The sequence below is a fragment of the Aulonocara stuartgranti genome (assembly GCF_965226115.1).
Source record: "Aulonocara stuartgranti genome assembly, chromosome: 1".
Lineage (NCBI taxonomy): Eukaryota > Metazoa > Chordata > Actinopteri > Cichliformes > Cichlidae > Aulonocara > Aulonocara stuartgranti.
In genome coordinates, this window is record NC_138939.1 from 9,746,281 (window position 1) to 9,970,000 (window position 223,720).

At 41.0% G+C, this 223,720-nt stretch overlaps 3 protein-coding genes and 1 long non-coding RNA gene across 12 annotated transcripts; 2 read left to right on the plus strand and 2 right to left on the minus strand.

Annotated features, from left to right (window-relative positions):
• The first annotated feature begins 23,790 nt into the window (after window positions 1-23,790).
• On the plus strand, window positions 23,791-27,316 carry LOC309711277. Its single transcript, XR_014277926.1, has 3 exons — window positions 23,791-23,832; window positions 23,992-24,065; window positions 27,175-27,316. It is a non-coding gene; the product is annotated as an uncharacterized lncRNA (long non-coding RNA).
• Window positions 27,317-50,400: 23,084 nt separating this feature from the next.
• LOC309711759 (uncharacterized protein) lies at window positions 50,401-131,143 on the minus strand. 4 transcript variants are annotated; one of them, XM_082542217.1, is made up of 4 exons: window positions 55,644-55,834; window positions 55,334-55,393; window positions 52,170-52,310; window positions 50,401-51,788 (listed from the first exon to the last, which is right to left on the minus strand). In XM_082542217.1, the coding sequence occupies exons 1-4, from the start codon at window positions 55,720-55,722 to the stop codon at window positions 51,721-51,723; spliced, it is 348 nt and encodes a 115-aa protein (XP_082398343.1). In that variant the 5' UTR covers window positions 55,723-55,834; the 3' UTR covers window positions 50,401-51,720. The 4 variants fall into 4 exon arrangements, 1 of the variants encoding a protein (XP_082398343.1); XR_014278092.1 differs by lacking the exons at window positions 50,401-51,788; window positions 52,170-52,310 and adding an exon at window positions 52,321-54,118 and having other exon boundaries at window positions 54,935-55,393; XR_014278093.1 differs by lacking the exons at window positions 50,401-51,788; window positions 52,170-52,310 and adding an exon at window positions 131,132-131,143 and having other exon boundaries at window positions 54,126-55,393; window positions 55,644-55,664.
• On the plus strand, window positions 57,438-172,162 carry fto (FTO alpha-ketoglutarate dependent dioxygenase). 4 transcript variants are annotated; one of them, XM_082542107.1, is made up of 11 exons: window positions 57,439-57,765; window positions 78,023-78,100; window positions 78,303-79,338; window positions 81,852-81,977; window positions 85,551-85,630; window positions 87,337-87,480; window positions 94,066-94,185; window positions 110,302-110,426; window positions 149,307-149,446; window positions 169,938-170,078; window positions 170,694-172,162. In XM_082542107.1, the coding sequence occupies exons 1-11, from the start codon at window positions 57,646-57,648 to the stop codon at window positions 170,708-170,710; spliced, it is 2,127 nt and encodes a 708-aa protein (XP_082398233.1). In that variant the 5' UTR covers window positions 57,439-57,645; the 3' UTR covers window positions 170,711-172,162. The 4 variants fall into 4 exon arrangements, with proteins under 4 accessions (XP_082398235.1, XP_082398233.1, XP_082398234.1 ...); XM_082542108.1 differs by lacking the exon at window positions 149,307-149,446 and adding an exon at window positions 169,401-169,451 and having other exon boundaries at window positions 57,440-57,765; XM_082542109.1 differs by lacking the exon at window positions 81,852-81,977 and having other exon boundaries at window positions 57,438-57,765.
• Window positions 172,163-210,758: 38,596 nt separating this feature from the next.
• On the minus strand, window positions 210,759-214,832 carry irx3a (iroquois homeobox 3a). 3 transcript variants are annotated; one of them, XM_082522650.1, is made up of 3 exons: window positions 214,350-214,832; window positions 212,759-213,788; window positions 210,759-212,270 (listed from the first exon to the last, which is right to left on the minus strand). In XM_082522650.1, exons 1-3 carry the CDS (start codon window positions 214,566-214,568, stop codon window positions 212,203-212,205), a joined length of 1,317 nt encoding a protein of 438 aa, XP_082378776.1. In that variant the 5' UTR covers window positions 214,569-214,832; the 3' UTR covers window positions 210,759-212,202. The 3 variants fall into 3 exon arrangements, with proteins under 3 accessions (XP_082378776.1, XP_082378775.1, XP_082378774.1); XM_082522649.1 differs by having other exon boundaries at window positions 210,761-211,875; window positions 214,350-214,831; XM_082522648.1 differs by lacking the exon at window positions 210,759-212,270 and having other exon boundaries at window positions 212,276-213,788; window positions 214,350-214,831.
• Window positions 214,833-223,720: the final 8,888 nt, after the last annotated feature.

A 223,720-nucleotide genomic window follows, 5' to 3' on the forward strand; every position in this document is an offset into this window, starting at 1 on the left:
TATAGATAGATAGATAGATAGATAGATAGATAGATAGATAGATAGATAGATATGTTTTATTTAGGAAAAAAAGCATGTAAAACAGGCACTTTTATGATAGAGAGACATTGTAATTTATTTTGTGAATAACTCGGTGGATGAAAACATTTGTTTTCCAACCCGTCTTCTCGTCATTTTTGGTAAGTGTCATATAAATAAGGTAAAATGGACCAATTGGAAGCCAAACTCTGTTATATTTTCAACTGACATCAATGAGTTTTCTCATTCAGTTGAAAAATAAGAAGCAGCAAATAGCCTAACATTATCTAATACATATACAATTACTGACTAATGTCAACCTCTATCACCCCATGTTTCAATTTATCTTTTTCTTCAGTGTTATGTTTTACATATTCCGCCCACATTTTACCTTTTTACTGTAAGTCTGTTCATATACTGTTAATATTATTGTTATGTGAGAAAAAGTAGATGCTGATGGAATCAGGTTATTAGACGTTAAACACTTTTTGAATCATATACAGTGGAAACAGTAAAGCAGTGATTATTCAGGGGTTACATGTTGCAGAATTTTGAAATGATTTACCTTTTTTTTAATATGAATTTGTCCTGCAATAAACTATGTATGATTATTTTTCTTTTATTATTTAAGAGTATATGTTCCAACTCCCATTTTAAATTTTTAAGAACAAATCCCCAAGATTTTTACTTTATATATAATTTTCCATATTAAAGAGGTTAAATGAACCTCTGATAGAGTTTCAGCTCTTTTAAAAAACATGTTTGTGTGTGCGCCTAATAGCCTAATGACTATTTTCTCCCTACCTATTTGTTTTTTGTGTATGATATTTAAAGTTTTAACATATTTTTCACTTTGAATAAGCTAACTTTTAGATTAAATAAATATTAGTGGATCCATGGATCTAGCATTTTAAATAAACATCAAAATACACACTGCGCTGTTGCATTACTTTAACCTTTCGGTGTACTGCATAACAAATTCCCCTGGAGGCAAGATGGATCCAAGCCATGTGTCACACATTTTTTAAACTTTTGACCATGCTTCATTGACAGTTTACTCTCTTGATTGATTGATTTCTTAATAATTACCGCTAATTATTTTTCTGGGTGAGAGGGGGAAAAAAACTAATTTAATGCATGGGTGATTGCACTAATTGGAAGAAATGACATTGTCCAAGTTTCAGAGTAAATACAAATTATTGACTCTGTTATTGTTATCTGATTGTATATTGTCCCAAGTACACGTCACTGTCAAAAGTAATTAGTGTACTGCTTTTTTATGGGGCAGCCAACAAGGCAAGGTCACAATCACTACTTTGGCATGTACAAATCAAAGACCACCTCAAAACAAATAAGTTTATGCCTGCTTTGCCTTCTTTGACATTGGGATAAACTGTGTGACCCCAACAAGGGTGCAAATATCCACACCACTGCTCCTGTAATGAGTTTTTTGTCTTTGCCATTGATTCTTTATCTAATCAATTATTGTGACCTTGTTTGGTCAAACAAATATACTAATGAATGTAATTAAAACGAGGAGATTGGATTACCTAATTAAATATGTGACCTGTTGGAGCTGGATTTGCTTTTATATTGAAATTTTTTGTTTAGCTGAAATGGCCAGAGTCAAATAGCATACCCTCAGCAGCATTCACTTTTTTTCCTTAAGATCTATTTGAGCAGGCGCTTAAACAGATTCTAAGTTTGCCAGGAGATATACAGCAAATCTGGAGTGTGCATTTGAATAGGAAGCATCATATTGGCATCAGATCCCTTTATATACATTTGCCAAGTAGATCAGTGATGTAATGGGATATTTCTCTGTCTGATTGTTCCTGTCTAAAAGATTTATATAGTATATAGTGGTTTCAGCAGAATTTTCCAGCTGTGCACTTTTAGATGGAGCCAGAATTTAAATTTAAGATGAAATATGTTCCCTTCTGTCAGTCCATATCTTTAGAGAATTTTAGGCCCGCTGATTCAGATCTACAATTTAGTTTAAATGACAGTTAAAAATTACAATTGGCAGTCCCTGGTGAAACCTGACTTGACAGCACATAGATAAAAAAAAGTGAAAACAGATGACTCCACATCCAGATAATATGTAATAACAATGTTAGTTTGAATAAAGAAAGCCAAATCTAGATTCAAATGTAATATTCATTTTAGAAATATGAACGACTGGGGAGTAAAGGTTAAAAAAAGAAAAAAAAAGACAACATCAACCAAATCCTTCATATAGCAATAGTCTTTCCTTATCCCTGAGGCTATGGCCTGGCTAAAACCTCAATGCAGCAATTATTTGCTGTAATGACTGCAGTTGAAATAAGCCTGGAGATTTTATTAAACCAAATGAGAGAATCATCTGTGTATTATCACCTTGTGATTGACAGTGACAAGTGTTGGGCAGGCTCGGATGTGAGCATGATGAAGAAGCTCTCGGCAAAGCTCTTGATAATGTTACCCCTGATAAAGTTGCCTGGAAGACCTCAGCCAACATACGGGGAGGGAAAGCTCCACGCATATTAATTCCAATTGTCAGATCCCTCCAGTATGTGCGGGGGGGTTCTAGTCTGGCTGGCAGCCCTGGCTGCCCCTCTATTCACTGACTGGCATTTTACACAACTAATGAAAAAGAAATCCATTGTGCTGATCATATGCATAGATTTCATTCTATAATAATGATGAAATAGAAATATTCATAATAAAAGTAAAGGTCACTCACTGCTGTGGCTAAGCTTCCTAAGCTGCAACCTTTGCAAGAGCAGTTGTTAGGTTCCAGTGATAAAATAGGAAAGAAAATGGAGAGACGTCAAGTTTTAACCATACAGAAGCCAATATGTGAAACCCTGTGACCAATCCAATCTGCTGCGAACTGTACCACTACTGTACCATGTGTTTATCTCTCTCTCCAAAACAACACTGTTGATGTCTTCGGATTGAACTAACAGGCCTGTTTCTTCAGTGTCCAGTGGCAAGGTTAAAAGTCAGATGCACAGTTCTGATTTACATTGTTCTCTCTCTGGAGTGAAGTTTGACAGCTAGTGTATACACACTGCGGATTTGTCTGTCTAGTTAATAAAACACAGGGAAATATTAACAGCCACCTTTCCTCTCTGCAGCACACTCATCCTCCATATGTAGGTCATCTGAGCTCCTACAGGTATATGAGCAGTGGAGCACAGGGGTGGAAGACAAGCATGTCTCTCCTGTGAAGGACATTCACAAGATTATTATCACCCGCTACCACTTCCTCGCTGAGCCTGTCTTCATATGCATCATACATTGGCATTTATTAGTGCCATGCTCTAAGTACAGGCCATGTTATTGAATTTGAATATCAGCTCCTAGCCACATTCACAGGCCTTGGAAATATATTATATTAAGATGAAGCAATCTCATTTAATAACACACAACTAATAAAAGGAGAACAGATTGGAAATTAAATTTATGAATATTGCTTGGAAGCAGGAGAGATAAAAAAAAAAAAAAGCCAAGTTGGTCTGTCATATGCAGATATTTCTTTAGCTGTAAGCACAGGTATTGGAAATTTTCTGAGACCCCCCTCCCCACAACCCATGAGTAACATGTTGAGAAGCCAGCAGCCATTGTATATGAACATGTTTTCTGTTCTTCAGTTTTTGTCTTTGTTTAAAAGTAGAACTACAGGCTACCTTGACCTAACTGGATGGAAGAAGTTTGGACAAATTTTGCAGGATGGTGTGTTACACGTGATCTTGTGTAGCATTAAGTCTCCTAAGTTTTGGTTATCATTATTTTTACCCTTGTTAAATTGTGTGAGCATCTTATGGTTAAAGAGGATTCTTTTAAGCCAGTGACAAAATGTATAAAAAAAGGACATGGCCAGCAAGTACAAAAGCCTTTTTCCCTTTTTTCTCTAAAATGTTGAAAAACTGTCTTTCTTCCAAGAGCAGTCATATCAGTCTGTGCCAGAGCCTGGTAGCTCAAATTCTAAAATGTCAGTTCTTCACTTTAAAGACTGCGCTTCAAATGAGCCCATAATTTTTCCCTCTTCTGTCATTTATGGGCAACATTCTGTTGGTCAGTGTTTTAGTGCTGCGTATGTGTGCACGTGCATATATCCCGCAGCGTTTTGCCAAGACATCCGACAAGGCCGGCCCATCTGTGTGTAAATGTTGACTCCCAGCGGAGCTGTGACTGTCACTTTTGTCAGCCTAGTGCCAGGCATTGATCGCTACATATATCTTGCTCTGTAGGCTACTTCCAAAACTTCATCAACAGATGCAGCTGCAGAATTGATTAGCAGCGAGTCAATGACCAAATCTCTTAGAAAACATTTTTATTTATGTGTGTGTTTATGTGGATAGCTTAGAGGGCCATTAGTGGGATTACCTTTGAGGCTTGGCTGAACAACAGATGTTCAAGGATAACTCAATCAATTTGACTTACAAGAGGCCGCAGTTGCCGGAAACAAGTGATAGGATTTTGTATGTGTGTGTGTGTTGGGGGGAACTTGGGGTGAGCAAAAACAGTTCACTGCGGTAATGAGCAGGTGCAGTACGCCCATTTTTGAGAGTGAGATCATTGACAGGTTTTCTAAGATTACAGCACAAACTTACCAAAATGAATACCTCGCTAAAAATCTTACAAAAGGTTATTTCTTAAACGAGTTCTGTCTTCTTTGACTGCATGCTGTTATTTATAGATATAGGTAAACACAAATAAATATAAATTCCTAATTTCTATTAAAGTAAGTAAATGTTTAAGACAATAATGTGTTTGGCTTTATGCTAAAAAACCTTATTATTGCTGTCATTTATTATAAGAAATATGTAAAGTACAAAATATATGTATTAATTAAATATGAGCCCAAACAAAACTATAAATAAGTAAAACATTTTCAATATAAGGAGCACCAGCCTCCAGGAAGTTTTAATTTGTGTGGAATATTGCATATAATTATACGAGCATCTATACCGAATTCAAATGAATGTTTGATATGGATATTTCTTATTATATTTAAATAATCTCAGTTCGGCACAAAATTGATTATTTCTCAGAGAAGATCGCGTTCTTTCATTCTTTTCAATTTTCCCGTTTCCTCTCATGAATCAAATGGTGAATAAATGTGTTGCAGAGACTCACGATCTGCCTTTCAAGTCCATGCTTATGCTTCCTTATCTGCAAACTTATTAAAATTAAGTCGGAACACAAAATGGTATTTAAAAAGTTTAAGTGAAACAATTTGCATTGGGAGTGTGTGAAAATGCTAATGCATTCTTTCACTAAGCCTCACAATCACTGTCATCCACTTTGAGCTCTGATTGTTTTCCACATGGATGGCTTCATTCATTATTGCAAAATTATAAACATAAAGAATATCTCTGTATTAATATTTCTGCTTTTTGTAAAAGCTCAATCAACCATAATGTCCTCATTTTTTCTCTGTGAACCTCATTTTATATTATCTCACTACTCAAGGAATGGATGTCCCAAAAGGGATTTATTTCATTTATCAGGATTATTGAATTAAATTAAACGAGACACTTACCCCAAGCCAAACAGTGGTACCTTATCCACTTAAAAGGTAGGCCTGCTCTTCACTGCTATTTAGGCAAACACATTAGGCAGCAAATACCTTTTGTTGGCTTAGCTTATGTTACTGCATAATTAATTTGTTCATTAAGCAAAAGTGTTGAAAGTGCTTGAGGTAAGTGGAAATGGTCTAGTATTGAATGGATCTTTAATTAAGGTACTCTACAATGACAGCTACACAACGGACGACATATGCATCATACTTGTTTACAAGCAGAATTAGTAGGGAAACAGACAATAACTTTAAAACAATGGAAAAGAGTTAGATGGGCTGAATAGGTAAATACACATGTTTACTTTAAAAGAGTATTGATCTGTGCATATGGACAGTATAAGGTGCATGTGCGTCTAAATCAATTTCACAAGCTATCGTTTAATTTTTTAAAAGCTTTTTTGTGTGCAAAAATGTCATTTTTATTACCTCAGAAAGGCAAATATCTAAAAGCTGAAGAGTCTGGAGAGGCGTTCAAGAAGCCTCCTGTCATACTTGTGTTCAGCAGCAGATGGCAGGCTGTTTCCACTGATGGACTAGATCCTGACGCGAGCACATGCTGAACTTGTGTACCCCGCTGTTGGTTTCCCAGACCTCACTGCTCTTGCCTGTGAAATGCATTCCCATTAAAAAGGCATTTCTAAAGCCAACGCCAGTGCTATAACAATCATCTCCCCAAAGCCAAGCCTCCACACCCGGGAGCACGGCACTGCCACACAGGCAGACATGTGGCGGCTGCCACAAACAAAGGCCCTTGCTCTCCTCCCTATTCCTCTTCCCTAAGTCTCCACATGGTTACAGGCCGGCCTGCCAGGGCCAATTACACCCACAGCCCAGTGTGTGAGGTCTCACAGAGACCCCAATCACCACTAACAAGATCAAGGCTAACTCTCTATCACATCACATACACTGCAAACACATACACCTGCACATGTGTGTGCAAACACTCTGACGCCTTCGCCTAACCCAGCCTCTCCCTCATTCTCTTCCTCTCTCTTTGGCATGGTCTGAAATTATAACACATTTTGAGTGGCTGTGGAAAGTATATAGCTTTTTTTTAAGAGCAACAGAAATAACAGGGTGACAATCACTGTGTCAGACGTGGCTGTCTCATTTTACTGTATGTCACCAAGTTCAAGACTTTGTCTTGGTGTCAGTGTAGCATAAATACATCGACATGCTCCACTACACATATCCAGTGCATGAAACATTTGCAATATATTAAGACTCAAATGGTTAACTAAAACCAGAAATAGTCAACCAAAGTCATGTATACACAGTAGACCTTAATTTTAGATATGTTTGCTCCCGTAGAAGTTTTCGTTTGTCTTTTTTGGTTTTTTAAATGCACCACATTTCTCCTTTGTACTATTTCTGTTGGGTCTGTGTCACATTTTCCTCAAACAGGACTGATATCTGATATTGTTTTGTCACTGTTGATTACAAGGGCATACATTTACCCTTCTTATCAGACCTGGCGGATGTGGACAGGGTGGATGGGTGACAGAGAGAGAAACTGTGGCCCTGTACCCTGATACAGCCATCAATACCCATGAGGCCGTGTGTCATGCAGCAAGCTGCCTGAACAAAGGTTCACATACCTCCTATGATAGGCTATCTTAGTGAGAGCCCATGCTTTGTGTCCTCACACCAAGCACTGATGTGGCAGCTTGCTAAATAATTTGTGCTTCTTTACCGGGGTCATTGGATAGAGAATCTGGCTCTTGAATAATTAATTGAGACATAGTCTAAGCAGCCGACTTCTGTTTCTTCCTAGTTTCAGCCAGATTGTCTGCCACTGTCTCTGCATTCGTACTGACTTGCTGTCTAATTCATCTGGATCGAAACCTCCATCATAATCATGCTGTAGGCAGACTGGTGTCAGGAGTATCTTGTCCTGAGCATGACCCATTCTTGAAAAAGAAAGCCACACACAGCCGCAGAATCTATTTTAATTTTGTGGATAAAAATAAAACAACAGCCTATTACCACCACAGCTTTGTTTAGCTGCATAATTGCTTTTCATTATTGAATGCACAATTGATACCCACAGCGTAGGTTGAAAGAGGCACAGTTGTTGGAGTAAGGCTGGAAATTAGATCTTTTATTGATACCGCTGTGTCTCAGATCTGATTCTTACAAATGCTGAGTGATAAAACTGGAGCCTGATTGTCTGTCTGTCTTTGTGAATACTAATGACACTCTTCGGGCAGACTGATAGTAGCCTAGAGGGTGGTGAAGCTGGCATGTTACTGGACAGCTCTCATTCAAGTGAGATGTCATAAAGGGTAAACTGCTACAGAAATGATAGCTCTCATTTTAAGGGAGGTTTTAACATTTTGGGGAAATAAGCTTTGCTTTTCTGCAAAAAAAATTATGACTCATGTCTGTAAGAAAATATAAGATGACTGCAGCAGCCATTTAATTAAGATTAACACAAGGACTGGAAACACAAGGGGAATGAGTTGAACTGGCTCTGTGAAGTAGTTGCTGGCGCCTGTAACTCATAGTTTTTAACTCATAAATGTAAAGTGCCAAAGATAAAAAATACATACAAAAGGAAGAAAACCATAACAAATGTATTTGCAGCATAAAAGTGAAAGCACTCCATATATACAAACAAAATACTCTGTAATTATTCGATTTTTTAGTAGAATTACTAAATTTAATAAGTTCACAAAATACCTCCGTTTTCAAATTTTCACACATTTTAGTAAGGCACACACAACAGAATAATGAACGAATAAATAAATAACTTTTGCCACCACTGAAGTTTCCTCAAAAAAGGAATTAATGTTTGCAGATAACAGTTTTTCTTTGAATAAATAATGCAGTGTGACAAAAAAAAAAATAATTAGACAGCTTTTTAAAAAATGCTCCAAAATGCCCCGAGGGTATCAGCATTGAGCGTGCCTGACCCCAGCGAGAATCTCACTTCGAAATCAGAAATTTCATTCGGACACTGGGAGTGTCATTATTGGGAAATCAGACACCAATGAGGCATAGCATCACTATTTTGACCTCCAGAACCAAGAGTCTTGTGCATGCATTCCTGAAATACTTTCCCATCACGGCAAATGACACTTAGCTACACTATCTGTTACTGTGCTCATCACTAATAGTGTCCCACTTACATATATATATATATATATATATATATATATATATATATATACTTATAAATTCTCTTTGATTTACTTTCATATATTGTCCTTTTTCTGTTGTTTTGTGGTGTATGACCAAGGCTTGTACCTCGGGATAATTCCACAACACGGCTGTCATGGTGTGTGTCCTTCCAGAGCAAGCATGAGAGATAGGGCTATAAGTCTGAGGTGTACGGTAAAAAGGACAGTAAGAGATAGAGCTCTTTAGAAAAATACACCAAGACAGGAAGAATGACACTTAGCCCTTAATCATCTCTGTGTCTGCAGGGATTCCCTGTACTTTTGTGTCTATTGCAGATAATGGTCTTTCCTTACTTGACAGCATGTCTTTGCCGAGCTGGAGCTCTGTAACCAATGCTTAAGTGTATCAGGGTGACAAAGCGTTGCTAGATTCGGTGGTGTCACAGCTCATCATGTAGTGACATTGCTGACAGCTGTGGTGTTAAGACAGGGAGGCTGTTGAATGGAGTTAGAATAGATTCTAGTGTACTAGACCCAACTTCCATAACAATGCCTTCCCCAAGGATCATGCTGCAATATGCAGTCCAACAACACCAGCTGGAACCACTGGAAGACAGGGAGGGGAAGTAATGGAAATCTGGGAGTGCAAACCGAAATGCTGCTTCAGTTATTGGAACACATGGGTGCTTGTGTTTCAGGATAAAAACCAGAGGCAAAAAGAGTACAAGAATGACAATGTTTTTTGTGGGATTGAGCTCTCACGCGCTAGAGTGGCTAGAGGGCTGTCCGAATATACTGGCTCCTTCCTCCGAAAAACTAAGGAAATGGTCTGAGCCTTCAGATATAACCACACCATCTTGAACGTGTCCAATCCCATCAGTTCTTTTCTATGAGACTGTCAGAGAAGACAAGTCCTTGCCAGGTTCTCTGCTAGTTTTAAGCAACTTCCTGTTTGCTGAAAACGGTACCGACAAATTGTATAATGACAAATGGTGGCCCAAACGTCGTGGGAGCATGTCGTCTCGGGACCTCAAACTCAGTTGCAACTAATTTTGCCTCAACCCCAAAACAAGCAGAACAACATGACAATGATCAGGCTTTGTCTGTTTCTATGCAAAAATGGTCTGTGAGGTTTGGCTTGAAGTGAAGAGAGCTATACTTAGACTTATCCGCTTTCAGCTGGACTGTGAAAAGTTTTTTGAATAAGTGTGTTCAACATTACACACGAAAAAGTGCATTTTCTTCTGTCTTTTTACATGTAGCTCATTTTACCCAAGTTGGAGGACGAGTGTTCAGTTTAGTACCACGATGCGCTTGAGAGACTTTCCTTCTAACTGGATTTCAGTGTTTAGGCTGCTGATCGAGACCCTGGATTAGATTACTGTCATCCTCTATCAGATGTTAAAACTGAAAGAATCCAAATGTTATAGAGTCATGTTGTGAGTCATCTTTACGTCCACACTTATTAAACTATATAGTCCCGCCTGTGATTTAGGATATGCTGGTGTCTTTCACCTCCTTGTGTCTGGTTATCCTGCCTCTTAAAAATGTAAGAATGGGGGAAATAAAGCTCTAGTAAGTGTTGGGGAAAAGCTTTACAAAAGGTATCTTTATGCAATAATCACCTGATCTTATTTCATGCACAAAGTAGAACTAAAACTCTGGTTATGTTGCTGAGATACAAAGAGTTAATGCCTCCTGCTTCCAACTTAATTAGCGTTGGGTTTTAATGTATCACTTTGTAACTTTTCACAGTAATAACTGATAACCTTTTCACTTAAGTGCTGTCTTGCTAGGTTGTTGAGTATTGAGATTGAGTATTGAGTCTTGTTTCCCTGTTTTTAGAGGACATTGTCATTAATTGTTAACTAATCAGAGTGAAGATGATTTTCAGATTGATCATATGTTGTATTTTGTCTTGCTTGCTGGCTTGTTAACAATGATGCACACTCAATAATCATCTTGTTTTGTAGAAGAGAACTTTAGTGCTACTCCTTATACCACCTCATCACATATGAGAGGTAGTATTACCTCATCAACAGCCCTTTTCATTTTTATCACTCTTTGTTGAATTACTTCCTTCATTCTTATATAGCAGCAATACAACACTATAAACATTTCCTTAGCTCACAGCACAAAGTCCTTCATATCACCAAATGGCCATCTTTAGAAGCTGCAATTGTTTAAATGAGGATCTGTAATGCTGACCGTGTGCTTATGTTTGGCTGCTCACAGTGTCACTGAACTGTAATAAATGTTGTGGTAATCTATTTCATCCCCTGACCATTAGCAGGCTGTGAACACTCTCTAATACCAGTCTAGGCCTCATTTTCCAGGCCTCTGATCGCACCAAGTAGTGGGCACTTAATTCCCTCAATGAAATGGGGCTAGTGATTACCCAGGCAGAGATTTACTATATCACAGAAAATTAGGTTGATTTTAATAAATTAACCATCCCACAGAATAGCAACATATGCTCCCAGCAGAGAGGTGGAGAGGTGAAGGGAGGGTGGCGGTTCTCTGGTGCCAGAGCCAGTTGTTTTAACAGTTAACATGTATTAAAGAATAGCAGAGGAGGAGATGGGTGGGTCAGCTATGGGGTGTCCCATACCTAAATAAGAGATGTTAGCACTTAGTTGCTTCATGACTTTGGAGTCCTTGTAAACAAGGCCAATTAAAGCTTCTGGTTTTATCTTCAGGCTTCTCATTGGACTCCATCAACCTCCACATCTAAACGATCTATATTTATAGCTTCCTGGACCTCCCAAAAAGCCACTGGCCCTTCCATTGGCAAACAGCAACTTGTCACACAATGCCCGAGTAAATAAAATATGACTTAGTACATTTTCACCATGTAGCACAGGGTGTATTTTACTTTTATGGCAGCATATTTTGCTCATGATGGAGGGTGAGCGCGAGAGAAGCCGAAATGCCTCTATAAATCATTCCTTGCGTTCTACCTCAAAAATAGTGCTCACATGATGAATGCGAGTTTACTGGAAGCATTTTAACTTTGAACAATGAGTCTGTGTGTGTGCGTCTGTGCGTCTGTGTGTGACAAATCTGGAAGCATTTTATGGTCAGCCGCAGAGGCCTCTGTGATTGGACAAGATATGTCACTCCTGGTCTTAAAAGGCTTTGCACAACTGCGAGGGCATCCGCGAGTCATCCCGACATTTGTGGGATGAGAAATTCCACGGATTCACCACACAGTTCATTTCTATCCAAACTGCTTATTCTATCCGCAGGCCCTTACAGGCACACAATTCAGCTCAGTAATTTGTGAATGTGGTACATAATCAATATCCTTGGATTTCTGAAGCTTCATACTGACTAATCTTAAAATGGATTTGTCATTGTTACTGGAAGATATTGTAGCTCTGAATCACATCACTAACTCTCTAATGTGTGTATGTTATTGTGAGCCAGGCACTCAGGGAACTACAGCTTCTCAACGGTGAACCTCCTCATTTTGCTGTCTGAATGAACTGAACAGGATAGAATATTTTCTTGTGGCATATTTTGTGCTTTCACTAGTGCATTTATTCATTATGTTTTGTAAAGACTTTGATTTTACCTCTAGTGGCCATTTATCTACACTTTTCAGGTCAGTGCTTTCCCTTTTGCTCTCTCTTCTACTCATCTAGGATGACTCATGGGTTGTGCTTATGGTATTTGCTTCTTTTGTCTCCTCAAGAAAAACGTAATTTTGATATATATAAATTAGCAACTTAAATGGCCAACTTCACAGTTAATTCATGGGGCAACATTAACATTTATTTGACTATGTATCTTGAATACACGTAATATGTGTTGACATATGTGTTGCTATTTGATGAATTCAAGATCAGCAAACCAATGTCTGGCTCTTACAAGACAAATTAGCTTGTTGCTAATTGTATTTGGCTATTGTTGACAATATGACTTTCCTGTTTCTTATGTGAGGGCATGAAATGAAAGTTTTGGACCAAAACAATAACGCAGTTTCTTTGTAAGAAATACCTTTTTACATTGCTTATGATCCATCCATAAATCATTCCATCCATCCATCCATCCATCCAGTAAAAGGTGGAGTAGACAGGTCAAATCTATCAAAGTGCTAACACGGAGAGAAAGAAAACTCTTCATAATCTGCATGTATCCAACGGTGCTAGCCATTGCCCCACCATGTTGTCCTTGTTAACATAATGATATATAAAATATATTAATTAAACAGTATTCCAGTGTCCAGGGATGTCGTTGGGGTAAAGGTATATGCTTAAACGTTTGTTAACATATTGGAGTAAGGCTTAGTGTAATATACTAAAACGAGTACAGCAAAAGGACATGAGGAAAATAGCAAAGATATCATAGCGCTGTAAGAAGAATTTTACACATTTAATTCAAAATTGTAGAAACATAATATGAATTGCAGACATGATGAATTATAGATGTGAAAATGACATCAAACAAGTTTCATTTCTTAAATTAAAACTCGCTCGCTAGTAATATATTTACACATTCTTGCTAGTGGATGTTTGGGTTTTGTCATAAGCTCTGTGAAACGCAGGGCTTCCAGAATTCGTCATATCACCACATTGCTGCTTCTGTATTTCTCAAACCCATTCCAAACACTCCCCCACTTCCCATTCAAGATAAATATGAAACCAAAAGGAGAAATTCATGCTTGGAGCAAGAGAACTAATCTCCCTCCTGCCTGTTTCACTTCTCTGTGTTTAATTGATAGAAATTGCATGCATCAAAGAAAACGCACACTGAGATTTAATGGGCATAAAATGGACATTAGCATTTTAAAGAGATGGATTAACACATTAATCCGGGCAATTTTCATCCAGCACTTCCAATGAGATCGTCACAGCACACAGGCTCCTAATGGGGCTTAACTGGCTTTTTGCTTTAGTGCTGCTCTTAGGGATAACACCAAAACTTTTAGTTTTTGGAGAAGGGGGAACTGAAGGGGCTTAATTTGTGTGACGGATCTTTCAGAAGTGAGCTTTTACTTCTAAGCGAACAGACGTCCGCATGACACATTACACAAGTTGCAACAGTGCCATGGGTGCACTCTCGTTGTGCGAGGGGAGACGAGAGACGTGCGTTTTAGATGGGGAAATTGCCCGTGCCTAAAAAGCAGTCATCAAAGGACTTGCTGTTGGATGAACATCATGGAGTTGACTTTTCATTCATGCTGAACATATGTGGTTTTGGTCAGGGAGGCACACTGGATTGTTTAGCACAACAACTATACGTACAATAGAAGTAAGTATATGATTTCGCCACTATGTGGTCTTGTTTTATGATCAAACGATGTACAATGTGTGCACCATCCAGCCATATGAAACATATTTGGGATGATTTTCTGTGAATAATATCTACAGATGTGCAATGATTGGAAGTTCCCACACCCGACCCCAAAGGTAGAAGCTGTACTTTACAGCTACGGATTGTTTTTGACATGCAGCTTGTCAAACCATTTGGCTGCTAGCTGGCCCCAAAGGAGTGCTGGCTAGGTTTCACGTGCGAGGGGACAAACTTGTAAAGGATGACGAGTGCACGTGTCCCAAGCTTTTCCTTCACACACATGAATATGAAACATGTTGACACACACGTTGCACCAACACAAGCCATGATCAGTGGCACAAATCTTCCGTGGTGGTGTTTAGACTACACCAAACTCTCTTGATGCAGTGTGTCCTCTACAGTGCTACGTGCTTTCATTTCCATCCCCATACGGCCGCTCCACCCTTTTGTTCAAGTCATTTACACCGCAGTTTATGCACACAGAACATGTAAGCCCGCTGTACCTTCATGCAAAGAGAATGTAATGTAGGTCATCAAACAGAGCCGAGTGGGAGACAGTTGTTGTTTGTGAGCAGTGAGGAAGCCTCCAGAGTAAAGAACTGATGTGAAAGGAAGGGTGTAAAAAAAAAAAAAAAAACAAGCCAAAAGAGAAAAATACAATGAAGCAAACAAAAGCTTCTTCGACAAACTGTTAAAATGTAGAGTGCATCTGTTTTGGGTGTTGTCACTAGTGGATAGAGGTATGGAAATGCAGGAACACTGCTTTCTCTCATTCGCTTTCCACCTGTCTCGTGCTCTCTGGTGAATAGTTTATGCTACGCACCTTCTATTCACCTCTCCTGTACTTTCCATCCCATTATCACTCTAACATGAGATTGCACTCAACACAATGTTGGAATTTTTGATAACATGAATAGTGAAACTGAAACACTGTTCTGAATTAATAAACAACACAGTCTGGAGCTTTTAGAGAGGAATCTACCCTTTTCCTGCCTTTTTGCTATGTTATTAATAAAATAACTTTTTCATTCCCTGCCTGTTATCCAGTACCATCTGAGTACTATTAGAGAAAGCTCTCAGCTTCCTGGACGGGAATCAGGGATGGGTGTTTCCTAAAACATGCCCTGACAGGATGCTGTGATTTGAGTAACCCCTGAGTCCGCAACACAGATAACACGGAAAAGACAGACTACCCTCACCCAAGGCAATGTCTTCCCCCTTCTCTCAGCTACTTTTGTGCAAAAGTCTGCAGGCACAAGTGCTGTCCTATGAATGTTTGAATTGCACTCTGGCCCATACTGGGACCAGAGAAGATAGATGGCACTCTCATCTAGTGAGAAATCATTTACATGCAATGAACACATACAGAATCCCATAAGTGTATGGCAGTTCTATAGAGCTTTTATCCATAATTTCCCAGTTTCCCAAATACACTTACTTTCATCCAACTTTCATTTCCCCCACATGTTTAGCAGAGACCCCTTTGACCTCCTCTGTGAAAGATAATGCGCACATTCCTGTGGCTACCACTCTGTCACAGTTGGCAGTTTCTTGCCAGACAATAAAACACACAAATATTGTATCCAACATGTCAACAACACCATAAACTTCGATAACCTTTTAACCTCACTCACATTAAGCTATTTTTGTTATCACCTTTTCCAAGCACTCATCAAGGACTCCTGTTATGTAACCCCAATAACATTTAAACCTCAAAATGGAAATGTTTCACATAGGAAGAGGCCTACATGGATTTGATCGCTGAGAGAAAGAAAACTCATAAATATACAGCAAAATGGTCACCCAGGGGCAAAATACAGGCTGCGTTTGAAACGCAATCAGAGAAATCTTCTTCTCTCTGTCCTTTGAGAATAATTACACTTACTGTATCTGCTGCTCAGTCTGATTCGTGTTAGCAGTTTGAGAGACAGCCAAGGCACTTGGATGAAAAGGACAGAAATTTATTGCACAATGCTTGTCTTTTCATTTGCCTTGGCCAGGCTTTCGACAGCCTCAAAAAGCTGGTAAGCTTGGATACTTTGAACAGCGTGATAAGGATCAGCTCAAGCGAGACAGACGTTAGACTAAGAAGAATCCAATTTTACATAAGGACTTTCAAAGAAGTGCGACATCTGTAATTGAAAATAGAGTACCCTGATAAAGTGATCAAAGCGGAGCGCTTGCAAAGTTAATAAAAATAAATAAAGCTTAAAGTGCAGTTCTCTTTACTGACAGAAAGGGTTTAAAGATGATGCTGTTTCATCCGTAATGCTGAGACCTGCTTTTTAATAAGGATCATAATGAGGGGTTCCCTATCTCAAAAAAAAGAAGGAAAAAAAAGACCAGGAACAGGACAGAATTTGTTTAGGACATCCGCTCTGTTCGATGTGTACGTGTTCACGTGTATGGCTGTGAGTGCACGGAATAGATCCATTCATTCCTGATGTGGCTCTCAGCAGTCGACAGCTCTGCCAACCGTTGTCATTTTCTGGCAGGCAGATTACTCTTGGGGTGGCATTTTCACAGTTGTCAAGTGAGGATTTAATGGCCAATTATCCTCAGATAAATATATCTCTGCTGAGGAGAGGGAGCCATCGTGTGAGTGGGAGACTATTGCTTCTAATTGTGAGCTAAAGAAAGACGAAAACATGTCTGGTCAAAGCCTCCGGAGACTGGCCGACATCCTATATCCCCGCACTGCCACTTCATCATTACCCAAGATGGCAGTTGGATCCCTTAAAATAAAATCCACTGTACTGTAAATCATGTGTTATGCTTACAGCACAAAGTACACTGTCGTTGTTAAACAGGGTGTCGCCATCCTCACTTTGACCACAGCCCCGCTGTCGATTGCTTTTTCGTTTTTTTTGTCACACTGGTGTTCAAGACAGAGAAGGAAATTGCTCACTGAGGATACTGCTCAGGCCAGGATGATGACTAAAAAATGGGAATGATGGGTTTATAGAAGGAAAACATAGGAAATCAAATTTAGCACCTTACTGCTGAGATGCAGAGGCAACATTGAGGAGAAAACCAAGCAGATTTTTCTAAAACATCAAAGTCAGATTGAGTTTTTTTTTTTACATCATGCTATGTTTTTATTAAGAAACCAAATCCTGTTTAGACTAATATACTTTTAATTCTTTGTGCGAATTTTGTTTTTTGGCACCATTTTAAGACAAGAATGTGTAGTTATTGGCTAGCACTGGCAAGCTCGGCTAGAAAAGCGCATCAGGCAGGCAGAGATGGCTGCTAATTAGTGTTAAGTGACCTGCTAAATCGCTTTTCCAACTTTATTATTTCTTAGTTAGCTGCTTAAAAATCCTTTGTAACAGCGTGTGGAATTCTGGGTAACACTGGGAATTTTGGAGCCAGTCTCCTTTGGAGGGACTGCAACTTTTTAGGCATTTCTACGTTAGCCTAATCAGCCCTTGAGGTTGCCACCTGGTAGGACTTAGTCTCTGTAGTCAGTAAGTGTAGCTAATTAGCATATTTGACAAACTGTTTCCTACCAATGAAATAAAACTTCAGGCACTTACAGGCCTTTTAAAAAGAACTTTGGCAGGTGATTGGATGAAGCCTTTTTAATGCCTCACATTTGCAGTCAGTAGCCTGCTGATTGGTCTAAACCAGTTATGGCTTGGCTACAAGGACAGTTTGAGCCTGTCAAGATCGATCACCTTCTGATAATAATACCATAAATCTTGCAAGAATTTAGCTGCCAGGCAAGGTAAGGTCAAAGCACCCTAACAATAATTTTAAAGCCATTTAGTGAAACCAAAATAAAAGAGATAAGACTTGTAACTTTCTTATTCCCATTCTTCACTGAGAGCTGCATCAGTGACTCCGAAAGGGTCATGCTTATATTGGTTTTGACTTATGAACTGAGAAAAGTTTTTTCTTTTTTCTTTTTTTTTTTGAGAGAGAGGTGGCAGTGACAGAAACAGGCTGGTTGCAGGCTCCAGTATTACACAGACACACGTCTCTGTTGCTGGCAGGTTAGCGGCGTGTGGATGTCAATGGGGATCGTGGCTAACAGGCTGAGAGGCCTGCACTGACGCCACCTCAGGTTAATGACGGTGACAGTCTCAATCGCCGGGCTGGTGGAGAAGATTTAATGCTTCCCCTTTGGCACCAGGAAGTGCTGATAATGATGGTGGGTGGCATGGAGCGTGTCCCTTCTGACACCAGCAATGATTTAAACTTCTGCAGTTGTGAGCAAGTTCGTATTCACACATACACACTCATAGAAACAGAAGGACTTCCAGTTATTCTGTCCAAACTATGCCCCACCTAACCTATTGTCATTTTTTATCATTAGAAAGAAAATCCTTGACAACTGATTAATTAATCAGGTCTGAATTAACATCATAAGTCAGGTCTTGGAACTTTGGTCAGTTGGGTGAAACCTGTAACAAAATATATTAACTGTGTAAGATCACGTACTCTTTTCTTTCTTATGCACCATGTTCTTTAAACATACTATCTGTACGAATGCCTTATTGAATGGTTCTGCAACATAAAACTAGATTGTACACACTGGCACTGTAGAGAACCAACAGCAACAATATCCCAGATTCTATTGTGACGGCTCTTTTGTATAGATTTAATAGGAGTAACTGGCTTTGTGACAGCAGTCTTCAATTTTTGTGCAGCCTTTTGGTGGTAACAAGCTACATTGCTAACCAGCTATCAGATACAACCATGTGCAATGACCTGTGCTACACATGTCACAATCTAAGCTTGTCAAACCAGGAACCAGACATATTCTATGCATATAGCTCATTATTTTTGGATAGTTACATGCAATTCGGTGGTGTTTAAAAAAAAGGCTAATTACAAGTCATCTTTAGGTTGTCACATTGCATGTCAATATAAAGTAAAATTTGACTTATTAAGGGACTTTTCTGTCAATTATTGAACATTGCCTGGCACTGTTATGCTAACATTAGCTAAAGGTACTGTCATTCATTAAGCATGATATTTTGAACTCTCAGTGGTGTCGATCCTAATGGCCACTCCCAAAACACTCCCAGAGAAAGCACACTCAAGAAAACATAAATAGTATTTCTATGAACGTGACATCATGCAATGATGACATATTTACCTCTAAAAGTATCACCCAGCCTGAAACACTCTGGCACAGGTGATGTGTGAGCTCATCCTACCTGCTGATGCAAAGTAACCAGAGTGTAAATGATCAAAATTAAACTGAACATTTTCCCTCTCTGTTGCTACATTGTTCACACTTACCATCACTACTTCAGCTCTTTAAATCGAGCCTTTCCTTGTCGTTCCCTGCTATTCTCCGTTTCCTCATCTTTCCTGCCTCCACTCTTTATATTTACATTATCGTCATTGACATTGTAATGATTGGTGTGATTATGCATGCAGACGGGGCTGTGAACGGGTGTGTTGACACGGTGTTGACAGGCTGGCACGGTCACATCTCTCCCACTGTCTCAGGTGGGAGCTCTGGTTATGCACAGTCTTCATTTAGATTCGATTACAGTGATGCACGCCTTATGGGTGTCACTTCTCTTCCGCTTCACAATTTAAGGAGAGAGAATGGGCAGTAATTGTGCTACCTGGGTGCTGAAGCCCTGGTGGCAAATCAAGCAGCGGGTGCGTAGTGGCATATTGTCTGGCTGCTGTTCCCCAGCTCATTTATTTGCCTCCAGTTGTCAACGTGGGAATATCACTGTGTGCAAATTAGCTAGCTGGGCCTTCAAGGAGCCACGCTGCCTCATCCCGCCCACTCTGCCCGAGTGATGCCTGTTATGTCCAATTACACACTCGGTAGCCATGATTAGCGCATTTAACTAGCAGCACCAGCTTGAGCACCCATGCACACGCACTCATAAAGGAAACGTACGCGTATGGCACAAACTGACACGCAAAAGATACACAGCCTCATTCGCATCTGCTTCATTACCCACGATCCCGCTCACAGCAAGTATGGTGTAGTGTCTCCTCTGGGTTTTCATCTTCCTTAAGCTTCCTAGGGGCCCTCATGATGTGCACCACAAAGCTGAGAGAAGCTATCCACTCATAAGTGAAAAGCTATATAGATAAAATACATTTTAGATACCTTGTCATGCACATTAGCTTATCTTAAAGGCAATGCAGATGAGCACAGATGTCACACTTACAAACAATACTATTATGTGACACATGCCACTTTGACACATATTCCCAAAGTAAGGGAATCTGCTGGGAACATAAAGATCACAGTTTCTTCTCTAGTCAACAGAGTGAATTCTCATCTTACCTTCTCCAAAGCCTTTGGGTATTGCATATTGCAAATAGCCTACAGCAGTGCAGTTATGTGGAACAGAATAGAAAAGCATGCTGGTTTTGGTTGGTTAAAAATGAAACGTGAGCTCTGTAGCGTTTACTGTCGTACAGTTGTTGTTATTTCAGTCTGTAGATATTTGCGGCACATCCCTCGACATGGTCCGACCAAAGAAGCAGCATTACTCAGGCTCTGGCCACATGTGAGCCGCACATTACGACAAGCTACGCTGGCCTCTGACCACCCCTGCTCTTAAACTGCGCTGAAAACAAAAGGAGACGGAGGGTTCAAAGTGGTGTCTGTTTTGTGTGTAGTCATGGTGGCCATGGTTGGATGCTTTCATCATATCTCTCAGTGATGCCACAGTGCCTGGAGGGGGTGATGTCACCACAAGGTCAATGTCAAATATGAAAGAGGTAGTCACGGCTGCCAAGGACTTGTGGGAAGAGACAAATTTAACCAGAAGTGTCCTGAGATTGGAGGGAACCAGGCACCATGTGGCACATTTGCCTATGCGCCTCCACATCAGGCCTGCATACTGTCAGCCAACCGTAGGCCTCAAGGTCTGGGGATGCAGATAGTCAACCACATGCTTCCGTTTATGTCTCTGTCACTCTTTGTCTCTTCTCTCGGTCTATCTGGAACGCAGTCAAATGGACAAAGCGCGCTGCGAACAAAGAGAGCATTGGTATCCTCAGTACGACGCTTACTGCTCGGAGCAGCTGTGGAAATGTCAAACAGGGCTGAGATGAGAGAAGTGTTGCGAGTGGGATGAAACTGCTGACACCTCATTTCCTTTCATTCCCAGTTCTGAAGCTACTTTTGTCACAGAATGTTTTATATATGTGTAGGCCCTATCTCTCGTCACTTGTGCTTTTCACCCGACATCAACCATAGAAACACAACACATGCTATCACGCGAACGGCTCCTTGTGAGCCATTTGTTCTGCCATGGCAGCGTGCTCTTTGTTTGAACCTATACCGTCTGTTTCTCTCAAAATTTACTTTTCAGAGGGAGTACAGAGGGAGACGCTGTTATTCAGACTGGCTGAAGGTTTTTCTGCGCAAGTGTGTTGTGATTGCTGTCTCTACTATCACTATTCTTTTCTTCCTGAAATGTAAATCTCATGTTTTAAAGATTCCTTTAATGGGAATCAAAGTCTAAATATTTCAATACAGCTATTTTATTATTCAGGAGACTCACAGGCATTTCCAGCCATCTGACTGTGAGAAATCCATGTGCCTCACGTCTTAGCGGTGCAGGTACATGGCTTCAGCTGGCAATATTACAAGGATTAGCATGGCATATGAAATATTTAGTGGATTTCTTCTCCCCTCCCTCTAAAACCTAATAAATCAAATGACTGCCAAATGTCATTAAAGTGATGGTCTTTGACTGGGTAGGAGTGAGTCCCTTTTCATATTCAAATTTGGGGTGGAAGAAATGAAAGAGCAGAAAGGTTACTTGGCTTTAGCTGACAACCCCCAGTGCCCTTGATGCTGGTGGGTGAAGACTTGAAGAAGGGCAGATGGAAGGAGGAAGACGGAGTTGCGGGGCACTGTGACAGAGAAAGTATTGTCTGATGTGCCAGCCGGGCGTCATTGTGGCATTGGTCTCCTGTTGGTGCAGGCAGGGTGTCTGGCCTGCTGTTTTGATTAGTCTGAGATTTTCTTTTTTTTCCCACTTTCCTTCTCTTTTTTGGGCGAGGTGTCACCTCGCAGTGGATCACAGGCAGGGGCTAGTGAGACAACCAGCTGTCTCTGTCACCAACTGTCACTGGCATTGTCTGTCCTTCCTTACTGGCTGAACAGATGACGGACATTTGAATGGCAGGCACCATTCTGCTCCCCCTCACATCTTCCCCAAACCCAGCATACAGAGGAATCATCGATATTCATCCCCTCGCCCACTCTCAGCCTCCCTTTCTGTGTTTTGAGTCATTCATATGTAAACTCGGAGATAAAACATATGGTGCTAATTTGCAACAAATCAACAGTGACCCAGGCTGACTCTCTACTCCGGATATTCAGTGAGAGTTACTAGACGCCCAGCACCTGTCTGTGTTTGAAGCTTTGCCTTATTCATTACCAAAGTGTGTTGGCAAAGAGTGTCAACAAAGGCACAGCAGGCCTATAATATGTATTCTTCCCACAAGGTGACATCATGATGTAAATTATCAAAGAAAACTGATTTTGTGTAACACGCCGAGGCTGTCGTAATTCCATTGGCACTGGTCTCACGAGACGATTTGAAAAGAAAATTATAATAGATACACAAGACACAGTTTGTTATCTTAACTCCAAAGGGAAATCAGCTTCAAAATCAACGTGAACTCAATGAATGGCAGCTGTCCTCACGTCGACACCTAATCAGGAATGACAACACTGATCTAAGATGGATACAACGAGCCAAACAAACTTTGATTTCATTCCGCTTACATCACTGGAACCACTCGTAAGGTCACAACATAAGGTATCAGATTGGGAGACATCATGAAAAACACAGCCATGTTAAAAGGAAACAGCGTTGACAAAGTTAATATCCATTATGCATCAAATTGATAATGTTAATTTTGAATAAGTCAGAGGTGTGAAATATTCATGTGGAGCTGTCCAAAGTTTTTTTTAAGTTCCTTTTCTCTCCTCCTCCTTCTTCTTCTCTTCATGTTGACTTGACTTTCTTCTCCATTAATTATCATGCCCAGGAGGTTTTTCAGTGAGAGGAGCAGCCATCAGGCTGAATCATCTTGACAAGGAGGCATGGCCCAATTACACCAGTGCTCCGCAGGGCTTTGATGTGGCGGAAAAGCAGAGAGATAGGGGCAAATTGCACAGCCATATTATGGTAATGATCTGATTTAATCCTGCCACTAAACTTTATGTAGCTTGTTTAAAGAAGATGCTAACGCTAATTACAGAGGTGCACAGAGGTGCAGGGTGGGATCGGGTGGAGAAGGCTGAGCCGAGGGGCTTGTGGCTGTGGTGCTGCTGCCGGGGCTGGTGGGAGTTTTCCGTCTACAAAGTGCAGCTCATAAATGTTGTAAATGAAAATGAGACAAAGTGGACTTATTTCTGTTTAATTATAGATCCAGCACAGGTGAAAAGGTCAGGAGTACAGGGGGGCATGTGTGTAAGCTCGAAACCTGTTGGGCTACTGTTGTTAATTAACACATCTGAGGATGGGAGGTAGGGTAGTTTTGAGAGAACGGGAAAGAGAATGAGACAAGAGGAAAGGAGGAAAAGGGGAGGGGGTTGTAGAGGGGTGTTACAAGGAACGCACGATAATATCAGCCTGTAATTAACTTGTCAGTTCAATTACAGCCCTTCAGATTGGAATTGTCTTGGGTTATGGCGCCGGGCCCTGTCTGTATGGTTAATTAGTCTGACGAGTAGCCACCGTGCTCCTCTCCGCTCTCCGCACTGTCACGCCTGCAGCAACTTGGTTTATTGTTCCTGATGATTGACTAGCATGGAGCGAAGAGGGGATCAAACTTAAGAGAAGGAGCATGACTGATCAGCAGTCAGAGGTAAGCCGACTCTATACTTTCCCCTATTATATTTTAATGGCTGCTCTTACTTTAAACTCTTTGCTTTCTTTTTTTCATCATTTATTAATGTCTGCGGAAAATGTATTATGACTCAGAATGTATCTGAAATAAGCTCAAGTTGATGTTATCTTCAAACAGGGGGAGAGACATGAGCGGCAGCATCACTGCTGGCTGGTTAAACCTCACCACCGCTGGCTTGTCCAATAGAAAAGGTTTGACTAACCTTTATGTGAACTCACCTGTAAACCACCCACAAATGCAGATGACATTAAAGGAAAAACTATAAAAAAAATCAAATCAAAAGAAAAATAAAGCATTACTAATAGAGCCATATTGAAGGTTTCTTAAGATGTTTTTCTTATTTGTCAGACCACAAGCCATTAGTGCCAGTGGAGATATGAAAGCGAATAAAAATATCACACTGACAAATTGCAGACTAGAGAGCAGCCACAAAGCATCCTTGTAGGAACACACTTATCTTTGATACTGTCTGTTATATTCATAAGGTAAACCATGTATATATCAATAGCCAGAAAAAAGTAAACATAATTATCTGTTTGCATTATACTGAGAGGGGGGATCAAAGATATTTGGCATTCTTAGATACGTTTTTAAACTTTTTAAATCCAAGTGAAGTGCTATAAATATACATTAGAAAAGATAGTTCCAGTGTCTGGTTTGGTTTGTCCTCTGTGTTACCTCTCCTTCTCAGAAAAGATGAGGACATCTCCTGGGATGCTGAAGGCCTCTTTGTAAAGATTCATCACTTACACAGGCAGTTGTGTGTACTATCACAGCTCGTGGTGTAACTCTTTGAAATCTCAATCTTATGCAGAACTTGCACTTGTGAAGGACTTGTGAAGATGTGTCAGGCATTTTGACACAGGTATAATCCGCACTGGGCCAGAGTGGATTGGTGTATTTTGTCAGAGTCTCAGAGGAAACTTTGTCAGTTTTTCCTCCACAAGATACTAAATGCATTCATTTATTTCAAGAAACATATCCACATAGATGCTTAAATTACAGTGCTCAGATAGTCAAATTCAATTACTGTGCGTTTGTGTCTATTTGATTAGCCCTTTAGCTGTGTAGTGGGATTCATTTTTAGCAGACGTGCTAATGTGCATTCCACGATGGTATGCATAGACCAAATGCCAACTGGGTGAGAAGTGGGGCTGATCGAGAAAGGGAGCAGTGTGCAAAATCATCAACGGTGACAAAGGTTTTCATTGTTACAAACACTCAGTTTTAACAGCTGTACAAGCAAGTAGCGTAAAGATCAGCTGTTCTACATTTTTTTTTTAAAATTTTCCCTGGTAACAGTAAACAGCTACAACATTTAGATGATGGTCTGCAACACTGCGTATAGGCTCAACATAGGATCAACTCCATGCAAATGTCTTTCTTAGTAAAGCAACAATAATTTCACAGGTATCTTTTTTAAACATATTGAATAATGGAAATGAATTATTACTGTTTTGCAATACCAACAACTTTGAATTTGAACAAGGGCGAGCTGCAACTGACAAATAACTACCTTTAACTTGAATGCTCAGTGGCATAAAGCCCATGGTGGCTGTAGCTCAGGAGGAACACCAAGGTTGCTGGTTCTCTGGCTGCTCCTCTTTAAACGAACAAAGTGACAAACAAACTCCGCTGTCAACAAGTGGCATGTTGACAGAGTAATGCAGACACACCAGGGCACGAGTATGAGTGTAGACCAGGGGTCCCCAATCCCAGTCCACGAGGGCCGGTGTCCTTGCAGGTTTTAGATGTGTCCTTGATCCATCACAGCTGATTTAAATGGATAAATTACCTTCTCAATATGTCTTGAAGTTCTCCAGAGGCCTGGTAATGAACTAATCATGTGATTCAGGTGTGTTAATTCAGGGTGAGATCTAAAACCTGCAGGGACACCGGCCCTCGTGGACTGGGATTGGGGACCCCTGGTGTAGACAATGGCATAGGCCAGGGATAGGCGACTCCATATCTCGAGTGCCGGTGTCCTGCAGGTTTCAGATTTGTCCTTGATCAATCACAGCTGATTTAAATGGCTAAATGACCTCCTCTGCATTTCTTGAAGTTCTCCAGAGGCCTGGTAATAAAGTAATCATTTGATTCAGGTGTGTAACCCAGGGTGAGATCTAAAAGCTGCAGGATGCTGGCACTCGAGGCCTGGAGTTGTCTACACCTGGCATAGGCTATGCCATAAGCTCTGCAGAGATTTAGCACCAGGCCTAAATCAAGCTTAAGAGTATGATGTTGTCAGGGCTCTTTGGAGGCCATACCATCTGCTATAATACTTTTTTATCTTGTTGCTCAAGCTGCTTCTTTGTAACTCTACTTGTGTGACTGTATATCTGTGTGGTGGGGCGTGGTCTATGGTGCCGCTGCAGGGGAGGCGCACCTGAGCAGCATCCGCAATGACGCCTTGCCAGCTTATAGTGTGAGCTAGCTCCTGAGCTCTTGTTGTTGTTGTAGAAGTGTTCAGCTGCCAGCTGGAAAGCTGCAGCTGTGCGTGTAACGTGACAGGAACCGGTAAATAAAAGAATAAAGATGTTGGAAACGTCATTCGGTCTGCCGTGGTTCTAATATAATCTGGAATCAATGGATAAGGAAATAAAAAAAAAAAAAAATGAAAGTGCCAAAAAACTTTGTGCACTGTATATATTTTAGACTAATAAATTCAACAAAAAGAACAGTGACTGACAAAGATACTGCATTCAAGAGTTACACTCTGAACTGGGGTAAATCAAACATGTCTTTATAATACAAATTTGGAGTGACCTTGATATGTATATGTAAGGGGCTGTTCTGAAGTATTGGTAGCATGACTAAAATGGCCATTAAAGGGAGAACATTAGTTCTTAAATCCAATTCAAACAGCTGACACATGATTACACATTTCACCATACTTCATCAGTTTGAACTCTCTGCAAAAGATTTACAGATTAATAGACTGCAGTCACTGTGGAGTTGCTGGTGATAAAAAATAGCAGTTACACCCTTGTACAAAAACATTGTTCTTCTGTGAGCATCTGCCATAAGAATATGTCATCCACTTGAGGTTCTGCTGTCCCGGTCACTGAAGAAGTCTTGGCGATGAGGGGCAGGGGTGGTGGTTGCAGAAAGTCATGATGAGGCTTCCTCTCTGCCTTGTTCTCCTACATGTATCTGTCAGCTTGTGGCCTTCAGAAGTCAAGCCCAGAAGGCCCTCTGGGGCTCGTTGTATCTGACACTGTCATTACTGGACAACGTACAAATGTTGTGGTTTACAAGACTGAAAACAAAAAGGAATTGTGTTTCTTTTTCTCATTTCAGAGCGGCAGAGAGTGTGATTGTGCACATAAGAGAAGTGATCCATTAAAAAATGGCTGACCTATTAATCAAATCTGGCAACAGCGAGTAAATGAAGAAAGGCTTGTTGAGTCTCAAATCCAAGAAAGGATTTATGATTTTACTGCCTGCCATTGCACAGTATGTTTAAAGAGTTCATGGTTTTTCTTTCTCTTTTTTTTTGATGATTCTTTTCTTTTTTGTTTTATTTGTTTATATCTGTCTCTGCCTTACATTAAAAAAAAAAAGTAAGATCGATTTGATAGAGTGATGATAATCAGATTGGTCTGGTTCTGATATAGTGTAAATGACATCACCAATGTAGAATGCACATTTCGTGGATAAGTTGGCATGCAAAACCTCTGTTGCAAGAAGGCTAAATTCAAATGAGCTCTGTTATCAAGCTTCTCCATGGTGACTTGCCACTGGCTGTACTGCTAGCATGGCCATTATCCAATAGCGCAAAGCCTTTGATCAGTTATAACCAATACTGTGGCAGCATCACGGGCCAAACTGAGGTTTGTACCATTCTTTTCCATTTTGCAACTTGTTTACAAGATACCGAGGAGCCTCTTCCCTCTTTGTAGCTGTCAGTCTGTTTAATTATCATTGACAGCACAGTTTGGCCCACAACACTTGGGACATGTCTTCAAAATGCGATGAAGACAACACGTTGGAAAATTCTGAAACTGCAAGGGGCTGGGTTAAAAGCCAAAATTAGTCTGACAATTACTTTGTGTTACAGTGCTGTTAAGCCCACGCACAAAAACAAAAGGTACTCAACTGATTAAAGTATTACCCTTTTTTCTACTCCCTGGAAGGATCAAACATAGACGTTCAGCCAGTTTCTTTTAGTGCTGCCATAAAAGTGTCCATTCCCACAAAGACATGTGAGGGGATGATGTGAGCGCTGGAGAAGCACGTTTGAAGACCACAGCATCATTATGTGCATGAACCAAATGTGAGCTGCACATGAAATAGTCAATGGCATTTGACCCCCTTTCCATTGGTCCAGTACCTTTAGACGTACTGTCTCAATTAGGACTTGAATGCATTGCTTTTAAATAAAATATTACAATACAAATAGTTAAGGAACGAATCTGGATAAAAATCTTGTTCAAAGATAAGTCTGTTCTCATGTCTTGCTCGTGTAATAGTGTAGTGTACTCATATCAAAAAGTTATCCTAAAGAGAGTAAAAAGACAATCATAAAGTTGTCACAGTTCACAAACTGTGCAGAGCTTCTTTATGAGATGACGCCACAAATACCAAATCTGTCTGTTATTGCAAGTGACATTGTCATTATGCACTGACACAGCATCCCTGCTCTAGTGGGGCATAAAAATGTCCTACTAAACCAGCAACATAAACATGCTGATAAATTACATTTATATGCCATCAAGCTGCGACATTTGCTGACACCAAAAATGTTTCTCCAGATCTGCAGAGGCGATGGTTCTCATTATCCAGCTGAGGAGTGAGCACCGCTGAGTTGTTAATGAAAAATACACAGACAGTGACCTTTGTAAAGTCTCCCTGCAAATGACAGAGTTAACAAACTCCAGTCAGGGAGCAGTGAAAACTAGAAGCAGAAGGAGATGGCCTTGCTGCTCAGGATATACTGAAAGAATTCAACATTTAATCTGTCTGAATCGTCAGGTTATCGTGTTGGATGGACGATGATGGGGTCAGAAAGGTCACAGTGGTTGCTAACTCATGTGTCTGCTCCAGAAATCACAGCTGCAGAGGGGAAAGAAAAAAACAACAAAAAGAAAAAAAAAACCCTCAGGCCTGAGCTCTGCCCAGGCACTGGGGGAGTTGGAACAAGTCAAAAGACGACAGTTTGATTCCACAACGAGTGTGCAGGAATTTCTATAACAGCTAATGTCTTAATTAGCCCATAAGAAATAATAGAGCCCAGGACTAAAACGCAGCCCGCCAAATCATGACAAAATGGCAGTAATGGTTCACTTGGATTCCTAAAAAACATGCAACTCATTAAGCATTAGGGTAACAGGCTAATTTCCTATTTTGCAGACAAGGTTTTATAGGGAAAAATCAAATGCAAAATGTTATTAAACATAGGTGTGTCCAGCAGACAGCACATAAAAATGATATTTTGTTTCCTTTTATGTATCCAGATATGCAAGCTAGTATTCTTGTGGTATTATTGTACAACTGTAAAGGCGCATTGGAAAACAATTAGAGGATTTACTGCCAAGTATCAAATTAAACCGCCTGTGACCTCTGGGTTCACTCAGTCGTTTTCATAAATCCTTGCTTGGACTGATTTATTGAAAGACCTTAAGACGGGTTACCAGACGAACTGTGAATTTGCTGAGTTGATGATGGCACTGTGTTTTATATACCCCAGCCTATTAGGCTCCTTTGGAGCTTAGCTGATCACTGCTGATGAAAGGGTCAACACAATGACAGTTGCAATATGAGATGCAATCAGCCTTGGGGCCATTAATGCTGAGGTAATCATCCTTTATAGTGGTACCAGTTTATAAAAGATGAACACAGCATTGCCAGCAGACGGTGAAAAAGGATTATTTTGAATGCACTCAACTCTAACAAGACATGGGTGGAACTCACAATACCAGAATAGTATGGATCATGTCAGATGTGTCCTTAATCTCATACAGTTCCCTAAAATTGCTTTAAAGCTGTCTTTGTGCTGTCTAGTTTTAATCAAATCCATCCATCTGGAGAACCGAGACACTTCAATAAAACGCTAAACATTATTTTTAAATCCTAGCTGACACATCCTGAGCACCAGTACTGCCTCAGAAAGTTTCACTTTGTTGAGTTGTTCTTTGCTTCACGGCAGGTGCCCTTTCTCACGCTCTCACTGAGACCATATGGGCCCGTCCAGCCTCAGCCTCAGCCTGCAACAGGCTCACTGTTTGCCAAGGCCCTGTCACACCTGAGTACAGAAGATCAAAGAGCCCTGCAGTGCCTACAACCACACAGCTGCTGCACGTGCCAAACTTCCTTCTCTGCTCCACCAGCTTTGCTTTCAGCACATGTGTTTTCAAGGTTGACCACTAATCCTCCATTTATGTGCGTTATTCAGTCTCTAGAATTTACTGGAGTGACAGCTCTGGAAACTCTCACTTATGTCATTGTGTCTTCGCTGGTGTTATCCCCTCATGTCAGTGTAATTTTCAGGCTCTTTGTCTGTTTGTTTTTGTTTGTTTGTTTCGCCTTAACTGTGGAAAGCCACATTTTGGGAGTACCACTGAAGCGAGAGCTTCTGCCATCTCCCTCGGCCAAACCATAACCAGTAAGGCATAATTGTCGTTGGGGTTTCCACTTGTAAAACAATGGCTTTGGCCTGTGATAGAGGCAGTTTTTCATACCAGCCAGCTGCAGAGAAGAGTGTTTTCTGTTTAGCACTGAATTAAAACTCCAAATTGGGACTGTCATTAGAGAATTCCACAGGGACTGCTAACGATGCAAAATGCTTACTTAAACCAAAGCGAGAGGAACCTCGGGGCCAAATAAATATTCTAGATACAGCCTCGTATCTGAGCAACAAACAAACAAACAAATTAAAAATATCACCGTCTGATTAAAAAGAAAGGGAAAGGATATTGATTAGCACTTGGCTTGCAGACTTTTTTTTTTAATTGTGTCTAACACGTATGGAGGACAACTTGAAAATAAGCTCATATTTTCTGTCTTCATCCAGCAAACAGTTTTTATGTGATCTTATTGACTTCTGCAGATGCAGGCAATCTCAGTTTACTTTTTTGTTGCCAGGACTGATTTGGAGAAAAAAAAATCACCAGATGTCCCTTTAATGCTCTAAGCCACATTAATTTCCACTGGGAAATCCTTCTTTGTCCTTTTACATCAAGTGAAATGGGGATTTATTTGTACTTTTCTATCCCCTAAATGAAACTAGCCCGAAAGAATATTATCAACTGTGTATGTAGCTCTTTTTTTTTTTTTTGGCCTGTCCCGTTTGGCTCTTTTGCCATCAGAATTGTTGTCTAAAGGCAAAGAAAGATGCCCAACGGATTTACTTTACCAAACTGACCATCCCAGCCTTGCCGTAATGGTCCATTTGATTCACCTTTTATTGTTTATTTTATTTTCACTTACTGAATACGGGACAGACTTGACTGGGGGAAAGAAGGGGAGAAAGAAAGAGGGAAAGAGAAACAGCTGAGAAGAGGGACGGGGGAGAAGGGCAAAAGACAAAAACCAACAGAACGGGCAGAGAAAAAAAAATGCATATATCAATCACCTGGATCACCTGCTGAGAAAGAAAAAAGAAAGCAAGCAGAAGAGAACAAGAGTAATAGAATAAACAACATCACAATGATATATGGGAATATGACAGTAAATACTAAATGTTAAACATTATTGTGCAGCACATAAGATCAACAGAACACAGTGTGCTTTGAGGTAGGAGCCAAAAAGGGTGTAGTTTGTGGGTGTGATCACCCGTGTGTACACCTGTGAGCATGGACGCGCTTGTTTTTTGTTTTTTTAAAAGGTTCCTTCATGTAATAATCTGCTAGAGGGTGTGGGGGGCCACAGCCCCGTCCTCCAGGGCGTGAAGCAGGTGTGGAGGAGATCAAAACTCCAGACATGACTGTGTATGTAGCTCTAAATTAAGCATATTGTGCTTTGTCTTATGTTGTAGTAATGTGAGAGTAGTTTACATTGCAGTGTTTCTACTAGAAGGAATAGATACCTGATAACAGTGTGAAGACTGGATGCTAGCATTTTAAACATTTTTGACATCTGCACTTAAACACAGCAAAAATATATCCTCATATATCCTAAGGACATGAGATAATCAGCTTCATGTATTCATGTTGCACAGACACTTTAAAGAAATGAACTTTTTCATATAATCCAAACATATTCATTGCAGTGGCAATGGTAAGACTGTTTATGTAACTGTGTAACGGAGAAATACTCCAATTGCATCAATATTGTACTTATTGTCACATGTAAAATGTGGAAACAATGACAATCCTCACTCGATCTGTGCCCAGTATTTTTTATCAGATGCGGATGTACGTTTTGAATAAACTACGGTTCACTGAAAAAAGCCGCTTGCTCGCATAACTGATATTCACTGTACCATTACCAAGATGCAAGCAAGGCCACGCTTTTATTTTATGATGCAGATGTTTATCAGAAATGAGTCACAGCTCCTTGGCACTAAAAAGCTGCACTGTGATGTACCGCCGTTATTGTCTGACTGCCAGATGCGGCGGTCTCAATTTAATGATTTCATGACAACTGTTAAATCTCGGTGAAGCCGCAGTGTTAGCATATCCCCGAGGTCAGACGTGGACCACCGCTCCAGAGTTTTCCGTAAAGAGTCGCAGTCAAGATGTTGCAGTTTACTCTTGAAACAAGATATCTACTATTTGAATGAAATAATGCCTAACTGTGATTTACTTGCCCACAGCCCTGACAGCAGGATGTTTAGGATGGACTGATTTGGAAAAGGACTGGTTGTGGAGAAAGTAATAGACAATATGGTATGAATGGAATTCTTTGGATTAAAATATAAAATCAATTTCAGGTTAGACTAAGTGCCACAGCAGTATTGCCTTTTTAAAAAACTATTTAATTATCTTGCCTTTACTTGTAAGAAAACCCAGTTGAAAACATATGCTCCTCACCGATTTACAGCTGATCACTTAAAGGCTTCAAAGAATAGTTCTTCAACAGTTTTGAAAAATAACTAAGAGGCAGCATGGTCACTTTTCCGGGCCATTATTGGCAAGCCGTGCTGAGCCTGCTAAATCAAATGATGTACTATAAATCTGTGGGGTGCATATATTCTAGAGCATGTATCAATTCAAATACCACAAACCTGGCTGACAGATAGTATTTAAAAATTTTAATGCTGCTTGTAAAACATGGAGATGAAAAATGAGCATATGGTATGTTTTTTGTGGCGTCTTAATTAAACATTCTTGACCCAAACCCGAAGAGAGAAAAAAAGATTTAAATCTCTTGTTGCTTTAATTTAAAGACATGTAATGCAGTAATTTTAACCATGGATTTTACATTCCCAAAACGAGCCTTTATTGCCCTTTTTTATGAAAATAATGTTCAGATACATTGCAATATCTGGAACCACAAGCAGGCCTTCAAATACTGGATGGGTGTCAGCCCAACAAAATTCCAAACTAGTATTCTTACAGCGCTGTTTTCCATCAAAAACTCATGCAGATGTTCAGAGTGAAAAGCAACTTTTTCAAGAACTGAGGATAAGTAAGCAAAACCAGTGCTGCTGAGAATGTTAGCAGACATGAATTGTATGTGTTATCAAATGACATACTGCTTGTGTTCCTAAGAGATGTGGCTTGTCAGCTAAGCTGTGAAAGGGTGGGAAGGGATGTACCAATAGGAACCAGAAGGTTTAGGGGTCATTTGTAAAGTAGTGACAACACGCCACTCACCAAATCAGCTTTAGTCTCTCTAATGTAAAAATTAACCATTCTCTTTATGCCGACCACAGCGGATTTGAGAGTTGCTGGGCTACACGGCTGTGCGCTGCTTCCTTCATAATTCAATAAGGATCAGTTTCACTACAGAGAGCACTGGCGTCAAGGAAGGGAAATCTTTAGAGCGAATACAAAGCAGAATGAAGTGCAAATGCTGAAGCTCGCCGAAAGGTTTCGATTTTGGTTGTCATGCGCTCCGTGTTAGGCTGGGGTTGCGAGCATTTGGTCCGTCGCCTAATGTGTTCGTGTTGGCACTCTTCTTCTCACCCGAATGGGTGCCAGATGTCTTTTTTTCTGATCTGAAGGGCTTGAATCACAGTGGCTCGGCAGGCCCTTACGCTGCTCCAGCAACCACCAGCAATGTACACGCTAACTGGCACCATTTAATGAGTCACAATTGCTTCAAAGTGAAATTACATCCATTTAAACCTGTCTTACACATCACACAAAGAAAAAAGTGTCTACCTTCAATTTATAGCCGAATGAAAACCACAAAGACAAAAATGGGACATGTGCAAGTTATTATGGATCCATTCTATTCTCAATGATGAGAGCAGCATGTACAAAATGGGAGAGGGAGGGGTGGCATAATCTCTGCCCGACATATTTGTATGATACCAGACTTTGAAATGGAAAAATCAAAGCAAAGCTTTTTGGAACAAAAAGTGAACTCTCTTGCTGTCTCTTCACCAACCAGGCATGGACTATAATCATCATTTTAGCTATTGGTTCAGGCCATCAAAGGCTGTGTGCTCCATTACTATATCATAGGTGATCACAGGAAAGTCAGAAGACATGTTCGGTGAATAAAAGCAGGCTAGGAAAAAGTACAGTCTGAGCTGCTGACAGAGTACAAAGAGGGCAGATTGTTTTGGCATGTAAAACCTAGGTTCACATATAAGTGAATATAGGGCTATAAAGACTTAATACAACACTAGGGAGTTATGGAAAAAGTCGGTGCACGGCCTATACTTTGAGACGCAGGGCTACCATGTCCCAACAGCTGTCCACAGCTGTGTGGGTGGCTGAAACAGTGGCAATGGCACTCACACTGACATTGGATTTATCCAGTGTGCTTGTCGGAGCCAGAACACAGAAATATACAGCTATGGTACTGTCAATGGCCAACATGCTTGGGTGTGTGTGCGGTGGCAGGCCATTGAGCCAGTGTCAAAGACATTTCCCAGAGGCAGACAACAACACGCTATGAGAATTTCTATTATTAACAACACCAGAGCTAACATGTGAGGAGACCAGCTGGTTCAGGGAGAACCAATGAAATAATTCAATAAACACCAAAATGCATCGTAAAAATGAAACAAAAAGACTCAACAGTGTCTATCTTTAGCCATCTAATTTTGGTGCCCCCACCAACAATGTACGGCTTTGACACAAATAACATTTCGTGCTCTCAACAAAGCTATCTCAGTTCAGTTTGACCATGTGGCTCCTCTCTGACAAAGGAAACAGGCTAATAAATGTGCTGCTATGCCTTTGATACGACTTATGGTTTCTTCAGTCTTGCCGCACTCTCATGTCAAGCAGTTTGGCAAATGAGCTGACTCGAAGTCTGTAGCTGAACCTTAATGTCTTCCACCCTTCTAGTGTGCAGTGTGGCCTCAAACACCCTGGAAAAGAAGAGAAAGAGCAGGGGGAAGTAACACCTGGTTCCCTGGAGCCCTATTGAGGAAGTTGGATGGGAATAGTCTGTGCGGTGCCACCCCGAATGGCCCGTGTGCCGCTCGGCTGCGGCATGAGGGATGTTGAAGTGTGTTACCAGAACAACCAGCTGAGCAGATGATCTGAGGCAAGAAGCACTTAGCAATGACATTTAAACATCTAGGTCAGAGGTGGGGTAACATGGGGGAATGGGTTTGTGTGTGTCTGAAAGACTGTGTTTTGATTGTGTGTCAGGACTAGCAGGGTGAAATCAGGTAAACTGTCACTAATAAATCGTTGCGTCCCAAGCATATGCTTTACAGACAGCCCATCTTTCTCTGGCAGTTGTTGTAAAACTGTCAGCCACAAGAAGAAAAGTCCAGCCAACACGTTTTCTGAAACACACGCATATGACATGCAAGTTGAAATATTTGATCATGAAGGTGGTACCATTACACACACATGGAAGCACACGCTGGACTTGGCGCATCAACTTCACAAGACGTGCTCCTCTCCCACTGCGTTAAAAGTGGAACCACACAAAGCTGCGGCCCCTATCTGCACATCTGGAGGCGCTGCTGCAGGAGGCCGCAGTCTCCTCCTCCTGCACAGTCCTCATAATCCTCAACCCTTATTATGAATCCCATCTCACTGTGTCCGTAATTATTCCACACATGCTTATGCAACAAAGCAGTAGCCAAGCCAAATGACAAACAGACCAAAGCTATAAATTAAGACCTATTTCTTATTTTAATGGCTTGAACTCTCATAATGTTTGCCACTAATTCTGTGCTGCAAAAAGTGGCAACAGTGCACTTTTCTCTGTGCATCACTCATTAACACGAAGTATCTAAGCAACACAGCAAATATAGCGTGCGGTGAGAATGGAAGAAAAAAAAAAACATTAGTTGCCCCTTTGTAAATCAATTTCTCCAGTGCGTTTAAATAATCTGGCGGCTTTAAAGTCACAGCAATATTGTTTTAATTAGTGTCGTGAATCTTCATGCACAGAATCAGTCATCTCGCTTAAGACCAGAATTTAGAATATGAGCCAAAAGAAAAACATTTCTTTGGGTAAGTGGCACTATAAATCCCTATCAAGTGTCAAGCACTTTCTCAATTATGTTCAATCACAGAACACCACATAAATCCTCCAAATCTCTCTATTATACCAGCTCAGTTCATGGTATCATGCATAGATTCTGCTGTAAAAAGGAGAATTTACCCTGTCAGGTAAGAATGTTGTAAGTCTAAACCTATCTTTCTTTAAAAAAAGAAAAAGAAAGAAAGAAAGAAATGACTTGAAAATCTGTATCAGTTTATCTCTTTATAACAAAAACGTGAGAAAAGTTCTTTCCCAGCCCAAGGCTTGCCATTGAGCCATACCTTGCACTCACTTAATCAAGCAGGCATGTGGCATGATGTGGCAACTGCCTGGGTGCATAAGTACATGTCTTGTGGTTTACTCTGGTTTAAGACAGGATGGATGTGGCACTAGTGGCAGCCTGTCTCAACTTGTTCCTGGTTTGTTTGTTTTGACAGTCAGCTAAGACCCCATAGGCAGGCCCTCTCATTGCCTGGGTTGATCCAAAAACATAAAACATTGATTTTATTATTTTAGAGAAAGAAATAGAAGCCACATTATCCTCATATGGAATCCTTAATATGGAAAGATGTTGCCCAGAGAAATGTATTTCAAAAAATGTCATTTAATTTGTTTTACTTTTTTTTTAATCCCCATCCTTCTGGCTTTTTAGAAAAGAACCGAGACACTTCACGGCACACCATATGTATGAGCATTAATCAAATGTTCATGGGCCTTGCCTTTAGTACCCATTTCACAATATAACAAATGTTCCTCCGAGCAGCACATCTGTAGAGGATGTCAATAAAGGACTTTGAAATGTACACCAACGCCAACACTCAGTAGACAAGGAAAGGGGGCTTTGAAACAGCTCCTACTTGAGGTGCTCACTGAAAGGAAGATCAGCGGGGTATTGAAAACTTTTTTCTATATGTAAATCCACATTCCCCACGGGTTCCGTTTCTCAGCGAGGTATCTATATATGGAGCCACTTTATTATGGACAAATCCTCTTTAATGTTCTTGTCGGTGGAAGAACAGCTGGAGCAGAGATAAAAATGAGGAAGCAATCTGCACCAGCTGTTGAAGTATTAATACAAAAATTAACTACTGTGTGTTGGTTAATTGCTTTCTGCTTAATGTGCTTTCAAAAGCCTTGATTCCTCTTTTCTGTTACACAATTGCAACTGCGGCAGGATATCAAGAGGCCTGTGAAATTAAAGATTCCATTTAAAGGAGCAGCCCTCCTTACCCCCATTCTTCTCACGGCTCAGCGGTCATAATGGACTCATGTGTTGAATAACCAAAATGGTCACATTAGACACCTGCTACTGTGGTCTTGGTAGATACAGATAGGGAACTCTTTCAGACTGCAGCAAACACAAGTGCCGCTCATCCGTCAAGAGCTCATGCAAACATTTCCATAAGTGAGACTGTAAGTTTATCATGCTCCACTCTGTCCCATTCCAGCAATCACACGCCCACACAGCCGGCTGAGTGACGACGAGTGATTTCAAACAGCACAGCTGGTATATTCGCTTTAACTGCCATGCGTTTTATTTGCATTATTATCTGTTGCCACCTCACTCCTCAGATCCACACTGACTGAGGCCACATGGAAGCAATTTAGAACGACGTGTCCCTTTACAGAAAACAAAGAGAATTTTTTTTTCTCGGTTTAAGGAGTCACAGCTCTCCTCCTCTGGGGCCCATACATGCACGGGTCGTCTCTCCAGCACATTTAATTCCATGCTGTAAAAACATTAATCAGAGCCAGATGAAGTGGGGAGAAATCTAAAGTGTTACGGTTTTATGGATAATTTGAGGTTATTTATGCAGGATAAATAAGAAAATAATGAGCCCCAGTCAGAAGTGCAGAGGACAGTGTTTGTTGTTTGGACATTCATTTGTTACAATTACTCCACTAATTAATTAGTCTTATAATAGATAGATAGATAGATAGATAGATAGATAGATAGATAGATAGATAGATAGATAGATAGATAGATAGATAGATAGAGATTTTGACAAATAGAAAAACTATCTTAACGCAATTTCTTTTCCCGTTGTTGTCCATTAGATGGCTTACTTGTACCACAAACTCCCAGCATATCTGAGGGGCTCATAGTTCATGATTAGGCTGACGTGGTCCACGTCTTCCAGGAAAACAATGTTGGATTAGAGAGCACTGAGACATATGAGAGGTCAGAAAAAGGGCTGCCACTGCAGAGCAAGAAGCCAACAGACAATGAAGTGGCAAGCCAATTTAATACACATTATTTCACTTCCAAACCCCAATATCTAAAAAAAAAATCAGAAAGCACAATTAATGAACAGCTCTTATACTTTGAAACATTTGTTAATACATGCATGGATGTGCAGCAATCAATAAAAAAGTACTGTTTTTACCATTTTCACTTGGAATACAAATTTGCAAAGAAGAAAATACAAATAAGAATTTTTAAAAGTGCATTAAGCTATATTAAAGAATGCGAGTTCAGGTATGGGACAATCCATGAGTAGTCCTGTTGGAAGGATACAGGAACATAGAAGAGGGAGGCAGGGGTAGATAAATAAACTGAATAAAAATCAATTTTGTATATTCATCCCAATAGGATGATTATAGAGATGATAAGAGAGCACAGAGGCATAACCTCATCATCCAGCCAAAGTTATATATGGAAAATTCCCCTCCTCCTCTCTGCTTTGATATTGCATGTGTTGTGAACATGGAGTCTGTTTCTCTGTTCAAGCAGCACCACCTCGAACTGTCATTAAAGCGCATGTCCTCAGGTGGAAAATGACTTCTGTGGGGGAGCTTCTCCAATGATAACATGGATTTGCTCTAAAATACGTTGCTTTTCTCAGAGCATCATGAATAAGTAAACGTTTACGAAAAACCTTTTGCATTTTCACCATCGTTCCTAATGCTTTTGCTTTCAAGATGCATATTGGGCATGCATAAAACATCCTCCTCCTCCCCCCTTTTGCTGCCACAATGAACGATGGAAGAAACTTGTGCACACCAAAACCTCTTCATCGCAAAAAGAAAACAGATGAACAAACACAACAAGTAAGTCTAAAAGTGTCCTAGGCGTAACGCCTAGGCCAAAAATTACATGTCTCTACCTTTCCATTTAGCCATGCGTGCATGGCTACGGGGCTTCAGTAGAGTTTACTTTGGTTAAATGAACTTCATGTGATCTTTCAATTCATCCGGTTGTCACTGTTGCGTTGGAAAACAGGCTTTAATTTTGGCTCTGGCATTGATAAGTTTTTCACTTAGCATTGAGAGGATTAAATCAATTATGTTGATTCTGTATTTACTGCTTGCATGCCCACAGTCGTTTGTAATTAGCTTATTGCTTTTGATCTGATGTAATGTGATGAAATGCCTGGAAGCAGCTCTGGGAGCCTGCTTGGCTGGAGCGACTGGGGTGGGCGCCACTTCCAGGTCCCCACTGAAGCACATCCGATTGTCAAGGCAAGCAGGGAGGTGGGGACTGGGGGACCTGGGCGACTCGCGTGAGCAGCCGCAGACAGAGAGGCAGGGGGATCGGTGTCTGAGAGGAGGGAGGGACCACCCGCTGAGAAGGCAGCATCCTCCAACCCTCATTACCCTCAGAGGCCTTTCCTCCACATGCATGTGTAATTACACCCCACCCTGCCCCACCCCACTCCCACGAAACCTCTCACAACACCTGATACCCACAGGTAGAGCACCACAGGGGGGCCTTTGCAATGATAGGCCTCCAAGGCCTGAGGGCCCGCTTAGAGTGACTACCATTCAAGTCTGGCCACCCACATCAATCAAAGACCCATAACACAGAGACTGATCATCTGTTTTGGAAAGAAAGGGCTGTTTATTCATGGAAAGCTAATTGTTGTTTCTAGCCACTGTAGTGCATCCAAGACTGTGCTACAAAGCACAAAGGATGCAGGATTGGATTTTAAAAAGTCCAATATATTTGGAGTTGCCTGAAGGATTGGATGTTGCCTGACAGTTTAGTAACAGGCAATCCTTTTTAAGATAATTCTGTCAACCTTCTGGTGAGCAGACGGATGAAGTCTTTGGCTTAAATAATACAAGAATAGGCTGGACCGGAGTTAAATGCAGTTTCAAGTGCTGCCCATCTTTCCTCAAAAGGGAACAGCTCCAACATGACTTCCATTCAAAGTACCCCGATAGAACCCCTCCTAAAGCTCCCCTTCACTTCCCCCTTTTCTTTCTTTTTTTTTCAGAAACTGGTAAAACAGAGCAATGGTGCTCTGCAGACTGTTCTGTTTATGAAAGAGGTCAGGGTGCCACATATGGCCAGCGTGTTAAAATACACATGGCTCCTGCCGCGGCTGCTAAAAATGTATTGCGGCTGTCTGTACATGCAGGAATAAAATAAACTCTGAATGTTTCAGCAAGCAGTGCTGAGAATTTAATGATTGAGTATTTGAAACTATGGTCAGATTTGTACATGAAAAAGCAGGGAAAAAAAACACACGTCCAAAGATATTGGGTTAGACGTCAGCAATATACAGAGTTGTTTGACTTGGCAGGAAGGGACGCACAGATTTGCCTGGGATAAGTGTGTGTCACACGCCATCTGAGAGGATAGCAGGGCCGCAGTAAGCCGTAGGAAACTAGCGGTGAAACTAAACACATGCAATGACAGCCACAGGCAGTTAATGTGAGCCAAGGAGTCTTAACTCCCAAAAGACTGGCCTGAGGCGAGAGAGAGCAGGGCTACTGATAAGTGGAATAAAGAGCAGAAAATATGAATACCATCTCCTTCAAAGCAAACCATTATACACCACTAAATTCTGATTATTTTCAGGAGGATTCTGGTGCTTATTTCTCTTGGCTGCATGAAGCTCTTCTTTGGCTCTGCAACAGATTTGTGGCTCTATATTTCACCTCACCAGCAAATATACTCTGTGCTAAATAAGACAGAGGTTAGCGAATGCGCTGCAGATTGTGTGAGCATTAAAAGCAATGCTTCTTGTGGGTTTTGGGATCATCACACCATCAATAAACCCTAATCTGGCACCAAAGTCAAACTGTCTAAAACAGAAGTGTACAACTTCTGCAGGCGCCAGCAAATGTGGAGAGAAGGTCATCAAGAGATCATGGCATGTTGTGGGGTGTTGTTCTTGTTTTTATGGCAATAACTCCTTGAGAGTGGGTGCAACATTTGAAATTTGTTAGATAGCTAGTTTGATTCCAGCAACAGGCAATTTATTTGTCACTGAAGACATGCAGTGAGCACCTACCTGCTCCAGCTGGCAGCCACTTCCAGAACACCAAATTCATATTCCTAATGAGATTATGCGATTAAAGTGTTCATTATTTTATAAAAATATTAAACCAGTAAAACTGCGCAGACAGTAAAAAAACAAAGGCTCTGACAGTATTTGAGGCGCCACTAAGTGTGAGCAGAAGTTCAAGGGGGCATCGCTGGGTGCAGTGCTGGGTGTTGCTCCCTGACGCCCTGTCTTTACGAGATCAAGTCTGGTTTTGCGTAATCTGCTGTGACCTGTGGCAGGATGACTGTGTCCATCTCTCAGCGCTGTGATCCTTCCTTACACCTAGCAGTTGTGGGCAATAACCAACTATAATTCCATCTCCTGCTGGGCAATGAAAAACCTCCCCCACTGCTCTTTGTTTTTTTCCAGTTGCAAGGTCATGTGCTAAGCAAAGCATTGTGGGAAGAGAGGGGTGACCGAGGTGGTGGAGGAGGAGGAAAAGTTTAGGGGTGTGGGGGCTTGCTCGTAAAAAAAAGAATAAAAACATGTGTAATGAGAAAACATGTGGTGTGTAACTATTGGAAGTCATCAACAACAGAAAATACTAATTAAAGTGCAGGATGAGGAAAAAAAACTGAAGCTGTCTTTTCGTGGCTGGGAGACCACTGTCATCATGTCTCAGGAATTAGGCAAACATATGCTGGTCTGCTGCTGTTGAAACCGAGGCGCCTCGCTCAGGCTGCGGTTTGGGAACATGAAAGGCTTTGTGGGATGAGCAGGAGGACTGGCCCTAATTCAGGGCCTCATTGCCAGGGAAGCTGGCAGCAAACTCCGATTGTGGGACAGGGAAAAGAATTTGGTTACATATTCCAGCAAGGACCGCAGCTCCAAACAAACCGAAGCAACAGGCTGCTGAGCAAACCATTCTGTCCACATTCGAACCCCCTTTCTTGCTGCTGCTCTAGGGAGGGGGGGGGGGGGACTCTCTCCCACCTGACTGAACCTCAGAGGAAGCTGAGGAGGTCAAACGTGGAGAACAGGAATGTATTAGGTCAGGCCCAAAGCTGAACTTGAAGCTCTGCTGTCCTGCTGTGATCCAGTCCCATGCAGGGCTCAGGATGCTGGCAGCAGACTCTCTTATTTGGATTGAGTGTTTGGAAAACAAAGCTGCCTTTGTGCTGTTTTATTGCAACCAATTAACTCCTAAACTCGATAGCTATCTCTCAGAGGATGCACAGAGGTCAGCCTGACATGTGCACGGGAAGCAGTGAAGGGGCAACAGTTAACAGGTCCTAATAATCCCCCGACTGCAGCTTTCACTGGCTTGAACGCAGCATGCCTTCAGTGTAACCTGATCATTTTAGCAAATTGGATAAAACTCTTTTGCTTCTATCTTTTCACAGCCGTTGCAGTGTGTATCCACAGGGCAAGCCCATCTTGATTGCTTTCCAATAAGGAGACATTTTCTGGCATTTTCAGACAGGCAGGGATTAGATTAATCATGTCTCCGTTCAGGGTACATATGATTATGGTTGACTGTTTACAAGTTTTCTCAGATGTGCTCTCTGTGCCAGGACATGGTGGTAGAGCCTGAAACTCATTCACGCATGCGGTGGTCTTGTTTTAGACCGAGCAGCAGTGAAAAATCATTCACTTTTTGACAGTGGAAAATACAGATGTGAGGCAACATTGGATTTGCACCTCCTTGTTAGAATTTATTTAACTTCTTGGAGTTCCAGCTGGTATGTTAAAGTGATTTATTACCAAGCGGTGATTTGAAATGTTGGTTAAGTTAAGTCCAAGCAGGTTAACGCAAATGCAAAAATAGATTGCTTTCATCGATGTCTACGTTCTTTTGCTTGCCAAGAGAGCACACTTTAGTGACAATATAATGCCCAACCAGTGGGAGGCAGCACAGACTGGAGGATAATGCACACGCACGTGCACACGCACGGGCATACGCACATGGGCACACATGCACCGACTTGCATGCATGTCTACAGAGAGAGTGAGTCACTGTCACTGGAGCTTTTGAAGGTGACCATATCACACATCTGGGCTGCAGCCCCAAATGCCCGGTGGCGGAGGAGAGGACCAGGATCGTGGCCAGAGCCAGAGGAGCAGTGACATGTGGCATGCAGAGGGGAGAGCAGACCGCATTCAATTTCTGCCTGTAATCCTCCGCCTGGGAGAAATGTTTGGTTATGGTTAAAGGCACTGTTGTTCCACATTTTCATCCACTTCTAATTACAACATAGCTGAGGCTCAGTGGCAGCCAGCGTAACTGTTATTGTTGTTGTTCCTGTTTGTTGACATTACATACTCCTCCACAATATGCTTGTCACACACACATTCAGTCACATGCGATCGTGACCAAGTCATTTACACCCATGTGTAACACCACTGCATGTGCACGCACACACACGCGCGCACACGCAGGAGCACCCGTGCTGTATTTGCAGACTCTAAAACTCTCAGACACAAACACACATGCTACACATGCAGATTTCACAAACACACAGACACACACACAAAGAAACACACATCCGTCCACAAAGTTATCAACATAGCTGAGTGGTAACCATTGCTGAGCCCAATATAGAGACACAAATCTGTTTGGTGCCACTGGGAGATTAGTAGAAACCACACCAAAAACCAAAAAACACTATGTAGACATTTTGGGGGACAGGGTATCACAACTTGTACATGTGTGAGAGAAGTTCAGTGTGGTCAAAGGACGTGTGAGTCAGTTATATGCCACATACTAACTGTACAATACAAATGAGTTACCGCCAACTAATATGCGACAGATACAAAGGAAGCTGAGTGGTTCAGTGTGATAATTTAACAATATTACACACATAAAATCTTCCGTAGGACGATTTCTTAAAAACGGCTTGAACCACTTTAAAAACATTTGGTTTAACAGTAACAGAAAAAGAAAATAATGTGAATATGGCCAAAATAATTGTAAAGTGTTGCCTAAGTGTATCCTTTATACACATTATACGCAACAACAAATCGATGTCTTGATGACGCTGACATGACAAAAGCTGTGAGCCTATCTAAATACACACTGCACAGTACACACCACAATTTCTCGGTCTGTAATTTAATGTTTGCAATTAAAAACTCCTGTGCTGTCTCTCATAATGCATTGCCTTTAAATCAAGAGTTTCCTTCTGCGACAGACTTGTGTCTCCCAGAGGAATTTGCCATTCCAAACCACAGTCTGCAATCCCCACGTTGTTTTCACTCCCAATCACACGCTTTATCTCCAATTGCTGACTAATTACCAAGAGCTGAGGGTTATGGGAAAGGCCCCAAGAATGACAGCCTGATGCTTTTGTGGTTCAGCATTTTGTATCGCTCTTCTTTTTCTTTTTACTGTCTGTCAATTTATCGTGTGTGAAACTGGGGTCAGACATCAGATAGGTCAAGTTGGGGTCAATTTAGTGTCATTTTAATCATAAGTAATTGTAAATGTGCAAAAAACTTTGAAATATTTACAAAATGTACAAATGCAAAAATCTGTAGAGCCTGAAAAAAAAATCATTTAACGCTGCATATTAGTAGCTGGGTTTTATATGATATTATTAACTCCAAAATTTGGTCTCACTGTGTCAAGGACACGCAAGCACAGCATTATTCATTTCCATCAGTAGAGGCAATCTTAAATCAAATCATTCACAGTGGTGAAAGTTAGCTCACAAAAAATTCATTGTTAATTTAAAACACTTGTAAATTTGTCTAAATGTGGGCACTGGTGGTCAGATTGCACTTTTAGCTTGACTCATAGTGCTTTATTTTGTAAGATAGCCAATGCAATAATGTAGCAATGAGTCAAAATGTGGCATACATATGTACAGTTAAGCAGTTTTCCACAAGAACTGCATTCTTGTCAGGGTGGAGATCGCTTCCGTTTTAAGTCAGAAACAAGGAATCTCTTAAAAATGAAACAGATGAGGTGAAGCGTCATTGATTGGCATTATAAATCATTCTTTTTTTCTCTGCAATGGCGTGGATAAAGTAATCTGATGACATGCCACGCTGACGTTGATGTGCGTGCGAAACACCTGAGGTGACTGACTCATATAGAGACACTGTGCAGTGTGACATGTACGATTCTCCGGAGAGGAAGGAGAAGAAAAAAAGAGGGGGCGCTTAATGCCTCTGTTCACTATGAAGCAGTGAATTATGGAGACAGGGTGTGTCATCTCATTCTCTGCTCCTTTCATCATAATCACCCCCACTATGTTCAGAGAAAAGCTCACTGGAGGCCATCAGCCCTGAACCGCAGCTCAGAACATCACACAAAGATCTACCTACAGTGTGTGCTATTTTAGCGATTCACTAAAATCAGTCAGCTTAGCTAACATCTTAAAGTTGGAGGAATGTACAGTGACTAAAATGTACGGTAGAAGTGGTTGCATTAACGTACACGTGTGAGTTTCTGACCACTGAAGTAGAGACGTGCCTCCTCTGCCGTGCAGCTGTTATTTTCTGCACAAAAACACACACTAAAATGCTAAAAACACACATCAAAGAAAAGTGTGAGAACTACCTCACATTTTTGGAAATATATAATAATTAAAAGCATTAACGTAGATGTAAGTTAAATGTAAAAATGCTTGGTGTAAAGAATTTTTTCAAAAATGAAAATTAAAGTACTGTGTTTTTTTTAAAGCATTGTGTTAAGAGGAAGTGTGCAGCTTTACATTTGAAAATAATACCATTCAAAATACAACAATAACAGAAGATTACGTTTTTAGGTTGTGTCACTATTATTTTTGAAAATATATCCAAAATACATGGATCAGTACAGTCTTTATGCATTAAAAGATATTGATAATTAGAAGCAAAAATATGGTACTCAAAATGCAGTAGAATGACTTGGGTCAAGTGGACAGTATTAAATACAACAGCGTTGTTACTGAAAAAAGTGTGAATTTATTTTTCAAGTTTGCAAGGTGGAGCTAATTTCTAAATGCTATAAATGTTGTTCATTTTATAACAGAATCCAAGTGTTTGTTGTAAGACTCGCATCTTAAATGTAACTAGTAAGTTCAGACTGCAGATAAATGCAGGGTACGTATAGTCGTGGATTGAAGTAGCAGAAGGGACAAAGTAAATATTGTAAAGAGAACTGTACTGCTCCGATCCAGCCATCAAGTAAAGACTGTTTTTCCAATTTTCTGTGTGTGGCACTACCCTTATCAGCAAGTTCTGCCCAAAACTTGGCTACCGTCCCTTACAAAATTGTTGCCTGCTTTTAACATAATTATATTGCTGTTGCTTTGATTCTAGTCCGACGTAATAAAACACTTCTAACCCAAACCCCAAAATCTATCCTCAACTACAATTAAAGTTAAAAGTGCAGTTGTTTTATGATAAGAGCTGCAGGGTCTGTAGCCACCAAGCCTTATACCACCTGCTTCTGATTGGCTAGTGGCATGTTATTTTCCTCTCACACATAACCCAGCATGCACAGGGGTTTATTTATTAGGAATAAAAAAAAAGAAGTCACTAATCTGTGCTCGGTTCAGACAGCGGCCTTCCCCTACACACCAACGCACACACATCTGTGTACCAGCTGAGCAGGGAGCAGTCCCACTGTTAGGCTTTCACATATCAAAGAGCCTGGGGTACTTTGGCACTGCCGGGATAGTTGTTCTTTTTTACAAAAGACAAACAAGCAAAGAGCTTGGGATGCGGTCCAGAGCCGCCTTTGACACAGTGTTGAAATGGGGATTTGGCTCAGTGACACGTATGATCTAAACGTGTAAAAAAGCTGCGGCCTTCTTTTTTTTAACATTACCATTTGCTTGTCCGCAGCCTATAGCAAGGCACCGTACGTTCTTTATTAATCTGCTTTAACCATACACCGCAAAACAACATAATTTGCAGATTTCTTCAATGGCTTTAAACTTCGGCCTGAGGCTGATTTGTGTTAGAGGTGCATGGAAAGTATTACCTCAACTTGTTGAGCAGAGCGCGTGTGTTTCTTCTGTAATGCGTGCTAAACAGATTTTCAGAAGTCAGGACATCACCCCTAACACTGTGACATCATCAAAGCATCTGTAACTATACATGGAGTGAAAGATGATCATTTGACAGGCGCTCTAAATTATTCCAGATTCATTAGAAGCGCCCCGAGATACTAATGTTCCAAAAAATACTTTTTTCTTGAAGTATTTCATCAACGAAAACATGGTGGCAGTAATGAAAATTAGAATATAAACAGCGATGATGAAGCTGAAGGCAATCCTTTTTCCTGTTAAAATGATCTTGAAAGACATCATGTGTAACACTTAGAAACAAATCACAGACATACAATCCGTGCACCGCAGCACAAATACAGAACACTACTTTCAGCAAATGGAAATGAGGTCCATTTGGGATCAAAGCCTCTAATGGGTTTTGGATAACCAGAAGCTGCTGTCAGTTTCTGGCCAAACCAAACAGACATGCAAACGCATGTGGCACTGCATCCAAAAGACTTTCAATACTGCTCAGCGTATTATAGCTACATTAGTCTAATCTGCATCTTTCCCCTCCACAAACTTACAAACCTACTGATGACCATCTCTGTCAGAACAGTTGACTTCATGGAAAAAGGACAGCTTTCAGTCTTTTTAAATTGCTTTACTGAATGTAAGCAGTATTTTAACAGTTTGTGTATTTTGTGGACATGCTAGCTTTTTTAGTACATACATACAGCTCAGTGTGTCTTGATCTCTGCACGTTTCTCCATGATATATAAAAATACAAGACAAAAACTAAAGGAGAAGCAATCTGCAAAAGGCAAAACATAAAATATACCAAATTCTCCATTTAACCCTTGAAGGCAGTCTCGGGAAAGAAATATAAACTGCATGTGTTCTACCATAAACCACCTTGTCATTCATTTTGATGTACGGTAATTAAACATGAAGGCGACCTAAGAAGCTCTGTATAAAGAAAGTTGGGTGTGATTTAAACTTTTCAACAGTGTTAAATGTACCTGTCAGCATCAGCACGCTCCATAATTTAGAAACCAGGAGAAATGTGCGTGGATAAATAAACACGTTTCACTGTTCATATCAGTGGTCAGGCTTGTGGGGTTGGGTATCCTTTGGGCTGTCAGATGAATACTTGATTACTTGAATCAGTCTCACATTCATCAGTGTCACATTTATTAGTAACAAATGGTTGGAATAATTCAATGAAAACAGAGTACAATACAATAGATCTTTATTAACCCACAAGGAATTTTGATTTACACATGAAAAGACCCTTAGCTGCAATATGTGTGCTGAGTGCGTTTTAACGAACGCTGTCGTATGTGCACCGTATGTGTGTCCTGTACTGAATCCAGAGACCAGTCACAGAACGAGACCTAAACCTGGTAACACTGACTCAAGGGGAAAACATGCACATTAAAGACCAGAAAAGCCCTAATAAAAAGCCTCTAATATAAAACAGTCCCCATCAAAGAGAGCTCTCTCAATATTTGTTGAACTCTTACATATCATATTAATGCCATTTCAGCCATTGTTCACCCTGGCTGCGTTTGATCTGCAGGGCTGCTATAACTCTGGGCTAAGTGGAGTGCTAATGAGAGGAGTTGGCACTTTATAAACACTGTCAAGAGCAGGTGGAGCAAAGGGGTCATGCTGGGCCATTGCGTCCACCTCAGCTGGTCCTACTCAGAGCGACTTATTTTTGTAGGTCTTGGAGCATTTTGACAAATCAGCATATTTCAGGCAGATGTCTTTGTTAAAAGTTAAGTCCAGTGTGGGTCATTGTATCATCATGAACAAATGTGGGATTAATCTACAGAATGGTACTGAGCTATAGGCCAGAGGCTTCTCCAGGGGACAGGTTATGTCTCCAGCTACAAAAGAGATTCCCTCCTGGTGATACGTGAGGCAAGGACACACACAGAGGATGTATGCTTCCGTATAGGGTTTTTATAACATCTTTCAGCTTGACAATGTGCGTGAGATTCAAACAGGGGCTCTTTTGTATGTCAAAACCTCATTTTTAATGGGGTTCTTATAAAAGTGCTCAGTGATCATGGTATTCAAATCACAGCAATAGGAAAGCGCTTCCTCATTTTGGGGTCTGGAAGAGATCCCAGGCAAGGAGGTGTACCACATCTTAAACTAGAGCTGCACGCTCTTTGTGTTTGCTAACCAAAGGGCTCTTTCCTGTGGTGCTGTATGATCATTTATTGAGGCTTAATCAACATGTATTGAATGGTGTATGTACTTTTTGAACCATTTTAAAATCCCCTCTGTGCACTTTAAGCCTCGGCCACAGGGTTGCAAGGGTTTTAACGATTCCTGTCGGTCAAGAAAAGTTCCTGCACTGCTTTTCATACTGGCAACATTGCTCTATTTTCTTTGGAAAGTTAGCTATAGCATATTAACCAAACAGCAGGTGGTACTTAAGTAATTCTGTACCTTTAAGTTTTGCTTTAAACTTCACATATTTTACATCAATGGCTTGCTTCAGGCATTACAATACTTTTTAGTATTTTACTTTAATAAGTAAAGAACATAAAATCATGAAATCAAAAGTGAAAAAAATATCAAGTACAAGTAAAATAATTATATTTCAACAAATTAAAAAAAATAAGCACAGTGCAGCTTACTAACCTTATTTTTTTAATCGTTTCAGACAATATGATCTTTCTACAATCAGTAGCCACCACATTACTTACATGGTGCTAGTGCAAACTTGAACTCCTTTTTGAACCCCCTTCAAACCAGCCATAGATTCAATAAGGTGCTTGGAACATTCCTCCCAGATTTTGGTCCATGCTGGCATGATAGCATCATGCAGTTGCTCCAGATTTGTCAATTATTCCACCACACTCCAAAGGTACTGTATTATATTGAGATTTTGGTGGTTTCATGTTGTTTACACCAAATTCCGACAGGCAACATTTTCCAATCTTCTTTTGTCCACTTTTGCTGAGCTTGTACAAATTGTGGCCTGAGTTTCTTGTTCCTAGCTGACAGGAGTGGCCTTTTACTGCTATAGTCTCCTTTAAGGTTTTATGTGCTGTACATGCTAAGATGTCCTTATGCACAGCTTTTTTGAAGAGAATGGTTATTTGAGATACTATTACCCTCCTATCATCTCAAAGCAGTCTAGCCATTCTTCTCTGACCTCTGATATCAACAAGGCTTTTTCTCCCAGAGAACTACCACTCACTGGATATTTTTTTAAATCTTTTTTGGACCCTTCTCTGTAAACCGTAGAGATGGTTGTCTTGAAAACATCCAAATCAGCAGCTCATGAAACACTCAGATAAGCTTGTGTGGCACTAACAAATATGTTACATTTAAAGTCACTTAAATCACCTTTCTTGCCCATTCGATTGCGCAGTTTGAGCAGGTCATCTTGACCATGTCTACATGCCTAAATGCATTTACTTGCAGGCAAGTGACTGGCTAATTAGATATTTGCATTAATGAGCAGTTGACTAGATAAACCAGCTGGTGTACGTGCAAAATGCTCTGGCTTCAGACTCCTCTAAACACTAGATTTCTGAGTGGCTTTTTTTCTTCTCTTACATCTTCAAAATGTCAAAGAAAGGGAATATCCTTAATCGGATCGCACCTTCGCACATTTGTTGTTGAAACATTCTCTTTGCAAAGGGGTAGTCAATCAGAAAAAAGCTGTCTTAAAGAAAAGGAAGTATAAAGAGATGGGTCACAGTATGTGGTTTATTTCAAATGCTGAATAATTCAAAGTCCAGGAACAAACATATACAGCTGACCCCTATTTACATACTACTCTGGCAACTATCTTAAAAATTGACAATGCCAATTGCCAACGTGGCCCTTTTTACAGTGTGAACATTTAAAGTTTTTTTTGTTGTTTTTTTTATGCAAGACAAATAACAGGACCATTAGAATAAGAATGAATGGTGGCTCTGGTGGAAATGTAACCACTACACATTACAGACTTTGGAAAATCTACACAGAATTTTTCCCTTGCTATTTAGAGACACTTTTTACGTCCTGTAACTAATAGGCCACCGGGTGTTAGCCACACAGGTACCCTGGTGCTACAAAGAGACTGTACAGGAGTGATGTGGGGGTGGTTCAAAGAAACCAGTCAAAAGCGGTGGAGTATCTGGAATGGAAAAAGTCAGCAAAAAAAAAAAGAAGGAAAAAAATGCCCTACTCAGAACAAGGATATAATCATTTGTAGGAATCCAGCACATAACCTAAATAATACATTTCAGGTTTTGATATAACTATTACTGCCTGTGAAAAGCTCTTTGATGTAAATTGAAACCACTGGGCAGCAATCTGCTTTACAGCACTGACAAATAACAGTTTCCTAAGGCTAAGGTTAGCAAGCGGAGAAGGCACATACTTGCTCCATATGTTCATTCGATATAAATAAAAATCAAAAATGAGCTTGTCTTCGTGGAGGCAGAACAATGCTGAGGACAGTCCCTAGTTGAAGTTGTGGTGAGTGAAAAATGTTGTTTACAATTTTTAAAAGTACCTTCAGCAGAGGTCCTGTGTGGTGCAGGACAATGCTTGACTGTGTTGTTTTCATTTTTTCCAGTAGTTTGCTTCCTCTCTTTCACACAGAAACCACAACTTGATAACGCAATAATAAAATCTAGGTGGACCATCGAATCTCCTGCAACGGAAAAATATTATTACTCAGAAAGAGGCATGTCCATTGTATTTCTGATTTTTTTAGGGCATACAATAGTTTGAAGTCAGGGGAAGAGATGATTGCAGGGCTGTGGGCTCTGGTTTTAATACAGGCCCACCACAATAGTCTCTGTCTTTAGTACATTCTGGCATTGCATTGTCCTCATCGTTTATTCATCCTCAGATTTTTTAGATGTTAGTTTTATCACAAAAAGAAAAGCTTGTTGAAGGGTCATCCGGAGCTGATGCAATGCATAATAACAGAAAACATACCCCCATTGTGAGTGCAAACACATTGGCCAGATCAGTAAAGAGGGGTATATGATGATAGAAGAAGTTCAAAGCGTTTTCCCCCCTTCATTCCACATGATACCACATCAAAGAGTGTACAGTGGTGATCTTGCCTTATGTTGAACCCCACAGGTCAGACATAAGTGGAGGGGTGTCTGCTTTAGAGCCTGATTCTTTGTAGAACAAATGACAGGCATTGTTGAGGAAGGTAATTGGCTTGTCTTTTTGTTAAGAGTCTGTACATTATGATTGCTCACAGATCCTAAAACCTGACCACCAAACTAAAAAAGCCAGAGAAATTTCCACTCTGTCTAAATCACAACGACTGATATTGAGAACATGTGAATGATAGTAAAGACATGTCCTGATCCAGAACAACTGAAGGTACGTCCAAATTAGTGTGAATGCCCTGAGGTGGACACCAAAAAGTGATCTTCATTCAATAAAAAAATATTCATCACTTATGTTTTGAAAGTGAACAGTGCCAGTAAGAGACATTTTTAAGTGTACAAAAATATGACATTATGTAATGTTTGCATGTCCTTTCTAGCCGTGATCTGCTATTAAACTACATGCTCAGAAATGAAAACCTCAACTATTTAGATGAGTTGAGTATTTATTGAGTTACACCTGCACATGCTCTTATTTACAACTTGTTAAACTTGCTGACCATGAGATAGCGGTTAGTCAGGATATCAGAAACTGTAAGGCTAACTTTGGGCAGAATCCTTATAAACAGATTTGCTGCTGATAAGGTTACTGTTGTTTCCATGTTCTGCCTTGGCCTCTGTAGCTATACAGGTTATTGTGCAGCCAGTATTTGACCTCTTCAGCCATTTTCAAATATTCTTGCAGTGATAATTGGTCATTGGTAGAGTACAGTCGCTGTTTGAGCAATCTAACAGTCAGTAATCAAAGAATTATATTAGTATTTGTGTTGGGGTGACAATAAGCACCTATGAGTCTGAGGCCTGGTTCTTGGCTGGAAAGGTTTGGATTGCCAACTCCATGCTGGGGAGAGGTCACTGCCCCAAGTGGAGGCTTTCAGATATGTCAGAAAACTGTGTTCGAGTTATGGGAGAGTTGAGTGAGAGATTGGCAGCTGGATTGATGCTGAATTTGCAGATGCCATTCCACTCTATCATCGTGAGGAGAGATGATCAATCTACATTTTTACCCTCGCCATAAACTATGGGTAATCACAAAAAAATAAGATCACATAGTCAAGTGGCTTCCTGTGAATAATGTCTGGGTGATAAGTTTAGTCACTCTTCTACATGGAAAGGAACCAGTTGAGGTTGTTTGGGCATCTGACAAGAAAGCCTTTTGGACGTCTCCTAGGCGAGTTGTTTTGTGCATGTTCAATGTAGGGCAAACGTAGAACACGCTGGAGAGATTATGTAATTTGGCTGGCTTGGAAATGCCTCAGTAGCCCCCTGTAAAAGCTGGATGCAGTGGCTAGGAAGAGGGAGGTCTGGGCATCTTTCCTTGGATTGCTGCCTTCAATATTCACATCCAGATGGATGGAAAAAAACAAACACAAATGCATTTTAGGTTCACTTGTGCAGGAGTTACCTGAAATCAGTGTGTCCAGAAGGAAAGACAAAAATGGCAGAGCAGAGTACGTTTTGAGTAGTGGAAAAATGCATACTACTTTGAATGTGTTGCAAGTTGAGTAAGTATGGTATCAAGTATTGCTAAGCATTTGCAAAGGCATGTTACTATAAAGCTAGTAGTAAAAGCCCCAAAATGCTTAATGGGACGACATGTTGCCCCCACTTAAATGAACAAAGTTGGATATTTAATGTTACAGAAACCCAGAGATGAATCGGTTCCTTGTATTTTACATAGCAAAGTTTAGATTACTTTTTTCTTTGGGCTGGTTTTTGTTAACTTTGGTTCTATCTTTGTGATATTACTTAAGTAGCAAAACAAAGATCTTCTGTATATCCTCATTAAGAACTGAGAAGTGTGGTAAGGACTTAAATTGCAAGTCACAAATGCATAACAACAGTAGTACAGATTGCAACTTTCAGAGTGTTACTAATGTTTACATGCACTGATGCCATCTTGGATTGTTAAGTCAGGGTTGGTGGGGAGAGTCTACCTTTCCAAGACATGATGAGCCATTCCAGGAAGTAGGAAATTCTGATTTTTGATGTCAATTTGAACAATTCCACAGTTTTGAGACTAAAAGTCATATCTGTCTTTTATATACAGTCTTTGCCCCCCCTCAACTACAAAACTGCAGCCTATTGTGTTCAGAAATTGGTAGAAACAAGACAGAAGGTGTTTATTTGTGATTTTCGCACTCACTGACAGGCAGAACTTTAAGAGCAAGTGTAACCCGTTCATGCGTTACGCCTGTTGTTCTGCGTTGTGTTCTGGCGTGAAAGTAAGAGGCAGGAGACAGTACTGAGTCTTTGGCTCTTTACTGCACATCTGCAACACAGAAATATGCGTTCGATCTGTGTGTGTCATGCGACTGCCAGTACACCTCTCCTCCGGCCATGCTGAAAGGAGCTGTGCCTGCAGCTTCATTAATGTACATTAATGTAATGAATCAAATACAACAAATTGTTTTAAAACATTAACTTAAGCTCTCAAAAACAAAAAGCACAAAATAAATAATATGTCACTGAAAAAACATCAAAACAACTTATAAGAACAATAAATGAAAGACTGCATCTCCAAAACATAAGAACATCTCCATACCTGCAACACAGAAATATGTGTTCGATCTGTGTGTGTCATGCGACTGCCAGTACACCTCTCCTGACGAAGGAAAAAAGAGTGCATGCTGTTAAAAAAAGAGATCAGGCTAACTTAGCATGCTAGCATTTTAGCTGCGTTCTCGACTAAAACTCATTATAAGTGTATATTAGTGAACTCCGCCCTCCACAAAACTTATCCCGAATGAGTCTCTTAATGACAAACAAAAACGCGGCGGTTCGGCTGTATTCACACTGCAGCTTGGGATCCGAACAAACTTTAATTAGCTGAGAGCAACGTGGCAGTGACTTACCTCCGGCCATGCTGAAAGGAGCTGTGACCGGGGCACACATGCACGCGCCTACGTCACCACGCAGCGCACACATGCACATGAACGCACACAGACTCAGATCACACAGGTAGGAGAGTGAGATGCAAAAATGACATATTTAATCCAAAAAAAAGAAAGTGTTTTGGGTGAAATTCACAAGTATTTAACACATATGTTACACAAGCTACTCCTGACCCTAGGTGTCAACACAGTGGATCTCACCATATGATATACCTTTAATAAACAACTTGATAGGATGCACCATACGCATGGAGTATAATTCTTAAGTCACAATGAATCTGACACCAATCCACCAATAAGCCAACAGTAATAAAACAAAGCTTCTCTGGGAATTATTGGGCAAGGCATGGGGATCTGTCTGCCATTAATGGCCCTATACATTATGTTCATTCAAAGAGCCAAAAGAGCTGACAAAGTAAGCCAAAAATGTCAAGCAGAAAAACTTTACTTTTTTAAAATGTAAACCATAAAGATGACTGACAGTGGGAATTAGTGAATGATAGTTTGACACATAAAAGGGACATAGTTTAATGATGGAATGGGGTGATGGAGGTTGGATGTAGGCAGGTTTTGACATTGTAAGATCTAAAAGAAATTATTTACAGTGCCGTAAGATTTTTTTTCCATGCAAGTAGCTATAAAAAAAAAGACTCTAGTCTGACATATGTTTAAAAAAAATCATATACATGCATGCACATGGATCTAGTTTTCGCAAAATGGTTCCAAGGATATTTTTCAGACATTTTCCCCATTACAGGACCAGGCCATAGAAGAGGAAATGTAGGTTATAAATAGGAATCAAAAGAACTCCCCCACCGATTATTAGTAAGAGAGTGTGGCATCTTTGAAAGTGGGACAGCTTTTGAGTATTTTACAAGACAGGTGAAAGAAACATGTGTGTTAAATCATCGTACCGGTTCACTTGGGTCAGCTCTACCATAAAAGAAAAGAGATTACAAAGGAAACTAATGAAGACACTGATCAAAGTCTGTAATGGTAATGTATAGCAGGTGTTTCAGACCTTTGCAATCCGCCCCTGCACTGCCCTCCCACCGCCAAAGCCACTTCATCCGTGAAACTTTCTCATGTATTTCACGTGTGCTTTGATAGGAACAATGGACAGAACATATTTCAGCACTATTCAAACTATGTTACGAGCAATCTGGTTCAACTCTTGAAAGGCAACTGTGGGTGATATACAAAGGCAGCCACACAGACGCTGTGCGTTTACGGTGCACTTTCATGATTGCTGGCGAGTTGAAAAGGGCTGACGTGGTAAAGGCCCACACCGGCAGGAAAAAAAGCACCTGGATTTGAGACGCATGCAAGAGTTGAAAGAAAGTTGGCTAGACTTGAAGTGGAGCCCGTTCAAAGCATGATTGCTATTTTTACACGTATCGAAGATGAAAGTGGCACTGTGCTTGATTTAAAAAATGAGGAAAGTACATGCAATAGCCTTAATAAAGACCTTAAGATTCTGTTGAGACTTTTAAATAATGATATCAATAATAGAAAAAACTCGGTAAGCAATAAATTCATTAAAAACGACATTTCGACTCTAGTACAAGCAATACTACTACTCAAAATTGCCGAATAGGTCTGTGACTTTTGCTTTCGCTTTAAATTATGTCTCTCACATTTTTCCTCTAAATGCCACAGCCATTTTAGGGGCTTAAAACACCGATTTAAAAGCCATGCTGACCGGCCTATGTGCAATATATAGATCTGTACCTGCGCCACACCTGCGTAGTGCAAAGTCTTGAGCGTGCCGAATCTGCTTCCGCCGCGAGCTCACGCTCGAGCTGGGAATTGTAGTTCTAAGTGTTACGCTTTTAAAATCTCCCCCAACAATTTCTCCACGGAAACTCATTTTAAACTGGAGAAATTGAAGACTGGAGTCTCGTAGAAATGAAATACACGGCTTCACTCGCAGACGCTCTTCCTGGCACGAAAATAGCGGGATATGCAGTTTATTCGTGCACTACAACGACCGACGTCGCCCCTAATGAAAGCGAGGCAGTGTAAACACAACTCCAGGAACATGAAAAGATCGGGTGACAGTGAGGGGGAGAAGAGAAGAAAGGTATTGATAGCGTTTTTCTCCGTTAGGTCTGGCATATTTCTAAGCCCTGTCGCTCTTTGAATATCTAATGCTCCGTATGTGATGCTGCTGGCTGCATTTTGAAGGCTAGAAAGCCGGGAATGTCAGCGCATACTTCACCTTGCCTGTTTCCTTTATTGTGTTTTCCATTTTTTCCCCCCACCAGTCTGCCACAATGAAGAATTACAGTTACGTTAAAATGGTGTTTTGCCACGTAGAGACACTGCCGATGAGAAAATAGAGGTTGCAGAGTAACGCCTCGACAGCATCCTACATCAAGTTGAAATACGATATGAATTACAGCAGGCTACACAATTATGAAAAAATAGTGGACATTGCAACTATTTCAATGCATAGATATCTTTCTTTTTTTTTAAATTAAAACAAACAAAAGACAGAGTCGAGGCTCAAGTTGGGATGTTATTCTGGTGTGAAGAATAAACAATGAATCACTTGTATGGCATCAGCAGCTGTGCAGCTCAGTCTAACAGTAAAAACAAAAGGTAAAGTTAGTGTGAAGTGTAGCCGGGATTTGGCATGCTGCCAGGCCAGCAGTCTCCAGCTGCTTCAGGCTTTACTACAGATGCAGTGGATAATGGTTTGTGCTCTGACATACAGTAGAAATGATAACCTATTGGCTAATGTTGCCACTGCTGTTGTTAAAGAACAACCTGTGCTAATGTGCCAGCTGTAGAACCTGATACTGAAAAAAATAGGATTTAAATAAGGGTCACATGATGTGAGCAGAGATGGGTACCTATGTGTTGTGTGTGCTGATGTGTCGAGCTTTGTAAAAGCTGGAACTTTGCAGTTTGTGGACATTCTAATGGAAGAGAGGAAACTGCTGTGCACTAGGCATCCAGGGCTGCTTCATCACAGTCATTTCTCTTAGCATCTGCCTATCTGCCTGTCTGTTTCTTCTCATATCTCCAGACTTGGACGCCGTCTGCTGTGGCGCATGTGTTTGGATCATGTTAGACAGCAGTGAAACTATGTAGGACGTGGTTCCTCCTGTTTATGAAAGCAGCCATGGCAGCCAGATGAGCGGCTCAGAGAGAGAACTCATTCTAGTTGGCCCTCAGGCAGTACTGCACAGACCTAATGGCTTAGCTGTCTTTCTCCTTAGATAAATAAAAGGATGAGCGAGAGAATTAGTAACTGCAAAAGTTCTTTAAAACTGTACAGCGGCCAAAGCGAAAGCTGCGTGCGTTTTGAACGGTTTTCACAATATCACTGGTTGTATAAAGACACAGTTATTATGTTAACTAATACCTTGGATATGATGGTTGTCTTATCTAGTAAATGAGTGTGTCTGCAATAGTGCCCAAAGTGAGAGATGCACTGTGATGGGTGCACTGTTATTCCGAGTTGTGGAATGCAAGCCCCAACAGATTAGTGCCAAATGAATACACAGTCTCCTCAGAAAATCCCATCACAACAAGTCAGTATAGCATAGACAGGTGGGGTGCCATGGCTTCTTTCTATATATCTTTTTTTAAATGAAAGAGAACATTTGTCTGAGTCCCCGAGGGGAATTAACCCCACCTAGTCACACCAATTCACATTTATGTCATTTATTTAGGTTTTTCATCATTCAGGCTAGTGAAAACACTCACTCATCAGATTTCATTTTGTTTGTATCAGAAAAAAAAAGTTTTTATAGATTTGTACTTTGTCTTAGGTTGTCAAGTAGCTACAATTTCTTGAATTTTCTCATCATACTAATGTTTAACCTCTAGTACGCTAATGAATTTAAAACTTTTAAGTATGTTTTATCAGTGTTGTCATCACAGGATAAATTTCCACTCATGCCCTGGCAAGTGTGAAAACAGCACCGACCCTGTCCCTTAACCCGATGTTCTAATGTTGTCTTTGATGCAAGCTTGCCATTTGGACAGCGATGACAAGTATTAAGTGCTGTGGTGAAACAGGAAGTGTGTCTGTGTGTGTGAGCAGCAGGCTAAGTAATGTTCACACAGGGTCACCAGATGTTGTGAGGTCCTGGGCTCAAACCAGCCCATTGCTTAGATCAGCCTCATTGGTTTGTTCTGGTTGTGGCACCTAGTGCAAGCTGTTTAGGGTATTTAATTTCTAAACACCCATTAAAATGGTTTGTGTTTCCCTTGGCGATTCTGTTAAATTAACATCTACTGAAGTAAAAGCTGATTATGTGGCCACACATCCAGACATGGTTAATCAATTTTCCCCCACAAAATGTTAGCTGGTGAATTAGTGTAAAGGAAACGATTTATGGCAACTAATGCCGACGTCCTGTCATGTCAAGCCTGGTGTTTTAGCAAGAGGGGGGTGTCAGATTCAGCGCATTCAGCAGCTTTGCGCTCTGCCGGCCATCTTTTTCTCCCTCTAAACCCAAGCTACATGCTGCTTGCTCTATTAATGAGCCAATAATGGAGAAATAGTGTTAGGTACTGACATAAAACATGGGTATGGATACCTAAGGCAGGGTAGCACATAAGCTCCAGCAGAGCTAGATTTACACCTAGGTCCTGTGTAGAATGGTAGAAAGGGGAACAGTCAGTATGGGGGCTCTCACTGCTTCATCAGACCCCCGCTGGTCGAGCTGTGGAAAAGCCAAGGCGCAGAAAAATACGGCTGTGGCAGATAATGATACCATTACACTAATGGAGCTGGCAAATGAAGGAGAACCCAGATGCCTGCTTTATTACCAGAGGGGGTCATTTCCTCGCTGCATTCCTAATGGCCTGAGCACACAGTATTGATCAGGCTATCATGCTGCTAATCCCCTACAGAATTACTTATCGCTGGCTAGGTGTCGATCTGCCACATGCCCTGTGCTGGCCTTGCCGTTGGGCGGCTGCTGCATGTCCAGCAGGGACCCACTGGACCGTTCACCCAATCATGATTTAGGGGCAAGTAGGGATGGCGTCTGGGAGGTCTTCAACGATGGACTGGTTAATTCAATGTGTGTAAAAAAGAGGCAAATTAACCTAACAGCTTTGGTTTAATTAAGGAGCAGGCAGTGATGTGGCTCCACCCTCTTTATGGCCCCACTGGACACTGTGGAGCTGGTAAAGCTGTAAGGTTGGGTGTTGTTCTCAGTAATTTGGTTGTGCAGTAAATAAAAACAGGGCTGCAGCAGCAGGATATGTCTGCCTGGTTTGATTATAAAGATGTCTGTGTACTTAACTTTGTTTTAAGAAGTCTGTGTGCAAATGTGTTTCATTAGGCCAAAGACTTTCCCACTTCTGGTTCTGATTAGTGTGAAAAAAGAAATTTCAATTATTAATGACATTCATTGGTCGAACATGACTGCGAATGGTGAAGCCAGGGTCCATAAACATCAGAAATAAATAGGATGGTCAGGGCTCTTTGCCCAGAGCTTGACCTGTCATATACACGGTCTCTTTATCAGGGCCCTGTGTGTGTTAACATCCTCAGGCCATTGTAAGTGTGGCATCCTAGCATTAGCAGACCCCTCTTGTCACCTCTGGCCTTGGCTAATCAAAGTGTTTACCTTAAGGGTGCGCATTTAGCATTGCTCGTTAGGACTTCTCCAGTAGCCATAAAGAGGTATTTATATATTTCCATCTAGAATAACCTGTCGTAGCTAGGGAAACTAGCTATTGATCCAGGTATTTAGTCATTTCTTTCTGCGTGCCCCATCAATATTGTGCAAACATTCGTCCAGGCGTCCATTTGAGAGTTGACCTAAGCCCTGGCCTCCATATTTTGCTCCCATTGGAGTTCAGTGATATACTATTATGAAAAGTAAAATCAATCAATGAATGAATATGAAGTTTGGTGTGTAATATAGCGCAGGCTGGCGGCCCCAGGTCTTTCATTGATCAACTGCGTGAGTGTTGGAGGGGTCTGATTAGACTGCTGCTGAGCTTTTCTTCTACATGTCTTTACACTGTTTTGCCTATTTGATCTTTGCTCATATATTTGTTTGGAGATGTTACAGATCATCATTTTTTTATTAAATCAGCCCACACAGAACTGTTCCAAGGATTTATGTCATTATGTGTACTAAAGTTAACCTAAGATAACACACAAATTAAAAATATTGCTGTTGTGTTAGTGATTTAGTTTAAATATGATTTCACTTTAGTCAATTTAACAAATAATTTTTGAGCGTATTTGCTACTTTCTTATTGTTATTGATAAAGATTATGACCACAGTAATGTGTATGTGGTAGAATGTTAGATTTTACAGATTGTGCATGAATGCTTACAAGTGCAGAAATTCTAAGAATGGCTTAACGAGTTTCTGTTTATTACAAATGAAAAAGTTGATTAGCAAATCATGATCATCGTGAAAAACCCTGGTTAATTTTCCTTCATTTCACCTTTCATCCATTCTATAATAGTAGTCTTTGTTGAATAAACAGCATGATGATGCATGATGTCTACATTTGGCTTGCATGTGGAAGGATATAAGCTTTTATGGTCCACCGGTACTGTGCCAAGGTATGTGTTTAAATGACTTGATGGGGACTCCTATATATGGTAGAAATTACAGTTTGGTGTTGCTTGAAAATGCAATCCTGCAGTCATACTGAAAGAAGCATCTGCAGTGGTTTCTTCTAACCACTAGCTGCAACCTGCTCATCCAGATTAGTTAGTTGCTACTTGTTGCTAGGTGGTCATAATGTTGTTGTTCTGAACTGTGTACTTCTTTTACATATGGTTCTAATCAAAATTAATAGAAGAGTTAATAGTCCACAACGAAGTTTTCTTATAAGATCGCTCTCAAACAGCATGCTGCAGCGTGTTAGCTTGTCTTATAGCACAAGCATCTTCAATAGCAAGAACAGACTAGACAAATGTTGAAAAGAGGCTTGCATTATAATGACTTATAGTGACCGACCAAAAGAAGAACTTTATCTGGAGTTTGGAAGGTTTTTGGTTTAAAAAAATGTGACTTTCTTGCTGTCATTTCTGGGTGCGCTGCTTCTTTGCTTTTGTCTTCTCACCCTTTATGAGAGGAGTATGATAGGAATGATGTCAGGCTTAGGGGTTCTGTTTTCTGTCTTGTTAAATTAACAAAGATTTTTACACTGGCAAATAGCGGGCTCAGATTTATCCTTCCAGCAACTGGGAACCAAGCAGAGGGGTGATGATTGAGGATTATGCAAGGCTAATAGGGGTTTTTCCAACGACAGAATATTTTGTGCCCCAAAGTTTGGAACAATAAGTCACAATTGAGCTTTTTTTTAAAAAGCCCAACTTCGCAGCTCTGCTGTGGGAACATTAATGGGAGTGAGCCATACGCTGACTATATTTAAATGGCCTAAAAGTATAATAGGCAGCCTATTAAGACAGGAGGACTCTTTACAGCATTGCACAAAATATTTATTTCTTCTTAACAGAACAGGAGAATATTTTATGTATTGACTTGGTTGTGTGTTTTTATTTTATCCCTATTTCATGATGACATTTGGATGTTTTTATATTCTATAAAGCTTTGACAGAAGCCACTGTTTTAACTATAGTACTGTATACCTATATATTGACTCAGACATTAGGAAAAGAAAACTGTTAGACTGTTAGAACTGAAAAAAATGTAATGGTGTATTACAGCTACTTGTCATACATATTGTTTAGAAAGTTGATGAGCTGATGTGTTACACCCATATGTATATATAAACCAATGCTTTTCTTGCTATGCTATCTTTAGCATTTACAACGTAGACATTTTTTCTCTCCTATGGATGCAGTAACTAGGATTGTCCAAACAGCTCCCGACAACTTTGGTGCCTGTCACCCCCTACCGATCACCTCATATTAGTGTTGAGGCATTAGCCAAAGATGTCATCATATTTGAAAACAAGGCTGAGATGTGGATCATGCAAACTGGCCGACTTGGTCAGCCGTCAGATTCAATGAGATTACATCAACTGTGACCTGCACAAGTAGGGTTCACCTGTCAAGCATGTGGCCTGTCACAAAAGAGACTTAGAATAATCAGTTCAATCAATAGATGTTGGAGGCTCATCGGGCTGATGCTGAATAAACATGGGGATGACCCTCTCAACTCATACACAGAGGCTAGAGCCTCCTGGGGGTTCATTAGCCACCCGAGGCTATGATCCAAGTGAGTTGTTATTCTTTGTTTCTGTTTGTTTGGCATTCTGGTGTCTGTGTGTGTGTTTGTGCACTTGTACGAATGTGCACTAGGTGTGGGTAGGTGGTTTGGGGTTGGGCGTATCTTTGAATAAATATTGTCTAATAATTATCTCTGTGTGTCGCGGCTGCCCTTGGTGTAACTGCTCGGAGAACATAAGACACAAGGAATCAATAAGCACCATGGAGGCTGGAAAGATTAGCAACTGCGATTGTAATAATGCCTCCTTCCGTCTGCACTTATTCAGTCTTCAGTGAAAGACATGACTAATAATCAGTGTTACCCAGAATACGTCCTATTGGTACTGGGTGTTACTAACTTTAGCTAACGCCATTAAAAACTGTTTCCCTGTGCAACGCCACCTGCATAGGACAGAGCAGTCTTCATGCTGTTTATTTGTGAATTTATTTTCCTTTACAGTGACTCACCTTTCCAATAAAGTACAAGTACCTACTGCTGGAGTGGTTGCACCACATCTGGTTTCAATGGAAAGTCCAAAACCCTTCATTCACAAAAGCTGCAGGAGACCAGGTTCACAAGGTGCTGTAAATACTAACTGTTAATTTGTACATCATAAGTTCTTTTCCATAAACGTGAGCAATGAAAGTGTGTTAAAATACCTGGCATTTCGCTTGTTTCTTTGCAGAAGCTCAACATAGGAAGTGCCTCCTGCAACCAAAGGCAGATTTCAGCTTTATTCATGTAGTCAGCTGGAGCTGCAGTTAGTCTCCTCTGCTAACCATCTTAAATGGAATACCCTTAGTTATTTTCTGCTTGTACCCAACATAATAATATGTAGTAATTTAGTGTTACTATGGGAAGAGTTTGATGGGAACGATGTCAGGCGTAGGCGTTCTCTTTTCTGTCTTGTTAAATTATCAGACGGTGATAATTTTACGGTGGCAGTTAAAAGTTAAAACAGAAAAAGACAAATTAATTTTGTGAAAACACACAAATGGCTTTAAAAATAACTTTTCCATCCTTAGTACATTAGGTTTAGCGCTTCCACCAGAGGATGTTAGTAACTAGAGCAACTTGCAGTCTGGAGTAGCTGTCTGAGTTATCCTGCATTTGCTTTCATGGAGCACTTTGTATTGCTCATTCCAGCATTTACTTGGCATCAAGTCTTTGAGAAGTGTTTGCTCACTTCAGGTGGTCTGTTCATGTCTCAGTGATTCTTTCTCTGAACCCCCGTGTGTTTTTTCTTCATCAGTCTAACTTTTCCTTGCATATGCGAGGGAGCCAACGACAGCTTGACTGGCATGCTGTCAGGCAGGTGATGCCTTTCCAATGGTGGAGCATCAGCCCTTTACTGAGTGCTTGTATGCGTGAGTGTGTGTGTGTGTGTAGAAAAAGCGGGGGTATTGTCAGGACGTGACCGGCACACTTTGCATGTTCTTCTCGAGACAGGTGCTTCTGGGCGAGCACTGGTGCATGACAGTTGCCTTTCATCGCTGTCTTCTCTACACTTAACCCCTGACCGGCCCTCCCTTCTTCCTCTAGCTCCTCATCCTCTTCTCTTCTTTCCTCCCTCCCTCTCTCCACCACGTCTGACCTCTTCTCACGGCGCCTCCCTCGGCCGTCCTGAGTGATGGACTGCGAAGGCTAGTAGGCGGCTTGCGCTTTGCATGTGATGGTGGTGGTGTGCTGCGGCAGGCTTGTCACAAGCCTAACACTGTCAGGCCTCGGAAATCCAGCTGTCCAGACCAAACTGCGCACACTCATTTCCACACACTTACACCCACACCGCAACTTTTTGTTCAACAGTCTGTAATTCCATCCACTGGTGCTGTCAAGCACTTGATCAAACGTGCATAAAGAAAGGAGCCCCTTGGCTGAATCCCATCCTATCTCTTCCTATCATAATGTAGGCAGATCTTCCCTCCTCTGCCTGTTTCTTCAACTCTGTTTATTCAGATGAGCCTGACTGGGGGGCAGCGGGTCACATCCACTTGGCTGGCTAAAATGGTCCTGAATCGAGGGTTGTCTCCAGTGAGATGAAGGGAGAAAAAAAACACAAGAAGGGGTTAGGGAGGGCTGCCGAGCGGTCATGTCAGGGCTGTTTTCGGGGTTGTTTGTGTGCGTGCGTGTGCGTGCATGTGTGTGTGCATGTGGCATGGCAGAAGTAGGGGTTAGGGAGTTTGAGGGTTCAGTTGTCAACCCCTGTGTCATGCTTGCCCTGGCCCTGTTATGTAGAGGGCATCTACTGTCATTTGTTTCAGGACTGTCTGAAGTGGAGTGAGCCGCAGAAGCATAAAAAGTAGTCAGCAGAGTGTAAGCTCTCAGGTGCCTCGACGTACCACACTTTAATTTAAAAGTACAAACTCAAACACTGTAGGTGCTAATCCCTTATTAATTTGACATGCCAAAGTTTGTCTTATCCAGTTTGTCTTTTAGCGATTTGTTTTGGGGTTGCACTTTGAACCTCTGTTATTCCTGCATACATTGAAGATGGGGACTGATCCTGATGTTTTCCGTAGCACATCGTTACTGTTATATATATATTTTTTGCCTCTTTGTTCTTTGAGCTTTATCATGTTAAGTGAAGTAGGTGGATTAAAGTCATTCTCAAAGCCAACTTTGGAGACGGCATACACTAGAAAGACTTTTTTTTTTTTTTTTTTTTAACAGTTATTTTGTACTTACAAGTTTTTGAAGTTCATCCCAGTGAGTGCGTGTGTGTGTGTGTGTGTGTGTGCTTGTGTATCTGTGTTTGCATTTTAGGTGCATGTGTGCGTTTCATCTGACATGCATCTCCCACATTCTTCCCACTATGGGGAAAAAAAGCAAATGGTATAAGACTCTTTAAATTTGTTGTTTGAGTGTCAGCGAAGACATGAGCACTGCGCACGCCATGAGCTTAATCCAACAACAGCCTGCCTGCCATACTGTACACCCGCTATCTGTGAGTGAGTGGACCCCTTCCGCGCAACCATTGTCATATATAGGGGGCATTGTCACATATGAGATGGACTCATGTAAATGTGGTGACAAGCTAGTGTCTCGGCTGACTGACAGCACAGAGGGATTGGGCTAATCTGAGTGACTGATTTGAGGCATGCGGCAGCTCGGCTGTCCCCATAACTCCTGAGAAATAGACAGCTTCAGCAGAGTTATCTGTGTTTGTAAGTCCTTCTGCTGCACTGGGATGACAATAGGGATTAGTGCCAAGGTTCTTTAAACTGTTTTTTTTTTTTCTTTTTTCTTTTTTGTGTGGGGGGGGCCTCTTATCGGTGTCTCGGCAGGATGCTGCCGCAGCCAGTTTTCCTTGACTGTCAATTAAAGAGGGGATCATTAACTTCAAGGGTATAAATGTTCTAACACTGGTATTACGTTGGAAAGCTAAGTCGCTGACAGATGTTCCAACTTTAATTCTCCACTTGTTTTTTTGTCCTTTAATTAATTTATGTATCACTATTCGGGTTTTAAATATTTTTTCTCCCTGTCTGCTCTTTGTTAGCCTGTAATCTCAGTTACCATGGTAGTCGCAAAGACGATTGGGCCTTGTCACTCGCCTGTGTTTCTTATGAGGTTCAATCGGCTAATGTATTCAATATCATCCAAACTGAAAGGTAAACAGTATCTAATGGTGCATGTGTTCCTGCACTGCCTCAATACAACCTGAAGTCGCTGGGGGGGAGGAGAACGGTACATCTGCGCCTAGTTCCCAGGCTTTTCAGGAGGACCCAACTATTTAGAATGGTGCTCGATAAAAACAAGAAGATCACATCCTGTATCTCTGTACATGTGCGGTTCTTTGGGAGGTAAAGGAAAGCAGTGTAATACTTTGGGGTTATCTTTTGGAGGCTTTTATGGCATTTTTGAAGCATGAGTACGACAGCTGTGGTTGAGATTTTCAGCCAATGCGCTGCAGTGGGATGTAGTGAAGGTATATTGTAGGTTGCTGCATGGAGGAAGAAAGAAAACTAGGGGATACGTTAAGGGAAATGGGAAAGAGAGAGGTGACAGAGACTGCTAATGGGCAAACTCTCTTTATCCACTGCCAGTGCCATCACCGGCACTACCCTGTTCTTTTATGACAGCTCTTTTCCTTTGTTCTCCACGTCGGCCCACTCACTGCTGGGGATTCATGACAAGTTTTCACGGGCTGATCAAACGCTGCGGTGACACCTGATTAGGATATAGCGCGTGTTTACAGTCGTGCATGGCGAGGACACCCCCAGCCCCCACCCCCGTTCTCAGACAACAACGGAGACTTCACCTTGACTAATTAAATTTGCACCTGCAATGCCAGCTGTGACAGCCACTGGAGGGCTACATTTATTTATGTCACTCCTTGCATACTTCCTGTGACGTTTAGGAGGCTGAGTTTGCACTAGCTCCTCTGTTGACTTGCACTGTGGTTTACTTCAATAGCCATCTTTATTGTGGCTGAATCTGCCCTGATGTTTGGTAAGGCGGGTTTGTCCTCCGTTTTGGAGGATAGGCGATTGTACCTGGAGCTGTGGCTAGTGGAGATGTGGGGGTGAAATGTGTAAAGTCATAAAATTTTAACGTATGCAAAGGTGTGAAATCCCTCTGACATATAATAATAATAATAATAATAATAATAATAATAATAATAAAATACTTGCACATTTTGGCAGCATTATTTTAACATTAACAACTTCCAGATATATTTCTGTAAATTTAGATACCACGTTTAATCATGTGGCAAAACAAATATATGGCAGTGTCATGTAGTGTTTGCTGGCATTCTGTGATTTTTCTAATTTTAAAAAGACTGAGTGCTGCCTGGTAATTGAATCTGTTTTATCTCTTCTGTTCCTTATATCTCATTTTTAATGGTTTTTGGGCGGCTTGTTTAAAGTAATGTGATTTGTGTGTTCCTGGATGAAAAAATACTTATTTAATCATGCAGCAGTGTGCATACATACCATATGTGTGCCTGTAGTGATGATCTGAGTGCGTGCGTGTTTATCTATCTAAATCAGTGTTGAGAGTGCAAAAGGCCACAGCTGAAGTGAGCAGAACATCAGTCACCCAGTAGCAGGAGACAGGAGGCTGATAATTTGTGGCTTTGCCCCCTCCTCTCTCCCTTTCTCTCTGTCTCTCTTTATTTCACCCCCCACAACTCTATTCTGCCTCCCCAGCCTCAAATTGACCAGGCTCGACTGCTGGTCATGCTGTATTACATGGGTTAGATGAAGTAATTATTTCTAGGCCACTGACTACAAGCAAGATTAATAGTTTTTGAAACGGCCATAATGGAGGGCTGACCTGCCATGACATAAGCATTATTTCAAGCTCACCTCCACTCTCATCCCTCTCACCTCTGGGCACCGGCAGAGTGTGATTTATACCTGGGCTAATGAGGGGAGGGAACCTTGGAGCCCGGAGCCAACGGCCTACTAGTCTAGTGTTAAGGCATGTTCCCCCAAATGTATGGGCAGTGTGGTCATCTGAGGAAGGGTGGTACAGTGATTGGTTTTTCAACAAATTAAACCATGTGATTAAAATACACTTTTTGCATTCAATTATTTCTTTTATTTTATTTTTTCATGAAACTTTAATAATTTGGGTTGTTCTCTGGAAAGCATTGGGCCTCATTGAGATCTTAATTAAAGACAAATTATTTGCTATTGATGCTGAAGCCCTTTGACCTGTGATTAATTGGTGTGTCCCCCCCTAACTCTTGATGATCAGCAGCCTGAAAGATCACAGAACCTGGAAAGTTGTCACTAGGTGGCAGTTGGACATCATATTATCAGATGCACTCTCCTCTTCCTTCCACCACCCTCTTCCTCCCTCCCCTCTGGGCTAAGTACACCTCAGATGTCAGGGTGTTTTATTTTTATTGGATGAGGGCAGTGTGTAATGCATTCACCTCCGTTCCAGCCAGCTGTTAAATGCCCCGGAACATGGTCTGTTCAGGCTCCGCCCCGTTAACCCCTCTGATTGCCTGTAATAATTAGCAGAAGTGAACAGTAACTATGACACCTAGTGAGGGTTTGGAACAGCTTGTGACTCCTTGATAGAATAGAATAGAATAGAATTCAACTTTATTGTCATTGCACATGTCACAGGTACAAGGCAACGAAATGCAGTTTGCATCCATCCAGAAGTGCTTTAGCCATGATATAGATATATTACAAATATATATTAGCAATAATATAGATATGTGAGTATATTACAGTATTATTACTATATTACTATTATGGTATGTTATAATGTACTATAATACACACGTGAAAAGGCTTCAGTGACTTGGGTCTGGCCCAGCGTGCCAACATCCCTTTCGACTTGGTGTGTGTGTCTTTTAAGCTTTAATATTAACCCTTAACTTTAAACACATGCATGCAGTGTGGCATCAGCAATTACATTTTCAAATGGCTGGGTTTGTAAACCTCCAGGATGTTAATCTGTCACTATTCAGGCTACTGGGAAGAGTGAAAAGAGGATTAAGCTATTCAGTTCCTGGTAGAATATTTTCCTTTGTTCAGAATGAGTGAAAGAAAAATAAATAAAGAAATAAGGTGGTTTCTCAAGCAAGACAAGTGCTGTCTGCTACATTTCAGGATTTGGCTAATGCCATTATAGCAAACTTATCTGTCCCAGCATTCCAGGAAGACCGACAGACTGTTGTGTAAACAGCCACAAATGATATTCAGCCCATAATTTAATATTAATCTGATAATTCCAGTTTATCTGGGTCAGAAAGTACATTAGAAAGAATTAGACCTGTCCTAGATGTTCTGGTCACATCTGTTTAGAGGCATATGTTTTTCTAGTGGCTTAGATGGTTGTCAGGATTTAAACTTGGGTCATGCGCCTAGCTTGTTAATAATACTGTAATAAAAAGATCTGGATTAACATATAGGTCACCGAATAATTATTAAGGTTATCCTAGTTTTGCTGCATATATATGATAGTGGAAAGATGTTTTTCAGTTTTTGTGTTGCATGTGAACATGGCATACAGCTAAGTTGGAATAATAATCTTGAGTTGTTTTTGTCAACCAACATACTGTATTAAATCTTATGGTTAGCATAAGGTTATAATATACCACATCATAATTGTCACAGCTGTCAACCGATCAGGCACAGCACCCCAGTCTTAGCCCCTCGTTTACCCTTTACTTCCTGCCTCTTGGGTCTTATTGCACATCATCTTTATCCCAGATGAAGTACTAGACTCCGTAGTGTCAGGAGATGATCTAATATGGAACCAAAAGGACACAGAGCTGGGAAATCATCGTCATTTGAAGAGGTTGCTTGTCACAGGATGGGTTTGATCAGCCCGTGCTGCGGTACACAGAGCCGGGTCTTTGCACTGTCTAACAGTGGTACTGGATTAGAGACACAAGCCACTTCGACTGTGATCAGTCACTCACACATGAAGACACGCGGCAGGACTGAAATCCTCCTCGCACACTTCATCCAGATCATGTACAGGCTTCTTCGTCAAGCCTACTGTATGGAAATCAGAAGCACTGCTGTTGACAGTGATGGTACATGTCTGTTTTTGTAAAAATATATTTTTGGTGGCTTTATTTTACAACTAATGTCATCTACATTAATAAAGATACTTCCGCAGAGAGGGAGCTACAACACCAGGTTGTGTTTGTCTATGCAGCTGCCTGACCTGCCTGAATCCTACTGATCTCTGACATGTTGAGGTGATGGTAGTGTGTGTGAAGAGTCTGGGTTTACACCCTTTAGACACTGTGTATTGCTAAGTGCTATTGAATTGTTTACTGTCACAAATCACAAACCTTTCAATGACCAGGTGCGTCCACCGTCCACCCACTCATCTGTCCATCAGCTGCTCCGCCCTGAGCGATGTGTTGGTCTGCTGGGCTCTGAGGACCGTAGCACTGGTCTTTGGAGCTGGGGATTTTAAACGCTCCACCTGATTATTGATTCTTCTGCCTCGCCGAGCCAGCCAAGCTTGAGAGAAATGTAGTGAAAGAAAGAAAGCAAGCTGCAAAGGGGAAGGGCAGTCTGGTGGCCTTGGTCCTTTGGTCTTCAGGTCTGTCCTTGACACTGCCTATGGGACAGGCCTGGAGGACACCTCTTGTCCTCACTGTAAGCCCCTACCAGCCCCTCCAGCTAACTGGGCCTCCCTGTGGGGCATGCTGCACTTTGCACAGCCATATTGACTTTTTGGAAGGGAAGGAAAAGTGTGGCTGGATGGTGAGAGTGTAAGAGGGAGGGAGGGGGAAATGGGAAAATCGAGGGAGCTTTCTAAAGCAGTGACTTCTCCTTGACTGCACCTCTAGACGCGACAACCCTGTTAGAACAACTCAGTGGCCCTGGTGCCCCGCTGAAAACTGCTAATCACAGTCTTTCAATCAATGCTCTCCTGCCTCTCTTCTCTTCCTCCCTCCATCCCTCTCCCTTCCTCATTTTCTCACTCTTTCCCCTGACTTTCCCTTGACTGAACTGGACCCAGCCTGAATACCGAGGGACTGTGTCTGCATTAAAACTGGCCATTCCACATGGAAAACAGCTGACCTCATGAAAGCATGTTGTAATTTGAAGGTGAAAACTAAAAAGCTTGCTCGATCGACATAATCTTAATGGAAACATTAAGGCCCAGCCACAAACCAACAATGAAGGCAAAAAGGCAAATGGCCCTCGCGTACCGGTGGAGCTAGCCAATTCATAGACATGGCACATGGTCTGTTTTGACTGTAAGGCTGCTAGTTAGAATCCTGGTGAGTGTTTAAAACTAAAAATGCCCTTGAACCAGACTTTTTTTTAACCCTCAGTTACCCCAGTGGGAGAACAGAGAAACTGTTTTATTGTCTACCAGAAAACTTTAGATGTACTGAGCAGCTCCTCTGTGTAAAAATCTGTGGGTATGCGAGTGTGAAGCAGCTAGTATGTTTCTGATAAAGAGCATGCTCAGTCAATCTTTCCCGGACAAATAAAAAAAGGTTATGTAAGGCATGCATCGACAGATCTCTTAAATCCCCATCCTCTCTTTCTCTTCTTCCCTCTCCTCTCCTCTCCAGATCTGACACTTGCTAAAGGTCACAGAAACATCTTTTTTCCCCTTTGAGGTGTAGATAAGTGTGAAATAGATGTTGACACCACAGACACATTGAAAAGCACTTAAACAGAGTGGCTATGTGCCAACCTTTCTAAGTCTGGCTTTGTGCATTTGTAAATACTTTTGAATGATTGATCTCTGACACACGTGTACGCATACTCTCCACCTGAAAGAATTACACGTACCTTGGGATCTTTGGAAGAGTAACTTTAGGTAAGTATGTGAGTGTGAAAGTATACACATGGCTTGCACAGTTAGCCTAGAACAGGACTTTTGATGTTAAATTTTTATACCTAGTGTGTGTTGCTGTACCTTATCTCATACATGTGGCATTTTTCAAATGTGACTGGGTTCCAGTAGAGGTGGTCATATTGTGTGTGTGTGTGGTGTGTGTGTGTGTGTGGTGTGTGTGTGTGTGTGTGTGTGTGTGTGGTGTGTGTGTGTGTGTAAGTGTGTACATCTAATTAATGACTGGCAGTGGTCCCCCACAGCTCTGGTAATGTGCTTAGATCAGTGTTATAAACAGGGCGTGAAAGGTCTGCCCAGCGCCAGCCTTTTAAATGACTGGCCTCTTGTTCAGGTAGATGGATGGAAATGTTCTAATATTAATGATCACGTCCCCTGCTGACCTGTCGCGAGGTGAAATGATCAACGCAGCCTTCAGCTTCCAACAGCAATTAATGGGCCAGAGCCGATCTGTCTGCCATTTGTCATCACTTACTCCACCTGTGCACCCCCGCCGAACACGTGCTAAACATGTCTGTCAATATATACAGAATGTTCACTTCACTGATTTGAAAAAATATGCAATAGTTAATGACATAGCATTTGTTCTCAGTTATTTCTGGACCATTATTTTTCTTCTCCTTAATTTGTTTCTAACCAGAAATGAGAAAACAAAACCAGAAAAAAAACCCCCAAAAGAAGTCTGATGACTTCAGCATGTCTCAATCCTTTGTTGTGTATCACTGATTATGTTCTTAATAAGTTACTTTGAAGAGACTGTCTTGCATAAAACATGATTTGCAAACGTAAGCTAGACCCACATGTCAAACTGAATCTGTAAACGCATCTCAGGATAATACACGTTACCCAGTAAAATTTACATATTAACAAGAAAGTAGCTGAAAGTCTGTTTATTTGAGATATTTCTGGCAGCATCCTTCTTACTGACCTTTAACTCTCACAGTCCAATTCATATTCATAGGCCAGTCCTCAGCAGGAGTATGGACACAAGGGGTTACACATTACCAATGCCCTCGCTCTGAGGTCAGCTCCCACACATTCCAGTTACCCATTTACCAGTCTGCCCAGTTAGCCATCACATTAAGTCACCAAACTTCGAGCTGGTGTTCATAAAATAAATGAATACCACAAGTGGCTGTAAACAAAATGTCAGAATGGGGGGGATTTTTTTTCCCCCTGAATTTTGTTTTTATAGCATGCATGATGAAAACAAGAGATGAAAACAAGAGAGGTCATTTTTGTCGCTGTAACTGCTGATGGAGCTTCTTTTTTCATTAATGTATTTGCAGCATGGGCTTTTTTAGAATAGATATTGTCTTAAAAAGGCATAAAATATGCTTAAACTGAAATAATAAACTATAGCCAGAACCACAAAAATAGAAGCTCTGTGTTTATGCGTGTGTGCGCATCACCTCGAAAATTCTTACCTGTCAGCGACTCATTTTTTGTGATGGCACCTAGGTGGCATGTTAGATTTAGTCACTATCACATATCTAAAGATGGTGTAGTCCCTGACCTGCACAGATCTTTGTTAAACAAACTGTGCTACAATTAGCCAAAAGGTCCTTTTTGATTGTATTCAACAGTTACAATTATCTGTATATTTGTACTTAAGCTTTGCCAATTCAAAGCTTTGCTAAAGACCTCTACAGCTTTTATATGCATCACACATGCAAACACAAATGTCTTGGTGGAGTAGGCACTCTCTGTGCCCTGTGTCGCTTCACACGAGCTCCCTACATTCTTCGATCCGGTGCCAAATGGATCTGGGCGGAAACGCCTTTCATGTACATGGGTAGGCTGTCTGTTTGAGTCTGACGTTTTATAGCCGACTTGTCAAAGTTGTTGATTCCCCATCACTTTTGCAGAAAGGGAACAGTTCTGAAATGGGTGTCTCACAAGTACCGGGAGAACACTGTCTAAACACAGTGCTCTATTATAGAGCTATCTCTCATCACGTCATCCTTGGGTTGCAGAAGGATTGCTTGAGATCCATGGTTTTCTGTTTTAATATTGAAATTCGTGCATTGATAGCAGTACTGCCCTCCTTTGGCTGGTATTAAAGAATTTGCATATGTTTTTACTGTGCCTGCACCGATTCTTTGTGGTACATGTATGCTAGGTTATCTGGTGATCTATACTGGCTCTACACATGAACGTTAGCCTGAATAGTTGACTGTTACGCTATGTTAGCCCAGTGATAAACTGGCAACCTGACCTGGGTGAACCCTTCGTCTTGTCCTTTTATAGCTGAGATAGACACCAGCTCACTGTGACTGTAAATTTGATAAGTAGCTGAGAAAATAGATGAATGGATAGAGCCAAGAAGAATTTCTGTGAACATATCTCAAACAGGGGGACACGTACTGGAACATTTTACTAAACACTGGTGCTTTTACATATCTGTAGTTTATGATGCATCAGCCAAATCTAGACAAGTCCAGTGGAACTCATCTGCCCTCTGTCAGCATTTGTAGATACAGTGCTTTCCAGTGGACCTTCAGGGGCAGAAAAGAGGCTGGAGGTGTTTTTATCCTTGCAGCAGTGGAGTTATCTCACTATTTTGAGCTATTGATGCTAAGCGCTGGACATTAATCTACTCTGTGAAGATCGCTTTGAAGAAAGTGTCCGTTGAAGTGTCACAGATGGGAAATAAATGAAATTAATAAATATATGGTACACAGTTTGATATCTCTTATAGGCCAAGATCAAAGCAAACCAATTGAGTTCTATTCTACCTAATATGTTTTGCTGTGATAAACAGTCCGGCTGAGGGAATAATCCCATCAAGGAAGGGAGAGATTAAAAAAAGGAAAAAAAAAAAATCAGATATATCACTCAGTACAGACGGTTGGCACGGCTACCGTGAAGCATCCGTGTTATTATGGAATTGGTAATCTCGTTTCTTGGGTCTGAGTGGAAACGCAGACCTTTTTTCCCTGTGATTTTCCTTCTTGAATCAGGTGCAGACACAGAAAAGGGAAGACAGACACAGCAGTTCTCTGATACTGTGAGAGTCCATCTGCTTCAGAGGGCTCTGGTAACTTCTTGTCTTTCGTTTTTTCTCTGGAATTTCTGAGTATCTTGATGTATTTGACACGTGTGTGACAGACCTGGTTATGTGTGATTGGGCTTGAGGCATGGTGCTCACTACCACAGCTACATGTTTTTCAGAAAAGGCCATGCGCTGTGTGTGTATAAGAGCCACTTTTGCACTTGTGTACACAATGGTGGTTTTGCACTATGAATGAAGCAAAGTGTAATGTATTACTTACATGCGCACATATAAAACAGACGGATGCCACTATATGGATGTGTACAGTAGAGTCTCACAGCAGCAGTCAAATAAATACACACACAGGTACACAGCGGCATCCGCACACAACAATAGCCCAGAGCCTCACCTTGATATCTTCAGTTTCTGTCATAAGTTAGAATTTGACACCAATGAATGTGTGTCAGGTTGTCAATTTCTTCCAGCAGCCTTTGAATGCAGTCTGGCCATGAATAGTGCATGTTGTTTTGTTTTTTACATTCCAACTGTCTGCAAGTCTGTTTTTGTTTGTTCCAGAATAACTTGGAAGGCCTGTACACTCATGCGCATCCTTTAAGAAAACTTTCAGCAGGTGTTGTGTTGTTTAGCCTTAGGTAAAGTTTCAGCCCTGAAGGTAAATTCACCAAACTGCGTTAGATCAGATGCCCTCCCATTTCTTCCACCTCTGTGATTGTGTTCTGTTTCCTCTCTGCTGTCTTTAATACGCATTCTTCTTCCACTTGACCTCCTTATGATCCATACTCTTTTTGAGTCTGGACATATATCGTTTTATAACTGCAGTTTATTGTTATGACTGGGACATTTTATTTAGCCCTAAAAGTCAGGGCAAGTTTCTGTTTTTTACGTCAGTACCTGTGTTCCTTGTGAAGTCTTTGGCATTAGTAGTGGAGAAGTAATGTGAGACTCGTGCTGTAAATGTCTCAGAAATATACACCTGGCTGGTTTTTCTTCAACAATTACAACTGCTTGATTGTTGATGCACAAGTCATTCATGCAGAGGTTTGAAAGATGTAAAAAAGACAATAGCATGATGGGTACATTTCAGCTTCCTGCTGCAGAGAAGCCATATAGAGACTCTGTGTGTGTGTTTGTACATGGATGCACCTGCGGGGAATGAATGATGATGTACTGTGCACGCATGCAGGTACACATACCTTCAAACAAGCGCATATGGAAGCAGAAGAAGAGGCAGGTTGGGGAGACTGTTGTGAAATTTATTTGGGTATATATTTTTTATACTAGTTGCCATTGGATTTACAGGTCAGAATGGAATGTGGCCCAATGAAAGGTACTTTGATCCATCCTCCGAGCTGACTGTTTTATTGGAGGAGCTCTGCATGGCGCAGGACATCTTTTATAAGGTTGTGAGGAACCCACCGGCAGCCTTCGCAAAATCATAAAAATGTGAGAAGTCAATGAAAATAACCGGTGACCGGTCATACCTCAGCCAGTTTTGAAAGGATCATTTGTTCAAATGCATTAATTAAAATGGGCTGCATAGCTTGTGGTTCGGTTTGAAGTGATCATGATTAGATTTTGGTTTCCTATTACCTTATACTGTATATCTAAATGATGGATTTATTAGATTTACTGATTTATAGTTTTTAGTTTTATGTGTTTATCGCTTATTTTATTTGTGTAAACCTTTGTCCTCAAACGACGTGCAGACTGTCTCAGAAAAGCTGCATGCTGAGTATATTTGAAGGTTCAGGCTGCTTAGACATTAAATATAAAAATGACAGCAAAACAAAATGAGGCAACCATACTTGCAGCTACTTATCAGTCTGTTTTACTGTGTTGTCTTTTTACAGAGGCGGAGGCTACTGCAGGAGTTGGGAGACCAGAAGATCCCCTTTCTGGCACCCTCAGATCGAGGTTTTCAGCAGCTGGTAAGACCTACTTCTAGATACTGTTAATGATATTTAGACCTTAACTTTAACAGGACTGCAAAAACATGTCTTCTAACTGCTGCTCTCAAAGTTATTTTTTTTCCTCAGACAAACATGCTTGAAATATAATTCTATTTTTATGTCGTATGTTTCTGCATGTCATGGTCAGCATGTTATGACAACACTGAATTGTGTTTCCTAGTGGGACACCAGTTACTCTGGTCTCGTGCTAAGGAAATCATGCTCACTGCCTGCTGAGCTCCATAGCCGGGTGCAGGCAGCTCTGCTCACCCTCAGAAGGAAGGGATGCCTCCTGAAGGATCTGGTTCGTGTTCGTGACCGAGATGTGTTCACCGCTGTGTCACGTGCCCTGCTGGGCGAACCGGGCCATACATATCGCTATCTGGACACACGGCTCTTTGCCATCCCCTGGCACAGTGAGGACATAGATGTCAAAGGACAAAACTGTTGTGACCCAGATCTGAGAGCTGCCTGCAAGGCATTGTGGGAACTTAACACCTTTTTCTGCACTGATGTGTCTCAGCTGAAAGAAGGAGACAGGCTAACACAATGGGCGAAGGGAGAGGCAGAAGCCAAACAAGGTGAAGAGGGGGACACAGAGTCTAAACACAGTGAAGACTCTAAAAATAGTGAAGGAGGGGACTCGGAGTCCAGGCAGAGTGAGGAGGGGGACACAGAATCCAAGCACAGCGAAGAGTGGGACATTGAGTCAAAACACAGTGAGGAAGGCTGCTCTGGGTCTAAACAGGAAGGGGAGTGGGAGACTGAGTTCAAACACAGCACCGAGGAGGGAGAGTCTTCCCAAGTAAAGCCAGGTGAAACCAGTTTTGCAGCAGCTTCAGAGCATGCTGAAGGAAAATGTCCTGACTGGGGAGTGAAGGCCAGTGGTGGCACAGAGACTGAACCTGTGGGACTAAAGGCCCAGGAGAAACCTGTGGCCGAACTAAAGCACAGCCTATCAGATTACCACATTCAGGACAGAGAGGAGCACGGGAGTGGCCAGGGCTGTTCTCAACCTAGTCCTCCACAGGTATGCAGCGGTCCAGTAAAGTTCAATGTCACCTTACTCAATTATATGGACCCAGCCGCAATGAGCCAACTCAAAGAGGAGCCGTACTATGGCATGGGGAAAATGGCAGTAGGGTGGCACCACGATGAGAACCTGATCACTCATTCGCCAGTGGCTGTTTACAGCTATAGCTGTCATGATGACAAAGGTAAGGATCAAAGTTAAAATGGTATTTGTCATAACTGTGCTCAGTGGCTTGAACTGCAGTTCAGATTTATAAAATTAACACTTCAGAGGCTTTTACTTAATACTTCAAAACTCTTATCCAAAGTTATCACGATAATCTTTCACATTTTTGGCTTAAAATTAAGATTCCTTTTTCTCTTTCACTTCAATATCCATCTCATTACTTTATCTCAGTTGCTTTATGGTGGATCAGATGCAGCTAACCTTGTGTGTTATGGCCCTACAGCAGCACTGTAGCAGCTGTAGACATGGCCTCTGGTGAAGCAACCATCAGATCCATCTATGCGATAGTGTCAGAGCATTATCAAATGTCATCACCAGTTCACTGCTGACAGCCTTATCACCGACAGTGCGTCGGGAGATCACAGACGTTTGGATCCGAGCTCTTAAACGCATGCTCAATAGCTTAGTCAAACAAACAAGGCTTATCACATGTGCTGCATCTCATCTAAATCATTTCCTCAAGAAATGATCGATGTGCAATTATCTGATATGGAATAATGAGCCCTGCTTTGATAAGTGATAAGTGTTTCCTAGACTGTACTGTATGAATACGATGTCTCCTAATTATGGAATGCAAACCCTTTCAAGAGCTGATAGCGTTTGCTGGTGGAGTTGAAGGCAAATCTCATTGAAAAAAGAACTTTGCTTTCTAGTGTATGAATAAAAAAACAAACAAAAAAACCCCATGGAAGGCAATAGTGAGTATTACTCCATATTTTATGTTTTTATAAGTACTTGTTTTTAGTTTTAAAATAGTTTTTTGTACATAATACAGTAAAATGCAAAATCCTTATTTTTTATCATATGGATCACATTAATGACTGATGTCTTTATTCATCTCACTTTTTAGAAACCCAACAAACCAGAAGAGTGCTTTTTAGCATAAATTATAAGTAGTGCAGTCAGTCATTAGATCACTACTTGCACTCTCTAAATAGTGGAATGAGAGCAAACTGTGTTTTCCTGTTGCAGATGGAGCTAAAGGTACAGCTGTAGTCCAGCAAAAAAAAAAAAAACGTACTGTTGAAGGTGGGAGCTTTGCAGTTTTAAGAGCCTTTGTCTCGGTCTTAAAACTGTAATTTTAAAGTATCACGCAGGTGCACTGCTAACTTCTCCCACCACACAGCTGGGCTTTCTTCATTGTTGTTTCTTAACCAGAAACACATGCTCAAGAGGTTGGTTTTAATGATATTTTTTTGGGCCATTTCAATTTTGACCTTGCGAACACAAGCTTGAAACACTGTGGCGCAACACCTTTCTGTGCTTGGCAGCTGTCTTTCTAGTTTCAAGTGACCCCCACATCTCCAGACTTAGAACTGAAAGGCTGATCATAGCTCTACAGATGTATTTTTAAGTGGATGGCTCTGAGAACTCCCAGAACCGGTGGATTAAAAAGGTACCTATTCCAGAGAAGACAGAAACGCGGCACATTAGGCAGCTTAGATGTACAGATATAAAACATTTTGCATGACGCATTCATTTGAGATGTCTTTTTCTCACTTCAATTGCCTTTTTTTTTGCTTGGACTAAAGAAATGTAGAGTTGGTCTTTTTATACCTGCACAGATCCAAAGGAATCTGCTACAATTGAGTGTTTTCCGGCACAGTGGATGATCTTCCACCATTCCTAAGGCCTTGGGGAGAGCTGTCATTAGCTGGCTCTCAGAGCACAATGGCTGGAAATTAAGTTACTATTTATCCGTGCTGAGCAAAGGAAAAGGCAGCTGTGGGGCAGAGAGGCCCAGAAAGAGTTTAGTATTGATTTTGCTGAAGGGTGTTGGCCAGCCAAGCCAAATCTTGTTTTCTTAGTATGCCATGTAAGAGTGGAAGGAGAGAGAGGGACAGGGGAGGCGCTTGCAGCAAATAGGTTCAGAAACAGGAATATCATAGGATACATACTGTCCAATAACACACTCACACACTCACTAAACAACATCAGGGGCTTTTATCCAACTATTTCCTCTTGCACAGCATAATGATAGCATAAAGATCCTGTGCTAACAGCCAATATGACCACAGCAACACGTATCATCTTTGCTTGGCTGCTAAGTGATTCTTACTTTCTGTAGACAAAGGCTTACATCTTACATCCATTGTTTGGGTGGTATTGATTTAATCATTGCACTCTTTTTTTTTAATGTGTTAAGCCTTTCTTTAATTTAATTTCATTTAATTTTATTTTCTGGCTACATCATTGGTGATAGATGGCCACTGCTGTAGTATGCTATAGCAGTTTTTCACTGCATTACCCAGATATACAGGCAAAGATGTGACAAAAGTGTTATGTATTTTTTAAACAGCTTCATAACAAACATGTAATTCCATAAATATTTAAGAGATTTAAATTTAAGGATGCTGCAGTTTTACAATCACTTAAGTCACACTGGGTTAAACTGTCAACCCAAAGCCCCAAATGTGAATATAAATGCAAAATGCAAATGTTACAGTGTGCTGGGCTCTGTTTGACTGACAGGTGAGAGCAGTGAGGGAAGCAGCAGTGATAAGGCCTGCTGGAGGATTGGGCTCAAGGTAGCCTGGGACATCCACACACCTGGCCTGATGCTGCCGCTGGAGTCTGGAGACTGCTATTACATGAGAGGTACAGACGTTTGTACATAAACGCACTCGGAGCTACACACATGCACATGTAAACATGTTGCTCGCACAGCTTAACCGCATTCGCCACTATGTCTGACTTTGGAGGGAGGAACACTTTCATTACCCCATGTTTTAGTGTTACTTGTCCCCAATGACCCATGCCAGCAGGATGCACTTCACTCTCACTTTCATGCTCAGTCCTTTTCTTCTAATTCTCTCTGCAGGAAAAACAGAGCTGAGACATGCGTGTTCATGCGTGTGTATGTGCAGAGAGGTTACTTGGCTTGAAAAGTGAGCTTTAAGGTTCCATGAAATTGTGTGCATTAGAGAGGTTAAGAAACCCAAATGTTATTTTTTGAAGTCCTGTGACCCATTCCTGACTATGTCTCTATGGGGAGAACAGACAGCAAGCCACAGGGGTGTAAATCATAGCTTAATGCTTTTGGCTGCAGCAGACACCTCCACCCTCCTCTTTTTGGTCCCACGGGTCTTTCCAAGCTTTCTCATATTTTCTGAGCGCAAGGACATTTATCCACATCACAACAGAGCTTGTATTCAGCTGGACAAGAAGTTAGCGGCCCTTATAAAATGGCGGATTTATTATTTTATAGAGGCACTTTGCTTTCTTAAGTATATAAAGGTACAGTTTTAAGGTGGTCCTTATTTCATCTGCATGATGTATTACCGTACTTTGTGTATTTTAAATAAGTGACTAATTCATGTAGTTTGGAACTAAGAGTAGAGAAAATAAATATTTTAACTGATATACATCAGAACATACTTGACTACAACACTATGCTCAACATTTACATCAAATAAATACAGGTATTTAGACGCTGTTATTCACTCTTTTCTATATTTTTTTTTAATACTTCACCAAATGTCTGGAGAGACTTTCTTTTTTAATTGAAAGATTACCATCTCTTTACACCCGCAGAACAAGGTGGTATAAATAACTTACTTATGTACTGCAGATATGTCACAAATCAGATTTACAACTAATTACAAACGAAGTAAAGCAGCTCTTACTTTTATGTTTTGGTTTTTTTTTTTTTTTTTAAAAACAGCGTGCTTTGATAATAATATTGTTGTTCGTAAGCCTTTAGGCCTCCAATTTCACAATTCTATAGTGGGGGTAAAAAAGGAAAAAGAAAAAGCACTGTAAAATATTTTCTCCAAACTGGTCAAGGCAGATGGCATTCCTCCCTGAGTCTGAGTTTGCTTCCTATTAAAAGCGAGTTTTTTTTCTTCTCACTTTCACAAATACTTGCTCTAAGGGCAATGACAACTGTTGTGGATTGCTTTTATATAAATAAAATAAAAATCTAGTTTTTACTCTATCTGCCCCTTCACATCTTTATAAAACAACTGTTTCTAAAACAGGTGTTTTATAAACTAGTTATTCATAGTGTCAGTGGTAAAGTGTAGTAACTGTTTGCCACTACCTTGATAATAGCAAGGTGTTTTCTATAGCTGCACGCACATGTGTACCACATGTGTCTGATTTTCCAGTTTAAAGTTCAATCAGATTACCTGTCTACTGTATCAATGTAATTTTAGAACATCGTCAGTCTTTTCAAATGGACCACTAAAAAGTAAGCAATAGGAAGGTTTTAATGAATTCCTGACATTGACTCTTTGAAGATGCTATGTTTTCATCTGAGAGCAACGATGTCTGTACCTAATATTCAGTCTGACAGGGCTTGAAGCCGACCTCTTTTAGCTGGATAAGATTTACAATAGAACAGTCAGTTTCAGGCCAGCTATTATAATAGAGTGATGGGCTGTTGTGTAGACCATTCTAATGGGACTTGACTGTCGCGGATCAGTGGGGATTTATGCTCCACTTGGTGAGTACGCCCTTGAGAGGCCAACTGCTGCACGACGATAGCAGCTCACAGAGTCCTCGGCAGTCTGTGGCTTTGTCGGCCTACCTGATTTAAATGCTTGGCACAATGCACAAACACAGCCATATGGAGAAAAAAACCCAAACAAACTTAAAATTATTTCGTTCTTCAATAGAAAAGATTTGTTTTATATACAGTACACAATTTTGTGTCCTAAAATACTCAGAAGTTTTCCTGCACAACATTATTTTTACATACTAAAATCCTAAAACTAAACCAATCGCGAGACAAACAAGTCTTGTAAGACATGCAACACACACACAAACTCTATATTTTGTCACTGAATCTTAAGTTTTTCATGATTTTTTTTTTTTTTTTGGGTGGCAACCGACACGTACGAATAAAAAACTGGATGTTTCACCTCACCATGTCAAGCCCACTCGTGTACACACAGGCAGAGTGGCCAGTGTTAAACCAAGTGTTAAGATATATTGTACCAGTGTTTTGGTGACATACACCGTATGATAAGTAGTTTTGTGGTATTAAAAGAAAACTACAATGGTGTATAACCACAGACACCGTAATGTATTTTCAGCACCATTTGTCGGCGGCTGGCCCCTTTGAACTGCTAATGTCTGAGCTGCTGGAGGCAAATTGAATCACCATCATTTCCACCCAAATGGAATTTCAGTGGTTAAAAAAGAACAATGCAAGTCTTGACACCGGGCCTGTTCAATAATCTGATTTCCAGCTCCCAATGCACAGGGGGACTGGAGAAAAGACTTGACCCAATATATTTAAAAGCCTGCTTCCTGGAAAAGGAGGACAAGTGGCAGCAGGCACAGGGGTTGAAAGAAAGATAAATATTTATTACAGTTATTGAGTTTGCCTCTACTCCCTCCTGATCCCACTGACGCATCAGACGCGCCAAGAAAAGAGCAGATTGATGGAGATAATTTGTTATTGGATATAAACAGTTTTAAAGACGCAGAGTAATTCTGCCCAGAGACCTAATCCTTCACAATCTCATCAGGGTGAAGAAAACACCGGCAAGTTGTTTTGTTTGTCACCATCTTTTTTTTTTCTCCCACCAAACAATAATATCTTCCTCCCAAAGCATTTGGCTGTTTGACTTTCAAATCACAGGCATTAGCCGGTGTACTCTTGCTCAAGGCGGGTGTAAATATGCACATGTGCTGTGAATGACAGCTCTGTCATGGCTAAATTAATTATTGTTATGAGGCAAATAATGGCAGAGCTGAGAAACATCTATACACACAAAGAAACACATGGAGGGATACACAAGAAACAGCAGTAAGGCCTCTTTGTAAAGCTTGTGTGATATTGGACAAATGTTTGTTGGTATGGCTCTTCCATCTTGACAGATTGAGCTCGATCTGGTTTTGTTTGGTAATTAAAATTATACTACAATGCTGCTCACTCTATTTGATTCGTCGGTACTGGACCAAGCGCAATCTGTCTGAGAGTATAAGATGATGTAGTTGTCATGTTTCTTCACTCTCCTTCTTTCCTGTGTTTTCTGTCATAATCTTTTCCTTTTATGCTCCTTTCTACTCTTTATTTTAATTATTAAAAAACACAACATCAGTATAGGATGAACATTCAGTTCTGGTGTGAGCTCTTGTTTACTCTTCGCTGCTCTTTTGATAACTCTCATTGGTAATGTCGTTGTGTTTTGATAGTTTTCTCTTAACTGTATTTACCAGATGACCTGAACAGTACCCACCAGCACTGTGTCCTAGCTGGAGACACTGCACGCTTCAGCTCCACACACAGAGTGGCTGAGGTGAGAAGTCAGACAACAGATTAAACTCTGTTCTGAATCGCTTCGTAAAATGCTGTATGGTCTACCGACAGCCTCCTTTGGAATTAATAAGGAATGCTGCTATGCTGTTTTATTGAAAGACTCTGTAAAAAGTTAATAAGTAAATAATATTCAACATTGTATGCTGAAGAACTTTGTTGTCCTCTTACGACCCTTTTACTGAGAAATAAAACAGAAAAACGAACGGTCTTTCCCTGCAGGGTTTGGCGATGTAAGTAAAGCCACTGCAGTATATCCAAATATACTACAAAATGTTTTAAAAAAAATCATCAGACTGCTAAGGAAAAATGTGCCTTCCCTGGTTGGTTAGTGAGTGGTTGCTAGTAGTTACTAGTTGAAATTGGTCTCAAAGATGCCATGCTGCACCAAAAACCTTTATGCAATTCTTTGTTGTTTGCTGCAGTCCTGATTGGGGTGGAAACTTGGAAAAGTAGAAGGCAAAACAGAAAACACAGATTGTTTACTGCAATTAAAACATTTCAAGTAGATCAAATTTACTTTGAAAGCAAATGGTCTTCGGTACAACACTGTCTTTGAAACAGCCAGCAACCTTCTGTTACAGCCACAGTAGTGAAAACGGTGAATGTGGCGTGATAGGAATTATAGTTACAGTATTCAGTGAACTTGCAGGTTTTTTTGCCATTTAAGTGTTTGCTTCAAAGACAGGGACCAGGTCTGTGATCGCTTGCAATAAGTTACCATCTTCCAGGCAACTTTTGTGTGTCATGACTGATAAATTGGCAATACTCCGTCTGCTATCAGTCTGTCATCACTTTGCGAGTGAATGGGTTCACGTTACATGCAATCTGTTTGTGATAGCAAGGCGATTAACTGTGATTAAAACTGCGGCAAAAATAACAAATCTCTTACTGTCTGTTTCAAATCTGTCTACATGTGCAGAAATTAACATTAAAGAGAAATTCACAAGAACTACTTACAGTCCAGCCAAAGCCTTTTTAAACAGAAATTCTTCTGCAAATAGTGATGCAGTCGTGCAGGATGAGGTGGTGAACATACATAAAATAATGTTAATTTCCTCTGATTCCACAGAGATGTTAGGCTAGTATGTTAGCATGTTAAACCACCTGCCTGACATTGTGTAGGTCCTACTCGTGCTGTCAAAGCACCTATTGCCCATTAGAGAACCAACATCTAGGGAACAGGTTTTCCTTGGCCCAGGATGCCCATAGGATATCCTTTGGGTTTTATAGGTTGGGGTCATGGAATGTGCATGTTCCAGCGAAGCCCATGGACTTACTTGTATTAGGATGTGATCAGTTTTTAGGTCATACGAATGCCTTGGGTTCTTACTGATGTTTCTCAAGTTGTTGAGCAATCCAGCTAGGGCAAATTGTCAAGCTGGGGGAGGCTGCATGCCATTAGAAAATGCCCTTGGCATTGGGATGTGTACTTGTTCTGCAACTCTCTGTAGGTGCTTCATTTAGAAGCAGTGTCCTTATGAATTTTCCCAACAGAACAGAACATTGCAAATAGTTTACCTGTTCTGTCTGTGGTTTTAATATTAGCAAGTAGACAGCTTATTAGTTGGGTAGTTTGACCAGTATATGCATATTTTCTAGGCATGCACCTAGGTTAAATGTATTAAATTTCTCACAAGCACTGCAGTTACGCTCTGTTTGTAACACAGTCTGTGTTGTTCCGATCAGTGTTCCAGTGGAACCCTGACCTACATCCAGTCACGTTGCCAGGAGGCCCTGTCCAACCTGCACACTGACCCCGACACAGGATCCCATAGGCTTGTGGCTCTGCTGCCGGCAACGCTACAGGACTGTGAGGAGATTCACAATGAGGTGGGGAGACAGTGGTGTGTGTTCACATGAATGTGCATATGTATGTACACGTGTGTCTGTGATATGTGTGTTATGCACATTGGACCATTCTTTGATTTTATTTGCGTTTTTTACATGTAGTTTTACTAGCATTTTTAAGCTAGCGTAGATGAGCTGTATGCACCACATCTGAATCAGTTTTATAAATCTGACTTCACTTTTAGGGCCTTCTGAGACTACTTAATGTGAATATGTGCCAAGAGTTTAGACAATAGGATTCCAGTCTTAAGTTTTAAAGACTATTCCTTTACTTTTTTTAAGAGTTCATGGCCCTCCTAGCACAATCTGAATTGTTCCATCTGGTCACAAAAAACAATTAAGAACCATCTGCAAATATGACAGGATTTTTCAAGACAGTATCACAGAAAGTATTGTGGAAATACAATGAAACCATTATCCATGATTAATAACAGTTTGCTTATTTATTTATTTTGCTTTTGCATTGTATAGACTTGTGCACCTGTGGATAGAGTCTGGTGAACATACATTTAATGAAGCCCTTTGACCTTGTGTTCTTTGATGGGACAATCACCCTACGTAACTTTACGGTATCAGTGCGTTATATCTTTCCATGTCAGTCTCCCAATGAGCCAAATGATGTCAAAAACATGACAACAAAAACGACAAAACACATTCCAACAAAAACTCTTAAAATCTGAAATGAAATGAAATGAATATGTATATATATATATATATATATATATATATATATATATATATATATATATATATATATATATATATATAAAAAAAATTGTAGGTTGTGTATCCTTCAGGTGTTAATGGGGTTATTGAAAATGTGTATATGTGCGTATGTGTGTATATACGTAGGTATGGATAGATAGAAACATATATGTGTATATATTTAAAAAAAAAAAAAAAAAATTACACATAACATATAATGTAATTACAAGGAGGTATTTCTGTAGTCTATTGATACTAGATAGTGGAAAAGGGGTGGGATTAAATAAGCTTATGCTTCTTCCTGCTCCTTTTTGAACATGGACGTTATTTGGAGTTGTGGTTGCTCGTTTTCCTTTTGTTTGCTTTGTTCATTTGTCTCTTTTAATTCTAATTTTTTTTTTTTTATAGTTTTTCAACATGTTCAAAATAAAGATTCAATCAATCAATCAAAAAAGCAAATATGACAAAGAGGAAAATCGTGTGCTTTAAACCTTTTTTAAACATTTTAATCCTGGTGGATTCTGGTTGATTCTATTTTATCTGCATTATGAGACTTGTGTACCATACTGGAAGTAATCTGATAGCAGGTTAAACATCTGTACATGGCAGGATGGACGCTTGCCAGCTTACCAACTTCTACGTACCTTGTTGTCTCTGCTCAGGGAAATGGTTGCAATATGAAATCCAGGTTGTTTTCATTTGTCCTGGCCTGTGATGGATTGTACAGCAATAGCCTCTCCATATGTTTTTCTAAAAGATGGAGTCAGGCCCCTCTCCACTCCTTAACCCCTTTTTATACAGAACAATGAGTGATGCTGGCTTGGGATATGGAGGGATAGAGGGAGGTCAAAAAAGAGGAACACGAGTGGCTGTGCTGCAGAGCCACCAGCATACTGTGTTCACTTGCTGCAGGCCAGCAGTTAATATATCACTTCACCTCTCCCTCTTTACACCCTTTGGCCCAAAGTTCACATCCAAGCTGACACTAGCACCCAGACCCCTTAGCAGGATACCATGACAGATGAGTCTGACGTAAGGTTGTTTAAAGGTTGTAGACAATATTAATTATTCAGCAGAGCCAAACAATAGCGCTGTCTGGTTTGGGAGAACTGCTGTGCTAGTTGAGTTAGCAACTGCTAGTTTCTTGCTTGTGGCACAGGATTACTAAACATTGGTTTATTCAGGAAAACAGTGCACAATTTATAAAAGAGCAGGTGTGTGTGTGTGAGTATTTAAGTAAGGAGGGGTACTCTCGGGGGCTCAAGCCTACCCTACCTGGCATTCTCAATGATCGATGTGGCCATTTGTTTGGAGTTGCCCACGAGAGCAGAACACCCACTTAAATGATGTATTGTTGGTGGAGTTATTTATGATCGCGGCCCAGTTTGGCTCTTGGTGGGTGCATATTGCGCAGGTCGTGTTTGACATGGGCGACTGAGGAGTGAACAAGCCTGAGACACGCAGGCAGCCTGACCTGAGCTGTGCCTTATGGGCCTTTCCTTAAAAAGTGCTAAACAGCAAGCTAGCACTGGCTGACATTCCAGGGATATTGTGCAATGTGGTGCAAGGAGGTGGAGGTTGACATTTGTCACAGGGTGTGGGCCCGGTTTGACGAAGATGAAGTAGAGCATCTGCCATCGCTGTCAGCATTTGGGGGTCAGTCGGGATAGCTAATTGAAGTAAAAATTGAATGGAGACAGAGATGGAAATAAAGAAAAATTTCCCACCTGTGTGTTTGGTCCCTCTCACTGTCTCCTTTTAATCTCGCCTCCTGTTTTAGGTGGCGGAGGTAGGCTAACACAGCATCACCGCACCTTCCCCATGTGCAGGTTTGGCTTTGAAATGCTAATCCCAGACGCAAATGTCTTGTCTCATTTAAAGCCACTGTGTCACTTCCCAGGTGGGTGTGTGACAGAGTGCCCTGAGGGACCCCCTCTAATGATGCTAGTTCCCCCACAGTAAATATTGATGGGGGGTGGGGAGGTTCCCACAAGCTTTGGCAGAAAGTGAACTGTACGGAAGTAGTTGTGTGTGACCTTCTGATATTCTGTTTTCATGGCCAAAATGTCTCCACAGGCTGCTTCAGTGTTGGCTTTGCTTTGAAATGGCTTTCTTAAAAGGGCTTACAATGAGAATGTCAAAGTAATCTTATTAATAAGTACTCAAATTATTTTTTGTAACAGATCAGTTTATTGTGGTTTGTACTTTTTATCTCTGCTGTTATTTTTACTTGCATTACCTTTACTGCTTGTTAACATTGTTTCTAATTATTCATCGTATTGGTTGATTTAATGGGTTATTTAATTTCTCTGTGCTTTGGTTTTATTAAAAAAATACTACATTGATAAAATAAATCTATCCATAAAAGGCAACATTTTTGACCATTTCTGAATTTTGCAATGCCATGATTTAGGCTTTAGATTTTGTTTTATTTTTTGAGTATATCATTTATTCGTTTAAAACCCTGCTTTCAAAATATTTGGGACGGTGTGTAAAATGTCAATTAATAGAATCGTTTGTTAATTTAAGCCCCGTACTTAACTGGAAATTTACAAAGGTTTCAAACTGAATTTCTATGATCAATTGTATTACGATTTACCAGCTTGGACAAATCGTCTCTTTCAGGCCTTCAAGTTGTACAAAAATGCTGCGACCAGACGATTAACACGAACAGATTTTAGGATTCAAAGATGACTATTTCTTTAATCTTTAGTCTGAGAGGAAAGAAGTGACAAACACTATCTTGAAGATAGAATGTTATGAGAAAAAGCCTCTATAATTTATGAGTAGTCATTTTAGAAAACCTGACCATTCCTAAGTTTTTTTTTCTACCTGTAGGGTGAAAGTAAAACATATATAGCAATCTGTGTGTTATAACCTAGATTGTGTGCGACTACTCTGGCAAATGTGTGATGAGTGTAAATTGCGTTCCTAGTTGCTCACCGGTAACCAGGCTTATATGTGAGGAGATCAGGAAAGGTAAACAGAGGACGGCAGAGTGGGATCGATCACATTCTCATCAGTTCTCACCTCAGGGCCCAGCCCAGAAATTGATTGGACCCGCTCAGGGACTACCGTGAAGGTGTGGAAAAAAAAAAAGTACCTCATTAAATCGGGGGGAAAAAAGGGGCTACTTGGCTTTAACTCCAGAGTTGCCACGGTGGGAGGCCGGTCAACTAATGTGCAGCTAATGTGTAGTTGGTGTGTCCATCACCTGGACAGATGACAACGACTGCCTCAGGGGAGTCACTAACTCCCCTCTCACTCCCCCACGCCATCTCATAGAAAAACTAGGCCTAACAACCACTCTCTCTTTCGCACACACTTTCGATCTGTCTACCTGAATAGGTGGCATTTAGTCATAGTTCCCTACTTGGTAACTCTCAGCTGGGTAGCTAGCCTCCAAATGCCACATAGCCAGCACTCCTCAGTAGCTTTAGATGGCGTGCTTTGTGGCTTCCACTGGCCTGCGCAGCAGGGGACTGGCTGCCATGTCAGCTCAAAGTGGAGACACAGGTTGGTTTCTTCTCACTAAAGGACAGGCAGACAATCAGAGAGATAGAAGGATGGACAGACTGTGTGAAAAGGACGTCCGATATTGGCTCGTGTGGCTTTGTTGTGTGTTTGAGCTGTAGTGATCGAAGGGGAGTGGATTTGGATTGTGTTGAAGGGACCATAAAGGATGACATTTCTTTGAAGGGTGGGTTGTATGGAGTGACTGAGAGGCTGCTGAGCAGTGCCACTGGCTGTGTATTCTCCCTGACATGCCCCAGTCCTTGCATGTCATCCCCACTGTGATCAGAGCCTTTTTCCAGGACAGAATCCTCTCAAGTTGTTTGTGTAAATAATTTTTGCCCTTTGTTTTTGGGCGACTGTATGGAAGATGTCTTGCCTCATTTTGCAGAGCAGTAACCACTAAAAAATGTCACCAATCGCAGGATCTTTTAAGTTCAGTGTTCAAACTTTCCAGTGGCTCTTATTAGAAGAGTTCAGGATATTGGGAACTTAATTTGAGTTCAAAACTATTAGTTTTTTTTGTTGTTGTAAAAACAAACTCAGTTTAGGGAAACATCCTTCAGACACATATAATCCATGTTAATGCTGCTACTGCTAATAAAGTTAGTTTAATGTAAGAGTCATGTGACTCTTGGTCACATGACTCTTACGAAGCTTTGTAATTTAAAGTGTTAGTTGAATCTAAGAGTTTCAAGAGTGAAAAATTAGAACTAAAGATTGAAGATAATCAACGTTCTTTTTTCACGACAGCTGGTAAATCCTTATATAAAGTTACTATAAATGTTGGATTGTGGAAGTTATATGGATTCCAACACTGTGAAGTGTGAAGACAGGACAGGAAAGTTCTTGCTGAATCTATACTTGCTTTTGTCTGTGATACACTTGCAGGTTTAACAATGCAGTGCAAGTATAATTCATACTTCTTGATTCTAATTGCGAATATACTTTGAGACAAAACTTTATGCCATATTTTCTGACAGTCTTTTGCTCAGTTGCAGGCCTGTTCAAACTTTTGTGCTAGAGAGAAAGTTACAGTGGATGTCGCTCAAAATAAAACTCAAACTGAAGATGGGTCTCCGTGACTTTTTAGTCAGTGCAGCGTAGTTATATATATGAACGTAATTTGTCAAAGTTGGATGACAATTTTGGATCACCCAAATTATAGTTTTATTTCATGGCAGCGCTCAGCTGGAATAAATGTGTTTTAAACTGTTTCGATGACTGTTCATAGCTGTAAAAGAGCTCTGCTTGCCTAATGCTCTGTTAGAAGAACAATAAACAAACTACTTTTCAGAAAAGGAACAATGGCTCTCGTCGTGCTATTTTATATGCGTTTCCATTGTATGAAACTACGTTTTGTGTTGTACAGTTGTCTACGTCAACATGAAATGGAGCGTGCATTGTTTTCAGTGGATGATGCTTTGTAGAATGTTTTGGGGGAGGGAAGCTCAGCGTCTCACATTTACGTTGGTGGCAGTTGGGGCAATCTTTGACATTCACATTTACGTTGGCGATTGTATACGCATTAACAAAGACGCTCACGCATTTATGCAGACAGATACTTGCAAGGGCACAAATGCACTGATGCGCATACAGTTCAGGTACGAACACACAAACACGGAAAGACACACTTGGAAATAGAAAGGCTACACCTGGCTACGTGAAGCATCCGTGCGAGGATTAAATCAGCACTTCAAAAGAGCAGGAAACAAAAACACTCCCAGTGGAGGAGAGGGGAGCGGCTTGGCAGTAAAGACTGTCATCTCCAGACGGAGCAGGAGAGGAGGGGATGGAGGGAATGAGGAAAGGAAGGAGAGGGCGGAGTTTTCAGGTGTGCTCAATGGTGTGTGTGTGTGTGTGTGTGTGTGTGTGTGAGCAGACATACAGTAGGCTTGTTTGTGTCTAAATTGTTTTGAGGGTGTGATTGTACTTAAAGACATGACCAATGTTTGTACTATTTGTGGTAGGATGTTTTTTTTATCTACGTGTCAAAAATGAGTGAACGTGCTTTGAAACTATTTCGTGACAAACAGAATGTGCAACAATTCAAAGATGGAATTAGCAAGTATGATTTCAAGGGAATGTGTCATTTTCTTCCAGTGCAAAATCATGTCCAATTTATTTTCTTACAAGGGACTAAGAATTTATTTTTGTATTTGTAAAAGCATTCATATAATTTCACACTCTGACAAGTAAATGTATCTAAACAGAAAAGTCAGTGTTCTACTTAGAGATGTACTTAGTGAAAAGAACAGGGAAAGGAATGCATATATAATCTATGTAAATATCAGATGAAAGTTGTCTCTCTGAACAACGTTTTTGTTTTACGTGTATTTGTGTTTGAAGGTGGAGTTTGAGTGGCTGCGGCAGTACTGGTTTCAGGGCCAGCGTTATGCTCGGTTCTGCAGCTGGTGGACCAGACCGATGGAGCAGCTGGAGAAGGACTGGAAGCTCATGGAGACCATGGTGAGACTGCTCGGACACACTGCTAGTCACATGACAGCTTTGCTCTCTGGTTTCCCGACTTTTACTGCATTTGGCATCGACTCATTGTCACACAGATTACTTACTAAGACTTTGATGGTTAAATAAAATCTATCTAAATTTAAGTTTGTAGGCTGTTTACCATAAAATCTTTTTGTGCGAGTTTAGCTTTCTAGGTTTTACACATGATATTTCTTTTCTGAGACATAGATGAAAACAGTTAGTAGGTTTAGTTTAAGTATTTTCATTATATTAAAAATATGTTATAATGTATATTAAAACACTACTACTATTGCTTTATAGGTAATACCCTCAAAATATAGGAATACATAAAAATGAGAGCATTTATCCAAAATATGAAGAGTTTCTTTGCTAGTGTAGTAAGGCTGTCACACAAAATAAGTCTTTCAACTAAATGCTCAACACGCCTCTACTTGTGCTTCTTACACAAACTACACAAGTGATCTGCTGTCCAATAATACCCCTCACCAGAGAGGGTGTGTTTAAAATTACATGGTATATTGTCTATCTTCTTACCACGCCACACTATTAAGGATGTGTCAAGTGTTTAATCGTAGCCTCACAGAATTTTTATGGGAGCGGAACGTGGGTGCGTAGCTATTAGTTAGACACCACTGTAAAGGAATCACTTAGTAATGTCAGACTCATAATTAAGTCACCTTAGTCACAGCTCTGTTCTGTAAATTCTCTGTGTGCCGCAGACATACTCACACTGTAGACACACAGCGCGGAAAGCCACACAGTCATATGCTTGGTCTCGCTTTTGGTATACCCCCACAAGTTCTATGCAGTCCCACTCTCGTAGCTGGATTTCAAAGAGTGCGTGCACATGTATGTGTGTGTGTGTGTGTGTTTAACACCCAGACACCAGAAGCAGCAGGGGGCACTCTTGTATCACTGTAGCAGCATCGCAGGGAACGAGAGAGCTGTGCTCCTCTTTTCCTCTGTGCTCTCCCTCGCTCTCTGTCTCTTTATGTCTCTCACCCACTCCTGCTGTCTCTGGGAGCTCTCTGTCTCTGTCAGTGTCGAGCGCTGAGCAGTAATCACATCTAATGCTCAGGCGGGGATAAAGACTGGAGCTGGAGGAGAACAGTGCCGCTGCTGCTCAGCTCTAGTCATAGTCTCTCTTTCCTCCTCTCTCTCACACAGTTGAACAGCCTGGCAGAGAGTGGGTGGGGGTGTTAGTAGACAGGGGCTAAACTCATCTAGAGCTTTACCTCCGTGCCCAGATGAAGTGTGTGATTTGGACCTGTGTTTAGAAAAGGGCATCAGTGAAATGTGAGGTCTTTCTCCCTCTCTGTTCCTCTGTCTCCATGTCTCTCTAATGGGCAAGTGAACCATGTCCACTATGCATTTTAGAAAAAAAATATGTGTGACCAAATATGGATTTCCGCCATGTCGTTGGAACTTAATGTCAGATCTTATGCAATTCGGGGGGGAAAAAAAAGTAAACCAGTTGTTTTTAGAAAAATATAAAAAGCTAAATCAACAAAATGCAATAATTAAAATAAGGTAATAATACATGTGTAACAATAAATGCATGGGTATTTTAAATATCACAAATTACATTAACACGAGTTTATTAGAACATTAATTTTACAGATTAAATACTTTGGCACCAAATTGAATTAATCACAGTGTCACATCACACAAAAGCAAGTATGTCTTCTGCAGGAATGCATATCGAACCCGTGCAAAAAATGATACACTAGTGAATGCATAAAGGTAATGATTCACTATCGTGATGAAGGACAACATTATTGCTCTTGCCAGCAATATTTACATACATGCATCGACCTCTGATATGCTGATGAAAAGCACTTTATAGATGTGACTTATAGATTTTCCTTTCGGTGGTTTTGAAAGCTGTGGCTTTTCTGCCGTTAGATTAAAACACATTTCTCTAAATTACTTTGAGTTATTTAAATTATGTGGGTTCCCCTCACATTTCTTTATTGCATATATTTTACACTTTGAAGCTGGCAATTGACAGTATAGTATAATTTAGTGAAATACAAGTGACCTACTGTGTGCAGACGCTGTTTACCATGTATTTACTTAGATTTTTCTCTTGCCTGCAGAGTATATATTAATACAGGATTATTTTTGTCAAATTTGATATTACCATGGGTGTTTTAGAATAGCAAATATATGTCTCTTTAAATAGGGTTTATAAAATGACACTGTATTGTTTTATACACTGTGCTGAGCAATAAAGCAGCACATTGTTTTATCCTGCTAAAACAGCAATACAAACAGCCAGCCTTCCCCTCTTTATTGTCATATTTAGCACACACTGTCGTGGGATGCGCTGGGCTATGTATGTGTTTGTTAGTCTGTATGAAGAATATTGCAATATGGGGTGACTAGCTCCTGTTTATGGATACTGTCTCTCCCTGGGGCTCCCTCTCTGCTCCTCAGCCTGTTGTCATGCAAATGCTCATCCTTCCATTTGAATGACATTCTGATAAAATACATAAATAAATAAATAAATAAAGACCCGAAACAAAACAAGTCCACTCTTTTTGGTGCCTCATGAATTCACGTGGTTCCTTGATAGAAACAAAGAATCCGCCTCTTCTAGCATGCCTATGTGAATGAACGGCAAAACTATATTATGTGTGTATGTTGGAAGGTGTGGCTGTACGTAGGGTAAAAGGTTGTTTCGGCAGCATGGAAGAAGGGCATTAACTCAAAGGTTTTACATTCCCCTGTGATCCAGGGTGCCGAAGTCCGTTTAGACCTGGCTCGCAGCCTTCTGTTCCCCCAGGACTCTGCTATCATGGCTATCATACAATAGTGACATTTCCTTAAACTAGCAACAATGAATAGCTTCCATCTGAGTGACAATAGACAGAGAGTCTTGGCTTTATGCAGAATATTTTAAATACCGGTGTGGTATTTTTTTATCTTTTCTCTTTTCACTGTGGGGGAGAAGCGACAGCGAGCCCACGAGCATATCTTTTTTCCCTGTCCTGTGTGCGTGTGTGTGTGTGTGTTTGCGTGTATGTGTGAGCCATTGATGTTAATGTATGCACTCGGCATGACTTTAATTGATTTAGCAGCTCTGCTTGCACAGTACAGCTTTTTCCCTAATTTGTCACTTTCCTGACTTCTGTGGCTGCTCATCTCACAACTTCAAAAGCCACCGGATGCAAAGAGATTTCAATGCACTCAGTCTTCTCTCTCTCTCTCTCTCTCTCTCTCTCCCTTTCTTTCTTTCTCTTGTTCTCTCTCGCTCCCGCTACCTTGCTGTATTTCTCTCTTTCTCACACTTTCTCCCTCATTTGACAGAAGAACGAGCCTTGTAGATGGAAATCTTTTCAACACATATCAAGGAAATTAATCTGCTTTCATAATAAACGGGATCCATTCAGTTGAATACATTTGTATACTTCAAGATGTACAAAACAGGAAGTGGTATCGGGGCCATGTCTTCCTCTACACCGTTCACCCAGCCTGTCAGTCCCTGTTTTTCAATGGTTTGGTCACACACATACAGTACGTGCATATATATATATGTGTGTGTGTGTATGTATATATATATATATATATATATATATATATATATATATATATATATATATATATATATATATATATATATATATATATATATATATATATATACACACACACACACACACTCTCTTTTTTTCCCTCCCTGTGTCACAAAATTTGCTTTCTTTGATTTATAATGGAGGCTGGCTTTTGCATGCATGTGTATGCTTATGAGCCGAGATGCGCTTGGCGACCATTTCTTTTTCTCCCCTCACTGTAATAGCAGTCTTTGGAAACAATCTGGGCAGCCGAGGAGGGCTGCACTGCAATCATACAGAACCTGGCCTGGTCGCCATCAGTAGCTGATTAGGTTATTGAGCAAACGTGCTGAGGAGGGGTTGGAGAATGAGGGATGCGGGAGAGGGGGAGGTAGAAAAAAAAACTGCTGGTAGTGTGTGTGCGTGTGGGGGGAGCAAGAGTGGAGGGGTCAATGTAAATGTTATTGCTGTGTGAGCTCATTTGATCAAAGTCCTGGAAAGGTTAAGCGAATCCAATCTGGTTTTGTATGGCAGAGTGGAGACACAGGCGCTAGGGAAGAAACCCCCAGGACGGAGAATGGATTATCATATTGGCGCTGAAGTAGCAGGGGCCTCCGACGGACAGTTTACTCTGCCCGTAATGCGTTTAGACAGCAATTGGCCTTAATAACCTTTATTGACTTCAGCGGGTCAGTGCCAAGAATCTAATTATCAAAGTGTATCAATTTCATTGGAGTTTAGAGTTGCACCGCTCAAAATAATTATTTTAAGGTCGGCCCGGGGCAATTAATCCCCTCTCCACTTATTTGATGGCTTTGTAAAACATTATAAATGTTATGGTTTCTGTTGTGCGTTACGCCGTAAATAATTTTAGGGAGCAATTTTTTTGTAATGCATTATTTGGAGAGCTTGCCGTGCTGGTCCAGGTGAGAGAAAAAGGCAGTATATTTTAAAAAGCTAGGGGCTAAAGCTGAATCACGTTGCAGATGTTTACCAGCAGTAATTTTTCTCTTTTGCTTGCCGCTTAACTTGCACAGTTAGGCAGAGTTTTATATCCACTTTATATGCACACATGGAACCCAGATTAATTATAAGTGTGAACTAAGCAGTAAACTGCTTAAAGACCATTTTTATTGCTCATTATGAAGCCATTTATTATCTCTTACATTAAATCACACTGGGTTTATGCATCATATTGTTTTGCATTTAAAGCTCCACACTACGTAAATAGGCTTATACTTTTATTATATTCAATTCTGTGCAGTTCTTACGCACAGATAGTGCGTGTGCGAAATGTGTGTCTGCGTGTATGGCTTCAGATTTATTTGTATGTTTCTGTCCGCGTGTCTGTGTGTGTGGGGGGTGCAGTGTGGCCGCAGTGTGTGCGAAGGAAGTAAATGTGCAGCTGCACAGTAGTTTATCCTTCATTGACAGTCAATATGTGCTGTTACCTGGATAGTAGCAGCTGTTTCTCCTTATCGCACAACATAGAGTAGAGGCCTAATCCACACGTTCATAATTGCTTGGCGTTGTTTACCTGCAGCTGTATATAAGCTTGCTTGCTTTGCCCTATTTAAAATGGAGCTGTATAAAAAAGAAATTACTCAGAGATTATTGTTATTATTCATTTAAAGAGGAAATATATGGCTGATAATACATTTTACATCATGCAGCAGCTTGTGTTTGGAAATATAAAATGAAAAGAAGCAGGAAGACACACATGGAGAGAGTGAGGAAAAAGAGTGGGGAGAAATGTAGCGGTGGAAAGGTATTTTGCAATTCTCTTTGAAGTCCCTATTCAACAGGGTAAGCTGAATTTTCGGCAGTGCCTGATAGTGTTTCTGCGTAAATGCTTAAACCCCTTTAGAGAATTTTCATGGGCAGATACGCGGTGGCTTGAAGGGAGCGTTTATGTTACCTGGAGCCAATGCAGCCCGCAGCTTTGTACCTAAAGATGTACAGTAGTATTGAATGGAATCCCACAGAGGTTTGTCTATGACAGAATCTCGCTGCAGCATCGCTGTAAGCCGAAGCGGGGAAAAAAAGAGCTTTGAACAGGTTTAACCTTGTCAGTCTTTTGCTAGGCTCATACACTCGCATTTATATACTTGAACACAGACACTGAAGGACAAAAAACACTAGGACAGGCATTGATATACACACATACTTAAAAATACGCCGGTGTCCATTTAGAAAAGTTTTTAAAAAGCTTTGTGGTGATATCCGAAATGGCGACTATTGCTACAGTTTTTCATTTTTTATTCCTGAATATATTTCAAAGTTGCTATTATGTAATGCAATATTCAGATATTTTTTTAATGTTATGTAGAAGAATAAAAGTGGCAAACACACAGGTGTGGTAAAATGTCTGCATGGAGCTGCAATCTTGTTGTCAAAGTTCATAGTGTTTCACAACATATTAGTGTGTGACAGCGAACCAAATCTGAATGCAGCTCACTGTTTGATGAATTCCAGTTTAAAGTGATTATGAGTCCTCATTTATATGCGTAATTATTTCCCCAAAATAGGATATAGATAGCTCATTGTAGTCTTCTTGAGGTGGGAAGAGGTGTTGCCTTTTCCTTCATAAAGCTGACCTGAGTAAACTTGCTTCAGGAATGTGGATGACTAAAATTGGAATTTATTACAAGGACTTGTACGTGACAATGTGGAAGCTGCACATGAAACAATGGCTTTTTTTTTTTGGTCATTGTACCGTTGACTGTCAGCAACAGTATTGTGCACGCCCCATCTTTACAATGCGGGGATGGAGAGTTTTATTGACAGCAGTTTGGATAATTTATTTTTGTTTGTCTGTGAATTGTGGTGTTGACAGTGTTTTTACTGTATCAGTGGGCTCTGAAGGCGGCTTGTCTCGTCGTCTTAGAAAACAAATGAGCACTTTACAGAGACTGATCTGCCTTATCCGCTTAGCAGCTCCCTCAATCCCCACATTTATTTATTTACTTATTTATTTACTTTCTTATTCATTTACTTACCTCTGTATGGATTTGGTTTGATTTCTCTCCTTCTACTCATAGCCACCCCCTCCTCTTCCTCTCTTCATCCTTGGCCCTGATCAGCAAGATAAGCCTTCAGAGGAGGGGAGATAACATCCATTAAAGTGGTAAAGAGGAATTATGGGGCAGCCCAGATTAATCACTGCTCAGCTTAATCGCATTCTGTGCGGACGCTGGGGTTGGCTGCAGGGCCCAGCTTCATGTGTCATACCAACAGAGCGAGAGAGAGGGCGAGGGAGAGATGCAGCGAGGGACTGAGTATTTGTTGAAAAGTGCCTTGATGGGAAAGAAAGTTTAAAAAGATGAAAGAGATTTCAGGGCATCTCACTGAAACCCCCAATCTGTTATAGACATCACTACTAACTAGCACCTGACATAAAATTATTGCACTTTGATCCAGGTGTAATTGTTTACTCTTGCAGGCAATCATGTCAAAATGGTTTAGTAAAAGATATTGGCACAAACACAAGAAAACACTCTGATTTGTAAAAAGCAAAGAAAAAAAATTGTTCAATTTATGTCGTTTTAGGAAAATATTAATCTTTTTGAATATTGAATATATGAAGACAGCTTGTACAATCTTCGCCGCACTCAGAAATAGCAGTATGCATATTGCAATGTGGCGCCGAGCTCTGTAAGCCGCAGAGAACAAAAATAGAGTTCTCATACTCTGAACTTTGTGCACACACTTTTAATAAAATCATTTAAATCTGAATCTAGATCCTCATCAGGTCATGTGGTTGATATCATTATTGTTTATCTACACGTCAGCTCAAATTCATTTCACATTTATTTGTACAGTCTCTAATCAGAGTCTCGGGGGGCTTTATATCGCCCACACATTGTGAAACAATAAATGAAACCAATTAATGAAAATGAAAACGGCCCACCCCAACTATGGATCCTCAATGTGAACAATGGGAAAAAAAATCCCCTAAGACCCTAACTAAGAACAAAAATGGAAACTAAAGTCTTTAGGTTATGACATAGCAGTCTGTTATTTGTTATTATGACACAAAAGCGGGGTCAAAAACTACGGAATTAAGCTGATATACACTGTTCATGCAATAAATTTAAAAAGTTTCAGATAACAGTTTTTTTTTCATCTCCAAAGCAAGCTTAAATGTAAAGGATCAGAGGTGGTGGAAATTTAATCCATGATCACTTCCTTTGTTTAAGTGCGCAACTACTACAGGAAAATAACAAGTATTTAATACCTTGGTACCTCGCTAATTCTTCAAAATCACTGGAGCAGCCATCATGTTTGGAGCAGCAATCTGGGTTTTAAAATACACAGTCCTGTTTAAAAACAATATGTGTGGAGAGGGTGGAGAGAATGATATGATTCTGGTGGGAAGACGCTGTAAAATTGCCTGATTCGCTTGAAGAAACGCAAAGAAAAGGAGAAAAGATGGGAAAAGATTGTGGATGATAATTGTATAATTTTTTTTGGGGGGGGGGGGGGGGGAGTGAAGATGGAGGTGGTTTAGGGAAGTGGAACAAGGGGGAAAAATAAGACAGGGTGGTTGTGACTTTTTCTGATATCTGAGGAAGAAAGTTATAAAGGTAAACAGTGAAGTTGGTATCAGGATCTGTGAGTTAAAGTAAATCAGAGAAATGAAAAGCTGATGCTGGAAACTGGAAAAGGCCACGTAAGTCCTGGGAGCATTTTGGGAAGTGCTTTACTGTGCACCTTTCAAAACTGCCATGTTCAGTATGAAGAGGATATCCTAGTAGAGAAAACCTGAGATCTGTGTTTTTGTATTAAACAGCCTAAAAGTGTACTGGTGGTAACAGGTAGCTTTTTTTTAAATGTGATTTAACTATAGATCCTGTTTTACATTCATTGGCCGTCCTCTTAGGTAACACTAATCTTCCACCCTGCTACCTGCTACCCTTGCAGTGCAGATAGAGTGATCTGATGGGTGGTGTTAAATGGGTGAGATGTAGGACAGTGTAATTAAAGCTAGTCCTTTAGTGGGCCCTGCCTCGCTCTGCTGGGAGTGCCCGATATAGCACTCATTAATTCCTATTTGTGTGTAATGAGAGGGTCATGTTGGATGTAATAAATGGCTCTTTTATTTGGGTGAGAGCGGCAGGGTGGCATCTCCTCCCGGCTAACTGTCTCATAAACACCCTTTAGCCACTCTAATCAGCCTCCCTGGGTGAGGAGTAATCACACATACACGCATAACACAATGGGAGGGAAGATATACTAAATATGCAAAAAAAAGAAAATTAAGCATGTTTAGAATGTATTTTTTTAAAATGCATATTAGAAGTAATTTTTGCATATTCATTTTCCAAAACGAATAATAATAGCGCAATTTAAACATTGTAGAAGTTTGGCAGTTTTAAAATGACTTCTTTAGCTATAAATGACCATAGCGATAATCAGAAAAAACACATATTAGATCCAGTCTGTATTTTATTTTTTTTTCCCTTTTCACTGCTGCCAGTTGATGGCAATGCATTTGAAAGAACAGATTGTTTTAAAAAAGTCCTCTGGGGCTGATCAAAAGGTTCAACACACAACATGTGCAATAATGGTTGGCCGCTGATCAGCGAGGGCCACTTTGTTGAAAGATTAAACCAAAAATGCAACCAAAAAGCAAACACAAATGTCATAAAAAAGAAGTTTGAACTTGACTGCCTTTTGATATCTGAATACAATGTAAAATAGATTTGCGATTCATGGCAATAATTAGGAACACGATAGGTGCATTTTTAATTCCCTTTACTTAATTAGATGATATCAGTGTAGTCCACAGTTTTTAAGAGCATAGGTGCTTTATTGAACATAAATTGTTGAATGTAAAAGCTCCAACGGTGTCTTTGACTTCCCTGCCAGCTTGAAGTAGACAGAATCTTATAGAGTATGCAAGTCCATAATCTACTTATATGTCGCTGCGCTATGTGTTTGGCATTTACGATTACTGTATCGCCATGTGGTATGTATAGAATTGTGTAAGGCATGTGCAGTACCACTCTTGTGTATATGAATGAAGCAGAATACAGACAGACAGGTTATTTACAGACAGTGATGCAAAAGTGAATTTATTGATTACCCATTACGTTGAAAAACAAAAAACAAAACTGGCATGTGTAAAACTAACTTTCCTTCATGGCTGATACTATACAGACCTAACACTTAAATTGTATTTTATGGCCTATAATTTTGCAGATCTTAATCTGTTCTACTTAAGATACAGTCATTGTTTCACTGTACATCTACCAGTAATTCAAATTTGATGTCAGACTGGACATATAAGAAGCCCTGTCAGGCAGATTCAGAAACTGAAGAAGTGTTCAGACTTCTCTTACTCAATCAAAACTTTGTTAGCAGAACATTTCAGCCCCTGCAGGCATATCCCCCCTCTCAAACAAAATTCTTCTATGTGAGCATGTTTAGATGGATGGAAATCCTTTTTATTGGTTTAGCATTTTTGAAGACTTGAAGTATGGTGCTGTGTGTAACGCTGTTACTTCAGGGCTTAGAAAGGCTGGCTTTGGCCCCAGTCAGCAAAAAGCTTTTTACTGGCAGGAGAGTGAGGTGCCGATCACAATCTGCTATCTAGCTAGAATCTAGACTCAGCTTTCATATACTGAAAGAGAGAAAGGGGGTTTCAACAGAACAGAAGGTGCTTGAGTGTCACGCTCATCGCAAATATCTCTGTCCAGCTCTGTCTTCATTGTCCTGAATTAGTCAAAGCGCCTCTCAAAGCTTTCTTGTGATGGATGGATTATGCGTTCTAGCCAGGCCGGTGTGCCGTTTTCACAAGTGCGTGTGTAGCCCCTGCCACAGTGTGCTGGAGAGCTCATTCAGACTAAGAACTATGTGGTTTAGCCATTAAGGCCAACTGGACGGACACTCCTTACCATGGGTCAAAGACAAAAGCCTTGCAAAAAACCCCCCAAAAAAACAGGCCGGTGAATTTTTATGTGATATTTGTGGGCCCATTGGGCTACAACTTGACAACAGATTTGCTTTTCTTCTTGCCACCAAAAGAGATCACCACAAAAGCCCGAGAGTTCTGCTTCATTTGACCCTGTGCAAAGCATATGTCCTTCCATCCTGCTTGTATTCTGTCCATAAGATGGACTGCCGTGGGCCCATAGAAAGCATCCCTGCCCACTTGACTGTGTCACAATGCCTTCAAACAAAACCACTTGTCAGGGGTCTTCCCTTTTTGGGACTGTCTCTATTCCCACTCACCCTTTGTCACTTCAGACATGCTACTCTGATGTTTCAGACACATTTTTCTAATGTTTTACACTCCATATAATCTGCTGTGTGTAGCAAACCCCATTTTACTGGCTGCTATAATTGATGGTAGCTGCGACCTTGCAAAGGTCAATCTGGCAGAAAGGCCTAGGTTTCTGTCACCACGGAGATTGCGAGAACACACACACAAAGCGGGAAATATCTTGTTTTATCAAAAAAATAAATCTTGTTAAGGTTTCAATTGAATGTTTTAGAGATCTTGGCATAGAAAATAAATTGCAGTAGTCATAATGTGTACTGTATAGAAAACAAAAGGTGCAATATATCAGTCTTTTTATTGTTATAGGTCTGCAAAAGGATTTAAAATAATTTATTGGGAGTAAATTTAAAGCCTTGAAATCCGCCAGTGTGAATGTTTCAATTGTATAAACTGTTAACCGTTGCTCAGATGATTTAAAAAGACATAAATATACAAAATAAAGATTTCCTTAAATTTTTCTTGAGTGAACATTTTCATAAAGCATTTCTCATTTTATTCACTAGCAACCCCGATCAACAGTGTTGACACCCTTCATTCTTCTCTCTCACTCTCACACAAGCGCGCACGAACACACACACACACACACACACACACACACACACACACACACACACACACACACACACACACACACACACACACACACACACACCCTATCAACCAATCTTATGTAATGGAAACTGAGTAAATTTCATTTCAGGTATGCCTCAATTTTGAGCCATCTGTAATCGTGTGATGGTAGGCACAAAGCAAGGAAAAAAAAACATACACACACATACTAACGCACACACACAGTTTTTATGACTTTGAATGTGATGTCACAGGAAAGTGAATGTGGTCTGGGCTTATTTCTTCCTTGGCTAATATAATTTTTCCACCGGTGCAGAGTCCCCTCCAGTGCAAAGTAACTCGCTGGTGGCATGCAGCAAACATACACAGATCCCTTGTCCAGACTGGAGCGAGCCCTACCAGGATCACAGCTCCCCAGTTGTTTACATCTGAGACCAGAAACTATCCATTCCTGTGAGCAAGGTGCTCAATGCCTTTTTCCACCAGCGGTCAAAGTGATATTGGTTTCTTGTATTAGAGTAAGGAGGGAGATGAAAGCAGCTAAGGGTCTGTCATACTCTCATTGCTAGGGCCTATGAAATCAGGTGTCAGAGCAGCTGAACTTAAACTGTCACAAAAGTCCATGGAGTGTCTGGAGATGTGGAGAAAAGGGTTAAATCTTAAAACCTGATATATTTGCTAATGTGTTAACCATGCAACGGGAGTGCTATGCTGGATTTGGTGTGGGAAGGGGACAGTAAAAATTAAACAGCTGAGAGAAAAGGAAGTGTGTGGTTTTGTGTGTGCGTGTGTGTGTGTGTGCTTGTGTGAGCCGTTGATGTTAATGCATTTTTTAAAATAACTTGCGTCAAAGTGATGTGAGTGCTTGCAAGAGAAACTGACAATAAAAAAAGAAACACCTTTTTATGAACAAGGGAAGGGGACAATATCTGAAAGAAGACAAATGAGAGAGAACAGAAGAGAACACGTAACATACAGCCGCGAGAAGGAGAAATGTTGGCATATAGCAACATTTATATTATGAATTTTGACTTTAAACTTTCTTGTTGTTGTGTGTGTCTGAAAAGGTAGATCTTTGTCATTTATACAATATTAGTATGTTTCTCAAGTATATTCCCTCGGCACTATTATCACTTGTAAGTCAGTCGTTTTCAGAATTCAAACTAGCAGACCTCTGACTCATTGTCCTGTTGAACAGAAACATTTAGCTTTGCAAGAGTTCCACCACTTTCTGTTAATTATCAACAAAAATATAAATTTTTTTCACCCAGCCATACTCTTCCTTTTATCAAATTTAGTGTTATTAATACCTATGGCCAATTTAGAATTGACAATAACCTAGCCTAATCTTGTACCCGGAGAGAACCCGGAATACCAACAGTAGGAACATGCAAACTCCACCAGCCAGGTGTTGGATTCAAACCCAGACCGCACCGCCTTTATTTTTTCATTATTTTCCTAATTTTCACATGGAGTATTCAAATATGAGTCACTCAATAAAAAACCCTTTGAAATGATAGAAATACTATGTAATAGAGACCGGATCTTGTTTAAAGTCCACAGTGATGGCTTAACAGTCACAACCAGTAGGATTACTAGTTATCTCCATTCTTGCCTCCATATGGGCACAGTGAGATGTTGGCAAACAGAAACACTGGGGAGTCTGCTGGCTTTTTGCTGGGCTGTTACACATGCTAGTGGCAAGGAGACCTATGGGGAGGTTGCCAGTATGACAGAGGTGCAGTTAGGCTGGGAGGCACTATTGTGGCAAATTAACACCAGCCACCAGCCAAATTTCTGGAATGTTTAGTGTTACTTGTGAGTTTGTTTACCTCCTTCCTATTTTAGGTATCTAGTCATCATCTAGATGGTGTTCTCGTCTAGAATTCACCTCTGTCTTTTAAACAAGTTCATAAGGGAGCTCATTTTGGAATTGAAGCATTTGTGGCCTGCAGACATGAAAGGTTCCCTAAAAGAGAGTGCCAGTGAGCTTAAGAGTACTTGGAGTACCCGGAAAGTCCTGGGATAAAGTCAGCTAAGGCATTTTCATTGGGTGTTAAGAGTTTCTCTGACACTCTGGTGGTCAGCTAGTAGGTCTGGTTTATGGAGTGCAAACTTTCAGTTGTGCATGCATCTTTTTTTTTTTTTAACCTTCTTGCCTTTCAGCTTCTTAGCTCTTATGTGACCACTCACAGCTTCTCTGTTGCATTATAAAGGATCTAAATCATATTACTCTATGTGCAGCAACAATCTTCCTATTGTATTATTCTATGTTGAATGAGTGACATGCCCTTATGTGATAGACTAGACAGATGCTTGTTGGTGTTAAGATACAGTCCTGGCTCGAGGTGTTAGTGAGCTGCCCCAGGCTGCCCACCAGCCAGCCTTCGCTTGGAACACTATCATCACTCTAGCTCTCCACTAACCAAAATATCACCTCAGCTTGGCTGCATGTTTGTTTATCTTCCCCACCTCTGCACAGGCCCGGAAATGTTTATGCCTAACTTTAGTAAAATAGACAGGGTTGAATATGGGGTCTGGGGACCAATGAAAAGAGTACCAAGGAACGTCTTGTCCTCTCATTCACCTTGTAATGTGGCCTGGGTCAGGGGGACATCTGTGGTCAGCGTCAGGTTGAGAGAGGTGTAGACTGAGGACAGCTACTGTCATCGAAGGGTAAATACAAGAAAAGAGGGGGCTGATTAGTCCTAACACAGACCCAGAGATAAAGGACTGTGATCTGGCTGAGTCTGACTGAGGTTGGGCTTGACCAGTAAACAACCAGCAGGGTGTCTAAATGGCCCGGGGATCAGCCTGGGGCTAAACCTGAAGGCCTCTCTCAGCACTGGGTCTTCTAAACACTAGATCATACATGCACAAAGTTATCCGTGCAAACAGACATTCACCGATTTTTGTGGGGAAGAGACTTGCTAACACAGATTTAAATTATAAGAGGGACACCTCTACTCACAAAAATCTACACTGTACTCACAAAAATTTGTAGAGAACAAATAGAAGCTTTCGATACACACTCATAAATATATACACACCCCAACAAAAGCAGAGGTTGTTTAGGTAGTGTTTAGTGGAATTATTGAGTTGGGTGAAAAAAACAAAGATTCACTTGAGTAAAGTGTATGCAACATAATTTAGCATTTTGAAAATGTGGCTACGATAGGCTGGACTTGTCCAGGGTGTACCCTGCCTGTGGCCCTATGAAAGCTCCAACCCCTGGCAGTTGGAAGCAGAAAAGGATGGATGGATGTGCAGTCTTTCCCTGTTATTCATTTTGATCCAAAGTCAGCTTTGGGAAGAGTTGAAGCAAGCTTAGAAGCACCTTAGAGCAAGTTTCAGATCAACTGTGAATCACTTCTCTTCAGCGTTGTGCTACACGGTCAGCATGGCAATGTGATGTCTACCAGCTGAGATGGTGATACAGTCTGAATACACTTTCTGGCACTTTCTTAGCCTGTCACTCATCCCAGGAGGACAGGGTTTGATCCAAACTGAAAGGCACAGTTTCCATAGGGAGTACAGCCGGCCCTGCCTCCTCCTGGTCACCTTAATCTTTGGTGTCTCCTCTGAGTCAGGTATAATCAGTCACACACCACCACATGTTTTGACACCTGTCCTGTGTGCTGTAGAGAAAGTAAGCATATTACTGCTCTCCTTTGGAAACGCACACACAGAGAGACAATCAAACGTATCTTCACATGAATTAAGACAGACAGGTGTATTGTCAGAAAGGGATTAAAAAACAGGGTGAGGGGAAGAAATGAAGGTTCCCTTACATAGTGGGTTTTTTGAAAAGAAGGTTGGATGACTGGGGAAGCGAGTGACTGTTAATGGGAAGAAATGAACGTGCTTGACTGGTGGATGTGACAGGAAGAGACTGTTCTTAACAAGGCGTCAGAGTCAGTCAGAGTTACAGATCCATCACTTCTCAGAGGCTTGGCAAAGGAGGGGGGAGACATTTAAGGATATTCAGAGAGGGAGAGAGTCTGTGAAGGGTAGAGAAGAAGAGGGAGACGGTGAGGGGAAAGAGGGATTTGAGTGTGGCTGACAGCACTGCATTTAATTTGGGCTGCCAGATCCTTTTTCATTTGACTCCTTCTCAACCAGCTTAGAGGCTGCGGAGGACTTGGAGGCGAAGGTTTGCAGGGATGTCTCCGATTATCACTGATGTGCCACGTCACACTTTAAGCCAGCCTGTAATTCATGTTCAACAGGGGGATACTCACACATTACACTGTGCTGTGCAGGACGTGATTAATTGACTCACACTCTAATATTGGGTGTAATTTGCCCATCCTCTGATGTGAAACTGACTTTATACTAGACTTACTGCATGCTGTCATCCTAGGGATGGTATAATTGAGTCTTGGCTCAGAGCTGTGCAATTTCTAAACTAAGGATAGAAGCACAAGCACGCCAGGATTCACTTCAGGTCTTTCTACCCAATTTTGCAAGTTTTCTGTTTAGTATTTAGGGTAGAATTTAATAGAGTAAATCACTGTAGTGGGGTTTAAACAACCACTGTTATTTAAAGCACTTTTTAATGGTGCTTCTCTACCTGTCCACTTTCTACTGAAGTTTTCCCATTTCTACTGGTATTTCACATATTTCCATTCAGTTCTATTTTGAACCGCCTATTTCCACTTCTGCTGCTGTTTTTTTATCCAGACTATGCTTTTCCTGGCTGCAGTGGAGGAGGAAGACCAAGCAGAAGAAGGAAGGAGGGAGATGGCAGAGATCCTGCTGTCTGCTTTGACAGACAGACACCAGCAAAGACAGACATGGAGAGACAGGTAACACAATATACCACCAACTTTGTTACTTCCATTGATCTTCAAAAAAAAACAAACATCTGTTGATATGTAGTCTATCAGTTATGAGTCCCTATTTTAAATGGAAATGCCATCACACTCCAATAATAACGTTTATTAATTTTCTAAACTGATTTGATCAAATATAAGTAATGCATGCATGTTGCTGTGATTTCCTCAAGATTACACAAACCAAGGCAGAAAGCAAAGATAATATCTCATTTCACCTCATTTCACTTGCAAACCCAGAGCTATTATTATAGCTCGTGTAGTGTTGTTGCAGTAGTAAAATGTGTCAATATCTAGTTCTCAGTTAAGAGATTTATTAACTGTGATCACATCATCAAACAAAATAAAAACGAGTTGCAAAAGGTGACACATCAGGCCTACATTGCTTCAATGTGCATTGATCATTCATTTTCAGTGAATCGGTGTGAATTCCAGAGATATGCAATGGTGTGGTTGGTGTTGGTTTGAGGTCCTCGGGCCTGGCGGTTATCACAGTTATCACAATGACACATGTGTCTTGGATAGGCCCAATCACTTCCTTCCCTCCAGATAAAGAAGGAGAGCACAGGGGTTAGAACGTCGGTTATCCATTCAGATAAAGAAGGGCCTCACACATGCACCAGTGTTGTTTTAGCTGTTAGTTTTAGCCATTTACTCTCTCCGCCAGCACATACACGGACACATACAAACACTACATATACACATGACCACTACATTCACATTTGCTATACTCTTTATTGTCTCTTTCAATAGTTTTGACCTCAGAGTTACATGCGGACAAGAACCCATATGTGAGAATAGACATTTCACTAAACCTTAGTGAAAGCAAAGCGGCAGGAAGATAATTCAAAGGCTACAAATCCATTTTCTTTTGAAAACTTCATGTTAAATTCCTGTTGTGCTTACGCCCTCATATTTCTAAGGCACTCTATTCTTCTGTTCTATGTTTTGCATTGTCCCCTCTAGTTGACCCTTAGATTTGTCCCATCCAGATGAGTCTTGTAAACAGGCTGTTTCCACACACCTTGCTTTGCTGTGTCAACGCCCAGTGCCTCACAACTCTGATGTAGGGCCTGCTCTGATAGTGCATTCCAGCGGCATGTGCTGAAAGCTAGAAACCATCTCGCCACCCCCACCCTCAAGTGAACATCAGAACTGTCCCCTACCATCGCAGTTCTCCCGCACCACCCACAATGTGATGTTACCACCAGCTAACAATGTCTGACCCTACATTTTGCTCAGCCCACCCTAAGATGCTGACAACCAGCATCACTGGCTGGGACAGGAAATGCTCAGCCCTTGCCGGCAGAGCAGACAGACGTTTACTCTATCAGCAGTGAAAGACTGATTAGATTAGTTTTGGTGGAAGGCACATGTCCCACACAATATGTTTGAACTCCAGCTGCTCCTGATACCTCTTCTTCCCCTTACACACATTCTATGTCTATCCCTAAACTACACCACCCTCTCTTACAGAAAAGCCAGGGGTCATGCTGTCAAGTGGCTGTCAACAGATAGCATTTTCACAAAACTAAACACATAGCTATGCGCAATGTTAAGTGGGAAGTACTGGTACTGATAAGCAATTTGATGAGGGTCAGGGATTGTTCGACTTTGTTGAGCATGAAAAAGTTTTAATTTCTTCATGCATACTACTAAGAGGCAAAGTCGTTATTTTGAATTAAAGAAGCACTTTATTACAGAAGACGCAGAGTGAGGGAATTGTAGTGCACTCCAGTCAGATGTATTCAAACCATCATTTATTTTCATAAAAGCATTCACTAAAATAGGACTAAAATTAATTTGCTGATTCATTTTGTTGCTTTTTTATATTTAGCGTTCTAATTAGGTTTCCACACAATATTCAACAGGCAAGCTTTCATCATAACACTGCCTTTTGTTTCCATGGTTTCCATTCAGCATATAATACTTGCAAAAATATAATGGAAAAAGGAACAAAAAAAAAGCATGATTGATGACTTTTGCTAGAGGCCCATAAACATAAACAAGCAGCGCTGATTGATTAAGTTTCTCACTGACTTTTGTTTCTAAAACACCAGTTAAAGTAGCATTCTTTGCTGTGGAACTTCGGCCTACCAGCTGCCATTGTCTGCCTGCGAGCCATTTTTAGTACAAGCAAGAAGGAAAGAAAGAGGAATTGGAGCCGGTGACCAGTGGTTCTTCACCATTGACTTATAGGCACTCAGAGTGAGTGATGCCTGCTCTCACCGTGCTAGTGGAAGCAGTCCATTCATTCACTCTGAGCCAACGAAGTTATGAGAGCTTTTTTATTCTTATGAGCTTTTCTGGTAACTGGGTTTTCCTGATGCACATGGTGAATTCTTTGATAGATGCTGCCCTCCATGTCCCTTTGGTAAATGCCCCGTGAGTACCCTGGAAATAGATGGATTATTATATGGGTGGGTGACTGTGCCGCAGCAGAGCAGTTCAGTATGCCACACAGGAAGTGCAGATTGAAGAGCAAGACGCAACCTCTAGGGAGCAGCTCCATTAGGATAGAAAATGGCACATCCCAGTGGCACCAGGAAGGTTTTTGGTTTAACAAAGGTAATGAAGGATCCACACTGGAAGTACATACACAGAAAATTCTTCAGCCTGCAGTCTTCTGCAGTATATTTAGAGAATTGTTTTGTTTTATCTTGCTGTCAATGCTCATTATGCATTTTTAGACGCTGTCTTCAGTCTGTGTGCTTACAGTGTGGCTACTGTTGAATATCCTGGATGAGGTGACCTCATGCTGACCTTGCAAAACCTAGAGGTCACTGCTCTGGGCATTAGAAAAAATAACAACAACAACAACAACAAAAAGCTTTGTCACAGCCAGCAAGCAAATACTGAAGGGAACAGCTGCGAGTTTTGTACTGACCATGCAAACTGCTGTAGGCTTTGTAAGGTCATTATATGATAATGAAAATCATTACAGAATTACATGGGGGTTTAGGACATGAGAGCAGTAGGGAGGGGAGGGGAGGGCCACATTGGGTTTGATAAATGGACTGTGAAGGTGCCCATCTGGCCCTCTCTATGGCTTTTTCTTCCTGCTCTTTTATCCATTCTTATCCTTTACTACCCCTCTTTCATTCCCCTTCTATGTTCTCCAGTGGGCCAATGTAAAAGCGAGAAGGCCTGAAGTGAAAGATTAACAGAGTGAAAACCTAACTCACCTCTGTGGAGTAGAAAAGAGGAGGGTAGACAGACGGAGGTGTTTATGATCCAAAGCAGGGTTTGTGCCTGACTTGGCAACCCTGTCTTCCCATCTCTGAGTGTGGGCCAGTAGGAGAGTAGGCAGTCATTGACCTTTGGCACTGGAAACAGTTGGACAGCTCAGGATGTGTGAACAGGGTGTAGTTTGGAGGCACTGGGGTGGTAATACATTACAAGGTTTAAAATAGGCCTCTTTATTTATGCTACAGTTGCTGTTCTCCTCGGATTATAGAATGGAGGACAACAAAGACTGAACAAATTTGTTACTGAATCCTTGAAACTGCTGCAAATTAGCAGCATTTTGGATTCATACCAAATGAGAATAAGCAATGACGGACATACACTATCTTACACTGCAAAGCTTGCTGTGATAATGGACTACATAAATAAATGCGTACAACTAGGTTTTCTCTCTTTTAAACAATAGATTTTTTATGTTAAAGTTAGATAATATCTAGTTTCTTGTATGTTTAGTAACATTCTTTATATTTAGTTTCTACCTTAGTTCAAAAATAAACTAATTCACAGTTTAAAAATAATTTTTGGACAAGTGTCCTGTTGTAATTGTATTCTAGTGACCTCTTGAAAAGGAGCTTATAACACTGTACAGGTTGGGATGGATGTCATTGTCATAGCTGTACAATCAGAATTTGTGGCGTAATACATCTGTTGTCTGTGTTTACTACTTTTCTCCAGTGTGCTGAAAGTTAGTGAGGTCTTTATCCTAAGACAAAGGAAACATCAGCTGACATGGCAAGCAGAGTTAAAAGGGCAGAGAAGGAGGTCCACGTGTTCACAGCTGCACTCATCACTCAGCTGTCCAGTTTGACCCATGACCCCGTAGGGTTGTCTCCCAGCCTCTATCGGCTTTATGTTTCCTGCCATTGTCATCCACTGTTGTCCTCACCTGGACAGGCCGCTTCTACACAAAAGGTCCAGTCTGTCATCAAACCCACGGGTCACTCAGGGCCAGCAGGGGCTAGAGAGCTGAAGTTGAAGCTGTGCCCAGCCAGGGATGACCCCAACAGTCTTGTCAGCTACCAGTTGCACCCCTGTAGAGATGCATAGTGACAGAGAAAGGAGAGAGACCTTCCTCGGCTGGCACTTCATTCTCAGAGTGGTGACATTTCTTTTGTGTTGTCTCTGACAGACCCCGCCCTGATTCCCGTGCTGGGGCGAGAGAGGGAGCTCGGAGACAATGGAGGTCCCTCTGTACCAGATGGGAGTTGGAAAGATTGTCAGTCTCGTGTCTATGATAAAGACAAACAGGTCTACTAAAAGTTTTAGAAGTGGTGGCACCACACTGGGATTGCTCATGACATAGATAACTCACTCAAGTGTTTACAGACACAAGTTCCCATCAATCTATCAAATCTGCCATGTGTCCATGTGTTATTGTTCTAAAAAATTTGTCATTACATGACTTTTTCATTTGACTTCACAGCCACATGTCTATGATGTGCATGATTTTGGAAAACAGAGATTGTAGGGTGCAGTGCAGAGAAGGTGGCATCAGATCTTAAATAAATAGGTTTAATTAGCGGTGCGGTGGTGATGTTTGTACTGGCATTAAACCAGTGGTCTGGTTTGGGGCAGGTCAATCCGGGCATGTTGTCAACTGTGCCTGCGTGATGTAAGTTGCAACTCGAGGTGACAGGTTAATCAGATCTCCCAGACAACAGCCCCACATTTACATCTTCATCACTCTCACAACAGTGGTCCTGTTTTGCAAACAGAACAGACAGGGCTGGCCCAGTTTGTTTTCCTTGGCACGTGTTACAAGCCAGTAGTTTTGCTGGGTGCATACTTGTATCTCCTTACCCTAAGGGTTTCTCTCCTGCAGTGGTGGGTAAACACCTGTGTGTGGTGGGCTGAACTCCCAACCCGCAGCCGTGTTCTGTACCTTTGTCTGTGTGCCTTTTTCTTTGTACCACCTACTTTTGCCGTCATCTACATCGCTGTGTTTACTTTATTCTGGGCACTGAGGGAGAAAACAAATAAGGACATGTCATCTGCCTCTTTTATCGCCGGCCAGCCTGTAATTAGCGCAAGCGCAGTGGTTTGCCTAAGACTCTGTCATCTAATTTGTCTGTCTTTATCTAAAACATGTCTGTGTGGTCCCTTAGACCAGTTACGTTCGTGCAGCGAGATTGTCTGCGGCCTGGGTGTTTGTGAGGTGTGTGTTTGTGTGCGCTTGATTGTAAATTATGAGTTCTTCTCTCATGCACCCACCCCTGTTAAGCAATCAGTCAGTTATGCATGACATGTCCTGACCTCAGCAGAACCTCACAGCTGCTGTTTCCGTAGTAATCGTCCTCCCATCTTAGTTTGCTCCCAGGCTAGAAAGTACATCAGAGTATGCCTTATTCTTGCATTAATTTGTTTTGAACGAGATGACAGGTGATTGTATTTATTTACCTTCTACTTACAGCATAAACAAATTTTACCCATGTAAATATGCACTTATCTCTATGCTGCCTGTTTCTCATGCGAGTTAGTAATTAGTTGTTAAGGTACATGCTTTCACTCATTCTGTGGTTTGCTGTGGGAACAGAAGGCTCACATCAGCAGCAGTCAGTATCGCACTCATACTCTCTTTTGTTAAATTCCTCTGCTTATCCTTGACTTGATTCACAAATGAAAACAGTATTTTCATAATTATGCCTTTCACAGTAAGAACTTGGCAAAGAAATGCGGCATAGAAAGCGGGAAAGAGAGAGTTGAAAATGTCATTAAAAGTCCCACAGCCATTTAAACACACTTGTTGCACAGACAGCTGCCCATTAAAAGCTGCCTTTTTAATATGGAAACAAGATTTGTGTTTGGAATAGACAGTGTGGTAAGGGGTGGGGTAGTTTTGGGCCTGTTTTACTGGTAGTCAGGAAAACCAGGACATTCTTTCTGGTCAAACCCAACATCCCATAGAGCTGATAGAGCATGATTGGGTGAGGATGTGTGGCATGCATGTGAAACAAACATTGAGAACATAACGTTATGAGAAGATGGAAGTTGTGCTCACAGAAATCACAGTTTTTACTGTGTATCTGCTCTAAATCGAGTTTGTTTTTGAGTACTGTGAAGGTGCTTATTTGGCCCTCTGTACGAACCAGTTTTATTTAAATCAATATGTTAGTTGAAACTGTACCACTGGGAACCATGATAAAGAATAATGGGATGTGGAGGCCTCATTTAACACAGAGACAATCTGTTTAACAGATGCTTCTAAGATTTCATTGTGTTTTGGATTTTGTTTATTACAGGCACTTTTTTTTTGGGAGGTTAATTACTTTTGTGCTGCTGTTTAATGCTGGAGTCACAGAGCTAACTGCAGCAATGTATGCGGTATTTAAATACACACATATGTAGATTTTACATCTGTGCACGCCGCATGCTCCATCCTTTCCCTTTTTCCCTGATCCCATCTACCATAACCACCCCACCTGGGGAGCCCTCCAGCCCTCCCACTCCTTATACACACATCTTTCTCCCCTTCTCTGTTAATTATAACCTACACTGCTGGAACACTTCATTTCATAGCAAGCATATTGTCTCTTCAAGGCTGGCAGGCAGGTCATAAATTATCCTGAAGGTGAGGATGGAAGTTGGAGGAGATAGTTATGAAAATTTCATCTGTCTGCCGTAGCGGCCGCAGCTGCTCCTGTCACTAGCCGTGTGCTGGAGGAATTACACCGGGTCAGCTTGTGTGTGTGTGTGTATGTGTGTTGGTGTGTTCTTCAGTTTGTGCATATGCATAGGAACATTACCACGTGTGAGCAGTTACAACGTGCACATATATATATGGCACTAATGCATGCACGTCTTTGTCCCTGTGTTTGTGTGTGTGTTGCGTGGCAAATGTGTACAGCAGGTTGGCCAGGTAGGACCTACCTGTCAGTGAGTGGAACATCTCTGGCGTTTCTGTCACCCCAGGGCCCCCAGCTTTGCCCTGAAGCAGGGAGGCTAGAAGGGGGGACAAGCTAGGAGGGCCGTCCCCAAGCTGTCTGTGTTCATTACTGCTACAAAGACGGGACGTGGCCGGCAGGTGGCCAGACCTTTAGTCCTTACCTACTGTGATCATCTGCTGCTCCACTTTTTTGCATGTCTAGGTGGGTGGGTGTGCAAGCCACTATGCATGCTTGAATGAAAAGATTCAGAATAAACCTGTAACTTGTGAATTCGATTAGAGATGTGCATTTTGTGTTTGACCTATGTAATTGTGTTTGTGTATTTGTGAAAGCACATGGCTAAATGCACGTGCTTACGTATCTACACGTGTACATAAATCGTGCTTACATATCTACAAGTGTACATAAATCATGCCTCTGGAAAATGGGAAGCTGTGCTGCTTTGACGCTTTCTTTACGCAGCATAGAGCGCCTCTCTCTCGACAGACAGCGTCTCAAAGTGGCAATTAGTAAGAAAAGAAAAGAAAAACACTGTACAATCCCCTCCATCCCCGCCTATGTCAATCTGCAGTTTCCTGCAAAAATTCTATTAGGGCCAAAGTCCATAGCTGTTAATTACAATTCTAACTAGCTTGCCTCCTGACGAATGGAAGGCTTCAGCAGTGATGTTGGATAAAAGGGATATCAGCGATTTCACTTCCCTGTACAAAGGCAGCTTCTGAAATGGGTCATCAATCCCATAGTGATAAATGTCTTGTGGAGTAATGGCTCTCTTATCAGCTGCGGATTACTGGAGATATTTGTAATTAGTGTAGCCACACAAGTCCCCAACAGATGTTTTTGAGGGGGCACAATATTAAAGCCTTGGTTTAGTGCTAAATGGGAACTTTCTGAAAATAATAGGGATAGTTAGAGCTATTGTATTGTAGCAGGCATAGGTGATTCTCAAGAACTGAGTCAGTGGGAATCTGTGTATGTGCTCTGCTGCACAAAGACATACATTACACACAAATGTGTGAAACCATGTGTATACACATTCACGCACACACTCATGAGCTGTTAAGTACACAGCCTGGGGTCCATCCTTCAGATACTGTGCTCAGTAGTCACATGACTGTGGGAGCCACAGGGCTCCTCTTCTCCTCCTGTTCCTCCTCCTCCTCCTCCAGCCCTAGAGGTAGCCACTGCTACGCCAGGGGGAGTGAACGATTCACTTTTAACTTCCATTTCTCCTGTTTTGGGTCGAGATTCACTCGCTGCCCTGAAGTTTTTTTCTTCTTCCTCCTCTTCCAGCTCTCATGAAATCACAATGTGATGTATTCAGCCTGAGGTGTAGCTCTATTCACAATGCAGTTTGACACTACCAAGCCTTGCTCCCTTCTGTTTTCACAATGTATGTGTACAGATGGCCTACTGACAAGTCTGTACCACTAATAAAATTGTCCTCGCTGTAGTTGACAGATACTCTAGAAAGCCTTTTAATATACACTTGAAAGAAAGGACTCCTGTATTTTTTAGTTATCTGTCTCCTCCTTATGTCTGTATATTAAAATATAGACATTATAGAGAGCCCGTACAAGTACAGCAACCGTTCAGGCCTGTTTTCTGTTGCCAAAATATATCCTTATGAACCCAGCCACAGACCTATACACACACATATACAGCCTGCACGCCACTGACAGACGTGTAAGCAGATGCAGCCAGAACTGGTAATGGCAGGTGATTATAAGTGGCACACGTGCCAAACTAATTAAACCCCTGGGTTGACAGCAGCATTTGGTAGCACTAGCATTCTGGCATGCTGGCATTAGAATAATTGTAGCAGCAGCACATTTCACCTGCGAGACTGCAGCTAACAGCATCATTTATTTTACAGCAGCCTGCACCGGATGTTTCAACAGAGGCTCGAGTTTCCCTGCTTTACGTTTGACATGTATGGCAACCCCTGCTGCAGATGGGACAGCTTTTCTTAATGCTAGTTGGAGCATATTTGCTCAAGGGTATGTGGTATTTATATGTTACATAGTCTTTAAGTGCAAAACAGAAATGAATGAGATGCAAGTACGTCAACACATATTAGAGATGGTATGAATGAAATCAAACTTGGCCCTTAACTACATCATCTATGGCCTGTCACATATTTTTTACTACTTTTTTTTATACCATATGCATTTATTTGGAATAGGCAGAACAACTGTGTAACTGTGCACAGATGAGGCCTACACTTACTTGTTTTTTAGGTTTCAAACAGAGAACAGAGTGAAATATAGGCAAGCTATATCTGTGGATCAAAACTGTTAATGGCACTTCTTGTGCTAAACACACCCTCATGTACCACAATGCTGAACTGACGTCACACCATTTACCCATAAGGCCATCCTTCTTATAGGGAAACAACTTCTCCTCAGTTTTCAGTTTCTCTTATGAGTTAAGCAAGAGCCCAGCACATGTTTTTACATGTGAAGAAAAAAATACTCAATTCAAAAAAAATCTGTGTTAAATTACGGGAATCTTTATTAAATGCTTCAGAGCCCTGACTCTCAGTGGTACCTGTAACAAAAAGATGTCAGACATACATGTATTAATTTGGTTATCAAAGGAGTTGTAAGGGGTAAAAGATGTCAAATGAAAAAGTTTTAAAATATCAAGCTAAGAAATAAAGAAGTGATTTGAAAGATAGCAAATTTGTCCAGTCAGGCAGGCTGACCTACCTCTGCATGTCTCCCATTCAAGACACACTACAGCAGGCAGGCAGGAAGGAGACAAGGACAGGAGGATGAATGTCTTAGATTGTTGGGTTCTCAGGTCATCACTTCTCCAGCTGGAGGGCTGGAGCTGTAAGTCTTTCTCACAGAGGTCAGAGCTGTGTCAGGAGGCCAGAAACCGCAACAGGAGGCACACCTGCACACGCTCTGTGCATCTCTGTGTGTACATTTCTGTCTCGCGGGCACATACCTGAATAGTTGAGTAAGAATTTAAGAATACTTTCAGTTCTGTGGAAACTGCGCTGTGTGTTAATGAATTGACTGATTCATCTGACCGCCTTGTTGAGCAGGTGTGGCTAGGCCAGGTGTATACTGCATCACCAGGTGTCTGTGTGTGTTTACGCTCAAGGTGAGAGGTAAACTGATATTGTAACTGTTAGCGTACTTTAGCGAGTTGGGTTATGCAAGGTATTTAAGCATGTATTGTTAGATTTATGGTTTGCAGAGTTGCATATCACAGACTTTCATCTCTACCAAGCCCACATCCAGCTATGCACTAATATTTGCATGTTGTAAATCGCAATGGTGACAAATAGGGTGCATTCCGCTCCTACGCATTTTCCCCAGAGGTTTTGCTGTCGTGTCCACTTGCACGTAATTGCTTCTTTGCCTTACTGCACATATATCACTTGCTGAAACATCACTTACTTTTTTCAGGTTTTATTGCAGCGCCCAGACTGTGTTCACTCTCGAAAGCTACTGTGTTAAGCTTGTTGTAGAAGAAGTGAAAAATCAGCTCTTTGAAGGCACAACGAAGTGGCCGATGGCAGCTGATAGCTGGAGCTTAGTGGATCCTCATTATGTGCTGTAGCAAGCTGATTAAAACATTTGATTTGTTCTTGGTGTGTGTGTAAGTGTGAACTCAGATGCCTGTGTGCATCTCGTGCACGAGCAAGTGTGTTTGTGCGTGCGCGTGTGTGGAAGTGTAGCCCTTCAGGCTGCTGCGGTGTGTTATCTGTTTTTTCAACCTTGTCATACTAATTACAGTCCATATTTACTTACATTCTCTTTTTGTTTTCTGCCCTTGATAGGCATCTGTGAGTGCCTCTTTCTAGGCTGTTCTCATTAACAAACTGATGATGTGTGAAAGGTCTATCTTGTGATGATAGAGGGAGCTTTTCCCAAAAAAAAGGTCATGATACGAATGTTGTCAGCTTTTCGCAATCACAATGAATAATTTCCTATTATCAGCGATGTTGTGTGGTTTTGCCAGTGAATTTTGGTTGGGGAATACGTTGCAAAGTCTATTTTTAAAAATAATTTTAATACAAGGTTCCTGATCTGGAGATTACTATCTAAAGTCATGTATATGTTTTTATTTATTTTTTTATTTATTTATTTTTTCATTTTGGGCTGTTGAGAGATTCAAAATGACGCACTCAGAGAATTTGAAAATTACTCTCGGCTTATATGTTTCTGCTGCTCTGTCTAAATACATTTTCTGAGTTTCAATATTTGCACTGGCTTTCAATAAACTATGGCATTAGCAGAATAGCAGAATGCGCTACTTAAATTAAAGAAATATTTCTGCTCTTTTGTTTCTCACCTGTGTCGACCCTTGTCAACTTACTGATCACATTCACTGCATGGGTCGCTCACTGCACATCACCCTAAACCTGTCTTCTTAGAAACACTGTTTCTGATTAACCAGACCCTTTAGTTAACTAAACTGGCTACAACAAAATAAAGAACACCATTATGCAAGTGTGCAGTGAGTGTGTTAGAGCGACACAGACAAACTTACAATAGGATTTGTAAATGGTTAAACGGGACAGGATGCTGTGTGAGTATGCATGATGGGGTAAGCAGGGTAAATGGCCGACATCTGAGTTTTATATGGCAGAGGTGGGTGGTATGTTTTTGTGTGAGTGCATGTGGGGGTGCGGGATGAATGGTTTTATATAAGTGTGAGTGACTGATTTCCAGACACAGAGCACAGTGCATCCTGAATGGTTAAATGGCATTTATTCAGCCGGTTAGTCTGGGAAAACATATGGTGCCATTTGGAGGCCCAGACTGGTGCACGCTGTTCTCCTGTAATTAGACTGGCCCAGCAGAGCAGCTACATAACTGCTTCATGATAACCACCCTACTGTAGCCTACAGTGCTGCTGCCACCCAGCCCTGGCTGCAGTACAGGAGCAGCACACCACATTACACATCCTGTTAACACAGTGTTCAACACCAGTGACACCACAGCTTTGGCAGCTGGACATTTATGCTGAGGGCCAGATTTACTGTACATATGTTGGCAAACAAAAATGTGCACTGCACCTTTCATTATGTTTGTGTTTGCAATATGCATGAAATTTGATTGTGTTCTGCTCTTTGGTTGCATTCTTGATACATTTAGGATTTTAGTAAATACATCATATGTAGCAATGTCTATTACTAATAGTTTTATTTATATTGAAAGGTTGAAATAGGGTTAAATAAATGAACTTATAAATAAAAAAGTTGTATTCACATGAAAACTATTGCTTATAAAACCTTAAGTCACTGTATATATAAATATCAAATCCATTTGCATGGTCAAACATTTGTATGAGCTCCAATTGAACATTACTCTCCTAGTCAAGTAAATATAGCAGAATCTGCAGTACTGTGCAAAGGTATTGAACCACCATCTACTGAACCTTTGGCCTACACTTTGTTTGTCATTGTCATTTTGTGGCATACCTGAGTAGAGGATTCCCTATATCTATATTGTCTTGTTCTTCTTCCTTTTTTTTTTTTTTTATTAAATTATTCCCCATCCTACAAGGTTTTGGGAGCAGATTGTGGGTTGAATGTGTGGGGTGTGTTGGCAGAGCTGTTGGGTGTCAGCTGGACTGTTGTCATGTTAGGGGGGACAGCCTGGCAGCCCAGTGGGAAGGCTCTTTTAAAGATACACTGCTGGGAATCGAACTGAGCCAGTGCCTGGTCCAAAACATGAACACACACACATCAACACACACTGAGGAGGTTAGTAAGGAAAATGAACGCGTGTGGAAGGGGGGCATCCAAACCTGGGATAATGACGTTTCTTCCCTCATTTATAATATCTGACACCACCAGTCTGTCCTTTCGTCTGCTCACATCAGCATCCTTTCATAAAGACCAGACACATGGATAATTACACATGCAGGGAAAAGGAGCAGTCGATCTGCAGTTTATCTGATGACTACTAGAAACTCCCAAAAAAGTTCATATTAAAGAAGGAATATTTTACAATGTGTGTTTGTTTCATCTCTGCAATAATCAAGCCTCTTTGGCTAAAAGTAGCATTTTTGACATGACACATCTTTAGAAATTGGGATGCAGCTTCACAGAAACTACTAGTTATTCACATCAGTATTTACATGATACTTTGTGGCATTATAGGACATTTGAGAAGAATTACCAATACCCTACTTTACACATTTAAAATCCGCTGTCAAATATGAAACTAGCTCCCATGCAACAAGAACACATATTCCAATTACATACTGTACTGCGTAACGTCTGTGTCCAGATTGGGCTGTCTGTGGCATGCTATTCCCTTGCTCTCTGTTTAGCAAGTACCACATGTGAGAGGACTGTCGAATTTGCATATGCCGCCATGTATATTTCAGTAGCGTTTAACACACATCACCGCCAGTGAATTATGCATAGGGCCGGTACAGTGAAGATGCTTGTTTTATGCACTTGTGAAGGAAAATTGAACTGTGTTTTCTTCTGCTCATGACACTCAAGGCCCAGGGCCCATTAAAGTACACAGAGAAGGCAGCATGTAAATGGACTGGTGGTGTACATCCTATTCCCTCAAACAAAAGGGGCCTGGCATCGGGAAAGGCATCCGACAGGTTCTGACGGCTAGTTAATAGGATTCCCACCTCTCCAAAGGGACTGACTGAGGTACTGTTGTAGTATTCTTGTAGACCAATGCTTTTCTTTTTATATATGAATGTGCATATGTGTTTGTTAAATGCGGTGCTGTGGTAGAGATGAGTGACTGAATAATTCAAAACTGGCATGTCTCACAAAATGATGCAAACCTGTGCATGGATTGTCAGTGGGTGGAATAGAGTGTTGCTGTAAACACAGCCTAAAAGGGTCTTATGCATTATAGACAAGCCTTTTGAAACTGTTTTCTCATATGCAAATGGAACACAAACAGCTGCAAAGGCTTAATATGAATCTCTCACATCAAATCCAAATGAGGCATAGGGCTGTTTATGTTTATATTGTGTATGCTACTACTAGAAAAGGATGGAGGATGTTTGTCGAAGCACATGAAAGATATAATAAAAGACTCGATGCCACTGCTATCAGTGTTTACTTTAAAGAATGGGTGGTTAGAGCTGTATCTTTTCTACCACACAATAGTTGTTTTCTCATAAGCCTTTTCTGGACTGGTGAATAGACTGCAGAGGATGAGCTTCATTAGATATGTCATTTAAGACACCTATGCTCTCCCACTGCTCTATATTTATCCACTTGCAGGTTTCTAACAGGCCCTCGGGTCAACAAATTGTGTCCCTACCTGTCAGCTCAGCAGTGGACGGGACATATGTGGTGGATCGAGACAATATGAAGCCACCTGCTAGTCACCCTTCCTCCTTCTCTCCTTTCCTCTCTGGTTTTCCCCCCTCTGTTCTACTTTTGTCATACCTTGCCACTGCATGCAGTCGTGGCTTTCATATTACTCTATTTAGCTAAACAAGGGTCTGATAGTGGCCTTGGCTGAGTACCAATGAATCAACTGTTTATTTTTAGTTAGTTCAATTTTACCCACTGCTGTGTGGTAAGTGATAGGCCTAGCCTGTAATAAACAATCTCGTAAACAGCTCTGCAGCTCAGCCCCTAATCGCCTTAGGGGCTTGTAAGAGCTTTATAACACATTTATTACCCCTTATAACATGTAGGAGCATCAGGCCTTAACTTAAGCTACATTAATTGCATTTTTTGACATATATTGACTTTATCTTTAAATTTGTGTTTTGGTCATTCTCATGAAATATCTTGAACATCTTGAAAAGCCAAACTGTATATCATTCACCTTATTTAACTCTCATATTTTATTTTCTGATTTGTGGCTACCAAAAGACAATAATAACCTGATGTTGTAACAACCAGAAGAGAAGGGAATAACATTGATTATCTAATTAGCTTGCACTGGTCTGCCTGGAAACCTTAGGTCCTCACATTCATGTGTATTTTACGTTGATGAGCAGTAATCATTATTGCAGACCAACAGATTCTTCCAATGGCAAAGCACCTGATCCCACCAGCCTCCTTAAGCATGACAGTGTACCCTGCCACACAAACTGCTCTAGGAACACAATAAAGAACCCTCCACATTGATTTGGCCTCCACACTGCCTAGGTCCTAAGAAGAACCAAAGATAATTAGCTTAATTATTGTTGTTATTATTGCTGAAAAAAATAGATAAAAATCTTATTAAATGCCATCTAGTTATGGGAGTATGGAATGGGCATAAGGACTTTAAAAAATAAATTTGTATATTTTAAAACTTTGCTTATAATATCAAAAAGTAGATAAGTAAGAAATATTGTATTATATATGTAGTATTATTATTATTTTAATGTTGTTTGTTTTATTATCTGAGACCAATTTGTCCTTATTCAATAGAAGAGTCCCTTTAGGGTTCTGCTTGATGCATTGTGAAACCAGAGAAAACTGTATTCAATACTTTCCTCAATTATATTGCCACTTGGTATTCCGAGTCTGGTAAGAGAAAAGGCGAAACCATTACTTTGTTAGCCAAAAGCACACATCCACTCAGAACAGACGAAAGGGCCAGCATGGGGAATAGAGATATTTGATGTTGAATCTCCCCCTATTTACAGTAGGATGCCTGAATAAACGTGTTCAGAAGCTGGAAAGCAGCATTATGACCCATAACCCCAAGGTATTTGAAATGGAACAGCAGGACTTACTTTGAAAAAGAATAGGAGATGTGCTCTGGGCTCACTGTTTATACCTTGATGTGATTTGGACTGAAATATAAAAAAAGCCTGTTTATCTGTTCTTTCCCTTTCGTCCATTGTTGAAAATTGCGGGGTTTTGGAAGGGGGAGGCTATTCAGATGCGGCACACTACTGGCAGTGGTTTAAACTGGTAAAATGTATTCAATAAGTATAATTTTAAATGTTCATGTTGCTTTTCCTGTCATCCATAATCACTATTTAAACCAGACGTGTCAGTGCTGTCCACGTAATCATTGCATTTTATTTGAAGGATGTATTAGATAGACCTGGGCCTTGTTGCAAGGTCCACATTTTCCATCACGTGTTCTTTGTGCAGCATTTTCCCATTACAGTTCATAAAACTAATTCTGGGGCTCTACTTTTGGTTTTAGTGGGGGTTTTTTTCTACAAATACCAGTTTCAGCCATTCTTCATTTATGCTTTTGTCTGAAAAGAGGTAGGGTATCAGTCTTTCATGTTTTGGAAAGTCTGATGAGTGTTATTTGCATGGACCTCCTGCATGACGGAGATTTTGGAGATGGCGTGGGGAGAGAAATACAAAATTGCAGAGTAAACCAATACCAGGCTAGTAATGTTGGGAGGATCCCCTTTCAAAGAGTAGAGTTGAATGTGTGCGCCTTATGTTTTTGATCTCTTACTGTACTCATTCCATTCCAGGCACAGTTGTTATCATAGTTGCTGTTGTTTGTATGTTATTTTAGCTTCTTTCCCAAGTAGCTATTTTGCAATTTGGGCAAAAATACAATTAAAGGTCCATCTGTTTTCAATGGTGCTAACGTCACACAGATGGGGTTGTCTATTGAAGCCATACCAGGATCCTGGCAGGTCAGATACTTCAGTAATGAACATGCTAAATATGCGACCAGTCTGATTTCATCATAACAATCCTGCATGGTGCTTGAATGTATAAATATAGTTTTACATTAAGTTAAGCTGTTGCACTTTAGCCTTGGCAGTGGTCTAAAACAATAACAGGACTTATCCACTAGTGCTTTAAGTTTCACTTGCAATTGGGACTTGTCTCATTCATGCTATGCCTATATTTCATGAGAGTGGTGCAGTTACGGTGTTATTGTTGACAAACCAAGATTTATATATGGCCAGAGAAAAATGTCTAGTATTCCTTGTGACAATTTGTCATGCTGAAGCAAAGCAATAAAGGCCTTGAGCACGCATGCATATGCAATAACATAGTATTTCTGCTAATATTCCTTTAGCTCATCCAAGCAAATTATATCATTTTCATATATTTTGTTTGTTTAGTCTAACACCTCAATCAAATGACAAGGGATGTTCTTTCAGTAAAAGAAAAAACCCTTTTCAGATTGAGTTACTAATATTACATCACTAAAAAGGCCACAGTACTTTAGAGGCCACTGCAGCTTTGAGAAACTGTGGGATTTATCACATGCTTTCATGTTCACACTCCCCGCATTAGACTAGGATAGAAGGGAAAAAAACAACAACAACAAAAATGCTGACACTGTGATTGCTCAGTTATAAATGTCAACTTCACATCGATCCCTTAAGCTGTTATAGGACTATATCCTTTAGTTAGAGAGTTATATACTACTTCTTCGAGCTTGTTTCTTGTTGAGCTCTTACAATTAACAATAATGAGTAGGAACAAAGGAGATTGTTTTTTGTAGTTGTTAGATCAAACGTTCCTACTAAACATTCAGAACAGTAAACAATGTAATGGATAAGTGTGAGACACTATGGACAGCTTTTGGAAACTATACCACCAGATGCATGTCTTTGGGAGACAGTTATGCATCTGGTCAGATCACTGATTACTTCTTAACTGCAAGGACCTATCTACTTCTCGTGCTTTCCAAGTATGCAAGCACTAACATTTCTAACACAGTTCTTTTACCCTGAAAGAAGCCTGAGGTCTCTGACCAAAACTTGTCTAATATAGGAAAATTGAGCAGCTTTGAACCTTTCTGTTTTTGATAACTACTTGGTATGCTTCCTGGAGGACAACCTGTGGGTTTGGTTTCCCAAGGTTTAATTCCTTTGATTAAATGCCAGGGCAAGATAGCTTGGCACTCAATAGGCCCTTTACCTTCCTCATATCCTCAGTTTCTTGGGCTTAAAAGCACCAATGCTCTCACCCCCCCACCCCCCCATGCTGATTGTTGTTTTCCAAGTTTACACCAATAACCTCCTTCCTGTACTTTCCCTCGTCCCTCATCCTGTTTTAGGTCAAGATGTCCTCTGTTCCTTTGCTCCGTTTATGCATTATGATTCATAACACAAGCGTGTACGTGGTACAGTACTGCGCCTCCCTCCCTTTCAGTGACCGAATGAAACTGACGGCAGGATCACAGCCTCCACAGATTAGCAATGCTCAGAGGGGGAACACAGTTGCTAGGGTAATTATGATGAGTGTTGGGCTGCCAAATACAGGATAATGCTTGGTCCTTATTATTATACTAGTGGATCAGCTCTACAAAATTGCAGCTAATTAAGGACAGGGTTCTTAGGCTGGCTCATTCAAAACAGTTAAATGACCACCATCTACAGTTAAGGTCATGATTGTCTTAGCACTTTAGGCATTTAGACATCTAAGGAGATGATTTAAAAACTGGACACTGAACTTAGTAATATGTTGTTAGAGCATTTTACTACTTTTTATTAACTTAAGGCTATTTAAACGTGTTTATCTAGCTCAAAACTGGAACATTGCATAATGGTTTATTGTGTCAGGCACTTTTCTACTGAACTGAATTTGAGAACATTGAATTTCGTGCGCTGATGGCAGTGGATAGTTGCTAAATATGTTGTCTTAATTTATATGACCCTGATTGGTGTCAGTCTCAGTCAGACCCCACAGGTTTAGTTCTTGCATAGCTAAAGCATAACTGTTTAGGTCTTCTGTGTGTTTTCCTTAAATATTTTAAATGTATCATGATCTGGGTCCAAAAATCCCTCAATTTTCAAATAACTGCCTCATATTGGCTGCATCTAGGTCCCGATGTCTGCTTTGATTGGCTCTGTGTTTATCAAAAGCTTTTGTTATGTATTTCAATTCAGCTGCTTAAAGACAACCGCTGGATTTTGATGGAGATAGAAAACAAGACACCCTCTAAAATTGGCTGACCCTTCCCAGGACTCTGTACCCTCTCTGCCCTCAGCACAGAGATATGAGGGCACTCTGACATACTTCTGAGGCATCTTTTGTTGTTGTTTCTCATGGGTAAAATCTGCCCACTGCTATTCCATGAGAACCCTCCCTGTGCTCACACACGCGCACACACACACATACTCAGAGCCAAAATCAGTCCACTGCAAAATATAGAGCGTTGCAGTTTTCTTTCACACAAATCAAATCCTGTTTACTACTGTCTGAATATCACAGCTCGGATCAGATTAGGATCTTTGCTTACAATTACAAATTTATCACAGTACCTTCATGTTTTGTTTTCAAACGGTTGACCTTACTAACTTTCATGTTGCTTTTCAGGTTAAATATATTGATTCCCACTTCATGCTGTAGGTAAGCGTCAGAGAGGAAATAAGAATTATTGTAGAGCTGCTGTTTACAGCAACATATGTTAGTGAGAAAATAATTCTGTGCAAGTACCATATGACAGAAATAGATTCGGCCTTGGGTTGGGGTTTTTTTCAGTTGCATTTTAAGTTGCAACACTCAGTTTACTCATGATATAGGTTAAGTTCTAGCAAAATATTATTGAACACTACTGTACCTTATGTCCATTTTAACTTTGGCAAACTATCTAGCCAATGACATGTGAGTAATGGTAAAAAAAATTCCCTTTTCACTATGTTCATATGCATTTAAGGATAAATGGATTAAGCAGCAGTTCAGAAATACCCACGATTGTAAGTTTCCAACCACACTACCTCATAAATGCAAATAGGGCAAAAATAGGTGTTGTTGGTCACATGTAAGTTGTCCTGTTTGGTTAATCAGTAACTTAACTAGAAGAGTGACCAGACCAGACCACCTTTGAGACCACCTTTGAGTTTTTTTCAAATTCTTATCGACAACCAGATTATTTAAAAACCTTGAGTCACACGTAGCCTCACGGTAGTTTCCTCTATATGGAAGTTATCCTGTGCCATGCTATGACTCCCTAACACCAAAGCAATGTCCTATGGCATTTGAATAATGTAGAGGGTTGAGTCGTCCATCATGGTAGATAGCTGCGTGACTGCATTCATGTGCTCGTTTGCATATACGCCTGTGTACATAAATATGTGCAGTACTCAAGATGGGCTCCATTACTTTTGCAGCAGGGTATCTCTTAACTCCTATCTTTTTAATTATTTATTTCATGAACAGTATATATATTTTGTTAGGGGTTATTGGGGCATGAATAAGCGTGTGTCACAGCCTTTTCACAATCCCTTATGAGCAAATCCCACCCCCATCCCTGACTTGCCTCCAGCAGGCCCAGCTCAGAGTTCTTCTGATAGCCATGAAGGGATTTGGGCTGGATGGGCAGACCCTGACTGGGCTGATTGCTTTGAATGGCACTGGCTAAGGCTGCCTTTGAAAGCAGGGGTGTTGATGAGCGCCTTCTCAGAAGAGCCTGTGTAGTCACTGCCTCTGGGAGGGACCCTCACTAATACCCCAGCATAAGATATACAGGAAGAGGCAAGGATCACCAGTCACCCCCAGCCATACGCACACACACACACACATACACACTTGCTTAGACAACAACAGAAAAGTACTTTCAGTGAACTTTTTGACTTTTACTTATGTTGCCTACTAGTTGATGGATCTGTAAGTCATTCAAACTAGACGATTCAGTAACTAATTTCATACACCCAAGTTACAGCAGAGTGAAGTTCTTGATATTATTTAAGTCCTTACTCGGTTTGATGGGCAGCATGCTTGACATCTTTGTATACGTGTTGAATTTTGAAACCATGCTCCAAGCCGCTTGAAGTGTTGGCAAGAAAGGATTTCCGGAAGGTGTATGTGGGCTCACTTGTTTTGTTCGCTGTTTCACCTTGTCCTTTGGCTCTCATAAAACACCTTGAACATGAGAGAAGACAAATTACAGCTTCAAATGCAGGTGTCCAAGTGCTTTTTTATCTCTTAGCAGACCCTGAGGGAACATTACCTATGTTCCACAGGGCTGGCTGTGACATGGGAGCTGTCACCTGTGAGGCCCAGGCTATTGCTCTGAACAGGGTGGCCTTCTTTCTTTGATTGCCCTGTGCCTTCGAGCAAAGAGCTCTGAACTTTGGTTTGGTTTGGACCCAACACCCCTAACCCCAGTTACCCCTTGACTTTCACCTTATTAGTAACAGGAATGTCTAGAATAAGCATACTGATAATTAACATGAAAATGCAGTATAAAGAGAGTCACGCTCATTAGGATGATTGGTGCAGGTTAGGGCATGAAGATGTATGTGCTTTTGACTACTCCTCTTTACTGAGCTCATATATATATGGAAAAATTCCTAGGTAACGCTTGTTGATGTCAGTAAACTGTGTGTCAGAGTCAGAGTTCAGGATACGTGCTTGTCTTTCACGGCAGTTGAATGGCTTCAGGCGAAACAAGCTCATTTTGTGTGAAAGAGAGAAAGAGAGAGAAGGGAAAAAGAAGTAGCAGTAAATTACTGATAAGTGACAGAGAGCAGAGCTTATCTTGTGACAGCATCAGAGTGGAATGAAGGTCTGGTGTGTGTAAGTTAACCCTTTGACACATCTTATGGTGAGGCTGAAGGTGAGTGAAACTCAGACTTAAAGATGAATAACCATGAAAAAGCATAGAGGGAAATGGGAAAGATGGCAAGAGGGGAGTGGGTGGTGCCCGCAGCACGCCTGGTTTTATTTTCAATTGCAGTTTACGATTTTTCATGGTCATGTCTCCCCTGCCTTTTCAAAATAATCGGCTGTTGGTTTTTGCAAGTCTGGCCGCCTTTCATTTTAGAGGTTTGTTTTTGAAAAGGTTGCTATTATAGCTAAATGGTTTCTCTGCTTCTCTAAACACGGCAAGGCATTAGGCTGGGCTCCGGTTTCAGGGCCTGGCTCTTAATGAGAGACCCAATCACACAGAGGGAAAACACGGATCAGCCCTGCTACACCAGACCGAACCTGTGGTTTACCTCTTGAAACATAACCACACTCCTCTGCTCTGTTTTTCCCCCTTTCTTTTTTCTTCCACCGTCGTTCCCTTCACCTCCTGTCATGATTCTTCTCTTTTACAACCGAACATGATCAAAGTTGATTGCGCAGCTGCAAAAGTCAACACAGATGTGAAAATAAATAGATTAACACAATGGCCCAAACTTGGCCTGACAGTTAGCGTGATGCTAGAAATTAGCCTTCCCTCATATGGAAAGAGAGATTTGTGCAACTTCCAAAGAAGGCCTGAAATGTCATGTAAATATTGGTATAATATTTAGCTACAAATAGAACATGTTTGTCTGCTTGATGCTAATTTGCTCTGAATTTTTCACAAGTATCAGGTGCAGTTCCCTTCATGCTTCAGGGAGAAATACTGGTCTCTTGTTCTCACTCTGTGAGATATATAAGTTCAGGTTATGATTTCTATTACACATGCTTTAGAGCTTGTGTGATGCAGGTTTCCTGTGCTAAACTTAGAAACTGCAAGCAATCTGCTAGATTTGGGTGTGCAGATGCTTCTTAGGACAGCAGGGTTAGGTGCAAAGGTAAGGATGCTACTCTGTGGTCTATATGTTGTCTTTTGCTAGCCACATAAATTGTTTGAATGTAAATGCATTTTGTGGAATCTTTGTGGAATATTGAGAACCCTATGGCTCGCCTCAACTCTTACTTGAGTGTACACAGAACTCTGCTGTATTTGCTGTTGAAGTTGTGTGTTCTGCGCTATCGACTCAGAAGACCCTGTCACTTTTCTACTGTAGCTGTGACTCCTGCAAAGCTATAGTGGAAAAGACGATGGAGAAGAAGAAGAAGAGGCAGTCAGCAGTATGCATAGTCTTCTGTCACTCTGACACTCTTCAGTCTCCTTGCAGTGGGGGCTATGATTTATGGACGAGTCTCCATGTTGTAAGAACCTGAGCAGGATCACTCACTTCTCCAAGAAGAGAGATGGGAGAGAGCAGTCTCCTCTGTCCCTGGTGCTCCTTTTACACACCTATCTTAGCTCTTCTTATTTCAGTTTCTGTTTATAGTTTTGATGGATTATAAAAAAGCAATGCCAATACCTCTTCTTTTTTCTTCTTCTTCTGTTCTCTTCCCTTTTTTCAAAGTGAGTGATTGTTAAACAGTTTATGTATTCTCTTTCTGCCTGTATGTTTATTGGAGGTAGTGAATTAGGTTTGAAACCATCACCGGAGGTTGTTTGAGAAACTTGAAAGGAAGCCCCCATAGCACAGTCCCCCTCCCTCTTTTCTCATCCCCCACCTTCACTCGCTCTCTCTTTCTCTTTCTTTTTCTGCCTCTCACTCTCTAGCACACAACCTCACACTCTCAGCACAGTTGTCACACAGTGGCGCCGCTATCTGCACATTATTAGTTATTACTTTATCGGCTCCCAAAGCTGTCAGAAGACACCCTCCTGGAATATACAGCAGGCATAAGCCATCAGTCCTCATTACGCTAGACCCGTGTGCAATTTACACCCAGCTGCCTCTCACACACCCATGTCAACATGCTAATGTGTATGTGTTTTGTGTGTGTGTGTGTGTGTGTGTGTGTGCGCACTTCTATGCAGATGACAGGGCTGCACACATATGATATGAGCACACCTTTGAGGGAATGCACTCACATGTACGAATGGAGCAAAGCTAATGTGCAACATGATAAAAGCATCCGCCGAGGCCTTTAAGTACGCGTTTGAAGAGAGCTCGGGCTTATGTTTTTTCAAGTTTAGTGCTGCTTCTTAAAACCACAAGGAGGCAGGGACAACATTGAAAAGTGCCGCTCAGGACAGCTCAAGCCCTGTTGAACACGCAGGTGTGCGGTAAAACCCCTGGAGGCACCTGGGACAGAACAGGGCCCAGCAAGTCAGACTGGGTGAGTTACTGCATTCCCAAGCAATACGCTGGAAACTAACACAAACGTCATATCACCTGAATAAGTGTGTGTGTGTGTGTGTGTGTGTAGAAGGTCGAGTTGGGGGGGGGTTGTTAAGATAAAAACACATCATATCAACATAATGAATTATGTTCTGATTCAGCCCTTGCATATTTTGCCTGAGGTGGCTGTCATGAACAGATGTACAAGTCAGTTTCTCATCATTACTGTTAGTGCTTGAGTATGAAGATTGTGCAAATCAGACCTCCTGCGCCGACATGCCATTGGATGCTTATTACACAGTCCTGTTGCCAGTGAATAATCTCTCTATCGTTTGATCTAGCAAAGTGCCCACATTAGCACTCACTAATTCCCTTGGCTGTGGGTTTGGAGACAGCACACGTTCCTGAGGCTTGCCGTCTCTCTGTAATTGTAAAGGTTGGGCCTCTGGATCCTTTTTTATTCCCACATTGTTTTCCAAAGAGGCATCATTTGGGCACACATACCTATCAGTATTTCAGTAGTCACTTTTATTCTGTTAAGATATGTGATGGGAGTAATGGAGTTGGTAGATATTGTGTAGTGACTGCTTAAGCAGTACTTTCCACAGCTGTCATCATGCGTGGTAGCCCAGCATCTTATTGAGACACTTTATGTTGGTCGTTCCTTAAACTTTATGTGCAAGAGAAAATTGATCTTATGTCCTATATCTCTGTTACGATTGTTTGTTTTAGCTTTTGGAAAGTATATATGGTGATGTAATTAATAAATAATGAATAGTTTTTTGTTTTTAAAAAAAATTAAGCTAGGCAATTTGGAGCGTGTTGGCTTGTATTTGGTTATTTGTGGATATACATATTTTGTATAGCCAGAGAATCTGTGTAGCATATTTATTTAGGAAACTTTTTGTGCATTTGTTATAAAAAAATTATAGAGGACGCACTTTTAAGAAGGGCATGAATAGTAATTTTGCAGCATGCAAGCCTTTGAAGCAACGCTTTCTCCAAATTGGATATTGTGAGAGAGAGACATGTCCCTATTTGTCTACTACTGCATTATCAAGAGAATACAGGAGTATGGATGGCCAGCAGCAACAGGAAGGATTTGCTAAGTTGCTTTTGGATAGCCGAGTCTCCATCCCACATAATGCTAAACACAATTATGCAAACAGTTTTTTCATTGAGAACAACGGAAAATAATGGCTTTAATATATGCCCTTACCTCCAGCGAGTGTTTTGTATGCAAATTAGGTGTGATTTCAGGGATGGAGAGGCGGAGTGTCTCTTGCATCCATCTTTTGTTGCCGGGTGGATTAAGGGAGATCTGTTATGGTTTGTTAACATGAGAGCTTTTGATTCGGATTGAAACGAAACCATGTGTAGAATTAGATTAAAGACAATGTGTGGTGAGTGGCGGCTCAGGCACGTACTGGACCTCACCCACCCGTACGCCAGCGCTCACCACTGTGGTCCCATTGTTTGGCCCGGCTTCTGTTGTGAAGTGGATTTTTGTCCTGTTTTTGTTCTGTAATGGGCTATAATAACTTATATAAATCATAGTGACTGAGCCGGAGCTCCTCGTTTTGGGCTTGGCATTGATGGAAGGTCTGGTTCTCCAGAGGACTAGTGAGCAGTAAGTCTTGTGTATGGTAAGGGAAAGTTTGAAAGTCAGCAGGCTTTAGGTTTGACAGTGTTGTTTTGTTGTGAAGGGAATCAACCTGAGGTTTTCTTCTGAGAAGGAAGGTCAAATAAAGAAAGAGGAAAGCTTTGATAGTGATCTACAAACAGTGTGTTAGACCAGGACAGGTGAAGATAAAATAAATATATATATGTGTGTGTATATATATATTAAAAGGAGTCGAATTTGTGTGAAATTCTTCCCTGTGTTTTGCCTCGCCTGAAGGGCTTTATTTTGACAGAATAGAGAAAAATATCGCTGCATTACAAAATCAGGCTGTTCTTATTAAAAAGAGTTCAGTAACATTATCAAAAGAAAAGAACATAAATTATATTGTTTTAAAAACTGTTCTCAAGTGGAAATGAGTGTGTTTTTTGTTGTTAACTGACCTTGGCGAAGGTGTGTGTTTGCGATAATGTGTAGAGATGATAAATGAAGGAATGGAGAATTAGTTAGATCCCTCAGTGTGTTCATTACTAGTCAGTGATGTTTTGTCAATAGGAGGACGCACATCGTCTTGTAAGCTTTGGGCGGTGCATTTACTTGCACTGCTGGGAATTGTCTGTAACCCTGTTTTACATTGAAAATAGCCCAGAGGAAAAGGGGTAAGAGGAGAGAGAGGGGGGGGATGCAAAGAGTAACCACTGATTAATTATGCACATCCCTGATTGTGACATGCTATCTGCTGCTATTAATGGCCAAGGATAATCACTCTGGATTGTAATTGCAGCCTTTGACTTCAGAACTGTACTGTGTCCAACATCAATCTTCATGTGAAACCCCACAATTTGGTGAAGAACTTCATTTGAGACTGCTGTTGGGTCTCCAACTTATTTTCAGGAAGAGAAGTGAAGTGTTAAGGAGAAGAGGGGGCAAAAGGGTGGAGGTTGCTTTAAACGGTGTCAGCCATAGACAGGCAAGTTAGAACAGGGCGCTGTGATATTACTGTACACTGCTTGAGGTTATGAAAAATAATTAGAGATCTGTGTGGTAGAAAAAAATGTGTTTTGAGGTATATGAAAGTTTTCACAGCCTTCATTGTTTGAACTTTTAATTCAGCTCTAAATGAGTGTCATTATTCTCTCTCACACATGGTATTATTGTGGAGGAAACTATATGAGAACTTGGGGGAAAGATATCACATTAAAATGTTAAATATGAGTTAATGAGAAAATACTACTCACCAAAGGATTTCAAGGCATCATCAGAACTGCCACAGAAGCGTTTTAGGTACAGTATTTGCTATGAAATGTATATCTTTAAATGTAAATGACTGTTGTAAGTCATATTCGTAATAACTCTGCCTATTAGTGGGAAAACATAAGTAAGATAAATGGAGAGTTTATTCCCCATTTTATAGAATTTCAGCAGGTTTTTTTCATTACAGACTTAAATCTTGTAAAAAAATAACAAAGTGAAGTTGAGGCTATTTTTTTTCTGCCTTGTCCAAAAGCTTCTTTGGCAGTTTGTCTAAAAGCTGAAATGAAACATAGAATGTAATTAGAGGGAAGGGAAACTTTTAAGGGGAATTTCAGGATGCCGAGCAATCGGAGCCATAAAAGCTGATTTTGCTCCCCCATCATAGAGCCTCCTGTCCAGCCAGACAGTATCGGTACACAGTGTGTAATGGGCCTCTTTTCCACCGAAATACACGTTTTAGTTTATGTGTATGTGTGTGCTTTGCTACTGTCACACCTCTGTTATACTAACCTCCTAGTGTGTGTTCCAGATCCAAGGAGAAACCACAATATACAGGCTTTCTTCTTCCAGAAAGACAGAAAAGAGAGCTTGGTGGTGAAGATTTTGCATGGTTTGTGTGCACAAAAATAACAGGTAGAAAAACAGATGGGGGGGAAGACCAGGTATGAGGATGAGGGAGAGTGGACGAGCGAAATGCATGAAAAATAGCATGAAAAAGTCTGTCCTTTGGTTCTTTCAGGCCCACTGGCGAGGCTAAACAAACAGCGAATGCTTTGGAGAGACACATTAACTGTAACTGCCCTTGATCTGGCAGTGTTTAGAGTGCTGTCGGCACGGCTAATAAACACTTCATTTAGTTTTAATGGTGCCGGCGCCTCTACGCAGCCTTCAAAAGTACCCTTTATTTGGGTCATTTACGGCTCTTCCTCGAGGAGCACCCAAGGGACGGCAGATCCAGTCCACATCACTGTCTACTGGAGCACTCCAGGCCTGGGGAAAATTAATAGGGCTATCTGGGAAAAATAAATAAGTGATGGGCTTTACCACTGCCAAACAGCCCAGAGAGCTTATTAAGGCAAAGTGAAGTGAGATCGGGCAGTAGAAGAAGAAATTTTAATATGAATTTTTCACCTTTTTATGTAGGGCAAAGCTAGTTGTTTTCTCAGTTTCATCCTTTCCCCCCTCTTTTATTCCATTTCCTTGTGCACTCTCTCTCCTGTCTTCTTCATGTCTCTGTGTTCTTCTTTGACAGTAATTGTAAACACAGCAATTATGGATTGTGCGAGACTTAATTATAGCTTGTGCAGAGCCCTGGGGGGGCTCTGGCGGAATGTTGCAGCTGATAAAAACGCCAGCTCATCAGCACCCCTCCAATGGTGGCAAGCCCCAGTGAGAGTGGACCAAAGGGAGCCGTTCCCCCAGGGCCCTCCCAGTCGAAGGACCAATTAGTATTAGGCGGGAATTAATCTTAACGGGACACAACCACTCAAACAGGTCCTCCCAAGGTGAGGAGGAATTAATGTGGTTGCCTTATTGGTTATTACTGCTGTTGTCGTTTAAGTCGTTCCCCACTCAGCGTATGAGCTTAGAAGTCTCGATAGACCAGATCGCCCTGTAGCAGACGTGTTCTTCTTCATGTGCCATACCAGGACACGAGTTGGAGGAAGCAGCTAGATTAAAAAACAAAGCAAATCAAATCAGAGGAGAAAATGTGTCATCTAATTTTTTGCTTTTCATCTTTGCTGCAGTTCCATTTATCTTTTTCTGGAAAGTCTTTTTGAGGATGGAAAATTTGACACATCAAAATTCTAGTAACTGCATCTTGTATTTAGACATCCAAAACTCAGCCCTGTTGTCAGAATTCATCAGGAGGGGGGCACGTATTGTGATCTATGCCCTGTTTCAGTATTGATTTCTGGGAAGCATGGCTCCATTAAGGTCCTGCCCGGGGGTGTGGAAGGGTCAGCAGGGGAAGTTGTGGGCTGCCGTGACCTCAGCTGTAGTTTACAATCGATTAACTCTGACTGGGAAGGGAGAAGGTCCTAGGGAAGTAAGCACAGGGCCCCACACGCGATTAGGCTACATTAGCCCTCTGGTCAGAGCTGTTCCAGAGGTTGCAGTAAGTTAATTAGCACTTTCTTATGATATCAATGATGACAGGGGTAGAGCAGCTAGCATTGATTTAGCTTTACTCTGTTTCAACCTTGGAGACTAAGCACCAAGGTACCGGATACTCCAGTCCTTCCTTTTTTTAATCCAACACAACTGGCCATGTCACTACCAGGAAGCCGTTTGTAAACAACAATCTCTTATAACCACTAATATACTACTAGTAAGGGATTTTGATAGTTTGATACTTATACATGCTAACTAAGAGGACTAGTAGGTTTTTCACCATAACACATAATGAATGCATGGAATTACATTTATGGTTTCGACAGTTTGCCAGGTTTTGCCGAGCAAGCAGGGAGTTACATTTTTTTTTTTACAATAGCCATGCAATGACTGGACTGCATGTGACAAATAAATCTTGAGAAAGAGGTTTTCCACTTTCCACCCCCACACATCTTCCTCATAATGTGTGTGTTTTCATCTGTGACTCTTTATTGTCTGCCCCATCTTTGTCATAAGAGAGCAAAAAGAGCCATCACTAATTTCTTGTTTTGTCAATTAAAGTGTAAAGGTGTCAGAAGATGATCGTCTTTGTCTCTCTCACTTACCACATAACAAACATCTCCCTGTCTCATCATGTCTCTCCAGTAATCCCTTTGTTGTTTGCCAGCCATTTTCTTTATTTGGCCTCCTACGTTGTTCTTGTCATTCTCTTTACCGCTCCATCATTCCTTCTTTCTTGCACTGCGTCTTTCACTCTCAGCTGCTGGTCTCACAGTACTCCCTTTGTTAAATGAAAGGTTTGCCAATAGATCAATCAAACTCTTTGTTCTTCCTCCTTTACAGTACACTACTCTCAATATTGTTTGTTTTACCAGCAGCTAAACTGCATTACACCTTCTTTTTCTCTTTGTCTGTAATGCTCCATCTCCGCCTGTCTGTTTTTGCTCGAGGCCCAGCCAGGCAAGTGAACAGCGACAGATGAAGAACCTTTTCTGTCAGCAGTGTTGGAGGGAATTAATCATGATTCAGTAAGTGCTCTGATGAGGATTCAAAAATCCTTGTTAGAGATAGAGCCATCAGGTGTGGCTGATCCGTCATATACTGACAGCAGCCTCAGGGGGGACAACGAGCCAAGTTTTAAACCCTATTTAGGACCCAGTCCTGCATTCAAGTGCTAGTGGTCATGAGAACATGACTTAGAATGCACCAAAAGCCAACCCACCAAACATGGAAAATGTACATTTGGAATCTAGTTGCAATTTTCAGCATTAACCAGCACAGAGTACCAACCGTGCTCAGGCTGCTTCCGGTCAATGTTGTTTTATTTTTTTTATATGTGACTTTTCTAAAGCCTATGTTGGAAGATAGGCATTGCACAAAAATGCAGCCACGTGATTTGACTTTGACAGCTCAATTTATTGCTTAGTACACTTTGGGAATTTGCTCAACACGTTGTCTAAGCGTAATTAGAATAAGAAGGATTCCTCTATCTGCAGTAACAGCCTCTCCTTTGTTGATTTTACAGTATGTACTTTGCTACAGTCAGAAAAACTTGTCTGATAAATTTAAAAACCTTAAAGTGGCACTGTAATGCGCGCACACCTAAAAATGCACATTTACGTACATAAACCATTATTAAAGTTAATGTACAATGTCACTGAGAGACTGTCAGACGCTTAACAGTGGAATTCCCCTGCAGATTAACAACTGTACTATTTGTTCATGTCTTCATGTGTCAAGGAAGTGGTTCTTCTTCTTTGTGAATACATAGCAATGTTACAGCTTTGTGAAAAATCTCTGACATGACACACTAATTAGATATGTGCTTAACCCTGAGGCCACAAAAGGCCAATGCGACAATAGATCGTGCTGATATAAATAATAAATATGTTTGAAATGTTGCAAATTATAAGTGGTCTGTTATTGAGGGAGTGTAAGTGAGGTGCTCTTTTTGTATGCACTCAGTTGAAAATTCCTCAGGATGATTTACAGCACAGCTGCAAACAGCTTGTTTAATTTGGAAGTCCAAATGAAAGCGTTTGCGGCATATTGCCATATTTTTCTTGTTAAGCAATGTTTAAGGTAGAGATAGACATTGCAGTAATTGCAGGTTTGACTGAGGGTAGGAGTGGAGTTAGCAGACATCAACACTCCCCCTGCTCTGGGAAGAAAATGAGAATAAAAAGATAATGCTGCAGATAAAGCATGAGACTGGTATGCCATTCGGTTAACTATTTCACTGTTGGGGGATTCACATGGATCCAGCTGAAGATACAAAGTAGACTCAAAGTACAATGGGAAACATTTGAGCAGAAGATAAACAAGGACGCGAAAGAAAAAAAAAGTAACTGGGACAGAAATTAAGAATGAGGACACATCAGCTCGTAATAGCGGTAGCATAACAAACACAAGCCAAAATTAGTCTCCCACAATAAACTGACAGGGATATAAAAACAAGCCTGCGTACATGTTGTGAGATTATAATGAGGCATTGATTGTTTGTCCTCAATTTCCATTTCAGTTCCCTCTCAAATTGAAGGCAGACACTTGTAAACATCCATACCTATGTCTTTGTTGTTCTCATTATCTTTTCTTTTTACTTTTCCCAAACATGATTGAACTAGAAGATCTAGATTAGAGGGCCAGTGTGACTTCCTGTTTGCAAAAGTACTTCCTGTTTTTTTTTTGACCATGTTCTAGTCGTCTTTGCTCAGGCTGCTGTTTATCGCCTGTGTGTATGCAACCATCTGAATGTTGGAGCTGAGGTCTTCTGGGATGTTTGTTTGTGCTGTCTTTTATTATGCCATTTTTTTTAACTGCCATTGTGGCAAGACAGGAATGTGCCATTGCTTGTTGTAGGCTGCTAGAGGGAGAAGGCCCAATTACCTGGGGTCCCAGTGCCTGGCTGCAGTTGTAGTCGGGCTGTGTGCGTGTTGGGTTTGTTCTGGTGAGCAGCTGTCCCGGGCCCCACTGGCAGTGATGGCAGGGGATGGTTACGGCTACGGCAGTGACAGCGAGAAAAAGGAAAAAGCAGACAGGCTCGTGCGCTGCCTCCTTGGTACTACTCAGCGGCAAGCACTCCCTGTCTGGCTCCTCACCACTTTTAACGGCTGTCTGATGTTGTAAAATCTCGAATGTGATGCTGCGATTGAAGTAGTATGCATTTCTCCCAGTTTACACAGTATGTGTGGCCAATTAGAGCTGGGGTTATGAGGCTGATGTATGGATTATAGTCTATTATTTCTTCTTCCCTAATGTTGACCATTAACTGCTGTGTCATTAGTTACTTTACCAACTGTGGTGGCAGTCCAGGAAGGCACACAGTCTGTCACACATATTATAATATGGGTACATGGAATGGGATACAGGAATGTGCTTGCAAAATGGTGACAGTATTCTGAGGGATTTTGGAAAAACCAGAAACCACATTAAATGACTGAAAAGCATAATAGCTAGTGCATCGATTATGTGATTAAACTAACTACGGGTCTCTTAAAACCGTGCTTTGAATTTGTTGAGGATTGCAGAGACGCTCAGTTTAACCATGAAACAAATGTATGAATTGTGAGGTTTTCTTAGAGCAGCTGCAGCCTATACAATAGCACATCTTGTGTTATTTCACTGTGACCAGTATTGTGTGTGACGCAGCACTGACTTGCTGTCTGTCTGTCTCATATCCAGTGTGGCGGGCATAGTGAGCAGTGTCTAATGGAGCCTCTGATGAATAATGAGTCCATACACTGGTAATGTTCTGTGCCGAGTAACGGCTGCATTGGTTTCTGTCCTGTTAACTCCACTGGTGTAAGATTGATTGTGCTGTGCTCTGCAGTCATACAAAGACACTTCATTGCTTGGCAATGAAAATAAAGCTTCTCCCACTGAAATGAAGAGCAATGGGACTAGGGCCACAGAGGCAGACCAGCACGAGGCCTAGAAACGACTACAGCCCCATGTCACTAGCATGAGTGAGTGACACACCATGAAATAGGCATCGCTCCAATAAGACTAATTTGTTTACACATTGCTTTCTGCTAATTGAGGTGTGGCAGAATTTATTTTTGCCTCAGTTGAAATGAACCTAAGTCACCCTGATTAGGCCACTCACTGTACTTAGAGATCCTCCACCAAGACTCTCCTTCAAATTACACTTGACACTGTGAAGAAACATCTAATAGAAGTGTGTAATGGGCTCTGATGACAAACTACACGGTTGGAAGACCATGTAATCTCCCCGCAATTAATTAAAGTGCGGCCTGTGTATGTGTGTGTTAGCAGTTTTCTTTTTTTTTAATGCTCCCTTTCTCTCACACCCAACCTAACCAGATGCCACCAAATAACTAAAATAACACTGCCTGTCAACAGTAAAAAATGAAGACCCATACCCTAACAAAGAAAGGTACTTAGAGCTGGCAGGGAGAGGCAGATGCAGGGTTATTTGTGCTCCAGTGCTTCTCAGTGTCCCGGTAAGGGTCCTCCACAGCTCAACATCTGTACCTCCACCCGCCTAATTACCCACAGCACCCCTGCCCCACCGCTTTCTAGTCTGTCACTAACGCAAAGCTCACTGGAGAGAAGGAGGAAAAGCAGAAGATGAAAATAGTTGGTCTTGCTGGTCTCCAGTGTACATTTACATTGTACAATATTTCGTTTATTCTGGTTTTTTTTTTAGCATTAAAGACAGTTGGCTATTATTTTTCACTTTGCTACTTTTTTTCCTTTAACAGCTGTATCCATTCTCTTACCTTTAACTGAGCTGTTATCTCATGCTAGTGACCGGAAAAGATTTTTCTCTCAAAGAAGAAATTTGTTCACTCATTCTTTGCTCTCACGTTTTACTTTTCTAATTTATCTTTTTCTTTATTTATTTCCCGCCACAGTATTGATTTAAAGGCAGAGAACAATTAGGTCCATTTTGGGGATAATTCCTCAGTCTTCACTTATTTTTATCAGTAAATGAGAAATTTGCCATGCTTTTTGTAAGTTTTGATGGGAGCTATCAGTTTGGAGTTACTTGTGCCATTGATTTGATTAAAGGCATTACGCATTGTCTAATGAGTTTTACACATGGCTGAGTGGTGAATAATCACCCAGTGATTTCTGACCCAGAACTCCTCTTCACACCTCCTCCTTCCCTCATTTTTCTCACTTTCTCTCTTTCTCACTCCCTTGGAGCAGAGGACCAGACACTTGGTAGTTCACAGAAGAGGTAACGGAAATCAATTGAGACCGTGATTTGAAGAGTTTTCTTTCTGTTTTTTCCTCTTTCCCCCTCCTCTCAAGTCAAATTGATTCCTTTGCTTGCTTGCTTTAATATTCATTTTAGCTAAGTGTTCAGTAAATGTGCAGAGAATATGAATATTAGGTGTCAAGACTTTTTGCATGAGATCAGTTTTGAAAACTATAAATTTCACCCAGCTGAAAATTGTCTGGCAATTAAAGTGTATTGTGTGTAATAAGCAGTGTCTCTATTGGGTGTTTAGCTTTATCGAGCCTGTCTAGAGATGGAACTCATACCTGCTGCTCTGTGAATTGCAGCACATAAAAGATGGACTGAATATGTTCCTGGGGAATATTGCCCTCTCCAAAAGACCAATCCGTCTTGCTTAGGGAGGCAATCTTAGGTGCGGTAGATAAACTAATATTTGTGTATAACCTCAGTCAGACAATACAAATGATCGGATGATTTTTCATCTCCTTATGCATACAGGGAAATATGAAAAATTGAGGTTTAGGAATATTTGCAGGGTCTGTGAGGCGGCTGACTGGGCCGCTGAGTGCCCTGGGCCACGCTCCTCACCAACAACTGCAGAGTGAAGAGTGATGAGAATATTATGCCCGTCTGTTTCCCGTCACTCCCCATCCTCCCCTCCCACCTTCTTCATTCTCTCCTCTCACCACACTAATTCACATGGCCACAAGATGGAGAGAGAGGGAGCGAGCAAAGCAAAATGAGAGATAAGGCAATAGGCTGGCCGCCCCTCTGGCTCGCCGTCTTCGACTTTTGCTGTCTGTCCATCATTCATGATTGACAGTCATACTGACATAGCTCTCTTGGTCCTCTTGCTCTTCTTTATTGTCCCCCCACCCTAAACCAACCTCCCAGCACCACTGCCAGCTCAACCATAGAAACAGTTTCTTCATTTTCTGGGCCTCAGCTCTCTTGCTGCTACAAACACTTCTTATTGGGTTAATTTGCGGATGTTACTGGGCCAAGAATTCATTATTTTGGGGAGCTGGTGTGCAGATAGGGGCAGAGAAGCATTCCTGGTGTTGACGTTTCGTCGTAAAAAAAAAAAGGGTCATGTTTGAGGTTGAGGGAAGATGCAGGGTCTTTATCTGTGGTAGAGATGTTCTTAAGTCATTAACCATTCAAAAATCCTCCAAACTAAACTTTAATTTATATTAGATTTATTAAATGCATACATTGAACAAGTACATGCAACAACCAGCTTCCTTTTATACACGTTTGTTTTTATAATGAGCAGCCGTTGAGAGCAGAGCAAAAGATGTTTTACCAGTGTCAGTCAAGAAAAGGGCATGTTTTGCTAAGAGACAGGGTGCATTTGGATCCCTTCAAATATAACATCCCAGTGTCTCTCTCTCTGTACTTTCCCTGCCTTGAAAAATATGCTGAATCCCTAAGAATCCACATGTCAAGTGCAATTCCCCTCACCACCACTCCCTGACATGGAGATGGTGACATTTACCCCAACGCTTCCCTCTCCTCCTCTTCAGGTTTTGAGAGTTTTTATTTTTAGTTTATTGCGTTGCCTCACGCCAAAGCCTCCATGTTTTCCCTTGAAAACCTTTCTGTTTGCTCTCTATATTTCTGCATTATTTGCCTGTGCCCTCTGCTTTTCAATATGTCTTTTTTTTCCTCCCCCTTTTTATTTCATTTTCTCCCACCCTCCCACTTTATCCTCTTCCATCCTCCTTCCCTCTATTTTAGCTTTACTGTGGTGAGGAACTTATACCCTCCCCTGTTCATGATAAATCAGGGGTGTGAGCGGCGGTGCTCAGTTGGAGGCATCAGTCGCGAGGCTGATGAGATAAGCGGTGCTCATCTCATGGCCCTGTATGGAGATTTATTGGGTTGGGATAAGCAACAAGCTAGCCATCACTCTCAGCCAAATAGACTCCCCGCCTGCATGTGTTTATTCTTATTGCACTGCCACGACCACTGCCACTGTCAGGGGTGGAGTAGCCCCCGGAGGCCTGCTCTGTGGTAAAGGAAGCCTAGCTCTGCTCTCTGGATCATTACCTTCTATTAGATCACAAAAACAAGGCTCCACACTGGGACTCTGAGTGACACTGATGGCCCAATTTTTCTCTATCGCCAAAGACCACATACAGTAGGCATATATAAAATAAGGTTATAGTCTATATTGGCTCATCATATCTGAGTGCTAATGGTGTTGTCATCTTTTTCTTTTGGATTTCTAAGCTCTTCTTTTGATGCGCTTAAGAATTCCTAATGAGGCAATTCCATCTGCCTCAGACAAAAATATATATTAGGTGCTGGGGCAGTTGTCAAGGGGTTGTCAAAGCTTGATGGATGCACACGTTCTCTTTTCACCAACAATTGTGTTATCTTTAAATTTTTGGGACAGTTTACTAAACTCACTGGCTTTATATGGGCCACTTGTCCACTTTATGCTAAGTCTAATGCATACCTGTGTACGTATAACCAAACTATTTGACCTTTGCACCGAAGAAACCATATAATATTCCTTTTTCCAAAAAGATTTTCAGTTTATAACCAAACAAATCCATCCATATGGAAATAACACTATTAGCATTCTTATCGTTAGAACCTTACTTGGCTGTCATGGTATTAGTGTTGCTCATGGTAACAAATGCTATCTAACATTAGTAAAAATTGGCTGGATGCCTCCTTATTCCTACATTTTTGCTATTTTCACACACAGCATTTTCTACACATTATCTGTATGTAAGAGTCAAAGAAACCTAGTGCAGGTTTAACCTAGATGTTAAACAGTAGTCTTTAACAGTGACACCCACTGAAAGTCTGTGTGATGTGCCATTTCTCCTGAAAACAACATCTCATATTACAAATCACAACTTAGATGGAAAAACAAACAGTAAAAAGGCCCGCTGTGACACCGTACTGACTTCAGAGCAGTGGATTCAAGAGAATACTGAAAGCCATTAATCTGTAGTTGCCACACGTGGCCACAGTACCACTGTGTAGCTTAATCACCATCATCTCACTTTAACTCCAGCTGCTGATGACAGCATTAATTTCAGTGGGCGAGAAATCTAACACAACCGTTGCCTAGCTGCTGTCAGGGAGCCTCAGGCCAGAAGGTGCACATCAAGCATCTTCTTCCTCTCTCCACTTCCCCCTCCCTGCCACAAAAACATACACTCCACTCACCCAACAAGTTCTCCACAAATTGCTTTTACCCTCCTCACCCCACAAGTGTACACATGAACACACAAATACACGCACAAACTTAGGCCTGGGCAGGGTAGTGGGGGTTAGTTTTTCAGCACTCAGGTTATATTTAATCATGGCTGGCGGATGATGAGGCTTTTCTCTTTATGAAAGGTATTAGAGCAGCACTGTGTTTTCACTCAGCTTTACACTCTGCCCCCATGCTTTTCTTCCCCTGACCTGTGTTACCATGTGCCAGGGAAGAATTTGATAAAGTGACACCAGGCTCCCACTATCTCTACCTTTCTCTCCATCTCCCATCTCTGTCTCACATTCTAATAGTTCGTCTGGCAGGTCTGGACTGTCTCTCATCTCATCAGTGGGGTCACACCTCTGGGCTGCCCTTTTCCCTCTTCACCAGCACTTGCCTTGTCATTTATTTTGCTGCTGAAATGGCCAGCAAACCGGCAGGTCTGATTCAATCTCTTACATCCTCAGGCTGATGTACCGGACAGAGTGCGATAGTGCTCGCAGAAATGAAGAGGGGCAGGGTTTAACAGTAGGAACATCAGGCTGTGGTGTCCTGCAACTTTCTGCACTCTGCTCATCCTTTGCTCTTTCCTCACTAACAACAACCTTCAGGGAGTGTTTTCTTGCACCATTCATTGTTAAAACACACACTCCTTGGCCAGGGAATTGCACTCTGACAGAATACTCTAGTATTCAACTTTCCCTTCGCATCCTTGCGTATGTGACTTTCCTCAACCCTAGTTGATCTGTACTACTTCTATTTAAGGGTCCTATTCTCTTTGATCGAACTAAAGTTACAGAGAAAAGTGAGAAGCATTGGGGAAGCTCCAGCAGGAGGGTTTACATACCCTTTCAACACTTTGAGAAGAGGGGATGCTCTACATTCTGCTTCATGTTGCACCCAGAGACTCTCCCCACTTCACTAGCATGCATCAGCAGACACTTGGTCATTAGGTAGATTGACAGTGATTGTCTGGCCTGCAGAGCTGAGGCAGCCTCTGCTCGGCTCAGATGCCTTCTTTGAAATGCACGCATATAGATTTTGTGTGAGTGAACAGAATTAACAGAAAATGTTACAAGCTCAGGTAATCGATAAAGTGTGAAAGATGCGGCGGACAGTGTGGAAATCACATTTTGGACAGGTTACTACTTCATAATTGATTTGGCTTTAAGCAGCTACCTTTTTTACTTTAAAGCTGGTGGTTAGTGTCTCAGTGCTCCTTTTTCCCTGCACTAAAACGGCAAAAGGTGAAAGGTATGCTGTAGGATGTGATTTTTATGCCCAAAGAGAGGCGTGATCAGAGTGTGGTGTTCTGTCTTACAGAACTTTGCCAATTGCTCTTTTCTTTTCAGTTTCTTAGATAGGGTGCAGAGACTAGTTTCCTCCTTTGCGTTCTGTGAGAGTTGGGCACGTCAAACTAAACGCTCTAGCATCTTATATCTGTCCTGTTGGATTAAGCTGTTTAGTAGCTGTTTTGGCAACTGAGCTTGAACTCAGATTGATTTCTATTTTTCCATTAGTTTATCCCTTTTCCATATCAGTTTTCATGTGAGTTTCTTTCTGTTTGCACATTCAGAAACAAATCTTCAGGAGGTTGGGACTGTCCTCTATTATTCATCGGTGGTAATGATGGAGAGGAGCTGGCAGGATCTGTGGGCTTATTGATCCTGTCCTCTGGTTTCGTGCCTTACCTCCTGTGGGGGTGGAGGAAAGGAGGTGAGCTCAGCCCAGATGCACATCTCTTCTCAGGAGCTGAGATCTGGCCAGCCCTATGTTTCTCTTCCCAGGCACTGAGACCTTGGTGCGTCATTTTTGTCTTGAGAGCCCTGTGTTGCTGTGATTTAGAGATACTGAAGTTTTGTCATGTTATCTGTTATTTCGAAAGATCTGCTTTCTGTTGCTGTTGTTAATGGATTATTAAACATAAAGCGATTCCCTTTTTTCTAGTTGTAAAATATTACGCTTTGATTATGACCCCATAACCCCACAGATAACAGTCATTCAGAAACTGTACAGTTTTTAATGCTCTCATGAATTGTGTGAGTTTGGGGTATTTTACTGACTGGGAATTCTTGAATGCATTATATTGGGGCCTTGCAGAGATTTTTGTGTCCTTGTATTCCGCTGTCCGTGTCTATGTATTTCTTCACTAAACCCACTTCCCCAGTATACAATGCAAGCAAGCTAAATTAGGCCAACCTCCTTTTAATACCGTGGAGAGGGGAGAAGCAGCCATTATGAATTATCCTTAATTACAGCCATTTCCTAAACTAATAAAGCTGCTGAATCTTTACTGCAAAGGTTAGTTTACCCAGCATGCATAAAAACCACTTCGTGTGTGTGGGTTCATGTCTGTGTGTGCGCGTATGGGTGCGGGAGAGCTGGATGGCTGGCTGGCAGCACCCATAGTCCCATTAATTTCACGTGGGTTCCCTATCACCAGCCACAGATGCCTATAGACACGTAAATGAGTCTCCAGCGAGTGGCGGGCTGCCTCCGCCAGCCAGCTCGGGCCTAATGGTCTGGAAAGCCAGCTTATGTGACGGAAGGAGATGAGGGCCTTATTTACACTGGCACACATTAGTGGATGGATGCTGATTCACTGATTAACACGTCAGCCTTTCCCACATCCCCCCCTCTCATGCCTCCCTCAGTTCACCTCTTTCCTCTGTACCTTCAAACCTTTATGCTCATAGTTACACACAATAATCTGACTATACAAAAAAATGACTTGCATAGCCTTTTTTTCTTTTTGTTTTTCTTCTTCTTGAAATTTACTACACCATTCACAAGCTTATACCGGTAGGCATCTAGTACATACGCTAAAATACACACACACACACAACCTTGCCACTCTTGGAAATGCATGGTGGCAGGCTGCTGAGAACAGGGAAGCCATCTGTGAATGATAGCTCCTATGGAAAGATAATGTTTCCCATGCAGCACCGAGTGAGGCGCTGATGGAAGAAGATGACTTTTTGAATGGTTAAGTGGGTAAACGTTAGATCATGGCCACAGTGCTCCCATTTGCCTCACTCACCATCAATCCCTCCCTCTCCCCCTTGCTCTGCCTTTCTCTCTTTTTTCCCCGTCTACTAGATTGTTTATTGAAAAAGCACGAGGAGGCCGCCGATAAGAGAGGCAAGGCTAATGCCGTGATTTGTGTCAGTCACGCCGTACAATTTGTTACAATCGCAACACTTATCACAATATAATATGTTTATTCTGGTCAATTAAGTGGCACAGGAAGGCTCCTGCATTTGAAGTGTCACATGCAAGATGGGACGGGGTGAGGGCGATCAAAGGAAATGGAACTAATCTAATTGTACAGCATCTCAAGCTGCTGCCACCTCCGTAGCCCTTGCCATCGCTGTTCGGCTTATAAACTGATGCATTTTGAAGAAAAGAAGGAGACACAACTACAGGTTTACAGAAACAGAGGTGGCTAGGTGCTGATCTGTATCTAACGTGTTTGTTGAACAGATAAAGGCAGGTGCTGCACATGTATACAATCAAACAAAGCAATCTGTTTTGTTTTGGGGAGGTTTTATATCAATTTTTGGCTTCACATATATGCACTTGCTTAGGTGTCATCAAACGTATTTAGACATTCAGTTCAGCACATACAGAGAGACAATGCTTGAAAAGCAAGATTGTAGTGTTTACCATACATATGCTCCGTAAACACAAGAAAGTGCTTGAACTTAGAGCATTTGCATTCAAACACAATCGTACACATCCCTCAGCAAAGAATAGGACATAGATGACATAAATGCAAAGAGTAAAAGTGCAATAAATACCCAAATAATTGTGCTATTACAAAGGTTTACATTTGCAAACAAATATACATATATATATACAAGTACTGTTAATTTAAAATGCAAATACACTCAAAGAATAAATGGTTTATCAGAAGACTTTTTTTCCAGTTATACAACATCATGCACGCACGGTCACACACACAAACACACACACACCTGGACATGTTTTGGCCTAGTCCAACATGGATCCCAAAAGAGTCACAGTATACATAAAAACAGGCCAGGCAGTGAAGGCGGACTGTGTAGCAGACCAGTGCTTCCATCGATCTGAGAGGGTTCATTAGGTAAGTGCTGACATCACAGATTGATGTCTCTTTAAACCAGTGCCTGCTGAGGAGCTGACAAGGAAAATCACCACTATTGACTCCCTTAGTGGTATTTGTGTGTGTGTGTGTATGCGTGTGCCTTCAACGTATTGTGTGATATGTACACGTGCCAGTAAAATGACCATGTGCGTACTAACATTTGGCACACAGCTGTATCTGTTTGTGCCTGTGTGTGAGTGCACAAGTGTGTTTTCCTAGAAGCCACATTACATATCCTTGTCTTTAATGGGCTCCTTGGGTCTAGGTGTTCACCAGTGTTGCCAGTTATACAACCAGCCATGCAGCTAAGGAGCCTGTCAGCCTGTTTCTGCTTTTACGCCACCATGCATCCATTTGCTATCAGAGTAGGAAAGAGATGGAGTGGAAAATGGAGATAAAGAGGAAAGGAAAGAACGTTGCGTGGAGGAGTCATAGAGGGACTGAACAGAATCTCTCCCCATCTATATTTCATCAGCACGTTTAGAAACTCTGTTTGGTAATTATGTTGTGCAAGTTTCTGACTAATTTGCAATCCAGTGAAAACCCTGACATGGGGCAGCTTACATTCCATATGAGAGCTAAATGCTGTTTAGTTCAAATTTAGGAGTTTGGTTTTTAAATTCTTGTCGAGGAACCAAAAAGTTATCTCTATATGTGACCCCAGTTCCCCGAGCCTCTACTTGTCGATTGATTTGAGATGTCGTTTGTATCGGATGCTTTTCTCTAATTAAGATCAGGCTAGAATCGGTGGCATTGAGCGTCTCCACAAACCTATTGATTGGAATGGGGAAGGAGTCGGTGTTTGTGAGGACACAAGTGACAGGAGTGAAACTGCTGGAAACAGCCAGAGCATTAGACACACCAGATTGAGGAGACTGATGGTCCACAGTTTCCCCACTGCTGGTCTTTTTTAGATCACCTCTAGTTCAACTTAAAGTTGAAGTTTTCAAGAAATATCTGGTGACATGCTGAAGAAGCACAGACAGTAGAATTTTGGTTATGCAACCACAATAGTGAACTTCTACTAATGGAATCATTTTTGACAGCATCAGGCTGATCATCATTTTCAAATTTAATGTTGCATTTACAACACAGAATGATCTGTTAAGTGACTTCTTTTAAGTATCGATCTGCATCTGTTGTGGTACATCAATACTTTGTGGTGAAATGTTAAAGTGGCATTGATGCCTGGATCTCAGTGTCACCTACTCAGCAGTCTTAAGCTCTGATGACGATACAATAAGCATTACCTCCAATAAACACCACGGTACCACATCTTGTAGCTTTAAATGAGCAATTGATTAGTTCCTTTGAAGAATGATGTAATCTCAGTGTTCTCATGTCCATTTAAAATGTGTTTAAGTGATATATAGTTGAGGAGAAACAAAAGAAAGTCACTTTATCTGGCATTAATAGTATCAATACACAACACGATGTCTTGAAGGAAGCAAGAAAAAGTGAAACAACTAGAAAAGTTTTCTTGTACTTTATTTTATCATGAGCTGAGCATAATGCAAAGTGTTAGGATTGAAAAATGTGCAGAACTGAAGGCAAGATTCCCTTCTAGGCCATCACCACCAGAGGCACATCGCTATTGGCTGCCTCCAGGAGATTAAAGAGAATAATTGCCAGCTGATTGGCTGTTTAATATTTCATGGACCTTTGATGCACTGGGTGTTTGTATTACCTTTATCAGCAGGCATAATAATAGGATAGGCTTTGACTCACTTAAGTAAAACAGGCTTTTTCACAGTACAGGAATTGCTACTCTTCTTTTGAGCAAAAATGAACACAATAGACTGTCAGTATATTTTTATGGGCTATACAATATGACATATGATCATTTGAACTGATCAATACTATTGGTATCACAGAAAGATGTATATATCTGTCGGCGCATAGGTGTGTGTTTCATATAATTTGTTGATTACACTTTCTAATAAGTACTGAAGATGCAGTGATGGATTTCATCTTACATTGTAACTGCGTATAATATTTATATTTTTCAGTGCTGAATACATAATAAACTGAATAATAATAACCGAATAAAAAATAAACCTCCAGTGTAATTTATGCACAATATATAACGTCTATAACTACTACAACTATAGCAGTTGTGGTACTGCAGTTGAGAGCACACAAGCTGCAACAACAGTAGAACATTTATAGTACTACTACTGTTTATTTCAGGATTGTTCATATTTTCAACAATTTAAAATTTTGGAAATCCTTCTGTCTTAACTCTATACAATAAAACTAATGTGTTTTACCGACACTTGCATGAGTATGAGCATATATGAGAGAGTATATGAGCTAGATGTGCTAGCTCCACCCAGATCAGGGACAGCTGCCATTGACGGTCCCATGTTCGTACCTCTGCCTGATGACACTAATCTCTTTCTGTAGGTGACCTACCTCCTCTTTCCAAATCTGTCGGCGCATAGGTGTGTGTATGTGTGTGTTTGTGTTGTGTGATGGTTGCCGCGGATGTCTCCTCTGTGGTTCCGCTTCGGAGGTCCAGGAATGGTGAGCTTCTCATGGTTGTCACTTTGAGGTGTGAGAGCAATCATTTCCTTGGACAACAGTCCCATCCTCATCCCTGCTTCCCGCCTGCTCGGATTAGTTCCTCTTGCTAAGAAAATTTGCATCCAGAATATTTTCTCCTAATTTATTTTTTCACTATATTTCCAGTTTTCTTTTCTTTCTTTCTTTTTTTTCTTCCATCTGTGTCTCTTTCACTGCCCTTCTCTGTTTCCTTTCTCCTTGTTTTCCCCTGGACGCTGTAGAGCATTTTATTACAGTTGTCAGAAGGAGTAACAATTCTATTGTGGGGTGATTACAACAGGGTGTTTTACCCACAGATCACCAGAGCAATTAAAATCTGTAAATAAGGCTACCCATGATGCCTCAGTCCAAACAATGGGGTCCCATAGGAAGTGTTTGTTTGAAGGAGAACAGTGGAAGTGAGTTTCTCTTCCTTTTACTCTCACTCTCTCTCTCTCTCTGTTTCTCTCCCTCATTAATTAGGATATGCTCCTTCAACCCAACATGACTGTGTCGATGGGCAGCTCTGCACAATCAGTGTGACACATATTTCAGACACAAGATGAAGTTGTTTACTTTTGTGTCAGACCATGCATTGCGCCACTACACTTTTGTTTTGCAGAATGGAAGAGACAATGCAGGCCTAATTGTGCCAGTTACAGCTGTTAGGGAGAGGAAAGAGAAAGACTTGTGCCAGCTACTGTGAAAAGGAAAGTAGGGACTCTCTTGTGCATCTGTGTCTGACACCCGTGCAAACAACACTTACGATAAGGATGTTTTAATGATAACTCTCACAAATTTTTGTTGTATGTTGGTTTTGAGCGCTATTTAAGTAATCTGAGAAAATACCAATTGGCAAAAAAAGAATCAGTCTGACTATGACTCTTAAGTTGAAAGTCCCTTAACTCCTGTCATGTCATTTGGCCTGTATTTCTTCCAATCACTTGGCAGTGTATCACAATTGTGCCCTGCCATAGTCAAAGGACAGTTCTGCCAGGTAATGTCACATTATTTCAGTGAACAGTTGCATTAGGAATCAAGCTATCCATCAGCACAGAGGGATACTGTAATTCCAGTTTAGCCTTTAAACCTGGGTTGTTGTTAACTACCTGGTTCACAGCAGTGCATAAAGTGATGCAAGCACTCTAAATTACTTCTTAATGTTTCTTTTCTTTGTAGAGACAAAAGAGCTCTTTGTAGTTTTGTGGGAAGACATGTGGAACATGTCATGTATTTCGTGTCAGGATGTGTGTGTATCGCTTCCGCAACCGCCCCCACCCCACTTCATAAATTACTCACAATTGGAGTTTGGGCAGGTTGGTAAAGGAACCAGATAGATAGAAAGAGGACGACCGTGGGAGTATTGCAGCTCAACACAGCACCATGATGATGCCAGACTCCAGAGGCCTAACCAGAGGCTATATGCCTTATCAAGATCCTGTTTACAGTCAGCCAAAGAAGCTACCAGCCACCCATTTCCATAATGCTGCCTGCGGTCCTCCGCGGAAACTAATTTATCTGTGCCGGAGATGCACCATGATGTTGCCTGTTCTGCACCTCTCTCACTTTGTATTCTGTATGTTGTGTTTCTTTCTTTTGTTTCTATCTGGGGTTTTTTCCCTTTCTCATCTTATCCTCGCTCCTTATTTACTGTTTCTTTTTTTTCTAACTCTTGATGAACTACTTTTTTTCTTGCCTTTCTTCCAGCCATAACCCCTTAATTCTGTCTTTTTCTATCTATTTGAATCACTTATTGCTACCCAACACAGTATATATAACACATCAGCTTCATTTTTGATAAGGATGGGCGAAGAATTAAAAGCAAAATCAATAAATAAAAAGAGAGTTGCTGCTTAGAGAGATCCAAGAGTCAGTAATTAAACCCATACAAAATTTAACTGAATGGAACTAAATATATGGCACTGCCCGCTTGTGTATTTGTGATCTTGTTTTTACACTCTTGTTATACCCATCTCTGTGTGAGTCTGCCATCTTCAGCTTTCCTCCTTGTACTTTTTTTATCATATGTTTGTGCCGATTTTTTTCAGCTTGAGCCACTTGTGTAGTTGCCATGTTCCTGTGCCTGTACATCAGTGAGCATCTGCTCTTTCAACAAGGTCCCTATGGCCTCAAATGTCAGACCAAGCAGCTGCCAGACAAGTGCATTGTGCAGCAGGCTTGTGTTTTGCCTCCTCCCATCCCTCCACTTCATGTTCTGTGATGTTAACTGTGATTGAAAGTAAGTAGGCAGCAGCAACTGGAGGAGGAATGATGAGAAAGGTCTCTGTTTTTAAAGAATTCTGTTCTTGCAGTACTGGACGGCTGTTCTCCGGGGCTTTTGGCCAGGTGGGAGTAGGCATTATGTTGTGCATTAGGAACAGCTTCCTCTGCCCCCTTGTGTGAAAGACCACTGCAATGGAAAGCCATTTGTAGTTCATCAATGCTGAGGTCCATGTACTATAGATTATCAGGGGACAAACAGCATGTGCACTTGAATCTCATGTGTGCACATGTTTGAATATGGTTCTGTATGCTCTTGTACACAGATTGTTGATTCCCTGCTGTTTATCATAGTATGGCTAGTGCAATAATATGTCACTGGATGCCCGTTTCAGAGTATACATTGTTTTGTGTATTTCTTTGTGTGATCAAGTAGTCACAGGGTGTGAGCACTGATGCGGAAGAGATGGAGGGTGAAGAGACAAGCAGGTACCCCCCTGGAGGGACCTTGGGGGCATCAGGCCAGGGGTAGCCCCTCTAGCTCCCTCACAGCACACTCTGGTTTGCTCTCAGACACTGCTATTGATTTGTCCACTAGATAAGACCACAGGTTAGCTGCTCTACTAAGTATTGCTCTTTTCACCTCCCTTTGGCTGCAAACAAATCCTGGAGACTGGTTCCATTTGATGTTAGCTGATGTTCCTTTAGACTTTTTTTTTCTACCAACACTACTTAACCATGGCATAAAGCAGGTATAAGCCATCACAGGGCACTGTGAGACTCACTCTTGCCCCATAAATGACCCAACCCTAAACTAGCATACTTCTCTATTGTCTTATCCTGAAGCTGTAGGAAGCCATGAGTTCAATTCTGTGGCAGGTCTACAAGCTGTGAGAAAAGGGACTTTAGCTGTCAATCAATCCGCCTTCATTTCAGGATGCCAGAAAGTACAAATTCTGTGTTAATTCAAGCCTAAAGTAGATTAGTCCAAACCGTAAGTTGAAATTGTGCCTGTACTTTGGTATATGTGATCAACATGTGCAGCAAAGTGTAAGGTTTGAACCTGACAGATTTAGATGGGAGCCAAGGCAACTCTTGATCAGCCTAAGACAGTTCATCTCATTGCCAAGTTCTTATGTGATCGGAAGTCAGTCGGCAGCACCTCAGTGCTCACTGACAGATGGATGAATCAAGTCTTCAAAAGGCTTCATCGATGACACATTAACATGAGCCGAGCTTCCTAGAGGACTCTGAATTCTGAGCTGTCACAGGTGGCAGATGAGATAAAGCTACTATGCCGCTCTGCTTGTTTCGTAACATAACCTAACTCATGTTGAGAAAAAAAAGTTGGCACCTGCTTGACATCAATTAAAAAGCAGTTTGAGATGTGAGGGATGGCTGTTGTAGCATGTCTTGTATTTTTAATTAAAACAACCTCCTCTGAGTCATCATCAGCTTTTCATGTGTCCGAAGTCAGAACAGGTGTGAAGGTAAAACAAAGAACAGTGAAGAAAAGGAATACCACAAGGGTGTGGGTGTAACATAACTTCCCACGCATCGTAAGCCAGTATGTCCTTACAAGACATTGCAACATGCTTTATCATTGTTAATCAGAAAACTACAGTGTAGGACAGCAAAATACCAGCTTGTCATATTGTTTGTTTTTCTTTTGCTCTTAGTTACGTGTCATTTATCATGGCAGAGAGCCAGAACTGTTAGTGTGTGGTAAACTGGTTCTCTCTTGGATGAGAAATTGAGGCTGTTACCAGCAATGTCAGTAGCTGAGGGTTGCATGCAAAATTTAACTGAATGGAACAGGCATCATGAAGGATATCAATAATTTTGAATGGTAAATTTTTAGACTACGAGATATTTTCTGGTGCAGTGGCATAGCTAGAAATGTACTGCCTTTTTCTCTCCGATGCATTGCAGCAATTTGTCAAGACATAACAAAAGCTGCCAAAAGTAACAGCTCAGATGCTGTAGTTTGAACACAATTAAAATAATAAAATAATAATGTGACCAGTAGAACCATAAAGCATTTTACTAACCTTTGATCCAATTTTTACTGGACTCTTATTAAATCAGAATCAGAATACTTTATTCATCCCTGAGGAAATTATGTAACAACTGAAACTGAATGCATGCCGATTGACTCATGCGCACAACAAAAGATAATGGAGAAGCACCGAAACTCATAATAGTTTGAATCAAAACTGGAAGCATTTTACACATGACAACCTGGGGGCGATCGTGGCTCAAGAGTTGGGAGTTCGCCTTGTAATCGGAAGGTTGACGGTTCGAGCCCCGGCTTGGACAGTCTCGGTCGTTGTGTCCTTGGGCAAGACGCTTCACCCGTTGCCTACTGGTGGTGGTCAGAGGGCCCGGTGGCGCCAGTGTCCGGCAGCCTCGCCTCTGTCAGTGCGCCCCAGGGTGGCTGTGGCTACAATGTAGCTTGCCATCACCAGTGTGTGAATGTGTGTGTGAATGGGTGGATGACAGGTTGTGCAAAGCGCTTTGGGGTCCTTAGGGACTAGAAAAGCGCTATATAAATACAGGCCATTTACCATTTAACCCAAAGTGTCCAAAATTCCAGTACGTCTTAAAAAGCAGCAAAAACAAAACAGAAAACATGGAAGGTATTAAAAAGAAAGAATTACATCAGTCACTGATACTAACACTACCTAAAATGTGTAATTAATATGATAATTAAATGCAGTCAAAGGATCATGGCAAGTACTGCTGCTAAAAATCATGCCACCCTGCTCGACCCTTTTGTTTAAAGTGTTATCATATCTACCATCTGCATAGAAATTGATTGATATATTAATCTTCTGTAAAACTGTAGAGATGCTACTTATTGAAATATGGAGAATGCTTTTGACCTGCACTCAAAAAACTCTGTTTTAACATTCCACTTTATATGAGACTCTTAGCTACTCATAGCTGCAACTTTTTATCTACTTATCAATAGCACTTACCTGCAACATGAATGGGGAGGACAGGGACTAATTGCAGGGACAAATGTTCCTGACTGTGGGGTTTGTAGTTGTCTGGGCCTAGTCCAGGCCCTGTTTATCTCAACCTCTGTTGGCAGTCATACACACACCACACGCACTATGCTCTGATTTAACCAGAGGCAAAGCCCTCGCAAACCCTCACTCTTTCTCATCAAAGATTCATAAAGGCAAGGTTCTCAATGATTTTCTGTCTCTTCCCGTATTCACAGCTTGTTGTCCTCACCCTCCCTGTCTCCTGCCAGTCAGACAGCGGAAGTCAGACGGAATTACAGCTGAAGTGGCCGCTGGCTCTGTGTGCGTGTGTATGTGTCTATACGTGAATGTTGGTTTCTGTGGGTTTATGGCATGTGTGCTTGCACTGGTAGGCGTTAGGTGCAGAAACGGGGTAGCACATGGTCACAAAGGCAAGGACACGGATGGACAGTGCCATGTTGATGTTGTACTAAAAATGTTAGTAGCCCCCATGTGGGGAAAAGAGTTAGTCCCCACCCTCTCTTCTCTTCCCCTCATTCACTCCTTCCGCTGTTCTTTGTCTTCCTTTCCAACCCCTGAGCCCTGTGTGCTGTGGCAGCTTCCACACTGGATCTAAAACTAGCTCAATCAGAGCCCCACTCACCATGCCCAGGGCACACCATCTGTAGCCCTCTGAGTCCTTCCGTGTGTGTGTGTGTGTGTGTGTGTGTGTGTGTGTGTGTGTGTGTGTGTGTGTGTGTGTGTGTGACTATGTCAGTGTGTATTTACCTCCCTATTTATGTGTGTGTCCATTTGTGCGCAAGCTTAGAAGCATGAGTGTGAGTATGTGTGTCTGCAAACCCAAAGCACCGTGCCTCAGCCTGTTAGTCTTGGTACTTACCAGGCTTAGCCAGATGAGGGCCACTCAGCCTGGATCTAATTCCTTCGACTCTGGCAGCACTTCACTCCTGGCTCTTTTTGCCTCTCAAGTGTGCATCTGTGACCTTGGCTGACATCAGCGAGGGTTAAACTGTGGACTTGGAGATGTGGCCACAGTGATTGAGCTGTAAGCTAGTTTCTGGATCAGAGCTTCCGAACAGCCATCTGGGTGTCTGTGGGGCTCAGAAAGAGGTTATCCCTCTCTTACACCCCACAGCTGACCCTGGATCAGCTGTGACAGCAGAGAATTTAGTATGAAGCATCCTCGCTGGGATAGGTGGTACACAGTGGGGATGTTTGTGGAGTGAAAAAAATCATTAAGAGGGGAAACTAATAAAGTTGATCTCTGTTACCATGTTAGCCGTAATCCCTGTGCTTTTATTATGAAGAAGTCTGCTCATCACCTTTGATGTCTTTGTGGCAGATAGCCCAACCTGTATTGGCTTCAGCTCTTATTTTTTCTTTGTAACTGCTTGAACAATGAACATCACATGCATATTTCTTTTTTCACACACCAATAAAACTATGACTAAGGGTTAGGTTCTATGAAACACAGTCCTCAGTTTTGCCAGTGTGGTAGTTATTACACTGTGTACCGATATTGTCAATACAAACAGAATATAATTAAGTACCTGTTAGACCACAAAGCACTTCTTTTTCAACACCCAGAACACATTTCAATGAGTGATTCACATCATCATGCATCAACTTATCTACATAGACAGGTACTTGAATAGTGCCACCCAAACACATGCACCCCATTGTATTGCACTGTGTGAACCTTTTGCATCCTGTTCTGTGCAGTGCCTCAGGGCCTAGCCTGGCTGGTCTTCCAAACAAATTGCTGGCTGTTCACAACGTTTTAAATGCTGAGTCCCTCTAATTACACTATTTACTTAATAGGGTGAAACAAAACTCGTGTTCACGCAGCAGGAGTACCAGGTGATGCAGAAGTTCAAACACCTGGCGAAAAGCACTCCTCTGGCACGGATGCACAGTATACACATGTGCATGCATGAATGCACACACACACTCACATACTGTGATGCAAATACTAGAGGTTTCTTTCATGGTTGGATTAGACACTTTACCAACTTTTGGAATTTTTTTTTGTTCATACTTTCTTGTTTACTGTGGGAAAAGGCATCTGGAAAAGTGTAGCTCATTAGTTACTGTATACCCAGTCTGACATTTTCGGAATTAGTTCTTCCTCTACTGTAAACAGAGTGAGTAATGCCCATATGGGAATGTGTGCATCATCTCCTACTTTGTGCTACTCCTTTGTTTGTTCATTTTAAAGGTTACACAAAAATGGCAGATATGTTTACCAAATATAAAAAAAAATCCTGCTTTTAATGCTGTATGCATACAGCATTAAAAACAAGCACTTTGCTGTTTGTTTTTGTAGGAACTTTTCAATGATTGTCACATTATAGCCTATTCCTGGACTAGACTAGTTTATGAGTTTGAAGATTTATGACTGTTTCAGTGGGGCGTGTTTACGATCACTGGTTTGCTGTGCCTATTATGTGATCTCATTATGACAAGCTGTGTCAACATTGATGTGACAGTTTAAATGCAGTTTTAACAAAATGTAATATTTATCCAAATATGTTTCCTGCGCTTGAAAAGTTGCTCGTTTGTTCCCATGCTTTGTTTAAAGAGGATAGCAAAGTCACTTTCTTTCTTTAAAGAACTGGAATATACCCATTTATGAAACCCAATATCTGTTGTGCAACTGTTTGAAAACTTCTATCTCACAGTTGTGCTTTAAACAAAGACTCCAAAACTTAACAACACATCCCCTAGAGAAAGAAGGATGACTTGTATCTAGGCAATTTAGGTTACAATACACTATAATTAGCTTTGCTAAGTTGACCCTGCCATTGTCACCTGAAGACAGGTGGGAATTGTGCCTAGGCTGAAACAAACTTATCATATGACTGGGGTCAGGTATTGTCCAGTGGCTCAGTTGTATTGCTTTTGAGGCAAGCCTCATTCATCATCAGCTTTATTGCACCATTCAGATGATGCCCACAAGGCACTAACACTTGGCCAAGAGGGAGGGAGCATACAGTGCAGGGTAGGGAGGGATAAGGGTTAAAAATGATTGTTTTACAAGATCACTTTCCGCACAACAAGTTTTCACAGCAATGGTATGCCATTTCTCTGAAAAGCTAAGAGTTACCGCTCCCAATGCCACATTAACCATCTTCCGTATTCCATGACAGCAGATTTATAGCCTTCCAACGGCGAGCTGCGAAAAAGTGCAATTGCTCGCAGGCTTGTAACCTCTTTACCCTCGTCATCAAGTCCCCTTGTTGCTCCATTTTCTCTCCTGGGCTTCATAAATAAACAGCATCATCAAGAAAAACTTTTAGTGTCTTTTCACAACCATCTCTAATTGGTTTTGCATGTATACATAGAAATGTTTCAACCTGGTATTTAGCCACGTGTAACTGATTTTGGTCCATGTGTTCAGCTAGGCCAGCATTCCTGCATAGTGTTAGTTTTGTGGTATTACTAAAAGTGATCAGAATGAACTTTTTTTTCTTTGATTTGCTTTGTATTTTTTACTTTTCTTCCTGTTGAACAATTTTGTATCCTGGTACAAGTAGGCCACAGCTCCTCTCATTCCTCTCTGGACAACCAGTCAACGTGGAGCATGCAAAACAGATATATAACCTTTATTTTCCTGTTGCTGTTTCTCTAGCTCTCTAGCTCTCTCTCTCTCTCCCACACACACACACACACACACACACACACACACACACACACACACACACACACACTTTCTCTCTGTGAAGTTCTCTCACAGACATTGACACACAAATGCACACAGCCTTAAGCGGTGATCTGTCTCTTCAACCCTTGCCGGAAAAGAAACGGCCAGGAGGATCCTCTCTGTTTGTCCTAAAACTCCCTCTTTTTTTTTTTTTTTATTGGAACCTGTTTGCATTTGAACAATAGTTGTCTCCTCATAAATTTTGCGCCTGTGTTGACATTAGACCACATTCCATCCCATTGCCTGAGGAGGAGAAAGAGCAGGCCAGGGTGTTTGGTAATTTGTTACACTGTTAAGCACCTAATGGACATCCACCTGGTTTTTGAGAGTAGTAGCTGTAGTTCAGGGGCTTGCCTCTGTTGTACCTCAAGACTGCAATAGTATTTTATTGCTGCCAATTATGAAGTCTGTTTAGAGGCTACCTAACTCTGTGTGTGTTTTTGTGTTACATCTGGTTCTCCCTGCTCTAAATGGGGCAGCCAGCCAAACCGCATCAAACAATTAGGGTGTGAAGCAGGTACAGACTGTGCAGGTATAACAAAACTTCCCTGTTTCTGTTGTTGACTTCAAGTAACTCTACTAAAAGTACATGGGCCGATGAAAGCTCACGGTCCTGTGTTTCCAACTGGCTGGGGATACCAGTAATGAGCCTTATTTGTTTCATGTGGTTTAATGAACAGTCCAGACTGCAGCTGGCAAGAGGGAGACCTCACAGAGTTTGAGGAAGGTACCCGTGTTCCCTGGCAGAATCATTGTTCCCAGCACCAGCAGAGCCATTGTGGCACGTGAGTGGGTGGGTGTGTTGAAAGGGCCACGCGGCACCCACTTTATCTTTTGCCCCTCCTTCTTGCTCATGCAATTTTGCGTGGTTTCTGCAACCATTAATTAAAGGGGAAAAGAGTGCATCAGATGTTAGTTTTATTAGCCTAGGCTCCTTAGAGGGAATCAAAATGAAAGGAACATATGTCATGCATTTGATGATGCCCCTCCCTCTCCATTTCTCTCCCCACAATTGCCCACCTCACACATTCACAAAGTGTACAGTCAGCAGCTGTCTGCAGACACAATAGCATTTGATTGATCCTGAGGAAACGGTTAAGACGCTGCCCTACCCACGCTTTCTTTCTGGCTGGCTGGCTCACATTTTGCACCACTTTACATTTAACGCTGAATGTGGCAGTGATTGGGATAATAGGATGGTGGTTAGGGATCTAAGGCACTGTTCACGCTCTAATGAGGACAGTCCTCAGAGCACCCAGGACCTTGGAGTCCTGGGTGGTGTATGTTGAGATCTAAAGCCTGACACTTAACAGGTTGGACGTTGTTCTGAAAATTATGCCCCTGTTATACTGGCCTCTACACAACATCATTAACAGAAAATTTCCAAGAAAAAGTTTGTGCACCCTTTGCATTTTCCAGTTAATTACTTGTAACCTTAATCTGATCTTAATCTAAGCAATCTTAATCTAAGCAATCTTAATGTAATATGTAAACCACTGTGCCAGTAACTTTTCAAAAGCTACTTTGAGCCACTTGTTACAATAAAGAGATGTGATTGATAATATTAGTTGCAGACATGTCCTTCTCTATCCAATACATATGGAAAGTTTTCCACATTTTGTTATATTTCAGGATTTAAGAATCTTTTTGACATGGATTAGTTTACCAACAGTGTTCCACAATTACATCACAAAAATAAGGTTTTTGTAATATTTTACTAATTTGCTAAAATGAGAGGCTGAAATATCCCATTTCCATTATTAGTACTTGAATAAAGTACCTTTGGTGGTAGCAGCCTCGAGTCTCCTTGCACATTAAGCTGCAAGCTTAGCAAACCTTTTGTTGGAGGTTTCCACCTATTTTCTTGAAAGAATTTCTGTAACCAAATTTGATAACATGTTGATTCACAGCCATTCTCAGGTCTCCTCAGAAATATTCCTTTGAGTTCAAGTCCAGTGTTTGGCTTAGACGCCCCAAGACTACTGCAATGCTTTGTTTATGGAAGACAGTCTTTAGATTTCAACAAGGTTATTCCTGTGGAATAATCTTGTTGTTCATTTTTTCATCCTTGTCTCATTAATAGGTTTACTTAAATCTTGCCAGGATAAGATTCATACCAAAAAAAAGATTGATGTCAGTGGAAAGACAGCAGTGAAAGAAACCACAAAAGAAAGAAACCACAAAAAAGGTTAGAACCACTGCAACACAGCTCAGGTTTGTGCAAGATTGCCTTGATCTTCTAGGGAAATGTGCTGACTGCAGATGAAAAAAAAATGATGGATTTTTTTTTTCTTTTTTGTTAGAAAAATGCAGGTACATTCAGATTTTCATTTACCTTTAACAGCCTGTTCCATAACCGATTGCTCAATATGTTTAATAGAAACATGAAAGGTACAACAGCGTGTTATTAGTTTAGTCAGATCTTCTATAATTAGGATTTGGAAGATCACATCACTGCTGATGAGAAATTCTCTTAATTCCAAAGATATACCAAACTGTCTGTTGCCCTTGCAGCTTGCAAAACACAGCACATGAATAAATACTGTCTGCCCATATCTCTTAGCCATTATACCGTATCAAATCACATACAAAGACAGATGTGCTTAATCACTCATTTCTTACACAATATTGTATATATAGAATGTAGATGGATAATATACTTCTTTCTTCTCACTCCTTGGGACTTGATTGCATGCCTTACCTTCAGGGGCAGGCTGATTTATGAGACACATGCCTGTTTTTTCATGACTTGTTTGATTGCATTCTCAGCTATCGGGCACATAGGCTGCCAAAACCATAAAAATTCACACCTGCACAGAACTCCTAGTCAGATGAACATCAGGCAAAGCATGGGGAAGCAGGTGATCTGAGGTATGCTGTTTCCCTTGATCATAATCGCAATGACATGATTGATTGATGTTCATTGTATCTTTACAAAAGCCTTCTTTTTAGGTCCAGTTTGAACGTTGCGTAGGGCTTGGCACACGCTTTGGTCGTGAATCTCGGTACACCACCCATTCTAATACTGTTCTCTAAGCTTGTGTTTTTCTTTTAGTTGCTAACAATACAAATATGAAAAGTAGGAAAAATATAACTTCAAGTTCTCACAAGTTTTAAAAAGATATCTGCCATTGCCTAATCATGTCCTGAATGTACCGAATCAAACAGCCCAAGCTGTCTATTCCCATGTCATTACAAATGACCTTCTGTAGAAATAATGCAATAAGTGTTGTCTCCTATCTACATTCTCTGGGTACTTTTTCACTTGCCCTGACACAATTGTGCATTTATCAGTGTAATTGCATGAGTCGGAAGCACTGATGTTGTCTATTAGGCGGATTTCCATCCTGTTAAGAGCAGAGGGCCTTTTAATGTATGGCCCTGGTTGAGTGTACTGCTACACAATTACACACTGGCCAGAGATTGAGTGGGCTGATGATGCTGTTGATTGGGATGGTGCTGATGGCAGTGATGATATTGGACCACCCTGCACTCTTCTAACAAGCCTTTCAGAGAGCATCTAAGAGGGAAACAACAAAGTGAAACTGAGGTTAATCATTTTATTTACTCCCTTTTTCTCTCCCTCTCGTTCCCCTACCTCTCCTTCTGCCTTTCCTTTCTTTAACCAAGTGATGGAGCTCGGACCATGGAGCGGGGGGGAGGAAATCGATAGGGAGCGCATTACAGTAAAACGTATTGATTAGGAGACCTGCGAGCAGTGTGTTGGTCGCAGAGATGGTGGAATGATGCAATGCTTAAAGGAATTTATCCTTTGACTTTTACATTAACCTTTTATTGACTGCTTTGCCTGTCCATAATTAACACTCACTTTAGCTAAAGTGGTTAGTTTGAGCGCAAAGGGGGCTCCAGCCCTTATTGCAGCAAGGGCCGTGGCGCTCCCACCCCAGCCGCAGTTCAAGTGCACTGTACTGCAAGAAGGGAAAGGCCTCTGAAGAATTGAGGCGATAGAATGCTAGATACCTTTCACATTAGCATACCATTTTAGCGGGGGCCTGCTAGGCTATAAGGTTTCAGGGCAAATTGAAATGAGTGATTGTATTGCCAATCTCTCTTGACCGAGCGCCAGATGGGATAGTTAGGCCCATATCTGTCTGGGGTTAATCCATTGGAACAGCCTGGACTCACAAACACAACCTCTCCCTCCTCCACCCACACCCTCACACGCACATACACACCTCTTTGTCTTTGACCTTAACTTTAAGGTGGACTGTTCTGCCATGGGAAAGTCTTTTGGTGAGCCTTGTTTGTACGCCACTGTGGCTTAGACAGAATTTCTAGCAAGAGCCCACGAGAGCTTAAAGCACCTCGCTTGATATTGACTTTTTGTTTGGTTCCATTTTAGCAGTCAGGGGACGGTACTCTGTGAACAGTGATAGACTGTGTAAAAGTGCGTGCTGAATTACCTACACTATATTATCTTTGATAGTCTTCCAGTCTCGATATCTTTTATATCTCTGGTAAACCTGGCACCTTCTATTTGCAAGCTAATGCTGCAAGATCTGTTGTCAAATAAATGCAGTATCTCTGTTGAAGTGAGCTACTCAGTTTTTTTTTTTATTGTATGTAGCCTTTCATTATGAGTCAGGGAAGTAGAGAAGAAGCAAGTGTTTTCTCTCATAGCTCTGGAGTTTGAATACTTAATCACACCAAATCAAAAGCCTGGGTTCCCTTGGTCTATGGTGTCCTCAAGCTGATGTCAGCAGAACCACAGTTTGTGTGTGTGTGTGCATGCTGTCTGGGTCAGTTTGCACTTGCACACTCTGTAGATACGTATGCCAGCCATGTCTCCCTCCTCCTCCTCCTCCTCCTTCTCTGAAGTGGTGCTTCCTTTAATTCGCACCCTAAATAAATGATGAGAACATTTAAACACACGGCTCGTCGCAAAGCCCCAAGGTCGCCTAATCGTATTATTTATGAAGTGATGTGCTACATAATGGTACTTAGTGCATGTTAACAGATGCTATTATCAGGCCCTGATCCAGAGCACAGAAGATATATTGGACAGTGGATGTTAATGCTGCTCCTCACCACCATAATGCAGGAGATCCTTAAAGGGCTAACCGCACCAAAATGCAGCACTTAGGCAGAGGGCCAGTTAAACATTAAGTGGCTCATGTGAATATATATAACCACAAATTGTGGCAGCCCTCGGTTGTCCCCTAACACTTGAACATTCCCTCATCCCATCCACAACCGATCCTCATATCCTGCTGTTCAGCTCTCTGTGGCCCCTCCTTCAGTCACTAACCACAAGGTGGTGGTGACTGTGTGCATTTGTCTGTGTTATGGGTTTGTTCGGGGGGTTTTAGGGTGTGCATAGGGTAAAGAGATATGACAAGACAGACCCTGGCATAATGATTGAATGGAAAATATAACTGACCCCGTTTCTGTAGATAGGAAATCTTAGGTCACTATTCACAAGCACACAAGGACACACTACACACGCAACATACAAATGCCATCCTCCAGCTCTCCCTCTTGCACCTCCAGGTCAGAGGTCACCCTCATCTGTCAAGAAGCAGAGGGAGGGTAGATTTACAATGACAGCAGAGAGCAACACAGAGTCACAGCAGTAAATATTTACACAGGTCTAACAAAAGATGTGGCTAAGGTCTGTAGGGGTTCCAAGCATGGTGGAAATTACAACTAACCTCAGATTGTTAATCATGCAAAAATCACGCAGTGACATGAAGAGGCAGGATTTCTCACTGCTCTGTCATTATTGCAACAAGAGAGAGTGATGTTCTTGTGAAAGCATCCTGCAGTGTGTGCCTGTATGTTTGTAAGATGAATGGGGCATTAATCATGATACATGATATCATGGTTTCCCATCACCTTAATGCTGTTGCAACACTTCACTGATGTGTCACATCTCTGTTTTTCTCATCTCCATTCAGTTCAAGTTTTACTGGCTTGGGAGTTTCCAAGTATTTCAGTAGTTTCAAACCAAATTGCATGCAGACACATCATTTAAATGCCCTCAACAATATCTAGTGAAGAGAAAAACATTTCTTTGTTTATTTGTAATAAAACTGCATGCTGTTTCTTTTGTGGATCATACAGAGACAAACTTACTCTCCTGTCCTGCTGGTTCTACCTGGACAAAGTATTACTGTGAGTCATGAAAACAAAAGGAGGCAGAAAACTGTTAAAAAACTTGCTTCTGGTCAAACTCACAATAGAGATTTTGGCTTTAAAAACAAGTTTAAACACACACATGCTCACACACAGACATCATTGCCTAAACAACTTGACTTTTTTTGGAAATTACGCCCTTAAATTGCTCTTCATTGACTAGATAAAAACACGATAGAAAGATCTCTGTTTATCTTTGTCTACTAGAGTTCCACCATCATTGACAAGTATTAGTTAGTGTTAGTATTTACTTGTAAACACATCTCATAAAACTTTCAGGTGAAAGCCTGGCTTTGGCAAGCTGTAGTAGGATGCAAATATAAATATAAAAAATAAAAACATGAAGAAAGTTTTGTGAGTGGGGTGAGACGTGGCCTTTTGGTGATGAGTCTCTACCTACTTGTGCTTTAACGGGAGGGAGGAGTAAATGGGATTTTTTTTGTTTCCTGTGTTCTGTCGCCTCAGGTGCCACTCAAGTCTGGCCCAGACATTGCCCCCTGAGGAGGCCCCAGTGGACCGGCCCTTCTGGGGTGTGGATGACCCCAGCATGCCTCTGCCCTTTGATCTGGCTGACATCATTAACAGAGTGGAGTCACTGCTCTGGAGGTGAGTGTAAGATTTGACATGTTGAAATGTGTTTATGTACACACTGAATACATGTATCTATCTCATGCAGCATAGATCTAGTCGCAGAGGATTCACTTATTCATTCATTACCCAGCTGTGGTCATCTGTGAACAATGCTGTTGTTTAATGTTATGTAATATTAGTTAAATTGTCCAAATGATTAAGTAAACCAAATGACGTTAAAATAAATAAATAATTCTAATTGGCGTTGACAGACACTGGTATTTTGGTTTCAGTTTTAAGCTTTGGAATCTCATGCTTTTAAAATGGTATGGATTTGTCACTTCATGCACAACTAGACACCTTACATGTTGTCATACTTTAAATATGCGCACCTGCTCCGCAAGTCGTGTCATAGACCCTTGTAAAAATTGTGAGGAATTTCTTGGAGTTGCTATTTGCATTGGCAAATACATGACATTGGGTGTAATTGGTCTTCCTGTTGGCATGAATCCTAGGTCCTGCTGATTTTGCATGGAGACATCTATAGTCTTTCGTTGACCTGCATCTAAAACACAAGTTAACTTCACATGAGAACTTACACGATATCTGATCAAATTTGACCTCTGTCCATTTCTTCTCTTTCTCTGACAGGATGTAAATATGGATAGAGGAAACAAGGAAGCAAGAAAAAAATGACCCACCAGCTTTTCTGAATGATCCCCACATTAGCTGAGGGGACAGACAAGATTGATTTCCTTTTGATTAGGCCATCTACATCATCCCCGACTCCACCCTCCACTACCCCAGCTGACCCCAGCATCTCAGTCACCTCAACTTGGATTGGCTGGAAGGAAACCAACACAAGAATAGTGCTTCAGTAACATGCTAACAAACGCAATGCTTAGTACCAAGCCACTAGTGTCACAACGGTCTAACAAAACATATATGGAACCCGCATTTCAGTGTTAACATACAACATTGTGTTACTATTTATTATTTCAGTGTACTTTGTTACCTAATCTCATGTAACCCAGACATGCTTTTGTCAGTGGATTGTTCTCATTCTCAGTAGTCATAGTACAGTACATACATATATGCTTTCTACTTGTCACACAGTGTTATAATACAGTATAGAATGGTAAGAAAACTCACTTTGCTCACAGGCTATTGCATTCTTCACTTGTGTATAGTGTAACCCTTTTATTGTGTTAAGAAGTGAAATGAGCCAGAAAAGACCAAAGAACGATTATAAGAGGATGGTTATGAATGTCATCCAATGGAGTACATGAAGAATGTGTTGTTAAGTGTTTATGGTGCAGTGGTGTGCTTGTGCCATATTTGTGTGTGTGTGTGTGTGTGTGTGTGTTTGTGTTTGTGTGTGTGTGTGTGTGTGTGTGTGTGTGTGTGTGTGTGTGTGTGCGTGCATAAGAGCCTTCACTCTCCCAAATGTCTACATGAAGGCGTGTGTGTACGAATGTGATAGTGTGTGAGCCTGTAGGCAGCCTGCCAGTTGTTTGTTCTTGAAGATGTGCATATGGAGAAACAGAGACTAGCAGCAGGGCCCCTCTGCTACTGCTCTGATGAAAGGCAGCATTGATAGAATGACCCGGAACACAACCGCCGTTTCTCATAATTACAGCTGTTCAATCGCTTTTAATTACTCTTAAAGTGTGTAGAGCACCACATTCCCCTGTAATGCTGCAGGCCATCTAGAGAGTGAGAGAAAGATCCGGCACTTCTGACAAAATCCACATTCAAAAAAGCTAAAAAGGGTGGAAAAGGGGGCCGACGTCAAAGCAGTGTAGCAGCCCTCCTCGTTTGATTTCTTTCTCTATCTAGTTCATGATGAAGTAGAGATGCTGTTTACTATTAAAAATGCAGAATGCACTCCTTTTTTTACTTCTGAAGTTTTTTCCAAGATGTTAATGGTTGCCAAACGCTGTTCTTCTTGCTTCTTCTTTTGCTGCGCCTTTGTTGTTTGTTGTTGTCAGAGAGATTTGTTTGTAGATTGGCAGTAGCTTTGACTTGTTTGAATCACTCTGTGCTCCCTGCGCCACAGCTTGTCTGTCTGAAGCAATAGGAATGGCAGTAAATAAAAAAAACAGTGTTTTATCCAATGATCTCCATTCTTCTCATTTTTTCTAAATTGCAAATGGACAACAAATATGGTGCACATGTTTCTTCATTCGTGTGTGTGAGGTTCAAATGTCGATCGACTGTAGTTTTACTAATATTTTTGACCTTTAAACCAATCCAATCCATGCAGGCATGTGTGTCAATGCCTTCCCACTGGGTTGAAGGTGAGTTACTGAGCTTTGAAGCAGCCACTTTCTAAATACTCAGGATTCCACAAGACAAATAAGGCAGCAATGAGAGAGATCCATAGTGTAATGGTGAAGCTCACTGACAGGAGCATGCACGTTATATGCACAGTTGTCCTACCAGTATTTCCTGATAAGTAAGAAGTTAAAAAATCATATTGAAGATGCTTAGAGTGTGAAAAAAGTCCCATTTAGTTTCAGCACAGCACTGTATCCAGAACCTTAAATATAATAAAAACATTTGAATAACAAGATAATAAGCCCAATAATTCTCTATAGACAAAAAAAGGAAGCATTTGTGTCGGGTATTTTTATCTGTTTTCCTCTGACTCAGACCTCAAAGGAAACGGTTTGAGTAGCAGTGCAAACATCTTCTACAACAGATTGATTGATGGATTAACTTGATTGATTGAGTGATGTCATTCCCTGCAACGAAGTGATGGCTAATATTCTGTATTCCACTCTGAAACCTCAACTCCACACCTTTTACAAGCCGCCATCCCAAAGGTTGCTTATGTTAACTACTTCCTGTAGTGGCTGAGTGACTGAGTGATGGATGAGTGTGGAGCGTTCTCCCCTCAGGGGTCGACTGAAAAAGGTCACCACTTGAAGAGACAATTACACAGCACTGGTAAGAGCCACAGGTATGCATTGTTCTGACCGGGGTCAGCCGCCAGCCAAGCAGCCAAGCCACCGTCAATTAGGCCAACAATAGGCGCAGGGAAAGATAAAATAACCAGGTGTGTGGTTGGGAAAGGTATCAGTTTGGGGTCATATCTCAGTCAAATGTTTCAGTGTGTGGCTTGAACGGCTGGGACTGATTGTGGTGTAGTTGAATGATATAAGGGAATGGGTTCAAATTTAAAGATGTCTCTATATCCAATTATATAGACATATAGACACACACATATATTTCTATATGTGTATAAGTGAGAAATTATTCTACCAATGTCTGCGAAGGACTATTTCTATTAAGAACTAAGGAAATCTGACCTTAACCATGATCTGTTTAGATTACCCTCCGAACAAGTCACAGTCTGTTTGGATGAGGCTTTGTGCATTATCAGTACGTGTGCAATGCATGCTAAAAATGTATGTTCAAGAATGAATACATGCATATAAATGACTGAACGTGAGCCTGTACAAAGAAATAGATGTGTGTAATGTATCTGACCCAGTGTGTTTGTGTGTGTGTGTCCAAGGTTCCAGGGTGCTGGTTGTGGTTGGAAGCCCTGAGGCCAGAGAAGCAGTAGTAATTGTAGAAGCAGGCTGAAGAGCTGAAGATAGTATCGCAGCTCTGGGGCGGCTGTCAGCAGTGGGAAGGGCCATGCTCATTTGTCACCAACACAGACAAACACCACTCAACACCGACAAAACACTGACTTGATTGACTACATGTGAAGCAACACAAGCCCTAATGTTTTGCAACTGTTAATTGCACTAAAGGTCATAAAAAAGGCAGGCTGGAGAAGATTCACATCAGCATAAATACAAGGCAGCACATGAAAAGACTGTCACTGTAAATTATGACTTTGACTTTATCACCCTCCATTATTTTCCTGATTATATCCATCTTATTTAGATTTATCAATGGAATTTATATGTTACATGTTACAAAATGTTACTCAATAAGGTCAAGATAAAATACTAGTGTAAAGTCCCTACTGATGTTCAATTTATATAGCTGGGTCTGTGAAAGAGTGAAAGTACTAAAGTGTAAATGTATGAATTTTTAAAGTCTCCTTTCCTTTCTTCTCTCTCCTTTCAGGTCGTGACCAGACCAAACCCAGGCAAAGTGGAGCTGCTAAAATCCGAAGCATCTGATCCTGCAAAGCACCTGTCCTCTCTTTTAGAAGTCTCATCACCACTGACGTCTTCCCAGGCCACAGTTCACTTAGTGTTAGAATGAGAGTGAAGTGATGGGTATGCCATGATGCTGATGTTGATGTAGTCGGGGGCCTGGCAACTGAGCAGCTCTGATGAACAGAGGGTATGTCATGATGAATGTGTGTGTATTTATCTGTGTGTAGATGAAAAGTGCAGAGGCAGTCTTGAGGGAGAGAGAGAGGCCTCGCAGATCAAACAGCAGTCTGATCTAATGTAGAGCATGTTTGTGGGTCGTTGCTGTGGCCCTGGCTCTAGTGACCAGCAGCCCCCCAAATCATCTGTCCTGCAGGACCACAATCTCTTTAGTTCTTCCACTCTCATTTTCAATCTGAAGTGGATGACCCATTTTTTCCTTTCATGCCTTATCTTTACCCGAGTCTTCCTGTACACCTCTGGTTAAGTTTTTCACTCACTGTTCAAAGTTATAGTATCACTCAAGAAGCAAGAAGATCAAAAGTATTTATAGACTAAAGTGCCTGTTCCGCTATGCGATGCGTTTATTTGAAATCACCTGGATTCTTTTAGGGCACCAGTCCAGAGCTGTTTTGGTTGTCAGTGCTCAGCTTTATCTCCTGAATGGTAGTATCATTTCAGCTTCACCTTTAGCTAACTTAAGTTCTTGTTAGTGGTTATTGCGGACAGAACCTAGTGACAAATATTATGTTTGGTATAAACGAAAATATTGCACGTAGCATCACTGCAGACACATCATCCCCCTCCTCACTGTCTCACCGTAGCACGCACTGAGGCCTGTTTCTCCAGAGTGGTACCAAAGCGTCTCCACTCATACCTGTCTCCCTCTCTTGTCGTTGTGAGCCCTGTTAGCACCATGCCATTCATATCAGTGGGATTAAATAGATCGTTTTCCAGCGTTAGCAGCTTCTCCGCCAAGTGGTCTTGATGTCAGGCCAAGTATAATTGAGTCATCTGCATCTCATCTAAAATGGATGAAAGGACTTTTTGATATCGCACTCCCTCTCCCACTCATACACACACATGCAAACACACACACGAACACATACGCGTTTTTTTTTTTCTTTCTTTTTTTTCTGGGGTTTAGAGCAAGCAGCTCCTGTGCACCATCATTTTATAACTATTAATTTTCACAACGTCCTTTGAGTCACTGTACTCTGTATTACAAAGAACCTTGTAATACACAGCTTTGGCCCGAACTACTAATATAGATTGTTTGAAGCTGTTTGCGCAAATGACCAGTGATAGTGTTTTTCTAGAGAGGGTAGTTTCATTTACATGAAAACACAAGATGAAAAGAACCACAGCTGGCAATAAATACCTTACAAGAGATGCATTATACTTCGAGGCAGTTGAGGACAAACATGTCATATTGACAATTTTTAAGTTAATTCAGTCTATTTTCAAATACTGCCATGTATTGCAGCTTTTGTCATATTTAAGATATAGACCATAACAAAACAACAAGCAAATGTCAGACAAATATGTAGATTTTAAAAAAAGATGAAAGAAAAATCTTGATGATGATGAAGAAGAGAATATTCAAAGTCAATAATAGCAGGCAGAAATATTTGGGTTAAAAAAAATAGAAGTAGGAGCACACTGGCCTTCGAACTTAATTTTTCTATTTCAATTCTGTCATTCTGATTAATGTTTCTCGAGGAGGCAGACAAGACAAAACTGCAAATATTAGGTCATTAGATGTACAAGAGGTGAGAGATTGGAATAAGGAGGGACGAGGAATAGTTAAAAAGGGTAGTAAAGGAAGCAGGAAGGTGTGATGTATTTGACAGGAGAGATGCTCACCTTATCTGTTCCAACCTTGAGAATGAATTGCTGGCCAGCTTCTTTAAACACACACTCAAACACTCGGTGGCACACACACATACACACATATCCCCAACGCCAACATTGCTGCCCCTTGATTGACAGCCCTTCAAATGAGTGTCTGAGTAGCACTATGCTCTGGCCTTCCAAGTAAGTGGGCCGTCAAATTACATCCAGGGGACTGGCTGGCCCCCTCTCCCGTGGCAGAGGAGATCTATTTATTTGTGTGTTTATTTGCTTGGTTTAAATATTTGGTGGGGGAAAAATATTGAATTTTTGTCCCCCGGTCAAAGTCCCCTCATATTTAGTTAATAAAGAGCAGAGGAGGTTGTTTGCCCAGAAAAGTGCAGGATGGGGGACTTTATTTAAGGCAGTCCTCAGAGAGAGCTGGTGACCTTCTTCTCTTGGAGGAGAGGGCTGTGTACACTGTGCTGAGATTCACTCTCTCTGCCTCCACCAGCCATTCTCCAGTCTAGCTGTGTACTCAGACATGTTTTCTTCCCTTACTTTTACCTGCTCTCTGTCAATTTCCATCCATTCCTTCCCTTCTCGCAGGATCTTTGTCTTCTATTTCTCACACATCCTTACCTCACTTTTCCCTCTGCCTGCCTGTCTTTCTGTGGAGTCTTGCTCTATTCGAGTGGAGTCTCTCTCTGGATTCCCCAGGCTGCATCCAGGTTAAACTCTTAATTGCCTCGGCAGTAGGTGGTTTAAGGCGCTGGCTCACTACAGCTCAGCCAGTCCCTGTGCAGGGGGCTGCGGGGTGACTGGGGAGGGGTGAGTTGTTCTGTGTTCAATTGTGGTTGGTGTGTGCTGGCAGACAGTGCAGGTAGATGATAAAGACTTATTAATATAGATGATGGAGAGATGATGGAGATGACCTCTGACAGGAGTTCTACAGAGAGCTTTAGCTTCATGTCAGACATAAGACTATCTATCTATCTATCTATCTATCTATCTATCTATCTATCTATCTATCTATCTATCTATCTATCTATCTATCTATCTATCTATCTATCTATCTATCCATCCATCCATCCATCCATCCATCCATCCATCCATCCATCCATCCATCCATCCATCCATCCATCCATCCATCCATCCATCCATCCATCCATCCATCCCCTTCATTCCTTTATTCATCCCTAAGGTGCTAATGCTTTTTTGTCATTAAAATAAAATCTGCTACATACATGCTCAGCTCAATGCTGCATATCCACTTATACATATGTTGACAGCAGTCAGTTCACAAATAAAGATGACTTTTTGCTATTACAAACACAGGACTCGGTATACTGTTCTGTCTGAGGGCTTCGTAGAGTGAGAAAGCCTCTGAAGTCAGGCCTGGCTCATTTCATAAGGCTATATTAGCGAGTTAATGCCCCCTATCTCAGGGCTCCACCCCTGCCATTGATTCCTGTTTAAAAGGCTATGGGTAGTCAATACCACCTCCTCATCACCATCTGTCTCTATTTACTAATAAATAAAGTGGAGAGCATTGAGTGTTTTGGCCAGGCCTGTAAAAGCATGCATGCTAATGAGCGCTGGGCCTCTGCGACCAAAAGAGGAGGGAGAAGGTGGGGATACTCTGCCTCTCCGCTAACTCTGTCTTCCTGTCTTTGTCTTGATGGCTTTCACAAGGCACAGCACTCCAATCATGGTAATTGCCCGCCGGTCCAGTTGTTGTTTAACATCGCTCATCAGACGAAATGCTGTTTCACTTCAGCTGCATAGATTTTTCTCCTAGGCTTGCTTGTATGTTCATTCGTGGCTCCCCCCCCCTCTCCAAGTAGTGTGTAGGTCAGCTCTTAAGGTCGTGTCTAGTCATTTGTCAGATGTGGCCAATGAGCACTGCCACACCACACTCTGTCAAACTGATCAATTGCAAATGATACAGATTGGCTAGTTTGGTTGGCCCCCTGTGACTGATTTATACTAAAAGGCGCTCAGTCTTTTCTATCCATCTTCTCCTTCTTAGTCCTCTACTTTTTGTAATGTCTACATAGGGAAATGTAATGTTTTGTTAATAAAGAAATGTGAAGGAGGGAAACAATCAATATTTGGAATGAAAGAAATTCCTCATGCTAAGACAGGGCTAGCTCAATATACTTCAGTGACTCACACTGCCACATAAAAAAAACAACATTTTAACAGCAATTTTAATAATTTTAATATATTAATATACTACTATTGCTCCTACCACTGTTGCTGCTTCTGATACTGCTACTACTACCACTGTTTACGTTATTAATATTTTTAGAAGAAGAAAAACAAGTCATACAAGCATACACATTTACACAAACAGCTTTACAATCCATTTGGTTTGACACAGATTTCCTGAGTGAAGGAGCGGTGCTGATGTGTGGAGGCTCTCATAGCTCAGCATAACACAGTACTGCTGTGTCAACTGTGACCCCAGTGACCCTGCAGGGGCCAGAGAATGGGTTGCAGTGTCACTCCGCGACACAGGTGAAATGAGGGGTCAAATGTCAGCTGTCCAGTGTGTCAAGCTTGCTGATCAGGAAGTGTAGCCTCTCGCTTCAGGGAGTACACAGGGAGTGTCATGTTTTGGACACATACTCGCACTCTGACATAAATCTTCCATGCTTACATGCCATGAAACTCACTGTTAAATGAATGTGCAGAAGAAAAATGGTAGGAAATGCCAGAATCTTTGTTTCCTAGCTGCACAAAGTAACCGTACGAAAGCTGATTAATAGCACTCGGTTAAAGGTTTGAATGAATGTCATTAATGCAAATTAAAAATGTACCAATGCGACCCTGTAAAATGCTTCAAATTAAACAAATTAAATTTATTTAAAGGTTGCTTTCATAAACAACTGGCTAAAGTAATCTTGCGCAATCTACTAGTGTTACTGATTTGATAAAAGTGTTGTATATTTGGAGTAAATTATCATAACATAGAAAATATTGCGCATTTTTATGAAGCAAAACTTTTGCTTTCTTCCGCTCCAATCAGTTTCATCTAATTGTAGTTCTCACTTCAAAAATATTTCATTGGAACTTAAAAGCACTTATACTTAAAGTATTCCAATACTTTTCCTCTCACCTGTGGGGCTATCAAACAGAGTCAAAGAGTGCAAAGGTTCATGTTTGTTTGTCCCAACCTTTGCTCTCTATCTGCAGCTCCCTCCCGTTGTAGACACATCCAAATGGGCCCCCTACCTCCGCAGCACTGAGGCAGTTCTTCCTTCCATCCTTAACCCAAAGTCTTGGGTTAGAGAGCTCACTGTTGTTCTGAGCCACCCCAGCATCCTGGTATTGCTATGAAGGGAAAACAGCAACGCCACAGTAGAGTTTCCTCCCCTTGTCTCATCTGAAGCAGGCTCTGTTGGCTGTCCGGATCAAACTGGCCCACAGTGTGGTGCCGAATCCTCTCTGCAAACAAGAGGAGGCCCCTGCATTAAAGACTCGCCACGGGAGCACCCATCCTAGAAGTTTTACTTTTCAAACGCCTCAGAGAGGGTAAAATTACAAGGAGAGTTTGTGTGTTCAAATGTGTGTTCACGTATGGTTCAGGCTCTGTTATTTCCTTTACAAAATATATTTATATTTAGATTTTTTGTATTAGATATCTGACAAATTTTATACTCTTTATCTGCTGAAGACGCAATAAATATAATTTATTCTGCAAAACTGTTTTGATTTGACTTTTTTGTCACGTGTCATTTAAAAGAAAAAGGAATGTCACCCTTGCATTTTATTTTGGATTTGTCGTCTTAACTTTGATATTACACAATAATGCAACAATATTCATCTTTAAGTGTGGAAGTCTCAGGTGATCCTCGCTCACTGATGTTCACCCCTGCTTTTGACAAAAAACAAGACAGACACTTTTCACTCTTCCATTTCTTTCTTCTTGCTCTTTACCCCTCTCCGCTCTTTACCTTCTCCAACCACTAACTCTGTCCAGGGAGTCATTATTGCTTTGGTAAATATTTCATAGGCCCCAATACCTTTGCACACATCAACCACCTGCCAGCCGCTTTTCTACTCACACACAAACTATGGATAGACAGACCAAAATGAAAGGCAAGGCAAGTTTATTTATATAGCACAATTCAACAGCAAGGTGATTCAAAGTGCTTTACAGATACATTAAAAAACAAAAACAAATAAAAAGCAAAAGAAAGTGAAGTGAACGCAGATGAGGCAGAGCTAGAATGAGAGAAAAGGAGGATTGTGCTCTTTTTTTCCTGGCTTGTGTGCATTTACATTTTGAGTGAGCTGAGATATCTGCTCTGTATCCTGGCTTCATAACAGACTGAGTCCTTTCAGTAGAAAGATTCCCTGGATGTTGTCAAATCTATGCCCAACAACGTTTTGTTTTCTGAGGTCCTATTTTTTGCCCTAAGCATTATTTTTCACTTGGCACACCAAAACGTTTATTTTTTATTTTTTATCTGAGATGCTTGTGCTAGAAAAGGAGGAAGATAGAGAAAAGGCAAGAAACAAAAGAATGTGCTGGTGCACACCCAAGAAAAGACAGAGAGAGAGAGAGAATACTAAGCTTCTCCTTCTGCTGACCTTGAGGAGGCCTGTAAGCTGCACTCATACTCCCTCCCATCTCTCCCTCCTCCTCTCACTTTTCCAGCCCCACCTGTTTACCTTGACTGGGTTAGATAGGGGTCTTGCATCACCTGCAGTGTCCTCTCTTTTCTTTTCTTCTCTTGCCTGTCCTGTGTTGTTCTCCTCACTTTTATGTAAAAAAAAAGGCTCAAAAGAAGTAGAGATTCAGATATGAAATATTCAGCTTGGATATAAGCACTTTAAGTTGTTTCAGAGTGGATACCTTGTTGCCACAGAGCTTTGACTTCATAAATAAATGGTCAACAGTGGCTTCTAAGACTGCCCTGTCTCCTGTATATATATGGCTGACTTGTTCGTGCGCCCGGGGCTAAGCCCTGCCAGCGAGTTCCAGACCTTAAATATGGATAAGCTATGAAACGCCTCTGGACACACACCTATGTAGTCAGTATACTACTGAATAAAGTTCAGCAGTACACGTGGCAAGAGAACTGGAACAGAAAATGCAGAATCTTCGTTCCATCCTGGGAAAAGCAAGGCTGCTAGTTGTATGGTGTGCTTTACATTCAGATTGTATATTTATATACAGTATAGTTCCAACAGGAAGATTTAACGTCTATTCTAATTTCTGCACAGATGGTTGTTGATGGATACGCTGACTCATCAAGTGAATAGATCAAGAAAATTCTGGGCCTTCCTTTGTCACTCCAATTTTGTTAAGTGACCGTGCTTTCTGCAAAAGCTCCAAAGCTGATCTTGTTTCTGTTAAGGAAAAAAGCTTGACTCTTGGTTCTCTTTGAGCTTTCCTATGTAAAAGCTTGTTCTCACATTTGCCTTGCAGTGTTGGATGCGTCTACCAGGAAATGAAATGAGTCCGTAACAAATATTTTGGCTTCTGTTTAACTCTTTGGCAAACAGCAGCTTGCCAACTGCAGCAGTGTTTTTGCTTTCCCAGAAGCCCCCTGGGATGGTGACTCCCAGAGCTTCCGGATAAAGGGTGAACAGTTTGTCTTTCTGATTTAACAAAAAGAAAAGAAAAGAAAAGAAAAAGTATTAAAGAAATGTTTTACAGAGTAGCATAGGTATTAGGATAAGAGGGGCTGAAATAAAGATTTTTCCTTTGTAGATATATATAAGTCCATTCGTATTTCATTTGTGTGACTAGAGATATGGTCTCTGTCTAGCCAGACCATTTAGTCTTGCACCCTAATCTGCAGGTGAAAAGGGGTCTTTTAGCACGATAAAGACGCCCTTGAAGACAAATTTGGCCTCTGGTGAAGCAAGTTGAGCTCAGGTCATGAACAATTTGTGCCTCATTGATTTTGTGTGTGCCGAAGTGTGTGCGTGTGCACATGTCTGAGAGAATATGCAGTGTGCTAACACCCATGAGCCTTGTAACCATAAATCAGCAATAGGAAGTAGTGTGACACAGGCTGCAGGGCCTTGCTGATATGGACTGGAGCTATAATGGACCCCGTTTCAGGTGGAGGAAGACATCAGCTCCACTGATCTTTACTTCCCTGCAGAGCTCTGGAGATTATTACTGTACAAGTAGAAACACTATTCAGGTCACTCAGATGGCAAAAACTTTTCCGTTGGCATTTTCCCCGTACACACACGTCTCTGTACAGTATGCTTGGGCTTGACAGTACTGTACCACTGCATGAATGATGAACTGTATTCATGGTTTGTTCAATGTGTGCAAACAGACAACGGTGCTTGTTATTCTGTCTGTTTGTTGCAGATAGAGCCAGGCTCTTGTTAGCTGTCAGGCCAAGCATCCACAAAGCTGTTCTCTCACTTATTGATGGGGATCCACTAAATTACAGGCTTGAAAAAGGGAGGCAGCATGAAAAAAAAAAGTTTCCTACAAGCCCCTTATATTTCAGCATTGTGTGTTTGTAAACAAAGAAAAAAGAGAATGAATGTCAAGAAGATCCCAAATGCATTTTTCTTTATTTCACTTTCTTTTTTCTTCTGGCTGTCATTCTTTGGTCAGGCCCTGTCTGGTCTTGCTATTATCCCGAGGCGTTATCACTGTGTAGCTGCCTCTTCAGATCAGGCTTGTGATAAGGGCTAAATAAATGGAATGCTTGGCTAGTGGACATAGGTCAAGCCTTGTTTCGCCCCCTTTTTTTCATGTGTTGTTGTGTTTGTCTGCAGGGGAAGTTGAGGGTGCAGCATGAACGGGCTCTGCAGTCTAATGAACTTATTGATTTCAATTTCAGGGCTGTTCTCTCCCTGCCTGATGTTTTCAAGCTTTCATCCTTTGCTGGACATAAATTAGTAACTCTGTCTCTTGTTTTTTTTGTTTTTTTTTTCAGAGGCAGGTTGCTATCTTAGAAATGCTGTTTTTAAACGTGTTAAAAGCTTCTGTGGTTAGATGGATGCTGTCTCTGTGTGGGTGTTTTCTGTGTGGCTTAGCATACACCTGTTTCTGACAGCGATGGAGCTAAGGAAATGACATAGCTGTGTGCGTGAGTGTCGGTTATTGGGGGTTATTGAAGACGTTGAGTGACTTCTTCCCAGGGGGATCAGGGAGCAGCTGACTACGTCTCTGTGTACGGCATCTACTTGTGTACGTATGTGTGTACGTATGTGTGTCCATGTATACATATGAATCTACTAATCCATATCGTGTATCACATGCACAACATGTTTTCCTATGAATTTGTGCACACCTCCAAAGACAGAAGTCCATGCCAACATAAGTGAGCGCAGTACATTCCCAAAAAGAAGCCCCGCTCATGGAAAATGAGAGGCCACCAGTGCTGATACAGGAAGCCTTCTCGACCCAGCAGTAACAAGCACTGTGGGATCCTCCACTCTGGACTCAGTACATCCGATATCCCCCATGAAGTCCAAAGGCTAAACAGTTAAAAGGTCCGGTTGCTATATGTAGATGCTCAACACCCTCCACCCCCCACCCCCTGTTCTGAATCTGATACTCTGGGAATCACAATAACAAGGCTGTGAGCTCTGGTCAGTTTTCCAGCGCTACCAATTGGCCTTCTAATAACAGGCGCTAGCTGTGGAGACCCAGAGTGAGACAGATAGAGAGCGTGTGAAAGCGAATTGATGCTGAGTAGCACAGGTTTTAATAGGGCTGTCAGAGTCATATTGTTTATGTCGTGTTCCAGATTAATCCATTCTTCCTTTATGAGCCACTGCAGCCACCATAAATTGCAAGCACGAAGCCGGTCCACTGTTGAGTTACGCCTCGGGGATCAGTGCCACACATGGGCGGAAAATAAATCATTTCCCCTGGATTTAACGCCGGGCAATACCTGGGTCCTTTGTAAATAAAACCATAGATGTTTTTACACCCCCCTGTTTTCTCTCTCCTGCCTCCAGGGCTCTTATTGAATCTCAAAAGGAGAGGGAGGGTGAGACAGAGAGAGAAACATGAGAGAATAAGAGAGAGCAGAGTTGAAGGGGAACCGGGGGAGAAAAAAGGAGGCAAGAGAGAGGGAGTAAAGCAGAGGGGAAAGTCAGGAAAGAGATTCCAAGTGGGGAAGGATGAAGAGACACAAATCCAGATAGCTCCACAAAACAGACAAGCAGAGAGAGAGAGGATGTAGCTCTTGGCTGGGGGTGATATATGCGTATAGCGCTGATTCCCCGGGTTCTTGGGGTGTGCAGGTTGAGATCTGTCAGACTGTCTAAACACAAGGCCGACTGTAATGCACTGCTCTGGAGCAACGGGCACAGAGCAGACAGCCAGCTTCACCAGCACAACCAGCAGGGTGACCCAGCTCAGTTCCAGCACTGGACATGGGTGTAGCCCATGCTGCCTGTCTTCTTATAGCCTGCTGATATCCTCATACCCGCCAGCCCAGGAGAACAGTGCCAAAACCTGGAGAGACAGGAAGAAGAGAAAGACAGACAGAAAGAAAGACGGAGCAACTTGTTCACCCTGGCCTGTGCAGTCTGCCAGTCGGAGGCAGCCAATGAGAATGGGGAATGTGTGCACTGCTCTGTCAGGGCTTCATGAGTTATACATGATGCGCTATGTGAAAATGCTTCCTGTGTACTGTGTGCATCTCTCTTTATCTTTTCTTTTTGCTTTTTTCTTCTTTAACTCCCTTCTTTCCTCATTCACACCATCTTTCTCTACTGTGCTTTCAAGACCTCAAAGTTTGCTTTTCTTTTCAGTGACAAAGTATTCCCTGGTTGTTAAATGTTAATCAATGGCAGGCAGCAGGCTGACATGAGAGGTTCCAGCTTTTGGTGGGGATACTTTGGGACAGCTTGATATCACCTGGGGTAATCCTAAGATCCTCTAGATGTACATGGACCACAGTATGATCAGACCTTCACTGGATCTTAATATGATATTGTCTTTGTTTCCTTTGATAGCATCAGAATCAGATAATTGCATAAATACAGCCATGGAACAGACCCTATACTAATTCATTCTTAACACAAGCATTTAACCTATCCATTATTCATATCTCCAACAACGCCAGAGGGCAAAAATCAGTGCTCCCATGTATATGCCCAGCTAGAGAAAGGTTGATGCATTATTCAGGGTGTGCCAGGCTAAAGACTGTTCTTCCTGTTCTCAACTGCTGGAAGCAACAATCTTCCTACTAGGACACTGTTCTCTGTCTGTAACTCTGTCCTCTCCTTTGCCTATCTCCATCTTGGTAATATTTTATCCTTGGTGTTTATCATCCACATTCCCTGTGGAATTGCTTTCTTCATTGCGCTGCCCTACACAGAACATGGAGTACATGTTCCTTGGGCCTGTTGTCTTCTCGCTCTCTGTTCTGACTTTTAAAACAAATTAAAATCTCAGCAGAGAAAGAAGATGAAGAGCCAGGACCAGCCCGGGGGTCCCAGTGAGCTGCTGCACATTGTCCTGGAAAATAGGACTTGGACTAATAAGTTATGAAGACTTTAGAGTGCTTGTTTCGGCTAGAGCAAAACTGCTTTTCCAGGAAAATAAGTTATACCTAGTTCTTCTTGGTGTGCTTTTGAATGCAGCTAGGTACATCTAACAAAGAAATACAAGAAAAAAGAAACAGTCCATACTTGCTTTCAACTCAGATCCACAGTAGTCAAGATCAAATGCTAACTTCTGACTTAAAATTAAAGAGTTTAGGTCACTTTGCACAAACTATGAGATTTTGATTCTCTGTAAAATGAGCATGCTGACTTTTTTCAGAAACCCAAAGAGACAAAGTATAAATCAAAATAAAGCAGTTACTTTGTGGGTAAAGGGACAAGGTTGGTCTCATTTCTTATTTAAAATCTGCTCTATAATTTCATCTTTGTAAAACTTAAGTTGCTGCAGGTGTTAGGCAGGAGGAATGATAGCCTTAGGGCTTGGAGCTACCGTGAGGCCCCGCTGAGATTTTCCATCATTCCTACAGTCTGGCAGCAGCTTTTCAAACAGCGCCCCTTCTGAAGTTGCCCTTGGTTCTACATGTGTAGCAGTAATTATGAATGAGGGGGACTAAGATCTGTACAAAACCATCAAACATTTTACAGCTTGCTGCTATTGTAATAAAGATCAATAGACACAGTATCAGTCCTGGTTTTGAAGGAGAGGTGGTGCTGTACATTTTTCCTCACATACTTCCTCTCTTTCTTTCTTTCTGTCTCTCTCACTCCCCTCCCCTCCAATTTCTCTTTTCTTTCTCTCTCTTCTCTCTCTCCCCATGCAGAGTTAGTGTTGCACATCCGTTTTAATTGCCGTTTGTATGGTTCTGTGATGTGAGCTGCTAAAAGACACACGTCCTGCAAAAGAGCAGGAGATGGAGTTGAAAAGAGGAAGTTAAACATATTCAGTTCACTGCTGGCTGCTTGTATAACAAAGGCCACGGCCAAACTTCAAACTTTAACCACAGGATCTCTCTCTCTCTCTCTCTCTCGTTCACCTGCCTATTCATCTATCCATCAATCCATTTGTGTGTATGCCAGCATATATGTAACCCAATTGCAATACACGGATAACATAACATAATTAATAAAAGGAAATCATGTGTATATGGAGAGATTTGTTCCCATGCGTGTATATATTATATTGTAAATTTAAACCATACACTCTAAGCAAGAAAACTTACACACTTTCAGCAAACCTGGAAGTCGTAGGACAGTAAAAGCAGATTCTATGAGTTGGCTAAGGTTATTTGACCAGAGACAGAAGACATGGAGAAGCTGCAGATCAAACAGTATTCTGTCTGACAGGAGGAGATAAAGAGACTGTCAGCCGTGCCTCAGATCAAAACAACCCCTCACCTCCCTGGCCCACAGCAGCTTCCTGACATCCAGTGATGCAATTGTAAATCAAAAAGTGGGCAAACTAAGATGAACGTTAAAAGACAAACACAATACCAACACACACCAATATAAAAAATGCATAGTTACTCATTGGGTTTTGTTTGTCTGTGCTGTATATGCTTTTATATATATATATGCTTTTATAGCATAAAACTGTTTTTGAAAAATAGCAGTGATGATAATCCAATTCAATTCAATTCATACAGCGCAAAATCACAACATCAGTCACCTCAAGGCGCTTTATATTGTAAGGTAGACCCTACAATCACATGGCCCCCTATGAGAAAGCACTTTGGCGACAGTGGGAAGGCAAAAATCCCTTTTAACAGGAAGAAACCTCCGGCAGAACCAGGCTGAGGGAGGGGCGGCCATCTGCCACGACCAGTCTGGGCGAGAGAAGGAAAACAGGATAAAAGACATGCTGTATGCATGATGACGACGATGAGGATTATTATTTTCTGAATATTATTTATGCACGTGTGTCTAAATGTCTTTTTCATTCTCCATGCACATGAGTAAATGTTGGAAATCAGTGCAAGCTTTTGCTGGCGCTGCAAGGTCATCAAGTATATGTTTGGATCAGGGCTGTTTAAAATTCAGTGTTCTTTCTCAAAGGTAAAGTACATTACAAATAAAGCGGATGTTTATTTTAGGTCAGGGGAATGTGGACCAGGAGCTTCAAACCCAGGACTCTTAGAAGGCAGGAGACTTCCTTGATTACTTTGAGGCTCATCCTATAGTGATTTGAACAGAGAATTTAAAGTTATATATTTCCATCATGAAGTACCAGAAAGGGAAATGTTTTTTGGAATGGTCTAAAAAATAGTACCAATCCACCAGTCCGCAAATGAGATTGTATTAAAACATGGTTGTATTGTACTGGAACCCATTTCTTAAGGCAAAGTAATGAACATATTTTTGACACATTTGTGAGGAGTGATACTGGTTAGGGTTAGGCACAGTGATATCTAATCAAAGGTTTGCTCAGCTGGGGTAAAATCACATCATCTCCAAACACTATAGGTAATAGCTTCCCTGTAACTCCTGTGTTTACTTGTTTTCCTCTAGTCCCAGCTGATGGTCACTCTGAACTTGCATGACTGAGCATGGTCATGGTCCAGTACAACTTCTGTCAATTGCCAAAATGAAAGCGCATTGCGCCTTGTTGATCTCTAGAACACATTACAGAGGCTGCTCATGTATTGAGACTTTGTGTGATGCTTTTCAGCTGTGATCGGCTGTCGCACAGCACTAGTCTGACTGATGAGACTTTATCTATGATGCCTCTTTTAGTGTGGAGTTACATTTGCTGCCTTGTCAGTAAGTGATTAATGGATTTAAAAAGACATGATGGCTGGGATATCAAACTGTGTACTGTACAGAGAATATAGATTTTCTGCTGAGCCTGAATGTGTCTGTTTTTGTTGATAAAGACTAAAACATAATCTGCCTCTTATTATAAGGATATTTCACTTCCTTTGAAGGGAGCTAAGGATGATTGCTTTGCAGTTTCACTCATTCAAATAATCCTCTACAATTATTGTCCTTGATACTGCACAGCTTTGAGCCACCAGTGCATGGAACAAAGGGAATAACAAAAGCAACATACACACAAATATCAAGTTTGTCAGTCAACAAAAACTACATACCATCTAGAATAAATGCACTTTCCAGAATTCTTTTTTTAATTTAGCATGGGGAATAAGTTGGGAGCATCTGTGGCAATCAATAAGGTATGGCATTAAACTGTAAACTTTAAAACACCCATAATCTGGCAGCATTGTTTTTAATGGCAACATAAACTACTTTCGAGGATAATCATTTTATCTGATAAATTAGGATTTCAAACACTCTTATCAGCTGTGCACTTGCAGTTGTTTTTTTAATCCTTCCATTCTGTCTCATTCTTTTTAATTGATTCTGCAGCACAGAGGCTTTCTTGCGGAGATAATGCACTTATGAGAACAGGTCATGATCCTTAAATGAAGGAATTTCGCTCCTGTGTATTTGCCACGGCGTATTTGCCATCCTTTGCAAGCATCTCCAAACTGCTGGAAAGTACAGATTGACTTTGTTTTTCTACACTTCCACAGCTACATTTCTCACTGTGTGTTTTCAGAGATGTCATGCATGCTCCCATGCGAATGGCCTCAGCGAAGAGCTAGTGGCAATGATGCTTATTTGGAAATGCTTCCATGTATATTCCACCTCAAGGCTTGAACCAAATCTTGTGAATTAGGATCAAAACAGTGTCTACTCCTTTCCCTGTGTCTTTACATAATTTTGTAATGTGAGCTCAGCCAAGCATTGAAAGTGGACCATTCCGATTATCCAGCAATGTTGCAACAGAAGATGTAAAAAAAATAAAGTAAAAACAAGATGGGTTCTAGTTTCTGGGCTGTGTTGCACTGTGATAACAGCTCATCCAATAAGACCTCCACTCACCTTTTCCTGAGCTTCACAAATACACCACCAGTTCAGCTCTAGGGCCCTCAGAGGAAAGCTGTTTATTCCACATGCTGCTTAAGTAGAGGTCTTGGGGTTGGGGTGGCTATGTAGCGCATGGTGAAGACAAACTATTTAGTCTGGTGGGGAAAACCATGGTAAACAGCATAGAATGGAAACAGCTGGTGATTTTTTTATGGCTTCTCTCTTTGAAAGAGTCCTGTTTGTACACCATCAGTTTAATCATGTAACAGATTTTTGGTTAACAACTTATGCACAACACAGGCTCTTTTCATTCTGGTCATGGAGGATATTACAATCAAGGCATTTTTTTCAGACTTCTGTCTGTACACACAGTTGTGTACAGTAACTACCATAATATATAGTGACAGAACAGCTGTTTGTGCTCGAGCTATACCTTGTGTAAACTCTGGATGCAGAAATACACAAAAATGGTTCCAGCTGGGTTGCAATCATGATCACATGACCAATATGTTTAGGATCAATAAATTTAGTTTTCAGTAGACATCGATGTATTGTTTACACATGTTTTATTAGTCATACTGGCCAGAAATGTTGCTTGTAAATTATGTTCCAGACAAGAACAAAGCTGACTTATATAAAAGCCCTAAACAAAGTTAAGTTGTTGATGAATGATACCAAAGAATGATATTAATGTGCCTTGAGGTGGCTGCTGTTGTGATTTGGTGCTCTATAATAAAACTGAATCGAAATTTAATTGAAACACTATCTTGGTCCTTGTGTTTAGCGCATATATTAAAGAGCACAACAACCTGTAAAGTTAAATACATATTCAAAAGTTTTAAATAGAGTTTTAATAGCTGTAAACAATGAAATATTCAAAGAGAAATTTGTATCAAATTCAAAAAGCTGATACTTACAAAAAAAAAAGTTTTGGTAATTCCCATACATGCATTTGGACTATGCACATGCTTTCATGTGTCATTACAAAGTGGAAATTCCTCTGGAGTGGTATGGGGAATCTCTGTCAGCCATTAGGCCCTTGAATCCCACTTGGTATGGTGACATGAACTCTCTCCTATCCTTCCCACAGGCACCTGTCTAGAGGTCAGGGGTCATCCTGTTAGGGGTAATCCCCACAGTAACCTGACCACGCCAGTGGGTAATGGCAACCAAACATGTAATAGTGGACCAGACTGCCCTCCTAATACTCCCACTAATCACATTTTAATTGAATTCCAGTGAACATGTAAAAACCTGGTTCAGTTTTGTTTTTTCATTTTCCTAACAGATGTCCCTGTGATCCCTGTAAAGTGATCTGTGGTGGTGACGTCTTCTGTTTGGTAACACATGAATTGGCTGATCTGGAACGGAGAAAACAGAACCATGTGCTTCTCCTTAGGATGGATCCCATTAGGACTGAGGAGTGGGTGTGTGATTCATGCAGAGTAGAGTTGTGAGAGTTATGATATGTGGAATTTCATTGGAATCCCACATATCTTTTGTCACTTATTATGATTCCAAAAGCCTCAAAGTATCATTATCAAATGAGTTTTTTCCTACTGGAAATATATGTTTTCAGCCTTACATTAAACTGGGTACAATCTCAACATGATCTTTCAGCATGTGCCCACAGCATTTTTTGATCGAGTTTAAACTGTTTGCAGCTACTGATTGATGCATGCACTTGTTTTTGTACATGTAGGAATTTGCCTTGCACTTTGAGTTTCCATTGTGGAGACCAGCAGACCATGAGGCAAACCATAAAGTCAATGTAAATTTTGGCATCACTATGAATTCCTTTAAACAATGCCAGTCATTTAGAGTCTTTAAATAAAACTAAAATCAAGACTTTTGCTGCCCCACTCTAGAAAATGCTTTTCTGACTTACAAATCTAATTACAGGATTCCAGTGATTAAAACTACTAGTCATATAAAGCCAAAGCCAGTCAACAAAAAGGAGTTCTTTGGAGCAATGTCTGCATGTTATCTATTGTTACAGGAGTCTTTGTGGATGTGCACATAAGTGGGCAAGGTCTGGTTTTACAGCCCCGCAGAGCTCTATGGTTGACTTTACCATAGAAGTCACCCATACAAACTTTCCAGCATATGTGCACTACTTGCATATGCGGCTCCTTGTCTGCTATATAGACTTTGGTCACAGCATTTCAAAATCAGGAGGGGAACTGATGGTGAGGTCTTGAGAAAATGTCAATAGACTATGTGCACGTTAGCATATGCTTCTTCCGGTGCGGAAACTCCTGTGGGGAGCTTTGTTTCCGGTGTCCTATTCGCGCCCTGTTTACGGTCCAAAACAAGTTAAGCAAATGAATGAATCAAGCGGCGATTTACATTTCTATAGATGTCTTGGGCATTTACCCAATATATCTGTAAATGACGTTCATCGACTTGTCGATATTCCCCCCGCCTCAGAGCAAAAGAGAAAAGGGATTCAAATGTTATATTTCTCAGTATCTGTAAACAGCTGCCCCTCGTTTATCACGGGTGTTATGTTCTAAAAATAACCAGCGATAGGTGAAATCAAGTAGCCAACTACTTATATTTTTTTATTTTTTGACGGTGCAAAACATTTCGTGGACATACAGCACTGCACTTCAGAGTCACACTGCTAGCGATCGATGCAGCGATTCTGTACCGTACAGGACAATGTGACATAAAAAAAAGCATGCAAACTTGCACTAAAAATCTGCGAAACAGCGAGGTGAAAGGTGAACCGCGTTATAGCGAGGGACCACTGTAATTTTGAAGGTAAGTCACAACATACCTTTCGTAAATACTAATGTATAGAAACCCTTACCAGCAATCATTCATTTTTTGTGTGGCTTTTTTTTCGTGGTTTGTTAACATGCTGTGTAGGTGTGTACTTGACTAGCTGATATCGACATAACGGGGAAACATCTGGTTTGACTATTCTTCACCTGTAGTTTGAATGCTGAGCATTTTCCTGTTTAAATCATAATAACTGTCACTATACAGAGATGTGCTTCTGAATGTGGACGACGTGTCTTCCGATTCTGTAATGCAGTTCTGCTTGTGTTGAGTGATGTAAACAACTGATCGATCTAAACTCTTTAAACGTCAAAACTGGTCATTAGATTTTTTATGATACAACAGTGGTGAGTGTTCCCACCTTCTGCTCTTTTTTTTGCACATGTCGAGGAGCGTGTCAGGCTACATTTCACTGTGTGTTATACTTGTATAACTATGCATGTGACAAATAAAGAACCTTGAACCCTTTGAACCCTTGTAACTTAACGCGATCTTTCCGTTTTCGAGTTTTGGACATGATTTTGGAGTATATCTTCGCAGTAGCGATTGACCGCAAAGTAAAGCTACCGGAAATGTACAACCCCACATCTGGTCTCAAACCAGGAAGTTAGCATTTTCTCGTGCACAGGGTCTATTGAAGAAGATCCATTATTCCATCATATTGTGGGCAGAGGAAATTTATTTTAAATCATAGTGCCAATAGGTAATCTGAATTTTCAGATCTAGCTATTATCAAAGCACCAAATGTAGAAGCAGGCAATGATTTCATTCTAACACAGCAATTTTGCCAAAGCTTTGAGGCATCTTTCTAACTTTTGTCTTCTTTGGACTTCTATGCAAGAAGCACCCTGGGTAGCTGCAATGTGCTCTGTGAATTTGTCAGCCACGTGCATACAACCCCACTGCATTTTTCATATGTAATCAAAAATGATTACATATCATCAGTTTTGTGATAACCACTTCTTTTTTTTTTTTTCAATTCACAAGTGAGAGCTATTCAAGTGTTCTATTTTGGTTTACAAAGCATACTGTAAAAGTGGACATTTTCAGGGATCAAAATGCTTTTTCTATTAGCTTCTACCCACATCACAAAACCAGCAGCCTCATGCTAAAAAAGGGGGATCCACCAACAGCTCCAGCTCTGATTAACTACCACAACCAGAATAAGTTTTATGTCTGCAGCCCACTTGTCTGTTACTGAGAGCTAAATCGAAAGCCTGCTCTGTTATTAGAGCCAATGTGCTTTTGAGGAAAACAAAATCTGACTGTGAGCTTAAAAAGAGGTTGTCTCATTTGATCATTTATTACACATTTTAAGTGGTTTGGAAATAACCGAGGCCAGCATGGTCTACATCTCTAATTGGTGCTCTTTTTCTCCCATTAGTACATCCAGACTTGTGATCCCACTAAAACAGGCAAGAGAAGAAAAAAAATCGTTTCCCCAAACAAAGCGTTTGTCATCAGTTTGCAGTTGCTCTGTTTGCAAGCATGGTTCAGATTTGCTTCTATGTGCAGCTGTCACTGAGCCTGTTGGATGTCCTGGACCCCAAACACACAAACCAGAAGAGATTAGTGTGCCATGTCAACCCACTGCTTCTGCAGATGGCACGGATGCTTTTAGCCTACTCCCTGTAGACAGCCACTCATTGATCTTTCATACTAAACTCCCCACAGCAGGACTCTTGATACTGTTTTATTTATCATTCTGGCATTTACTATCAGGGCCAATAAAGTTTGACATGTGTGGATTTTAACAGTAGGGGGCACTGCGGTTTCTGTACAACATGCTGGGTGTGTGTGTGTGTGGGGGGGGGGGGGGGGGGGGGTAGATTTATAGCCTGGTAGCCAAACCTGTCACCTACAGTAATACCTCCCATGTCTGTCTTTCTTTCCGTCTGCCTCTAGACCCAATTCCCCAGGTCCAAATCTAACCTATAATTCACTAGTGTTGTCTCTCACCTTGACGTACACCTAGTAAACTTGTAAAACATTCCAGTGGGATTTGCTCCAATTTTAATAACTGAACATTTCAGGCCATGTGGGGGGGGAAAGGAGATATCAGTTACTGGTTTTTTAAGGGCCCTGGCACAGGCTCCAGGAACCCTTAAGCTCCAGCCAAGAGACCTCATCCAAAACCAACACAAGGGACAAGAAGGCAATTCTGAAAATGCAGTTTTCAGTTTCTGCACATATTTTCCACGGGTGACACAGTGAAGCTGACCATGATGAAATTTGGTCCTGGCTCCACTCCAGGACATTACCTGCGTGAGTGTCAGGTGATAGCCTCCCTAATTACGCTGGAAGGGAAACAAGAGAATCCTTTTCGTTGAGATTTCACAGAGCCCCCAGCACTAGTAAATGCGTTGCTCCTGTGGTAAAATGTGATCTTTCGGCTAATGAAGGACACGCTTCATTTCCTTAACGGAATCACCTTCTAGTTCTGGCCTCTAGGGGGAGCTTAGCCACTTTTTCTTGTTTTTACTGCATCGGGCACTGGCAAGAGTTTAGGCGAACCTTTGTGAGCAAGTACTGATTTATGGCCCAGGCTTGAGGTGTGCATCTCTCTAGGGGTAATCAGCCTGCCCGGACAGAAGTTTGTGTGAACAGTGGCTCTAAGACATCACTGACACTCTGTCCAACCACTGGACCAAGAACCACTGATTGGAGTCTGCGGTCTGTGGTGTGTGAGTCTCATAGACACACCACAGCAGACTAAAGCTCTTAATCACTGGGTCTTGGTCCAGTCCATGCCCCCATGTTCCAGAGTTGAGTGACGCGCTGCCTGCAGAGCACTCATTAGAATCTATGTTTCACAAGCAGAGCAGGGATAGTAAATCGTTCAGGCCTCAATGTTGTTATAGCTGGCCCTAACAAGCCACTCTCTGTCTACTTTATTTGAGTTAAAAAGTGGATTTCATGTAGGCTTTGGCAACTTTGAGAAATTATGACAAACAATGGAAACTATTGCTGTAAGGGACAAGACCACAACATGATGAAAACTTGTTCAAAATATCAAAGATGCCCTTTATGTTTTCGAGCCCTGTCCTACTTAGAGACTGACAGAAACATCATTTGACAACAAAAACATCCCATTTATGTTTTCAATAACATCAGAAAGAGGAAGTGCACTGTGGGAATACTTTGTACTTTTGGGAGGGTGACATGTGATCACTCATCACATGGTCAAGGGCCCTACTCCAGTACTGGGTTAACTGAATTCTCCCTATGGCCCTGCTCTTAAATCAGATCTGCTTTAAGAAAATGCTACATCTAAGGGACTTTATCCCATGTCTAACTACCTGGTCTTTTGTTTGCTCATGTTTTCCTTTTCCTCTGTGGTATGGCTGGCTCTGACCGTGTAATAGAGTGCATATTGGCCAAGTGAGGCAGCCTGCTGTGACCAGATCAGATGTGTGCTCCTGATTATGAAACTCCCTTTTAGGCACTGACAGACATGGTAATAAATGTGTCCATAAATTGAATTTGGGGCTTTCGAAAAGGGGCAGGAATATCTAAGGAGCATTTCAGCTGATTGTCTCCAGCCGACATGGCAGCGCTTCAGTGGGATTCTGGGGGGAAAACTGATCCTGCTGTGGTGCAGTTGGAGGGCTGGGTGTGTGTGTGTGTGTGTGTGTGTGGGGGGGGGGGGTGGCGCAAGGGGGTGCGGGATGGATGTCCAGCCAAGCAAAATAAAGACTGCTTTATTGCTATTCAGAAAATCATTTGATTGAGTTTGCACAGAGAGGAAGACGCAGAAGGGTCTGCAGGAGTGTATATGTATTTTTAAGGTTGTGTGTGTTTCAGTGTTATTGTATTCATGTGTGTGTGTTTGTAGTTCCTTTCCTTCTGAACAAGTTTCCAAGTTATTCCACAAGCTTTAAAGGGATGTATGGCAAACCTAATGTTTCTTAAATGCTACTGTTTACAAAAAAAAACTAGTGACACTGAGTGAAGTGGTGTTGACAGGAGAAGTAGGTTAGGGTTCGAACAGAGTCTTTTAAATTTCATTCCTTTCCATCAGTATCCACATCAGTATCTAGCATTCTGCCAAGAACAGTGCAAGCTTGTGGGTCAAAAATGAATGGATCCAGTGAGGGAGAAAGTTACCTAACAACATAATACAATGTATACATAGGTTTTATACAGCATTTATGTTTCTCATTAAAAAAGCATGGCAATTAAAATCGATGCAAGGAAGCTGAAAGAGAATCAGTAGGCTTTTGATGCAAGTGCAAACTGTTCTGTTAGATATTGAGGAGGCTCCTTTCGATGTGGAGGAACAGTGGCTCTACTCTGAGCCCCTCCCAGATGACTAAACTTCTCACCCTATCTCTAAGGAAGAGGCCAGGGACCCTTTGGAGGAAGCTAATTTCTGCCCCAAGAGCACCAGCAAATCTGAAACAGAATGGCTAAAAAAAAAGAAGAAGAAAATAATCAAGGTTTTCCAATGGTCAAGTCAAAGTCCAGACCTCAAGCCAGTTGAAATCCTGTGGCAGGACCCTAAAAGAGTTGTATATAAACCTACAAACCTCAAAGATCTTAAGTAACATTGTAAAGAAGAGTAGACCAAAATTCCCCCACAAAGATATGGAGCCTAAAGTCATAGTAAAAAAAAGATTACTTTAAGTTCTTGAAGTTTTTGCATCTGGTTCTGTAAGCTACTGAATCATAGCATGTACTTCTTTTTTTCACTTACTGCTTTTGCATTTTGGCTTGTTTTTTGTTAAATAAATAATGACTAAATAATGTATTTACCTAATTTTGAGACCCGGTGAGAATAAGGCACTGTGTCAGTGGCTGCTGAAATGCATATATTTAGCCTGGACAGTCATGAGGGAGGGACGCAACTTCTCAGAGTAGTGTGACACACGTAACTCAGCCACCAAGAGTCACACATCCCTATGTGTTTGCCAGGCCTATCCTTTTGGGCTTGATTTTCAGGGAGATGTGAAGTTACGGGTCTGAAAGGTTCTCTTGGGGCAGAGGGCACCTAAGTCCTAGCCAGAGAACACATAGAAGAAGTCAGAGCCCCATGTTAGTTTGCCAGTCCACTGGCAGTCTAACATGTTGTTGTGAAACTGTTATCCTTCATTATTTATTCACTATAGACATCTGTATTGGTAAAGGAAAGGAGATTCAGGGTGTGATTTTTATCTCAGCCCTCTCACCTTCCCTTTGCTTCTCACTCTACTTCTTTCCCCCCTGACTGTCTAATTTTCCTTTATCTATCTGTCAGTCACTTAGTCTGTCCCATTTCGTCTTGTTCCATCTCTTTCATTCTTCCTCCATCTGTCTATCCTGCCTTTCTTTGAAATGTTATGATTCACTGGCTGTGATCTCTGTGAGCTGTCTCCTTGAAGTCTGCGTGTCTCCTGAGTGCAACCACAGAATGGTACATCACTTATATTCCATGTAATTTCCTGGGTTTTATAAGGTACATTTACTTACCCTACAATGGTGAGGACTGTTCTTTTCTACAGAGTTCAGAGTGTCTGTCTCTTACACCAAGGCCTTGTTCATGGAAACCATTATCTGGTATGGAAATGTGCCAAGATTAGGCTACAAAGTTTGTCTCTTGGCAACGTTTTTAAACTTGGATTAATACAAAGAAAAAAAATCACAGAGTTTGAATTATAATATGTCACGATAAAGCAAACGTATCATACTTACTTTTTCCAGAAGATAAACTCCAGCATGGTAGTAGCACAAAGGTACAGAGAAATAAACGGATATTTTCTTGTAATGAAAAACACATATTTTAAAGATGCTTTAATAAAAGTATCACATCCAAGCTAATAACTTTACTAAAGAAATCAAGGAATGTGCACTGATAAGCTGCAGGAAATCCTGTTAGGCAACAAAAGTTGTTTATTTTTTTCCATAATTCTCCATTGAAACCTAAACCCATTAAAATACCTCCACCTATGTTACCTTTGCTCTTTGCAACATTGCAGATGGGCTCAATTACACTGTTATTCTTACTTATGCTTCTCTCTCATTCTCTCGCAAGCCCCCTCAATAAAAAGAGGCCAATAAATCACTTAGCTGTCTCTGTGGGTTTGGGGTATTGGTGTTGGAGTGAGCTGTCCTACCAGTCCAGCTGAACAGACATGACTCTCAAAGCACCAAAAACCCCTTCCCCACTCCCCTTGCTCAAAAAAACCAACATGGTGAAAATTACATTTTGGTCGAAGTGTCTAATAAATCTTGGCCGAACGGGGCTGCAGAAGTGGAAAAAGGCCTTCCATGGCGGCTACCCTCTCAGTGATGTGGATCCTGTGCTGAGGGAAAGGGGAAGCCACATAAGAGGAGGTTTGTGTTAGCACAGGGTAGATGAGGTGCAAAGGGAGTCAGTGGGAGGATACAAGGCCTAAAGGTTCTTGTGGATTATAGGGAGTGATAACTCTAATGTTGAATGTGTGCGTGTAAGGCGAGCAGCTCTTGAGATTTGTGTTCAGATAACAGAGGCCTATTATGATCTGTAATTTCAAAGGCAATGTGGATGTGTTACTTTCAGAGAAGACGAGAGTCCCAAATTGTTTCTCATGAAGAAAGTATGATGATTTAATCTTGTAACTTAAGAAAACAATTAAGAAGTTTTCCTTTTAAATCAACAGTCTTATGAACTTGCTCGTATTCTTAAGAACCACATATTGTTTTGAGGGTAACCTTTAAGAGTGACCCCATTAACAACATCTTTAGGCAGCTGCTCTGGTGTACATCGTTCATATAGTTGCTGGGTATTGCCATTACCTTGCGGCTTATTTCAAATTACTGCGGCAAGCACACATGGTTGATCTCTGCTGGTTTTCCATTTCTGGGGCCTGTTTGATGGGAACAACTTCTGTAATGCCATCAGCAGCCTGTCAAGGCTAATTAAAACACACATCTACAAATCTGCCAGCAATTACTACACTCAGAAACATTTGGTGCCAGTCACAAATTTTAGGTAGAAAAGACTGTGTTTACCATGATAGCTTTTCATTTCACAGAGCATTCCCACAAAAACAAACACTGGTTAGAGCTTTGTTTGATACAGCAGTGTTCATATTTATTTTGCCATTTAAATGTTATAAAAATGTAGGCATTGGGAGACATGATAATGGAATCCAGGTTCTGGCTTTATTTAATTTGTAGCTCTGCTGAGAGTCATCTTATTTTAGATTATAGCCCTGTGTAAACTGTGCTGCTTGTGTTTCTCTGAGTTATATTGTGTAAGAGTGTTGTTTCCGTCATCTGGATGTGCTTTGCTGTCCTCAACAGAGCATACTCCTTATCTGAATCACTCCCAACCCACAATCTCATGATCATGCGGTTCATCTACTTTGCCCAATGACAAAAACAGCAAACTGGGTCATTAGTATGCAAATGTAGATATGTAATTTGAAGTTCCCTGTCTTTTGCATACTGTTGATAGCACAGGTGGAAGTGCATCCATGCAAAACTATTTCATATTTCAGATTCATCAGTTGTCATTTAAACTGTGATCACAATAGGCTCTCGTAGGCAGGATTCACTGTATTATTATGGTGAAAGTGTGCTGAGTATTGCTGTACATCGCGGCCAACAAGCACAGACCCACAAGCAAATAAATGTAAATATATGGACACTACCAATAGTTATAACTGACAATTTTGATTTCCTTGATTAGCTTTGCACATTGCAACAAAAGGTTATCACCAAAATGTTTCACTGGTGAATTTTAAGTGTTACTCCTCATGCTTTTTGGTGAAAAATGCATTTTACTGCTGAAAATTCTAGATGCCCAGGCTGGCTTATACTAATTTATACAATTTTTCCATGCTTGTGCCTTAACTTACTTTTGTGATACAAGAGGGACATTTGAGTTTCTTTTTCTAGACATTCCAAATTCCAGGCACTTTTAGATAAAACACTTCCAGCTTATAAATGATGTCCCAACATATTTGCATTTTCCATTCCTTTAAAATATTCACTTATTTCTCTACATCACAGTAGTAGGTATTCACTGCCATTGATGGCTAAAGTAGGTACTTTTGTTATTGGTCACATACTGCGTTACATTTTAGCAGTCTTTTTTGTGCATTTTCCAGCATGATTAGTTCTAAGTAAGTCCCCAGTCCCAGGTGATGGCTGGTTACCAGCCATTAGCTCATCAGGTAGCTCACATGGTCACTTGGTTCCACAAGAGATCTTTAGCATGCAGCTAGCATTCTTGCCATTCTAGATGGTTACAAACCAGCCGTGCTCAGTTCCATACCGTAATGTCAGTTATTCTTACTCTCTGAGGTGGAAAGTGTAGTTACCTCACAGTAGTTACCTCCTATAAAACTTAGTTAGTAAGGAGTTATAGGAATTTGTTGATAATTACTGCATTTATTTACTGATTTATCTAAATCCATGTATCTAGTTGAAGAAATTTTGATTTGTGTAGTGTGGGGATGAACAAAAGTATTTTACCAGCATAATATAATCTGCAGTATGATCATTGCTTTAACAATGTAACAGATAGCTTTAAGATGGCCTTAAGATGTTCATGCATACTGTTATCATATTAACCTTGTATTTCAGATGCAGTTACAATTATTTTATACACATTGCATATCTGTGCTTATTTTGATTTGGTGTTCGGTTCATTAAGGGTCTTAAGCTTCACTGGCGTGACTGTCCAGGTGATACATGCTGAGGGAAACTAGAACATAGAAGAAAGTGCAATACATGCTTACAAAACACTTATATCAGGTTATTTCTATTATCTTTTATATGTTTATGTTCTTGGATTGAGTTTTAAGTAGTACTAGTTGGTTGAAAGCATTTATTCAGTTTATATTCTATCTTTAGTTTGAGTACATTGTGACACATTTGGCAGGGGCCTCTGTTTGTCTGTGAGCGTTAGTAGGTGAGAGGTTAGTCATGTCTGGTTGTAACTGCGAAATTGTCTCTGTAAAAGAGGAACCGTTCCTTGTTGTCTCTGAGAATAAGGAACGAGGTCTTGCAGGATGAGTGGCTGAACGAGAAGTCAAAAGGTTGACCGGAGGAATCGGCCATGAAAATAGAAGATGATGTCCTTTCGAACTGTGTTAAAAGTCATTGTGGTTTTGATCTGATCTATGTATAAAATGTATCTGTGACGTATGAGGGGGCGTCATTAATCAAACCCTGATGCTATAAAATAATTGTTTGTGCTTTGATTAAGTTGAAGATCAATTATTAATATTAAAATCATCATTTGACTTCACTCGGCCGGATCAGTGTGGTTATTCTTCGATCACCTCTTGTACCCTTCCTCAATATTGAACCCTTAACAGTAGGTACTGGCTGGTCTTTCAAAATGAGCAGTTGTAGATTAGTCATAAATAAATTATTTGACAATGGTATATATATTAAATGGCTGCCTTATTTCAAGATGTATTTTTTCCTTTTTTGATTTGGTGAAATATAATATTATCTGTCAGCTATCTTCACCGATTAAAATATTTTAAAGTATGGGGGCCTAACTCATTTTGAATTTGAAATATAGCCCAATGAACCCCATAAATTACAAGAATAAATTTAAGGCATATGTGATATTTTAACAGTCTCAATACCTCTACATTACAAAATTTCATCCCAGATCAATGTGGGTGCATAATTGTGTTGTTAGTGTAATAAAACAGAATTGTATTAGTTTAAGACATAATTCATATGTATATTGATCAAATGGTAATTATTTTAAATTCATAAATATAACTCACTTGATAATTCCTCATTCTGAAACTGGACAGAAAGGCCAGTTGCTATTTTTAGGGAACAGTGGAAGCCTGAAGATTATCTCTGGCTGCCACAGGGCAGAGAGGGAGGAACTGGATTATTCTGGCTGTTGAGGAACACCTGTCTGTCACTGGTGGATCTCCTCCTACTAAACCTCAGATGGGTTTTGGGCATAGAAGGCCTTTGTCATTCTCTCCATTAAGTCTAATGCTTTTTTTTTTTCTATCTTAACCATTTCCCCCCCTATTCCCTTACCCTGCATGTCTGGCATTCTTTAGGGGTGGCTGGGTGGTGCTGGAGTGGGAGGGTTCAGAAGGGGAAAAGGTACTCAAACAGTTTAGTTGGATGGCCAGCTGTGTACCAGCTGTGTGCCAGTGGAACACTGAGCAGCGTGGAGAAAGGCCTATTATCTCCCACACGCACACACTCTCTCTCGCCTTTCACATCCTCAAACCGAGGCCCACCGAAATCAGGCAGACAGATTCTGCTAAAACCATCACTCATCCTTATATATGCATGTGGTCTCCTCCTGCACACACCCACTCAAACCCATTTATTCCAAGTAATGTGCACAGAGTTATTTTTCCTTGTCTTTCACTGTTTTTAAACACACACACACACACACACACACACACACACACACACACACACACACACACACACACACACACACACACACACACACACACACAAAGAAGACCCAAGAGCTTCTGTGCCATGTGTCACTGCTTCAGGACTAAACAAGTCATTAGACCATGGGTCGAATCATCCGTACACATGGTCTTATCTGTCGGCTCTCAGTCTATTGCACAGCGGCTGGACGCCTCTCACTGCTGGTAGGATATGAGCAATTAGCAAGAAAGACCTTTTAGTTCTGCCAGCTGATTTGTGGCCAGCTTTTGCATATGCCTGTAATTCACTCTGACATTTCATCTCCTCACTTGTCACAGTCTTTATTGTGTATAACCACAATATAAACAATAATGATGAAGTAATAATCAAATCGGAGGCAATATAATCATTTTGTTTTCCCCTGCGCCAATGTCCACTGGTTGAACCTGTGGGAGACAGCTGATAAGTGAACGTTCTTGAGGGGAGTGGAGGTCTCAGGAGAGCAAGTAGAGGCAGTCGGGGGAGTCTTCCCAAGTCAGCCCAGGGGAAATGGATGACAGTTACACTACCCTCTGGCCAATTAACTGTCATTCTAGCTGTTGGTTTAACTTGCTGACCTTACCTCTTCTCTTCTGTTTGTCTTATCATTTCCGGAAAAAAGGGCCTCATCTGTGTATGTAAAGTGGACTGGTGACCTTCAGGGAAGGGGAACAAAGGTCACAGTTCATCCACTGTATATTTCTTTCAAGTGAATGCAAATATGCTGAGAAGTCTTCTGGGAAATTGGGGGTGTAGGAAGAAAAAAGTCCTTTGGGACTGAAAGAGCGCTATCTGTTATTACTTCCAATTACTTCCCAATCTCCTGCTCTATCTACCTGTAAAATGACATTAGATATGCCTGTTCTCATGGTCTTTTTACAGATGAAGTCTGTGCTTCTCAGTGATGAGACTCATGGGAACTCAAGGTCCATATTAGTTGCCCTTAAAGTCATCAGCTGGCTGAACATATTCACAGATCTCAGGAACCAGAGTTAATTTCCTCAAGAATTGCATGGGTTTTGTCTTTCAGAGGAAGTGTTGACATTAGTAGGAGAAAACTGAATGCGGCTACCACGTTTGTCTCTGAGTGAGCGTGGGTTTGAGTCTGATGTATGAATAGGGGTACAGTTCCAGTGAGCGCTGCTGTCTTAGCATGACAACAGAAGGAGGCGGGTCATGCTGGGCCTTCTAGAAGGGAAGACAGTGACAAGGTGCCCACCCCTCTCTATTTGTGAGAGCGCCCCTTCATTGTGTCCAGTTCCAGCCAAGGGACAAAACTTAAGAATCTACACAGCTGGGGGTGGCATGGAGCATTCATACTTCACTGAATACTTGACTTGTTCAGACACTTTTCTACCCTGTATCTCACAAGAACCTGCTTCCTACTTCCCATTCTAACTCTAAAAAGAGGGTAAAATTAGGTAGACATTTTTAGTTTTTATTTCCTAAATTAGGTCTTTAAAGGATTGCTGGAGGAACTCATGTAATTCTTAATACAGCAAGAAATATTCCTCATCACATGTTCATTGGTTGGCTGTAATTATGTGATGTATTTTGTGACTCTAAATGCACAGTTCAGTATCTATATGATGTTTAGCACTGCCTCTAAACACTGTGTGTAAAGTCATTTTGTCTTGTGAAGGCGTGACTCCATAATCTAAATTATTTCAGTAACAGGAGGAAATCTTAGTTATTATTCTACTTGGCAATTTAGGCGACTCTGGTTGTGACAAACCATCATTTTTAATTTGTCTCTATGATATCTTAAGGCAACTTGTTTTAAATACATGAGGGAGATTTCTCAGAACTACATGAGAGAGCTGACTGAGAACAGAATTTGGCTCAAGAATCCTCCTTCGATATGCATTTCGTTACTGTGTCAAAAACAAGGCACCAATCTGTCCACATGGCACAACTGAATCACTCTTTCGTTTGCTAATAAATGCTAACGAAACAGCTGCAAACAGGAAGGCACACAAACACACATGTGCATGCGTGCATGCATGCATGCACATGCACACACACATGTCGTAGCATAGTTCTTCCCACTGCTAATTTGCATGGTAGTGCCATTATCTGGCTGTGAGGTGTCACGCTGGACTGGCTGACAATGCACATAACAACAAGTTTATCTAAGCACAAAGAAAGTTGAGAAGAATAGAGTACTTTCTCTGTCTCTTCTTTTCCTCTGCCTTTAGCACATATATTTCAAACTCCCTATGGAGTACGAGGAAGCATGTCACACAGCCTTAAACTGCATGATAGACTGGCAAATCCATTATTTATACCCCTACTAAAACCCACTGTAAACACTCTCTATAAACATATATTTACTGTTTTAGCACTGTGCCTTTCTTAGTCTGTCTCTCGTGTCTCTCATTCTCTGCCTTGTTCACTGACTTTCTGTTTTCATTTTTTCTTAATATAAAATGTGTTTATTTTTACTAAATTTGTTCTAAATTACTGTAACCAAATGTATGACTGCGGTCTTGGCCAGGTCTTCCTTGGAAACAAGATCTGCGCTCTCAGTGGGACTTACTTGGTTAAGTCAAAATAAAATACAAAGGTTGAGCTGCTTGTCAGAATTCATTAATAGTAACGGATATTGGATTCTATGCAGACACATTACTGCAGACTTTCAAGCGTGGTAGATTGTGGAGCGTATCGGTTGAGCTGAAGAGAATCAATACCGGGGTTTACAACTTAGACACTGGTAGGCATCATCATTACACAGTGAAGCCCTCTCACCTGCTATTATCGACCTCCCTCTCAGGTTTACATGGCTTGTCTGGTGATGTCATATATGACTGTATAGGTGTGTCTGGTTTGTAGCAGCAAAGCAAACAGAATCTGTCTGGGTCATGCAGTAATGTGCTGGGATGTGAATAGGCCTATCTGTGATATCCGTGCTTGGATAAATCACTTGTGGTGGGATATTGCAAAATACGGCATGGTGATAAGTTGGAGCAGTCGTGTCCAGTGCTGGTAAAGTCTCTCTTGTTCCTGTGTTGTGCTGATAAGTGGGCTCAGCTCTCGGTAGTTAAATAATTTCCTGTACACCCTTTACCCCCTTCCCTAACACCTAACAGTAGTTCTCCAGAGCAATGATTAACCAGCAAGCTGTTTGATACACATACCTACCACATGCAAGCTTAGACTTACCCAAACACACATTTATGTAGTAGTTTCTTTATATTGAATATTTTGTGTGTTTTTTATTCATTATGTCTATTAAAAGTACAGGAAAGGCAAGGCACAAGATGGTCAGGTATCGTGGTACCTTGGTTTCAGAGTGATCATGCAAGTCACCCTGGTGAGAAAAAAAGGAGAGAACAATTTCTTCTTTTTATTATTATTATACAGAGAAAATTACAAATTTCTATCATAATACGCACACAAACTGCTATAGTGTGTCATATCGCATAAACTAGGTGCAGAATAAAGCAGTCATCACTTAATTTCTGATACACAGTCTGTTAAAGATCTTCCATGAATAATCAGTCAATTTCATTTAGCCGTAAACTGTTAGCAGGAATCCAAATCAATCCAGCTTCTCATATTACCCAGGAGAGATGTATTAAAGAGGCTCATATTGGCAGGCACAAAAGTGAAAACAGTATATAAAAAGAAGCTCATATCTGCAGTGTGGGGCTCTGATACGGAGGTGATGGATATATTCAGTTTGAGGTTGTGAAAATGAACTCAAACTAAAGGGGATGTGGATCAAAGAGAGGGACAGCACCAGTGATCATCGTTAGACTTCCTGCACACCCCCGCCCCCTCCTCGCCTTCCTTTACATTACCATTATTAAAAAGGAGAGGACTCTCTTAATAAAGTCTATTAATCACACCAGGGGAGTCGGTTCATCGGTTCACCCTCTCGCGAGGGTCTCTAATCAATCAAGCTTGCTGGTAATGTATTCATGGGAGATGTAAGAAAGGACTTGTTTGACAGTGTTCCAAGGAGGAAGAATTTATTAAGTTCCCTTCAGCAGTCAACCAATCCTAAGGACTCATGAATACACCCCTACCTTACCCCACCCTTGTCTTCTTCGCCTGGTACTGTGAATAAAAGAGCCTTCATAATGTATGAAGTCTGTACAAATATTGGAAACGTCCAAAATATGTCCTCTCATTAACAGTGATGAGTGAAAGCTGGAGTATTGGCATTTGTCAGATACCCTCAGAGTGTAAAGGCACTGTTGTACAAGGCCTCTGCTGTGTCGGGTGATGTAGAGACATCACTCTTATGCGATCCTCTCAAAAGCTGGAGAAAATGTGTCTTATTAGTTCACATGAGGTGGTGAAATTCTGTGCTACACCGCTGACTAATGTACAAAGCTAGGAAAGGACAGGGCTGATGGTTTGCTGGGCCTCTGTTAGTGACGTGTGAGTGGAGAAGGTGTGGAGTGGGGACATCAGGCTGGTAAAATTGTGCAGCTGTTGGAAGCAGCTTTGAGGCCCAGCCTTTTTTTTTTCAAGCCCACCCCTTTGCTTATCTCCTTGGCCAAGGCTTTACTGGCAGATTAACAGAGTGAAGAAATGTTGGAGTACACATTTTCCCCGGAAACTTAAAATAAATTCCTTTAATAATTCAGTAAAAACACTGCTCCTGCAATTTCTTTTTACACAGTTATATAAAGAGTATTCACAAATGTTGGCACATACTACGTTTTTTGTGACACTGAAAAAAAAAGGTTAGGAATATGTACTTACTCGGGCTGAAACATGATTTATAGAAGAGGGGGCATAAAAAAGCCCTTGCTGCTTTTGCTTTGTCCTGAGGAAGAAGTGCAGGAAGGCTATGCTTGGCTTCAAAGCTGCATTTCCATAATTGCCCTGTAACTCGGGCCTGTATGAGGATCTGAAAGGGGCTGAGAAAAGCACAATCTTTCAGCTGGGTGAACGGCAAAAGCCCCGTCGCCTCTCCCTCTGGCCAGTCGCCCTGTTACCCCCTTCCCCACTTGTTGCCTTTCGGATTCAGTGAAAGAATTCCTCTCTCTAACCTCGATCAACAAAAGGCATGAAATCAGTGCCCTCCCTCTCTCCCGCTTCGGGCCTAGAGAATGTCACTCCGTCTGGGCCTTTTGTCCTTTGCACAACCAAGGGAAACACAACAACCCCTCTCTCCCTGCTCCCTGGCTATTCTTTAACATGTTGCTGTGCACTTTCACTTAGATTCTCAATAATGAATGTGCCATAAAACATGCAGGAGACACAGAAGTAGCATATCATTGAAAGGGCTAAAACTGAGCTCTCACGTTCTCTCCTCTCAGCTCTAGAGTGCAATTTCTTTTACAAGTTGCTATGGTGTGTTGTGGACTGTAGGCTTGTATGTGAAGGCATGTGGTGTGTGGAACATGTGTTCCTGAGAGCAGATCACCGCTCCTCCTGCAGTCAGCTCAGCGTTTGCAAAAGGGCAGCCCCTCTCATAGACTGGGCAAGCACTGGGTGTGGGCGCGGTCGACAGTGGCTCATAAAAGGATTAGGCCGCCACACAAAGATAGTGGGCTGCTTCTAACCCTGACTAGGTCTACAAAGGAGGTGACATTTGTATGTCTCTGTGGCAGGAGGGGGTGTGGCAGAATGGTCCAGGCTGGGGCGTGAAGGAGGAGGAGGTGGCACTGGTGGTGGAGTTACAATGACAGAAGGGTTGGATGAGGTGAAAACACAAGAGTGACCCTCTTTATTCGCAGCGGCCTCTTCTTTCACATGGCACCTCTGGTCCCCTCCAATGGGTTGCTCTAGTGTTTATTTACTCCATGGTTTCTCCCTATTCACACGTGGCCCTCTGATGGCTCCATTGGCCAGACCCTTTCAGCGTGCACCTTTCCCCAGATCAATGAATGCTTCGAAAGACAGATTAGATTTCCTTTTAATGATTCCATCTTTCTCAGATTTTTTTCCCCACTCTAAATGGCTGTCCGAGAGTGCATTACTTGTTTCCTCATGTATGTAGTCCTGTCTTAGCATATCGAGGGCAAAAGCGAGCAGCACTCAGCAGCGAACAATGTAAGCAATTAGATGGGAAATGAAATACAATTTATTTTCACTGTGTCAAAAGCATATGTGTTTCCCCGTCTTTATAATATTTATCAGTTAGTGTATGATTACAAGACAGAGAGCATAATTAAGACAATATTGCCTTATAATATGGGAAATCTCAAATCAGGTTAAGTATTTTTTTTATCTATATGCAGCCTAATTACACAAATTTGCCTAAAGAGATCATTTATAATACAAGTTTCTTTAGACCCCTGATTTTGAAAAAAAAAAAAAGATGTCATATTTGCTTCTAATTTTTCTTTTTCAATTATAACTTCTTGGCTTTTCTTACAGCCTTTTGTTGAGTAGATTAGCCTGCGTTTTGTTGGGGGAGTTCAGTACTGCAGAGCTACAGTGTGCCTCACACCCTCTGAGCATTTAACACAGCATGGACCTTAGAAATAAGAAGAGGAGTCAGTGTTGATTATTGCTCATTAGCCAAGAGAACATCCACTTAATGTGCAAGGAAACGAGTGACACACCATGCCCCACTGGAAATGGTCCCTGTGTAGCTCTGCACAAAATGTTAGCTAATGCATTCCATTTGCTCTTTGTTACCAGGAGCAGGTTGGACACCTTTGGTGACATAAGCAGGCATGATTACTTTGTTTCTGCATAGGCATTTTAATCCCTAATTTCATGCACTGATCAGAGGAGAGGCCCTGAGCTCTAGACATGATCACTGGCCCTTCAGTAGCATTTCAGCTGAATTCTCATGATCAAGAGGAGTCTAGTCACGGGCCCTTAGGAGGAAACATCCTGTGAACTGTGAGGAAATAAGCATCGTTTTTTTATGATAAGGTTCAATGCGTTTACATGGAGCTAGCTGTCTTTGCAGGAAGCCATTTATTTGTGTACTCTTTTTTAAATATATAAACTGATGCAGATCTTCAACAATCGTTTAATTAAATGTATTTTATTCATGGACATTCATTGTCAGGCTTTTTAAAGGTTTAGTTTGTTTTTCATTGTAATATCTTGGAGCATTTAAAAAAAACCAAAGTTATCCTAGTATTATATAATCATGAACTTTCAGTCTGAGTGCGATGACGATTTCTTTAATTAAAAAACGAGAAATAAGTTGTTTTTTTTTAAGAGATTGCATCAATGAGCTGGCTGATGCCTCTTATGAATATGCATCGCGTGGTTAGATGTGGCTCTCAAGAAAGATAATTGATTACACAGGAAGGCAACATGGTGAGAAGAGTTCCAGAGCTGCTAAAGGCTCCGGAGCCTTTCTCTTGGCTAAGTTGTGGTTTGTTTAAAGCACATCCCAAACCTAGAGAGGATACGGCTCGAGCGAATCAGCGCTTTTCGTCTGCTTTTCCTGCCCTGAATGGAATTGAAAGGGTGCACTAAACGGTTAGACTCTGACTGGCCAGCTGAATCTGCTATGTGTTAAAAAATCTATAAAAATATAAACGCAATAATAAATGAAATCCCTTTTAAATGTCAGCATTGGTATTATTTTATTATTAACTGGGATAGTGTGACAGTCTACGCCGATCTCATAAAATAAACTTTAAAAAATTAGTTTGAAATAAATAATGCAAAATCTTCCTTCCTTAGACTTTCAGAACTTAACAACAATTTGGAGGAAATTGAATAGGTTAATAAAATATATTTTCATTCGCGTGTGTGTTTTCTTTCTTCATATTTAACTAAAAAAAAATCTGTTTACATTTAAAATCAACATCGTAACAAACTAAAACAAACAACGGAAAAACAAGCAAAAAAATAAATAACTACAAACAAACAGACAAGAAAAAAAACAAATGGAATTTGTTATAAACCGCATCTCACATATCGCGAAATACTTAAATTGAGGCTATGGCAGTCGTAAAAGGTTAAAAAAACAAACAAACAATCAAAATCAAATAAAAAAAAGGAAGAATTTGATCTATATACCATCCGTAACTGTTTTCTTTATTGCACTTTAAATATATGGCTCGTGCACGAAAAGGTGCTGTTTGCCACCTCAAATGGAAATGCCCCTTTTTGTTTCATTAAATAATTTGGAACGTTTAGGGCAAAAATAGAATTTTTACATAAAAGGTCACACACGCACGTTAAAATATTAAAAACAAATGCAGCGCACTCTGAGGAACTGCTGCAAATGGACGTTCTAAAAATAATACAAAGACTTCAAAACGGGTCTGAAAGGTATTTTCTTGTGACAGGATTATAACTGAAAAATGTTGCTATCGAATTTTAAATCGAACTGATGGATTAATTAGAAATTGATATAAAAAAAAGGTTAGCAGTTTAGCTGAATGAGTGTCAGTGCATCAGAACACTGGCGACTGCAAGTGACTGTAGAGGGAGCTCCAACACTAAGTTTACATAAACTTCCTCTGATAAGGGCTCACACATGCAAATGATCTCATCACGGGCAAACAAAATAAATGATGTTATTATTAGTCATACGGCCACGATATATTACAATTATACCATAGAGCAGCATAAGCTGTGGAAAATGTATGATATATGTGAAGAGCAAAATCATTACAAATTGAGCATGATGAGATCTGGGAGTTGCACTGCCAAGCCAAAATCCACCTTCAGGATCAATTGAGCCATTATGACCAAGTACCAGCGATGCTTTAACAGTCGTTCATTACTTAAAGTCTCTCGATAGACGATAATTTCTGGTGAAAATGAATGAAAGAATTATTCGAAATATTAATGCGCCCGCTACAGCTCTATAGGGATAATCTCACAACATTAATATCCAAATCTATGCCGCAATACTGGCTAATTAGCCTTAAGTCCCGCCACTATATAAAGTGTGATAAATCCCTCTCGAATATATACTTATCACAGCCACGGAGGATGAAGTCTGTACCCCGGGCTGTCCAGTAACACACATACAAAAAACCAAAGCAATGCATTTCAACATGCAATGCACAGTAACAGCCACCATCAAAAGCAGCTGTCAAAATACCTCGGCCAAGAAAAAAAAACAATCTTATTGTTTGGTTTTTTTGTTGTTGTTTTTTTTAAGTTGCAGCAGTTCATTTATTAGCCAAAATATAGACTTTCTTGTACAATTTGGTTCACAAGTATGTACATATTCTTAACTTTATATACAAAACATTTCAACATCAAATCCTCACAGAACTTACAAAAAGAAAGAAAGAAAAAAACTCACAGACTACAGGTTCATAGATTATTACATTAGCAGTTTTACACAGGACATGCTTACAATGTAAGTATACAGAGATGTATTATTCTTATATTACATTCCATATTCAAATTAAAATTAAAGAAGAAAGAGGGTGGGTGAGGGTTTATGGAAAGAGCCAAAAGAACCGTGGCTGGTTCTGAGGTCTAGTTGGTTCTGAGGCCTGAAATACACAGGGGTACAACAAAATGTAACAAAAAATGTAGAAGAAAAACAACAACACTAATAATAGTCTCACGAAGAGTGAAAACATAAAGTGATATAAAAGTGACAATTGCCTTTCAAAAACGAACCTGGAGTGAATTTGCATTGAGCTCATTTGCATGACTGAACAAGTTAGTGTAACATAGGCCTTGAAGAAATAACCCAAGCGCACACAGACGCATGAAAAAAATGAAACAAAGCTAATTTGGGTAAATGTGGCATTTTAAACTAAAATGTGATATTGCATTAAATGAAAATTCCCAAATGTCATTAACTGACAGCCTCGTTATCTTTGAACTGCGTGGAAAGCTGTTAAAAACAGCTTTTTCTCTGCATCCAAGGCACTAGATCTCTCTGAAGCTGCAGCAAAGAAAATCAAAATGCGTTAATTGAACTTCCTTTGATCAGAGCTCATCCTGGGTTTATGGGAATATAATGTTAAAACGACGTGATTTAATGGGTTGAGGACTTAATGTAAACCATAATACAGGCGCATGGACCTCAAAATAAAGTAGACGACGTAACAGCAACTCAAGAAATAAAGGGGGCATCTTAAGAAGAGTTTTCGCCAATTTCAATGTTTTTTTTTTCCTTAAACACTTCCTGATGAGGTTTTTTCTTAACCCTCCCGGACAAGCTGTTACACACACACAGGCACACATCGCACACACTGTATTCTGCTGTAACATTAACACTGGTTATCTGCGTGGCCTAGGCAGAAAAAATATCCATGAACAGGCAAAGAAGGCAAAAGAAGGTCTAAAATAAAATAAATGAAATTAACTAGTGTCTTTGTTTTGTAGTTATTTATACATGCGCGTCTCAGTGACGAGGACATGTACCTGTGACTGAAGTCTCTGAACTATGACTCTTGTCCTCCGTTTGCCTGCTGCTGTAGAGGGCCAGGCCGGTGGCAGTGGCCTGGTTCGCCAGTCCCAGATAATGATTTGAGTTCAGTAAAGCCAGCTGGTGGGCCGAAAAGGCTCGGTTCGTCCAGTTCTGGATTTTCCCAACCGGACAAGAAGAGATAAGTCTGTGAGGAGCGATTATGGTCTGAGCGGCCGGCCCTGCGGAGTTGCTGCCGTTCATTTGCGGTGATTTACGTGGATTGTCTGGGGCCGTAGCTGTCTCTGCCAAAGACCAGATTTTTGGTTTTTGGGCTGGGACGGGGTTGTTTTCTGAGGGCGGTGAGCTCACGGATACAGAGTTCAGTTTGAGCTGTTCCCCGTTTGGCTGGGACGTTTTCATGTCCAAAGAGTGGTGACGGTGATTGTGGAAATGCTCTGCTCCTCTCTGTACGTCTTTGCCCTCCTTCCCCACAGCCTTTAGAAACCTCTGGTCGGGCCCTTGTAAATCCTCATAGCCGTCAGAAATCTCAGAGTCACTCCTCCCGTCGAGTTTAATATCTGAATGCAGGTCGTCCTGGTCGTCCAAGTCGTCCTTGTTCTCAATATTTTCCGTGTCGATGTTCTCCAAGTCGATCTCCTCCTCATCCTCTCTCTTGTCCCCCTCCCCCCCTTCGTGATCGCTGGTGTAAACATTTCCTTCTTCGTCCGTGCGGTTCCGGGGGGTCCAGGTCATCTTGTTCTCCTTCTTTAGCCTCCTCCGGGCGTTGGCAAACCAGGTGGACACCTGGGTGAGGGTCATTTTGGTGATAATGGCCAGCATGATCTTCTCACCCTTGGTTGGGTAGGGGTTCTTGCGGTGCTCACTCAGCCAGGCCTTCAGGGTGCTGGTGCTCTCCCTGGTGGCGTTTTTGGGTCTGGATGGGTCACCGAATTGATATTGGCCATATGGGTAAAAGGCAGGGTGATGGTGAGCAAACCCGGGGTGCTGGACACCGGGACTGTCTTTCAGTTCATACTGAGCACCCTGTAAAAACAAAGAATCGACGCGTAAGAGGGATTAGACATATTATATCAATACCATCAAGTAGTTTGTGTGGAAATGTTTACATTGCGCAAAATCCTCTCTAGCTATCAAGAAATAAAGACAAAAGTGTGATTCTTAATAAAGTGTAAACAAACTAAAAGATTCAAGTGTTTTGCAGTGGAATTAAATCACCAAGCGCAGATGAAAGGGGGAACAGTAATTTCTTAGTTTAACAAACACTTCCGAAGTGAAACATTTACTATTACACACTATTCTCCACCTTTACCTGTAACCTCCCACATTACATTGCATCATTTTTTTTCGTTACTATCAGTTTCCGGAATTTATGTGCTAAATGCGCATAAAAGGCTTAAAGCGCACTGTTAATGTGTCACTTTGTATCCACTTTTAACCATATTTTACAAACTACTCAGTTACAAAGTTCAACGCGGCGTTCTAAAACTTTAAACTTAAAAGGAATAAAGTTATCCCAGTGTCATGTGTAGCTTACGTTTCGACAAAAAGTTTTTAGATAACTTAAGCGAAAGGAGAACAACTCACCAACTGATTGAAAATTGATATATCGTTTGTGTAGGGGAGAAACGCTCCATAGCCTTGCGCTGCTGCGGCGAAAGGAGATCCATACATAGTCGAGAGGACGTTGGAAAGTGCCCCGGACGGACTGAGCTCTGTCCCGGCTCGGGCATTGTTGGCGATCCCCTGGCGCTCCGGCGGGTATATCGGTCGGATGTACTGATATCCCAGCTGAGGGAAAGACATGGTGGTAGGAAAAGGGAAAAAGGTCTGCTGCAATCACACAAAGCAATGGAATTGCCTCGATATCCACTTTTACAGTGTGAGCATGTGAGCAACAAAAGGTGCAAGCAAGGGAAGTCTATATTTCCTCGGGAACAGCCAGTGTAAACGATCCGGTTGCGCCCCTTATTTCTTCCTCCTCTTCTTCTTTCCACCCTCACTTCCCTATTGATCTGGATGGACTAAGGTCAGGTCCTTACAGATTGCTTTAGATTATTGGGACTCCCTTTCTCAGATTGACATTTTTAGTCGTTTAGAAGCCCCTCCTATTTCTCAAATCTCACCCCACTCATACAAACCACACACCAAACACACTCTCTCTCTCCCTCCCTCCCTCTCTCCCTCTGTGTCTCTCTCCCTCTCTTTCGGATAAGTGCACTGACGTCGCGAGCTCTTATTTGAATGGGGTTTCAAATCTCATTTTATGGCTCGCCAATCTATTTCATTTGCTATTTGTTCGCGTCTGGCCTAAACCGCAATTTTTGTATTAATTCGCACAATTTGACCACGCGGATACACGTAAGCAGTTTGCTGATTAACTTTTTTTGGGCTACAATTTGCTTTTAATATAAAATCACAGAAGAAAGTTTTCACTGGAGACTCAAACTTGGAGACTCAGCTACGAAAGGGTATCGGTTAAAACTCTAAAATCAGAACGTAAAATTAAGTTTATAACCACTTTTAAGTCGTTTTTTTTTTCATTTTTCTTTTTCCTTTTGAATTGCCACACACTAAAAATACAATAACCAATGCAAGGGAGCTAATAACAAGTAGAAAAAATAGTACTTATTAATAACAAATGCCTGTCGGACTAGGGTTCGAGCAATGTGTTTCCAATTACCGGCTTCAAATGCCCCCGGATCACAGGTTACGCACACTTTTTTATTTATCGCTTCATCGCTGCGTGCAAGCTGTGTTTTCTTACACCGATTTGAGGTGTTATGTTCTCTTGGTGGCATGAGACTCGGCGTAAAGTAATTCTTTAATCTGAGACATCAAACGAGTCGCATGAAACTACTTGACATCAAAAGAGACGCTGATGATGGGCGCATTATGCTGTTAATGAAGACTAAGTGTAAAGTAACAACAGTCATAACAAACATTAGAGTGGATTCGGCTGGAAAGATGTTTATTCTGGGACACGACACTACACGAGAGGGAAATAAATGAAAAAAAAAAAAAAAGAAGAAGCTAAAAACAAGACCGAATTATTAGAAAACAACAACAACAATAACAACAAACTAATAATATTAATAATCAAAATCAAAATAACAACAATAATAATAATTTTGAACATGATGAGATTGAGTGACTATTCAGTGGTTTTAAATAAACACTTTTAATCCACTAAAACGCAAAACGGTCATCCGGCCATACTGCACCTTAAAGTAATCCATTTGATAATTTTCATACGACCGGATGTTTCTTGTTACTCGTGCGGATTAAAACAAAACAAGAGAGTCAGAATTGAAATTCCATGAATCAATAAATAAAATGTGTAAGGGGCAACCCTAATCGCCTTTCAATCCGCCTTTGTAGCACCATCTGTTTTGTTAATCATTTGCAAAACAACTACAAAAAGTTGAATTATTATTTCGAACACTTTATTTAAATATGGTATAAATCTTTATGTATTATTGACAGCGAGATAAAATCCCATCAATCTCTTCAGTTTTGATAATGCGATCCGGGTTTCCAAGAACTCTGAACTTGTATAAACCTTTAATCTTCTTTGGAAGCAGATAGTTATCATTGTCTGGGAGGGATAATAACAGCTATAATTTCTTATATAGAGCTACCCATAAGGATACGCCTTGTTTCTGTTAAACTCTGTCCTGAATCTGTGTGTGTTCTTCGCCGACATCCACCACAACCCGGATTATGGGGTTATTAATTACAACGGCTTTCTGGTGCCATCCGACTGGAATGGTAATCACTACATAGCAGTCAATAGCACGTTCACACTTAACACACACACTCGTGCGCGCAGACACACATCACATCGACCTGCAAACTGAGGGGTCTAGACAGTGAAGTGAGGGCAAAGATAAGTGGAAGGTATAAGGAATACTTTGACGCACAACGGTGTAACAGCACGAATAAGGTAAAGCTTAAAAATGAAAAAAAAAAAAAAAAAAAAGCAAGTTCAAACACCATATTGCAGAATGAAAACCATGTGTGTGCGCGGGCGTGTGTGTATGACTAAATGAGAGCGAGCGAGCGACAGAGGAAGGGAGAGAGAGAGCCAGCGAGAGAGAGAGAGAGTCGTAATAGCTGAACGTTAGAAGTGAGGATATAAATCCAGAAAGTCCAGCGAGGTGTCTGTCTCCTGCTGTCCGCTAAGCAGCACCCAGAGTCCGGATGGACACGTGTCTCATCCCCGGACTACTTTAACTCGAACCCCCCCTTCCCCCTCATCCCTCCACTCACCCGCCACACACACACACACACACACACACACACACACACACACACACACACACACACACACACACACACACACCCCTCTATACCCACACCGAGGGCTGTGATTTATTGCCTCAAATCAAACACCACGCACTAACTTAACACTTTCTCACCGACCTGGGAAACTGGCGTAGCCATAAAAGCATTAAGACGCTGCTCCCTTCTCTCCTAAAAAAACAGAGAGAGTCTTGCTAAACAGTAAACTAACCTCTGCTTGACTTCCGTCTAAACACAAGCAAACACGCGTACTAGGCCAAAGCACAGCGATATACCTGCAAAAGCAGATAATTTTATGCATAATAATAATGTCAGTGTTAATAATAATAATAATAATAATAATAATAATAATAATAATAATAATAATAATAATAATAATAATAATAATAATAGTTTATTTTAAATGCTTTAATACTTGGGGAAGAATGCCGGGAACGCGCTAGAGCCAATTTAATTTGTAAGTGCTGTAAAAAGAGGGCAATCATACACAAGCGACTTGAGGGCTGTTTAGTAGAGAGCTCTTTGACGGTAATTATGCAGATGACACAATTTCACATTCTCATAAGCAAACATACACAGCCTATCGCTCAACAGTAGTTCCTCATGCAATACACAGAGTACCAGCGACACGTCGCAAATGACGAACCGAGGCTCTGCAAAACAGGCGAGATCAAAGGCTTCAAACAGAGGCACTTCAAATTACACATTTGGATCTTTTCCATAACGCCTGGTTGACAGAAAAAAAACAGAAGAAGAAAACTCGTATTGCACATGGAATCAATTTTAAGGGACCCCTTGCTGATCATCGGTTAATTAGGGTGACGATTGACGATTTTAAAAGAAAATGTAATTAATGAATTAATGACCCTCGGATCATTGTGGAAGTTGAGGAGTGTGTGTGTGTGTGTATTGTGTTTGTTTGTGTGAGAGGCAGAGTTGAGATTTTTTCAGTTGCTTGACAAACCAGTTCCTATCTTGACAAGCATTTCTTGGGGTGTCAACTTCCTCTGGAGTTTCCAGAGTTTGTGAGGACTGACCGGAATTTCACATCTTTGCATGCACAAGTTTTTTTTTTTGTTTCTTTTTTTACTGAACCTGTATACTGTAAATGCAGTAAAGGATGCAGTGCAGTGGGGAGATTTATAGCTTTTCTAAAATCACCAATGAAAGCTACTGAGGATATATGCTTGCATATATGTGACATATATCAGAATTATGAAAATTAGTGGCAAATATAGGAAGTAAGTGTCAGTGTAACTCATAAAAGTGAGTGCTGCTATTATCCTACCTTATTACAAAGCAATTATTTTTAGCTGTTGGGAACATAGCGGTTGTTAATCGAAAATTTTCCTCAATGGATTCAGACCTAAATTTGTTGGTAACCTAAAAAATAACAGAGCAACACATTCAATCTCCAAATATACTCTTTCAAACTCATGTCCCATTAGGGTGAATAAAGGCCCAATAAATCTTACAGTGTTTAAAGAACAGTGAAGCTTAATCCAATAAATGAATTAGTTTCTAAAATTAATTGTTCTTAGCAGCAGAAGCAAGTGTACTTTGAAAATACATTTAAAGTTTAATTTTTTTTACTGTTAGGATAATTTAAATAGTAGGATTTTAATTACATTACACCAAGCAATCATGCATATTAAATAGATAGCCTAACTTTGATTTGCATTACTGGCAAAGTAAAGCATTTTGGAACCATTCCTTCTGCTCACACCATTTGGAAACAAATTAATAGTCAATGGAGTGCAACTTATTAAACTGGGTTATGACAATTAATGCATTACCTTGCAAATGTTTTACATCAACTTGTTAACTTTAGGTTGTAGACTACTGCTAAATTTAAACAGTCATTCAGTCTAAGCACCTGGATTGAGTGAGAGATCCATTTTAGATTCAGGCCCTGAACAGAGCTTTGGACAAGCAGCCAGCAGCTTATAGGGTTTATAAAATGCACAATGTACATAGTCGTATGAGCTTAAATATATAAGCTTGTGTAGGGTTCTGAGTACCACACAGACTGCTTGGATTATAGGCTGAGTGTAAATGTTTCAAAATACTGTATCAGTACTTGTCTTGGTGTTTTTATGGCACTTTTATATAAATAATGAATGTTTTTCCTACTAGTATATATATTGACTTTGATAATGAATCAGTAACACTATCTTCCACTTATTACATTTTTATTGTAATATTTTTAATAATAATTGAATATAGTTTATACTTTTCTTATGATGCACACATATCTCTCCAAATTCTCTTTCTGTCTTGTTGGTTTATTTGAGTAGAGACTCAAAATAAAGCAACATGAAGAAGGACAAAACTGTGAGCCTGGGACAAAACTTCATTTTTGTTTTATGTTGATTTGGCTGGACAGTTTAAATGAGCTTTACCTTTCTTTTTCTCTTCTCTTACTTAACTTTACTTCCATTGCTTTCCTATAGACATAGCCAGCTACATTGCAGGCTTTTAACTTTCAGCATTTAGGTAACAAATGCATCTCCACTTATTCCATAAATCTGGAAGGAACTCAGCATTTTTTTCCAACATTATTTGTGTCCAGAAAGCATTAACACTATGAAGTAATCCAATCTCAGAAAAAGGGCTACACTTTCCCATTGAAAATCCGGGCAGCGCATATGGCCCCTAATATAAAAAACCCAAAATGCTATCAGCTGAATATGGATATGCTATCACTCTTTATGTATCATTCCTATTATTACTCCCACATTGAACCTTAGCAGGGAATTTTGGCTTGAACTACTGTATCATAACACAATATTCACACAACAGAGATTCGATATGCTTTGAGCTCCTTTAACAATACTGCACTGAAGGTGAGTTGTAGCTTATTTTTTTGTTTCCTCCTTGCCCACTCACTCTCACTCCATCTGCTGCAGTTTCCCCCTGTATCAGTAACACAAGGCATTGATTTTACGGTAAAGTCACTTTGTAAAAGGAATGAGTAACTCTGGGCCCCACTATCACTGTATTACACGGGTATGGCCCACGTAACAAGATGAACATTGATTCAGCATTACGGATGATCGATAATGAAATAAGTAACTTCAGGGCCAAATTAAAATGCAAGCTGGCTTGATGCTGCCAGACTCTGTGAGAGGTGACAGCAGGAGAGAGGAAAGTAGAGGGAGGGAGAGGGAAAGGCAGAGAGTCGGAGAGGGGAAAGAAAGACTACAAGCTTGTAGCAAATGAGAGTTCCCTGTATATTGTAATGATGATGTTTTAAAGATGTTAACAGTTATCAAGGCAATGACAATAACCTTGATGCGTACAGTAGCTAATGGCTATTACAAATAGACTTATCTGATAATACTTTTTTGTTTCTTTATTCACAATTATAAGAAAATTACATTTCAATTTTAACAACACACTCGCACCAAGACTGTATAATGTAATTTTTTTCTTTGGGTTTTGTTCAAAATCTAGAGCCTTAATTTAAACATCTCTTTATGGTTTTATTATTTATATTATTTATAAATTAATTCTAGCTTTACTTTACATTTCTGAAGTCGATGAACCAATCTGTGAATTTGTTCGCTTGTTAATTTGAAACACTGAAATATTTGAGAGCCTGTGGATATGTGGCTTAATATTGACCCTGGCATCAGAGAACACTGATGGATAAAATGATCTGTTGCATCTAGCTGATGGTGCTAATTTGAAGACATTCATTTTAATATTTCTTTAATTAGTGTATTTGTCAGACAGTGGCCATTTATTAAAAAAAGTGCCCTTGTCAGCCTGGAAAGTATCTTAATAAAAACACTTTTAGCTCATCATTCCAGTACTTTTCTTGATCCCTTGATTTTTATAATGCTTTCATAGGGGTCGTACAAAAGATGCATTTTCTCTAAGCTGAAAATTATACAATTTTCCAGAACAATGTTCTGCTTCTCTACTTTTGCAGATTTGGTCTCACGGTCTGTGGAGACAAACCATCATCCATTCATTCACAAAGTGTATATCAACACCAACTATTTACCAAGACTATCCGACAAAAGCACTTATGCAACCCATGCTCTGTCTGTTTCATGAAAGCATAACGTGGTTAGTCTTGATCCAGTGGTAGCCAATGATGCCCTTTTATGGCACCACAGCTCGACACTGTGGCTGGGCTAATATCAGTTTCTCAGCACTTTTGGCCTACTGAGCCAGACAAAGCCACAGTCTTTCCAGCTGTTGCTGCTGCCGGCTGGGGCTGGAGAAGAGGCAGCTGTACCAACATGGGTCAGAGGAGCCTCCTCATCATTGTGGTGGCCTGGACCTTGCAGGGGGTATATGATAGATAGTAGATGGCAAGGTGAAGGAACTAAAAGAGGATTTAAAATTCTGATATTACTGCCAGGTAACCGAATCTCATCATGATGCAGCAGTGACCGTGTCTAATCAAAGATGGATAGTTGTAGAAGACGCTGAAGTGCCTTTGTGATGATAATACAAGTCTGGAAAAGTTGACCAGCCAGTATCAACCATGCTGATATTGGTCTAATGCCAACATTCACATAAGTAAGCCATGATGAAAGACTAAAGTGTTCAAGGTTACATTACTAAAGTATTAGGAAGTTGTTGGTTTTTTTTGTCTTTTGCCTGTACCATGCACCTGATCATCTAAAGGTGCATGGTGCATCTAAAAATTACTTGTCACAGCATAGTAAAATTATGAATTACCATTCTGATTCAGTCATTCTATTTGGGAAATATCATTAAAGAGCCTTATTTATAATGGTGTTTGTCAATTAGCTAATTTGTCCGGAGGGTAAAACTTATTGACCCCTCGTATCAAAATTTACAAGCACTGAACACAAGAGAACCATAAGACTGTTGAGATAAATGGTCATGTTTGAGTTAACTGTATCATGATATTACCCCAGTGAAAACTTTCAACTCATTTGTCTTTGTTTTATAATTAGCAGTTCCTTATTAATTATTTACCAAGTGTAGCAGAATTTTCCATTTTGTTCTTTTTAAGATTCAAATAGGATTCAGTCACCAAGGGAGAACTACAAGGTTATGACAAATTCTTCATCCCATCTAGCAAAAAAAAAAAAAAAAAGTTACTGTTGGGGTTCTAATTTAAGAAAGAAGCTGTTACTGGTGATGGAAAAATGACAAGGTTACCTGGAAAGGTTATTTTGTTACAAATGAGCAGCATAAACAGCATGAGAAAATACCTTGTGCTCTCCTTGGCATCTTGGTCCACCATTTAGCAATCCATTTTCCATGAAGTAACATTAGGATGTATGAGAACAAATACTGTAATGGTATGATGGCATGTTATGAAGGTTGGCGGGTGTGTAGACCTTTTATAATCTGTCCTATTGAGTGGCTCAACATGCCAAACGACTGAGGTCAAAGGAGACTTATCCTCAGCAGTCTAGCCCAGATAAAGATTCACAGACCTAAACCAAAGTACTTGTTCTGGGACTTTAAAAAGATATCATTGTGACCCACTGTGTTTAGAACACCAGCTAGGTCTAAGGGAGAACTTGATTTGCATTGTTCTGCTTTAATCAGTGTTGGGGAGTAACGGAATACATGTACCACCATTACATATTTAAAATACAAAATATAAGTAACAGTTACCGTTTAAAAAGGTGGTATTCAGAATACAGTTACTTTGTTGAAATGAATGGATTACATGGCGGTATTTTCCTGTTTCATAAGGCTATGCCCTCTTTATTTTTGGTTTCCACGCTGGTGGAAACCAAAAATACGAGTACGAGTGACAACTCATACAAGTACGAGTTGTCACCGAGCAGAAACGGGAGATGGAAGCATGTAAATATAATAATAACCACTGTAGCCAAGAAGAGTGCCTGATGAGCACAGTTGTAAGTAAGCTTAAGACTCGACTGTACACTGTGTTCGTGTTTTCTTCCGAAACAGTAAGTTCCTTTGGAGCAGCTTTTCAACACTTCTCTCTGTCTCTCGCTAGCAAAGTTGACCCAGACAACAAAGTAAAGCTAGTTTTGCTATGGCGAATAACCTTCAGTAAATGTAATAAATCACACAGCAATAGTACATTCATGTAGTTGTAAAAAGCATGATAATATATTAAGTAATCATGAATGTATTCAGAATACGTTACTCTCATTGAGTAACAAAATACATTTTGGGGCATGTATTCTGTAATCTGTAGTGGAATACATTTTAAAAGTAACCTTCCCAACACTGGTTTTAATGCACAATCAAAACTGCTTATAGTTTTGTTAATTTCTAGTTTACAACTCAAAAAGATTAAAGACTGCCAATTGTATGTAGTATTTAAAATCTTTACAGACTGGTACACTTTAGCTCTGTACATTACCTCTAGTGGTGGCCCAGAGAAATATATTGAATTCTTTATGATATCCATTGAACACTGGTTAATTATAGTTCCCTCAGGATCAGAACTGGATATTGGTGCTCAAAGTATTTTTTAGCACTTTCATTTGGAGGTGCCTAACCCTGGCTGGTATCAAGTTACCCGCAAAGTTTTGCCAAAAACAAATGTTTGGATTTCCACTTCAATTTGCTGTTGATATTCACAGCATCAATAGGATCAATACATACATTTTGGATGATCCCTGATTTTTTAAATGTTTCTTTTTTCTTTCTTTTTTTTTTCTTTTGCCAAAATGTCA

What these genes read in the sequence shown, in the direction of transcription:
- LOC309711759 (XM_082542217.1), bottom strand. Translation starts at nt 55,722, where the DNA reads ATGTGCATGTGTGCGCTGCGTGGTGACGTAGGCGCGTGCATGTGTGCC. An exon ending in TCCTTTCAGCATGGCCGGAG is followed by an intron (nt 55,394 to 55,643) that starts GTAAGTCACTGC and finishes TTCCTTCGTCAG; the next exon opens with GAGAGGTGTACTGGCAGTCG. An exon ending in ACACAGGACCTCTGCTGAAG is followed by an intron (nt 51,789 to 52,169) that starts GTACTTTTAAAA and finishes TTTCCATTCCAG; the next exon opens with ATACTCCACCGCTTTTGACT.
- fto (XM_082542107.1), top strand. Translation starts at nt 57,646, where the DNA reads ATGCAGTTTATTCGTGCACTACAACGACCGACGTCGCCCCTAATGAAA. An exon ending in AGACTGCTATTACATGAGAG is followed by an intron (nt 81,978 to 85,550) that starts GTACAGACGTTT and finishes TGTATTTACCAG; the next exon opens with ATGACCTGAACAGTACCCAC. An exon ending in GTGAGGAGATTCACAATGAG is followed by an intron (nt 87,481 to 94,065) that starts GTGGGGAGACAG and finishes TTGTGTTTGAAG; the next exon opens with GTGGAGTTTGAGTGGCTGCG.
- irx3a (XM_082522650.1), bottom strand. Translation starts at nt 214,568, where the DNA reads ATGTCTTTCCCTCAGCTGGGATATCAGTACATCCGACCGATATACCCG. An exon ending in TATCAATTTTCAATCAGTTG is followed by an intron (nt 213,789 to 214,349) that starts GTGAGTTGTTCT and finishes TTGTTTTTACAG; the next exon opens with GGTGCTCAGTATGAACTGAA. An exon ending in TTCAGAGACTTCAGTCACAG is followed by an intron (nt 212,271 to 212,758) that starts GTACATGTCCTC and finishes CTGCAGCTTCAG; the next exon opens with AGAGATCTAGTGCCTTGGAT.